Source organism: Moschus berezovskii, chromosome 5, assembly GCF_049115385.1.
Source record: "Moschus berezovskii isolate FMDL1 chromosome 5, NW_MosBer_1.0, whole genome shotgun sequence".
NCBI classification, from domain to species: Eukaryota; Metazoa; Chordata; class Mammalia; order Artiodactyla; family Moschidae; genus Moschus; species Moschus berezovskii.
Genome location: NC_142464.1, coordinates 101,148,954 through 101,437,311, shown reverse-complemented (window position 1 = coordinate 101,437,311; position 288,358 = coordinate 101,148,954). Strand labels below are relative to the sequence as shown.

The 288,358-nt window shown below is 42.1% G+C and overlaps 3 protein-coding genes and 1 pseudogene across 10 annotated transcripts; 2 read left to right on the top strand and 2 right to left on the bottom strand.

The window, feature by feature from the left end:
• Positions 1–25,065: 25,065 nt before the first annotated feature.
• CCNG2 (cyclin G2) lies at positions 25,066–34,943 on the bottom strand. Of its 2 annotated transcripts, none has more exons than XM_055435184.2 (8): positions 34,638–34,943; positions 33,512–33,649; positions 32,610–32,747; positions 30,921–31,171; positions 30,709–30,787; positions 30,524–30,622; positions 27,599–27,804; positions 25,066–26,261 (listed from the first exon to the last, which is right to left on the bottom strand). In XM_055435184.2, the coding sequence occupies exons 2-8, from the start codon at positions 33,647–33,649 to the stop codon at positions 26,138–26,140; spliced, it is 1,035 nt and encodes a 344-aa protein (XP_055291159.2). In that variant the 5' UTR covers positions 34,638–34,943; the 3' UTR covers positions 25,066–26,137. The 2 variants fall into 2 exon arrangements, with proteins under 2 accessions (XP_055291159.2, XP_055291160.2); XM_055435185.2 differs by lacking the exon at positions 34,638–34,943 and adding an exon at positions 33,737–34,260.
• Positions 34,944–111,701: 76,758 nt separating this feature from the next.
• Positions 111,702–155,437, top strand: CCNI (cyclin I). Its single transcript, XM_055433981.2, has 7 exons — positions 111,702–112,213; positions 124,101–124,256; positions 142,532–142,660; positions 145,468–145,542; positions 145,693–145,833; positions 146,387–146,617; positions 153,891–155,437. The coding sequence occupies exons 2-7, from the start codon at positions 124,143–124,145 to the stop codon at positions 154,332–154,334; spliced, it is 1,134 nt and encodes a 377-aa protein (XP_055289956.1). The 5' UTR covers positions 111,702–112,213; positions 124,101–124,142; the 3' UTR covers positions 154,335–155,437.
• On the bottom strand, positions 155,261–287,817 carry SEPTIN11 (septin 11). Of its 7 annotated transcripts, none has more exons than XM_088836404.1 (10): positions 258,498–258,665; positions 210,108–210,222; positions 199,383–199,578; positions 189,464–189,650; positions 185,402–185,563; positions 182,839–182,935; positions 181,335–181,503; positions 172,690–172,822; positions 170,808–170,995; positions 155,261–161,623 (listed from the first exon to the last, which is right to left on the bottom strand). In XM_088836404.1, the coding sequence occupies exons 1-10, from the start codon at positions 258,522–258,524 to the stop codon at positions 161,620–161,622; spliced, it is 1,278 nt and encodes a 425-aa protein (XP_088692530.1). In that variant the 5' UTR covers positions 258,525–258,665; the 3' UTR covers positions 155,261–161,619. The 7 variants fall into 7 exon arrangements, with proteins under 7 accessions (XP_088692530.1, XP_088692529.1, XP_055289955.1 ...); XM_088836403.1 differs by lacking the exon at positions 155,261–161,623 and adding an exon at positions 161,640–162,276; XM_055433980.2 differs by lacking the exons at positions 155,261–161,623; positions 258,498–258,665 and adding exons at positions 162,901–167,271; positions 287,798–287,817.
• On the top strand, positions 186,417–188,577 carry LOC148777887 (small ribosomal subunit protein eS24 pseudogene; annotated as a pseudogene).
• Positions 287,818–288,358: the final 541 nt, after the last annotated feature.

The window sequence follows — 288,358 nt, the reverse complement described above, 5'->3', positions numbered from 1 at the left end:
CTTGGACTGCAAGGAGATTGAACCAGTCAATCCTAAAGGAAATCAGTCCTGACTATTCATTGGAAGGAATGATGCTAAAGCTAAAGCTCCAGTACTTTGGCCACCTTACACAAAGAGCTGACTCATTAGAAAAGACCCTGATGATGGGAAAGATTGACAGCAGGAGGAGAAAGAGATGACAGAGGACAAGATGGTTGGATGGCATCACTGACTCAATGGACATGAGTTTGAGCAAGCTCTGGGAGTTGACAAAGGACAGGGAAGCCTGGCATGCTGCAGTCTGTGGGATCACAAACAGTCAGACACAACTGATCAATTGAACAATAAAGTTTAACAGTCAGGCAGAAGGGCCAGATTCTCTGAGGCAGGTCATTATGTATGATTATAATAAGAAAAGCAACAAAAAGCAAGTCAAAGAAACAGTTCCAACAGGGAGTCAGAATTGACTTTTCCCTGCTTCAAAGGGACTGTTTGTAAAGGTGTAGACAAGGTACAGGAAACCCATTAAAAAACAAAAAAAAAGCATCTCTATGGTAGGCACTAGGACCAGCTCTAGGCCAGAAGGTAAAAGGATAAAGAAAGTAGTTCCCAGAACCCAGAGTCCCTGAAGGGGAGGACCAGCTGAAGGGAGATGTGGATACATCCAATACATAGTGACCTGGCATGATGGAAGCTGAGGGACTAAATACCTAAACTCACTTATCTCCCATCCTCCACTCACCCGCTGCTTCCTCTCACTAGCCAAACCAACCAGAAGCCAGACGGCAAGAGATCCAATGGTATAATAAGCACGGTCAGCCTCTCAGGGAACAGAGCAGGGGATGAGGGTGGGGAAACATCTTCTCTCATCTTCTCTTCAACGAAAGAGCCTTTGGCTGATCAGAGAAAAATATATCTTCTTTAAGCTGATAAGAGAATCGACTCTAAGGAGAAATACTTTGATAAGCCAGTTGTGATAAATACATCAAAAGACTGACACCCAGGTTTCCTGCAGAAGTTACACCTATCTCTGGAGAATGAGGAAAAGGGAAAGATAGTGGGATTGAATGCATTTGGGAGCAAGTTTAAGAAGAGAGGGGATTTCCCTGGTGGTCCAGTGGTCAGGAACCTGCTTGTCAATGCAGGGGACACTGGTTCGATCCCTAGTCCAGGAAGGTTCCATGTGCCATGGGGCAAACATGACACAACTAAGCCCGTATGACACAACTACTGAGCCCTCGCTCTAGAGCCCATAAGCCACAACTAGAGAGTAGCCCCCCCCCCCCATTCACAGCTAGAGAAAGCCTACATGTATCAACAGAGACCCAGGACACACAAAAATAAATAAATAAATAATTTCTTTTAAAAAAGCACACACCTAAAAAAAAAAAAGAAGGAAAAAGAGAAAGATGGTGGCTGAGGACAAGGAAGAAAGAAAGAATTGGGAGAAGAGAGAAATCTAATGGAGTTTTCCAAGGGAAATGGTGGACACTCCGTGTGATCTCTTCCTATGACCATTATGACCCATAGTAAGAATTAAAAACATGACGATGACCTCAGTGTGAATGGAGTTCTTGTGAAAGTTAATGAATGGATTGAATGTATCTCCATCAAGACTTGTATTGGGCTGCCACAGACAAGGGTCCAAGAAGACACTTTTCTTAGTCAAACAGAGAAGGAACTGGGGTTCAGAGAAGTAAAGTGGCTGGATGAAGGGCACAGTGTTAGAGGAGACAGCAGGACTCGCCACCTGATCTGTCTCCAACTTCTAGGTGTCTCCCTCTACCAACCCACTTCCTTGCATTATGTCTCTGTCATGGACAGGCAGAGGTGGGCACTGGAGAAGACTTAGGCTTCCCTGAATACAGAAACTGTGGCTACATAACTCTTATAGTTTACAGACACATACTAATCTAAGGGTTAGAATTTATGGAGTACGTACTCTGTGCCAAGGATTAACTCGTCCAATCAAAGTAGCCAAAGAAAATTTCTGTTACTATTCCACTTCACAGAGGAGGAACTAGACCAGAAAGATGAAGTGCAGAGTTCGAATTCCAAATTCAGACTCAGGCAATCTGTATTTCTAGATCCTCTCAACAGCAACCCTGAGTACATGTTTAAGCACTTGAAAAGCATTTATACCTTTTGATATGACAACCTGCACATCGAGGTAGTTTTTGAAGCTGAGTTGCTACCAGTTCCGAAATCCTATGGATCTGTTACCACAAGTCTCCCTTGATTTTTAGCCCAATTCCTCGTGTCTTGCAAACCACAGTAGCAGTTGCCTTTTTCACATTTTCTCTCTGAAATGAGACTAAGAGAAGCAGTTTTGGAATCCCACAGAGCTTCCTCAGGATCCATATGTTAGAAAAGCTCTCCTGCAAGGATTTCAGTGACAGCCTATCTCAGCTTGATCCTCTTTGCAGGTGCCCCTCATGTCCAGGAGTCAAAGACAGACAGGTTCTTTGAGAAACAGAAAAGAGGAACCCTTATTATTCTCTATGATTCATGTTCTTAACAGTCATTTCTCTGGAGATCAATCCTGGGTGTTCATTGGAAGGACTGATGCTAAAACTGAAACTGCAATACTTTGGCCACCTCATGCGACGAGTTGACTCACTGGAAAAGACTCTGATGCTGGGAAAGGTTGGGGGCGGGAGGAGAAGGGGACAACAGAGAATGAGATGGCTGGATGGCATCACCAACTCTGTGAACATGAGTTTGAGTGAACTCCGGGAGTTGGTGATGGACAGGGAGGCCTGGCGTGCTGTGATTCATGGGGTCGAGGAGAGTCGGACACTACTGAGTGACTGAACTGAACTGAACTGAACTGAATCCCACTCTTACTTCCTCCAGTAGAAGTGATGTTCTGCCTTTATCTGGAATGTTCTTGATGGGTACCAAGGTCAAAAACGCTGGTTTAATATGTCTTAAGCTTTTCCTTGCAACACCTTATTCACGGATATTAAAGCATTTGTTAACACTGTCCTTACATTTTACATCATCTGTGTTCTGATTATGTGGATTATTTCCACTGTATAGATAATTTAAAAAATCATACTAAAGAGTGAGAAAGTTCAAGTCACTGGCAAAACTAGAACCAATATCCAGTGTTTCTGACTCTAGATGAGATTAATTCCTTCCCTAAAAATACCCTATTTTTTCTTCTCCATTTGCCCAAAGCCATCATTACCTACAGAATAAATGTCAGTCCTTTATCAAGTACCAGTATCCACTAAGTATCAAATAAACCAGTATTTCATCACTACATGTTAAGGCAAGAGGACTTCCCTGATGGCTTAGTGGTAAAGACTCAACCTGCAGGGCAGGAGATGCAGGAGACATGGTTTCAATTCCTGCATCAGGAAGATTCCCGTGGAGGATGGCATGGCAACCCATTCCAGTATTCTTGCCTGGAAAATCCCATGGACAGAGGAGCCTGGCAGGCTATGGTTCATGGGGTTGCAAAGAGTCAGACACAACTGAGTGGCTGAGCACACATGTGCTAAGCTAAGAGGCCAGCACCAAGCTACCATTACTACTCAATATAGTACTGCGGGGAAAATGCATTTGCTTTGAAGTCAAAAAGTGCAAAATCCGAATTCCAGCTCCATCATTTATTAGCTTTGAATTTGGGGGTAAACTCCTTCACATCTATGAATGTTCATTTTCTGTCACATAACAGACATTACTAGTTGCCTGTCCAATAGCCACTCCCCTGTCTTCTACCAAAAGCCTGCCTTGGAGCAGAGCCTCCATGTGCTTAGGTAGAAACACTTGTTTTCCCAGACTCCCTCCGAGCCAGAGGTGCCCACCCCCATATGACAAAGATTGATTGGAGCAGTGAGTCATCAGCTGAGGGTTGGGAAGGCTTCACTTCTCCCAGTCAGTGCTCATCCCTACAGCCTCTCCCTACTCGTTCCCATTTTCCTTTTATTCAACACTAATTCATTTCCATTTATTTTTGCATTACATTCTTTCTTGGCTGCAATAACAAGTTAACTAGTTGAACGGAGAGTTCTTCCTTTCATATCAGCCAAAAGTACATTTCCAGAAACCACCTCAGTGCCTCCCCACCAAGCCTGCTGAATCTAAACCTAATGCGAAAGACTGAAGTTTCTACTGATGCAGTTTCAGAATCTCTCAATTATGGAGGAACAAGTTATACCATCTTCAGATGATCCAGGTGCGGTTTATCTTTCTCTTCCCCGACTTGGTCCTAGAGATGTTCAGTGCCATCTCTGCAAGGAAATAAAGGGAAGGACAGGCGATCTTCTCTTTGTCCTTCAGACCCACTCTCAGCTCTTTGCCACTGTGCTTTCTACCCAGGAAATGGAATTGACAGACTGTATCAGTGAGGCTCTCCTCCATCTTCTCCAGCTTCTGGTCGGAGCAGTGAGAACCCTCACAGAAATTAGAGGGAGGGCAGAGTTTGAGGTCAGAATATTTTAGTGCCCGGGCTCCTACAGCAAACAAAGGCACAGAGTCTCTCTCAAATTATCTTTTTCAACACAACTCTCTCCTTTAGTTTCTAGAAGCCGTATCCTCCTTCATCTCTTTGGACTAATTTAGTTACAGCTTTGCTATTTCTGGCTCTGGCTCATTGCACTGTCCCTTGTGCTTTCTCCACATCCTACCTTTACCTTTGAAATAATCCTTTTATTAAACCCTCTTTGAATTATTCTAATTAGAATGTGTCATCTGTTTCCCTGAGAACACTGACTTGTACAGATGAGAACATCAAAACAGTCTCTTTTTGCTCCTAAATAGCACCCTCAGATGTCTCAGGCATCCAAGGTCCTCATGCTAAGGCACTGATATCCAGAACACCTCCTGCCACAGCCCAGCAACATGGTAGTTGGTCTCCAAACCCTATTCCCGCCCCATGCTTTCTTCAACCATGGTGAAAACTTAACTATTCTGTATCCTTTTCCCAAGACCCTGTCTTCCAATGTGACAATTAATGAATTTGCTCATAGGTGCTGATACACTGATAAAAGAAGGCTAACACAATGTTTGTCTTACACACACACACACACACACAAATTACATTCACTATTCATCTTCCTAGACAGTGCCCATCAACCTTCATAGTGTGCATTCCATAGCATTCTATTATTGTCCCACATACTATAATTAACCAAACCTAAAGATGTACCTTAAAAGTATAGGCTCTGCTTCATGTCTTCACTGCAGAAAAGCCTCAGTTCAGTTGAGTTCAGTTCAGTTGCTCAGTCGTGTCCAACTCTTTGCAACCCCATGGACTGCAACACGCCAGGCCTCCCTGTCCATCACCAACTCCCAGAGTTTACTCAAACTCATGTGCACTGAGTCAGTGATGCCATCCAACCATCTCATCCCCTGTCATCCCCTTCTCCTCTCACCTTCAATCTCTCCCAGCATCAGGGTCTTTTCAACTGAGTCAGCTCTTCCCATCAGGTGGCCAAAGTATTGGAGTTTCAGCTTTAGCATCAGTCCTTCCAATGAACATTCAGGACTGATTTCCTTTCGGATTGACTGGTTGGATCTCCTTCCTGTCCAAGGGACTCTCAAGAGTCTTTTCCAACACCACAGTTCAAAAGCATCAATTCTTCGGTGCTCTGCTTTCTTTATAGTCCAACTCTCACATCCATACATGACCATGGGAAAAACCATAGCCTTGACTAGATGGACCTTTGTTGGCAAAGTAATATCTCTGCTTTTTAATATGCTGTCTATGTTTGTCATAACTTTTCTTCCAAGGAGTAAGCATCTCTTTATTTCATGGCTGCAGTCACCATCTCCAGTGATTTTGGAGCCCCCAAAAATAAAGTCTGACACTGTTTCCCCACCTATTTGTCATGAAATGATGGGACCAGATGCCATGATCTTTGTTTTCTGAATGTTGAGCTTTACGCCAAACTTTTCACTCTCCTCTCTCACTTTCATCAAGAGGCTCTTTAGTTCTTCTCCACTTTCTGCCATAAGGATGGTATCATCTGCATATCTGAGGTTATTGATATTTCTCCTGGCAATCTTGATTCCAGCTTGTGCTTCTTCCAGCCCAGCGTTTCTCATGATGTACCCTGCATATAAGTTAAATAAGCAGGGTGACAATATACAGCCTTGACATACTCCTTTTCCTTTGGAAAAGGAACCAGTCTGTTGTTCCATGTCCAGTTCTAACTGTTACTTCCTGACCTGCATACATGTTTCTCAGTAGGCAGATCAGGTGGTCTGGTATTCCCATCTCTTTCAGAATTGTCCACAGTTTATTGTGATCCACACAGTCAAAGGCTTTGGCATAGTCAATAAAACAGAAGCAGATGTTTTTCTGGAACTCTCTTGTTTCTTCGATGATCCAGCGGATATTGGCAATTTGATCTCTGGTTCCTCTGCCTTTTCTAAAACCAGCTTGAACCTCTGGAAGTTCACGGTTCACGTATTGCTGAAGCTTGGCTGGGAGAATTTTGAGCATTACTTTACTAGCGTGTGAGATGAGTGCAGAAAAGCCTAGTTGATCGCAAATAGGTTATAGGTTTCAGGCTTTTAATGTTTTTCAAATTATAGCTGGCTGGGACACAGAGCATTAGTTTACCCTGGGGCTTGAATAAATACATTTGCTAAGATTGGAAAGCACAGCTCAGGAGAGACACTGAGTGAATGCAGATTGTCACCCTTTCCCGGTGCAGTCTTCAGCTTCTCAGGCCTCAAAGCCATTTTCTCAGTGCACTCAGTGGATATTATTTCATAAAGACCGGCTCACTCTACGCAAGAGAATAAAAATGGATATGTAAAGCAGAATGCCAACTTACTAATTAAATGGGAACATATACACGCATGCTGTAAGTTACAGGAACCAGTCAACAAGTGTATCAATCAGCTGCAAGTAACAGGAAAAAAAATGGATTAAACCATAAGTACATTATTGTTTACTCAACAAGAAGAGAGACTAGTCTCATCAATGTCATTGAAGAGCTATACCCTTTAGCATGTTTATTTATGGCCTCATGGTTGTAAGATTGCTGCTACCCCAGATATCAATACTGCATGTAAAATCAGAAAACAAACAGCTGGTTGGGGGAGAAGGGGAAATGTTTTCTTTTCATAAAGCTTTACCTTTTTGCCCAGTTAACTTCCCTGAAGCCCCATTGGCCAGAATAGGGTTGCATGGTCACACCAGTTGCCAAGGAGGCTGGGAAAGCAAGCATATGATGCTCTAGCCACTGTTCTTTATATATATATATAAAATATTATTTATTTATGTTTGGCTGTGTTAGGTCTTCATTTGCTTTGCGTGGGCTTTTTCTAGTTGTGGCGATAGGGGACTACTCTTGGTTGCCTTGAGTAGACTTATCATTGCGGAGGCTTTTCTTGTGCAGAGCACAAACTCTAGATACGAGGGCTTCAGCAGTTGCAACACAGGGGCTCATTAGTTGGAGTTCACAAACTTAGTTGCTCTACAGCTTGTGAAATCTTCCTGGACCAGGGATCGAACCTCATATCCCCTGCGTTGGCAGGTGGATTCTTGTTCACTGCACCACCAGGGAAGTCCCTTTTTTCTTTTTTTAATTTTTATTTTGTATTGGAATATAGTTGATTGACAATGCTATGTCAGTTTCAGGTGTACAGCAAAGTGACTCAGTTATGCATATACATACACATGTATCTCAAATTCTTTTCCCATTTCGGTTATTAGAGTATTGAGCAGAGTTCCCTGTGCTATGTAGTAGTGACTTGTTATCTATTTTAAATACAGTACTGTGTACGTGTCAATTCCAAACTCCCAACTTATTTGTCCACCCCATCCTTCCCCCCTGGTAACCACAAATTCTTTCTCTAGGCCTGTGAGTCTATTTCTGTTTTGTAAATAAGTTCATTAGTATCTTTTTTTTTTTTTAGATTCTGTGTATAAGCAACATAATATGATATTTGTCTTTCTCTCTGTGACTTCTGAGCTTCCCAGGAGGTACCAGTAGTAAAGAACCCGCCTGCCAATGCAGGAGATGTAAGAGACACTGGTTTGATCCCTGGGTTGGGAAGATCCCCTGGAGAAGGACATAGCAACCCATTCCAGTATTCTTGCCTGGAGAATCCCATGCTGGTGGGCTACAGTCCATAGGGTCACAAAGAGTCGGACATGACTGAAGCAACTTAGTTTAGCACCCACTCCAGCTTACTTCACTTAGTATTACAATCTCCAGGTCCATCCACATTCTAGCAACTGTTCTGGAATGAGAGTTGGCATGAAGTAAGAGATTTGGACATGGCTTTGGAGAGTGTGGCAGCCATGATGGTGTGCCACACCCATCTCCCTTCAAGGAAGTTTGCTATCCAGCTTCAAGGCAGTCAGTTGACTGGCAGCATCGAGCTGCAGTGCCTTCTGAGTCTGTCACACATTTGAGCCGAGGCCAGGTTCTCTCCAGGTAGCCCCCAGCCAATACTGTACAAGCTGGGATTACCAGGGTCCAGCCAGGTCTGCCCAACACAGGACTCCTCTGATCTCTGTTCCAGAGCTGCCTGTTGAGTTGGTAGAGACTTGTTCAGACGTTCATCACAGTCTGAAGCTCTTCCTGCCCAATCCTGCTTCCCCCACACTCCGCCCTACCTTTCATGGCCATTACCGCCCAATCCACCTCTTATACCGCTAATTCCATCTCAGGAGCTGAACTGCCTAGAGGAGCTGAGCTGACAGCAAAGGGCCATGTCAGCATTTTTGTTCCCTGTAAGGAAATCTCCATGGAAATCAAACAGTATTTGTGCTAAGAGAATACAGGATCAGAACAAGGCTACTCTGACTAATCCATTTTCACTGTGAAGACATTCCTAATGGGAGTGCTCTTTCTTTTCTCAGAAAGGATATCCACGCCCCCAGCCTCTCCTGGTGAACACTGGCAACAGCTGGTCTCTGATTCTCAGACTCCCGCCTTCGGTTTCCACTCAAATCACTCCTGTTCTGTTGGCTCATGCTTCCTTAGCCATGTTGATTCCAACACAGAAGGCTCAAGCCCTGTTTTCTCCACCTTGGCACCCAGAAGACCTTGTTTTCTTTGTTAATCATTTGTTAGCTTACTTTGTTCTGCTTTCAGGAGAATTCTCCCCTCCCAGTGTCAGCTGTCTTCCATTATGTGTGGATTGCACAGTTTCAATTTTCAGAGTTCTGAAGGTACATCACTGCCACTCCCTTTTGCTTCATATGTAGTCCTGCTGTAGACCTTTAAAATAGCATCGGTTATAGAGTGTGATTTCCTCTGAGAACCCTTTGAGTAGCTTCATCTGTTGATTTGTTCATTTGACTTTCATTTCTTAAGCAGCTACTATGTGACAAGCACTCTAGTAGGTGCTGGCTATATAACAATGCAGAAGACACAGGCACTCTCCCAAGAAGCTTCTGGAAACTGTTTCTAAGTTAAGCCAAGCTAGGGAAAACTATCAGAAAATATGAGGTTTAAGCCAAGGGAAGAGTGAATCGCTCATCAGAGCTTTGCTACAACATAAATATTTTAAGCTTTCCAGGCTCCACGAGACATAACATCAGACATTTTTCAGACCAGCCTAGCCTCTCCACACACGATGGATATTAAATATGGATGTGTCTTATTTTCTGCTGATCTATGCTGCTCACCATCCCCTCTGCTCAGAGCTACCTGCCTGAGATGGCCTTTCTCTCACCAGGGCTTGAAAAATAATGCAGCCGCGCAGATGGTGCCTACTTCTACACCAGGCCCACCTGCAGCACAGCCCCAAGGACATCTGTGTTAAGTCTTTATCAGGGTCTTGGTTTCAGATGGTATCTGTCCTGAATGGTTTCACCCCATTTATGAATGCTTATCGTTCCATTTCCCACCAGAGATGTTTATGCAATCATGTATCATTTCTGTCTTTCTAAGTGAAAGTTAACAGAGATCAAGATAAACTGCACTGGGTGTGATCCAGAGCTTAAAACAGACTCAACTGCATCACAGACCGGAGGTGGCCTTTCAAAAAGATGACAACCAGAAGTAATAATAATCCTCCAGCCTAGGATTTAAGAAACTCTTTCCCAAATGATGAAAGTCTTGAGTTTCTCTAGCATTTTTTTCTTGACTTTAGAATGAGGATGACAAAGCTCCACTGGACCTCAGAAAGTTACAGAGCCCCATCCCCTCATTTTATAAGCAGCAAAGTCAACTCCAGAGCAACAGAGTAAATAGGTTAGGTCAAACAGCTGTCAACAATCTGGGGCTAAAACCCAAGATTCCTTATTCCCATTCCAGGTTCTTTCCAACAGCTGGTCCCCGCTGAACCTGCCTGATCTTGCTGGCTCTCACAGCAAATTCCTCTCCTTCCATATTTTAATCCTCTTTCTTTCATCTTTTTTAAAAGCCTTTGTTGAATTTGTTATAAAATTTCTTCTGTTTTATGTTTTGGTTTTTTGGCTGGAGTATGTGAGGTCTTAACTCTCTGACCAAGGACTGAGCCCATGCCCCCAGCACTGGAAGGCAAAATCTTAACCAGTGGGCTTCCAGGGAGGTCCCTCTTGTCCTTTGTCATCTGCAGCTTCCCTCTTCTTTCTCTCCCCACAAGAATTGTTACATTCATTTTAGTCCTGTGTTTTTCCCTCTTCCTAAATTCTTTGTTTTTTCTGCCTTTGCTATCAGTAAAATAAGAAAGCCAATATGCATGTCTATGTTTGTGCCTTCCACATTTAGCACTAAAAAAAAAGAAAGCTGGGTGTATATGAAAATTCTGAACTATCTTTCAAATTACAATTCTATGAGTGTACTATAAAGTCAACTGAAAAAACAATACCACAAAATTCCCGAGACTTAGTACTAAAGCACTTCTGAGTGGCAGTATAGGTTTTGAAATAATTGCATACGGGTCCTCAAGACTTCAAGAAAAGATACAAAGTCTCTATAGGGGAATTACAGTCTTCTGTAATATAGTCAGATCAAAATGTAATGGATAATATTAATATTTCTATAGTAGCAATAGAAATCAATGACTAAAGGGAATAAGTAGAAACAAAACTACAACAAAAACAACTAAGTCCCATCGGGTTACCTGGAGAGGGCTGCTTAGGGACAGGCTGATGGACCATATTTCATCAGCCCTGGATGAGACTGATCCTCAGAACCTCCCCAGGGTTTGTTCTAAAATCATGCTCTCTAAGCATGGACTTTCTGATTACAATCAGTTTCCTATGTATCTTGCTAGCGGGAAGGTCATGCTTTGGATGGCAAGCATTAGCATCCTAGATCCAACGGAAATCATCTAAGACAAATTAATTAGTTGGTACCCGCACTTCCTTTCACTAAAGGCTGTCCTACTTCATGTTTTAGACTCTAGCTCTGGGCCTGCAGAGCTGAGGTACTGACCTTGAACTCTGGTAACCCCATGAAAGTGTTGTCACCGTGAGCTCTGCTATGAAGTCCAACCAGCTCCCCTCTTTAGCATTTGGGGCCCTGTCTAACTTCTACAGCTGATAAAATAACAGATAACATAATTGCGTGGGTTTGACTATGGTTGGCTAGTTGCCCTCCAAGAGTGGGCAATCTTGTTGATTTGAAGAAACCAGGATTTAAGGGTACTAATGATCTGAAGAAACAGATAATTAGTGCCACCTTCCCTTTATGCCACCTTCTTCTAATAGCATCAAGAAAGGGAAAGAAAGTAGTCCTAAAAACTTGCTGAGGCCAGCCCGGGGGTAAGCAAACACATAGTCAGTTCTCTCTGCTCCCAGACAAAGGAGAAGTGCTTTTCATTGGATCCTTTCACTTCTTGCTTGAGTGACCCTGACTGTTCCTGGATCTCAAGAGTCCTGGAAACTGCATTAACGAACTATGTCAGGACTTTCCTGGTGGTATAGTGAATAAGAATCCACTTGCCAATGCAGAGGACTTGGGTTCGATCCCTGGTCTGGAAAGATTCCACATGCCATGGAGCAACAAAGCCCGCATGATACAACTACTGAAGTCCATGCACCCAGAGCCTGTGCTCCACAGCAAAAGAAGCCACTGGAATAAGAAGTCCACACATTGAAACTAGAGCATAGCCCCCACTCGCTGCAACTAGAGAAAGCCCACGCAGCAACGAAAATCCAGTGCAACCAAAAATTAAATGAATAAGTGAAATACTTTTAAAAAATACTATAGCTCTGCAGTAAAACTTAATAACTGACATGGGAAATCTCCACCCTATTCTTTAAAAGAAAAAAAGAACTACATCATGGAGTCTCAAACAGGGCTCCTGCCCTAAGTCCAGTTGACAGCTGTTAGGCAGCTGCACTATTGTGTTCTAAAGCTGCTTGATGTAAGATGCAAAGGGAAAAGGGGCTAGCTCTCTGATGCTATGTGGACAATACAAACCCCTGTGACAATAGTTGGCAGGTAACATATATCATGAAGACATCTGTGGCATGAGAAAGGACTCATAATGGGTAAACTTTAGAGTTGTGAGTTGTTTTTTTTTTCTCCCATAAAAGTTATGCATTCATTCACTCAGTTGTGTCTAGCTATTTGGGACCCCATGGACTGTAGACCACCAGGCTCCTCTGTCCATGGGATTCTCCAGGCAAGGATACTGGAGTGGGTAGCCATTCCCTTCTCTAGGGGATCTTCCCAACCCAGAAGTCAAACCCAGGTCTCTTGCATTGCGAGCAGATTCTTTACCATCTGAACCACCAAGAAAGCCCAATATGTGCTCCTCCTTTGCCTGGCAAAGAAATGAAGCCATTCTTTCCTTCTCTACCATTAAAAAACAAAGAAGGGGAAACAGAAAAAAAGGAAAGGGAAGAACCCTGGTAACTTGTACAACAGAGGCCTCGAGCCAGGTAAAATGGGACTGCCTGTTATCCCTCACCTCCTTCCCTGCCCAGTTTTCCACCCCAAAGTAAAAAGCATGAACATCTTCCCCAGAGCAACCAAGATAAATGTCTGATGCTGGAGCCAGGCTCCAAGTTCAGGCACAGCACCCCTTCTGAGACTTGGCAGCATGTCTAGCCTTTGATCGCCTTTCCTTTGTGGGACACGTCAACCTTGCTCCTCTTTAATGTACAAGATGGGATGAGAGCTCAGGCCAGGCGAGAGTAGCTGCAGGCAGGGCTTTCTCCAGCACTGCACAGGGAGGTTTTTGCCTGCCCAGGCTCAGGGGGAGCAGCTGCAGCTGCTTGCCTGCCACGTGCTATGGGAAGACCTTCAGTGTTCGGGTGGCTTAGCAAGCGTGATGCCTAATGGAGGGCAAGCTGGGACCTGGGACCCAATGGAAGGCAGGCAGCGGGCTTCTTTCTGCGCCCAGATTTTGGAGTCTCTGCCCCTGCTATTCATTTTAGTGACACCTTTCTCTGGGTTCTCTAGGGATCTAATGATCCCATTCACTTTTTCTAAGTCAATCCTACCCCCACCCTCATCAAAATCCTCCAGAACGAAAGTAAAGAAACTGTCACTTGTGAGCATTATGAGTGGAAGTGGAAACCCATATAACTTTTCAGGAGAACAGGTCAACAATTTATAAATTTTAAAAATGTATTCCTTTGGAATAGACCCAGAAATTTCACTTCTAGAAAGGTATCCCAAAGAAATGACTAGATGGGTAAGCAGAAACATATGTTCAAGAAAGTTTATTGCTGTTTTAATTAAAAATAATAAACATGGGATTTTCCTGGTGGTCCAGTGGCTAAGACTCCATGCTCCCAACGCAGGGGGCCCTGGTTTGATCCCTAGTCAGTGAACTAGCTCCCACAAACCCCAGCTAAGAGTTTGCATACCAAAATGGAAAATCCTACATGCCACAAGTAAAACTAGGTGCAGCCAAACAAATATTTTTTAAAACCACTGAAAACTTGAAAACAATGTAATTATTCACTAGAAGAGGACTTGAAGCAAATTACCACAGGAGCATAAAATGAAACACTCCATAGTCATTAAAAATAAGTAGATCCTTATTAATTGATACTGGTATATGCCTCAATATATTAAGTGAGTAAAGTGCATTGTAGAAAATTATATAGAGTAGGAGGTCACCTATGAAAAAAAAAAGTTATGTATTTACCCTTGCAACAGTTAGAACTGGACATGGAACAACAGACTGGTTCCAAATAGGAAAAGGAGTACGTCAAGGCTGTATATTGTCACCCTGTTTATTTAACTTATATTCAGAGTACATCATGAGGAACACTGGGCTGGAAGAAGCACAAACTGGAATCAAGATTGCCGGGAGAAATATCAATAACCTCATATATGCAGATGACACCACCCTTATGGCAGAAAATGAAGACGAACTGAAGAGCCTCTTGATGAAAGTGAAAGAGGGGAGTGAAAAAGTTGGCTTAAAACTCAACATTCAGAAAACTAAGATCACAGCATCTGGTCCCATCACTTCATGGGAAATAGATGGGGAAACAGTGGAAACAGTGTCAGACTTTATTTTTTTGGGCTCCAAAATCACTGTGGATGCTAACTGCAGCCATGAAATTAAAAGACGCTTACTCCTTGGAAGGAAAGTTATGACCAACCTGCTGCTGCTGCTGCTGCTGCTAAGTCACTTCAGTCGTGTCCAACTCTGAGCTACCCCATAGATGGCAACCCACCAGGCTCCCCCGTCCCTGGGATTCTCCAGGCAAGAACACTGGAGTGGGTTGCCATTGCCTTCTCCAAAGCATGAAAGTGAAAGTGAAGTCGCTCAGTTGTGTCCGACTCTTAGCGACCCCATGGACTGCAGCAATGGCAACCCACTCCAGTACTCTTGCTTAGAAAATCCCAGGGATGGAAGAGCCTGGTAGACTGCAGTCCATGACCAACCTAGACAGCATATTAAAAAGCAGAGACATTACTTTGCCAACAAAGGTCTGTCTAGTCAAGGCTATGGTTTTTCCAGTGGTCATGTATGGATGTGAGAGTTGGACTGTGAAGAAAGCTGATCACGGAAGAATTGATGCTTTTGAACCATGGTGTTGGAGAAGACTCTTGAGAGTCCCTTGGACTGCAAGGAGATCCAACCAGTCCATTCTAAAGGAGATCAGTCCTGGGTGTTCATTGGAAGGACTGATGCTAAAGTTGAAACTCCAATACTTTGGCCACCTCATGCGATGAGTTGACTCACTGGAAAAGATTCTGATGCTGGGAGGGATCGGGGGCGGGAGGAGAAGGGGACGACAGAGAATGAGATGGCTGGATGGCATCACCGACTCAATGGACATGAGTTTGAGTGAACTCCGGGAGTTGGTGATGGACAGGGAGGTCTAGTGTGCTGTGATTCATGGGGTCGCAAAGAGTCAGACATGACTGAGAGACTGAACTGAACTAAAAAAGAATGAAATTATAAATGCCATTCTGTTGACAGCAGTATCTCTGAGGTGTAGCGTTGTGGCATTATCCACTTTCTCTATATTGTTTACATCTACATGTGGTTTACATTTTTAGGGAGGAGATATACAAACAGAAAAAATATTTTGATGTATTTCTCAAAACCTCTCAGGAAAATACATTCAAACTGGCAACTTGCACTTGTAAAGAGTTTCGCAGTTTGCAAATGCTTTTTTTTCCTCCGTTAACTTCTTCAGTTCTCACAGCCCTGGGAGGTAGGAAAGTCAAGTCTTAGTATTGTCAATGATAAACAAAGCTGGACATAAGTGAAAGTGGTGAAAACGGACCCTGGAAGGAGAAAGAGCTGGGTGCCATCCACTTGGGCCAGAGGCAATGGGAGGTTTTAAAGGGAGAGAGAAGATGAAGGGAGGGGAAGTGAGTAGAGGCTCAATGAGAAAATTCAAAGCATTGGTGAGTGTGGATTTGGGCAATGTGTCTATCTGGCCACTATGGAAGTTAGGATTCTACCCCCCACCCCAACAGAGATTGGGAGACAGAGGCCCAGTCCTTCTTGATGGCTATGCATCAGTGTAACGGCTTTCGGATCCTTTAGAAAGACCCTCTGAGCTGTGGGAGGTACACGTCTCAAACTGACAGAAATAGGATTCATAATTCTAAACCGTTTTAATAAAAAGAAGGAAAGGGAGGTCAGGCGTCAGCTAGAACAAACAGAAGAAAGCAGCCCTGAGCTTGCTTTCCAGCATGCAAGAGTGCTACATCGCTTCAGTCGTGTGCAACTCTTTGCGACCCTATGGAGTTGTAGCCTGCCAGGCTCCTCGTCCATGGGATTCTCCAGGCAAGAATGCTGGAGAGGGTTGCCATTTCCTTCTCCAGGGGATCTTCCCCAGAGGAACTCAAAAGGCAGCAGGGTTGTCCCAGGAATGTGGCCTCCGGCTGCGAGAAGCCAGCTAAATTTTGGCCAAGTCTCTTAGTGTGGGATTTGAACAGAGTGTTCTTGCCAAGAGTTCTTGCAGTTCTGAGTGTCTCTTCTTTGCAGATTAAAAAACTAGTTCTCAGAGAAGTTATGTAGTGAGGGCCTTGAAGATGCAGACCCCACAGATTTTCCTTCTAGAAAGAACCACACTTTCCATAGTAAGGACAGCCTCCAACTGCAGCCTTTTCAGGAAGCCCCTCAACATTCAAGCTGAAGCCACACTCTTCTTGAATAATCTTGTCAGTGACTGAGCACTGAGGGTGCTAGACCTGGCCGTTCCCACCCAACATGGCGCTCTTCTAATGGGCAACCTGTGTTCCCAAGGCCCAGGTTGGCTAAGTCTTGTCAGATTTGCCAGTTCCAGGCTCTCCCTGCCCAACGCTTCTTCCGCCCCATTTCTCATTCACATCCCCCAACATATTTGTTGCACTTTTTTTTTCTTTTTACTTTTTATTGAAGGATAATTGCTTTACAGAATTTTGTTGTTTTCTGTCAAACCTCAACATGAATCAGCCATAGGTATATATATGTCCCCTCCCTTTTGAACCTCCCTTGCACCTCCCTCCGCATCCGACCCCTCTAGGTTGATACAGAGCCCCTGTTTGAGTTTCCTGAGCCATACAGCAAATTCCCGTTGGCTGTCTATTTACATAAGGTAATGTAAATTTCCATGTTACACTTTCCATACATCTCGCCCTCTCCTGCCCTCTCCCCACGTCCATAAGTCTATTCTCAATGTCTGTTTCTCCATTGCTGCCCTGAAAATAAGTTCTTCTGTACCATTCTTCTAGATTCCGTATATATGTGTTAGAATACGATATTTATCTTTCTCTTCCTGACTCACTTCAATCTGTATAATAGGTTCTAGGTTCATCCACCTCCTTAGAAGTGATTCAACTGCGTTTCTTTTAATGGCTGAGTAATATTCCATTGTGTATATGTACCACAACTTCTTTATCCATTCATCTGTTGATGGACATCTAGGTTGCTTCCATGTTCTAGATATCGCAAACAGTGCTGCAATGAGCAATGGGATACAGGTGTCTTTTTCAATTTTGGTTTCCTCAGGGTGTATGCCTAGAAGTGGGATTGCTGGGTCATGTGGTGGTTTTATTCCTAGTTTTTTAAGGAATCTTCATACCGTCTTCCATAGTGGCTGTATCAATTTACATTCCCACCAATAGTGCAAGAGCATTCCCTTTCTTCCACACCCTCTCCAGCATTTATTATTTGTAGGCTTTTTGATGATGGCCATTCTGACCCATGTGAGGTGATATCTCATTGTAGTTTTGATTTGCATTTGTCTAATAATGAGCGATATTGAGCACCTTTTCATGTGTTTGTTAGCCATCTGAATGTCTTCTTTGGAGAAATGTCTGTTTAGGTCTTTTCCCCTGCACTTCTGACTTCATCTCAGTATCTACTTCCTGGGGTCCCAAAATAATCACGCATGGCTTGTCCAAAACTATGCTCACAGTAAATAGTTGCTCAAATCCTGACTCACACCATAGTTTCTGAATCCCATTAAGGCAAAAACCCTGTTGGAGATACTTGCATTTTAACCACTCAAAATCTTTAGCTAAAGGAAAGACTTTCTAAAGGTAGAAATGACAGAATGAGCTAGAACAAAACAGGGATGTGAGGGGCACTGAAAGGAGGATGGATTATCAGGGCCTCCCTGGAGTGACTGAAATCAAATGATCTTTTACTTCCAACCAGAAGACTAGAGGAGCCGTGCAGAGATGACGCCAGGATACTAACCCCATGCCTTGTACATATTTCAATGATTGTGTTTCTCACATTGCCTGGTAACTGAGGTCTGCTTCTCCCTTTAGAGGCTGAGCTTCTCGATGGTACAGACTGTGGTTTGATTCTCTTTTGCATCCTCAGTACTTAGAGCAAAACTTAGCACATCATAGTAGCTCAATAATTGTTGGATAAACAACTGAGTCTTATCTCAGCAGGGAAATAAGAGGATAGGGACAGTAGTGGGGTGATCATTTTTATAACCAGTGCTTACATAGGTACGTATCAGGCACTGTTCCAAATTTTCTAACATGTATCATCATGTCATTCAACCCACACAGGAACCCCACAAGGCAATATTGTAGGCAGTGATGTCTGGGAAGCAGACTCTGAGAGAAAGTTTAGGGTGCAGGATATTCATTAAGAAACAGCGCTGTGATCAGCAGCTACGGCAGAGAAGGGAAGGAAGAAGCAAGCCTGGGTGAAAGCAATTGAGCTGCAACACAGTGGCTCAAACAGTAGAGAGTCTGCCTGCAGTGCCAGGGACCCAGGTTCAATCCCTGAGTTGGGAAAATCCCCCAGCAGAGGGCATGACATCCCACTCCAGTATTCTTGCCTGAAGAATCCCATGGACAGAGGAGCCTGGTGGGCTACAGTCCATACGGTTGCAAAGAGCTGGACACAACTGAAGAGACTTAGCACCAGCACCAAACCAGCTGCCAATAGCAGCCTCAGCTACCCCATGTGCAGCTCTGGGGCCAGAATGATCCAGCTGAGTTGTCCTGTGTTGAACCAAGGTGACCAAATCTTTATATTGGATTAGCCAAAAAGTTCATTTGGATTTTGCTGTAACAGTAGACGGAAAAACCCAAACGAACTTTTTGGCCAACTCAATAGGTCCTCCCACCTCGATCAGTCACCAGATGCAGGTCCTCCTGGGAGGGTATGACTTTGGGTAAGTTTTCCCTCTGGGTCAGTAGTCTCAAAGGGGCCGTCAGTTGAAGGCTGTGTGCCAAAAGCCCTCGCTGCAGCTAGGGAATCAAGGCAGCACAATTTTGTGTCTGTCTGTCCATCATCAACCCCTTTATCCAGCTGAAAAAACAGGCATAAACACTTTAATAGGGGCTTCCCTGGTGACTCAGATAGTAAACAAACTGCCTGCAATGTAGGAGATCCAGTACATTTCTGTGTCTGTCCATCCATCATCAACCCGTTTACCCAGATGGAGAAACTGAGGGGCAAACAATTTAGCTAACACTCAGTCAGCTAAGACAGTGAGTGGTCAAACAAGGATCAAACCCTGATAGTCCACTGGGAGCCCGTGTTCCTGTTCAGTACTGCTTACTCTTGACTGAGGCATACTTAATGATAGCAGGGCAAGTAGCCCACCACATGCCCTAAAAATGATGTGAAATCCTAACCTGGGAGAGAATGTGACTTCAATCTTGCCTGCATGGAGGTTCACCTTTGTCAACTATGAATCGCTGTGATCAGAAATGGAAAAGACACTGTCAGGTGTGGTACATGTAGAAAAACATTGGTACACGCTCTTACCCAGCATTATGCTAGACACCTTGAAGGATATAAAGGTTTATAAGAAGCTTAGGATTTAGGCAAAAGGATAAACCAGACACATGAAGTAATTATTGGGAAAAAAATCCTAGAACAGTAGAAAGTAAGTAGCAGGTGATTGCTATCTTGGATAATGGTAAAACAGGCAAAGGGCAAGCAAACCTTTAACAAGACAGTCCTCTATTGTTACAAAGTCCCACCCCCCTTAACACTGAATGACTATGGGCCCTGGAATGCAAGATCATGATAAAGTATAACCTAAGTGTAAGAGGAATGGCAAGCCACTCCAGTACTCTTGCCTAGAAAATCCCGTGGACAGAGGAGCCTGGTGGGCTGCAGTCCGTGGGGTCGCTATGAGTCAGACATGACTGAGCGACTTCACTTTCACACATTGGAGAAGGACATGGCAACCCACTCCAGTGTTCTTGCCTGGAGAATCCCAGGGATGGGGGAGCCTGGTGGGCTGCCGTCTATGGGGTCGCACAGAGTCGGACACGACTGAAGTGACTTAGCAGTAGCAGCAAGTGTAAGAGGAACTTGATGTACAAGGATTGGGAAGGGCCCACAAACCTGAGTTCAAAGAAGTTTCCAGATTTTGACGAGACTTCCTTTTTTCTGCCACTATACAGCCTTGAACTTTACATTACCCTGTATGATTAAAGACATTTTAACTCCAGGGTGATTAAAGACATTTTAATTCTAAGTTTTTAGCCACTTTTCCTTCATATGGTTGAGAGCACTTAAAAACTGAACAACAGGAGAATACTGTGGTTTACTTTACTGGTATTATGAGAAGGATTTCCTTTATAGGAACTTTTATTTTTTATTATTTCTTTCATTCCAGAACTGTTTAATGAGTACCATCAACACTGAGGTAGTAGTTTAGCACACGGTTTGGCAGACAGATGTGGTTTGAATTACAGCCCTGCTACTCACCAGATCTGTGTCAAAGTACTTCTTTAATTGTTAGTTTCTTCACATGAAAAAGTGGGACTAAAACAGTACTTGTCTATTAGCATTGTGGGAAGGACTAAATAATTCACATAAGGTGCCTAGAACATATTAACTGAACAGTGAAATTATTTTTGACCAGTAACAGCAACAGTAGGAGGAGTTTGGCCCAAATACTATACTGGGTGCTGGAGCTTCAACAATGACAAGAAAGACAAACATTCCCTGCTTTCCCAGGTCAGACAGGTAAGATAAGCAGACAAACAAGGTATTAACCACTAGGATAAGGGAAATAGAGTTTTATGGAAATATGTGGCACTGGCAAGGAGAGGGAAGTAAGTTCCGGAAAGATTTCTTGGAAGAAAACACATCATCAGATCCTTCAAAAATATTATTTGCTGTATATTCTTTGGTTCTGGGCTGTAAGTTACATGAGGGTGGGGACTTAGCACGTTGTGTTTGATTTTGTAATATCAAGCCCTTAATGTGGTGCCTGACACATAAGAGGCATTCATATAGCTGGTGGCGAATAAGAGACCAAAGCAACTCCTAAGGTGGTAAGTAGGAGTTTTCCAGATAAGGAAGACAGGAAAGGGATTCCAGACAGGTGAAGGGATGTACAATGAGTCACAAGAAGGAGTGAAAGCATGGTGAATGGGAGGAACCGAAACGCAACCAGGCTGAAAAGTGCGTGGATTGGATGCCATAGGAGATGAGGCTGAGAAGAGACCAAGTCAAGTAGGGTCTTAGAAGCTGTGCTAAGGAATCTGCACTTGATGCTCAAGAGCAACGGGAAACCAACAAGGATTTTAATCAAAGAAAGAGTATAAGCAGTGTGTGTTTCTTAGAGTTCATTGTTTATTCTGACAATACACTAATGATTCAAATTTGAAGGAAAAAAATAGACACCACACATAAGCATCAGTTCAGTTCAGTTGCTCAGTCGTGTCTGACTCTTTACAACCCCATATACTGCAGCACACTAGGCTTCCCTGTCCATCACCAACTCCCAGAGCTTGCTTAATCAAACTCATGTTCATTGAGTCAGTGATGCCATCCAGCCATTTCATCCATTGTCATCCCTTTCTCTTCCTGCCTTCAATCTTTCCCAGCATCAGGGTCTTTTCAAATGAGTCAGTTCTTCATATCAGGTGGCCAAAGTATTGGAGTTTCAGCTTCAGCATCAGTCCTTCCAATCAATATTCAGGACTGATTTCCTTTAGGATTGGCTGGTTTGATCTCCTTACAGTCCAAGGGACTCTCAAGAGTCTTCTCCAACATCATAATTCAAAAGCATCAGTTCTTCAGCACTCACTTTTCTTCATGGTCTAACTTTCACATCCATACATGACTACACATAAGCATAAGTAGAGTGGAAAAAAAAAAGTCATCTGTGATCTTACCACTCAGAGATAACCACAGTTTGTCTCTAAATAACAAGCAACCTGTCGCGGTTATCTACTGCTGTGTAAGAAACCACCACAAAACCTAGTGGCCTAAAATAATGAGTCTGTGGGTTAACTGGGATCAGCTGGGTGGTTCCTCCACTTCCTGTGACTTAGCTGAAGATGCTCACACAAGCTGCTGAGCTGAAACATTCCAAGATGGCTTCTCATTGCCAAGAGCCTCTCTCTGCATGAGCTCTGACATTCAGTAACCCAACCTACTTCTTTGCAGCTCGGTGGCTGGCTTCCAAGAGAGATAAAAGGGAAGCTCTTGAAGCCTAGGCTTGTACATGTATTGAACTTCTTCTACTGCACATTAGTAGAGGCAAAGCCAGGCACAAGGTTGGCTGAAGTTCAGGAGGAACGGCCTCCAGCATTGATGTAAAGAGAACCATGTCTGCACAGGGATGAGAGGACCCATTGGCTATTGGGAAGCTATCTACCCTACATCCGATTTGCTAATCACAAAGTCAGTAAATCTGTGGATCGCTTCTGGTACAAATAATTAGAAAAACTCAATTCAAAAGGGACAAATGCAAAACACATGGTTTGGCCATATAAGAATCTGATAAGTGGGTTGCTTAAGTAAACTGACACTTGGCACGCATACAAGGGGAAGTGGGAGCCAGGGGAGAACATCATATTATTTAGAATCCAGTGTGCATGTACATGGTCAGTCGAGTCCGTCGTGTCCAACTCTTTGCAACCCTATGAACTATAGCCCGCCAAGCTCCTCTGTCCATCGGATTCTCCAAGCAAGAATATTACAGTGGGTTGCCATGCCCTCCTCCAGGGGATCTTACCGACCCAAGGGTTGAACCTGGGTCTCTTGCATTGCAGGCAGATTCTTTACTGGGGAAGCCCAGTGAAAGAAATTGAAGGAAAATGGCAGATCCTAGACCAAGAAAATGATTAAAATTGTTGTGAGAAGTATTCTGGAACCAATGCCTCTGTACTTAACCTGAATATTAACTCTTGAGTTTAAGAGGTGAATGAAACATGTTATTTGTCCAATCTCACTTCTCAATGGTCAGATGGGTCGTGGCCACAGGATAAGGGAGAGCCACAGTTCACTGACGGAAGCAGTGAAGTATGCGTACCACATCCTGGGAAATAATAGACTCGAAACCTGAAAGGCTACATCTCTCGCCAAATCAAGGGGCAAGGATGAGACGGAAACAGCAGCCTTTGCCTCACCTCTGCTGTGAATGGGTCAGGAGACTTGATTTTCAATTTTATTCCTATTATGGGAAGTTACCTTGTTGAATGGCCCAAGAAGGGCTTAATCACACTCTTGAGCTTGTCTGTGAGTATACTTGATAATGCCTACAAAGGACAGTGCCTCTCAAGTCCCACCTCAATTCTTCAGCCCCACATCACCTTCATCACTTCTTGGATTTCTGCAGGGCTCCTGAGTGGTCTCTTCCTGCTCCATTCTATCTCCCATACAGCTGCCAGTTACTTTTTTTTAATACATATTTTGTAGTTCTAGGAAATGGCAAGGTTAAAAAAAAAAAAAGACCAGAGAGAGATGCGATGTTCTGATTAGGAAGAGACTTGTACGTCATAACATGGACTTTACCCTAATTGAGAGGTAGCTTTTTTCAGGACAAATTTGCATAAGATTTGCATATTTTAAAAGGATATCTAGGCAGCAAGGGCGGAGAAGCAATGGCAAGCCACTCCAGTACTATTGCCTAGAAAATCCCATGGATGGAGGAAACTGGTAGGCTGCAGTCCATGGGGTCGCTAAGGGTCGAACACGACTGAGCGACTTCTTTCACTTTTCACTTTCACACATTGGAGAAGGAAATGGCAACCCACTCCAGTGTTCTTGCCTGGAGAATCCCAGGGACGGGGGAGCCTGGTGGGCTTCCGTCTATGGGGTCACACAGAGTCGGACACAACTGAAGTGACTTAGCAGCAGCAGCAGGCAGCAAGGGAATCAGAAGCAAGCTTTGAGTCTGAGAGAACAATAAGATATGGTAGTATTCCTGCTGATAAGAGTACAGGTCTGAACCAAGCTAGAGAAGAAAAGTGGAAACAGAGTAGATACACAGTATAAATGGTAAATGGTGGCCTCCATGTAGGAGGCAGGAGGCAAGAGGAAACAAGGGGTCAAAAAAGCAAAACATTTTCCAGAAGCAGCAGTGTAACTCAATAAAGACTTCAAAAAAATCTTAAAGTAGAATACATTGTCTACTTCTTGCCAAAATTACATAGTAAGAGGTTGAGGGTTACAGAGATTCTCCACAGGGAGGGTAGGAAACAATTACCCTGTCTCCAGGGGAGAAGAGGTATTACAAGACAACCATATTTAGTATATCTCATTTTCTAACTAACTAAAGAAAACGAAAGTCTACAAATACCAAACTAGCTGGGGACCCCATGCAAAAAAACAAAAACAAAACCTACTACTTGCTTATCAAGCCTAAAGCTTGGAAAAAGAGATCAGAAGAGCCAGAAGCTGCCTAGGTCCAGGGTTGACACCCTTAGTGTGCAGAAGGTCACACCAAGTGACCTTCTGAAGACAATCTGGCTTGTCTGCAGAAAGACTATACTAACCTGCCAACCTGAGCATTCTGGTCTACTGATATCTGTTGGTTTTCACTATAAACTAACAGGCATTCAGGCTACTATGTCACTCTTTCATTTAATATGAGTTCACCCCAGAGAGGTCAACTCTCCAATGAGATTCACTTTCAGTATCTCCAAGGCTCAGGGCCAAACTGCAGTGAGGAAACACTGCCTTAGGGACTTCTAGTAACCAAGGGAAAGGGCTCTTCCTGTAGGCACTCCAGGCTTACCTCAAGCTTCCTCACTGAAATATAGCAAGCACTTTTTCACCAGAGTTAAAAATTAAAATGTGACTGCAAACAAGGAGTAGCATTTGTTAATATTTTTATTTTGAGTTGTAATCTATTACTTCAAAAAGATTCACTTCAAAAGACATCCAATGGATGCTGACTTACCAGTAAAAAAGCAAGTCATCACTATATGAGTTATAATACAGGATACACAATAAATTATATTTACATGCAATGACTAGACTATCACATACACGGTAAAAAAATACAGTATTTTATGTACATTTTTAAAGATTTACACTTTCATATACAGTTTATAAAGTTTAAAAAAGTTCTCTGTACAAAATCTCATGTGTACAGAGTTTATAAATCCCTTTTCTTATGGCTGTACCACCACACAAATATGCTCAAAACTATAATACTACACTTAGGTTTCTTTTTTACAGTTCATATTCTTGGCACCCATATACAATACCATTATTTTTGAAATGTGAATTACAAAGGAAATAAAACATAATCATGCAGACTTCTCTAATAGAAGAAAATGAGATAAAATGTGCTACCAGATCAACATTTATCCATTCCATATTTACCTAGTTCTGTTCAACCTGCTGCACTGCTTTCATACAAGTACATGCAAAACTAGCAGATTATGGAGTGCTTTAAAAACATTAAAATAATACTATAGTCTGACAATACTTAAGCATTAGGAATGCAACTATCCAACTACTCTAGTCTGCTGCTTATTTCTGCTTTGGCAGAAACCTCAAAGAAATGAAGATACTACACACTAAAATCACAGAAATGTCAATATTCTAACTCCTACTAAATTTCTAAAGTCTGCATCAGAGAGTACACTGATCATTTAAAAGACAAAAACAATCGAAAAGGTGTTTGACATTTAAGAGTATATTCTCTGCTCTGAGAATGGGGGGGAGGGAGAGACCTAAGATAAACCATTAAAGGATCAGCTGTCGTACCTGCTAAGGCAGCACTTTCACACCCCAATCTGTTTCCATAAAGACACCTGAAAGCTTTATAAAAAGTGGACAATATACTACTCATCTTTTAAAAATCATCTTGAAAAGTAGTAAATTGAAGGTATCAGCACCTTCCCTCCTCCCCCAAGTAGCTAAAGATCAATGAGAAAAATAAAGTGCCAATGTCTAAAGTATTGTTAAGAGGCACTAACCCATTTGATGGCTTAGGATTAAATATGAAAATAGGCCAGATCTGATCTGAATAATAAACAGAAGGTAGGTATTCCAGAGTCGATGCAATTCCTGCCTGGATGGGGGTGGACCAGGAAGCTAGCTACTCCATTTATTGCTTTGAAACCTGTACACACACTTAAAACTCGGGCCCAGGACAATGAAATTTCTAAGACAGAAAGCACAGTGTCTGTGCCACTTTGAATCTGAAGAAGAACGTGCACTCTTGATCCCTGTGAGGGGAGCTGCTGAGGCTCTCTTCTCCACAACTCATGTCTTCACAAGAGTCCTCACTGAAAGGAAAAACAGAGAAAAGGATCCCGTTATTTAAAACACACTCAAATGTCGCACAGGCAAAATTAAACTGCTGAACAAGTAGTTCTAGTCTCAGGATTTTTACATTCAAAATTTAAGCTCTACAGAGACAAAATTTAACTTAGAAGGCCTTCCTAAAGGGAAGTCTATTGTAAGCTCCTTAGAAAACACAGATTCACTTCAGGGGTTTAAACTAATTACCTCTTCTCAAACTAATATTCTTGTACCAAGTAATACTAACTAGAATTCTAAAGTATTTTAAGTATTTTAAATCCAATGAAAAGTGAAACAAAAGTATTAAGTTGCTCAGTTGTGCCTGACTCTTTGCGACCCCATGGATTGTAGCCTGCCAGGCTCCTCTGTCCACGGAATTCTCCAGGAAAGAATACTGGAGTGGTTAGCCATTCCCTTCTTCAGGGGATCTTCCCAACCCAGGGATCAAACCCAGGTCTCATTTACTGCAGGCAGATTCTCTACCATCTGAGCCACCAGGAAAGCCATTAAATCCAATAAACACAGACTAATGACAAAGTCCTATCACATGTCTTTCTCGCATCAATAATCACATCACTGGTCTTCTCAAATATCAAACCAAGAGACCAACAAGCTATTAACATGGTACTTCTGGTCTTTTCTCCCTACAGCATAAAACAGTCAGATTTAATAAAATTAAGTTCACTTTACTAACAAAAATAAATTCTGAATAAGACAAAGGCATTTGACAAAACTAAAAATATCCTCAGAACTCAGCTGCATCAGTGATGGCAGTTCTCTTTAGTTTCCAGTCACTTAACCCACAGCCTCTTCCCACAGTACCATTTTAGGAATCCATACTAATGTTAAAAAGCCCAGAATGCTATTTGCTTGTTTTCTAACTAAACTCAATTTCAAAGAGCAAGGGAGATGTGAAACAACCAGTTTTTAATAAGGGAGGAATGAAATAAGTCAGAGAACAACAAATACAGCATGATGTCGCCTATATGCAGAATCTAAAAACAAAAAACAGAACTCACAGATGCAGAGAACAGATGGGTGGCTGCCAGGGGTGAGGGGAGAGGGAGGTAGGTGACGATGGCCAAAAGGTGCATGCTTTCAGTTACAAGCCCTGGGGAAGTAATGATGTATAGGATGCTGGTTTCTGTTGTTTTTTAATAAAGTTGGGGGGTGGGGGGTGTACACTTCCCACCTATTTCCTATTTTAGTAAAACCACTTCTGGTTAATTTTCTAACCCAAAGAAACGATGCCATTAGAGGGGTGGGCTTTGATATACAAAAATCAGTCTTAGCCTGGGGAAGTCTCAAGGAACCTGCTTACCTTTCACTTTCATCAAAACATCCCCCCTCCGGTATTGTTGGCAGCTCAGGAACACTGTAATAGCTGTTGTGGAGGTTCTGGGCTGTGCGTCTTGAAACGATCCAAACCAGCTTCTTAAGATCTGGTTTGCAACATTCAGGAGAAGAATATTCGGCTAGGCATTTAGAAACTAACTCCCTCCAGTAAACAAACTCGGAGTCATTCACCTGAAAAAAAAAAAAATTTAAGTGAAGAGGTTATGACAGTGGTTCCCAAACCTTGCTATACCTTGGACTTATTCCGTGATTCTTAAAAAATACTGTGCCTGGCTCCCACCCCCTGATACTTTTACTTAATTGGTATGGGGGGGGGGTCATCCAAGATTTTTTTAAAGCTCCCCAGATGATTCTTATATGCAGTCAAAATTTGGTAACCACTGCTTCAGGCGAGGAGCACCACGTGTATAAAATATTCCCAGAGGATTCTGCCTATTTTAAGAAAACACACTGCCTATAAACAACAGGTCTGTTAATACACCAATTATCAAGTATATTCTTTGATAGTCACAATGCAAAGGAATTTAACAGAATTTAGGTTTCTGTGAAAGAGGAGAGTGAAAAGTTTGGCTTGAAGCTCAACATTCAAAAAACGAAGATCACGGCATCTGGTCCCATCACTTCATGGGAAATAGATGCGGAAACAGTGGAAACAGTGTCAGACTTTATTTTTTTGGGCTCCAAAATCACTGTGGATGCAGACTGCAGCCAGGAAATTAAAAGACGCTCACTCCTTGGAAGGAAAGTTATGACCATCCTAGATAGCATATTAAAAAACAGAGACATTACTTTGCCAACAAAGGTCCGTCTAGTCAAGGCTATGGTTTTTCCAGTGGTCATGTATGGATGTGAGAGTTGGACTGTGAAGAAAGCTGATCGCCGAAGAATTGATGCTTTTGAACTGTGGTGCTGGAGAAGACTCTTGAGAGTCCCTTGGACTGCAAGGAGATCCAACCAGTCCATTCTAAAGGAGATCAATCCTGGGTGTTCATTGGCAGGAATAATGCTAAAGCTGAAACTCCAATACTTTGGCCACCTCGTGCGACAAGTTGACTCACTGGAAGAGTCTGATGCTGGGAAGGATTGGGGGTGGGAGGAGACGGGGACGACAGAGAATGAGATGGCTGGATGGCATCACCGACTCTATGGACATGAGTCTGAGTGAACTCCAGGAGTTGGTGATGGACAGGGAGGCCTGGCGTGCTGTGATTGATGGGGTCGCAAAGAGTCGGACACGAATGAGCGACTGAACTGAACTAAACTGAACTAGGTTTCTGTAACATAGCTTTGATTGGACTGCTAAAATATGCATTTATATTAAAGCACCAGATATATGTGAAAGGAGAAGTTGGAAATACAAGAGAAGAGGAATTTCCCCAGATGGGGACAGTTCCTCCGCCACTGGGGAGTGCCCCAATTTATTTCAAGGAATCAATTTTCACTGAAAATTCTTTCCAAATAACAATACTATAAAAGGTTTAGATCCAAATTAATATATTTGTCACTAAAACAAAAGCTGGTAGTCAGCTGTTAAAATGCTTCACGCTGCATGTACCTGACCACAAACGGATGAGGACTGTGTGTCATCTTGGCTTCCATTTCCACCGAATCCAGCCACATCTTAATCCCCTTGCAACTTGGCTTCTACCTCTCATTCTCCCGACATCACCTCCTACATGCCAACTAAGCTCCTTCAATTCTCATTACACTGGGCCTCTCACCAAAATTCAATACTCTTGACCACTTCCTTCTTGAAAACCTCGTTCCCACCTGAATGCTTGTACTTGTATACTTCACATTCCTTCACTTGGATCCTAACAGAGAAACTGCCAACACTGAAACCCAGAGTTTTAACTGATCCCTAAGCAAGGGACTCTTAGGTTTCAACTAATATTCCTCATGAGAAATTCCTAATCTCAATCTCCAACTATAATTAAGACTGGCAAGAATCTGCTAGACACCTACCTATCGGGCAGGTATACAAGTACCTAAAATCATACTTCTTTGACATTAACTTCTTGGAAATTTCCCTCAATGGTACCAATATTCTGTCCACCATTAGGCCCACATTTTGGTCATCCATGACTCTTTGCCTTATTTCCATGCTTGGCCTCTAAAAACTAAAGTTAGATGCCTTTATTCCTGCTTGTGACTAGCACCTAGACATTCTATCTACAAACCTACCCTGAACTGATTCCCAAACTCTTCCAGTCCACCAACCTCCTGGTCACACACCTTGGTTGCCCAAACTTTCAGTGTCTAAGATTCTTTTTGGTACAGCCAGGCTCCCAGTCATCATGCCTCTCATGGTCTAGCCTACTTCTCTAACCAAACTTTCAAGCACATCCTCTGTTTAGAGACACAGACCCTGCCTTGTGTTCAGTTCCATAGTTCTCCAACCAGGCTACCAGTTTAAGAAAAAGGACTGTGAATGTATGGTTTACACCTCTAATCAGGCTGGCCTGACGAAGGAGTTCAAAAGCAAAAACACAGTTGATGTTATTTTGGTAATGCTACTATGGGACAAGCTCAGTCCCATAGATGTACTGGGATGCTGCTGGTGTATTTACTGAGTTGACTTCTTAGTATGCATTTTAGAACAGTGTGTGCAGGGCAATACAGACCACTGTACTACCAATTGGCAAGAAGACTAGGGAATGGATTTCTGAATACAGAAAGAGGCCAGGCTAAGTGATCAGATTCAGCTCCAGCTTAATACCGTTCGAGCTGAAGCTGCATTTGGAGAAGAACATCAACACTTAAGATACAAGGAAAAAAATGAATAAAAGTTAAGAGCCCCATAAAGTGTTAATAATGATTAAGTCACCACAGAAAAAATAAAACACCAGGAAGAAATCTGCTATAAACAAGAAGTTCTGAAGATATTTACCTTGGAATGTTTTTTAACGAGCAGAAGAATTTCCAACAATTCAATGGATTTCAAAGTTTCTACTTCCAAATTGAGAAGGCACAAAGCTAGTATGGATGGCTACAGGAAAAAAAGTAAGAAAAATAAATATTTTCTTAATTCAAAATAGAAACTGATATATATACATATGTAAGAAATTGACTTACTTTTGCTTTTGAAAAGGTAAGTCGGCAGCAGCAGGCTTTCAGCTGAGCTTCTAATTTATCCAGGCTCAGTATTTCTTTCCTATACAATGAAAAAGAAAAAATAAAATGTTTATTAAACTGGAAGGTATAAAAATATTCACTGGCATTCTATTTCTTTACTGTTACTTACAGCAAAGCTAAAGTACAAAATTTTCATTTTTAATCCCACTGACCTTTCTGAAGTATGACAAAGTACGATAGTATGGTATAAGTGCAAAAAGTTTAAGGCAGTAGTAGCTTCGAATTCATAGTGCAATTTTTCTGAAATTATTTTTTCCATCCGCTTTATGTCAGAAGCAGTACATTTACACTGGCTAATCCGGATCATGTCATGAGTAGATGGAATATTGCATTCTTCTTCAACTATTCTAGCAGCCAGCAAAAAACAACAGACTCCAATGCAAGACAAATGCTTAGGTTTCACCTGAAAAACAAGGAACAAAAGGTTTCTTCCAACAATTGTCACTTTAACTTCGCAAAGCAGAAACTTAAAAAATACTGTAATGAGCCCCTACTCTTAAGATAGAACACGATCAAACTGCTTCCTTGTATTTACCCTTACATACAATTATACTTAACTGTTTTTACATTTTAAGCTGTCTTAACCTCCCTTTAAAAAACAGAAAAAACATTTTGAGCATTTAATTTAAACGCAGCTAAAAAATATTAATGCAAATTCAAAAGCTAGGCTTCTAAATACACTGTATTTCTAACTTACAAAACTCATAATAGTACAATCTCCCCCAAAATAAATTAAGCCTAATACCAAGAAAATATATTTCTCTGAATATAAAAGTAACATATTCATCTTTTTATCTTCTTATCTATTTAAAAATCATCCTATGCCTCAATGCAGATTTGCCCCAAGAGAGCTACTGCATCAGATGTGCAGAGTGGAGCAGATGTAAAAAGCTGCCATGGACAGATGGCTGCCCTTTTCTTTTCAGTGCCCTGAAAACTGACCCAGCAGCTGACAAGAATCCTACTGGCAGAAGAATAACATTTTTCTAAGTTACTGATCAATGTTTTTTTAAATTTATTTTTAACTGAAGTATAGTTGAATTACAATGTTATATATATTACTGCTATTCAGCAAAGTAACTCCACCAATATACACACATATACATGAATATACATTCTTTTTCATATTATTTTCCATTTTGGTTTATCACAGGATATAGAGTATAGTTCCCTGTGGGACATAGTATGGCCTTGTTATTTATCCGTTTTATATATACCAGTTTGCATCTGCTAATTCCAAACTCCCAATCCAACCTTCTTCCACCCCTCTGGCAACCTCCAGTCTATTCTCTTTGTCCTTAATTCTTTTTCTGTTTCATAGACAGGTTCACTTGTGTCTTATTTTAGACTCCACAAATAAGTGAAATTATGAGTCGCTGGTAACTGTAAATAAGACTGTGGTTCCCTGCTTTAAAAGGTTTCTCATAGGGAAGGCACTAGGTCACCTTTAACATACTGCTATACTGCTATTTGGCACATCTCAGGTGTTTAAAAATACCTAGGTTTAACAGAAACATACTGGGAAATGAAAATATGAAAACCTTATTTTGAGAGCTGTGTATATAGAGAACACCCAAAAAAAAGTAGTTTTCACTGTGTCACGTCTTCAAAGAGAAGGTATGTAGGAGATACAGCAAAACCTAACTTAAGATACAACAATACACTGACTTTCCTAGTCTCTTAATCTGAACTAAAGATCACAACTCTGATTATTAAAAATGCTTATGTATAATAACAAATACATTCATTTACCAAACAGTTACTGAATCCTTTATGCTAGGTATTGTGCAGGGCACCAGGTATTAAAAAATGAAGTTGTGTTTACAAAAATGATTAAATACCTTCATAAGAGCCAAGAATCTGTCCAAAATATTGACAGCCAAGACAAAAGTTTCAGTGCAAGATCCAAAAAAGTTGGTTAAACTCCTCAAATCTTCGACTTTGGCATTTCTCAATCTTGGACACAAAGTGTTATCTGTCTGCAATAAAAACCAAGAGCCAAAGTTTATGCCTGTCTTAGAACTAGAATGGGTAATACAGATTCAAAGAAGGTAACTGTTTCACTTAATCTTCAAGAATATGGGGGGCAGAGTGCTATCACTGAACCAAAGTGCTGCAGTTTTTCAAATAGAAAATGTGTTTACATCACCAATAAAAATATACATAATTGGGCAAATCACACAAAAAACATATATACATCATCAGAGACATTCAGCAACTCAATATAAAGCAAACTGCTGCCACACTTCCAGAGGGTTACAGCAAATATAATCCAATTCCCTTGTAATGGACACATATAAGGTTCCTTGTTTCCTTTTATTAAAAAAAGAAAAACCACTTAGGAGCCTACAATACAGAAGTATTGCATAGGCAGAGGGTATTTCCACAAATGACCTACTCAATTTCCAGGGACTCTCCCACTCAGAAGCTGCCGACTGGGGGTGTCACTTCTGAAGCCACACTTCCCTAGAGTTAGTATCGCTCTCGTTCTTGCGAAGAAACAAAACCAATGACCCGGTATTATCTTAATAATCTAGAAAGATCAATTTTGGTCTTAAGAAACTTTGCAGCCTTTAATCCAGACTCAACTAAAATAAAAAGATAAATATGTGTCTGTGTGTGTGTGTATGTGTGTATATATATATATACATGTATATATATATACACACACACATGTATTTTTAAAGTCACCTCCCCAAGCCCCGTCAGCGGCTGCCCCAAGTTATCTTTCCTGGGAACTTACCTCCGGGGTAGCCTCGATCAAGCTCAGCCCTTTTTCTCGAGGTTGGAATCTCTGTTCCTGCTCTAGGTAGACGTTCAACAATCCGAAGAGCTGGACACCTTCGCGGCCGGCCAAGTACTCTGCCCCCAAATCCTTCATCTGCAGCAAAGACACCACACACAGATCAGTGTATTCTGGGGGTGGCAGGGGTGAGCAAGGGAGAGCACAAAAGAGCAGGGGTAATACCTCCAGCGAGGGGCGCCCCAGCACGCCCCGGAGAGAAGCGGGTGAGGGCACCAGTCACGTCCAGCCGAACCCGGCGGAATCCTCCCCCGCGGCCAGGGAGGTGTGCAAGGGGGGAGGCGCCGTGGGCACGTCCGCCGGCCAGCGCTGGGTCAGGCCGGCCAGCCCCGGCCTCCCGGCCGTTTCACAAAACAGGAAACTGTACCCGGGGGCTGCGGTGGCCGAACGGCCCGCCCCACCTGAAGTCGTGGAGCCAGGGGCTTCTGCCCAGTGGCACGCACCCGGGGCTCCGGGAGCAGCGGATCCCGGGGGTAGGGGCTTTGCACAATGCGGGGGGATGGGGAAAGAAAGTCTCGCGACTGAACAAAGAACCGGAGGGAGGAGACTCCCGAGCCCCGCCCCTCCCGCGGAGCCCGGCTCCAGAAGCCCCTCTCGCAGGAGTCCAGCCCCCAAGCCTTCCCCATCCGCAGCGACTGCGCCGCCTCGGAACAAAACCGGAGTGCCGGAGACCTCGGTTCCAGAAAGCGCTGGGGGTGGCGCAGCTCAGCCGATCGGGGGCAGGGGGCGGGGTGGGGGGCAGAAAATCCAGCCCGTTCCGTGCCCAGACAACACCTGTCCATGCCCGATTCCGCAGCTGTGCGGAGACGAGGAGCTGGCAATCCAAATCCACCCCAACGAGCCCCCCTGACAAAATGGGGAAGGGGAGCGCACCAAAGAACGGCCTGCAGCTTCCTTGACACTGCACGCACCCTATCAGCATCTCTCCGCCCGCGGGTGCCCACTGCCCCAGGGCTGAGGGCAGGACCGGAACCGCTCCCCAGGCTGAGGGGTGGCCACCAACCGCAGTCCCCGCAGCCCCGACCAAGAACAAAGAAACTCTGCAGTCCCGGCTGGGCCCACTCACCGTGCTGGAGCCGCGCCTCCACCGGCCCGCGGCGTCACGGTCGGGGGGCACTGGGCGCGGCGGGGGCGTCCGGACCAGTCTCCGAGGTCAGAGACCTGCCGCCTCACCGGTGCCCCCGGACCCGCATCCGACCCTTCCCACCCCCTGCCACCGGCGCTTTGGCCTCACAGTCCCGGCTTCATCCCGCTGCCCGCGCGCCCACCCTCCAGCTGGGGCGCTGCGCCGGCCCCTCTAGCCCAGGCCGACTGCGGGCTCCGCCGCCGCCGCGGATGCCGAAGCAAACCCCTTGTTTTTGTTTTGAGTTTCCGACGCCCCCAAGGGGGCGGGGCACGTGACTCCCCGCGGAGGGATCCGCCGCTGCAGCAGCAGACTTGGAAAAAGAGTCCCTCCCCTAAGCGTCTGTCTCCAGTCAGCTTTGTGGCTTCCTCGACTCGCTATGGCTCTACCGAACCAATCCTCCCTCTCGGTTCCAGGGCGCAAGATGGAGTCTGGGCACCGACTTTATTCGTCGATTGATCCCAAGGAGGAAAGAGAGGGAGTGTTAAGAGCGAGGGGCGGAAGGAGATAGGTTCTGGCCTCATCGCACCTTTTAAAGGTCCCCGATTTGTTTTGTTTTCGCTGTTTTGAAAAGTCCGCCCAAAGTAGCCAGTTTCCTGATTGGATACTGGTGGGGTGAGCAGACTGCTGAAGCTCCGATTCAATCTCGAGTCCCGATTGGCTAACTGATTAGCCCTTGGGTCCTCTGATTGGTTGTTACCGTATCTTGCGCCTCTCTCTGCCTTGGGGCCCTTAGCAACTCTGCGGTCTGGATTGCGCATGCCTGAGTGGACCACTTCGGAGGAATTTCTGACCTACCCTCGAGTCTGCGCATTCTTTCCAGCATTTCCCTCAAGCCCCTCGCCTGGATCGGTCTCCGGAGAATCTCACGTTGAGCTCTCACCTCCCCATAGAGCTGAAACAACTACCTTTGTGACAACCTCTTCCACCACGGGAGGATTTTTCTCCGTTCCTTTTTTGTTTTGTCCTTCAGGTCCATTTTGCATCAGTCAAATTATTGTAAAATTTTTCAATATTTACTAGTAAAATTTTACTAGTAAAATGCTATCATCTTTGATTTAGTTTTCCTACCAAAAGAAAAAAAAAATGAAAAAGATGTGTAAAACAGGATTGGCAAAAAGAGTTGTTGAACCTGGGGGATGGATACAAGAGGGTTTGTTATACTAGTCTTTCTACTTGTGTGTACCTTGAAATTTTCCTGTAATAAAAATATTCAGTAAAGGACTTAAAAAGTTACCTGTACACATTGATGGTGGCAGGCAATTATCTAATAATAGCACACCTCCTGAGGTTGTACTGTTGTTTTAATGAAGACTCGGAGAGGCTTCTTGGTCCTTGGTCACCTGTAAATTATCATTTATTGTCCATTATAATTAGACTTGTTATTAAGAGGAGACACTTCTCTTAAGGCGGGGCAAAAAGCAAAGCAAAGAATGCCTTAGGCCAGAGAAACTTTCACACGGAGTATCTCTGAGAGATGTTAAGAGGCTTCCCTCCAACATTTATAGTTAGTTTCTTTACCTTCTCTTGCTTCCTCCCTGGCCATCTGCTCAACAGGCAAATCAGTAAATAGCACATTCTCTTGTTCTACGCTAAATAATAATCAGTTAGCCCCTAGGAAGTGATTTTTCTGCCCTTCTGTATGTTTTCTGTGAATTGTTTGGTTACTTGTAAAATATGGGAAGGCATGTAACATAGATTTCACAACAGCTTGCTCTTTTTTTCCAGAGCAGCTAAGGAATTTTAGAAATAGATCACTTTGCATATAAACCAGAACTAGACATACATGTCTGCAGCACAGAGCAGCTGCGGGGAGGCTAGCTCCAAGAACTAATCCTGCTTTTTCAGAGTTGTGACTTTGTTCACGGTTTTGGAAAATTAATACAATTACATTAAGAGACTGCTTGTGATTAGCAGTTTCCATAATTTTATTCAGTGTGTGTTTGACCTATGAGACGTGAAAACTACTGCTTTTGTCTGATATAAACTTGCTGGAAAATCTATGCTGAAAACAGAGAGCATGTAACTAACATGGAAAATAGAAATAAGATTAGAATTACATATATATACATGATAGCTTGTTTTACAGTGTACAAAGAGACTCAGCGAACAGAGTTCAGAGAGAGACAGAAAAGAACTGGATGGAAAACATGCACCGTGAAAAAGGAGAGTATGATCTCCTTGAACATGATGGAGATTGGGGACTTTTCTTCAAGTAGAAGGGCAAAGGTAGAAGAGGAACATAAAATACAGAATAAGTGATATGAAGCAGGAAATATAAATCTTCTATGCGGTAGAAGATTTTTTTAAATAATAGAGAAGATATAAGACAAAAAGGAAGAGATGGAGATATTGACCTTTGCCTACATCACTGTTACAAAGGTCTACAAAATGATACTATTTATAATTGTGGTTTTATGTGTCTTCTAACAGGCAGCTTCTTGAATGATAAGCAGTTCTCTCCAGAAAGCTTTGTAAATGGTGTTGAATTTCCTGCTCTTTAGAGGCCGTGTTCAGTATAGAAAAGACTGATCCATTTGTCCGATATGGAGCCTCTTGTCCATTTTAGTCCACTTATCCTTTTAAGATAAAGGAAAGCAATCATTAAAAAATAATTGGTCCAGTATTAAATCTTCCTTTAAAAAAAGACCTTTTTTAAAAAATTTATTTTTAATTGAAGGATAATTGTTTTATAATATTTTGTTGGTTTCTGCCATACATCAATATGAATCAGTCATAGGTATACATATGCCCCCCTCTTTCTTGAACCTCCCTCCCACCTCCCACCCCATCCCACCCCTCTAGGTTGTCACAGAGGGCCAGTTTGTGTTCCCTGAGTCATACAGCAAATTCCCACTGGCTATCTATTTTACATATCATAGTGTTTATCCACAAGTCTGATCTCTATGTCTGCTTCTCCATTGCTGCCCTGCAAATGGGTTCACCAGGACCGTCTTTCTAGATTCCATGTGTATGTGTTAATATACAATATTTGGGGGGAAAAAAACAGACCTCCTTTTAACAATGATTGTCTTCTGGAATAGAAAATGATGCAAGTCTTCTCTTTTGACTCTGCTGATTTTTTTTAGATGTTTGTCCATTTTTTAAAATTTTCTTAATGACAGCCTTCCTCCAGGCTCTATTTGTCCTTACCACATTGACTCACTTTACTGCAGCTTTAGGTTAAGTAGCTCGCTCAGTCGTGTCTGACTCTTTGCGACCCCATGAACTATAGCCCACCAGGCTCCTCCTTCGTTCCATGGGATTCTCCAGGCAAGAATAACTGGAGTGGGTTGTCGTTTCCTTCTCCAGGGAATCTTCCCGACCCAGGTATTGAACCCAGGTCTCCCGCATTGCAGGCAGACACTTTAACCTCTGAGCCACCAGGGAAGCCCTCCAGCTGTAGATCTTAGGTATTAAAGACATTCTCCCCTAGGCTAATCAGCCTTTATCTATCAGCTGCCTTTCAGTCTTTCCTAAGCTTTCTTGAGGGCAACTTTTCTACATTGTGTGTGAATGCAAAATAGGAAATCAGAAATCCAGCAGTCCTCAAGAAGGGTATTGAGGGCATGTGTCTCATTATAGGATATGTGGTCTAGAGCATAGTGATAGGGGTGCAATTGGGTTGGGTGATACTCTACTCCCCATGAAGGCCTGACAGGGAATCAGCCGTCCTCGGTGACATCTGAAACTGTAAAAAGAGAAGATGGGCACAGAGCAGGAAGTAAACAGCAGCAACGCCCACGTAGAAACAATGCCTCCCTTCAGCAAATCCTTGACTCGTGAGGAGTGCCCTTCAAACCTACCCACATTTAAGCTTCCACCTTGAAAAGAAAATAGAACATTCCCAAGCAGCTGCTGCCCTGGCTTCCCCAAATGCCTTAAACTCGACTTCCCTGAGCTTTGTAAGACATCAAAATTCCCACAGAACTACCTAGATAGCATCTTTCTTCTCAGAAATGAGAAGTTTTAGATAATACATCCTACTTTTATAACAGATGTTGAATGACTACACACTAGATGCCAGACATGTTACTAGGGAGAGATACAAAAACAGATAGATAAAACACAGTCCCAGAATATGCCCTGGTGTATCTAAGGTGTAGGGCAGATGCTCTAGCAAGTGATTGGAATGCCTGATTTGAGACCCAACGTTCCTATTCACTAAAAATAATACCTCGAACGCTTTGAATAATTTGATTTGTCCAGAGTATCAAAAGGGGGACTACCATCATACGTGGGACTTTCCCAGTGCTGTGACTTCAGGAAGAAAGTGGAGTGATCATCCCTAACCTCATCAAAGGAATCAGGTAGAAAGCAGCCCTACGAGGGAAAGAAACTCAGGATCAGGATGGGAATGCTGACAAAAGACCCCATTTCCTCTTCCCTCCACTCCCTCTGTCTAACTCCCGGCCTAGGCTGTTTTCTGTCCTTGAGGGTGGTTTGCAGTTCCAAATTTCCAATGCTTAGATCAACCTTGCTAGCAGAACCTGTAAAGGAAACAGGAATGCTTGTCAGAGACAGAGGCATTGGAAAAGCCTAACCTAACTAGGGGTGCCATCTTGAAGGAATTTAGATCTTTTAACCAAGACTTCATTTTTGAATCTGAATTGGAAAGAATGAGACAATGTATAGGCAGATAGTTGTTTTTTTTTTTTTTTCAAGTAATCAGAGACTAAGTCAGTGAAGGGCTCATATATTCTGCTTTCTGACTTTCTCATGGACAAGACTTCTTGTCCAAATCTGAAATTAGCAAATCCCACATTCTATTTATCCCATAGTGTTTTGTTGCAGTTGTGTTTTAAAAATAGAAGCATGTTGCATCTTTCTGACGGGGGTGTCTGCTTATCTATGTAAGGGTTAGGGATATTTATTCACACATGTTGATGTGCTTGACCTTCCCAGGTGGCACTGGTGGTAAAAAACCTGCCTGCCAATGCAGGAGACATAAGAGACGTGGGTTCAATCCCTGGGTCATGAAGAGCTCCTGAAGGAAGGCATGGCAACCCACTCAATTATTCTTGCCTGAAGAATACCGTCGACAGAGGAGCCTGGCGGGCCACAGTCCATAGGGTCGCAAAGAGTCAGACATGACTGAAGCAACTTAGCACACACTCACGTTGATGTGCTCAGCTTTGGAACTGGGGGATTTATCAACACTGTAGGGGCTTCTCCAGTGTCTCTGTTGGTAAAGAATCTTCCTGAAATGCAGGAGACCCTGGTTTGATCCCTGGGTCGGGAAGATCCCCTAGAGAAGGAAATGGCAAAGCACTCCAGTATTCTTGCTTGGAAAATTCCATGAACAGAGGAGCCTGGCGCGCTACCTTCAATGGGATCACAAGAGTTGGACACAACTTAGCAACTAAATCACTAAACCACCACCACCATCAACACTGTAGAAACCCTCTGAATGACAAGGCTTTTTCCAGCCAACCATGTTAGCCCCTGCCAGCCCTGCTAGCTTGCAAGTGAGTGGCGAGAACTCTGTCTGAAACCAGAGAACTCAAAGTTCACTTGCCTGTGTGGCTGACTCTTGTCTTTAGTATCCAGAGTACCTTCTGTTATGTTGAAAGTCAACTGGGTTAAATGGGCTATCCCTGACAAGTTGTGGAAAGACTAGCTAAGAGCAGGTGCAACTGAGAACACAGCAATTCCTGAAATCAGGGCTGATTATCTCAAAATGGTGGGTCTGTCCCAAAGCAAATATATTTGAAGTAGCCCAGGCTGCACTCTGGGACATTGTACATTATTATTTACATAACACATTCCTCTTTTATGATTTTTCCCAAGAACTATAACCTAAATCAGATACTTCCTGTCTTTTCTTGACATCACAGAGCTATGGAAAGTTGACACAACAAAGAATCATTTCAGAGACATCTGTTGAAAATATCATCTTATTTCTAAAGGAAATCTTTATTTTCTGTGAAAGTAATTATCCCTTATGTTGATCCCAAATGAAGAAGCAGTTGACATTTAAAGTGATATGTACAAGTAACATAAGCTTAAATTTTGCTTTTGTTAACATTTTTAAATTGTCTTCAAAATGAAGGTTTTTATTCAACTTCTAAAAAGAAAGATTGCTTTATTTCAAGAGTCTCAGGTCTGTTTAATTGCATGTATTATTATGTTTTTTCAACAGAATTCTAAACAAGAAATTATGGCTGCATGCAGGAATGTAACTAGATTATTATTATTATTATTATTTTGGTGATGATGGGGGAGAAGGATTGAAGCTTTACAATGTAGAGGAGGTCTCTGTAGGAAAAAGAGAAGAATTTAAAAACGCAAATTAGATATGACAGTGATAATTTACTTTAAATGAGACAAATCCAGGAAAACTACACTTTCAAAATCTGACATAGACTCATGTTCCAGTTATCTGCTGTTGTGTGATGAATCACTCAACACTTAATGGCTTAACCAGCAACAATAGATGTACTCTCACCTGTCATAGTTCTGGGGTTGGCTGAGCTCAGCTCGCAGTCCTTGTTCAGGGTCTTTCATGAGGTTATATTCAGATGGTGGCTGGGGCTACAGTCTCCTTGTGGCTCACTACTTATGTGTCCCCAGTTGATACTGACTGTGGGCTGACCACAGCTAAGGCTGGTGGCTAAATCTCCTACTTATATGGCTTCTCCACATAGCCTTTCTACTTCCTCATACCATGGAAACAAAGCTCAGAGAAAACCAGGTGAACACTGTAGCTCCTTTCATGAACCAGACCTGGCAGTCACATAGTTCCTACACTAGTTTCATATTGCTACTGTGACGTAGCAGCTTAAGACAACATCTTTACTATTTTATAGCTCCAGAGCTCAGAAGTCTGAAACCGGCTTCACTGAGCTAAATTCAAGGTGTGGACAGGGCTGTTTTCCTGTTAGAGGCTCCATGGAAAATATATTTCCCTGCCTTTTCCAGCTTCTAGAGACCACTGCATTCCTTGGCTTATGGCCCCATCCTTCATCTTCAAAGCCCACATCATAGTCTCTTCAGATCTTTCTCAATTCTGACTTTCCTGCCTTCCTTTTACACTTATAAAGATCTTTTAATTACATTGGGCTTACCTGGATAAACTGGATAAACTCGGATACTCTCTCCATCTCAAAGTCAGCTGATTGGCAACCTTAATTCCATCTGCAATTCCATCTTGGGCTTCCCTGCTGGCTCAGATGGTGAAGAATCTGCCTATAATGCAGGAGACCTGGGTTCAGTCCCTGGGTCAGAAAGATCCCCTGGAGAAGGGAATGGCAACCCACTCCAGTATTCTTGCCTGGAGAATTCCATGGACAGAGGAGCCTGGAGGGCCACAGTCTATGGGGTTGCAAAGAGTCAGACATGACTGAGCAATTAACACATACACACCAAATTCCATCTTAATTCCACCCCCCTCCCACATTGCCATGTAACATGACAGGTTCACAAGTTCTGGGAAAGAGGAAATGGACATCTTGGGCAGGGGGCGTTATTTTGCCTTAATCAGCATTCCTTCAGCCACACCCACAAATCTGTTCATGTTCAAGTTTCAGGGGGAAAGAACATAAACTCCACATCTTAATGAGAGGCATGTTGATCACATGGTGATAAGAGCTTCTGAGACAGGAGATACTGTGGAGATAGTCAATGAAAAGTAAAATCTTCCACACTCACAAACATCAAAGATTGAGGAAATTCCATGATAATTTGTATTAATAAATTGCCTAACCTATGGCTATAAAACTTTTGGTCAATATTTTTGGCTCCAAATTCTCTGATCACATCTTCATAAGAATATTGTAATATACTTTTCTATGGAGAAAACACATTTTAGTCTTTTCCCTAGCATGATGGATCCATTTTCAATCATTGATATATTAACATATTTCTTTCAGATTTACAGCTCATTATTGATATCATCTTTCAGCGTCATATCTTTTTGCCTTTTCATACTGATATGACACTGAAAGATGATATCAATACTTTGGCCACCTGATGCGAAGAACTGACTCATTGGAAAAGACTCTGATGCTGGGAAAGATTGAAGGCAGGAGGAGCAGGGGACAACAGAGGATGTGATGATTGGGTGACATCACTGACTTGATGGACATGAGTTTGAGCAAGCTCCAGGAGTTTGTGATGGACAGGGAAGCCTGGCATGCTGCAGAACATGGGGTTGCAAAGAATCAAACACAACTCAGCCACTGAACTGAACTGAATTGCTATCATATGATATTTTAGAATTGATATCTGATTTGAGAAAAATTTTATCAAAAATTTTTCATGTTTAAGCTGTAAAAGTTCAGGTCATCAGTGAAGGCTAGCCACACTCATGATTAGCTTATCTGTTTCCTTATTGCAGAAGCATATTTTGAGTTTTATGTTATCTTTGTCAACATAAGTATATCAAACAAGAAGAGATTTCAGTATTTTTCAAAATATTATGATTCCTTCCCCTTCATTAATGAGACTATCAACCAATCCAACAGACCATCTATTACTTTTATTAGAAAGTCCTCTTCTTTTTATGGAAGGACCATCTTTAGAATGATCTGGAAAAAAAAATCTGTTCAAATTAGTGTCTTGATGTGCAAGCACATTCCGTTGTTTTATCATGCATTTGTCACTTTTATTTCATACCCCATTAATTTTTTAATCAGAATTTTATCTTAGATCTTAAATAAAAATACAGATGTCAAAAGAAGGCATCTTTCTTTTACATCCAAATTAGAGGTTTGTAATTTCTCAGTTGTTTTATTGGAATGTTCCAAAATGTGTTTCTAAATTTCAATTAAAGTGGTATGTCCCAAACTCAACTTCCCCTTATCCAGATCCCCATAATACTGGTGGACCCCAAGCACTTCCAAACACAAGGGAAAATGGTACAGGGAAATTTGACATTGAGAGAAGCATCAGTCTTGACTGCAGTTAAAATGTCATACTTTTGGAAAACTCAAAAAAAATGCATATGTGAACACTCTGCTAGGGTCCCTCCTGAGATCTCAGAAAGAGTATGGGCAAGTGAGGAGCCCAAAGCTACATGTTACTAGCTTCACAATAAATCTACACTTGGTAATCAATAATTAGCTGTCTAGCACTGTACTGAGTGAATTACACAAAATGACGTAATTGTAATGCCCACAACACAGAGATGCAGACATAGAAATCCAAAGAGTTTAAGTAGCTCATCCCCACAGTCAGACAGCAGTGGAGTCAATAGTCAATAGCAGACAGTCTGACTCTAGGACCCACATTCTTAACCACTACTTTACATAGTGATTCTGGTATGCAGGAAGAAGGAGAATAAAACTGCAAATTGGACATAAGCTTGATCCATTTGCCTACACTTTCTATTAAATTCACACAGAATGGTTGTGTTAGTAGTCTACATTAACCTAAACCAAGGCAACTTGAATTTGGATTTTTTATTTATTTTGATTGTCGTGTGCACAGGCTTTCTCTAGTTGTGGTGAGTGGGGTTACTCTCTAGTTGTGGTGCATGGGTTCTCTTGTTATGGAACACGGACTCTAGGGTGCATGGGCTTCAGTAGTTGGCAGTGCCTGGACTCAGAAGTTGCCTCACTGGCTCCAGAGCACAGGTTTAGTAGTTGTGGCACATGGGTTTTGTTGCTCCTGGCAGGTAAGATCTTCCCAAACCAGGCATCAAACCAGTGTCCCCTGCATTGCAAGGCAGATTCTTAATCCTTGACCACCAGGGTAGCCCTGGATTTTGATGTTTTATTAGGATATTTAATCAATGAACTATACACCTGCATGCTTGTGTGTGTGTTTTTACTTGTTTTTTCTTTTATAGCAAGTGAATATATTTTTGAGAAATTTGATTTCTCTCTACCAAGCAAATCTACCTATCCAGATAGAGACCAGGCTTACCAGGATTAACTGCCCTTGCCCTGGAGTTTTGAATTAACATATTCCTAACAAAGCAGGCTAAGTTTCAGCATGGTTTTACCACTCAAATCCCAAGAAAGCTAGTAGGAGAAGACTAAAAAGAAGTTTTCTTTTCTGCTTTCCTTTAGATATTGCAGGAAGATGTCTAAAGACTTTTGAACGTCACATGAGTATATCATACGAGTAGTTTGCAAATGTCTAGGCACCAGAGGGAAATTGCTGTTGTGTTCCTATGGGTCCTGCTATAGGGGCTATTTTGCAGTTGTTTGAGCTGTTTTCCATCTTATGACATGGAAGCATTTTTTTTTGTCTTTTTATAACTGAAGATTATAACCAGCAAATATTTTGCCCTATCACGGCTGGTTCTTCTTTTATGTTCTCACCTGAAAACCATCCTTCCAGATGGAAGTCAAGCCCCTGTGATCACTCCCTGCTAAAAATAGCAGGCTTGAGCTTTACAGCCTGTGATGGACAGGAGGGTGGAGATGGGGAGGGGTGGAACAAACACAATACCCAGAAGTTACCAATTTACTTCTGTTTATAGTGTTGTGCAAAGTTTGTAGGTTTTTATGATGGACATAATAATATTATCTCTAGAACTTCTATTTAAACATTTTAGAAATGTGTTGACTCTTTCTGTACAAAGATTAGCCTCCTATATATTTGGATTTCCATAGCCATGTGTTTTATAAAGGCAGACCCTGCTGCTTTTCAAAAGTTTTGTTGCTTCTTTTGTTTATTTTCATAAACATTATCTAGGCACCTACTCTGTTGAGGCACAGTGGTGGAAATTAGAGATGCAAAGTGACTATGGCTGGAAGCTGCCCACAAGGGCACTCAGAGCCCTAGGCAGAGACAACCCAATTGGCAAATAACATTACAGTGTGATCTGTGCAACCATATAAGTGTGCAGAAAGCATAGCAGCAAGATAGGGAGAGAATAGTTATCTCAGTTGGGGGAGGGAGATTAGATAAGTCTGTTCAGAGGAGATTCTTGGCTGCTTCTAGAAAAATTGTTTCTACTGTGTGACTGTGTCTTCTCCCTTCAACTCAGAATGTTATAGTCATTTTTTAAAAGGAATTCTGCTCTGAGAACAGATTAGCAGCATCTGAGCCACTCAAGACTACATGCTGCTAGAACTTGCATCTTCAGAGTGTACTTTTAACACGGGCATTTCTCAGATATTTGTGAAATTCATTATCCTAACTAAAAGCACTTCATGTTATATATTGTGACTTATTTTGGCTAAGTTGGAATATTGCTGTTTCCCTGTAAGTGGATTATTTAATATATTTTATTAGATTTAATATATTTAAATTATGAAGTAATTAAAACATATTACAGAAAATGTGGAAAAGGGAAACAATTACATATAACCAAACAGTTTAATACAACTAACATTATTATGGTGATGTAATATCTTCTGGTCTCTTTTCTGATATTTTAATTATATCGTGAAATATACAAGAGAGTGTATATGTATAGTGTGTGCTTACTTTAAAGGCCATTGATGAAACAAGGGATTGTGTATCCACCATCCAAGCTAATTAATAGAATAAAATCTGTACCTTGAAACCTCTGGATGCCTTGCTCAGACCCCATCCCCACTCTCTCTCCCTAAAAGTAGCCCTAGGAACATTTCCAGTTAATCATTCCCTTACTTTTAAAAATAGATTACTGGGACATCCCTGGTGGTCCACAAGTTAAAACTTCCTCTTCCAATGCAGAGGTTGCAGGTTTGACCTCTGGTCATCGAACTGATCCCACAAGCTTCAGGGTGCAGCTAAAAACTAAAAAATAAATAAATAAAAATAGATTACTTTTACATGGATCCTCCAATAATATATTGTTTAGTGTTTGAACTTTATATAAGTGGAATCACATGGAATATATTTTTCTGTGACTCTTTTTCCCCCTTAACACTAAGGTTTTTAATGTTGTTTGTTAGCTTGGGAGAGGACCTGAGTGGGAACCTGCCTGAGAATAACGGGTGCTGCGAGCTTTTGCCACCCTCTCCCACTCCACGTTATGTTTTTGACCTTCATGTTTGCCTATAGCCATAGAAGTTGTTCTTGCTATAAAATATTCCATCCTTTTATACCACACTCTATTTATCTGTTCCTACTGTGAATGGACTTTAGAAATCTTTCCAGTATATCATTTTTATAAAAATTGCTGCAATTCATGTTTCCCTTCCATCTCCTTATGCACACATCTAAGAGTTTGTCCATAAAAGACAGCTAGAGATGAAAGTTCTGGGTCCCAAGATATGTGTATCTTCAACTGGACTGAGCTGAGTAGCATCAGTTTCCAGCTGTTCTTTGTGAGTTTCTGCTGTAACACAGTTTCACCAACATGTGTTAATCATTTTCATAAAACTTAAAAACAAGGGTCAGAGTGACTTATACCTTTGTATCCTCCTCTTTACATAAAGACAAGTACAAAAAAGATGCTCAGTGAAAGTTCTCTGGTTTCTTGATTCTGGAGAATACATTTTATCAAGTTAAAGACAACTATACTTAAACATACAATTGCTATTTTCATGTATAGGAGAAAACTTTGCTTTTATTTTTAGATTAATATATACATATGTAAGGAGTAGGAATAACAGACTGGTTCCAAATAGAAAAAGGAGTACGTCAAGGTTGTATATTGTCACCCTGCTTATTTAACTTATATTCAGAGTACATCATGAGGAACGCTGGGCTGGAAGAAGCACAAGCTGGAGTCAAGATTGCTGGGAGAAATATCAATAACCTCAGATATGCAGATGACACCACCCTTATGGCAGAAAATGAAGAGGAACTAAAAAGCCTCTTGATGAAAGTGAAAGAGGAGAGTGAAAAGGTTGGCTTGAAGCTCAACATTCAGAAAACAAAGATCATGGCATCTGGTCCCATCACTTTATGGGAAATAGATGGAAAAACAGTGGAGACATTGTCAGACTTTATTTTTTTGGGCTCCAAAATCACTGCAGATGCTGCTTGCAGCCAGGAAATTAAAAGACGCTTACTCCTTGGAAGGAAAGTTATGACCAACATAGATAGCATATTAAAAAGCAGAGACATTACTTTGCCAACCAAGGTCTGTCTAGTCAAGGCTATGGTTTTTCCCATGGTCATGTATGGATGTGAGAGTTGGACTGTGAAGAAAGCTGATCGCCAAAGAATTGATGCTTTTGAACTGTGGTGCTGGAGAAGACTCTTGGGAGTCCCTTGGACTGCAAGGAGATCCAACCAGTCCATTCTAAAGGAGATCAATCCTGGGTGTTCATTGGAAGGACTGATGCTAAAGCTGAGGCTCCAAAACTTTGGACACCTCATGCGACAAGTTGACTCACTGGAAAAGACTCTGATGCTGGGAGGGATTGGGGGCAGGAGGAGAAGGGGACGACAGAGAATGAGATGGCTGGATGGCATCACCGACTCGATGGACATGAGTCTGAGTGAACTCTGGGAGTTGGTGATGGACAGGGAAGCCTGGCGTGCTGCGATTCACGGGGTCGCAAAGAGTCAGACACGACTGAGCGACTGAACTGAACTGAACTGAAGGAGTAGGAAATGACAACCCACTCCAGTATTCTTGCTTGGAAAAATTCCATGGACAAAGGAGCCTGGCGGGCTACAGTCCATGGAATTGCAAAGAGTCAGACACAAGTGAACATTTGTCAGCAGCAGTAGCATACATATATAAACATATATTCAGACATATGCACACAGAGAAACACAAAAATACATAAATGCTTGTTTATTAACACAAAACATAGGAGCAAGGAAATAGTATCTCTTCTAAAAAGAAAGAATTCAGAAATTTTGCTACCTTGCACACACACACTTATGCAACTGTGTTTAGGCGTGTGTTGGTGCCTGTGTCTATGAGTGTGTGTACCACCTTTGATATTTGCATCTGTGAATAAAATGGGTTTTAAAACACTGTCATTTGAACACAATAATCCATTTCAGAAGCTTATCATTTGGAACCACTGATTAGAGGTTCTTAACTGTCAATTTGTGTAGAAAACCAATTAAAAACACATACTTTAAAGTGAGCTTAAATATACACCTATCCAACAGAAATAAGGATTTGGTGAGTTACTTTAAACTCTAAATTTACTTCTTCCCTATCTATAACAGATTTTCATCCTCTACCATCCCCAGAATTTTTTTTTTTTCAAAATGTTGAACTTTTAAACCAGTTTTGTTTAGCTTTGGCCATGCCATGCAGCTTGCAGGAACTTAGCTCCCCAACCAGGGATTGAACCTTGGCCATGGCAGTGGAAGCACAGAGTCCTACCACAGAACCACCAGGGAAATCTCAAACCAGTTTTGCTTTTATATATATGTATATATATATACACACACACACACATATATACTTTTATTCATTTGTCAAGGCAATCAATTTCAAGATAAACTGAGGTTTTAAAGGTAAAAATTATGTACTAGTATAATTTCAACATATTTCAAAATCAAAATATAAAAATTTAAATCATAGTTCTAGAAAAAGAATGAAATAAGATCTTTACCTTTTTTTTGGCTCTACCAAGAGGCATGTGGGATCTTATTTCCCCAAGGAGAAATTAAACCTGGAAGTGTGGAGTTTTAACCACTGGACCACCAGGGAAGTCCCAAGAAGTCATTTCTCACAGTTCAAGTACATAATTTTTATCTAAAGTATAAACAGTTGCTACATGATAATACATTAAAAAGGGTAAGACAAACATTTATTATGTAATAATATTAAGAATTATTAGAAAAACAATTCTTTTCAGATAACTCAATTGCATAGAAGTTGCATTCCATCAGTTAGGACACGTAATAAAATAAGCAGTAGAGAATATAAGCTTTCTAGTTTCACACCTAAGGTATTCTATTGGATCAAATGTTTATAGTATTATATATGTTTATTTTCATAGGTAACACTTCATGTTTTTAATCTCATTAAGCAAAAATGAAGTGTCTGGACCCTATAGCACCTGAATAATCTGGATAATTATAAAATCCACACTGCATTTTGTACTGTACAGACTTTAACTTCACTATAAATATACATATGCCTGACCTCAGCTGTCCAAGAGTGGAAAGATCCTGCAATCTGAAATCAGCAGACTCAGCTCTGAATAGTGATCCTGATACATACTCACTGAGTGACTTCTCAAAGTCTCCACTCCCACATTTGTAAAATAGGATAATAACACTTAACTATCTCACGGAACTAAAATAGTGAATGTTGTTGTTGTTGTTGTTTAGTCGCTAAGTCGTGTCTGACTCTGAGCCAGGCTACTCTGTCCATGGTATTTCCCAGGCAAGGTACTGGAGTGGGTTGCCATTTCCTACTCCAGGGGATCTATCCAACCCAGGGATCGAACTTGCACTTCCTGCATTGTTGTTGTTCAGTGGCTCAGTCCAACTCTTTGTGACCGCATGGACTGCAGCATGCCAGGCCTCCCTTTGGCAGGCAGATTCTTTACCACTGAGCCACCTGGGAAGCCCATAAATTGCCTTTCATCATCATCATTCAGTCACTCAATCATGTCTGACTCTTTGCAACCCCATGGACTGCAGCATACCAGGATTCCCCATCCTTCATCCCAGAGTTGCTCAAATTCATGCCCATTGAGTTGGTGATGCCAGCCAACCATCTCATCCTCTGCCATCCCCTTCTCATCCTGCCTTCAGTCTTTCCCAGCATCAGGGTCTTTTCCAATAAGTCGACTGTTCGCATGAGGTGGTCAAAATATTGGCAGCTTCAGCATCAGTCCTTTCAATGAATATTCAGGGTTGATTTCCTTTAGCATTGACTGGTTTGATTTCCTTGCTGTATAAGGGCCTCTCAAGAGTCTTCTCCAGGACCATAGTTCAAAAGCATCAATTCTATGATGCTCAGCTTTTTTTATTGTCCAGCTCTCACATCCATACATGACTACTGGAAAAACCATAGCTTTGACTATGAGGACCTTTGTAGGCAAAGTAATGTCTCTGCTTTTTAAAATGCTGTCTAGGTTTGTCATTACTTTTCTCCCAAGGAGCAAGTGTCTTAATTTCATGGCTGCAGTCACCATCCACAGTGATTATGGAGCCCAAGAAAATTAGTCTGTTACTGTTTCCATTCTTTCCCCATACATTTGCCATGAAGTGATAGGGCCAGATGCCATGATCTTTGTTTTTTGAACGTTGAGTTTTAAGCCACCTTTTCACTTTCCTCTTTCACCTTCATCAAGAGGCTCTTTAGTTCCTCTTCACTTTCTGCCATAAGGGTGGTGTCATCTTCATATCTGAGGTTATTGATATTTTTCCTGGCAATCTTGATTCCAGCTTGTGCATCATCCAGCCCGGCATGTTTCATGATGTACTCTGCATAAAAGTTAAATAAGCACAGTGACAATATGCAGCCTTGACGTACTCCTTTCCCAATTTGGAACCAGTCCATGTTCCATGTCCTGTTCTAACTGTTGCTTCTTGACCTGCATATAGATTTCTCAAGAGGCAGGTAAGGTGGTCTGGTGTTCCCATCTCTTTAAGAATTTTCCAGTTTGTTGTGATCTACACAGTCAAAAGCTTTAGTGTAGTCAAGGAGACAGAAGTTGATTTTCTTCTGGAATTCTCTTGGTTTTTCTATGATCCAGTGGATGTTGGTGATTTAATCTCTCGTTCCTCTGCCTTTTATAAATCCAGCTTATACATCTGGAAGCTCTTGGTTCACATACTATTGAAGCCTACATTGAAGGACTTTGAGCATTACTTTGCTAGCATGTGAAATGAGTGCAATTGTGTGGTAGTTTGAACATTCTTTGGCATTAGAATGAAAACTGACCTCTTCCAGTCCTGTGGCCACTGTTGAGTTTTCCAAATTTGCTGGCACATTGAGTACAGCACTTTAAAAGCATCATCTTTCAGGATTTGAAATAGCTCAGCTGGAATTTCATCACCTCCACTCGCCATTAGTAAACCATAAAATGGACAGAGGATGAGACAGTTGGATGGCATCACCGACTCGATGGACATGAATTTGAGCAAACTCCAGGAGATAGTGAAGAACAGGAAAGCCTGGCATGCTGCAGTCCATGGGGTTGCAAAGAGTCAGACACAGCTGAACAACAGCAATGAACCATGAAATGCTAAACAAATATAAATTATGATTTTTGTGGAGGGGTTCAAATTCCAGCTTTATTGTTTAATATTTGAATGACTTATATGGCAAGCTACTTAACTTTTTAAAGCCTGTTTCCTCACCTGAAAATGGCAGTTTGGTGAGAATTAAGTGAGACAATAGTTTAAGCACAGTGTATGTGGTAAAGGGCTCAGTAAGGCTAACTATTATTTCTTATTGTTACTTATTTTGTTACCCATTTCACGAGAAAAATTGCTTTGAGTTGTTCTCCCAATAATTATAACTACCCATAAGATCAAAGACCTATGCTTGGGAGTGACCTGAATTTTTTTTTTTTAAAGAGACCTGAATTTGATAGCTCACAAGCTACTGTAGAGAAAGAGATCATTTCTCTCTATAGAGCTAACTGGCCAATCTGAAAACTAACCTTTGTCTTTATTAGGCAGCTGGGTGAACCAACCTGGACACGAACTGTGTAAACAAATTTCACATGCCAAGAATATTGTCGCAAAGCCCAAGAATCAGCATCAGTATAATGTGACAAATATTACATTCATAAAATGTTTGGATAAGAATTAATATTGCTTGTTTATTTCATAAAAGGATATTTCAACTACGACCTATTTCTTTCTCTTTCCTTTTGTTTTCATGTCTCCTGTCCTTGCAAATCTGTACGCCATCTTTCCTTATCACTCATTTCTACAACCAAATGGCTTTGACTGCCTCCACCCTTTGTGCCTTTTCTGCCATGTTTTTCTGAACAAAGATGAGCAAAGTGGGTCACCATGGAAAAGAGCCATGTGCTGCTTCTCACAGGCTTAATTCACCTTACTGCCCTAGAGGTCAGACATTTCCAAGATATTTATTTATGACCCCAACACAGAGGAGCAACATGCCAGGGAAACCAGACAGCTGTATGGGACAATTCAGGCTCCAATGATGCTAGCCCTTTATGTGGTTCCATTAAACACAACAAAACAAAAACCTAAAGGGACACACAACTGAAAAGTATACAATTTTTGGTGTGCTGTAGCATGTGACACATAGAACAAGAGAAATGTAAACCAAGTAGTTATCATGTTCTTCCTCCCCGGGTATACAGTAGCACTGTGCGTTCCCACAAGCCACTGAATCGTGGTGACTTCTGATCTTATCCCAACCACTTGCGCAAGTACTAGGAATCAAACACCTGTTTATTTGTTAATGCGACCGAGGGAACTCGAAACTAAACACACGCATTGTATTTCAGACCAAACGTATTTCCTTTCATTCGTGGGTTCTTGGTGATCATTTCTTACTTGAAAAAAATCAGTCAGATTCATATGCTACTGATAATTGCTTTTTCGTTATTGTTTTCAGGAAGCAATATAAATTCTGTACAAATGCTATCAGCCAATTTGTAAGTTTTAGGAATTGTATGTGGTTTCAATAAATGACTTAGCATTCCTTAGGGGTGCAAGATGATCAGATAAATGCGTTTACATTACACCATATCCTAATAGAGGAAATACAATATTAGCATGCACATTATGGGCTTCCCAGGTGGCTCAGTGGTAAACAGTCCTCCTGCCAATGCAGGAGACTCCGGAGACAAGGGCTCAAGCTCAGGGTTTGGAAGATCCCCAGGAGTAGGAAATAGCAACCCTCTCCAGTATTCTTGCCTGGAGAAGTCCATGGACAGAGGAGCTTAGCAGGCTACAGACCGTGGGGTGGCAAAGAGTAAGACATGACTAAGTGACTGAGCATGCATGATGCACACTATAAATTAATTATAAATTCTGATCTGTCCAATTTTGAGGGGAAAGAAGGTTTTCCCTCCTGCTCACAGGGAGCTTTTTTGGGATGTGCTAGGCATCCCATGGACGGAGGAGCCTGGTGGGCTGCCATCTATGGGGTCGCACAGAGTCGGACACGACTGACGCAACTTAGCAGCAGCAGCAGCAGGCATCCCATGGACGGAGGAGCCTGGTAGGCTGCAGTCCGTGGAGTCGCAAAGAGTCGGACACGACTGAGCGACTTCACTTTCCCTTTTCACTTTCATGCATTGGAGAAGGAAATGGCAACCCACTCCGGTGTTGTTGCCTGGAGAATCCCAGGGACAGGGGAGCCTGGTGGGCTGCCATCTCTGGGGTCACACAGAGTCGGACATGACTAAAGCGACTTAGCAGCAGCAGCAGCAGCGGGCATGGGGCCAGTATCGAAAATATAGGGGCTGCTCTCTGAGTTAGATGTCAGCTCTCACCAGGCCTGATAGCTTAAAAAAAAAAAAAGAAAAGCACAAAAATATTGATAAGGAGAAAACCATTCACTTTGGCCCAATAAACACTTGATGAACAACTACTGTGTGCCAACCACAATGAACAACAAAGAAAAGAAAAAAAGACACAGACCTTTACAGTTTGGTCAAAAGGCAAGTACATAAACAGGTCACTCAAATGAAACATAGTAAATGCTGTGACAGAGGTGAGCACAGGGCCATAGGGGTTCAGAGGAGGGACTAGATCTTCTCTGCTGAATTTCAGACTCACTAATTCAACAGTCTACTGCATGTCATTATCTTCTCAACACATTCAAAGCAGAACTCAGAAACTTCCATGCAAGTACCTTTGTTGCAACCCTGCTATATATAAAATAGATAACCAACAAGGACTTAGTGTATAACACACGGAACTATACTTGATATTTTGTAATAACCTATAAGGGAAAAAATCTGAAAAAGAATATATATGTGTATGTGTATATATTTATGTATTGTCTTACATATATATATAACTAAATCACTTTGCTATACACCTGAAACAAACACATTATAACTCAACTAAAATTTTTAGAAAGTAAATCAATTAAATAATTTAAAACAAAAAAAATAACTTTGTAGCATACACTGAAGGTGCCCTGTTCATTTTCTCTGGCCTGCAAAGTCAACTCTGCCTCTATGTGAGAACAGCCTTCAACCAATGACTGAGTGGGTAGATACATAACCCAGCTCTTTCCTAACTCACGTGAAATAACTCTGCTATATACTCTACAGTAGTCTCACTGAATCTCTGCCCATTGAGGACTGTCACAGTAAAAATAGGTCAAGTGAAAAGTGTTAGTTGCTGAGTCTGACTCTACAGCCCCATGGACTGTATAGTCCGCCTGGTTCGTCTGCCCATGGGACTCTCCAATCAAGAATCCTGGAGTAGGTTGCCATGCCCTTCTCCAGGGGATCATCCCAACCCAGGAAACAAACAAACCTAGGCCTCCTGCATTGTAGGCGGATTATTTACTGTCTAAGCCACCAGGGAAGACTAGGTCAAGTGAAAGGCCCTGGAAATTCCTGTCTTTACCAGGATTGTAAACCAAGCAATGCCTCATATCTGATGGGACCTCAGAGCTGAGCACTACTGGCAATGATTTAGCAAAAAACAGTGGTGTGAACCAGAGAGTAGATAAAACCTCGGGAAAATTCAGGGACCTATGTGAGATTCCTATGAGTCAAATGGTATGTTGTGACCGTATGAATTGTAGCATGCCAGGCTTCCCCGTCCATTTCCCAGAGTTTGCTTAAACTCACATCCACTGAGTCGGTGATGTCATCCAACCATCTTATCCTCTGTCATTCCCTTTTCCTCCGGCTTTCAATCTTTCTCAGCATCAGGGTCTTTACTAATGGGTTAGCTCTTTGCATCAGGTGGCCAAAGTATTGGAGCTTCAGCTTCAGCATCAGTCCTTCCAATGAATGTTCACGATCGATTTCCTTTAGGATTGACTGATTTAATCTCCTTGCAGTTCAAGGGACTCTGAAGAGCCTTCTCCAACACCACAGTTCAAAAGCATAAATTCTTTGGGACTTAGCTTTCTTTATGGTCCATCTCTCACATCCATACATGACTACTGGAAAAACCATAGCTTTGACTATACGACCTTTGTCAGCAATCTAATGTTTATGCTTTTCAATATGCTATCTAGGTTTGTCATAGCTTTTCTCCCAAGGAGCAAGTGTCTTTTAATTTCATGGCTGCAGTCACTGTTCACAGTGATTCTGGAACCCAAAGTCTGTCACTGTTTCTACTGTTTTCCCATCTATTTAACATGAAGTAGTGGGACCAGATGCCATGATCTTCATTTTTTGAATGTTGAGTTTTTAGCCAGCTTTTTCACTCTCCTCTTTCACCTTCATCAAGAAGCTCTTTAATTCCTCTTTGCTTTCTGCCATTAAAGGGTGTCTTTGCATATCTGAGGTTATTGATATTTCTCCTGGCAATCTTGATCCCAGCTTGTGCTTCATCCAGCCCGGCATGTCCCATGATGCACTCTGCATTTAAGTTAAATAAGCAGGGTGACAATATACAGCCTTGATGTACTCCTTTCCCAATTTGGAACCAGACCATTGTTCCATGTCCAGTTCTAACTGTTGCTTTTTAACCTGCAAACAGATTTCTCAAGAGGCAGGTAAGGTGGTCTGGTGTTCCCATCTCTTTAAGAATTTTCCACAGTTTGTTGTGATCCACACAGTCAAAGGCTTTTGTGTAGTCAATGAAGCAGAAGTAGATTTTTTTTTTTTTTCTGGAATTCTCTAGCTCTTTCTATGCTCCAGCAGATGTTGGCAATTTGATCTCTGGTTCCTCTGCCTTTTCTAAATCCAGTTTGTACATCTGGAAGTTCTTGGTCCACATACTGTTAAAGCCTACCTTGAAGGATTTTGAGCATTACCTTGTTAGCATATGAAATAACTGCAATTGTGTGGTAGTTTGAACACTCTTTGGCATTGCCTTTTTTGAGATTGGAATGAAAACTGATCTTTTCCAGTCCTGTGGTCATTGCTGAGTTTTCCAAATTTGCTGGCATATGGAGTGCAGCACTTTAACAGCATCATCTTTTAGGATTTGTAATGCTCAAATGGTATAGAACATTATAATAGCCAGGACATGGAAGCAACCTTGATGGTCTTTGACAGATGAATGGATAAAAATGTTGTGGTACATATACACAATGGAATATTATTCAGCCATAAAAAGGAATGAAATTGGATTAATTGTAATGAGGTAGATGAACTGAGAGTCTATCATACAGAATTAAGTAAGTCAGAAGGAGAAATACAAATATTACATATTAACACATATGTAATCTACAAAAATGGTACTGATGAACCTATTTGCAGGGCAGGAAAAGAATGAACTTGTGGACACAGAGGGAAAAGAAAAGGGTGGTAAGAACTGAGACAGTAGCATCAACATATATATACTACCGTGTGTAAGATAGCTAATGGGAAGCTGCTGTATAGTACAGGAAGCTCAGCTTGGTGCTCTGTGATGACTTAGAGGGGTAGGATGGGAGGATGAGAGGGAGACTCGAGAGGGAGGGAATATATGTATACATATAGCTGATTCATACTGTTGTAAAGCAGAAACTAACACTATATTGTAAAGCAATTATGTTGTCACTGTTCAGTCGCTCAGTCGTGTCTGACTCTTTGCGACCCCATGGACTGTAGCCCACCAGGCTCCTCTGCCCATGGGATTTCCCAGGCTAGAATACTGGAGTGGGTTTCCATGCCCTCCTCCAGGGGATCTTCCTAATCTAGGGATCAAACCTGTGTCTCCTGCATTGCAGTCAGATTCTTTACCCACTGAGCTTTTGGGGAAGGCCTAAGACCAACCCTGAGTCCTCATCCAGGGGATGAGTCAGCTATCACACAGCATCACTCTGATCAAAGTACTCATTTCACAGGCAAAGAGGTGCAGCAGGCAATTCACCACTCATCATACAGGCCATCACCCAGAAGCAGTCAGCTGATTAGAAGAGTAGAGTAGCCTCCTGGACTCAAAATGCCAGCTGAGGGATGGGGTTCTAGCTTACAAGATGAAAATGCTCTTTCAATCCACAACCAGGTGCTATCCCCTTCTTCCATAACCGAAATAATGGCTTCAGGACTCAAGGAGGAAAAGTAAATGGATCCCCTCAGTATTACACTTAATGACCACTTACAGAGTGGTTTTTGTCTCCGTTCTTGCAATTTTCAGTTCTGTTGATGTGGAGGTTTTGGTGCCAAAGGGCAGAATATTTTTTCCAGGACTTACAACACTGGCTCCATTGAGTTAGAAGCTGAAAACATCTGACCCTTTGGGGCTCTTTGTACTACTGGCTGTGCAATTTATACTACTGAAATGACTGAGCCAGGTTACCGAGGAAAAATTGAGTTGCTGCCATACACTTGGGGCTGGGAGGATTACCTGTTGAACCCAAGGGGGTTCTCTGAGGAGCCTCTTAATGCTTCCATGTACAATAATGAAATACAATGGAAAACTACAGCTGTAAAATAAAGTCAGGACCGCTGAACAGTCAGATGCTTCAGTATTAAAAGTTTAGATTACACTCCCAAGCAAAGAACCCTTATCAGCTGAGGACCCACCTGAGAACAAGTGAAAACTAGGAAGGAAGAGAGAAATAATAAATATCAATTATGGCCTTATGACCAGTTATAGAAACAAAGACTGTGGCAGCTTTGTAGATTCTCTTCCTTGCTTATTGTGAATTGTGTTTGTATACAATTAAAGACAGGTGATTTTATTCTCTCTCCTTCTCCCCCTTATTATTTTATACAAGTTTTGCTGGAGGTTAGCTTTACAATTCTGGAGAAGGCAATGGCAAGCCATTCCAGTATTATTGCCTAGAAAATCCCATGGTCAGAGGAGCCTGGTAGGCTGCAGTCCATGGGGTCGCTACGAGTCAGACATGACTGAGCGACTTCACTTTCACTTTTCACTTTCACACATTGGAGAAGGAAATGGCAACCCACTCCAGTGTTCTTGCCTGGAGAATCCCAGGGACGGGTTAGCCTGGTGGGCTGCCATCTATGGGGTCACACAGAGTCGGACACGACTGAAGTGACTTAGCAGCAGCAGCTTTACAATTTAGTAGAAGAATATTCACACTTCCCTGGTAACTCAGTGGTAAAGAATCTGCCTGCCAATGCAAGAGACATGGGTTCAATCCCTGGGTTGGGAAGATCCCCTGGAGAAGGAAATGACAACCCACTTCAGTACTCTTGCCTGGGAAGTCCCATGAACAGAGGAGCCTGGGGGGCTACAGTCCATGGGGTAGCAAAAGAATCAGACATGACCTAGCAAGACTAAACCACAACAAAAGACTATTCAGGCAAGGCAATGGTTGAATTTGACATGGTGCCGAGGTGGGTGGTATGATTGACTCCAAGAAGTTGTTTCAATGATTATGAGCGAGAAGGAAAACATGTCTTCATTTATATAAAGGAACTGAATTTTGTTGGGTGGAAATATAGAAGATGCATATGTGTAGTTGGGCCATTATGGATGCCGACCGGCCAGGAAGCACAGTTACTAAGCCATTATACCGTAGCTGCAAGTGCACGCTTCTCTACTCTGCTTAATGATGCTGGAACAGGAACTCCCCAAATTACATTTGTGCTTTGCAGCTGGCTTCCTGTTAGGCACCACTCTTCAGGTGCTCTAGCAGGACCCTGCAAGGCTGGAGGATAATGAACTGCCTTGCTGCATGTGTTTTCTGTCTGCTTTCTGTGCCTGTGAACTGTGCTCTAGCATCATTTCTTTACCCTAGGAGCATAATTCTTTTTCCTCCATAGCAGCATCTTAACTCAGCTGCCTGTTTTTCCTGTACTGGTAAAACCATCCTCAGGTTGTTCCACTTTAGAGACAATGGCACTAGTCAGCAGGTACCTCCTTCCCCAGAGATCTGGCTCCCAGCCTAAAGGGCTCCTGTTCCAAAGTCAGAGACACTGGCACCAACTGAGCAGGCCCCAAGCTCTGAATATCTCAATTTCAGCTTCATGGGCCCCCCACCCAATTTTCTAAGTTTTGATAATTCCAACCCCTTCTCTTTATTTTACCAACCTGGTAGCTGTCTCCCACAGTTGTGCTTCCCTAACAATTTAGCAATTTCCTTTTGCCTTTTCTGTTACCTAGCTAGCAACTTTGTACCTGGTTAACAATTCCTTGTGTTAAATGTTGGTGCAATTTCTATCTCCTGACAGGATGTTGACTGATACAGACACCTTCCCAGGATTCCTTCACTTGCTCCCATCCTCTACTGCAGGTTGGAAATTTTTCTCCTGTTTTACTGTTATTAACAACAAATCATCACAGAATTTTGTGATTGATTTCTAATATCCCAGCTAAATGGAGAACTTGCTACTCATCTTGACCTCTCTCTTTCCCAACATATTGTCTAGGAAAAAGAGACAGTCTGTGATTATTTACTGAACGAGAGAAAGAATAATTCAAGAAGATTCCCATGGAAACATGACAGAGGAGAAAGAGAGAGGTAGCCACTAGACGGGTGGCTCGCCCATTTTTTGATCTCAGTAGTTCTTTACTGGTAAATGTTTAATAAATATTTTTTAATCTCTATGTATTTGCTGATTTCTGTTTATTAATGCGTTCCCTGTGTCCAATTTTAAGTCCTCTATATGATGCTATTGAACACAGAGTTGAAAAGAGATGCTCACCTTGGCTGCTGGGAGCCAATGCCAGCCAGCCTGCACACCACTGCTTCACAATCAAACCTCTCTGAGGACCTTGAAGAACTTTAGTTTATGAGGATTATATCGATAAATACAGCATTAGAAATTAGAACTCAAATATTCTTTAAACTTTCACTTGTAAATTCTATCAAAAATAACAATAACAATCCTACTAATTAGCCTAAATGTCATTTTTAGAAAGCATTTTTACAAAACAAAAAACAATTAGTGCAAAAAAGGAGGTATTGTTTTACATTTTGGCAGTTTTCTTAATGTCTGGGTTCCTCGAAGACTTTTCATATCTCCTCAAATATTCATTCCATTATCGTATGTTATTTTAAGTATATGAAGAAAATCTGGCCCAACACAGATATGTTATTAGAAAAGAGAAGAATACACACATTTTAATAAACCTTTTAGATAGTTGTCAATATTTTTCATTGATGCTACACTAAAACTCAATGAGTGGCCATTTCCTAAAGGTTAGTTATAATGTGGAATCTGAAACCACAAAATTAGCTTTTAAACTCAATCATGATAAAATCCACTGGTCTAGCTTGCATTTTGAGTGGATCTTTTATTGAGCATGAAACATTGGTCATTTGGAAAGGATTGCTTCACTGAGTTAGGCAGATCTTCAAAATGTTAACATAGTTCATTATATAAAAACAAAAATTCTATTCACTAATATCACCACCAATCTCACTAGTAAAGTCCTCAGGGGTTGGAAAACTATCAGGCTGTAAGTTCCTCAAATTCTAATTTTCACTCCCATTTTTCTCATTGGCAATAAACACTGTAAGTTGTTTGACATGAAGTGACAGGTTCATTTCATGCATTTGTAATGAAATATCTGGCAAGTGCCTGACTGTGAATAACCATAGTTTTTCTATCATTTTTTTCCAGCTAGTTCAGCTTCAGTCTCAAACAACCACACAAGTGCTTTTACTCAAGACAACTACTCAACTCTTCTGTGTGCAACAGAAATGCTTCATGCCTCCTTCCCATTTTTTAAACATAGAATAAATGTATAACCAAGTGTCAAGATTTAATAACATACATTATTTTATTGCTCCATAAAGGACATTCTTAAAGGAAACTGGCTTTGTGTGGGGGTGGGATGGCAGGGAGGGGCTTTGGTTTTCACTGCGTGTGCATGACAATAAGAAAACAATGACTTCTAATACAATTCGTGACCACTGCCTTGAGTCACCGGAGAAGGCAATGGCAAGCCACTCCAGTACTATTGCCTAGAAAATCCCATGGATGGAGGAGCCTGGTAGGCTGCAGCCTGTGGGGTCGCTAAGGGTCGGACACGACTGAGCGACTTCACTTTCACTTTTCACTTTCACACATTGGAGAAGGAAATGGCAACCCACTCCTGTGTTCTTGCCTGGAGAATCCCAGGGATGGGGGAGCCTGGTGGGCTTCCATCTATGGGGTCACACAGAGTCGGACACGACTGAAGTGATTTAGCAGCAGCAGCAGCAGTCTTGAGTCACACTGAGATGCCAGCAATTTTAACCACCATTGCTTTCCACTACTGGTGCAAATGTCAACCATAAGACTATAAGATTGTACCATCTTAGCGCTATAACAAAAGTAATTTTGACCCCACAAACTCCAGAGAAGATCTGGAGATCTCCCTATAGTCCACTGACCACACTTCAAGAAGTGTTGCACAAAACAGTGAAAAAAACCACAAGTCATCTTGCATATATATAAGACCCCATACCAATATGAAAGATAGAACATTTCTAGAAAAGGTATCTCCCCAGGTCACTATGCTGGAAAGAAAAGGAAAGAAAGAAAAGGCTTATTGAGAGCTGTATTAATCAAGTGAATTCTGTCCACGGTCTCTCCTGAGGAGGCAGCTGTGGGCCACCATGACCTACCATGAACCCTTGTGGCTCTTCCGTTAAGACCGGTCATCCCTATTACCATCCAGCTTGGACTTCGGACTGAGGACACCGAACATAGAGACTCATAAAAACCAAGGTGCTGCTGCTGCTGCTAAGTCACTTCAGTCGTGTCCGACTCTCTGCGACCCCAGAGACGGCAGCCCACCAAGCTCCCCTATCCCTGGGATTCTCCAGCCAAGAACACTGGAGTGGGTTGCCATTTCCTTCTCCAATGCATGAAAGTGAAAAAAACCAAGGTGCTATGAGGACAGTAATATAAGAGCTCCTCTGAAACCAAGATTAACTAGCTAAATCAGATTCCTTTCCACAATGTAGAAGGGAAAAAAGATCAGCCAGGTGTAGGTGGAGGGAAAAAAACCACCCAGATAAGAAATGATTCAGTTCAGTTCAGTGGCTCACTCGTGTCCAACTCTTTGCAACCCCATGAATCACAGCACGCCAGGCCTCCCTGTCCATCGCCAACTCCCAGAGTTCACTCAAACTCATGTCCATAGAGTCGGTGATGCCATCCAGCCATCTCATTCTCTGTCGCCCCCGTCTCCTCCCACCTTCAATCTTTCCCATCATCAGGGTCTTTTCAAATGAGTCAGTTCTTCACATCAGATGGCCAAGGTATTGGAGTTTCAGCTTCAGCATCAGCCCTTCCAATAAATCGTAGTCAGGGCTATAAAAGGGCGGTCCACCTGTGGTTATGACGCCTGGCTTCCACTGCAGGGGGCACAGGGTTCAATTCCTGGTGAGGCAAGTAAGATCCTCGGAGGTGCACGATGCAGCCGGAAAAAAAAAAAAATGCAAAACCAAAAAGGAAAAATAAGCAAAAATCTGAAATTCAGGTCAAGCTGGAAAGACAAATAAAATTACCACTAAATTAAAAAAAAAAAAAAACAGGTCACAGACATTCAAAAATTATAAGCTGAAGCTACAAGAAAGGAGAGAAAATGAGTGAAGAGAAACAACGAAGGAGGGAGAAGAGGCTGAGTAGACCATGACCAAGTGGGTCAGCAAAAGCAGTAAATACAAAGAGGAACCAAGTCACTAATACTGCAAGGTTAACAAATTTCTGCTGCTGAGTGGCTAACAAGAAAATCCAGTTCTTAGAGTTGCCAAGCCAGGCTTCAGCTCTTAGCTGAGATTCCTTCTGTCTATTAATATCCTTCCAAAACCCCACTGTTTAAAATAATAATAACTTGACTCTGTTCCTTGTATCCAGTGGAACCTAATTACCGCCTAACTACTGGGAAGACATCATTCTAGATGCTTTCACATCATTATCTCAGTTTTAAACCATATTTCTTGACTTAAGCATAAGTACCAACAACACTCCCACACATCAGGTGAGTTGGGAATTAGCAAAGTGGATGTGATTTTCATGTTCCATCAGCCATAAAATACAGAGGCCACAAGCCAGAAGAATTTGTTGCTTTTTCCTCCTGATTCAAAATGAGAAAACAAACTACAGAGCATTAAGATGATAAGAGAAAAGGGTGTATCTAGTTGAGATTCCTTTAATTATATATTTTAAAAATCCAGGTGAATTAAATTAAGCAAACAAGGAGACTATATTATAACACTGCAGAGTGGAGTCAGAAACATAATGGGATGCTCAGTCTCAGAAAAGCTACGCCTGGATTTCCTGTGGCTCTCTGTGTAACCGTCGCATTGTTCTGTTCCTGCACCCTGGCTTTCTTTGTTGCCTAGTCTGTCTGGCAGGAAGTCTATCCACAGCTCCTGAATTTGCAGGTCACCACTCTACCTCACAGGGAAACTGAATCAATCTTCTCCTCCCTCTTTTTTCTTCCCTTTACTCCTCATTCACCTCAATTCCATATTCGTAGGGAAAGTGCTCTGATTGTTCCAGATTGGGTCAAATAATCCTCATTGGTACAGTGAACTGCAGCTGAGAGGCAGGGTGAGGGAAGCACCATATATGTAATGAAAATGATGGTAGAGGTGCAAGGGGGTTGAGGGTGCTTGGTCTGGTCTTAACACTGTGGATTATCAGAATGGGGCAGTTGGGTGGAGGGTGGGTGCTTATTGTTAGTTGACTGATTCCAAAGAATGATTCCAAATGGATATGGCTGCATCTCATGATGTCCTTGGAAAAGGACATCTGAGATCCACTACCATCAAAAAAAAAAAAAAGGCTGCTGATCTCCAGCAAAGTCAAAATGTGTTTTGAGAAATCTCTCCCTTTGAAGATTTCCTCCTACCATGTGCCTTATAATTTCAGTCGCTTCATCACTCAACATGGGTAGATCGTCCCTTACACAATACCCTACATCCCAGACATGTTCTTTATTTTTTCCTTTCACTCAAGCAAAATCTATCTGTTCTATATTATAATCTTTTGCTCCATTAGAGTAGCTGCAAAAGTTACCTGTGTTAGAGCTTTAATGGTCTAATACTGTTAACCATCCCAAATAAAAGAAATGTAATAAACACACAGATATAGATGTAAGAAACATAATTGCTTACTTTAGAGGGGTGGTTCTGATGGTAGCAATGACCTTGGACTAATTTGAGAAAAAAGATATATTAATAAAGAAGGTCCATCACTGGCCGTATTACTTACAATACAACCCATTTTTCCTAAACTGTGGGGCTTGATATTGCCTTCTGTTTCCTTTCTAAACTGGTAATCTTGTTTTCCAGACCTCCTTTGTAACTGCTGTCTCTGCTTTCAGATTATAGCCATAATACTGTGCTTTTTGTATAATAAATGACATTGTAAACCAGAGGCACTAAACACAAAATCCTAATAAGGCTGCATTTGTGCAACATCCTTTAATGCCCTAAAGAATGAAAAAAAAAAAATCAGTTTTTAATGAGCCCTTAAGAGAGTTTTCAAAGATGAGCGGTTTCTAAAATTTGCAGTTCCTGTCCTCTTAAAATGCAAATATTCAAATGTCCAGTAAGAGCTGTTTTTTTAAAGGAAACATTAGTGTTCATCTGCATTTTAATAAGTATTACCCTACTGTTAAAATATTTTCAATTAAAAATTAAGTACTACCCACCACTTTCAGCTCTCTTCATTTAAGGGGCTGCAGATCATCTTAGAAATTGACCTACTTAATCTAAAATTTTGCCTGTAATGATGGTACAGTAACCAGCAAGATGAGATTATAAATTATTCTACCAGACCTTCCAGCTCACTCTGTCAGCTGTAAAACCTATCTCCAGATCTTACACTTTAATTCTTCTATCACATACAAAAAGGCAGTGGGTCTCAATGGTTAGACAATTGACTCAGTAACCAGACTTCCTACTTTTAAATCCTTCAGCCAATAGTTGGGAGATTTGAGCAAATTTGCTTGAGTTCTCTGAGTCTGTTTCCTTACCTGTAAAATGAAGGTAATAATAATTTCTATGCAATGGCAAGCCACTCCAGTACTCTTGCCTAGAAAATCCCATGGATGGAGGAGCCTGGTAGGCTGCAGTCCGTGGGGTCGCTAAAGGTCGGACACGACTGAGCGACTTCACTTTCACACGTTGGAGAAGGAAATGGCAACCCACTCCAGTGTTCTTGCCTGGAGAATCCCAGGGACGGGGGAGCCTGGTGGGCTTCCGTCTATGGGGTCACACAGAGTCGGACACGACTGAAGTGACTTAGCAGCAGCAGCAGCAGCATGGATATATTATTGTGACAATTCAGGCCAGGCCTGGGGCTTTCCACTCTATCCTTATAATAGGCCATCTGAGCAAGAATCCTGCTGAATCAGTTTAGTGAAAATTCCCCTCCCTTCAAATTTTATCACTCTGTCCTGCCTTTAGCAAGAATTCTGTCAACTCTTCTCACATGATTCTACTTAACTCCGATGATTTCTCCTAGTAATTTTCCATCCACTAACCCCCATCCTCCTGCTTGGCTATAAATCCCTGCTTGTCCTTATTGGAGTGGGAGTTGGGTCAGAACCTCACTGAGTTAGCCTCCCTGGAATGAAATCTGCCTGCCTGTTATGAATATTTTTTTCTTTAACACTGCCCTTTGTTTTTAAATAAGCAACCATCTCTTGGGCAGACTGGGAGGCGAGGCACGTTTTGGAGATGGCTCCAATATTTTAATCTTGTCTCTAATAACCTAACCTCATTTATTAATATTTAAGGTGTTGGTGGCAGAACATTCATGCCTTAGCTACACAGGAAACTGGAAAAGGAGAAAGTGGTTGTTTAGAGAAACCAATCTGTGAGGAGGCTTAGGAGAATGGACAGCAGGAGCTACCCTCACCATAAAAGCTAGTATTATAAGAAAAGTATGTTTAATTTTAATAAGGGTGGCATTGATGTTGTTCCTTATCACGTCATCACAGTTCATTTGTTGAAATGCATGGATAAGGAATGCAATGACTGAATCTCCTACCAAACGTCTGATTGGAGGTTTGCTCAGGATGATTGCCTCAATAGTAAGATCAACAGTTTTCCCCTTGAGAGTTTTTATTCCACTCTTCTATTCTATAATGAGCAAGGGAAACTTTTTTTTTTTTTTACAGAAATGGCTTTTAATGATGCCACAATTGTGCTGAAAATGCTAAAACACATAGCATTCATGTAGCTACATACATATTTATGTTCTATTCTGTCAGTCCATTCCCCATAGAATATCTCTTAACTGCCAAAAAATAGTCACTGAAAGTTCACGTTGAAAAATCAGATTGTTCAGTCTTTAGAAGAAAATTGGAGAGATGGTGGGGTAGCATACTCAATGTCTTATAGATAGTAGAAAATGCTGGGGTCTCTTGAGTTTGTACAAACCTATCCAGGTTGTGCTGTGCACTGTCATGTCCGACTTTTTGCAACCCTGTGGACTGTGGCCCACCAGACTCCCCTGTCCATGGAATTTTCCAGGCAAGAATACTGGAGTGAGTTGCCATTTCCTCCTCCGGAGGATCTTCCTAACCCAGAGATCAAACCAGCATCCCTTACGACTCCTGCATTGGCAGGATTCTTTACCACTGCACCGGATTCTTTACCATTGAGCCACCGCAGACCTACATAACATTACTAATCCTATGCTAGACAGTGCATCTAGGAGGTTACTCTGTAACCTAAAGAAACACCCATGTTTAAGATTGGGTTTTATAGATGAAGAGCCTGAGAAAGGGGTTCTAGTGCATGTACTTTATTGAGAGAATATGTTCTCTAGAAAAAGCTGGAGGGGGCAAGAAGCAGTATGGGAAAGAGCTGAGTGAGGATATCTTCCTAGGTCGAGTCTGGGAAGGAAGATGAAAGAGAGGAAGTGAGTCAGTCCTGGTTATTCTTGGACTGGGACACTCCAGTGAAGTGTCTCCACTTGGCCAAGTTCAAGACTCTGGAGAAAGTCACAGGGATGAGCCCGCGAATCTGTGAAGGGTGTCCAGGCTGGGCTGCAATGCATACCACATGGCTGTTCATTATTCTGTGATGATTTTTAACACATGATGATAGGAACTTCATTTTGTGCATTCTTTGTATCCCTGGCACTTATCAGTGCCTAGCATATGGTAGGTTTTTAATAAGCTGTTTCCTTCGCTTAAATTACATGGAGAGCCTCCTATTGAATTTACATAGTGACTTCTCAAAAGAGCCATCTAAATTCAGATTTGCTTTTGTACTACTGCAAAGTACACTGTGTTTTCCTTCATGCCCTTGTCACCACCCTGGCTGCTTACATCGGCCAGTCTCCTCTGCAGATCAATGGGAGCGGAAGGAAGTGTGGTCTTGTGGTCGAAAGAGTAGCTTAAGAACCCAGAGATCTAGCCTCACCTCTTATTGGGTGCTTTAAAGAAGTCACTGAACCTCTCGAAGCTTCCCACTGGGGAAAGGAGACTTACACGGTCTGTCTGTCTTCCATTTAGCTACTTCTGTCTGTTTTACTTCTCTGTTTAGGTTAAAACCTTTAATGTTACACACTGTGAATGAGAAATCTCTAAAGCACCTTCCTGCTGGAGAGAGAAATCTGAAGTTGTAATGTTTAGGGAACAGATTCCTGGAGTCTTAGAATCCTGAGATGCTGGGCTTGCATGCTCTGCTGTGGGAAGAAAAGAGCTAAGATTCCCTGGTGGTTCGGTGGTAGAGAATCTGCCTGCCAATGCAGGAGATGTGGATTCGATCTCTGGGTCAGGAAGATCCCCTGGAGAAGGAAATAGCAATCCACTCTAGTATCTTTGCCTGGGAAATGCCATGGGTGGGAAGAGCCTGGCAGGCTACAGTCCATGGGGTCTCAAAAGATTCAGACATGACTTAGCGACTAAACAACTAGCTTGTCTTGGCTCATTCACCTTAATACACATGTGCTAAAGGACTTCATTTGGTAGCTACAGATGTATGAAAGTCATTCAGTTGTGTCCGATTCTTTGCAACCCCCATGGACTATAGCCCATCAGGCTCTTCTGTCCATGGAATTTTCCAGGCAAGAATACTGGAGTGGGTTGCCATTTCCTCCTCCAGGGGATCTTCCTGACCCAGGTATTGAACCCATGTCTCCTGCATTGCAGGCGGATTCTTTACCGCTGAGCCACCTAGGAAGCCCAGATGTATAGAAGTGGGCAAAGAGGGACCTGAGGAGTGGTATCTGATGAGGTTACTACCAAAGGGACATCACTCCCTTAATAGAGAGGCTGTTGCACCTCTTCAAATTCCTCTTTATCTCTCCTTTAGATTTCAACCAACATTCTCGTAGATGTGGAGAAATTATCTGGTAACTATTTTCTCCCTGTCTGCAGTCATCTAACAATGCACACCCACTGAGTAGGGATCCGGCTCATGGTCAAGAAAGTCCAAACTTTTCAAAGGAATGGAAATAGGTTGCCAAAAATTATGGTATTGAAACTGTAACTGAGGGTATTAAATCATTGAAAACTAGGGAATAAGGACCAATGAGGAAAGACAAAAATCTTATTGCGGAGGATATATAAATCCAAACACTCTAATGGAATTAATAGCCTAATTAAATAGTTTGCTCACAGATGACATCTAGATTAAATTATGAATTAATGAAGGCTTTTATAACCACAAATTATACCTGTCATTTACCTCATGGATAACCATCTGGCTCAACCAGAGCTGAGGAAAGTTGGACTTGGGGGGAAAAAAAGAGGAATTTTGGAAACTTTTTTGGGGAGAGGATTTCTGAAGCTGACCCTGAGTGTGTGTGTGTGCGTGTGTGTGTTCACTGTGAACACAGCTAACTGTGTGAAGCAGAAGGGGAAGCTGGGGTGGGGAGGCAGAATAAAGAACCATAGGATACTTTAGACATAAATAAACAGAAAGTTCATAGACCTCTACAGATAAATCTTCAGTATTTCAAAAATGCTCCTACATTATTATCTATTCTCTTCTCAAGGGCTAAGTGGAAATCAGATACTTCTCTCTAGAAATTGATGCTTACAGGAGGGAACTGCACAACCCCCTTATTATACAGTGGGAGAATCAGATGGAGAACTCTATTAACCTGTCGACCATACCATGGTAGGGCTGGATGGTAAATGGGTTTGGGAAGAGGAAAGTTAATTTCTGTTGGCTAGTCCCTTCTCAAGGATGGGGATCTTACCACTCAAGAGATTTCATTCCTTCCTTATATCACATTCACTATCCAAATCTTCTCCTTTCTTAGCCTCTAATTTGCCTCAGAGAGCTTACTGCTCAGGAATGGGTATAGAGATATCAACAAACAAGTAGGACATTTGAGATCATCATGGCTTAGTGTCAGGGCTCTAGGTCTGAAGAAACATCAAGGAGAGAGGGAATATGTAGAAATCTAGCAGTGGCATCATAGTTATTTTTCCTCTCGTTCCTGGGCACACAGGAAAACTTCCTAGCCTCCCTCAAAGTTCATTTGTGGCCATGCACAGGGTCTGGCCAACGTTCAGGAAAAGAAGTGATGTGTGTCATTTCCAACTTGCAACACTTGAGAGCATGTGTGAATTCACTCATCCCCTGCTTTAGGGTCTGAAAGTCTTGTGTTCCAGGTGGAGTAGCTGCAAGGTGAAAGCCCCCTGGATTTGCAAGTCATCACTTGGAAGGAAGCTGCCCGAAAAAGCTGCTGAGCCTGCAGTAGATTCAGCACATGTGAGCTGGGTGAGGTTTGAGGGGCTGTTTATTTCTGCGACAGAACATAGCTTCTCCTGACTAATACAGGTAAGGATGCAGAAAGAGGGGTGAGGAAGGGCTCAGAGCCGACCCTGCTCTCCTCACCACTTCCCAGAGTCATAAAGAAAGGGCCTCTCTTCTGGAAATGGAGGCATTAAAAAATATCCACAGAAGGTGAACTTGAATATACTTCTGTATTGTCTTTTTTAAAATATTTATTTATTTGGCTGCACTAGGTCTTAACTGTGGCATGTGGGATTCAATTCCCTGACCAGGGATCAAACCCAGGCCCCCTGCACTGGGAGCACCAGGGAAGTCCCTCTAGATTGTCTTTTACAATAAGAATATACTTCTCGTGTCATTAAAAAAAAAAAAAAAAACTAGGAAAAAAAAGGTTTGGGGTAGCTTTGAGAAGAAAGCTTTGTGGCGAGGAATTTGGAAGACCGCCAACATCCCTCAAAAATGTCTCTTGCATTTATAGAAAGATTTATTTGGGTTACCAAGTACCCGTTTAAAATATGACTCAGTGAGGCAGCGTAAACAGTGAATTCCTGCAGTGGTATGATTTAAATCACAAATGCTGGTGGTTGCCAACTGAAGACACTCAGCCTGGGTCAGCTCCACTGGGCAGATTGACGGCATAGAACACCAACTCATGGGTGGAAAAACCTGACTTTTGTTCCCTCACAATGATAAGCAACAAGACCCAAACCTCTTTCAGCAAAATGGGATGGTTTTTGTTATGAAGTGTGTTTCTTGCAAGTAGCCTGAAGTGCTTTATAGAAAGAGAATGTAAAATAAGATAGTACCTATTAACTAAGTGCTGCTGACATAAAAAATGTGGGATGACCACTCTTCTGAATAAATCATAAGAAATCAGAAAAGCTGGTTTGCATGCATCCATTGAAATATCAGTTCCCTATTCTCTAGGAAAATGAACTTCTTTATTCATGCTGTCAGTGACACCAGGAACTGAATAAGACAATAATGAAATCAGTTTCATAAATTCTGCTTCATTACCTTGGTAGCACCATGGGGCTTAGACACTCGCATCAAGTCTGCCACATTAAAATACCTTCACAGTTGAAACATATACACTACCACGTGTAAAATAGATAACTAGTGGGAAGTTGCTGTATAACACAGGGACCTCACCCTGTGCTCTATGATGACCTAGTGGAGGGATATGTAAGGGAGGTTCAGGAAGGAGGATATATGTATGTGTGTATAGATATAGATGTAGGTATAGATATAGCTTTCCTGGTGGCTCAGATGGTAAAGAATCTGCCTGCAGTGCAGGAGACCCAGGTTCAATCCCTAGGTCGGGAAGATCCCCCAGAGAAGGGAATGGCAACCCACTTCAGTTTTCTTGCCTGGAGAAATCCATGGATAGAAGAGCCTGGCTGGCTACAGTCCATAGAGTTGCAAACAGTCAGCCATGACTGAGCATCTTTCCACTTCATAGCTGATTCATGTTGTTGTCCAGCAGAAACCAACACAACATTGTAAAGCCATTATCCTCCAATTAAAAATAAATTTTAAAAAATCACCATACAAAAGTACCTTCACAGAAACTTTTATTTGTCACCAAATACTGAAGAGAAAGAGGCCCAGATAGAAAAGAGAATCTTGAGTTCTCTGCTCACCCCACTCCTTGACTTCCTCTGCCACCTACACTTTCCTAAACCAGGAAAACCTCTGTTATCAGTCACGATTCTCCTCAGTGAGCAACTGTTCACACATGGGTAGGAACACAGTGAATTTTCCCTCTCAGCCTTTTATCTCTGTGTGGGGCCATGGGCGTTTGACCCTTTGAGGGGATTTCACACATCAATACTCAGAAAGAATGTTTGGGGGATTAAAGGCCTATGAAATAGCATGAGGATTATTAGCAGGTTGGTCTAGAAATGGAAACTAATCAAGATCATTTCATGCTGTTGGGGTGGGGTAAAACAATCACAGCTCTGCCAGTTTCTCTTCTTCAAGTCATCTCCCTCTCCTAAATGGAGAGGGAGGCCTGTTTTCATGAGACACACTTTTTCCCTTCCCTGGACTATGCCTTGCCCTTCATAGATTTCTCTAGAACACCCCTTCTTCTAACACCAGGCCCTCCTGTTTCTTAGCCTCTTGAGCAGGAGTTAGGACTCCCTTTCCTACTTCCAAATTTTAACATTTCCCCTTCCTATGCTTTTGGTTCAGACGGTAAAGAATCTTCCTGCAATGCAGGAGACCCAGGTTCAATCCCTAGGTTGGGAATATACCCTAGAGAAAGGAATGGCCACCCTCTCCAGTATTCTTGCCATGGGGTCACAGAGTCGGACATGACTTAAGCGACTAACACACACCTTACTTCCAAATTTTAACATTTCCCCTTCCTAAGCTTTTAAAACAGAGTTGGGAACTTCACTTTTCTAAGAAACTTGATTTTATTTTCATTATAGAAATATATTTTCATCCCACCTCTTTTCTGAAATTTTGTAAGGCTCTGATTTTGTAAGGAAATGCCCTAGGTCACTCAGTATAAGAACTTGAGTTTGTTATTATTTTATAAAGCCTCATTTTAGGATTCACTCATTTTTAAAGGGCCTCAGAGTTCCCAAACTCCCCAATCAAATGTGTACACACATCATCACACTCTTTTCGCGTATTGTGAGGACACTTTCATTAAGCCTGAGTAATTATACTGGAGTTAAATTGGTCTGAAAGAACAGAAACTGTGACTCACTCAGTACTTAGACCCAATTCTGAGTTCTTTGATAAAACAGGTATTTGTTTTTGATTCCCCATATGTTTCTGTGTTACATCTAATTGTTTCCAAAAATGATCTGAAATTTTTAGAAAATTCTTCCTAAGATTTCCATTGAGGAAAATTGATTCATTGCCTATATTGTAAATTTTTAACTAATGAGAGTAACAAATAGCAATTCTTTTAAGTTTTGTAAGTTTTTATTTCTGGAACTAAAATTCCTAAAATTAGATGGACTGCTGCTGCTGCTAAGTTGCTTCAGTCGTGTCTGATTCTTTGCAACCCCATAGACAGCAGCCCACCAGGTTCCTCTGTCCCTGGGATTCTCCAGGCAAGAAACCCAAGGAGTGGGTTGCCATTTCCTTCTCCATTAGATGGACTAATGGGTGGCTTTTTTAATTTAAATATCTTAATAATTTTTAGTGTAAAATATCTTATAATGATATAACTATTGAATATAACCATATTGATGGTTTCTCTGTTGCAATTTTAAGTTGTTGATGCTATTTGAGTCTTGGGCAATGTACAGTGTATTATAGGTTGAACACTGATGTATGTAATATCATTTATAACCAATAAAACAAAGAGGCTGTATTATCAAAATATTTAGGGTCATACAGAATAATACATAGAGTTATGCAAAAACTGAACTTAGCCTAAAGTTTCCTCCCCTATTATCACACTAATAAAGTGGGATGTTAACTAGGAGGTACAGCAGAAGAACTGGGGTTTTATTGCCTCTATGTTCCTCTCCTGTGAGTGTTGAAAAACCATGAAATGGTCAAAAAGGAGACAGCAAGGACTTCCCTGGTGGTCCAGTAGTTAAGAATCTGCATTTCCAATGCAGAGGATATAGGTCCAATCCCCAGTGAGGGAACTAAGATATCATATGCCATGTTGCAAGGCCAAAATAAAAAAGAATAAAGAGAAATTACATATTTTAAAAAGGGAGATGGCAAGAGAGGTTAGAAAAAACAGAAGTTGCAAGAAATACAAATTGAATAGCCTATCCCTTAATTAACCAAATAAGTGAATGCAGTGGAAAGTGAAAGTGGCTCAGACGTGTAGACTCTTCATAACCCCATGGGCTATACAGTCCATGGAATTCTCAGGCAAGAATACTAGAGTGGGGAGCCATTCCCTTCTCCAAGGGATCGTCTCCACCCAGGGATTGAACCCAGCTCTCCCGCATTGCAGTTGGATTCTTTACCAGCTGAGCCATCAGGGAAGCCCAAGAATACTGGAGTGGGTAACCTATCCCTTCTCAAGCAGATCTTCCCAACCTGGGAATCAAACCGGGGTCTCCTGCATTGCAGATGGATTCTTTACCAGCTGAGCTACTAGGGAAGCCCAAATGCAGTGGGGGTTTCCTTTATTAATTTGCTTTGGCTGTCATACAGAGTACCTCAGATTGGGTGGCCTAATCAACAGAAAATTATTTTCTCGCAGTTTTGGAGGCTAGAAGTCCAGGATCCAAGTGTTGGCAGCGTTGGTTTCCCTTGCGGTCTCTCTCCTTGGCTTGTAGTCTGCCTTCTCTCTCTGTCTTCATATCATTTTGCCTCTGCACTTGTCTGTGTCCTAATTTCCTCTTCTTAAAAGAACACAAGTCATATTTGATTAGAGCCCACTCTAACATCCTCATTTTAACTTGATCATCTATCTTTATATAGGTGACTTTAAATCTTGTCTTTGAATATGGTCACACATGAAGTACTGGAGGATAGGACTTCAAATACATTTTAGGAGGTACCAAAGTTCAACCCATGACAGAGTCCTGTCCAAGCCATCTGTTGAAAACCACCAAAAATTCCATTTATCCTATGCAAATCATCTTTTTAAATGCATCAAAGAACTGAGAGGTTAAAAAATTATACATATACACACAGGCCAAAACCCATGAAATGAGAAACTAAGTAAATAAAGCAGTGAAACTGGTTTCACTTTGAGGGCACTTGTCAAAGCCTGGTGACTTTAAGCACCTTAAGTTTTTATTTTTCTGTAATTTTCAGGGAGCAAAGAAGAGGAGAATAAAACCCACCCAAAGTGAGGAGTCTAATTAAAGCGCCCCTAAACCGAAGGGATAAACACCCAACGTAAAGTGAACTAGAAATAAGCCTTGCCTACTCATGCCACCAAATCATGGGATCACAAGGGGAACTGTCACACTTAAACTATGGCATTGAGTAGAGGGAAAATTATTCCTTCTAATCATACACGTTACAAACCAGCCTCAAGTAGGTCTCTAGCCTGTATTTATACTTCTTCTGTTGCCCTTAAACCCATAAACCCTAGAATTTAAACTAGTCTGAGCTTGGTCTCACCCCAAGGTGTCTGGCAGAAGTGTTCTGTTATTGACTGCTGGATAAAATCCATGTTCCTCCCAACTTGGTATCATACACCAGCAGGATTATTGTACTCACAGAGTCTCCAGGTTAAGAATTTGGAAAAAGCACAACAGGGACAATTTACTTCTGCCCGCAATGTATCTGGTGGCTATCAGAGAAGACTTGAAGACCAGGAGGTGACTCCAAGGCTAGAACTGTAATTACCTGTAAGTTAGTTTATCTGCAGTTCTGGTAGTTGATACAAGTTGTTGGCTAGGACTTCAGCTGAGAATTCTCTTGGTGAAAATACCTAGATATGATCTTTCCATTGGCTACATGGACTTTCTCACAGCACAGTGGCTGCTTCAGAATGCAACACGTCTATAGACAAGTAGGGTTAAATTGTTCTACCTTTTATCTCCCAGCCTTGGAAATCACATGGAATCACTTCCATGGACATTACAGATCTTCCCAGGTTCAAGGAGAAAGAACAATGACTTCGTTTCTCCATGGGAGGAATGTCAAAATCACATTGTAAGAAAAGCATGTGGAATGGAGATATTGTGACTGCTCTCTTTGGAACCTAAAATTCACCATCCAAAAGGATATGAACCAATAAAAAAGATACCAGCTGATGGTTTTAGAATTATCCATGAATCCCAAGCCGGGATATATCAGAGGAAATCCAGGCCTAGATATATCATAGTGTGGCAATCCAGAAACAAAGAAAATATTTAAAAGTATATCCTTCCAAGGAGTAACAATTACACTAACATCACACTTCTCAGCAATATATGAAAGTCCTAAGGCAGTAAAATAATGTCTTCAAAGATGTCATCCTAAAATTATAAACCTGGCAAAAATATAATTCAATAATGATGATGAAACAAAGACATTTGCAAAAACAAGAATATGCAGGAAGAGTTTATCACCAATAAATCTCAACAGAGGATGCTCCAAAAGATTGAAGGAAGAAAAGTGAGTTGAAATGGAAAGACTAAAATGCAAAGATGAATGGTGAGCAAATAAAGTAGATAACTCTAGATAAATATTGACTATATATTATAAACATATATTCATATCACATATAAATATATTTACATATAAAATAAAAATACCCAACATAAATCAGGAGGGGGTAATCGAGCAAAACATTTCAAAGATCCTCCTCTTGTTTAGTAGGGAGTTAAAGATACTATTGTTGTTGTTGTTTAGCTGCTAAGTCATGTCCAACTCTTTGTAATCCCATGGACTGTAGCCCTCCCAGCTCCTCTGTTCACGGGATTTCCTACCACTGAGCCACCAGGGAAGCAAGATGTTATTGGGTTGGCCAAAAAGTTCATTTGGGTTTTTATGTAATATCTTATGGGACAAGCCTGAACAAACTTTTTGTCTAATTAAAATACATGATAGCTTTCTAAAGTCACCACTAAATAATAGAAAGAATAAGATGAGAAAAATCACTCAAGTATTCAAAAAATAGTCAAGATAGGAGGAAAAAAAACATAAATAGTGGGAGATATTATCTAAAATAACATGTTAGAACTAAATCACCCTGGTAATCTCAACAAATGTAAGTAAATGCTAAATGCTCCATTTAAAAGAAAAAAACCACAACCCAGCAGACTACATAACAGCCACAAAATCCAGCTATGAGCTGCTTACATGTTTGCGGGCTCTTCTCAGCTCTGCTCTGGCTGGCTCTGGGCTCAGCTCTATGTTCTGCATCCCTGGAAATCTTTAGCCATCTAACTTCTGGTTGGGTTTGGCCAGCCGCAGATAGTGGTAATAGATCACAGGTCAGGAGCAGAAAGAAGTAGGGTATCAGTGTCCCTAGTTTCCCTCCCTGCCAGGCCAGTGTTTTTCGATGGTTGTGTTATCTCTACTGAAGGCCGCTGCTCCTGCAGGTGCCCCCTCTCCTAGTAACAGTTTATCTTGGGTTCCACTACTACTGTTCCCTGTCTTTGACCTTTTCGTGCTTAGGGTATAAATGCTTTTCCCTGTTTCTAGTGCCTGGGTATTTCACCGTCTTTTATTGGTCCTCTTAATGCTGTCCACACCTCTGTAAAGAATTTCTTCATTAAATTGTCTTCAATTAGCGTTTTGAGTCCACTGCCTATTTCCTGCCAGCATCCTGACTCACAGCAGGAGACACACCTAAAACATCAGGATTCTAAAAGATTGACAATAAGATGTTGAAAATGTTACAGCATGCAAATACCAACCCCCAAACATTAGACTTTAAGATGAAAAAACAATACGAGATAAGAGAGACATGATGAAAAATTCAGTTAGTCAGTAATAGAGCATTACCATCATAGCGTCAAATGATATGAAGTGGAAAAAATTGAGAGGAGAATTAGATAAATCTTTCAAACCTAGAGTAAAAAAGATAAAAATGATCTGGAAATAACAATTTGTTTTTTAAAAGTACACTATACATGGAGACTTCCCTGGAGGGTCCAGTGGTTAAGACTCCATGCTTCCACTGCAGGAGACATGGGTTCAATCCCTGATCAGGGAACTAAGATCCCCTATGCCATCCAAAAGAAAAAGAAAAAAAGTACACCATACATTTGAATAACTTTATAACAGGCATTTATTTTTCTAATTTTATGTTTTTTAGAGTAATATAATCCTTGGTTTGTATTTACCTGAGCAGAAATTGGTTGGCAGCAGAGATAGGAAAGTAAAACTGTGGTGGTGGTCAGAGGAAACCAGTTATACCAGAACACAAATGGACAAGAAAATGGTAATTTAAGATAGAAAAGCTAAAAATGACTAAATAAACAAATGGAAAAATGTTCAGCCTCATTAGCAAAGAAACAGAAAATAAAACCATACATTATTTTCACCGATAAAGTTAACAAAAACTTCTTTTAAAATTAGGTGTAATACCCGAAGCTATCTAGGATAAAATAGACACTGCCATGTACTGCTGGCAGGAGTAAAACTTGAGACAAGTTATTTAGCTTATGACAGTTGACCCAATGATTCCATTTCTTGGAATCTAGAAAATAGTTTGAGTTAATGATAAGAACTCATGTGCAAAAAGGGGATGCTGTTGATAATATACATATTTGTAAAAATAGGAATGCTCTTCTCTTTCTCTTCCCCTTCCCATATCTTTCTCCCTCCCATTCCATTGTTTACTTCTTGAGCAATTCAACCACAAACCCATTAGATTGAGGCTATACAAGGTAGGTGTCCCTGCGGGTGAGCGGGGGAAAAGCCATGGTAGCCCGTGTGGAATGGCAGACAACCACTGGAAAAAAGGGTCTCTGTGGGGCACTGATGCAGCTCAGAATGCAAGAGTCCCAGCAGGGAGAGGAGAGCCTCTGTGGGGGGGAGAGAGATAGCCAGCAGCAGGATGTCATAGCCCAATCAAGGTGAGGAGGGCATTTACATGCATGAGAGCGTGGTGGCTATTAAGGAAAACAGTTGCATATAGGGGATTGATCAAATAAGGAAATATACTCAGGATAAGGAAGCCAGGTTTCTCATTTCTAGAGAATCAAGTTACAATTATTACAATATATACAGGGAGAACATAAGAATGAGATATTGGCTTAGAATTGGGGATACTGGTGTTAACTCCTGGCTCTCATATAAAAATAGGTACAAAACATAAAAATAAACACAGATATAAACACATGTATGTATACGTACATATGTCTGTTATGAGGGTCTAGGAACAGTGTCACCCTTATAGCAAGGAGCCCACTAATGCCTAGATGTTGGTTTCTAAATATTCTTTTCCAGTAAAAGGAACTCTTGAGAGAAATAGATGAGTCCAGTGCTGGGGCAGGGAATGTACAATTAGACTGGAGTATCTCTGCCATAAAAAGTAAGGGCAGGTTCAGAGAGTAATGGGAACATTTCTAAAGAACACATATATCATTGACGAAGCTACGAGTCCATACTTATTCAAGTGATATAAACAATTGGATGAATTGACTCTTTGAAAAGGAATGACTCTTTAAATATTCTCTAAGTATCTCTGTACAAAATATTTATCATTTATAAGGGGGAAGAAAAGTACCTGTGCACTGCAAAAGCCTGGCAGACATCACCTTCATAAAGTTATCAAAGTTAATATCACCAGTGATGGGGCAAATTGAAATCATGTATCTGATAGGGTGCAATGAGAAGAATACAGCATTGCTTCTGAAAAACACCTACCAAAGACGCATGATTGAATCCAATTGTCAGGAAAGATCTAACATACTCACATGGAGGGGCATTTTATAAAATAACTAACTTGTAATCTTCAAAAGGATCAAGGAAATGAAAATCAAGGGAAAGGTGAGGAACTGTCCTGGATTGAAGGAAACTAAAGAGACCTAACAACTAAGCATAAGGATTTATTCTGAACTAAATTTTTTACTATAAAAAAATTATTGGAAGAGCTAGTGAAACACAAATAAGGTCTGAGGATTAGATGGTAGTACTGGATCAACATTACTTTCTTAATTTTGGTGGTTGTATTAAGGAAAATGTCCTTGTTTGTGGATATTATACATACTAAGGCATTTAGGGAGACAAGATGATTAAGCATCATGTTGGCAACTTATTCTCAAATGATTCGGGGGGGAAAAGTTATTTGTTCTTTTCTTTCAACTTTTCTCTAAACTTGAGATTGTTTCCAAACAGTTTTTAAATGAAGAAACAATCGAAGTATCAAATAGGCCAGTTCCATAATCTGGGTCCAACTTCTCTAACTTCCATCTGTCATCAATCCACCAGGCACCCATCCCAACACTCAACCACCCAATCGATGTTCTCACATACTACACGTGTAGTTCAATTTGGCTTGACCATATTTTGTCTCTTTACACAGATGAATAGGCTTTATTTCCTTCAAAGTCTGACCCAAAAGACTTCCGCTAGAATATGGTTTTCTCTTCCCAGGGTGATCAGTTGTCCCTTCAGCTCTCACAGCATCCGGGGCTTCTCTTGATCTTACCGGGTGCACTTCTCACTTCTTATCATCAAGAGACCACTCTGTTCTTTTCTTGCCTGAGCTTCTTGAAACAGAGACTATGTCTTTCTTTCTTTTTGGCCACATGCAAACATTCCCTGAACCAAGGATGGAACCTGAGTTCCCTGCAGTCTGAATCACTGGGCCACCAGGGAAGTCCCAGGGACTATGTATTTTTTATCCAACAATCCTCATTGTCTGACATTGAGTTCAGTTCAGTTCAGTTCAGTCGCTCAGTCATGTCCAACCCTCCGCGACCCCATGAATCACAGCACATTGAGTAGGTGCTCATAAAACTTTGTGTAATCAAAGGATAAACAAATAAACTGGTCTTCCTGCAAATACAGTCAGTCCTTCCTTAATAATCCATTCCCAAAGGAATAGCCAGACTGACTCATGCCTCTTTCTCCTGAAATGTCTCTCTAGGGCTCTCTACAAAGCCTAACATTATGCCAGCTGCAAAATGAAACTATTTAAGAGATTCAGATTCATTTTCATTGAGCAGGCTATGAAGGGTGAATTTGGACTAAGAGGCAGTAAATTAATAACATAGAGTATATAGTAATTCTTTTAGGATTTATTAATTAATAGAGTATAAAGTACCAAAGACTCTCTCTAACTTCAGAAATCCCTTAAAGTATGTTGATATTTTATTAATTAGAACCAGATCTATTAGAATCATAGCACATATCTGAGTCACTGTGCTTTTTTAATAGATATTACTTGATGAGCCTATGGATTTGGAAATCTCTGACACACCAGCAAGATCACCATTGCTGAGTGTGGACAAATCGAATACCTTTGACTTGTAGGAAAAAAACTTCCAATTGTATATTTACAGGACTCTCCTGAGGATTAAAATACTTAACCCATGTAAAAAAGAACTCAGGATAGCAGTCAACACAGAGCAAATACTCAGTACATATTAGTTGTTGATTTTGTAGTTATTATTGATTGGAGCCACATTCTAGTTCAGTTCAGTTCAGTTGCTCAGTTGTGTCCAACTCTTTGCTGCTGCTGCTGCTAAGTCACTTCAGTTGTGTCCGACTCTGTGTGACCCCATTGATGGAAGCCCACCAGGCTCCCCCGTCCCTGGGATTCTCCAGGCAAGAACACTGGAGTGGGTTGCCATTTCCTTCTCCAATGTGTGAAAGTGAAAAGTGAAAGTGAAGTCGCTCAGTCGTGTCCAACTCTTTGCGACCCCATGAATCACAGCACTCCAGGCCTCCCTGTCCATCACCAACTCCCGCAGTTCACTCAAACTCATGTCCATAGAGTCGGTGATGCCATCCAGCCATCTCGTTCTCTGTCGTCCCCTTCTCCTCCTGCCCCCAATCCCTCCCAGCATCAGAGTCTTTTCCTGTGAGTCAACTCTTCGCATGAGGTAGCCAAAGTATTGGAGTTTCAGCTTTAGCATCAGTCCTTCCAGTGAATATCCAGGACTGATCTCCTTTAGAATGGACTGGTTGGATCTCCTTGCAGTCCAAGGGACTCTCAAGAGTCTTCTCCAACACCACAGTTCAAAAGCATCAATTCTTCAGCGATCAACTTTCTTCACAGTCCAACTCTCATATCCATACATGACTACTGGAAAAACCATAGCCTTGATTAGACGGACCTTGGTTGGCAAAGTAATGTCTCTGCTTTTCAGTACGCTATCTAGGTTGTTCATAACTTTCCTTCCAAGGAGTAAGCGTCTTTTAATTTCATGGCTGCAGTCAGCTTCTGCAGTGATTTTGGAGCCCAAAAAATAAGTCTGACATTGTTTCCACTGTTTCCCCTTCTATTTCCCATGAAGTGATGGGACTAGATGCCATGATCTTTTCTGAATGTTGAGCTTTAAGCTAACTTTTTCACTCTCCTCTTTCACTTTCATCAAGAGGCTTTTGAGTTCCTCTTCACTTTCTGCCATAAGGGTGGTGTCATCTGCATATCTGAGGTTATTGATATTTCACCCGGCAATCTTGATTCCAGCTTGTGCTTCTTCCAGCCCAGCGTTCCTCATGATGTACTCTGCATAGAAGTTAAATAAGCAGGGTGACAATATACAGCCTCGACGTAGTCCTTTTCCTATTTGCAACCAGTCTGTTGTTCCATGTCCAGTTCTAACTGTTGCTTCCTGACCTGCATACAGGTTTCTCAAGAGGCAGGTCAGGTGGTCTGGTATTCCCATCTCTTTCAGAATGTTCCACAGTTTATTGTGATCCACACAGTCAAAGGCTTTGGCATAGTCAATGAAGCAGAAATAGATGTTTTTCTGGAACTCTCTTGCTTTTTCCATGATCCAGCGGATGTTGGCAATTTGATCTCTGGTGCCTCTGCCTTTTCTAAAACCAGCTGGAACATCTGGAAGTTCATGGTTCATGTATTGCTGAAGCCTGGCTCGGAGAGTTTTGAGCATGACTTTACTACATTCTAAGCCACATTCTAAATATTTATTTATTTGGCTGTGCCAGGTCTTAGTTGTGGCATGCAGGACATTTAGTTGCAGCATGTGGGGTCTAGTTCCTTGGCCAGAGATTGAACCTGGGCCTCCTGCATTAGGGGCATGGAGTCTTAGTCATTGGACCACGAGGAATTCCCAGAGTCACATTTTAGAACCACATGATGTTAGCAATATTCTAGAAATCTTAATCCCTCCATAGAAATGGGGGAACCTGGAATTTGAAGACAAGTTAGGTGACTGTTGAAATAATCTTGGAGAAGGCAATGGCAAGCCACTGCAGTACTCTTGCCTAGAAAATCCCATGGACAGAGGAGCCTGGTGGGCTACAGTCCATGGGGTCACTACTAGTCAGACAAGACTGAGAGACTTCACTTTCACTTTCACACATTGGAGAAGGAAATGGCAACCCACTCCAGTGTTCTTGCCTGGAGAATCCCAGGGACGGGGGAGCCTGGTGGGCTGCCGTTTATGGGGTCGCACAGAGTTAGACATGACTGAAGCGACTTAACAGCAGCAGCAGCATAGTTAAATTGGGGGAAGGAGTACAATGAGAATGGAAAGAAAGAACTCTGAGAAGTGAATTTAAGAAAAAATAATTGAATTCAGAAAGTAATTGCCATTGAGGGGTCTAGAAAATGGAGGCATTAAAAAATAACTTCAATGATTTAAACTCTTGAGATCAAGAACTATAGATTCCATTGGAAAAAATACTGACAAATGGAAGAAAAATCTACTTGAGGAGAATGAAATCATATTGGATTTGAGGAAGAGGAGATCACTGGAAATCCAAGTAAAATATTTAGTCTGATTGGAGAGATAAAGGACTGAACTTTAGTTAAATGAATAGGACAGCAAGTATATAAAAATTATCTGAATATAAGTAATAAACAAGTTAGTAACAATTGATATGCTCTCTGCTTTAAAAAAAATTGTTATGGGAAAAACCAAGGTTTGACACATCAGGAACATCCAGAGTTAAATTGTGGGAGAAGGGAGAAGAACCAATAAAGGAAAAATGTTCTCAGAAGCAAGAGGAAGACAGGGTAGAGCCCTGCTATGAGCAAGATACACTATGTACTCTGAGAGGCAAGATCAGACATGAGAGCAGGCCATTGTATAGACTACTTTTAGTAACCTGATGATACATGGCCATCTGAGGAATGCAAAGAAAGCTGATATAAGACCTTCTCAGTAAAAAAGAAAGAAAAGAATGAGGCAAGGTCATTTGCTGAGAGCAATAGAAGAGGATGTGATTGAGTGCTTAGTTGTGACCTTGGAAAAAAAGATATGGAAGTTTTGAGGAGAGTTAGTGGCTCAGCTGGTGAAGAATCCGCCTGCAATGTGGCAGACCTGAGTTTGATCCCTGGGTTGGGAAGATCCCCTGGAGAAGGGAATGGCTACCCACTCCAGTATTCTGGCCTGGAGAATTCCATGTACTCCATTGTCCATGGGGTTACAAAGAGTAGGACATGACTGAGTGACTTTCACTTTCTTTCTATAGAGTTGTGAGCAAGGATAATGAAAAACAAAGGATGGTACATTCCCCCAGGACTAGTGGGCGGGAGAACTATTACCTTTCCCAGGCTTGGAGAAGAGGGAGGAGAGAGCACTTACCCGGAGAAAGCTGTTGGGAGAGGACCCCCTGCAGGAGCTGTGGGCCTTTAGGTAAAGGGACATAGCCAACCCGCAGGACTGGTCAGGAGGCAGGTGGGGGTATAAATGATCTGACCTCATTTTCTCTTGCCCTGTAGATTTCAAGTAAAGTTTGAAACCTAACTGGTAACTAGAGGACCAGGGAGCCAGAATGTTGCAATCTCATGGGACAGCTTCTTATGGCACATGTGTGCGTACATGCTAAGTCGCTTCGGTCATGTCTGACTCTTTGCGATCCTATGGACTGTAGCCTTACAGGCTCCTCTGTCCATGGGATTCTCCAGGCAAGAGTACTGGAGTGGGTTGCCATGCCCTCCTCCAGGGGATCTTCCCAACCCAGGGATCGAACCCAAGTCTCTCACGTCTCCTGCATTGGCAAAGGGGTTCTTTACCACTAGCGCCACCTGGGAAGCCCTTCCTATGGCACAGAGGAGGGTAAAGATGGTGGGAAATGGATCCAGTGAGACTTTAAAAAGAGTGGAAAAGGTCTGGCAATGCCACTGTTAGAACGGAGTCGCAAAGAGTCAGACGCAACTGAGCGATGAACACACACACATACACAACAACACTGTCAGAAAAGAGATGGGGAGCCAAGAGATGAAAAAAACTGCCAAGCTTCTCCAGAAGATCAGATTGATGCTAGTCAATACTTTAAAATAACAGTACTTATAGCAGAAATCAACACAACCTTGTAAATCAAACATACTTCAATAAAATAATTTTTTAATTTAAAAATAAAATGAAATAAAGGTAGTTATTTTTATCTTATTACAAGGATCACATGTAGTCATTGTAGAAAATTTCAGAAATATTAAAATCAAAAAAGAAAATGAAAATTACCCCAAATCCCACTCTCCAATGGTCAGTTCAGTTCAGTTCAGTTCAGTCGCTCAGTCGTGTCCGACTCTCCACGACCCCATGAATCACAGCACGCCAGGCCTCCCTGTCCATCACCAACTCCCAGAGTTCACCCAAACTCATGTCCATAGAGTCGGTGATGCCATCCAGCCATCTCATTCTCCGTCGTCCCCTTCTCCTCCCGCCCCCAACCTTTCCCAGCATCAGAGTCTTTTCCAGTGAGTCAACTCGTCACATGAGGTGGCCAAAGTATTGGAGCTTCAGCTTTAGCATCAGTCCCTCCAATGAACACCCAGGATTGATCTCATCTAGAATGGACTGGTTGGATCTCCTTGCAGTACAAGGTACTCTCAAGAGTCTTCTCCAACACCACAGTTCAAAAGCATCAATTCTTCCGCAATCAGCCTTCTTCACAGTCCAACTCTCACATCCATACATGACCACGGGAAAAACCATAGCCTTGACTAGACGGACCTTGGTTGGCAAAGTAATGTCTCTGCTTTTTAATATGCTATCTAGGTTGGCCATAACTTTCCTTCCAAGGAGCAAGCGTCTTTTAATTTCATGGCTGCAATCAAAAAATAAAGTCTGACAGACACTGTCTCCACTGTTTTTCCATCTATTTGCCATGAAGTGATGGGACTAGATGCCATGATCTTAGTTTTCTGAATGTTGAGCTTCAAGCCAACCTTTTCACTCTCCTCTTTCACTTTCATCAAGAGGCTTTTGAGTTCCTCTTCACTTTCTGCCATAAGGGTTGTGTCATCTGCATATCCGAGATTATTGATATTTCTCCCGGCAATCTTGATTCCAGCTTGTGCTTCTTCCAGCCCAGCGTTCCTCATGATGTACTCTGCATAGAAGTTAAATAAGCAGGGTGACAATATACAGCCCTGACGTACTCCTTTTCCTATTTGGAACCAGTCTGTTGTTCCATGTACAGTTCTGACTGTTGCTTCCTGACCTGCATACAGGTTTCTCAAGAGGCAGGTCAGGTGGTCTGGTATTCCCATCTCTTTCAGAATGTTCCACAGTTTATTGTGATCCACACAGTCAAAGGCTTTGGCATAGTCAATGAAGCAGAAATAGATGGTTTTCTGGAACTCTCTCGCTTTCTCCATAATCCAGTGGATGTTGGCAATTTGATCTCTGGTGCCTCTGCCTTTTCCAAAACCTGCTTGAACATCTGGGAGTTCACGGTTCACATATTGCTGAAGCCTGGCTTGGAGAATTTTGAGCATGACTTTACTAGTGTGTGAGATGAGTGCAATTGTGCAGTAGTTTGAGCATTCTTTAGCATTCCCTTTCTTTGGGATTGGAATGAAGACTGATCTTTTCCAGTCCTGTGGCCACGTCTGAGTTTTCCAAATTTGCTGGCATATTGAGTGCAGCACTTTCACAGCATCAATTTTCAAGATTTGAAGTAGCTCAACTGGAATTCCATCACCTCCACTAGCTTTGTTCATAGTGATGCTTTCTAAGGCCCACTTGACTTCACATTCCAAGATGTCTGGCTCTAGGTCAGTGATCACATTATCATGACTATCTTGGTCGTGAAGATCTTTTTGTACAGTTCTTCTGTGTGTTCTTGCCACCTCTTCTTAATATCTTCTGCTTCCTTTAGGTCCATACCATTTCTGTCCTTTATCGAGCCCATCTTTGCATGAAATGTTCCCTTGGAATCTCCAATGGTAATCACTTCTAAAATTTTTGAACATCCATTTTTTTTATATGCACAAAAATTTATTTTAAACAAAATCAGATTACATTGTACTCTAAAATAATCTAAAGTTCTTTGGAAATAATAATAAACAGAAACCAAATTAGATCAACTTAAGTATTAATTAAATGTTTATTGACTGCCTACAATGTATAGAGGTTCATAGCACTTAAAAAGATAGATTATTTGTGATCTCGTAGAATTTACATTCTAGTGGAGAGAGACAGTAAACAAATAAATCATACATAATATTTTCAGTTTAGTTCAGTTCAGTCGTTCAGTCGTGTCCGACTCTTTGCAACCCCATGAATCACAGCACACCAGGCCTCCCTGTCGTATGCAGGTCAGGAAGCAATAGTCAGAACTGTACATGGAACAACAGACTGGTTCCAAATAGGAAAAGGAGTACGTCAGGGTTGTATATTGTCACCCTGCTTATTTAACTTATATGCAGAGTACATCATGAGGAACACTGGGCTGGAAGAAGCACAAGCTGGAATCAAAATTGCTGGGAGAAATATCAATAACCTCAGATATGCAGATGACACCACCCTTATGGCAGAAAGTGAAGAGGAACTCAAAAGCCTCTAGAAGAAAGTGAAAGAGGAAAGTGAAAAGGTTGGCTTGAAGCTCAATATTCAGAAAACAAACATCATGGCATCTGGTCCCATCACTTCATAGGAAATAGATGGGAAAACAGTGGAAACAGTGTCAGACTTTATATTTTTGGGGCTCCAAAATCACTGCGGATACTGATTGCAGCCATGAAATTAAAAGACACTTACTCCTTGGAAGGAAAGTTATGGCCAACCTAGATAGTATAATAAAAAGCAGAGACATTACTTTGCCAACATAATATTTTAGGGTGTCATAAATGCTGTAAAAGAACAAAGCTGGGACTGGGATTTTTCTGGTGGTCCAGAGGCTAAGATTTCGCCTTCCAATGCAGAGGGTGTGGGTTCAATCCCTGGTCAGGGAGTTAAAATCCCATATGAATTGTGGCCAAAAAAATAAAACATAAAACTGTGAGCGATACTGTAATGAATTCAATAAAGTCTTTAAAAGAAAAATGGTCTGAATAAAAAAAAATCTTTGAAAAGTAAGTAAATAAAAAAATAATGTTGGGGAAATGGATAGAAGCTAATTCAGTTGTCCAGGTAAGAAACAGTGGCTTGGATCAGGAGGGAATAAGGGAGGAAGAGCGTGACAGCTGGATTCTGGATGTATTTCCAGCAGAGCAGACAGACTGACTGATGAGGGCACACAGGGAGTGTGGCTGTCCCTTCAGATCCACCTGCTCCTCCCTCCTGGGCACTGGTGATCTGACCTCCGTGGACCACACCCTTTGATTCTCCTATCCTCCTTTGGTTGAGTTCAGACAATGAAGTGAACTGGAGAGCATGAGAACAAGACAGAAATGTTTATTGGCCTGACACCTGCCCTGCCAGCTACAGCGTGGCAACACTGCCCTTCTCTGCTGTCAGGCAGCTGTCTATGACACCACAGCTCCTGCTGGTTCCGGTAAACCCTGCTCACCCCTGCTTTGTTCCAGCTTCGGGTAACAGTGGCTTCCTATGGTGGTCCCCTTTTGGGCGCTTCATCATTCCTTATTACTTTCCCTGACCCTGAGGACTTCCCAGGTGGCTTATTTGTAAAGAATCCACCTGCAGTGCTGGAGACGCAGGAGACATGGGTTTGATTCCTGGGTCAGGAAGATCCCCTGGAGGAGGAAATAGCAACCCGCTCTGGTATTCTTGCCTGGAGAATCCCACGGACAGAGGAGCCTGGCAGTCTACTAGTCCATGAGGTCACAAAGAGTTGGATGTGACTGAGCAACCGAACAACACCTTTTAATGTGTTAATTGTATTCTGCCAGGATTCTGAGTGACACAGGATGAGAGAAAAAAAGAATCAGAGATGACACCCAAGTTACTGGTCTGAGCAGCTGGAAGAAAGGGTTGTTATTTGCTGAACTGAAGGAAAAATTGATAGTGTATAATGAATTCATGGGAAAGATAGGGAGTAGCTCACAGAATAGAATCAAAGGCGGAAATACAAAGGAGTGGGTTGAAGCCCCTGGCCTGCTGAGAGCTCAGGATGGAAGCTGGCGATGATTGGTCAGAGCTTCTAAAGGGAAAAGAAGTTCAAAGCCTTTCATTGAAGGGAAGAGGCCAGATGTAGGCTCTAACTGCTTGAAGGTGGGAACAAAACTATTGTTGACTGCTTGCCTGGTCTGTGGCATTTAGCATGCTTGAGGCCTCAGGGAAACTGCTGCTGCTGCTAAGTCACTTCAGTCGTGTCCGACTCTGTGTGACCCCATAGACGGAAGCCCACCAGGCTCCCCCATTCCTGGGATTCTCCAGGCAAGAACACTGGAGTGGGTTGCCATTTCCTTCTCCAATGTGTGAAAGTGAAAAGTGAAAGAGAAGTCTCTCAGTCGTGTCCGACCCCTAGCGACCCCACGGACTGCAGCCTACCAGGCTCCTGCATCCATGGGATTTTCTAGGGAAGAGTACTGGAGTGGCTTGCCACTGCCTTACTGCTAAACTTCCTTCAGTCATGAGACAACTCTTTCACAAAGAATTACTCAGTCTATAGGTTATTACAGTCATGAAAAAGCTATATGCATATGTATAATTGAATCACTTTGCTATACACCTGAAACTAACATGATATTGTAAATCAATTATACTACAATATAAAATAAAAATTAAAAAAGAAAGAAAAGTGCAAAAATCAAAATAGATGACAATGAAAAATAGGAATTACCTGGCAGGTCAGTAGTTAAGACTCTGCACTTTCACTGCTGAGGGCACAGGTTCAATCGCTGGTCAGGCCAAAAAATAAATAAATAAAAAGAATTAGCCCAAAACATCCATAGGGTTCAGGCTGAGAAACCCTTCTCTGTATGGAGGTTGCCAAGGACTGTTTCAGTTCCTTTTTTTTTGGCCGTGAGGCATGTCTTAGTTCCTCGACTGGGTATGGAACCCGTGCCCCCTGCAGTGGAAGCAGAGTCCTAACCACTGGACTGTCAGGAAAGCCCCTGTTCTTCAGTTTCTAGGTCTTAGAAGACAGGTCAGATTATTCTAGATACAGAGCCTCAAACTTTATTGGAAACCGATTTTTAAAGTGACTGTGGCAAATATATGGGAACTGTCTGAACAGGCTCAGTAAACAGTTGGAAATTTTTCAGAGCCTGGAGCTGAACTTGACAACACTATGGCAAAATGTAAGTGTGCAAACAGACACAAACCTCCTCAGGGTAGTGCAGGTTTATTCATCGCTTAAACAGAGCATTCTGGATGTGCTCAGTTTGCAACTGAAATTAATAAGGCTGTAAATCACATTACAGCTTTCAAACTCATGCAGGAATCTTTTCAGGGAGTGGAGAGCTATGGCATTGTCTAATGACAGGTTCTAAGGCAGGCCTGCAACAGGGCTGCATTCATGGGGCACAATATGCTTTCTGTGTCCCAAGGATTCTCCTGGGACAGCCTGACTTACCTGGAGGAGGTAGACAGGCTCACTGGAGAAGGCAGGCTCCGCTCCAGACACGCCTTTGTTCTTAGCACAATGGTAGGTCTGGGAACCTGGGCCTGGACCAGGGCCAGGGAGGCTCTGAGAGCAGATTAAGAAGGTGCACTCTGCCAACGAGCCTCAGGGCTTAGATGGCTCAGTGGTTTCCTAAAATTCTGGCAGAGAGAAATATTTTTTAAAGTAAGATTTTTTTTTCTTTTTTGCCATTTGTAGCTAGAAAGTTTTCTGTCAAAAATAAACATGATTCATGTCCCAAGAAAGCTCCGTTCTAGAGAATGCTGCAAACTTCCTTGACTGACGTATCTCCCCGAACACTTGGAATCTGATTTCTGATTCCCAACTCCGAGGTGATGGTTCTTCCCTTTATTGTCCTGGTACAGGAAGACCTGAATCCTCAGGAGGAACCAGTCTTCAGGTAGAGAATATGCAGCTATGTCCCAAGAATTTGAATTCCAATTATTAGAAAAGTGTGATAATATGATGGTTTCCCCCATCTCATTTTTGCTACCTCTGAAAGTCCCTTAAATTTACTCAAAAGTATTTCCCTGAAGCTATAAAGTCAGGCTTTTTTCCCCCCCTTAACGTAGGAATGTTTTAATTGTAAATATGAATTCTACAGAGACTGTGCTTGAGTACTATAGTTTATGCTGTCAAATTAGTTCTGTAATTCAGTAAACTCCATTAACTGATATTTTTCTATCACAAATAAATAGGTAGGTGATTTCTTCAGAAAAGTATGTTTTCAACTTTATGCATATTAGCAATCAGTTAATGTGATAAGACCATTAATTCACTCACAAAATTGTTCTTAACTCATAAGACTAAGCAAAGTTTATTTGTAGTATTATTAAATTGCTGTGGGTGTGCATGTATTATACATATACATAAAAATTTGTGAAATACACGCGATGAAGTACAATCATCACAGTATTGGAGTTTTTTAACTTAGTCTCACTTTTAAAAAGTTACATTTAGTATTCATATGTTGACTCTTATTTTATGATATGGAAAAATGACATCCTTGGGGCATATTCTCCTTCAAATAATGCAAATATCCTGTGAAATATTATGATATTCATTTTTATCTTTGTCAGTTCCTGGTTTTCCTTCTTTACATTGGTTTATTCTTTCTGGTTACAAAACAGCTAAATTAAAATATAAGTTTATGACAAATTTCTGTTAAACCTTGTATACAAAATTTGTAGTATTTCTTTCATACAGTAAGAATAACTGAAATTCCTAGTTAACGCACACACAAAAATATAATCATTCAGTTCAGTTCAGTTCAGTCGCTCAGTCGTGTCCGACTCTCCGCGACCCCATGAATCACAGCACGCCAGGCCTCCCTGTCCATCACCAAATCCCAGAGTTCACTCAAACTCATGTCCACAGAGTCGGTGATGCCATCCAGCCATCTCACTCTTGGTCGTCCCCTTCTCCTCCCGCCCCCAACCTTTCCCAGCATCAGAGTCTTTTCCAGTGAGTCAACTCGTCGCATGAGGGGGCCAAAGTATTGCAGCTTTAGCATCAGTCCTTCCAATGAACACCCAGGACTGATCTCCCTTAGAATGGACTGGTTGGATCTCCTGGCGGTACAAGGGACTCTCAAGAGTCTTCTCCAACACCACAGTTCAAAAGCATCAATTCTTCAGCGATCAGCTTTCTTCACAGTCCAACTCTCACATCCATACATGACCACAGGAAAAACCATAGCCTTGACTAGACGGACCTTTGTTGGCAAAGTAATGTCTCTGCTTTTCAATATATTATCAAGGTTGGTCATAACTTTCCTTCCAAGGAGTAAGCGGTTAAAATCTTATTAATTCACTACAATAGTTACTTTGTTCATTTCAAAATGTGGCCTTCAGACTACCAGAGGATGCAGGTGCTAACATGTAGATTTAGAAACTTACACCAGAAATTCTGATTTAGTTGATCAGGAGTGGACCCAGGAATTTGTTTTCTTTTTTTTCTCTCAGTGTGGTAAGTAGCACTCTTACATCTTTTTTATGTGTGTGGGGTTTTTTCTAACTTAATTGAGGTATGATTGACAAATAAAATTGCAATATATTAAAAGTGCATAATGTGATTTGATTTCACTTTAATTGTGAAAAGATTCCTACACTCAATTAACACATCTGTTACCTCACAGGGGCTTCCCAGGTGGCGCTAGTGCTAAAGAACCCACCTGCCAATGCTAGAGATACAGGTTTGATCCCTGGGTTGGGAAGATCCCCTGGAGGAGGAAATGGCAACCCACTCCAATATTCTTGCCTGGGAAATTCCATGGACAGAGGAGCCTGGCAGGCCATAGTCCATGGGGTCGCAGAGAGTTGGATATGACTGAGCACACACACACACATGGCTTATATCACTTAGCATAATTCCCTTCAGGTTCATTCACGCTGTCACAAAAGGAAGGAGTTCCTTCTTTTTTAAAAAGGCTGAATAGTATTCCTACCTCTCTGTGTGTGTATGTGTGAGTATCACATTTTCTTTATCCATTATCTGTTGTTTAGACTCTTAGGTTGTTTCCATACCTGGATATTGTGGACATTGTTGCAATGAACATTGCTCTGGCTAGGACTTCCAGTACCATGTTGAATGAAAGTAGTGAGAGTGGACATCCTTGTCTAGAAACCTGTATTTTAAGAAAATGACTGCATTGTATGCCCAGTGAAACTTAAGTACCATTTATTTAAAAGATTTCTGTTGTGTTCCTTTGGTCATTTGAAATAGAGAATTAATTTCATACCTCATTTTGATAACTTAATACCTTTATATTCTTATTTTTCTTCAAAAGAGTTTCTAAAACTGTATAGATTTCAAGCCCACAGAAACCTCAATCCACTCCTGCTGTTGGTAAATTTGTAATACATACTTTTGTGTTTCTAAATGATATCCATGGGTAATTTAAGAGAACGTGATAGAAAACATGAGAGATTTCAAAAGGAGATATGAAAAAGCAGTGTCCAAAATAAGAAACAAGCCAGGGTTTAAATGTACCACGTGTCCAGAAGCTGATACCAATTTACAAGCATCTACAGCTGCCAATTCTTGAACATGAATGCATGAAAGCAATAGGCAGCAATTATCTGGTCAGAGGAGCAGCTGACCTAATTCCTTTGAGGGATTATCCCCTGGTACCAATTATGGTAGTCGGTCAGATGATATTCTGTGACAGTTGTTTAACTCTCATCATCCCAGGACTAACTCTGTCCAGCCCAAATTTGGACTTGAGTTAAAAACATAAAAAAAGATGATGTCTTTTCTAGATCTATTGGTCACCTTTCCACTCACAATCCATTCTAAGAGACTGCCTTCTAGGCTTTGGTCATGATTATTTCAGGTGAATCTACTCTCCTGGTTACAACTGCTTGAACCAGGTAAATAATAGGATTCAGACTGAGCTGACTGGATATTCTCAGATCAGAAGCTGGATCAAAATATAGAGATTGAGGCTGTTCATATTGTGCAAAGGCGCTCTCAGCTGTGGGAACATTGGTCCAAACATGATGCTGTGGCAAATCGAAACTTCGTGTGAGAACTGGTGAGGGGGAGTGAACCTCAAAAAGCCTTAGAAAAATAAAAAATGCCTGGAGTAGAGGAGAAAGAACAAATGGATACACCCAGAGAAGCAGAGATGAGAGACCATCTGATCCCAGAAGCTACTGGATGACTTTCTCATTCCTGTGAAGCAGGACTCTGTATTCTTCAAAGTATAGATATCCTTCAATAAATACCCTTTCCACCTCTACTTAAAATGCTGAGTTGAGGGAATTTCTGTTCCCATCAGCAGAGATTCCTCCTGGAGACAATGGTGTACTTATCAGCCTCCGTTTTCAGAGTAGTTAAGGAAGGAAGCACACATCCTGTGGAATGTGCTAACGTCTGCAGGCTTCCTGTGCAATGCAAGCAGAGTGCTGAAGCTCAGCCTGATGAGCATCAAAGAAGCAGGAGGTTGAGGGTCAATAGGACATGAAGCTAGAATAATGAGGACCCCGAACAGGAACGCTCCCTACCTACAAAAAGTAAAGTAAAAAGACATTCAAAAGTATGGAGATTTTAGTTACATTAGCAAAGGGACACATTCAGCTTCAGAGTCTTACTTGTATTGGTTATATCTTTAATATGTTATAGTGTTAATGTACATTCAAGGTATAGTGGCTAGAGTCATAATCTGGCTCTTCGTGACAGTACAGAGGTTACACTTTTTTTCAGGGAAGTCAGCATGGTTAAAACTCAGTATTAAAAAAACTAAGATCATGTCATCTGGTCCCATCATTTCATGGCAAATAGAAGGGGAAAAGGGGGAAGCAGTGACAGATTTCCTTTTCTTGGGCCCTATAATCACTTCAGATGGTGACTGTAGCCATGACATTTGAAGATGATTGCTTCTTGGTAGGAAAGCTATGACAAACCTGGACAGTATGTTAAAAAGGTCCATATAGTTAAGGCTATGGTCTTTCCAGTAGTCATGTATGGATGTGAGAACTGGACCATGAAGAAGGCAGAGTGTCAAAGAATTAATGCTTTCGAATTCTGGTGCTAGACAAGACTCTTGAGAGTACCTTGGACTGCATGGAGATCAAACCAGTTAATCTTAAAGGAAATCAACCCTGAATACTCTGGGAGGACTGATGCTGAAGTTGAAGTTCCAATACTTTGGTCATCTGATACAAACAGCTGACTCAATGGAAAAGACCCTGATGCTGGGAAAGATGGAAGGCAGAAGGAGAAGAGAGCAACAGAGGATGAGACAGTTGGATGGCATCATCGATTCAATGGACAGGAACTTGGGCAAACTCTGGGAAATGGAGAGGGACAAGGAAGCCTGGCTTGCTGCAGTCCACAGGGTTGAAAGAGTCAGACACGGCTTGGCAACTGAACAACAGCAGCATAGTTATGACTACTGCACCTTGGACTGAGATCAGATCAAAAAGGTTTGCTTTTCTTTTTTCTTCCTACCTGCACCCCCACCCCTCTCCAAATACTAGTAAGAATATCAGGGGAACTAGGATGGACATTATGCATCCGCCAAAATGCCAACTGCTAGCTCTTTTTTTTTGTTTGTTTGTTTGCTTATATATTAAATTGTCTTTTGGGCTGTGCTGGGTCTTTGTTGCTGCCCTCAGGCTTTCTCTTGTTGTGGTGAGCAGGGGCTACTCTCTAGCTTTGGTGTGTGGGCTTCTCATTGTGGTGGCTTCTCTTGTTGCAGCTCTTGGGCTCTAGAGTGCAGGCTTAGTTGTAGCAATGAATGGGGACAGCTGCTCCGAGGTATGTGGGATCTTCTTGGACCAGGGGTCATACGCGTGTCCCCTGCATTGGTAGGTGGATTCTTAACCACTGGAACACCAGGGAAATCCAGCTGTCGTTTTTTAAAGACAATTTTTTAATAGATCTAGATCATATTAGTGCAGGGCAGAGTTTGCTAATCATCTTCTCAATATCCTTTATCTCCCATACAACTCATAACAGTTTAAGCTGGATGCAAACATACCTAAAGACTGCGTAGGGAACAGAATGTAAGCAGAAGTGATGTATGCAACTTCTGGGCTGGATGCTTCTTCACTCTTTCCCCTCCAAATGGGATGCCTTCAGTATGTGATTGTGAGCTAGCTAATTCTCACGCACAAAAATGAAGCTAACTCCCAAATGACGGGAAAGCAACAAGATGGACAAGGCTCTATATGATAGGGCCTCTGGTGTTTGTATTTTTGAGTATGTTGTTTCCACAGCCTAGTTCAGTTCAGTTCAGTTCAGTTGCTCAGTCGTGTCTGACTCTTTGCGACCCCATGAATCACAGCACACCAGGCCTCCCTGTCCATCACCAACTCCTGGAGTTCACTCAAACTCATGTCCATCGAGTCGGTGATGCCATCCAGCCATCTCATTCTCTGTCATCCCCGTCTCCTCCCGCCCCCAATCCCTCCCAGCATCAGAGTCTTTTCCAGTGAGTCAACTCATCGCATGAGGTGGCCAAAGTATTGGAGTTTCAGCTTTAGCATCAGTCCTTCCAATGAACACCCAGGACTGATCTCCTCTAGAATGGACTGGTTGGATCTCCTTGCAGTCCAAGGGACTCTCAAGAGTCTTCTCCAGCACCACAGTTCCAAAGCATCAATTCTTCGGCGATCAGCTTTCTTCACAGCCTAACCAGTGTCCTAAACAAGGCCATTACTATGCAGGCCTCCAGATGACTCTCTCCATATATATTGGCACCTGACATAAATCTAGGAGACAAGCACAGAATATTTCTAGAGAGATGATTGACATCCCACTCGACAGTGAAACTACATCAAGGGCAGTAGACAGAGGTCTGGGAGGTGAGACAGACACACTAAGCATTCCATAGGATCTTAGAATAAAAGAGTATTTAAGAGTCCTTGGGAAAGTGGGAGCTCTAAGTATGTCCTAAGGATATTTCTGGAAGTGTGATAAGAGGTACAATTTTAAATAAGTTTAATATACTAAATAAGGCACTTCCCTGGTGGTCCAGTGTTTAAGACTGGATTCCCATTGCAGAAGGCAGTTCAACCCAATTCAATCCCTGGTTGGGGAACTAAGATCCCACATGGAAAAATAAAACAAGAAGGGTAAATAAGGAGAATAAGAAAATAAGGAGAATAAAAGCACAAAATAGTTGACAAGTTACATAGTTTCCTGATGATGATAATTTCTTTTTATGATAATGTTTTGATTTTTCCCTCGGGGAAGAAATAATTTGGGATCTCCAAAAATGTATAACCTAGTAAAGACTAGAGGCCAAGGTCCTATTAGAAAAGCAACAGGAAGCTTTTGCTTTACTTAGACAAATTTCACACCAGGCCACTGGAAAATGGTAGACTTGCATATGAGTTTGGGGCCATTTGCTTCGTTTCCATCTTGTCTACCTCCAATTCTAAAGAACAGTAAGTACAACAAGCCCAGTCCAACCCTGGGCCAGATAAAAAATGCCTTCTGAATCAAGAGCTCTATGACTTCCTGGATAATTTCACTCCAGAGGTATGGAATGAAAGGTATTTCATGAGAGGTATTTCTAGTTTTGTTGCACAAAATATTTGTATAGTTGTTCCCAACTTTCCCTCAAAGTCATGATCACTGCATATTTCCCCAAAGGCATATACTTGTTTTTGTAACATTATCTCCTGGCTTTATGGTCAGCTTGATATGTAGTCCAAGGCCTTGTAGAAGGGCTTCCCTGATGGCTCAACGATAAAGAATTTGCCTGCAATGCAGGAGATGTGGTTTTGATCCCTGGGTCAGGAAGATCCCCTGGAGAATGAAATGGAAACACTCTCCAGTATTCTTGCCTGGGAAATCCCATGGACAGAGGAGCCTGGTGGAACACAGTCCACGGGGTCACAAAGAATCACTGACATAACTTAGCCCCTGAACAACAACAAGGCCTTGTAGACAGCTGATGCTCAGTAAATATTCAGCTATTTGTTTATTGAGTCAGAGTTTCACATAACTCCAGCTTTTATTAGTAAATGTGGCTGGCAAAATCAGTTGAAACCAGCAACAGTCTATACCATACCAAGTTGTGTCTCAGTTGTGCCTTTGAGAAATGATTGCGTGCTGAGTCTCAAAGAATTTGAAAGGTACTTAAAATTCACTTTTTAAAATGCCTAGTCTCAGAAGAAGAAACAGAGATTCTACTGAAATGACATCATTTCATTGACTTACCAGCAAATACAGCATGGAGTGGTGTTGCTCTGGCCAGGATACTTCATCCGAGGAAATAATTCTTCCCAGGAGCTTCTCTGAGGGTCTAATTTAGAAAAGAGACTTGACAAAAAAGCTACTTTGTTGCCGTTGTTGTTTTTGTTCAGTGGCTCGGTCATGTCCCACTCACCCCATGGACTGCTGCACACCAGGCTTCCTTGTCCTTCACTGTCTCCCAGAGCTTGTTCAAACTCATGTCCATTGAGTCAATGATGCCATCCAACCATCTCATCCTCTGTCGTCCCCTTCTCCTCCTGCCCTCAATCTTTTCCAGCATCAAGGTCTTTTCCAATGAGCCAGCTCTTTGCATCAGGTGGCTAAAGTATTGAAAGGACTATAACACACCAGCCAAGAGAGGGCCCCTTCTTCACTTCACACCGCCTTTACCGAGACCAACGTAGACGTTGACCACAAGGGACCTGATCCAACATCAGTCAGCCACTGAGAAGGGACGATTGTAAGTCCAAATTCTGAGACAGTGACCCCCAAGTGTTGTGCCAAGGTCAGTACACATCTGAAGAGAGCCTGCAGGGCAGCTGAGCCAAAGGAACCAAGCAGATAACAAAGAGATGGGATTCTTTTAAAGATTGTCAAGGATATCAAGTGAACTCCTCTAGGACCTGCCAAGAGAAAAGAAGAATTTGGAGTTCTGGAGGAATTGGGGTGCCTGCAATTATATAGGGGGAGCTCAAAGCCAGAAATTCCTGTTGTCATTATATTTACCCCCCAAACTGCTGTGGAAGATAAGGATACACACTAACTGCAGTGTACTTTACTGAATTTGTTTGTTTTTAATGAATTTTTAAATGTAAAAAAAAAAAGACTTTTACATGTTTATAAGAAATGTATACATTTACTCAATACAAAAAATAGAGTATTGAGTAGACACTCTACCCAGAAAAGTCTTTTGAGAACCTTTCCTATTGTTGGTTTTTATACTAATTTAAGCCTTTGCCGGAGGCTCAGTGGTAAAGAATCCAGCAGCAAAGCAGGAGACGCAAGGAGGATTCCATCCCTGAGCAGGGAAGATCCCCTGAAGGAGGGCATGGTAACCCATTCCAGTATTCTTGCCTGGAGAATCCCATTGACAGAAAAGCCTGGTGGACTACAGTCCATGGGATCACAAAGAGTCAGACATGACTGAAGCAAATGAGCATGTGTGCACTTTAACTCTTAATGTTAGGCATAATTTTAGTATTCTGATAAAGGATCCTGGCATTGTTAGCATGGGAAATTACATTTTTGTCTCACTTCCTCTGTTTAATGTATACCTAAACATTGGCTCTGTCTGCAACGGGGGAGACCTTGGTTTGATCCTGGGTTGGGAAGATCCCCTCGAGAAGGGAAAGGCTACCCATTCCAGTATTCTGGCCTTGAGAATTCTGTGGACTCTATAGTCCATGGGATCACAAAGAGTCAGACAAGACTGAGCAACTTTAACTTTCAACTTTCCTTTCAATTTATAAAAATCAATATATACTCCATAACATCATTTTATAAATTCAGTTTTAATTGGTGATTAATGAGAACTTGGTGAATAATCCCTTGGCTTTTGAACAGTTTTAAAACAAAAGTAGTAACATATTTTAAAGTCAGGCAACAAGATACTGATACATACAAGATGTATAAATGTAAAAACAATGTTATTAGTAACATGGGCTTGTTTTTTTCATTTGGACAAGATTCCATTTCTATGACCTTAGCTGTAACTTTCTACAGTTGAGAATATAGTGCATATATTATAACGCATGTGGGAGTAGCTGTCAAAAGAAGCCTGTTCCATATTCAACAATTCTCTGAGTGGAAAAAAAAAAACTGACTTGGCATTCAAATCAATCTTTTATTATTCATTACCGATTTGTATGTACACTGTAAATTCCTGATAGTGGTCAGGAGGCCAAGTTACAATGGATTTATAAAAATTGATCAGTGGGCCTCTCTGAAAGTCTTGATGAAAGACTTCTGATATTGTGGGAGGAAGGGAAAGTCCATAGAAAACTTCAGTTTCTTTAGCATAAAACTTGATTTCTCTCATAATATTTCTCTAGCATTATTTTTTCTCCTTACCCAACACTATTCTTAAACATTCAGAAGACATTTTGGATTCAGGAATGGAAATTATCTTATAGAGGAGTGAATTTTGGGTATGTAATTTTTAAATCTAAAATGCAGGTGGTTGTAAGTATATGATTTATGTCAAAATAAGCTGATCATTTTCTAAGATTTAAGTCAAAATTAGCTGGGTTGATGCAAAGAGCACCTTGTATGGTTAGATCTTTGGGAGACCTGGGTTCGATCCCCGGGTTAGGAAGATCCCCTAGAGAAGGAAATGGCAATGCACTCCATTATCTTTCCTGGAGAACCCCATGGACAGAGGAGCCTAGCAGGCTACAGTCCATAGGGTCCCAAGAGCCGAACACAACTGAGTAACTAATGCTTTCGCTTTCACTTTGGATCTTAGTTTCCATCATCATGGCTCAAATGAGCAATACATTAAAAATAACTTTCTGAAATATGCCAAGGAACATAACTAAAAGGGGATCATTCCTTTGGAATGGAGTACTTAGAGAATTTATAAATATTCCTCCACTGGCAATCTTTCAAGGCAAAGTAAGAAAACTATCAATATTTTTCCAAGACGGTTTAAGTATAACTTTATTAAAAATAGAACGATTACATAAACTATCAAAATCTCCTATCATTGACATATTTGTGCTGATATAAAAGAAAATAAAAGAAACTGATTTTGGTAAAACCTTTATTTGGTCTTTCATGCTATTAATGAAGCCCTTCTCTGAAGACGGAATTCACACTTGACTGAGTTTGTAGGAGGATCAGTATAGCAACAGGAGAGAGAGAGAGAAGCACTGATGCACTGAATTTTCCTTTTTTAGGAAACTAGCTTCTCTGAATGGTGTTGATGTCTTCTTCCCTCACACAAAATCTGCTCATCAGCTAGAACTCACCAAACCACCGAGTGGTGTTATCCACCCCCTGGGTGTTTTGAAGCTCACAAATTATATCCTGCTGTTTTTAAGAAGGAAAGCTGGAAATGGGCTATTATCTAGAACCTGAACTTTAGCTCCCAAACTCTCTTACCTTGCTTTATGTTTTACCAGCAGGTCTCAGTTCCTATATATTCTGCAAATCTGGTTCTGCCTTCCTTGCCAACTTGTTGAACCCTTTGCTCTACGGGTGTTCTAGATTTTGCTCTTTGCCAGGTGCCGCTAGTGGTAAAGAACCTGCCTGCTAATGCAGGTGACGCTAGAGATGTGGGTTTGATCCCTGGGTCAGGAAGATCCCCTGGAGGAGGGCATGGCTACCCACTCCAGTGTTCTTGCCTGGGGAATCCCATGGACAGAGCAGCCTGTCAGGCTATAGTCCATAGGGTTGCACAGAGTCAGATACGACTGAAGCGAAGCATTCTTCTTCTCTCCTGGTAGGCTGAATCCATAGATTTACATTCCATATCACCTTCAGATGGCTTCATAACACTCCCCAGCCCACTCCTCATCTGTGTCATGTCCTCAGTGGGGACTCAGACTGGAGTAGGTCAAAAGAAAAAGTTGGGACCATTACACTTTTAAATTCTGAGGCTCCACAAAAAAGTTTCCTGCTCTGTGTTAGTTACAAGGAGAAATATCTCCAGCAGCAAGATTGAAACAGTTTTTCTTATGCATCATCAGCAAAGAAATGACACTTGAACAATATTTATACCTTTGGAATCACCAAGTCCAGCTGGTCTACAAACTGGTTTCTCACCCTCATTTTTGTCTTCTTTCCTGATGCCACATTTCACTCTGGTAGGAGGTATGACTAAAAGGAAACCTTGATGGCGTCCCTTGTGGCTCGGTTGTGGGGAATCTGCCCACCTACGCCGGAGACGTGGGTTTGATCCCTGGTCCAGGAGGATTCCACATGCTGAGGAGCAGCTGAGTCCACGTGCCACAACTGTTGAGCATGCACTCTAGAGCCTGTGAACCACACTACTGGGTTCATGCTCCACAACTACTGAAGCCCATACACCCTAGAGCCCACGCTGAACAACAAGAGAAGCCACCACAATAAGAAGCCCGTGCACCGCAACTAGAGCATGGCCCCTGCTTGCTGCACCTAGAGAAAAGGCTGTGCAGCAACAAAGACATATCACAGCTAAAAATGAATAAATAAATAAAATTTTAAAAAGGAAACCTTGAAATAAGGCATCAAAGGGAAGAAAAGAGAGAAAGGTCCAAACGGGAGAAAAATACTTCTCAAATGAAAGTCATTTCTAAATATGTGAAAGGCAGATTGAGGGCAGGAGAAGAAGGGGATGACAGAGGATGAGATGGTTGGATAGTATCACTGACTCAGTGGACCTGAGTTTGACAGACTCCGGGAGTTGGTGATGGACAGGGAAGCCTGGCATGCGGCAGTCCACGGGTCACAAAGAGTCAGACACAACTGAGCAACTGAACTCAACTGAACTGAATTACTGAAAACACATGGGCCAAAAAAGGAAAACACTGAAAGGAAAAAATATAATGTTAATAACAACCATATTTGTCATTTGTCAAAACACGATTGAAGATCAAGCATAGACAAATATTCCCACATATATTTCCTAAATGAATTACAGTATTTCACGGGAACACCCCATCCAGTATCACATGTTCAAGGTTACATTGCTCACAGAGAGCTATCGGTTTATCTTCTTAACTTTTTAATTTTCTTTTTTACCTTTTTATTTTATATAGACGTAAAGCCAATTAACAATGTTGTGATAGTTTCAGGTGGACAGCAAAGGGACTCAGCCATACATATACATGTATCCATTCTCCCCCAAACTCCCCTCCCATCCAGGATGCCACATAACATTGAGCCCAGTTCCCTGTGCTGTACAGTAGGACCTTGTTGGTTATCCTTTTTAAATACATCAGTGTGTACACATCGATCCTAAACTCCCTAACTACTCCTTCCTCCATCCTTTGACCCTGGCAACCATAAATTCTTTTCTGTCTGTTTCTGTTTTGTAAATAAACTCATTTGTATTATTTCTTTTTAGATTCCAAATATAAGGGATGTCAAACAGTATTTCTCCTTCTCTGACTTACTTCACTAGAGTATGACAGTCTCTGCTGCTGCTGCTAAGTTGCTTCAGTCATGTCCGACTCTGTTCTAGACCTATCCATATTGCGACAAATGGCATTATTTCATTGTTTTTAATGGCCGAGTGATATTCCATTGTATATATGTACCACATCATCTTTATCCATTCCTCTGTCAACAGACATGTAGGTTTGGTTAATTTTCCTAAATCCAACAAACTGCTTAGTATGACATTCAGGGCCATTTGTGATCTGGACCCCAAGTTGTCATCTTTGTAGAAGGTAGTATAATTTCATGTGTCATCTTGGGTCAGCCATGGCACCCAGATACTTGGTCAACAATTATTTTGGAAGTTTCTATGAAGATTTTGTTTGTTTTGGGATGAGATTTAACAACTAAGTGGGTGGACTTTGGATAAAGCAGATTACCCTCCATAATGTGGGCAGGCCTTATCCAACCAGTTGAATGTCTCAATATAACAAAGGCTGAGCAAGAAGGAATTCAGCCAGCAGACTACATTTGGACTTGAGCTGCAGTATTCCTCTGCAAATTTTGTACTTACCAAGCCTCTATAGTCATGAGCCAATTTCTTAAAATAAATCTCTCTCTCAAAATCCCTCTATATATATAGAAAAAGAGACACAGATGCAGCCTCTTGGTTCTGTATCTCTGAAGAACCCTGCCCAATACAGGTAGTGATAAGACTGTAGGCTCTATAATCGGAATTTTATGGATTTAAGATCTGGCTCTGCCATTTACTAACTGCGGAATATAAACTGGGAAAGTTACTTTACCTCTCTAAGCCCATTTTCTTTTTATAAAATCAGGAATAAAAACAGCCCCGTCAATTCTTTAGCCATGGCCAGATTACATGTCATGAAACTTAGATCTCTCTACTGCTTTGTTTCTGCTGCTCACTGGCCTTTATAAATGTGTTTCTGTGCAGGGAGCAAAATGGTTACTTTTCCTTCCATACCTGCAGTGGTTTTAAAACTATGTTCACAGATTCTCTGATACTCTTCCCTTCAAGTTTAACTCCTCTCCTCTTTACTACAGGCTGGATTTATTGAGTTGTTGCTGCTTCTTTTTTTTCTTTTTAGTATTTATTTATTTAGTTGTCTGTGTTGGGTCTTAGTTGCATGTTGCATCATGTGAGATCTTTCCTTGTGGCACATGGATTCTGCAGCTGTGGCACAAAGGTTTGGTAGCTGTGGTGCAAGGGCTTAGTTACTCCTGAGCATGTGGGAGTTTAGTTCTCCGGCCCTGGATCAAACCCACGTCTCCTGCATTGCAAGCAGATTCCTAACCACTGGACCATCGGGGAAGTCCCTATTGATTTGCTTCTAGTAAACAGAATATGGCAGAAGTGACAGTAGAACATGTCCCAGATTAAGTTATAAAATGACTGCAGTTTCCATCTGGGTCTCACTCCCCGTCTTTCTCTCACCACCTGTGAGGGTGCAGTCACGGTGACTGTGGTCACTTGGGCAGCCCTATGGAAAGGCCCGGTGGCAATGCCTGAAGCCTCCTGCCCACAGCCAACACTGAACTTGAAAGTAGATTATCCAGTCCCATGATGACTTCAGCTCCTGTCAACAACTTCACTGCAGCCTTATGAGAGATCCTAAATCATAACCACCCAGCTAAGGAACTCACAGTTCTTGAGCCTCAGAAATGGTGTGAGATACTACATACTTGTTGTACACAGCTAAGTTTCAAGGTAATTTGATCAACAGCAAGTAATTAACGCCACATTCAAGTCTATAAAAGCCTTTCTTGACCAATATAAAGAATTTCTCCTCTCTGTTTCTTCCCTTGTACAAGGCAGGGAGCTCACGGAGGGTAAGCTGTTTTTAACTCTATTAAGCGGGAAAAAATAACCAAATTCAATCCTGGCACATGAAGGGTTAGAAAAGTTAAGCTAACAATTAGTGTTTTCTATGTGTCCTATGCTGGTCTAAGTGAAGTCACTTAGTCGTGTCTGACTCTTTGCAACCCCATGGGCTGTAGCCTACCAGGCTCCTTGGTCCATGGGATTTTCCAGGCAAGAATACTGGAGTGAGTTGCCATTTCCTTCTCCAGGGGATCTTTCCAACTCAGGGATCGAACCTGGGTCTACCGCTTTGTAGGCAGACGCTTTACCATCTGAGCTACCAGGAAAGACTGCTGGTCTAAGCCTATTGTAAACATTATCCTATTTGGTCCTCATAAAAACCTAGGAGATATATTATTATCATTCCATTTTACAGTTGATGAAACTGAGGTGAAGTTATAGAGAAGCTGGTTAACTTGCTCATGATCACACAGCTAATAAATATTGAATTAAGAAATGAATGAATATAAGTTTCTTACAAACAGGACCACATATGCCTCTTTGAATCTCATACAGTTTCTAGCCCAATATTCAACTGGGTGCTAATAAAAGAAGCTGATATATGTGAGAAAGAAGTCTTGGAAACCCTGCTTGTGGACAATTTAAATTGATTTCCCAAATATAATTCTTTTCCTTCAGTGAGAAGAAATAAAGATTACAGTAAATGCATGCTGTCATGAAACTAAAAATACACTTTGGAAGATGTTTACCTGTCTCTCCACACCTCCCACATAAATGTTTCACAAGAAATAACCTGTATTGGTAGTTTGATTATGTAAGATACACAAAAATAATTTTTGGTGGTTCAGGATTCAAAACAGTTTGTGAGAGTAAAACAGTGTTATTTTAATGGTGTATTTTCTTCCCAAGAACAACAAGGAAAGAATGTTTCTACTGAAGTCTTTTTGATTTACAAATTTCAAATAGCAGCTTCTGGGGCTCCTTTTAGGAAAGCATGCAACCAATGGTCCCTCCTGGTGAAGTCTTTCTCAATAATCACCTGCATACCAAGAAACCTAAAGCAAGTTTTTATTCAGAGTTGGTCAAACTCTGGAAAGCAGCTGTGGCTTCCTATTTTAAAACTTTTGACTTGTTTTCTCTGAGCACTTTCTCTCCAGTTAACTGTAAGTAGGAGGTATAAACGAACAACAAGGACCTACTTACAGCACAGAGACCTATATTCAATATCATGTAATAACCTATAATGGAAGAGAATTTGGAAAAGAATATATATATATATAGTGTGTTAGTCGCTCAGTCGTGCCTGACTCTTTGCAACCCCATGGACTGCAGCCCACCAGGCTCCTCTGTCCATGAGATTTTCCAGGCAAGGATACTGGAGTGGGTTGCCATTTCCTTCTCCAGGGGATCTTCCTAACCCAGGGATTAAACCCAGGTCTCCTGTACTGCAGGCAGATTCTATACTGACTGAGCTACAAGGGAAGCCCATATATATATAAAACCAAATCACTTTGCTGTGTACCTGAAACTAACACAACATTGTAAATTAACTACAATTAAATAATGAGAGTTGGTGATGGACAGGGAGGCCTGGCGTGTTGTGATTCATGGGGTCACAAAGAGTCGGACACGAGTGAGCGACTGAACTGAACTGAAATAATAGTGAGCAGGTGGTCTTTTACATTATTTGTAATAATGTCTATTTGACAGGTTTACTCCTCTTACATTTTCTCTGTAGAGATTAAAGAAAACAAGTAATTTGGAGGCTGTAAAAAGGATCTTCGGAGAAGGCAATGGCAAGCCACTCCAGTACTATTGCCTAGAAAATCCCATGGATGGAGGAGCCTGGTAGGCTGCAGTCTGTGGGGTCGCTAAGGGTCGGACACGACTGAGCGACTTCACTTTGACTTTTCACTTTCACACATTGGAGAAGGAAATGGCAACCCACTCCAGTGTTCTTGCCTGGAGAATCCCAGGGACGGGGGAGCCTGGTGGGCTTCCGTCTATGGGGTCACACACAGTCGGACACGACTGAAGTGACTTAGCAGCAGCAGCAGCAAAAAGGATCTTGACGCTAAACACTAAAGATAAGTGATTATAAGAACAATAAATCACTTCTTTTGTTCTTTTGGTGTTTCTCTTATAGGATAGTACCTTCATAAATTGTCTGCTGAAAACATTACCCTAAAATTTCATTTAAGACAAAGGAGACTAGAAATTTCTCTCTTTAAAGTTTAAACAAAGCCTTATCTTCTATATTCACAAAAAGGTAAGCAGCCTGTTTCTAATTATTTTTCTTGAAAGATTAAGATAGCAAACGACTTTGCTCGTCACTTGATTCCCCTCAAGTTGCCCTAGATTTCTGGAGGGGGTCTCACTTCACACTATACTGCACTTCAGAACAGAGCTTTTATTTAGAGAGCACTCTGCTTCTCAGCTTCCTCCTTACTCTGTCACTCTGCATTGGAAGCAAGACACGTTTCTATTTCAAGCTCCCATATTTTAGTCATGAAATAAAACAAATGTAAGAAAATGTTAATAACCTGTTTTCAAGCAGAACTCAACTCACTCAAAACACAAATATGAACTACTCACTAAAAACTTTTGTTTGAATATTTGTTCTAAGATTACAGGCAAGGCAACAATAACCAGAGAGTATTTTTGTTCAGACTTCCACACAAGCCAGAAATACCTGTAGGGGAGGCAGTAAAGAGTGGTAACTAAAAACACTTCAGACTCAGGAGTAAGACAAGCTGGAATCCTGGCTGTGCCTCTCCAAGCTGTGTGACCCATCTTGAGGACTTACTTTACCTCTTATTTTATTATTGCTGTTGTTTTTCACTTTTTACTTTACTTCTTTATCTTCTGAAAAATAGGGATGACAAAAATACCGATAGTAGAATAAACACAAGAGAATGCAATAAAAGTGCTCAGTGCAATGCCTGGTACATAATGAGTAGTCAATATATTTATTAGTACTTAACATGCAGGAGCTTCCCAGGTGGCTCAGTGGTAAAGAATCTGCCTGCTAATGCAGAAGACTTGAGTTTGATCCTGGGTGGGGAAGATCCCCTAGAGAAGGAAATGGAACCCACTCCAGTATTCTTGCCTGGGATATCTCATGGACAGAGGAGCCTAGTGGGCTACAGTCCATGGGGTTGCAAAGAGTCGGATGTGACTGAGCACACACACACACCATGTGCAGAAAGGTAGTTTATTAGGACAAAATATTCCTAAAATTTTTTAAATAAAAAAATATGAATTCCCTATCAATACAGTAGTATTAAAATTTTCTTTATATGCCTTATTTTCTCACAGAATTTCAAAGAATTTTCATTTGTTATAACTGCAATTCATTTTTTAAAATGATATTAGTTATTAATAAAAAAAGTGATAGTGATTAAATGTAAATTCTTGTGAATGCATAATGAAGAAAAAGAATGTCCATATTTTTTGTTAGGACAACTGGAACAAGTTCCTTACTTACCAATTAATTATTTATAACTATATTTATAGTATTCTAGATTAAATTGTCACTGGCAATCTCACAGACAGTAAGACAGTTGTATTAAAACTAAGCTTCACAAAGGCTAAGTATGTAATGAAGTGAGAGCTCTTAAATACTCTGGGTTACATTTTAATTGAGTCAACTCTTCTGCCAAGCACTTTGGCAAATTGGTATTCATCAAAAGCCATAAAAATGCAAATAACCCAGAAAAAGGTTACACTTGAAGATGTTAATTGTTCTTTTTGTTTTTTCCCTTCGTTTTTTTTGGTAACAGCTTTATTGATATATAATTCACATCTCAGATAATTCACCCATTTAATGTGTACCATTCAATAGCTTTTAGTAACTTAGAGTTTGCAACCATCACCCCAATCAACTGTAAAATATTTTCATCAAAAAGAAACCCCAAAACTTGTACTCATCATTTCCCATTCACATCTCCATTCTTAACAATAAACAATCACTAATCTACTTTCTGAGGCTTCCCACGTGGCACTAGTAGCAAAGAATCCGCCTGCCAATGCAGGAGAGGTAAGAGACAAGACTTTGATCCCTGGGTCAGGAAGATACCCTGGAGGAAGACATGGCAGCCCGCTCCAGTATTTGTGCCTGGAGAATCCCATGGAAAGAGGATCCTGGTGAGCCATGGTCCAAAGGGTCACAATGAGTTGGACATGACTGAAGCCACTTAGCACCTGCACAATCTATCTTGTCTATAGATTTGCCTATTCTGAACATTTCATATAAATAGAATCATCACGCTAAGTAAAAGAAGCCAGCCACAAAAGACTGCAGATTGTTTACAACAGTCATCCATGTTACACCATATATCAGTACCCCCTTACGGCCAAATATCATTTCATTGTATAGACATTTGACCACTCATTCAGCAGTTGTGTGTGTTGTCTGTGTTGTCTCCCTTTTCGGTCATTATGAATAATGCCCTTATGAACGTTTACATACAAATTTCTGCGTGGACATGTTTACATTTCCTTTGACTACATACCTGGGAATGGAATTGGTATTATTCTTACAGTACTGAAAATTGTAAGCAATTTCACTGTCCAACAAAGAATGGTATTATGCAAAGTAAATGCTGCCTATGTAGAAAGAAGACCATGCAGCCATACAGAACATGCAAGAAAAATGATGCATGTGTGCTAAGCCGCTTCAGTTGTGTCAGACTCCGTGCGATGCTATGGACTATTGCCAGCCAAGCTCCTCTGTCCATGGGGATTCTCCAGGCAAGAATATTGGAGTGGGTTGCCATGTCCTCCTCCAGGGGATCTTCCCAATCCAGGGATTGAACCCATCTCTTATGTCTCCTGCATTGGCAGGGGGGTTCTTTACAGCTAGCGCCACCTGGGAAGTCCGGGGTTAAAAAAAAAGCAAAGTACGACCCTCTTAAAATCCTTTCTGGGTTTCCCTTCCCTGTTCTGTCACAGGGACCTGCCCTCTGCCTCTGACCTCAGAGCTCTCCCCCTCAATTCTCTGAAGACCAGCCACACTGCTTTTAGAGATTTTTTAAATCTCTAAGATCCAGAGTCTGCATTTGTTTCCTCTGCTTGTATCACACTTTCCCCACTTTGATAACCAGTGGTTTCAAGTATCATCTTAAATGTCTCTTCCTCAGACACCTTCTCTGATATCCCTAACTAGTCTAGGATTAGGTGTTTCCATAGCAGCCTGCAATTTTCCATCTTAATACTGCTAATTGTTTATTCAGTCGGTAATCAAGTATTGAGAGCCTTTTACATGCAGGAATACAGGGTAAAATAAAACATGCAAGACCCCAGCCATCCTAGACCTTATATTCTACAGAGGGAATGCAACATACAGGTAAACAAATCACCCTACTGGGCGATTTTAGTTAATGATAATTAGCTCCACGATTTTCCTCTGTGTTTGGATAGTAAACTCCACGAAGGTAGAAGCTATTTGTCTTAGTTACTTCCAGTTTGCTAGAGCTAATTAGCACCTAACTGGCTGAATAAGTTCGAAACAAATTTAAGTGACTGTTAAAAACAGGCATATAAAAAACAGAAATGGAAAACACAAATATGTCTACTTCTGTAAACAGTTCAGTTTGAGGGATTTTTTCCTCTTTCAAAACTTTCTGTAATTCTACTATTCTTTTTATAACTACAACAATTTAAAAAGATAAGCATAAAATTACCAAAGTCCGTAAAGAAACCCCAAATTAAACACATTTATATGTTATCACACACTCATTAACAGACGTGGCAGTAAACCTACTCTGAAATATTCAGATGCGTTGGTTAAGATTATAGACTTTCTTGGCGCCTTACCACGTAGGTTCCCGGCTGCCAGCAATGTAATTTACTGTTTTAAAAGAAAAGGTGCATAAGAATATGCCCCCCGCAATTTCCCCGATCTCTAATACACTTTAGAATCTCCCTCCACCCACGACGTGGCAGCAAAAAAAAAAAACAAAACACTGCAATTCTATTTTTATGTCAACGATGAGAAGAGAACACAGAACGTTTTGCGAGGCCAACAAAGAATGCAAGGCTTTTACACAACAGATCGCCGGCTTTTTCCCAAAAGATCCTTTTACAAGCCCCAGAGACAAAGATGGACTGGATAAAACCAGGTAACCCTAGGTTTCGCCAGGAGAGCATCTAGATAAAACCCCACCCCCTAGCAGAGCGCTCAGCCTTGTCTTTCTTTCCCCCGGGCGCATGCGCAGCGCACTCTCCTGCCTCCGCACGCCTTTTCCAGCGAGTCGAGGAGGCGCTTACGTCACCGTGCAATCGAAGAGAAAACCCTTCCGCTGCTCCACGGAAAACGAGTCCACGCACCTTTAACTTTCCTTACCCCTCCTCCTACCCCAATGCCAAAGACTTTCCCGGCCCGTTGCCAACAGCCCAGCTTTTTGCCGAACTTCTGAGTACGCTCGTTGGACGGAAAAGGCGGCGGAGAGGAAAAAGTGGGAGGATGAGAGACCAAACCAGGGTTGTTTACGGGGAGTGAGCGGGTCTGGGAATCGGTCCGCGAGGGCGGAGCCGAGGAAGCCGGCACTTCTTTCTCTCCTCCCCTCCCTCCCCAGCCTTCCCCGCGAGCGGACGCGGCATCGCCTCTGTCTCGCTTTTTTCTTATTTTTCTCCCCCCTTTCCCCTTCCTTTTTTTTTTTTTTTTCATTTTTCCCCCTTCCCCCTCTTTCACCATTTCCCCTCGGAGGCGCTTCCCCTGGGCAGGGGCAGAGCCGGTCTCACCCCCCGCCTCTCCCCGGCCCCCGCCGCCCTATGGCGAGAGGGAACCCCCTCCCCACCCGGGCACAAGCGGCGGCGGTTGGAGGAGCGGGACCGGCGGCGGCGGCGGCCTCAGGTCCGGGGGCGTCATGGAACTAGTTCGCTGACCAACCCACCGGCTGCAGCCGTGCGTCCCGCTCGAGCGCCCGCGCCCGCGCCCTCCGGCCCGCTTCCCCCTCTTCTCCCTCCTCAGCCGGCCCGGTCCTGGCCCCGCGCGTCTCGTCGCCGCGCGCAGAGGAAAATGAGGTGGTAACGGGCCCCCGGATGACCCCTCGGCACCACTTTGAGGTCTACAGTTCTGCCGGGGAGGAGGAGGAGGAGGAGGAAGAGGAGGAGAAGGTAAGGGGCGGGGGCGACCCGCGCGCGACCCTCTCCAGCGCCGCGCGCTCCGTCGGGGAAACCTGCCGGACACCCCCCCAGCCCACCCCCGCACCAACAACTCGGCACCTGCCCAGTTTGGAAACAGCTCCGCTGGGTTCCCTTTCGGGCCAGTTTTTTCCGTCAGCGCGTAACTTTTTTTGTAGCTGCAGCAAATCGCCTCCTAGTGAGCGTTCTAGGCTCCGCGAGCCCGGGGGACACACAAAGAAGGGAACACCCCCCCCCCCCCCGCCCAATCCTAGACCTCAGCGCCTCCAAGGGACCCGGGGGAAGATCGTTCACTTTGCAAAGTGGGCGGTGCTGGGGACAGGGTCGGGGCACATGATGGGGAGAACCTGCGGGAAGGCGGGGGAGAGGAACGTTACCCGGGGTTTTGGGTGGGTGGGGAGATCTGCCGAAGGAGCTGAGCTTAGAGTTTGCACCCTAAGGGCAGATAAGAAGACCGAAAATTTGAAGTGGGCAGAAGGCCCTCTGCCGAGCTAGTGATTCCACTGCAGGTCGTTTGGGTAGGAGTTGCGAATTAGATAGCAAAGTAGTGAAGGGTATCTTTCGGAGGTAGGCTGGCATCAGACTGGAGATCTTTGAATGTCAAAGTTTTCAGCTTTTATTCTGTCGGTGGGAGCCACTCAGCGTTTGAACAACAACAGTGCGACATTATGATGTTAATAGTAACACTTGTTGAGGCTTATTAGTGGACAGGCATGGTTCTAAGTGGTTTGCAACTTACTGAATCTTCACAGGGGTAGGTGGTTCAGAAACATTTTACAGATGAGGTAAACTGAGGCTCCATAAAACTCATTTTTCCTACTAGATGACAGGACGCGGTGGCCAGAATTCCAACCCAGGCAGTCTGACTGTGCTATACAGTCTGTATCTCGGAAGAAATTAAAGTAGTCTTATCTGCTTCTAGCTTTTCCAGGTTATTTGTGGCAGACAAAGTAGAAGGGAACAGACAAATAAGGAAGAATGGACAGGATTCAGATTTGCTAGTCAGGGACCAGACACATCAGAAGTTCCGAGCTTCTGAACTAGAAGTTTCTGAATACTGATGAAGAGCAGACTAGTAGAATCAGTGTGTTTTGGGAAGGTGCACTTGGATGGTTTGCAGTTAAACTGAGTTAAGTGAGTTTTCATGGCAGTGTGACAGACTAGTTTAGAATGGAACTCTCAAATATTTCTTGATTAAGATTGGAAGCTTAACCTGTGTACATGTTTTATTACGATTGTATGCTACAATCAAAGGTGAAAAGTATTCACCTTTTTGTGCATATTTCTAAGTCTTTAAAAGAGGCGTAATAAAAATACAAACTTCATAATGTGCTTCCCTGGTAGCTCAGTCCATAAAGGATCTGTCTGCACTGCAGGAGACCTGGGTTTGATCCCTGGGTCTGGAACATCCCCTGGAGAAGGAAATGGCAAGCCTCTCCGGTATTCCTGCCCGGAAAATCCTATGGACAGAGGAGCTGGCCAGGCTACAGCCCATGGGGTTGCGAAAGATGGACACGACTTGGAGACTAAACCCCCACCACCAAACTTAATACTGTTCTTTGAGTTTGAGGAATTAAAATGGCAGTATTTTGAACAATACCTGGCCAAGTAATAAGCACTTACTGTTTTTTAGCTAAGCACTTAACAAGTGTAGGCTATTATTATTACTTATCTAGCACAGTGCTGAACTCTGGAGAGTTTGCCATCGAGGTTAATAGAGACCATTCTACAGATAATCCCTGGTGGCTCAGAGGTTAAAGCGTCTGCCTCCAATGTGGGAGACCCAGGTTCGATCCCTGGGTCGGGAAGATCCCCTGGAGAAGGAAATGGTAACCCACTCCAGTATTCTTGCCTGGAGAATCCCATGGACGGAGAAGCCTGGTAGGCTACAGTCCACGGGGTCGCAAAGAGTCAGACACGACTGAGCGACTGAACGGAACGGATCCTACAGATCCGTTTACCACAGTAAAGTTATCCACTTTAGTAAACTTTTTACTTTTGTCATATCTGTCGGAATTCTCATTATGTCAGTTGACCCAAAAGTGACCCTCTCTCTGCAGGATCCAGATATTGAGTGTATATCTGATCTGCGATAGCCAGATCAGATACTGCAGTTTCACTTTTCTGTAGCTTGGAAAATGTGAAACATCCCCACAGATGTCCTCCATTCTTGTATTATTTATATCCCATTTTTTTGAAGTTTAAGGAAATATGAAATTTTTGTTATGTTTCCCTATTGTGTTTTGTTTGTTTGTTCTTTCTGTTGATATGGTGTAGGGCTTCCCTTGTGGCTCAACTGGTAAAGAATCTGCCTGCAATGCAAGAGACTTGGGTTCAATCCCTGGGTTGGGAAGATCCCCTGGAGAAGGGAAAGGCTGCCCACTCTAGTGGCAGAATTCCATGGACTATATAGTCCATGGGGTTGCAAAGAGTCGGACATGACTGAGTGACTTTCACTTTACTTCGTGGCATGTTACATTGATTTCTGAATGTTAAACCAACTTTGCATTCCTGGGCTAAATCCCACTTGGTTATGGTGTATAATCCCCTTTTTATGTTTTCAGATACGGATTGCTAGTATTTCGTTGACGAATTCTGCCTCTGTATTTAAAAGAGATATATATTGGTCTACAGTTTTCCTACTGTAGTCTTTGATTTTGGTAGCAGGATCATAACTGGCCTCATAAAATGAGTTGAGAAGGACTCCTGCTCTTTATTTTTTGGAGGAGTTTATGAAGAATTTGTCTTAATGTTTCTGTAAATGTTTGGTAGAATTCACCAGTGAAGCCATTTGGGCATGGGGTTTTCTTTAAGTTTGTCTTACTAATTTTAGAAGGCTGGCAGATCCTGTGAGCCACCCTGGTGAGAGTAGCTAAAGGAATGAAATAAGTTTTACAAGAGTTCATCAATTACTGATTAAAATTAAGTTTAGAAGAAGTCTTAGAACCTAAGCAGTTCAGTCTGCATCCAGTATAGATATTTCTTCTAAATACCTCTAGACAGGTGATTATCTAGTTTACACTCTTGTTTCTGAGGTTGATATTTATGTTTACTTTAAATTAAATTATAGTGAGTCTGTTTATCTCAGATTGTGGAGAATTTGAGAAAAGTACCAAGGCAACAAAATTGGAATCTCAGAACATCTCAGCAGAATATAACAGTAAGTGGAATTTAACGAGATGAGTTTGTTTAAAGAAAGAATGCATTTCAGGTCCTGAAGAAAAATGTAACATCCTCCCCCACCCCCAAAAAAGGCACCAAAAGCCCACGACAATGAGGCGGGGAGGCAGAGAAGTTTGCCTAAGAGTGTACCTTAGAAAGTCTTATAGAGTTTTAGCTGAGCATAAATTTTGTCTCGGTAACTGAATAGCCTCTTTAAAAAAAAAGTAATGATCTTAGAGGGCATTAATAATTGGTGCTAATTTTGAAGAGCAAAAATCATGTCACATGAGGAACTCTTGAATAGTTTTTCAATTCTGCAGAGGATGAACTGATGAGCATGATAACAGCCTTCAAACATTTGAAGGCTCGATCTTTGAAATAGATCAGACTTGGGTTTGTTTTGGTTATATTTTTTTGGTTTTGGCCCCAAGGGTTGAAATGAGCCTTTGATTCTATCTCTGTTTCATCAAGACACTGCTGTGGGCCCTGGGTTACAAAAACATGATAGATATGAATGCAAAGGAATTTATAGGGAAGATAGGTATTTCTTCTAAATACCTCTAGACAGGTGATTATCTAGTTTACACTCTTGTTTCTGAGGTTGATATTTATGTTTACTTTAAATGAAATTATAGTGAGTCTATTTATCTCAGATTGTGGAGAATTTGAGAAAAGTACCCAGGCAACAAATTGGAATCTCAGAACATCTCATCTTGGAAGAAATTACCTTTTAGGTAGACCTTTCAGGATAGTTTCTTATTTTCCACTCTCTAAATTATTTAACTTATTTCTTAATGTAAAAAGCACTTCACGCCTGATATAGAAAATTTGCAAAAAACCAGAAGTTTAAAGAAGCAAAAAGAAAAAAATCACTGTCCTGTTAACCAGAGGTAGTTTGCAGTAGGTTAAGCAGTAAGTTAGTGAAATATGTGGGATGATGCATAGGGAAGGGGATATTAGCTAGAGTTGGGGCAGCGGGAACACAGAAATTGAAGATTAGGCCTGTATATTTTGTTTTTCAAATTTTAATTTTTATAAAAAATTAGGGACTTTTCGTGTCTTAAAACTGGACATTAAAACATTTTTTAAAAAGAATCCCTGGAATCTGAATCAGATAGGTAATACAGGTACATAGCTGATAAAATGGAATAGTTATTCGAGGTCTTCAGTGAAAAACAGCATTCCCTGGCTGCTTGACTTCCCCCCTCTCTTCTCATTCCCTAGAGGTTTTCTCATTCCCTAGAGGTTAACCACTCTTAGCTTTTAGCTTTTTCTCTTGTTATTTAAAAATCATACTTTCAAATAACTACTGCTGTTTTTTGATGTTTGAGTTTTAGATATTATTTATGTTTTCTTCTGAAATATAAAGATGAGGCTCTCATTCTGCTTTCTAACTCCCCTCATCCTACCAGTGAAGTTTTATCACAGTGTTTGTGTTGAAATCTCTATTCAGTATTTTCATTATTATTGCTTTGTAAATATTGTGGTATATTATTAATGTTTCAGTTCAGTTGATCAGTCGTGTCCGACTTTACGACCTCATGTACTGTAGGCTTTCCTGTCAATCACCAATTTCTGGAGCTTGCTCAAACTCATGTCCATTGACTCATTGATGCCATCCAACCATCTCATCCTCTTTTGTCCTCTTCTGCTCCTGCCGTTAATCTTTCCCAGCATCAGGATCTTTTCTTTTTTTTTTTTTTTTAATTTTATTTATTTATTTATTTTTTTGCATTACAATAGTTTAATATGAACAATCAGAACTAATTAACAGTATAACAATATTTTACAACTGAAATAATTAAAATAAACTATAAAATTACTACATAAAACAGGTCTGATCTAGCTTATTTACTTTCTATAATCTCTTCAGTGCTGCAAAACCATTTATTTCTTTTTTTTTTTCATGTCTTAATAAACACTTCGTCTTTTTGTATTGCTTTTTTTTTTCATCACAATAATAGAAATATAACATGTATCACTGTAAAACACATTTCCACATAAATGCTGATAAGCACAAAATATTTTTCATCATTTACATTTTAACTGTAATAATATATGGCAGAATTAAAGCTGCATCCATCATGTGTCTAACTCACCTTGCTGTAATGAATTTTTAAATGTAATGGTTTCTGTCGCAAAGTAAAATCGTACATAATGTCTAGTGACAAAGTACGCTGGTGGATGGGTGGATTTGGAAAATGGAAATGCAACTTCATTTTTAATTAGATTTATAAACTTCACCACCTCCACCTCCAGCCAGCTTCCCAACCCTCCCTCCCACCACCATTATTTATTTATTTATTTAAAATGAGGCTTTTAATTAATGTTTGACAGAGCTGATTCAGGTTGAATAGACTAAATTTCTTTAAACAAACTTACTTATACTCCAGAGTCCTTTAAAAACTTAATAGCATTTATACATTGAAGGTATTTGATTTTCTTGTAACTAGCACTTCAAATGCAACAAGCATTTGAAGCAACAAGCATTTGCCCCAACAAGTAAAACTTTCTACAGTTCATAACTTTTATAAATAAATGTACAGTGAATAAGTTCTCTGAAATATTTCAATATTTCTGCATGTTTAGTAACATCGTAAAATACATTTCAACTAAAATTCACAAATCTAAAAACCTGTTAGGCATTTTTAGGCGTTTTAAGTTGGAAATGAAGACCAATGTTACATCGTAATATGCCAATTACAAATAGTACTTTAAATAGCAAATACTACAGTTTGTCCCAAACTTTAAAAACTATTCATGAACTCAACACTGAACTATTGATGGCTATGAGAATTGTTTCCTAGCCTTTTTGAAAATTTCAACCCATTTACGTTTAAGGTAATTATTGATAAGTATGATCCCGTAGCCATTTTCTTTATTACTTTGGGTTCAAGTTTATACACTCTTTCTGTGTTTCCTGTCTAGAGAAGATCCTTTAGCATTTGTTGGAGAGCTGGTTTGGTGATGCTGAATTCCCTCAGCTTTTGCTTGTCTGTAAAGCTTTTGATTTCTCCTTCATATTTGAATGAGATCCTTGCTGGGTATAATAATCTGGGCTGTAGGGTATTTTCTTTCATCACTTTAAGTATGTCTTGCCACTCCCTTCTGGCCTGAAGAGTTTCTGTTGAAAGATCAGCTGTTATCCTTATGGGAATCCCCTTATGTGTTATTTGCTGCTTTTCCCCTGCTGCTTTTAATATTTGTTCTTTGTGTTTGATCTTTGTTAATTTGATTAATATGTGTCTTGGAGTATTTCGCCTTGGGTTTATCCTGTTGGGGACTCTCTGGGTTTCTTGGACTTGGGTGATTATTTCTTTCCCTATTTTAGGGAAGTTTTCAACTATTATCTCCTCAAGTATTCTCTCATGGTCTTTCTTTTTGTCTTCTTCTTCTGGGACTCCTATGATTCGAATGTTGGAGCGTTTAACATTGTCCCAGAGGTCTCTAATATTGTCCTCATTTCTTTTAATTCGTTTTTCTTTTTTCCTCTCTGTTTCATTTATTTCTACAATTTTATCTTCTAGTTCGCTAATCCTGTCTTCTGCCTCTGTTATTCTATTGTTTGTTCCCTCCAGAGTGTTTCTGATCTCATCTATTGCATTATTCATTGTATATTGACTCTTTTTTATTTCTTCTAAGTCCTTATTAAATCTTTCTTCCATCTTCTCAATCCTTTTCTCCAGGTTATTTATCTGTAACTCCATTTTGCTTTCAAGATTTTGAATCATTTTCACCATCAAAATTTGAAATTCTTTATCAGGTAGATTCCCTATATCTTCTTCTTTTGTTTGTGTTGGTGGGCAATTATCTTGTTCCTTTACTTGCTGGGTATTTCTCTGCCTCTTCATCTTGCTTATATTGCTTTGCTTGGGGTGGCCTTTCCCTCTTCTTGCAGTTTGTGGAGTTCTCTTTATTATGTAGTTTCTTCGCTGTGTGTGGGGTTGGACGGGTGACTTGTCCGGGTTCCCTGGTTAGGGAGGCATGTGTCAGTGTTTTGGTGGGTGGAGCTTGATTTCTTCTCTTTCCTTTAGAAGACAATGGCTGCTTTTCTGGGAGCCTGATGTCCTCTGCCAGTATTCAGATGTTGTTTTGTGGACTTTACTCCGCATTCAAATGTTCTTTTGATGAATTTGTGGGGAAGAAAGTGGTCTCGCCGTCTTATCCCTCCGCCATCTTGTTCCTTCCTCCCCAGAACACTGGATTCTTATATTCCACTTGATCGTGGAGTACCTCTTCCCAGCTGCTCCAGCAAGGCGCAGCCGCTGTACCTTACCTTGGACGAGGGGTATCTCCTAAAGGCCGCCCCTCCTGCTTTGAATGTGGATCAGCTCCTCTCGGCCCTCCGGTGCCCAAGCAGCCACCGCCTCCTGGACGTGGCACAGCTCCTCTCGGCCACCGCCCTAACCCTGGGTGCAGGGCAGCTCCTCTCAGCCACGATTCTGCACGTGGTCGGTTGCGCCGGGAGCCGGGCATCTCTCGCGTCTGCGCCGCCGGGAGCCGGGCGTCTCTCGCGTCTGCGCCGCCGGGAGCTGGGCGTCTCTCCAGGATCTTTTCTAATGAGTCAACTCTTCACATCAGGTGGCCAAAGTATTGGAGCTTCAGCTTCAACATAGTCCTTCCAGTGAATATTCAGAACTGATTTCTTTTAGGATTGACTGGTTTGATCTCCTTGCAGTCCATGGGACTCTCAAGAGTCTTCTCCAACGCCACAGTTCAAAAGCATCAATTCTTCGACTTTCAGCTTTCTTTATGGTCTATCTCTCACATCCATATATAACTACTGGAAAAACCATAGCTTTGACTATACGAACCTTTGTTGGCAAAGTAACCTCTCTGCTTTTTAATATGCTGTCCAAGTTTTCGTAGCTTTTCTTATTACATTTTCTTATATTTACTTTCTTGCATAATCTCTTTTTCTGAATTTAATAACCTTTTTAGTTGATAGTTGTTGTTGTTCAGTCACTAAGCTGTGTCCGACTTTTTGCAGCCCCATGGACTGCAGCATGCCAGTCTTCCCAGTCCTTCACTATTTGCTGGAGTTTGCTCAAAAAATCTATCTGCTGATGCAGGAGACTCCAGAGATACAGGTCTATCCCTGGGTCAGAAAGATGCCTTGGAATAGGAAATGGCAACCCACTCCAGAATTCTTGCCTAGAGAATCCCATGGTCAGAGGAACCTGACTGGCTACAGTCCATAGGGTTGCAGAATCTGAGCATGCATTCACATACATGTCCATTGAGCTGGTGATGCCATCCAACCATTTCATCCTTTGTTGGCCCCGCCCCCTTCTCCTCCTGGCCTCAGTCTTTCCCAGCATCAGGGTCTCTTTCAGTGAGTCAGCTCTTCACATCAGGTGGCCAAAGTATTGGAGCTTTAGTATCAGTCCTTCCAATGAATGTTCAGGGTTGATTTTCTTTAGGATCGACTGGTTTGATCTCTGCTGTCCAGGGGACTCTCAAGAGTCTTCTCTAGCACCACAATTCCAAAGCATCAATTCTTTGGCACTTTCATCAAATCTAATTACGTTTTTTTTCCACATCCTTCCACAGTGTCTCCAGTTTTCTACTTAACAGTTAAATCTCTGTGGTTTCCTTTTTTTTTTTTTAACTTTAATGTAGCAACATCTCTCAGATGCTTTGCACTGATCTAGACTTTGCTTTTTAGACTTGCTCATTTTAGAGTGCCAGTTACCTTGCATGTTAAGTCACTTCAGCTGTGACTGACTCTTTGCAACCCTGTGGACTGGGGCCTGCCAGGCCCCTCTGTCCATGGGATTTTCCAGGCAAGAATACTGGAGTGGGTTACCATTTCCTCCTCCAGCAGTCTTCCCAACCCACAGATCAAACCCACATCTCTGTGTCTCCTGCATGGGCAAGTGGATTCTTTACCACTAGTGCCAGTTAGTTACCTTACTGTTGAGCTTTCTAGATCAGCATTGTCAAGTAGAAGTTACTGCCCTGATAGAAATGTTCCTTTTCCGTACTGTCCAGTGCAATATTCACTAGCCACATGTAGCAGTTTATTACTTGAAATATGGCTAGTGTGACTGAGGAATTTTAACTTTATTCAGTTCTGATTTTAATAGCTATTTGTGTAGCTAGTAGGGAAAACCACTAGACCATTCAGATATGACCTCAATCAAATCCCTTATGGATTATACAGTGGAAGTGAGAAATAGATTTAAGGGACTAGATCTGATTGATAGAGTGCCTGATGAACTCTGGACGGAGGTTCGTGACATTGTACAGGAGACAGGGACCAAGACCATCCCCATGGAAAAGAAATGCAAAAGAGCGAAATGGCTGTCTGAGGAGGCCTTACAAATAGCTGGGAAAAGAAGAGAGGCGAAAAGCAAAGGAGAAAAGGAAAGATGTAAGCATCTGAATGCAGAGTTCCAAAGAATAGCAAGGAGAGATAAGAAAGACTTCCTCAGTGATCAATGCAAAGAAATAGAGGAAAACAACAGAATAGGAAAAACAAGAGACCTCTTCAAGAAAATTAGAGATTCCAAGGGAACATTTCATGCGAAGATGGGCTCGATAAAGGACAGAAATGGTATGGACCTAACAGAAGCAGAAGATATTAAGAAGAGGTGGCAGGAATAAACAGAAGAACTGTACAAAAAAGATCTTCACGACCAAGATAGTCACGATAACGTGATCACTGACCTAGAGCCAGACATCTTGGAATGTGAAGTCAAGTGGGCCTTAGAAAGCATCACTACGAACAAAGCTAGTGGAGGTGATGGAATTCCAGTTGAGCTATTTCAAGTCTTGAAAGATGATGCTGTGAAAGTGCTGCACTCAATATGCCAGCAGATTTGGAAAACTCAGCAGTGGCCACAGGACTGGAAGAGGTCAGTCTTCATTCCAATCCCAAAGAAAGGCAATGCCAAAGAATGCTCAAACTACCGCACAATTGCACTCATCTCACACGCTAGTAAAGTCATGCTCAAAATTCTCCAAGCCAGACTTCAGCAGTATGTAAACCGTGAACTCCCAGATGTTCAAGCAGGTTTTAGAAAAGGCAGAGGCACCAGAGATCAGATTGCCAACATCCGCTGGATCATGGAGAAAGCAAGAGAGTTTCAGAAAAACATCTATTTCTGCTTCATTGACTATGCCAAAGCCTTTGACTGTGTGGATCACAATAAACTGTGGAACATTCTGAAAGAGATGGGAATCCCAGAGCACCTGACCTGCCTCTTGAGAAACCTGTATGCAGGTCAGGAAGCAACAGTTAGAACTGGACATGGAACAACAGACTGGTTCCAAATAGGAAAAGGTGTACGTCAAGGTTGTATATTGTCACCTTGCTTATTTAACTTATATGCAGAGTACATCATGAGGAACGCTGGGCTGGAAGAAGCACAAGCTGGAATCAAGATTGCCGGGAGAAATATCAATAACCTCAGATATGCAGATGACACTACCCTTATGGCAGAAAGTGAAGAGGAACTCAAAAGCCTCTTGATGAACGTGAAAGAGGAGAGTGAAAAGGTTGGCTTGAGGCTCAACATTCAGAAAACAAAGATCATGGCATCTGGTCCCATCACTTCATGGACAATAGATGGAAAAACAGTGGAAACAGTGTCAGACTTTATTTTTTTGGGCTCCAAAATCACTGCAGATGCTGATTGCAGCCATGAAATTAAAAGACGCTTGCTCCTTGGAAGGAAAGTTATGACCAACCTTGATAGTATATTAAAAAGCAGAGACATTACTTTGCCGACCAAGGTCCGTCTAGTCAAGGCAATGGTTTTTCCCGTGGTCATGTATGGATGTGAGAGTTGGACTGTGAAGAAAGCTGATTGCCGAAGAATCGATGCCTTTGAACTGTGGTGCTGGAGAAGACTCTTGAGAGTCCCTTATACTGCAAGGAGATCCAACCAGTCCATTCTAAAGGAGATCAATCCTGGATGTTCATTGGAGGGACTGATGCTAAAGCTGAAACTGCAATACTTTGGCCACCTCATGCGACGAGTTGACTCACTGGAAAAGACTCTGATGCTGGGAAAGGTTGGGGGCGGGAGGAGAAGGGGACGACAGAGAATGAGATGGCTGGATGGCATCACCGACTCTGTGGACATGAGTTTGAGTGTACTCCGGGAGTTGGTGATGGACAGGGAGGCCTGACGTGCTGTGATTCATGGGGTTGCGGAGAGTCGGACACAACTGAGCGACTGAAGTGAACTGAACTGAACTGTGTAGCTAGTGGATACCGTATTGGGAAGCACAGTTCAGGATGGTTTCATACTTAAGGGGATAGTTTCATACTAAGTGGAAATTTTTATTTTTATTTTTTTTAATGAAGAGACTGCTTAGCCCTTCTCTGATTAGATTTTAAACAGGAATATTTGGGACAACTACTTCTAAAAATTTCTAGTTTAAAAAGCCTATGGCTTAGTTTTGACATATTGATGTTTTGATCAAAGTCCAAAGATTCTGTCAATTATATGGTCATGTTTTTATCTCTTTATAACTGAATTTCAGATTTAAAGGGAGAACGTTTTAGATAACTGATGATTATTGTAAACATTTTAATATATGGTATTTTAAAGAGTTGTAAAATTCTATATTGCCTCATAACATTTTTATTTTATGAATTGCTTAATAAGTACCAACGTATTTATACAATGCTACACTCACTATGTGTAATTAAATATAGAACATTGTTTTATATTTGCTTTTATAGGTAGCTACATCAAGCTGGGTGCAGGCAGATCCATAGGATATCATGAAGTTTCCAGGGCCTTTGGAAAACCAGAGATTGTCTTTCCTGTTGGAAAAGGCAATCTCTAGGGAAGCCCAGATGTGGAAAGTGAATGTGCCGAAAATACCTACAAATCAGGTAAAGATGTCTCTTTTCACTCTAGATAGGTGGCTTTTATTACCACTGTCATATGTTAACAGTATCTTGACACTGCATTGGAGAAATATGTACCATTAAAGATATTCGTTATATGAGAAAAAATGAACTGTTTGCTTTTTTGTTTTATCTGGGTACACCTTTAGGAAAATAAGTATGACCCTTCCCTTTCCTTGTAGCACAATACTTAGAGTAGGAGGCCTTCTTTATTTCTAGATACATAGCTCACCTTAGAGGCTGAACATAATCACATCCTTATCTTTAGTGACCAAAAACTTGTTCTTTCATAAATATTAGTAGAGAATTACATAACCTACTAAAGTCGTGTCAATGTCGAAAACTTCTAGGGAGATAATCAGCAGCTTACCTCTTAATTACTGTCGGCTATATGCCTTTTCTCTTAGAAATTTCATATAATTAGAGTTTTTATTTTTTTTAACAAATAGCTGTGAATATGTCTACTCCCCAAGATTTACTGGTATAACATGTCTTTACACATCTTTTATCCCTAGTACCTAGCTCTGTGCTTGGGATAAAGAATAATGGCCAATAAATTTTCAGTGTGTGTAAGCAAATGACAATATCTAAGCTTCCTTGGTAGCTTAACAGTGAAGAATCCCCCCTGCAATGCAGGAGACTTGGGTTTGATCCCTGGGTTGGGAAGATCCCCTGGAATAGGAAATGGCAACCCACTCTAGTATTCTTGCCTAGAGAATTCCATGGACAGAGCAGCCTAGTGAGCTGCAGTCCATGAGGTCATAAGAGTCAGACATGACTTAGCGCTAAACCACCACACCATAGGTTATTGATGTCTATGTGCTTTTTCTAATTCCAGCCTACTTTTATCTTCTTTCCCACAAGCTGAAGAAATGCATGTTTTGCTTTTAGTGTTACTTAGTTGTCATTTAGGGAATTGGAAAATTATTTAATCTGAATGAAAGCCTTTTATACTAGGAGCATTTGCATGTGCTATCAAATACATTTAATATCTCACTTGATCCTTTGAGGGCTTCCCTTATATAGTCCATAAGATCGCACACACTTGATCCTTTGAAAAAGGCAATAGTCCCAAATTGCTCAGGATTTCAACGAGTAAGTAGTAGAGTTATAATTTTGAACCTGAGGCAGTTTTCTTCCCATTATACTTTTTATTTTTGTATGCTTGTGTGATTCAGTCATTCGGTAAATGTTTGTTAAGTGTGATATTCTGAGCACTACTCTAGCATTGGGGATACAACTGTGAGAAAAACAGAAATTTCTGCTCTTATGTTCTGACATTCTAATAAGCCTCAAAGCTTTATTACATCTGCTTTTAGAACCATTTTTTGCTATTATCTCAAGTCAGCATGCAACCAACATGCATGATAAACTTTTATAACTTGGTCTTAGAAGGTGATTTCTATCAAGATTATAGTATATTGCTATATTATCACTTAATCTGACCTATTTTTATAGATATTTTAACAGATATTAGTAAGGCATAATACCCGAGAACAGAACAGTATCAGAACTTGTAAGATGGATCTGTTTGAGGTTTTGTCTTTGATAATGCCAAATAGAAACCCTGCTTAGTCACTCAGTCGTGTCTGACTCTTTGTGACTCCATAGACTGTAGCCCACCAGGCCCCTCAATCCACAGAATTCTCTAGGCAAGAATACCGGAGTGGGTTGCCATTCCCTTCTCCAGGGGATCTTCCCAATCCAGAAATTGAACCTGGGTCTCCAGCCTTGCAGGCGGATTCTTCACCATCTGAGCTACCAGGGAATCCTAGAAGTCCTACTTAGTTCTTATAAAATGTATGTGGGTTTGGTCTGATTCTGCTAGGAAATAAGAGAGAGATAGAAGTGAAGAGCTATAGGGGCTTGAGTTGCTTGACAGAAGAACCTCAAGATCACTTATCTGTTCTAATTCTTTTATTTTCTTCTCCAGCTCTCAGGGACCGGTTTTTCTACTTCCCTTTTCACAATTTTTTCTAACTGATTTCCCTCATTTTTCACTCTTTGCATAAGAGAAATAGTCTTATCTCTAAACCAACTTTTTCTTTGGGGGGAGGCTTCTTTTTTTGGTTCTGGTTAAAGCAGAAAAAGAAAATATTTTTAAGCTTTTTCTCTAGTTTTCTTCTCCTCACCTCTACTTTCACCTAAACACTACTACAAGGTCATTTTCTTAAAATTTTCATCTGCTGTCTTGCAGTTTAGGACGGAGTGATCATGCAAGAATATTATACATCTATCACTTCCCTTCAGTTTGCTTCTACAGCACTCTGTTCTTCACGTATGATAGCACACAATATTATAATTTCCTGATGATTTGACTTTAGTTTACTGGCATATAATTGGCTCACAGTAAATGTTTGTTAAATGAATGTTTATTATCTTTTTTTTTATAATTCATTCAGACTAGAGAAGTTCTTTTATATATTAATAGTTCTTTCAAGTACACAACAATTTTGTTACAAATTCAGGAGAAAAAAATTGAAGACTGGTTAAAGTGACATGTACTTTCATATACACTTTTTTTTAATATATACAAAGATAAATCTGCCTCAAGCTGTTTATATAAAGATGATTTTCATTAGAATTTTGAAAATCTAAGGATCCTTAAACTTAAATTCCATCTAATTTTGTGTTTCCAAATGTAGGATCTTGAACCACTGGGCTGCTAGGTGTATGTGAATCACCAGGAGGTGTCCTGCAGATTCCTCTCCCAGACCTAGTGGGCTTGTGGTGGCAACTATGGAAATTTGTATTGTAAAAAAAATCATAATTTTGGAATAGCTCAGTTGGTAAAGAATCCGCCTGCAATGCAGGAGATCCCAGTTCGATTTCTGGATAGGGAAGATCCTCTGGAGAAGGGATAGCCTACCCACTCCAGTATTTTTGGGCTTGTGGCTCAGCTGGTAAAGAATCTGCCTGCAGTGTGGGAGAGCTGGGTTCAATCCCTATGCTGGGACGATCACCTGGAGAAGGGAAAGGCTGCCCAAACCAGTATTCTGGCCTGGAGAATTCCATGCACTGTATAGTCCGTGGGGTTGCAAAGAGTTGGACATGACTGAGCAACTTTAACTTCACTTTGTTAATATGTGTTCAGTTCAGTCTCAGTCGTGTCCGACTCTTTGCGACCCCATGAATCACAGCACGCCAGGCCTCCCTGTCCATCACCTGCTCCCGGAGTTCACTCAGATTCACGTCCATCGAGTCAGTGATGCCATTCAGCCATCTCATTCTCTGTCGTCCCCTTCTCCTCCTGCCCCCAATCCCTCCCAGCATCAGTCTTTTCTAGTCAGTCAACTCTTCACATGAGGTGGCCAAAGTTTTGGAGCCTCAGCTTTAGCATCAGTCCTTCCAATGAACACCCAGGACTGATCTCCTTTAGAATGGACTGGTTGGATCTCCTTGCAGTCCAAGGGACTCTCAAGAGTCTTCTCCAACACCACAGTTCAAAAGCATCAATTCTTCAGTGATCAGCTTTCTTCACAGTCCAACTCTCACATCCAGACATGACCACTGGGCAAACCATAGCCTTGACTAGATGGACCTTGGTTGGCAAAGTAATGTCTCTGCTTTTTAATATACTATCTAGGTTGGTCATAACTTTCCTTCCAAGGAGTAAGCGTCTTTTAATTTCATGGCTGCAGTCAGCATCTGCAGTGATTTTGGAGCCCCAAAAAATAAAGTCTGACACTGTCTCCACTGTTTCCCCATCTATTTCCCATGAAGTGATGGGACCAGATGCCATGGTCTTTGTTTTCTGAATGTTGAGCTTCAAGCCAACTTTTTCACACTCCTCTTTCACTTTCATCAAGAGGCTTTTGAGTTCCTCTTCACTTTCTGCCATAAGGGTGGTGTCATCTGCATATCTGAGGTTATTGATATTTCTCCCAGCAATCTTGATTCCAGCCTGTGCTTCTTCCAGCCCAGCGTTCCTCATGATGTACTCTGCATATAAGTTAAATAAGCAAGGTGACAATAAACAGCCTTGCCATACTCCTTTTCCTATTTGGAACCAGTCTGTTGTTCCATGTCCAGTTCTAACTTGCTTCCTGACCTGCATACAGGTTTGTCAAGAGGCAGGTCAGGTGGTCTGGTATTCCCATCTCTTTCAGAATATTCCACAGTTTGTTGTGATCCACATAGTCAGGTCTGGGAAATACTGATTTGGTCTAATCACACAATAAAAAAAAGTTTTGACATCTCTGATGAGTGATCCTCTACTTTGTCCATTCCACCGTAGAAAAGCTCTACCAGTTATTGGAGATTTTTTCCTGAATTGAACCTGAAAACTGCTTCTTTCTATTGGCTACCTGTTGGTTCTAATTTGGTACACTGAAGCAGTACAGAATAAATTTGTTCTGTATTGTCTACTTATAATCCTGTTAAGCTCGAAAAGTCCTCTCTTTCAATTATATATCCTTTGTTCTTGAACCATTTTTCACTTGGCAAGGTTTCCCTTTTTACCATCTACTTTTTTTCCTCTGCATACACTGTCTTTACCATGTTTCTTAAATCATGACATATGAGTTGTGCTCATTAATGAGCAGTAGAGTGAGACTATTACCTCACTTTATTTTGGCTTGATCGTTTCATTACTATAGCCCTAAATTTTAAAAAAAAATTTGTTTTGGCAGCAATGTCTTGTTGTTGGCTTATTATACTGAACTTGTTTTTAAAACCTTTCTGTTTTATTTCTCTGCTTTTAAGGAGAATTTCCCTTATCGTAAATGTACTTTTTAAGTTTTTGACTTAGGTGCACTGTTTCATATTTATTCTTAACTAAATTTTAAATTGTTGATGTTTATCTGTTGATAAATTGATGCTGGCCCATTTTTCTAGCTTTAAAATTATTACCTAATATATTGGAGCTTCTCTGATGGCTCAGCAGTAAAGACTTCACCTGCAGTGCAGGAGATGCACGTTGGATCCCTGGAGCAGGAAATGGCAACACACTCCAATATTCTTGCCTGGGAAATCTCATGGACAGAGGAGCCTGGCGGGCTACAGTCCTTGGGGTCACAAAGAGTCAGACACGACTTGGTGACTAAACATCATCATCATCTAATATATTCAGTTCAGTTCAATCGCTGAGTCGTGTCCGACTCTTTGCAACCCCATGAACTGCAGTACGCCAGGCCTCCCTGTCCATCACCAGCTCCTGGAGTTTACTCAAACTCATGTCCATTGAGTCGGTGATACCATCCAACCATCTCATCCTCTGTCATCCCCTCCTCCTGCCTTCAATCTTTCCAAGCATCAGGGTCTTTTCAAATGAGTCAGCTCTTCACATCAGGTGGCCAAAGTATTTGAGTTTCAGCTTCAAAATCAGTCCGTCCAATGAACATTCCAGACTGATTTCCTTTAGGATAGACTGGTTGGATCTCCTTGCAGTCCAAGGGACTCTCAAGAGCCTTCTCCAGCACCACAGTTCAAAAGCATCAATTCTTCGGTGCTCAGCTTTCTTTATAGTCCCAACTCTCACATCCATACATGACTACTAGAAAAACCATAGCTTTGACTAGATGGACTTTGTTGGCAAAGGAATGTCTCTGCTTTTCAATATACTATCTAGGTTGGTCATATTTTTCCAAGGAGTAAGCATCTTGTAATTTCATGGCTGCAGTCACCATCTGCAGTGATTTTACAGCCCAGGAAAATAAAGTCTGCCACTATTTCCACTGTTTCTCCATCTATTTGCCATGAAGTGATGGGACCAGATGCCATGATCTTTGTTTTCTGAATGTTAAGCTTTAAGCCAACTTTTTCACTCTCCTCTAATCAAGAGGCTTTTTAGTACTTCTTCATTTTCTGCCATAGGGTGGTGTTATCTGCATATCTGAGGTTATTGATATTTCTCCCAGCAATCTTGATTCCAGCTTGTGCTTCCTCCAGCCCAGCGTGTCTCTTGATATACTCTGCATGTAAGTTAAATAAGCAAGGTGACAATAAACAGCCTTGACATACTCCTTTTCCTATTTGAAACCAGTCTGTTGTTCCATGTCCAGTTCTAACTGTTGCTTCCTGACCTGCATACAGATTTCTCAAGAGGCAGGTCAGGTGGTCTGGTATTCCCATCTCTTTCAGAATTTTCCATAGTTTATTGTGATCCAGAATAACAGTCAAAGGCTTTGGCATAGTCAATAAAGCAGAAATAGATGTTTTTCTGGAACTCTTGCTTTTTCGATGATTCAGCAGATGTTGGCAATTTGATCTCTGGTTCCTCTGCCTTTTCTAAAACCAGCTTGAATATCTGGAAGTTCACAGTTCACGTATTGTTGTGTCCTGGCTTGGAGAATTTTGAGCATTACTTTGCTAGTGTGTGAGATGAGTGCAATTGTGCGGTAGTTTGAGCATTCTTTAGCATTGTCTTTCAACTGAGGGATTGGAATGAAGACTGACCTTTTCCAGTCCTGTGGCCACTGCTGAGTTTTCCAAATTTGCTGGCATATTGAGTGCAGCACTTTCACAGCATCATCTTTTAGGATTCGAAATAGCTCAACTGGAATTCCGTCACCTCCACTAGCTTTGTTCTTAGTGATGCTTCCTAAGGCCCACTTGACTTCACATTCCAGAATGTCTGGCTCTAATATATTAACTTTGTCATTTTTGTACCATCTGTAGATTTGGTAAATAAATACATCTGTTTTGCCCCTAGGTTGGTTTTTTCTTTTCCGTAAGTAAACAGTTTCTTAAAGGATATATAGATCATAGACTGTGCAACTCATATTTTCACAAAATGACACTAACCACATTACCAGCACCTTCAGAAGCTCTTCTTGTGTCTTATATTTACCATCATCTATATTTTCCCTACAAAGAAACATTATCCTATTATCAGAGATCAATTTTTCTTTGTTTTGAATTACATTTATATATGGAATAATGAAATATGTCCTGGGCTTCTTTGCTCAGCATTATTATTTTATTTTTTTTGGTATAAGATCCCATCGTAGGGATTCATTTATCCATTTTGCTATTGATGGTCATTAGAGTCGTTTTTGTGTATGTCTTGTACATTGCTGTTGAGTGTATTCTTAGAGGTGGAATTGCTAGAACCTAGAATGTGTGTATTCTCAGGTTTAGCAGATACCACCAATTGTATTACTTACCCGAGTTGTTATACCACTTTTACACCCCATTTTTTTTTCTTTTTACCCTTACAGCAGAGTATGAAAGTCCCAGGTTGCTCTGCATCCTTGTGAACCTTGATATTGTCTATCTTTTTCATTTTAGTTATTCTGGTGAGTGTGTTATAGTATCACATTGGGTTTTAATTTGCATTTCCTGGGTAGCTAATGAAATTCAGCTTTTCATGTGCTAATTGGCCATTGACTGTTTTTTGGTGAAATGTGTGTTCATGTCTTTCACCTGGATTCTGTTGACTTCCTTTATAAATTGTTAGAAGTTTTTTGTTTTGCAGGCTCTGTGTATTACACGTATCTTCAGCTCTGTATATGTTGACTTTTGATAAATAGAAGATCTTAATTTTTAGTGGTCAAATATCAGAAATTTTTTCCTTTTTGCTTAGTCCTTTTAAAGAAATGTTTGCCTCACCCGGAGTAATAAAAAATTTTTTTCCCTTTGTGATATGATGTGAAGTAGGAATCAAGAATACTTTTTCTCCATTTAGAAAGCCAGTACTATTGATTTGAAATACAGCAGCAGCCACTGCCCCATAATGTATTTTTGTTATTAATGACGTGACTGCTGTGTATGAGTAAATACGTTTGTGGGTTAGTTTCTTGCCTCTCTTCATTGATCTGTTCACTTCTCTTAAATACCACACTGCCTCAGTTACTGTAGCATAATAATGTCATTGGTAGCATATACTTTGTTCTTTTTTTTTTCTTAACAGTTGTCTTGGCTATTTTAAGCCCTTTGCTCTTCTGTATATATCAATACTTTTAATACTCTTTTCAGTTTTGAAAAAAAAAATTGTGGGGTTTTGGTTTTACTGAATCTGTAGATTGATTTGGGGAAGAATAAACATGTTTATAATTAGTCTTCTAATCCATGAACATAGAGTATTTCTCCATTTTTCTTTAAAGATGGTCTTCAGTTTCTTTTAATAATGTTTGATAATTTAGGTTTATTCCTGGGTATTTGAGACTTGTTGAGGCTATTACAAATGGTATCATTTAAATTTTGTATGTCCTTGCTTCTGTATGCTGGTAGATTTTTATATAGACCATACTAAATTAACTTACTTAGTAGTTTGCAGAGTCTTTATGATTTTCTGTGTATTATACTCTCTCATGTCAAATGTGAATAATCATGGTTTTATTTTGTTCTTTCCAGTCCTCACAACTTTCTTTTCTTCCTGTTTTTCAGAATTAGCTAGGGTTTCCAGAATAGTGCTGAAGTCTCCATTTGAGGAGAAAGCTTTCAATATTTTACCATTAACACTGATAGTTGCTATATATTTTTTAATCTTTATCAGATTAAGAAATTCCTTTCTCTGCCTTAGTTTGCTTGGAGTTTTTTCTCATGAATAAGTGTTGAATTTTTACACATAATTGGATTTTATTAACATTTGTGCTAGGAGTCTTGCATATAAGGTCATGGGTAAGATTGGTTTTTAATGCCTTTGTTAGATTTTCATGATAAAGTTATGCTGGTTTTGTAAAATGAGTTGGGAATTATTCCTGCTTTTTTTCCCCCAGTCCTCTCCATTTGTTTAAATTGATACTATTTCTTTCTTAAATGTTGGATGGTTTCGCTTCCAAGCCCCTGGGGCCTAGAGATTTATTCGTGGGTAAATTATTTACTAATTAATATCCTTGGTAAGTATGAGGCTAATCAGGTCTTCATTTAAATGTTTTCTCAGTTTTGGTGAATTGTGTTTTTTAAGGAATTCATTTCATCTAAAGTTTCAAATTATTTGTTTAAAGTTACTCAAAGTATTCTCTTTAACATTCCCTTTTTTATTTCTTAGTTGGCATGTAGTTTTTCTTGATCACTCTTTCTAGAGGTCTGTCAGTCTTTCAGTTCTGTTGATTTTTCCCTATTGTACATTTTTTTTTCAAGTTTTGCTCTTTTTCCATGATTTCTACTCTTTGTATAATTTTCTGTTCTTTATCTTGAGAGATAAATGGTTTATCTCAAGAGAAATGTTTTCTTCTTTTTTAATACATTTAGCACTATAAAGCCAGAGAAGGCAATGGCAAGCCACTGCAGTACTCTTGCCTAGAAAATCCCCTGGATGGAGGAGCCTGGTAGGCTGTAGTCCATGGGGTCGCAAGGGTCAGACACGACTGAGCGACTTCACTTTCACTTTTCACTTTCACACACTGGAGAAGGAAATGGCAACCCACTCCAGTGTTCCTGCCTGGAGAATCCCAGGGATGGGGGAGCCTGGTGGGCTTCCGTCTATGGGGTCACACAGTGTCGGACACGACTGAAGTGACTTAGCAGCAGCAGCACTATAAAGCATCGCTGTCTACTCTTGCTAAGTTTGTTGTTAGATTTCATATTAGGTTCTTAATTTGAGTTGTGACATGTCTCAGTTCTAAAATTTCCCTTTTGGATTTTTTATAGATTTCATTTCTTTAGTGAACATTTTCATCTTCTCATCTGTCTTCCTTCCTCTCTGTTTGTGTATCAAGTCCTTTTGTGATGATGCAAAGACCAAAATCTTTTTGTTGTCCCCCTTTGTTTCCTCCCTTGTTTTTGATTACTTGGTTCTTTGTCTTGTCATGCCTGGTTATTTTTGATTGGTTGCTGAATATCATGAGAAATTGTAGAGGCTCTAGATGTTATTATTCTGCAGGAGGGGTCAGTCTTCCCAGTGGTGGGCAAACTGAAGAAGAAGCTTGAATCCATTGATGGACTGTGCTGATGGGAGGCTGGGTTGCTGTTGAGTATGACTTCATCTGTTTCTGGTTGTCCCCAACTTCTAGAGAGTAGCCAGGGATTCCAGCTGAGAGCTTGGAGTGTTTACTAGTGCCCTTATTCCTGAAGGGTGCTACACTCTTCCCTGAGCTCATACTTACTTTTCAGAGACTTTCTGCCTAGCCACTTAGATCCTTGTCCTTCCCAACTTCAGGATTTCATTCAGAAAATTAATTAAGAGGAAAATCAGCTGAGTGTCACGTTCAGATCTCTGACCCTCCCTCTTCCCGCTAGGTTCTTGGCTCTTCAAGTCACCAAATTTTGACTCCCAAAAACTCTGTTGGTTTCTTTGCTCATACTTTACACCTCTTGCCATACTCACAAGATGGGCAGATGCCTGAAAGGGGAAGCTATGCAGAGTGTTGACTCTTCTCTAATTGTTACCTCCTCTCTGGAATCTCGGCTCCACAAGGCCTGGCTGTCCCAGCAGTTCTGATGCCTTTCTGTCATTGTTAGTGGCTTTTCTAGCTGTTCTCACTGAAGTGTAGGTTTGCTGCTCCCTACTCAGTCATTGCCAAAAGCAGCAAGGTAATTTTTTAAAAGGGTATTGATCAGTTGTGACAGGAGATGGTGTGGGAGCACAGGAAAAGTACTTAGCCTGATTTGAGTTATCAGGAAAAGTGGTAGGGAGTGATGGTTGAAAAAGCTCTTAAAGGATAAATTAAAAAGCAAGTAAAAGAGCGAGAAGTGTGTTTCAACCAGAGGGAGCAGTGATATAAAATCGCATTACAGGAGCAAGGAAGAAACCATAGATAGAAGTATTGCTCTTATGCATTGAAAGGCAGAAAGGGATGGAAGGTGAGTGAGGCTGGAGAGGTAGGTCAGAGAGGGATTTGTGTGCCCTGCCTGGGGGATTATACTTCATCTTTTAGGTAATGGTGAACCTTTTAGAGTTTAATGCTAGACAGAATTTGTGTTTTAATAATCAGAATAGCACAAAGCTCTGTGTTTTACCATGTTGAATCAAACCATTATAAATTCTCTTTGGGATTAGTTGTTCAACCACTATACTGAATTCTCTTAACCCTATTTGAGCAATCCATATAAGAGAAAATAGATCTCTTGATCGGGAAATACGAGTAAGTCTTTGCAAACTTATCTTCTGTGGGGGTTTTTTGGTTTCTGTTAGTTTTGGCTAGTAATGATAATACTAGCCTTCCAAGAATGCTTTCTTGGCTCCATTCTCAGATTTTTTAATACAAAGCATGTTAAAGTCCAAAGAGTGCCATGTTTTCTTTCATAATTATTTGCATTATAATTGGTTTGAAAGAACTATTTATAATGTTTTGTAAATTTGTTTCTTCTGGCATCACAAAGCACTAGGTATTTTTAGAGGAAGGAAAGGACAAAACTAACATTTAACTGCCATTTGCATTCTGTGTGTTTCACACAAGTTAAATCACTTAGCTGTAATATGTAAATTTCTGTTTAGCTGTGTTCCCGTGTGTTCTACCTCTCCTTACGGCACATTATGTCCGTCTTCTGTGAGACTTCTTACAGTTATATGTTTGTGTTAGTTGTTTAATGTCAAACACAGATAGTCACATTATGTAATGTAATCTGTTATTTAGGGATTTTCCCCCCTATATCTCTGACCTGAAGGTATTGAATTAATGCTGTTTTTGCTCCTTATTGCTTCTCTAGATCATTGTTCTTTCACGTCCCTAAAAGCCTACCCACTTTCATCAGATTGTATCACCATCTGCCTCTCCTTGTATTAATTTATTTCATTGTCATTGAATTGTTCGGATGGCTTAATTAACATTGCCATTTGTTTGTTGTTGCATTTTTAGATAAAAGCTCCCCTTTGTAGAAATTTAATTTCTCTTGAATGTTTAATTATCTCCATCTAAAAGTTTTGTGGCTGCTTCAGTTGGTTCCCAGGGACCTTTAGGGGCTCCTGGTCCAGCTCTTAAAAGTAACACCTCACGGCTCTGTAGAAAATGGAATATTTTAAAACTAGTACCCAGGGACTAGCTGTAGGGCTGTGTCTACTTCCTCCTACCTCTAGAGAAGCCATAGATCCGGATAGTATTTTGCTGACTTTTTCAGACTCCTGTGAGAGTGAGGATCCAACTGCTGGCTTTAATATCCTGGCTTTAATAACCTAACTTCAGGTTCCTCTGTCAAGTTGGAAAGTAGTCTCTTTAGGACGTTGTTTTCCTGTTACCCGTATACCCCAAGCATTTCAAGCCCACAACTTCAGTCCTGTGAGCAGCCTTACGTTTCTTTTCGATTCACTGAACTGTGTCCCTGGTTGTGGGAGTGCCTGTCCTAGCGTCTTCTCCCTCCACCTGGATCTCTATTTGCAGGTCTGAGGAGCTTAGTGCTAGGTGACTGTGTTGACATCGGTCGCCTCCAGGTGGCCGTCAGTCCTATCCTTCAGAGTGAAGTCCACAGGTTTAAAATGCTTAGTTCTTTTCCTTGCCTTGCGAGTGATCACCCCCTGCCCTCACCCTTAAGATACAAGGTAGTTGCTGTCTTCTCCCAGAGCCTTTTGTCCTACTCCCACACGGCCAGGCGCCCTTCCAGTGTTCTCCCCTCATCCTGTGCATACCTCTGCTCTGATGTTACCGTATTTTATTAATGATTTCTGATTGTTTGCCTCATCATGAGGCTTTGCTTTAAAGTTTAAACAGGGAGATTTTCATTCTTGTGTTCCCATGGCCTGTCGTATGTATGATCCACACTTAATGTTCATTAATATGAACTCAGTTAAATGTCTTTGGTATCAGATGTTTTCAAATTATTGTTCATAGTCTGAACACCAGTTTGGTGGTGAGATATTAATATAAAAGGTTGTAAACCATCTTTGTCTCATTTTCTTGTCAGTGTTTCTTGTGTAGTATTCTAGAATCAGTTTTTATATAACAGAAGGAATTGACCAGGAGGCAAATATATATGGCATTAACCATCATAAATACCAGTGATAACTGAGTTGAGCTAAATATAAAAATTATTTATGTGTGATTAGTTGGTTTGGCCACAAAGAAATACTTTCCTTTTTGGGCCAAAGCTGAAAATTGACAGAAAGAGGAGTTGGAATAAAGGAAACTGGCCAGTGCAGTATCAGGTTACACAGAGCACCTGGCACTGCTCCTTGCAATGCTGAAGAAAACCAGGAGGAAGGGGAGAAGAAATTCTAGCTGAAATACCTATTTGAGGAGATCCATTGTCAAGATGTACAGCCTTTCATCCTTTAATAACTCTTAATACATCTCTCTGTGATAGAGGAATTAATTTAATAAAGTTGACTCTGAGTGATCAGGAAAAAGGTTTAAGCTGTGGTCTCTATACTTTCTGAGGAATGAGATAAATAATATATTTTTAAAGAGATTTCCATCCACAATGCTTATGATGGTAAATCCTGAAGTGCTCAGGTTAAACCTTTACTTGTCTGGAACCCTCACTTACTGAAAATGGCCTTTTCCACTAATCATGGAGGCATTTCTGTACTTTTTTGTGTTTACTTGACAGTAGTACTTACATATATCTGTTCTATTTATTAGTAGTAAATTATGTAAAATTACTAGGTTTTTTTTTGTTTTTTATGGTTCCTACAAAACTGAAGAGTAAATAAATATTGCTTTAAAGTATGTACCTTTTAAAAATTAAGTCTAATACCCAAAACTTTAATATGTAGGAAGATTAAAACGCTAATAATCAGTTTGTTTAGTAATCTCTAATGATAAATTCAAATTAATTTCCCCTTCAGTATCCTTTCATCATCTTTAAATGTATATTCATCTTTTGTCCCTGGTATCTTTCATTTATTCCTGTTCAGTTTAGTTTTCTTTTTAATGGACTGTCAGTCTGTTATCATGGCCCATTTAAGATAGTTAACGTCTGTTTGCTGCCTTAGAAAGAAATTCTCTTATTCTTACTAAATTTTCTTATTCTCAGGAATTGAGAAAACTTAATTCCAAAATTACTATTAGTTTGTAACAGTGTTACCTAAACTTTAAAACCTTAATTTGATTATATAGATTTGTGGTGTGATGACATTGTAAAAATTTTATTTAATAAATAAGAGAATATTGGATATTGATATTAAATGCTGTAACTAATATACTGCAGTTCAAAAGAATCAATTCTTAGGTGCTCAGCCTTCTTAATGGTCCTACTCTTACATCCATATATGACCATTGGAAAAACCTTAGCTTTGACTATATGGACCTTTGTTGGCAAAGTAATGTTTCTGCTTTTTAATATGCTGTCTTGGTTTCTCATAGCTTTTCTTCCAAGGAGCAAACGTCTTAATTTCATGGGTGCAGTCACCATCTGCAGTGATTTTGCAGCCCAAGAAAATAAAGTCTGTCACTATTTTCATTGTTTCCCCATCTATTTGCCGTGAAGTGATGAATCCGGATACCGTAATCTTAGTTTGTTAAATGTTGAGTTTTAAGCCAGCTTATTCACATCAAGAGGCTCTTCACTTCCTCTTTGCTTTCTGCCATAAGGGTGGTGTCATCTGCATATCTGAGGTTATTGATATTTCTCCCAGCAATTTTGATTCCAGCTTTTGTGCTTTATCTAACCTGGGATTTCGCATTATGTACTCTGCATATAAGTTAAAGGGTGACAGTAGCCTTGATGTTCTCCTTTCCCAATTTGGAACCGTTGTTCCATGTGTGGTTCTAACTGTTGCTTCTTGACCTGCATACAGGTTTCCCAGGAGGCGTATAAGGTGGTCTGGTAGGTATTCCCATCTCTTTAAGAATTTTCCGCAATTTGTTGTGATCCACACAGTCAAAGACTTTGGCATATTCAATGAAACAGAAGTTAGGTGTTCTGGAATTCTCTCGCTTTTTCTGTGATCCAGTGGATGTTGGCAATTTGATCTCTGGTTCCTCTGCCTTTTCTAAATCCAGCTTGAACATCTGGAACTTCTCAGTTCACATACTGTTGAAGCCTAGCTTGGAGAATTTTGAGCATTACTTTGATAGCATGTGAAATGAGTGCAATTGTGCAGTAGTTTGAACATTCTTTGGCATTGCCTTTGGGATTGGAGTGAATACTGACCTTTTCCAGTCCTGTGGCACTGCTGAGTTTTCCAAATTTGCTGGCATATTGAGTGCAGCACTTTCACAGCATCATCTTTTAGGATTTGAAATGGCTCAGCTGGAATTCCATCACCTCCACTAGCTTTGTTCATAGTGATGCTTCCTAAGGCCCACTTGACTTCACATTCCAAGATGTCTCACTCTAGGTGAGTGATCACGCCTTCGTGATTATCTTGGTTGTGATCTTTTTTGTATAGTTCTTCTGTGTATTCTTGCCACCTCTTCTTAGTATCTTCTGCTTCTGTTGCTGCTGCTGCTAAGTCACTTCAGTCGTGTCCGACTCTGTGTGACCCCATAGATGGAAGCCCACCAGGCTCCCCCGTCCCTGGGATTCTCCAGGTAAGAACACTCGAGTGGGTTGCCATTCCCTTCTCCAGTGTGTGAAAGTGAAAAGTGAAAGTGAAGTCGCTCAGTCATGTCCGACCCCTAGCGACCCCATGGACTGCAGCCTACCAGGCTCCTCCATCCATGGGATTTTCCAGGCAAGAGTACTGGAGTGGCTTCTGCTTCTGTTAGGTCCGTACTATTTCTGTCCTTTATTTTGCTCATCTCTCTAGACTTGTGTACTCTGGACATTACATATAAACATGATCATATAATACATGGTCTGTTGTGGCTGTCTTCTTTCAGTTAACATATTGTTTTCAAGGGTCTTCCATGTTTTGGCATGTCTGTACTTCATTCGGTTTTTTTAAAAAGTATTTATTTATTTAATTTGACTGCTCCAGGTCTTAGTTGTAGCGTGTGGGATCTAGTTCCCTGACCAGGAATTGAACTTGGGCTCTTGCATTGGGAGTTCAACATCTTAGCCACTGGCTGCTAAGTCACTTCAGTCGTGTCTGACTCTGTGCGACCCCAAAGACGGCAGCCCACTAGGCTCCTCTGTCCCTGGGATTCTCCAGGCAAGAACAGTGGAGTGGGTTGCCATTTCCTTCTCCAGTGCGTGAAAGTGAAGTCGCTCAGTCGTGCCCGACTCTTAGCGACCCCATGGACTGCAGCCTACCAGGCTCCTCCGTCCATGGGGTTTTCCAGGCAAGAGTACTGGAGTGGGTTGCCATTGCCTTCTCCGCTTAGCCACTGGACTACCAGGAAAATCCCAGCACTTCATTCTTTTTTGTTGATGAATAACGTTTCATTGTATGGATATATCACACTTTATTTATATCCATTCATCAATTGATGGGCATTTAGGTTGTTTCTGCTTCTTAACTATTATGAATAGTTACTGCTATAAACGTTAGTGTGCAAATACTTGTGAACATTAGTGTACAAATACTTGTTTGAATACTTGTTTTAAATTCTTTTTGGTATATACCTAGGAGTGGAATTGCTGGGCCATGTGATAATTCTGTGTTTAAACTTCTGAGGAGCTGCTAGATTGTTTTTTGAAGTAACTGTACCATCTTTCATTCCTACCAGGTGAATGAATGAGGGTTCTAATTCCTCCATATCCTTGCCAGAATTTGTTATTAATTTTTTTTATTGTAGTCATTTTTGTGGGTGAGAGGAGATACTGTCTTTTGATTTTGATTTGTGTTTTCCTGATACGTAATCGTGTTGAGCATCTTTTCAAGTGCTCATTGGCGAATTGGGTATTTTCTTTGGAGAAATATCTATTTAAGACCCTTTGCTCATTTTAAAATTTGGTTTCTGTCTCTATTAAACGGTAAGGAGTCTTTGCATATTCTAGATATAAGTACCTAATTAGATATATGATTTGCAAACATTTTCTTCGTTTTGTGAGGAACCATTTCACTCTTCCCATCCTTTACATATTGTTTGCTTTTGAAAAGCTGAAGATCAATAAAGATGTTTGCTTAGTTATGACTGACAGTAACTAAGTCAACTTTGTACTCCATAGCCAGGTTATACGAGTTTTATATTTTCTATAGTTATACTGGAATGACTCAAATGATAGATTGAGAAAAGAAGTACTTGGGACATTTTTAATTCTCTGATTTCATATTAAAAAGAACAATGCTTCACTTACTTTAAAAACTGTGTGAATGACTCAGTTATTTATTTACCAAAGTAGCAGAAGGGTATATCTGTAAAGTAATTTGAAGTGAGCTGTCTCGGGTATCAACTTTTGGGTGATATCCTTTTTTTTTTCTGGTTGAGATATTTATTACTGTGTTACATCAGCATGGGGTTCTTAACTGGGGCCAGTTTTGCTCACAAGGAGACATTTGGAAATGTCTGGAGAGATCCAGCAATTGCACTCCTGGGTGTACACACCGAGGAAACCAGAATTGAAAGAGACACATGTACTCCAGTGTTCACTGCAGCACTATTTATAATAGCCAGGACATGGAAGCAACCTAGATGTCCATCTGCAGACGAATGGATAAGAAAGCTGTGGTACATATACACAATGGAGTATTACTCGACCATTAAAAAGAATGCATTTGAATCAGTTCTAATGAGGTGGATGAAACTGGAGCCTATTGTACAGAGTGAAGTAAGCCAGAAAGAAAAACACCAATACAGTATACTAACGCATATATATGGAATTTAGAAAGATGCAAATGATAACCCTGTATACGAGACAGCAAGAGAGACACAGATGTATAGAACAGTCTTTGGGACTCTGTGGGAGAGGGTGAGGGTGGGATGATTTGGGAGAATGGCATTGAAACATGTATGTTGTCATATGTGAAATGAATCACCAGTCCAGGGTTGATGCATATTACAGGATGCTCAGGGCTGGTGTGCGGGGATGACCCAGAGGGAGGATAAGGGGAGGTGGGAGGCGGGTTCAGGAGGGAGAACTCATGTACACCCGGGGCGGATTCATGTCAATGTATGGCAAAACCAACCAATATAATATTGTAAAATAATTAGCCTCCAATAATAAATAAATAAAAAAGGAAATGTCTGGAGATATTTAGGTTGTTCTACTGGAAAAGTATCTAGCATCTACCTAGCTTCGCTGGTGGCTCAGACGGTAAAGAATCCGCCTGCAGCTGGATTGGAAAGATCCCCTGGAGGAGGGCATGGCAACCCACTCCAGTATTCTTGCCTGGATAATCCCGTGGACAGAGGAGCCTGGTTGGCTACAGTCCACAGGGTTGCCAAGAGTCAAACACGATTGAGCAACTAGGCACAGCACGGCAACTAATACATAAGGTTTTATCTTCCTTTATCTCAAGTTTGTTAGATTTTGAATAAACTTAAAAACATTTTCTAACATGTAAACACATATTCCATAGCATTTGCTAAATAACCTTTTATAAGTGAGAATTGCAAATATATCTTGATGATAACTTGAAACTTGTTCTCTTTTATTTTTTAATTGTTCCCTTATAGAATGTTTCTCCATCCCAGAGAGATGAAGTGATTCAGTGGCTGGCCAAACTCAAGTACCAATTCAACCTTTACCCAGAAACATTTGCTTTGGCTAGCAGTCTTTTGGATAGGTTCTTAGCTACTGTAAAGGTAAATATTCTAGAATATACTTACATACAACTTCTGTTTTAATGGTTTATATGCTGCACCAGGGGCAATTAGTAGAATATTCTACAAGGTGGAAAGGAGTGGAAAACCTTCTTAAAGATATATATATCTGTAAGAAGACATGATGTCTTCTGTTATTGCTTTAAGTCTTCAGAAATGTTTCTGATTATATTCTGTAATTTTCTTTTGGCTGTAAGTATTCATAGCTTATACTTAACCAATGAAATTTTTTATCTCTTAGTGCAAACCATATAGCATTGGTAGAAAGTTTAGTCATCTTTTTAACACACTGAATGCTAGTTGTGAATAGTGAATCAAACTAAAAAAGTATAATAAGCCTATTGCATATTTTTCTGTCACTACTTATTTATTGACTTTTTTGTAGTTTTCTGAATAGCATATAAGTACTTTCTAGCAGCATACATTTGGAGTATAACAAGATGAAAACTGAACTGTTATACATAACTTTGGTGTATTTTTGTTCAATGGCAGCATTACAGATAAGTTTTATGTTATCCCTATTGGTATAATATATCATTGGTTATATGATGTGAAATCGGTCATGGTAGGCCCTTAGCAGATTTAAAGCAGAAAGTCAGCATTTATTCAATAGCAAGACATGAAACAGAAAAGCAATTCAGTTATCATTTGTATCCCTAGGAATATATATGTTGCAGGAACTGTGAGTTCAGTGCTGAGGGTACTGTATTTTTTGTTGTTTGGGATAACAAACAGAAGCCAAAGAATTTCGGAGTGGAAGAATTTGGGTGGCCACTCAGTTACTTTTTTATGTTTCAGACTTCTACTTTTGAGACACTTAAATTATGATGTTCCTAATTGCCTGAAGCCTGGGTTAACTGAGATGCCAACAGTTATTTCAGCATCAAGTCCTCCTCCCCTCTCCCTGTTCCCCTACTCTAGCTAAGCTCCCTTTCACAGAGAAGGAGACCATGTGTCCTGATGTTACTAGCATCAGATGCTTACTTAGAGATGGCTAATCTATATTGAAACAATTCATCTAAAATGTATTCATAGTTTAAAGGTGCTTAAAGCAGACCATAAAAGGATTGCAATAACAATGGAGCCTCAGGTCCAGGTGTGCAGAAAGAGGTGCTATGAACTTTAAAAGTACAGACCTTGAGCCCTATCCCAGACCTACTAAATCTGAATCTCTAGTAGGTGAAATCTGGACATTTTTATTTAAATAAAGAAACTACATAGATGATTCTGATGTACATCCAGGATTGAAAATTACTGTTCAACCAAAAAAAAAAAAAAAGCCACATATTTGCTGTTGGGGTTCTTTATAGTACTGTTTATTATTGGTGCCCTTGATTTGGGGGTTTCATTGCCTACCCAAAGTTGCCAACTGTTGGACTGTCTGTAATGAACTCTGATTTCCTCAAGGATATGGGGTTGATATGTTGTTACACATGGAGAAATAAGAGAACCTGAAAAACTGTCAGAGCCACAGATCTGACTTCACTTTCTGGATTACTTGTGGTATCTCTGTTAACCTCTGAGACTGTTTTCTCATCTGTAAAGCAAGATGTAACATTTATGGCAATGCTTTCTAAGCCATAATATTCTGATTAAGATTAATGATTACTTTAAAATATTGATAGAATTGAACTGGGTTTTATTTCTCATATGGGCTTCCTTGGTGGTTCAAACGGTGAAGAATCTGCCTGCAATGCAGGAGACCTGGGTTCGATCCCAGGTCTGGAAGATGCCATAGAGAATGGAATGGCAACCCACTCCAGTATTCTTCCCTGGAGAACTCCATGGACAGAGGATCCTGGTGGACTACAGTCCATGGGGTGCAAAGAGTTGAACATGACTGAGCAACTAACACTTTATTTCTTATACAGGAAGAAGGATGGAAGATTCCTAGTCTGTATGCCACTTATATGAGGCATTGGTTGTTGGCTGGCCTATTTATTAAATACTTAATCAAGGCTAAACTATCGTGATTATTCATTTGGCCACACCACATAGTTGTGGGATCTTAGTACCCCAACCAGGGATTAAACCCCGGACACGGCAGTGAAGGCGCCAAATCCTAATCACCGGACCTCCAGGGAAATCCCTGTCCTGATTATTTAAAACTGGATTGGCAAACTCTTACTCTGCCAGTAGGGTAGAAAGTTATTATAGATAAGGAAAACAGGCAAACTCGAGCCCTCTTAAAGGTGTCAAATCCAAGAAAGATTTTTCCCCACCTTGATTGATTCTGTATATATTTAGGAGCCTTTCATTCTTATCATGGAATTTGAATATATAATTTTTGGGGTGAACATTTAATTAGAAAATTTGCTAGCATGTTGTCACTTTGTAAAGTATGTAAAATATATTAATAGCCTTCATTTTATATTCCTTTCTTAATTCACCTAACACCTCCTATGTTAATCTTAACTGATATGACAGATAAAGAGAATAAAACCAGCTTTAAAAATACACAAATAATATTTTTAACTGGGGGAGTTTTATAAGTAAAAAAATGTCTTCTAAAATGAAGCTCACCTCTGATGGATAGAAATTAGCTTTGGCTAACCAGCATTGGTTGAACTTGCAAGGGACTGATCTTACTATTTCCGTAGCGTGTGTAATATGGCTGGGGTTATAAGTTATCTCTGATCCTAGAAAGCGGTGAATGAGACCCAGATTAATTTGAATTCCGCAGAGTTGTGTGCATTCTTGCCTAGTCTGCATATCTAGTTTCAAAAAATAAACTCTCTTAACTTTTTGACAAGTCACTGAAGTTGCTTTTTCTCTCTTCCCTGTTTTAGGCCCACCCAAAATACCTGAGTTGTATTGCAATCAGCTGTTTTTTCCTGGCTGCCAAGACTGTTGAGGAAGACGAGGTAATTATTTTCAAGATTAGTCATGCCTCTTTGTTGAAAGTTTTATCCATTTATTAGCTTGTTTTCTGTTTACCAAAATAAAAACTGAAAAAATGAGTTTATTTTTTTCTGTCCTGCCCTCCCTGCCTCCTCCCCTTTTGCTTTATATAGAGAATCCCAGTACTGAAGGTGTTGGCAAGAGACAGTTTCTGTGGCTGTTCTTCATCTGAAATTCTGCGGATGGAGAGAATTATTCTGGATAAGTTGAATTGGGATCTTCACACAGCCACACCATTGGATTTTCTTCACATTGTAAATTCACATGAAGTCTTTCAGTTTCCTACTTGAGTATATAGTCCTATTTTAGTAACTTGAAAAGTAGATTGCCCACTCTTTTGGCGGGGGTGGGGAGCTGCACTGAGTCTTTGTTGCTGTTCCAGCTTTTCTCTAGTTTTGGGGAGCAGGGGCTATGGAGCGGGTGGGCTCAGTAGTTGCAGCTCCTGGGCTGAGCACAGGCTCAATAGTTCTGCTGCACAGGCTTAATTGCTTTACAGCATGTGGGATTTTCCCAGATCAGAGATCAAACCCATGTCTCCTGCATTGGCAGGCAGATTCTTTACCCCTGAGCCACCAAGGAAGTCTTTTTTGTTGTTCTGATTTTTAGGAAAAGGAAAATTACTGCAATTAGCGAAGGAAAAATTAGAAATTAAGATATATGTCAAATCACTGAATTTAAAAATGCAAAATTAGAAATTGAGTAATACCTGAGGAGGTTACATCAACTTCTGTACATAGCTTATCTAGACATTTAAGTAACTAGAATGATGTTCTTGTGATTTTAATTTTAATTTTTAATTTTTTTTAGTTCCATGCCATTACAGTATCAACTAGGCCTCAGTTACTCTTCAGTTTGCCCAGTCTGAGCCCATCTCAACATTTGGCATTCCTTACCAAACAATTACTTCACTGTATGGCCTGCAGCCAGCTTCTGCAATTCAAAGGATCCATGCTTGCCCTGGCGATGGTTAGTCTGGAAATGGAGAAACTCATTCCTGATTGGCTTCCTCTTACAATTGAACTGCTTCAGAAAGCACAGGTAGGTGTCAGTCTAATTAAATGGCATTCATTTTTCTCTTACTGGGAAAATAGGATTAGCAGATAGTTACAAAACTAAGAGATATTTTAATCTTGTAACAGCAGCTCATTTTTAAGGGCAGACGAAGCATTACTTCACACTTTAGAAGTATAGGGTAGATGTCTTTTTTCCTCTCTTAAAGCCCAGACAGCATTTTCCCGATTCTTTTCATCCCTCCCTCTCGGTTGTTGTTTAGTCACTAAGTCGTGTCCACCTTCTTTGCCACCCCATGGATTTCAGCACCAGGCTTTCCTGTCCTTCACTCCCTCCTGGAGTTTGCTTAGAATTCATGTCCACTGAGTCGGTGATGCTGTCTAACCATCTAACCTTCTGGGTTGCTGAAAATCTTAATCTTAAAAGGTTACTAAGATTCTTGCTAATATATTCTCCATTGGTTTTGTATGAAGAACCTTCCTACATATTAGGTTTCATTACAGTACTTCTGTAGTTTACTCATTTTTTTAAAAAGATAAGGCAAAAACAAATTGCAAGAAGTTGCTTTTTAGACAAGCAGATAATTTATTGTTGGCTAGAGAACGAATTGTTTGGCAAACAGAAAGTATATTCCTGAAGTTCCAGGACTTTTCTGAAGTAGTTGCCTAAGTTTGGTGAGTAGCTTTATCTGCAAATTGATATAAAATGTTTGAGGTTGGTTAAATTTTTATCAACTATCTTATATAAAAACTAAAAATTTAGTGGAGAAAATTCTCATTCAAATGAAAATTTGAAATTTAAATGAAAAGTTAGTAATAGTTACTCTGTTAGCAACTACTTGGAGAGGATCCTTACTGGTTCTGTTCATGTCACTAAATGGAACCTACGAGTTTAGATCTGCTGCAGACCATACCCCTTAGCCAAATGAGTCCATAATAACACTTATGAGCCTACTTCCACTTTTATACGTCCCTGTTTTTTCTCATTTGGCAATAGTTATTGTGACTTATTTTATTAAATTTTATTTAGAGAAGAGACTGCTAAATTCTGAGCTTAAAAAACATTATGTAATATATAAACCAACTTCAACAAACAGCTTCAATCTTTGAGCTGATAAAACTTACTAAAGAATTCTAGTTTCTAGAATTAATACTAAAAGAAAAATGAGAATAATACTTGAATTTGGTATTTTGTAAGACAGTTACAGTTGATAGAAGCCGTAAAAGCTAACAGATCAAGAAAAAAGTTAGCAGACATATAAAATATATTTCAGGGCAGCCTCTCAGCTCTGAGAATTTCATGCTTTAGTTTGTGAGCAGAGAAGGGCTGTCTTTTCATAACAGAACGATGATGATGGTCAGAGCAATGTATCAACTAGAGCTCTATTCCTCTTAGATGTGTTTTATTCTGGTTTAGCATAGCTCAGCTTGTTCTCCTTCCCTGGGACACATGATGTTAGTGTAATATAGGCTATTTCTCCATACAAGGAGATACCTTCTTCTACTTGCATATGTTAGATTGAAATAATTGAGAAATGTTTTTTTTTTTTTCATTGAAATGATGCTATAATGAAAATAAACCCTGGGAGTTAGTTGCTATTTAGTGAGAATTTTTAGAAACTAACATCAAAAACTACCACTTAAGGGAACAGTGTGACACAGAGCATTTACTTTGCCTACCTTGAGTGTTAGAAAAGGAAGTTGAATGAATCATTTACATGAGACTGCAGAAATGGGGGAAGGGACATTAAGAGAATCTCCTGCATTTTTCTTCTTTATTGGAATGAAGGCCATATCTCTAAATGCCTCCGTGACTTTGTCTTTGTGCCTTTTTCCAAGTTAGTGCAGAGAAAATTTGCTGTATGAAGAGTTACTAGCACTGAGAAAGGACAAGCTTTGAACCGTAAATAAGAATATTGTAAATAGCACGTATATTCTGTAGCTTTGATGGCTTGTTCTTTATTGAAGAACACTAGAGAATCTGCTTATTCTCTATTAAGTCTTCTGGTGCTAAAAGAAAGTGTTCACCAAAACTGTTCTCCCCAGGTATTATTATAAGCTTGGAATTTGAAGGAACCTTCTTAAAAATCAGATCATTCAACTCCTTTATTTTATAGCTGCAGCCCAGAGAACTTGGGACTTTCTCAGAGACACACAAAACTTAGTATAAAGAAAACTGGAAAAACTCCAGTGCTTTATCCATACCATAAAAATCTTGAAGATTGTACTCCAGTGGTTTTCAGAGTTTTCTTTAGAAATAGAACTCACCCCCCCTCCCCCCAAATCTTGTACACACACAATCCTCAAATCCTAAGTAGTAAAGTATTTCTTTGTAATAGTGTTTGGGGCAGAAGCCCATCAGATGCAGTCCTATTCAACAAGGCCTCTTCCCTTTCATAAGCTGTTTGGACATAGTTTGAAAACCACTGTTCATTCTCTTATATATGTATATAGTTATGTTACATTTATTGAGAAATCTATGATCAAGGCATTGGGGATACAGTGCTTCCAGAAAAAGTCTCTGTTCCATGTAGTAGTAAAGTTATAATGAGGAAGACAGTTAAAAACACATGTAAGATCACAAAACTTCAGAGAGTTTGAGACTTGGTCTTAGCAATTCTCTGAAATCCTAGTGGCCCAAATCTGTGCTTAGTTGCTCAGTTGTCTCCAACTCTTTGCAACCCCGTGGACTGTAGCCTGCCAGGCTCCTCTGTCCATGGGATTCTCCAGGCAAGACTACTGGAGTGGGTAGCCATTGCCTTCTCCAGGCCCAAATAGGAGTGGCTCCTCATTCTTTAAGACTCAGTTATCTTTGCTAAGTTCACCTCTGTTCACATAGGAACACCAAGTCTAGTATTCGACCTGTGACAAAGCCATAGTAATATCAGATACTTCTGGATTTCTGGTTGTTGTATAGGAAGTTCTCGCATCAGATTGGTAAGATAGTGCCGGAATTACTTCTGATGTGTTTCCCAGTGTCGTGGTTTGAGAGGACTACTGTTGGTCCATCACAGGCATCCATGCTGTGAGGGGCCCCATCATCACCAGCTCTGCCTGTGTTCCCTCTGGACTTCAAAGTACAGGGAGTGTTTCCTGGTTTGAAAGGCAAGCTTTCTCTTGTCTCTTCTAGTCCCCTCACTCCCACTCTACTGCCACCATCACCACCCCTCTTATCTCTTATTCTGAGCTGGCTGACCCTCTTTCTTCTTACTCCTCTCATTGCTCTGTTTCTGTGGCTGTACTCAATGTTCTCCTCTTTCTGATTGATGCAGTCTGCCTTGATTATCTCAGGATGTTAAATCTGAATCAGTTACATCATGCCATTCTGATCCCCCTTTTCCTATCAGTAACCTGTTCAGATGTCCGCTCTATAAACGTTCAAGGCTATTTGCCTTACCTCCTTGGTAAGCTGAATTACAGTTCTGTTTGTTTTCTAGCAAGGGATACTTTAAAATAGTTATCATATTTGAATTGAGGGAGATGGTCATCTTGAAAAATAACAATAAATGTTCTCTTGACACTGCAACTAGAACATGTTCATTTTAAATCATTCTATGACAGTTTCATTAGAGAACTTGTCTGGTGTCTAAAGTTGCAGTGATTCCAGTATGCTTGTTTCCTCCATTGTATCTCAGCAAGGGCCATATTATTTTATTTTCTTAGAACAAACTCAGGTTGCAATAGAAGTAATTTATGTTGATGAATTACTTTGGACAGAGGACTTAACTTGGGTAGACCATAGACCATCATTAGATGGTCTGTGTGCTTGCATGCTCAGTCGTGTCCAACGCTTTCTGACCCCATGGATATAGCCTGCCAGGCTCCTGTGTCCATGGATCTTTCGAGGTAGTACTGAAGTCGTTTGCCATTTCCTACTCCAAGGGATCTTCCCGACCCAGGGATCAAACCTGCCTCTTGCATCTCCTGCATTGGCAGGCAGATTCTTTACCACTGCATCACCTTGCAAAGCTTGATTAGGTGGTATTAGTTTGCAAAACCTTCAGTGTCTTTCTAGCCCCATTTTCTTCCAGTCCTCACTAAATATAACTCCCTATTTACTTACTACTTCCACAGAGAAAATTTTTAGTGACAGTCTTTTTTACTTGAAAAACGTGTTTTTTTTCAGGCTTCTTCTGTGGTACTATGCCCGGTGACTAAGGCATTAGAATATTTGTGATATTTTTACTTTTCTAGGCCATTAAGTGTCATTCATTTGTTGAAGAACAACATAATAAACCAGGTACTTACTTTTTAGAAATAATTTTTTTTTTTACACTGTAGTCTTCTTTCCATGTCCCAATTCCTTTTTCTCTGTTACCTCTCTTTTGTAGGCTATTTGAAGAAGTGGGGTCCTGGCCCAGAGTACCAGGTGCCTTAAAGAACTTTGAAACCCCATCCCTCTCCTGTGTGCTTTGTTCCACTTTTTGTTTTTCAATTTGGCTGCACTAGGTCTTATTTGCAGCCTGTGGAATCTTAATTCCTTCACCAGGGGTCGAACCCAGGCCTCCTGCATTGTGAGCTCAGTCTTTTTACCCACTGGACCACCAGGGAAGTCCCATTCCACTGTTTTTAGCATGGCTTAGCTTGTTTCACATCCCTGGTACATGAGCCTTAGTTTACAGTTATAATCTTGAAAGTTATTATTCTATAATTTTAAGAGCAGAAAAGAAATTCTAATATTAGTTAATAATATCTTGCCTGTTAGGGTGTCAGCTAGAGCCTTTCAAACTAGGGGAAAAAATTGGTGCACAAAATAGATATGAAAAATGGTCATTTTCATATATGGTTTCTGATAATTTCAGACACTGTTACATTTGCACATGATGACTAACACTAGCCTTTCATCTTTGGATACTTTGCTGGGTAACAAGTAATGAGTTTATGTTAATGCATTTTAAGATTATTTTAATAATTTTTGGCCACACCACCCTGTGGCATGTGGGACCTTAGTTCCCCAACCAGGGACTGAACTGTCACCCCTTGGATTGGAAGGTGGAGCTTTAACACTAGACTGCAGGGGAAGTTTCAGCAAGGAGTATATTTAGAGATTAAAAATAGTTTTGTTACCATATATGTTCTTGCAGAGCATGTTATTTTCCATTATTTTCTCTGTGGTGTTGCAAAGTCATACTGTGTGCTACAGGGTTTTTTATGTATGAATAAGAATTGGTTGAGAAATATCCAAAGATACCTATAGAATACATAAGCCTGGAAAGTGATCGCTGGTAGTTAGTCAAGATAGACTTCCTGGAGGTGGTGGCAGTTAGCCAGACCTGGAAGGAATACATAATATAGTTTCAATATGAGGATGAGCAAGGGTAAAGTAAGAAAGGGCAAGATTTGTGCAGAGTAGAGAGCATGTTGTTGGCAGGAATACAGAGCACAAATTGGGATATGTTAGGAGGAAATAAGACTGGAAAGGCTTCTCACGTGGCGCAGTGGTAAAGAATATGCCTGCCAATGCAGGAGACTCAGGTTCGATGCCTGAGTCAGGAAGATACCCTGGAAAAGAAAATGGCAACCCACTCCAGTATTCTTGCCTGAAAAGTTCCGTGGACAGAGGCCTGGGGGCTACAGCCCATGGAGTTGCAAAGAGTCGGACATGACTGAGCATACAGCTCCCACAAGACAGGAAAAGAAGGTTGGGTCAGATTGTGGAGAGCCTTCTTAATACCAAACTAAAGAAGTTAGATTATTTCTGGTAGGCATTGGGGTGCTAAAGAATCAATTTAAATAGAGGAATTAATTTAAATTTATGTTGTATAGGAATTTTGACTAAAGCTATAATTGTAGGGAAAGTAAGGCAGAAAGAGACTACTTATAATTAGACTCTTTATCACAAGATTTTGAAGGCCTTCCATGTAGTCATTGGTGCTAGAAACTTAAATAAAAATGAATATGATACAGTGGCTACCTCTTGGGATCTTAATAGTCTATAGTTCCATCCCGTTCCGTTCAGTCGTGTCCGACTCTTTGCAACCCCGTGGACTGTAGCCTACCAGGCTTCTCTGTCCATGGGATTCTCCAGGCAAGAATACTGGAGTGGGTTACCATTTCCTTCTCCAGGGGATCTTCCCGACCCAGGGATTGAACCTGGGTCTCCCGCATTGGAGGCAGACGCTTTAACCTCTGAGCCACCAGGGAAGCCCATAGTCTATAGTAGAAAAGCATAAATGGTTAAATAGATTATTCTAATACAGTATGGGAAGTATGATAACAGGTTGATACAAAAACATGATCCTGGGATTTGGGGTTTGGGAGGGAAGGGAAGTCAAGGGTGGCTTCAAAAAGGACTGATACCTGAATTATCCTGAAGGGATAAGGAGGAGTTAGTGAAACTTCCTAATTAAACAAAAATCTTAGCAAAAATGTTTTTTGCTCGTGCTGTCAAGCCTGCTATTTGCTACAGAAATACAACTTGTCAAAGGTTCTCATTTACTCTGTTTAAAAAAAAAAAAAACCAAGTTGTTCAAAATTCTTAGCCAGACAGCCTTCCCCGTCCCTTATTTAAATTTTTTCTTGCCTCTGGCTGCTGCTTAAATTCTTAATGGATTTTGTTTATCTATACATTGAAGGTGTTTGTCACTTAACTGTGACTGACTCTTTGCGACCCCATGAACTGTAGCCTACCAGGCTCCTCTGTCCATGAAATTCTCCAGGCAAGAATACTGGAGTGGGTTGCCATTTCCTTCTCCAGGGGATCTTCTTGACCCAGAGATTGAACCTGGGTCTTCTGCATTGCAGGCAGATTGTTTACTGTTAGAGCCAAAAGCGAGTGTATGTATATGTGTATGTGTCTGTGTATTTAGACACACGTATATAATATGTATCTTTATAATATATATAAAAGGGAGTATATATATTACTATATAATTATCTGTATGTTGGTCTTCACTAAAGAGGTTGGAGGAGGCAAAGAGGGTGAGGTGAAAGGCCTTCTGGACAGGGGAGATAGCCTGAACAAAAAGCAGATGTTGGATATATATCAGTGAAAAAAAGGATAATTTCTACAAAAAGCAGATGTTGGATATATATCAGTGAAAAAAAGGATAATTTCTACTTTCACAAAGATGTCCAGCATATAATTGCAAATACAGGATTCAAGTTCCAAAGTGGTTTATTTTATAAATACAGATCTGGACACACATTCTAAAAATGATGGGTTAGGCTGGAAGAATTAGATGAGGAGGTAAAAGATGTGAGGTGAGAACCTTGGGGGCCAGGGGGCACGAGGAGAAAAAGTGGCTAGCGGAAATGACAGAGCCACCTCCGCTGATTTTTTTCTCTCTCTCTCTCCTCAGATGGATAGCTCCCAGCTGATCCACTGTCGGGAGCTTGTGGCACATCACCTTTCTACTCTGCAGTCTTCCCTGCCTCTGAATTCCGTTTATGTCTACCGTCCCCTCAAGCACACCCTGGTGACCTGTGACAGAGGAGTGTTCAGATTACACCCCTCCTCTGTCCCAGGCCCAGACTTCTCCAAGGACAACAGCAAACCAGAAGTGCCAGTCAGAGGTCCAGCAGCCTTCTGTCACCATCTCCCAGCTGCCAACGGGTGCAAGTATGCGTCTGCTAAACGCAAAGTGGAGGAAATGGAAGTGGACGACTTCTACGATGGGATCAAACGGCTCTATAACGAAGACAGTGCTTCAGAAAGTGTGGGTTCTGTGTGTGGCACTGATTTATCACGGCAAGAGGGACAGGCTTCTCCTTGTCCACCTCTGCAGCCTGTTTCTGTCATGTAGCTGCAAGAGTTACCTTCAAGGCAAGCTAAGGTAGACGACTCGGGATGGGAGCATGGAAAACCAGGACAGGCTATGTAAGGTATATATCTTTTCAGCCTGATTTGAAACGAGCCAGAGGAAAAAACCCAGTTGATTTGTATGACTAATTATAATTCAACAATATTTAAGCACTTAAAGACCAAAAAAAAGTCTAAAATTAAGATCAAAAAAACTTTAGTAAAAACTTCCTTTGTAGTATTTGTCAGTTCTACCCTTTTCTCTACTAAAATGTAATGTGTAGATTGCCTTGTGTCAGAAACTCAGTGTTTTTTTTTTAATTCCAAAATTCCTAGCTAGCAAACCTTGTCCCAGAATCCTGATTTAATTTTCCTCTTGCTTTTGCTTGCTTCTTTGAATACTAAATTAATTTTATGCATGTTGATCTATAGCCTGACTTCCACTGATGAGGAAACCCTGAAAATTTATTTTTAGTAATTCAGTGAACGAATTATTTCAGTGTGACAGCCATGTTTAATCCATGATTCAAATTCAAATTAATCTGGAAAAGGTACTTCAAAATTGCCCCATATGAATCAGGTAGTGAAAAGGACTCCTGTTACCATTGTTGATTTTTGTCTCCTTTCAATTTCTAGAGTTTGGAAATAAAATTATTTTCAGTTTTTGTTTATCTTAAATTGAAGTTTAAAAGTGGCATGTGATTAAGACACTCTTCAGTTTGAAAGGATTTTTGACATTTGTATAAAAATTTGTGATAAAGACTATATCCAGGTGCTCACTAAAGAAATATGTAACAACTAAAGTAGGGTTTTTTAAAGTGCTCAGTTCACTCATTTATAATCAGCAGGAGAGACTCTCTAAATGTTGGGGCAGCTCTGTGATTGGGATCTGTAACATGTATTAACTTAATTCAGTACCCTAGTTTTATGTTAAGCCATTAGAATTTTTCTTGATCACTTAACCCTCTGCCTCCCCAGCCTACCTGTATTTCTCTTAATGACTTCTGGATTCTGAGCTCCCTGTGCAGTCTGAAGAAGGTATTGCAGTCAGAACCATGTACTGATGATAAAAGCCACTGGTAGCAATAAACGTTGTCCTTAACCATTTTACCTTTTTTTTTGCTTGTGAAGAGGTACAAATTCTTGACTGGTTAAGCACTGCTATTTCAACTATAGAAGATGATAAAAATACTAACATGCTTGCAGAAAATAAAACATAAAGGGGGGGATTTAAATGTGACTGAGTTTAGGGTTTGACATAATTTTTCCTTTCTAATATTTTCTAACTGGTGGACTGTGACCTCCAAATTCTTAGCTTAAGGAACTGTGAGGGCAGGCATTTCCCATGTCTAGATAACCTGTCATTTTTAACCCACTGATTTTGCTCTGGTTTAGCAGAGTACAAGTATTCTCCAGTCTGCATTTGACTTTTAAATTCTTGTGGTAGGGTTGGCTACCTGCTACAGTCCAATCAAGGAGGAAATGTCTCCTGACATCGAAATACAGGGAGTGAAGATAGCATGAGGCTGACTTTGCAAATACACACACACCAAAAAAATCCCACTTATCCTAGTACTCATCTGGTTCTGTTCCTTAATTCACCTCAGTTGTGGGAGCTTCAAGAAGTCTACAGCTGCACATGTTCATCATTAAAATAAATGGCATTTAATCCCTCCATCCCCTCCTCCACAAATGAATATTTTCGTTACATAGAAATTATGGATAATATTGCGTCTAGAATCAGAATATTTCCTTTGTGGTCCAGTTGCTACAGATTGTACAGAAGTTAGAAACATTTTAATTTTTTGCTCCAGGCTTTCTAATCAAAAATTGATGGTAAGTCAGTTTGGAAAAAGGTATTGTTTTCATGGGAAACTGAATTGCAATGGTTGGGCTGCCAGGTCTCGTGCCTCAAAGCTTATTTAACCCATATATCAATTAAATGATAGTACTGGGGGAGACCAGACCCTCCTGAGCACGCACCCTTTCAGTTTTATGTCCCTGCCACCATCCCGGAGACCTGAGCTACCACGAGCTCTTGCAGAACTTTGGTTCTCTGGGACCTGAACTTGTGGATCAAGGCAGAAAAAAGCAAAAAACATGCTTTAACAGTGAGGAACTTCTCATTAAGGATGATCCTACTGTTAAATTAGATCCTGTTTTACTGGAAACTATTCTCATTAGCCTATCCACAGTACTTAAATTTTGGCATCACAGAATCCTCTTCCAATATTTGGAAACGAGCTTTAGGGATCACAATTGCCTGGTGCCTCTTGGCGCTTAGAAAACTTGTTATTCCATGAAGGATCTGCAAAAACTGGAATAAATGTGATGGGATAAATTAGTTTAATAAGTTACTCTCTAATCCTCCAACAGAAATGAACATGCATGCTCTAGCTCTTGAAGCTCATACTGGGAGAAGCCATGTCTTCATTCTCTTTTGCAGGATTGGTGTTAAGTTGGTTATCCGAAGAACTGAAAATTTTTTTTCTTTCCTACAGATGATGTCTTAGTGTGGAGGGGAGGGCTGGGAAAGGAGAGTACTCGCAAATGCCAGTTAAAAAGACTAATTCTAATTCTGATTTGTCAGAAATGTCCCTGACCCTTTACCTTTGGCTCTGAAAGCAGCTGTAATGTAGCTCCTTGCTTGGCCAAACTGATGAGAATCTGAGCCTATATTTCTAGTGTCGAGAGAACTAAGACAATCAGTGTCTGCCCCCAAAGTATTCTTTCTTTTCTCCTATGTTGTTATATATATATATATCACTCCCTATTCTCTATCTACCTGGGTTTTACTCATTTGGAATTCTTGAAACAAGAAAGTAAGTTGTCCTTGAGCATTACTGCCCAGAACAGCACAATGTGATTAAAGCCACTGATGCTTGGCCATCATCATGGGGAACCTTAAGATAGGTTGTATGTTTTCAACTGGAAAGGGAGATAACTGGCCAGTGCCTTCATAACCATCCTGGGACACAGCAGGTTGAGGATTAGAGAACTGTTCAAGGCCACATTGCCAAGAATTTTTAACATATCAAATATAAAGCTTTGCAATATCATGAAGTTTTGTCTAACATGAAACTTCTAAAGACTCAAATTATTGAAATTAGTCTATAAACTCTTAACAGAAGAATGTCTCCTAAGCCTATTAGTATTTTGAGCTTTGGCCACTAGATGGTGCTTTTAGAAAAATGACATCTTTTTAAGTTTCAGGAGAAACCGGGCTTACTGTGAGGGAATGAGCAGTTTAAGCCCTCACCTCTTGTTGCTAAACATCATGTACTGTTGTAAGTTCACATCACTTAAGCCATGGGAGGCGTGTGCATGTGGGACTGATGGGAAATTACCAAGATCTGCTATGTTGGGACTTAGATGTGGCTAAGTATGTCTCAACAATAACAAAAACATTCTAAAAATTAAAGATCCTAATATTCGGTTAAGTTTGGTCCTGCAACCTAGAAATACGATTGGGAATACTTGAAAATAGCCAAGTCCCAAAAGCTTGCTGCTTTCATTTTCAGTTGGATTTGACTGATCATAGGACAGAAGATGGAAGCATAGGCTTTTGTGGTAAAGCTAGGAACAAGGAGTTAAAATGAGAGCTTCCCCTCACCGTATTAATAAGTACAGACCTTCCTCTATTTACAACAGTTACATCCTGATAAACTCATAAGTTGAAAATATCCTTAAATCAAAAATGCATTTAGTGCACCTAATCTACATAGTTCATGAACCTAGTCCACGTCAAGTGCTCAATACACTTAACCTCCAGTTGGGCTGAATCCATTTAACACAAAGCCTGTTCTGTACCACAAGAATCAGATATCCTATGAAATTTGTTGAATCCTGTGCTTAAGTGAAAAACAACGGTTAAGTCTATCAGTTGTTTCCTTTCACGTGCATGGCTGACTAGGAGCTGCAGATTGCTGCTACTGCTCAGCAAAATGAATAGCCGTACTGCATATGGCTAGCCCAAGACAAGATCCAAATCCAGAACTACAGTTTGTTCTTAATGTGTATCACTCACACCATCACGAAGTCAAACCATATTAAGTCAGGGACCTTCTGCAGTGGTTTGCGGGATGTAAGACCCACGTGTAGTACAGAGACATACCTCTCGCTGTGCCACCTCTGGATCATTGAAAAGCTGTTGTAAGTAACCAAGAACATCTTACCAGATAGAGAAGTTTAAAAGACAGCACACAACTCTGGGTTTTTCGGTTTCCACTGAACTTCTCCATCTCTCTCAACTCAAGTACAAGTTTCATGGCAGATCAAATGTCAAAACTTTCGACCTTATTATGTTACACAACAGTAGGCCAGTGAACTTAAAACTACTGAAAAGCAATCAGGAGTGCGTTTTGCATTTCAGAATACTATCGCTTGCAGTTTAGCCCAGAAAGGGCTTATCTCTTACTCCCAACGTTTGCTGTATGAGGTATACAGAGACATGCAATTCATAGCGTGTGGCTACATCCCCAGTGCCTAATGTTGGCCTAGTGTAGTGTAAAAGTATTTGGGGAGAGGAAAGAGTGGGGAAGACGGATGGATATAAAGAAAGGGCAAGGAGAGTTAGAGCTGCACCTCTCCAGTGTTCTGAAAGCCCTGTGCAGGGCATGGTTAAGCAGTTTGTAGAATTTTTTTTGGACAGGAACCAACCTTAAAGTAATAGCTTCATGCCTCTTGGTGCCATAATTTGCCAAGAAAAAAGCTTTTCTTTGGTGCCAAGAAAGTTTCTGTAGTGGACTGATAGGCCGTTTCAGCTCACAGCACTGCAAATAACTGATTTGAGGAAGACATGAAATCTTCATCTGTACCTCCCACGATGTTCCACTAATAACCAAAAGATCTCATTTATTTACAGCTACCTGTCAGAATAGGAAGGTTGGAAAAGGAGGTGAGCAGACACCCAGTCTTTGCACATTAACACATTCGGCCCTGAGGGTGCCACTTGTTGGCTAGAGACTGATCTGAAAGCTACATGGTATCAGTCACGAGGACTGAAGGATTCAGGTACAGGGATCTTCAAAGTGAGCCATACTGCCAACACTGTCTTCAAGGTGGAAAGATGGCAGTCCATCTGCAAAGCAAAATGTTTTGCATAGAACTGTCATTTAGGTACAGTGACAATTATAGTTTTTCAGATGTCCAGAACTGTTTACCCATACGGGACAATGATAAGCAAAAAAGTCAAAATAACTAAGAAGGAAGTTTAGGTACAGTTGATTGGAAAAAGTACAGTCGAGCTTACTGGTATGATGACCTAATTTTATCTGACTCAGTTCAGTGCATACTAATTCAGAAGATCAGGTTTCTCCTTTATACATGTGCTGTGCCAGTCTCCAAGAGATCATCTAGGATACACTTTCAGCAATAAGGCAGAGTCTGTATCTGAAGCAAGTTGTTTTTTTCTTTTTTTAAAGACTGAAAAATAAAAAGCCTGTTATCAATCAAAATAGGTTCAGCTGGTTCAGTTCTCCCTGCTTTTCAACAATCTAGCTTGGGACAAGCGAGTAATGTTTATTTTTCATCTCTCTTAGTTGGTCAGCCAAGAGCACTTGAGAACCTGCCAGTTTTATCAACATTTGAGAAAAAGAACCACCTGAAGTAAAATGGAGGTTAGCTGTGTGCTTAACCTGTGCTGTCCATTACCCACTCTCCCTAGATAACTGAACAGAAACCAACCTGGATGAAACAGCCAGTTCCCTCACCCCTGCCACTAAGATGTCACCATTACACTTTCTAGCCTGAGGCCTAAAAAGGGAACAGCATTAATAGATTACATATTTCTCTACTTAAGGACAAAAATATTGCCTAATTTGAGTTTTAAATATTGCTCAAAAAATGTCTTTACAATCTGACACAAAATTTGTTTTCAAAATGAGTGACAGGGTAAAGTTGATATTAAAATATTAAAAGGAGCTTAAAAATAAATCCAATTATTGTGCTTAGTAACCACAGTGGTTTCACACAATAGGATGTCTGTGTTCAACTTACAAGACTGATAGTACGTCATGCTGTAGCATCAGTTAAGGAATGCATACCCACCCATCCATCCGTCAAACCACTGATCACATCTTAGCAGATTTCTATCCTTGCAGATTATAGTGTAATATGGAGGGGATGGCTCTCGACTCATATTTCAACTATGTAATGGCTCAGATGAACTTGATTTTACTGCATTTAATAACAGTGTCTAAGTAAAGGAAGCCTCTTGCCAGTATGCTTATCCAATTGGACTAAATAACCTCTTTCCAAGAATCACATGATTCAAGAGGCAGGCACTATTGCTTCATCATTTCACCTTTCAACCAAAGCATATGTTTACCATTCTTAAATAAAGGAGGCAGCTCTCTTAAGGATCTTTACCAAATGCAACTCATGCCACCAATATCCATCTGCTATGGGGCTAAAAAATGATGGAAATAAGCAAAAACTATTGACAAGAAATGAAAAGGTAGCAAACTGCATGTTCATGCTTAAAATAGAAATGAATTTGGAAATTGCACCTTGACTACAAAAATTGGCCCTAAGAGGTGACTGCTAACAAAATAGCCTACCCCTGAATCCAGCCCATCACAAATGAGTCAGCATTAGAAATCACTGACTCAACAGCCAGAAGTGTGTGTTTGCATGCAGGTGTACTTTAAGCAATTTTCAGCATTTTTTTCCCCTCCTTTGGCAAACAGAGTGGAGAAAGCCACCTGGCTGACTGGCAAACATGGATGAGAGAACCATTGTCAACAACGCTCCTGTTGTCTGGGACAGGATATGTACTTGGGGGTTTGTTTCCATGGTCCAGGACACAAAAACTCTGGACATGTGGTAAAGAAGAGCTTCACAATAAATAAAAAGGCAAGGATGGGCCAGAAAGTTATTTTAACATACCTTTAAATATAAATTGAGTCCCAGAGGCAGAAAAATCACCTACCCAACACTGGCACATTTTAAACATGATTAAGACTTGCAGGTCAAAATCCCAGTACAGCACCGGGATTTGTTGCTGTATTTGAGATGAGGAGAGCATCTTAAACACAATTCTGTGGCTTAAATGTCCCAACTTTCCTCTTGAGCTTAAAATTGGCATAATTTTGATACCAAAACTAAGTCTGAATAACCAATACATAAACTGGCTAAGTAGAAAAAAAAATTTTTTTTTTCCAAAACAGAATCCAAAACCCCAAAAACTTATATATAGAATGCAGGTAACAGAAAGAGTCAAATAAAGCAACAATGGTTCCTGACTTTAAAGGAAGGATGCCCACTTCTCTCTCTCAAGAGGCAGACGGTCAGCTGAAAAATAAAAATATCGTATCAATAGAACACTCCAAATTTAAAACTTGCAGCCATCTTTGTTCATGCAATATCAAATGTTTAGAAAAATACCCCAAACTTTAAAACAACCCATCAAGCTACCAAGAGGAAGGAAAATTGTTGCCCCAATCTTATGACCTGATGGATGGTTGAGGGTCCTGATGGGGCTGTTCAGAAGGTCGCTCATGGGACAGAGGTCTGGAGTTTACATGAGATCAAGTTTGTGGACCCTCAGACTAGGGTCCATGCTGTCTTCAGTCCATGAGTTCTTGGGTCAGCAGCTTTAAGAACATGACAGCTAAGCAAGATCCCAATACATGGCTACTTTGGGTTTTGGCCCGAGTTCTCTGTTTCACTCAATTTCCTTTTATGGAGTATTATTAAGTATTACTGTTTTTGGTGACGATAAGTCATTTTGGTAACCACTAAGGGCAGTGGTTTGTAAACAGACATTGACAAATACAAACAGCAGTGCAATATTTGACCCAGACTTTAAAAGAACGGAAGGCGATGGTGGAAATGAGGTAACTCTTCCCCAACACGTGTGAACAGACAGCTCCTGCTCTTCTAATGCTCTATGTCCATTAGGAGAGAGTAGGGCTTGTCAACAGGATGGTTACATAAAGAAGAAGCTACAGAAGAGAAAAAAGAAAGGTTCAGATTCAAAGTTGATTCTTAAAAGGCTTTTTTTTAAAAAAAAAAAAAGAGCTTCTCTACAACAAACTGATAGAACAGTGGTTTGTCAGTAAAGGGATGATCAGTTGAGGTGGAAAGCAACAGCAGTAGAGCTGGCACCAGAGGCCGAGGAAGAAGAGGGCTACCTCGGCGGGGGCAGTGGGGTGCTAATCAGGATAGAAGGGATGGGAATGGGGGACAAAGGGTGGCAGAGACGGTGTATGAAGTACAGAACACCACGTGGCAAGCGTCTTGGAGGAGCTGGTGCTGCCCAGATGGTAGCATTTGAAGTCCAGACAAAGCAGGAAAGCAGGAGACTCTTTCATCCCTATTTCTTTTATCCAGTATTATAAACACGTGTACATTTGTGTATCAAACAGTGACTAAAAAGAACTCACAAAAGGGCACACAATGTTTGGGTAAAAATATATTTTCCCCCACTTTATGTTGTTGGCACTAGTGATATATGCATAGATGCCTGTCCACCACGCTCCTACCTCCACAGACACCAAAAAACCGAGCAAGTTTGCTACGGGATTACTTTCATACTTGAAAAAAATGATATGCTTCACACCAATACAATTGTTTTAGTTTTTTAAAAAAGACAAGTGTCTAACATGCAGTTTACATATGACAATTCTGCATTAACACTGAAAGGAGATTACACAACAGTTTTAAAAACACATTGGTTATTTTCCAACAGCAAAATGACAATGATCTACAACTACAGTTTAAGGCATATCAGCATATTTTAAAATTAAGGAATAGACAAAGTTCTAATGCTGTTCACAGCTTTAATCTTCCATTTATTTTAAAAATTCCCTTCATTCCTACATACAGTCTAGACTTTGTACGTCATCAGTTCCCCCTAAAGAGTCATCATATATGTATCCTGTCAATGGAACCAAGACTTCTGGAAGTTGAGACTTGACAACTTCAGACACTTGTGAATGGCAAAGCAAAGGGATCTCAACGCACAGTTTTGGTGGGACCACACAGAGACAATATGACATGAGTCAGTAACAGCTGAAAACCTAATTCAACAGTCTGTGTTATGAAACACTGATGGATATGTCAAGAAAGTGAGGAAACCAAGTCTATTTGTTTGAGGTGCACAAGATATGAGGTGTTCTTGCTGGTGAGATCACAAAGCCAGAAGGAAGATGAGTAACCTGTGCTCAGCATTATGTTAAATGTTCCCCTGGTTGAGGTGTCCTTTCTGGACAAAACCTTCACCAATTAATAAAGAGCTTAAGCTGGGAAAAGGTAGTCTCTCAACTGCCCATAAATTCTCATAAGTGCTTTTCCATCACATCCTTCTTAAAACTGTTATAGGTATCTAAAGTCCAGAACAAGCAAAAGCATGGTCATAATAGTTGAACAAAAGAGCTGGGAAAGGGCCAGCAAGAGCTGTCTTAGCAAAACAAAAAAAAGAGGCGATCCCTGGTAGTAGTTAGCACAAGGGAAAGACCATTAAGCCAGGATCACCAAAAAACTAAGCAGTCATAAAGGCAGTGTAACATGAAAAAAACGTTTTTCTCTAGTAGAAGGTAGCAGTTTCTCATTCTAGCTTTACTTACACAGTCAGAACCAAGGACCCTGTGGGGACTTCCCTGGGGGTCCAGTGGTTAAGACTTCATGCTCTCATTGCTGAGGACTCAGGTTCAATCCCTGGTCAGGGAACTGAAGTCCTGCAGATCACATGGCACAACCAAAAACCTTCTATCATATCCAATGAACCCACAATGCTATGCAGAACACAGACTGGGGTTAATAATTTCTGACTTCCACACTGACACAAAGAAAAAGTCATATCTCTGTGTTTGTTTCTTGTGAAAAAGAGATAAATGTGAGCCATTTAAAATATAGTTTTCTTTCTTTAAAAAAAGGAGAACAAAGGCTACTCAAACCAATACCTCCCTACCCCCATCCAGGAAAAAAAAAAAGGAATTCCACCTATCCCATTTGTTTCTCTAAAAAGCCAAAAAGATCTCAAAGGTTTCTTACTACTGTACTTACATGCAAAGGCGAAAGCACATCCAATTAGATTTGAGGGTATCATTTACTCCGTGCAGAGCCAAGGACTACTGTGAAAAAAGGCACAGATAACAGAAAGAAGAGAGGGCAGCAATAACAAAGCAAACAGGGCCGGGGAGCGGGGGCAGAGAACAGTTCAGAGGCAACGTGGTTTTTTTAAAAAAAAAGCTTTTATATGTTTCTTTTGACTTTTTATTCCCTGACTCGCCATGATTTGTTTTTCTGTGAAAAATTCAATGGGGGAAAAAAAATCAATCAACAATCTTGGAATCAAAAAGTCAGCTGGATGCCTTCCGTGGTTGGGCTCACTTTAAAAAGGCTTTAGCGATGCATGTAAAATGGTCATTTTCAAAGGACGCATTCTTAGGATCTAGAAGTGTATGTCCTGTTTCAAGGCACAAAAATGCGCACACAAGCAATGGCTGGAACGAGCACACAGCACTAGCATTCAGGCTTCTGTCTGGTGCACAGCGTCTGAGCAAATTCAGCCCATGGTTAGAAGCAGCATGCCACCTAATGTTTGGCTGCTGCACAGCTAGCTTCAGACTAGAATCATTCAAAAACAAAAGCGAAACCACTGATCCAGGAGCTTCTAAAGCATGTCTTTATACCTCTATTGCTACTTCTGGTTTGCAGTTTCTATCCCAGCTTAGTTTGAGCTTCCATGAAAACTGATCCCTTGCTTTGCCTGCTGCTGCTGCTGCTAAGTCACTTCAGTCGTGTCCGACTCTGTGTGACCCCATAGACGGAAGCCCATCAGGCTCCCCTGTCCCTGGGATTCTCCAGGCAAGAACACTGGAGTGGGTTGCCATTTCCTTCTCCTTGCTTTGCCTAATTAAGCCTAAATCAGTTCATGGAAGCCCATTCCTTCTTTCCCATAAGAGTGTCGTTGAGGATAAAGAGAAGGTTGAAAAATTTACTGAAATCAACTAGAGACTTACTATTTAAATTAAAAAAAGTGTGTATGTGTGTTCTATTTACTTGATGTCTGACTTAACGAAGACCCTTCTCCAGGGGATCTTCCTGACCCAGGGACTGAACCTGGGTCTCCTGCATTACAGGTGGATCCTTTACCATCTGAACCACTAAGGAAGCCCATCAAATGGATGACTGCTGTTACTGCTGCTGCTGCTAAGTCGCTTCAGTCGTGTCCAACTCTGTGTGACCCCATAGATGGAAGCCCACCAGGCTCCCCCATCCCTGGGATTCTCCAGGCAAGAACACTGGAGTGGGTGGCCATTTCCTTCTCCAATGCATGAAAGTGAAAAGTGAAAGTGAAGGCGCTCAGTCGTGTCCAACTCTTCGCGACCCCATGGACTGCAGCCTACAAGGCTCCTCCGTCCATGGGATTTTCCAGGCAAGAGTACTGGAGTGGCTTGCCATTGCCTTCTCCGAAATGGATGACTAGGGAGGGCCAAAAGGAAAACGCAGGGGTGAAGGGTCAGATTCATAAGAAATGTTATTCTTTCAAGTAAAAAGGTGGAGACTATGGAATCAGAGAGAAGCTGAGAGTGTTTTGTTTTTATAGGGGGAGGGGAGATAATTAAGAAACTGAAAGGATAAGCCTCAAGAAAGGAAAGTACAGAAAAGAAATTAGGTATGTTCCTTTCCATACAAATCTGACATATGTAGTCTATGTCCTAAAATGTGACTAATTCCTAATTCTTGTTGATGGGGCGATGGAACATAGAGGGCAAGTTGAGCAAGTCTTGGTGAGGCCATTCCTTCCAGACAAATGGATTTGAAAGACCAGATGTTCTATTCCTTCATCCCTCTTTTGGCCAAATATCAAAATATGCAAGGAAACTGGGATGTGAAGTTGGATTTCTGCTTTCTTAACTCATGGGTTTGCGTTATGTCCCTTCCCATTTCTATCTTAAAATGACAAAGTCTCCTCAAACTTGTGCTGCAAGATGATACAGTCTATAACAAATTTTCTATTTTAAATATTTCTGGAAAATTTCTCCTCAGAATTATTGAAAAATGTTACTCGAAGCACTAATATCCTGGAGTCAGTCATTAGGCCCTCGCCCTCAGCCTACTGAGAGCAGATTTAGGTGTGTTTGTGAAAAGATGGGGTATTGTTAGTAGCAAACAGGTTGCAGAAAGTCCACTAATCTTAGTAGAAGATTCTTCTACTAAGAATGTTGTATGACCAGCCTTGGAGAGGGCTATCTGTGAGAGGGTCAAGGCTGCCCTGACACAAGTAAATATAATCACTGTTTTCTTATTACAGCCCAACTTGGCTAGGACTTAAGATAGGGGTTCAGACATGCTTTTAAAGCCATAAGAGGAGAAAAACCAGTCTGAACAGATCCACAATCCAGGCCAAATAATGTAACTATAGTAATAATAATAAAAAAAATCCATGCAAGGGTAAAAGTCAGGTAAAGCTTACCCACCATTCTGCCTACGTACAAAGCTACCTTGGTTTGGGGCAGGTGAGGAGAAGAATCAGAAGGCATTCAGAGCCTTTCCATCATGGAGATGAGTAATCAAGAAAAGCAAGTTGTCAGGGCTATTCAGGTTTACAGTTCAGCTGCTGAGGTGGTGAGAAGTTTTCCTGTCAGACGTACATGGAGGAATTTAGCCTCCTTCCCTTGGTCCCAAGCAACACACGAGTCACAGGACAGGCATGCTTGCTGCCGCCACTCTGAACAGACATACACGGCAAGTCATTTGTGTTTCCAGAAACAAAGTCCCACTGCACATAGCTTTTGCTGTGACTCCCTTGTTCGATCATTTTCCACCACCCAACAACATTCAGCAAAATGAGTTAATAGTTATATGGTGTCTGGGGAAGGGGGAAAAATAAAACAAAATAAAAGGACACAGATGGCAGAGATACAATATTACTGCAAAAGCAGGTGAATGCGGACCATCCTTGGCTTGCCAGGCTTTATGTGAAGCTTGCACTGCAAGTTAAAAAACAAAACAAAAAAGTTAGAAATAATAATAAATTAAAAGAAGGAAAATTAGGAGCGCCAGCACCAGCATTCGGCAATGGTGAATGCTCATGCGATGATTATGGAATCGACAGAAATTAAAACCAAAAATTCGAGTAAGCTATATACTACATGACAAGCAAAAGCAAAATTTTAATATTGAATTAAAGAACACATGGTTAGTTTCCATTTGCAGGTCATTCGGAATTCACGAGTGACTTCTTGAAACCATTACATGTTCTACTGGAAAGATTTGTGGTTTTTCATTTTCTTAAATAACACAAAACCATGATCTATTAGATTTGGGCATCACAGCAGTACTGAACAGGAGCTGAAAATTCCATTTCTGAGCTGCTGGAGTCAGAGAATAAATAAATATACAATAAATGTCTTTGAACAAAGAATTTGGTGGTTGGAATATAGTGGATGGAGAACATGCTATTGATCTACTTGGGAGGGGAAAAAAAAAAGGACAATCATTATATGGTTACAGCTATAGCAATGCCAGAAGCCGTCCCCCTCTGAGGTATAAAGCAACACCAAGTTCAAGATCCACACGTCTAATTTTAGGCAAATCCAAAACATGCAACTTCATTCCTTAGCAAGAATCAAAATATGTTTTAAAAAAGAAAAAAAATGAGTGGATGATTGTGTAAACCGTCATTATCAGATGCCAGGTATAGTTTTAAAATGAGATTTTAAAACTTTCTTTTTGGAATGGATGTGTCTTTAAACCCCCAAACTGCCGGCTGACAGAGTTTTCAGGAAAGATGAACACTGTCTACTGAACAACTTACCCTCGGGCACTCCCACCACTGAGGTGTAGCCGCAAGCAAGGAAAGTGACTTGGTGGCCAGAGATGGCAGGAGGTGGGGTCCAGTTAAAGGCAGTACCAGGGTTAGTTCTACCTTGTCTGTAACCTTAGGATATGTTATATGCTCTCATGCCACTACAGGTCAAGGAGGAAGTACAAAGCCTTACCTACGTTAAAGAGGGAGCGTGTCATTAGAATAGAAAAAAACAAAGAATTTCAAACTATTAGAAAAACTTAGTTAAGCTCTGAGGTGGAAGCATAGCAGGTGAATAAACACGCATCTCTTTTTAAATTTTCTCCCTCGATCAGCTCCCATGCGGCATGTATGGCGTCTCCAGCATCTCCTCCAGCTACACAAGGAGGAAAGAGCCTCCTATGTATTTTCAAAGGACTGTTCTCGTCACCCTGGTCACTGTCTGTCTGTGGTCCTCTCTAACCGAAACTCTCCACTGGCAGTAAGAGAAGTGATTTTTTTTCCCCCCACTTTTACACTTCTGGCCTCCAACTGGCAATTGCTTTCACTGTTCAAATGGAAAAGTGGGAAAAACTTAAGTCCCTAGAAGAAGTTAACAAAAAGTTCGTGCTGTTGTCAGGCACAAAATCTTGTGACTCTTGCGCACCAAATTAAGTCTAACTCCATTAATAATAACTGAGAATGTATAAATAAGACTAAAATAGAACTCACACACACTTCACGTAAACTTGAAAAGCATTATACATTGCTAAGGCCCAAGGCTGGGAAGAAAATAACCTAAAACGTTCTAAAGGATAAGAAAAACCTCCTTACACGGAGAAGACTCTTATTAGAGAGACTGTTGAAAATGGAGGCACGATGCTGATCAGCTCTTGGAATATTTATTGCTTAAAGGCACATCCAGTATAAATGAGATATCCTTGGAACGTTGCTGGTCTTTTATAAACATTTTTAGTCCTAAAACGTGTACCTTTATGCACTCTGTGCTTCGGGGTAAGAAAACTTGACTTTGGGTTTCCTAAACCATGAGTCAGCAGCTTTTTTCTATTTCATTCATGCCTATAGATGTGTACACACACACATGCACGCACACACACACACACAACCTATTTTTATCCTGGGTTGATTTGGATCAACAAGGGTATGATGCCAAATGGCTTGCACTGTGTCTTCCCTAAAGGAGTCACTGATCTCTGACTCCGCATGGGGATCATCAGTCACCATTAGTGACCGACACTGCCCCCAACATGTAGAGCTACTACAAAGCGCATTCTTCAACTGGAGTATAATCTAGGCAGCTGTCACTCAGAATTCATCCAGCATGACTCAATTTTCAGCCCCTAGAGTCCTTCGATCGCTTGGGTCTGTACCAACCCCATTCAACACCACAGCTCACCTACCCTGACTTCTATTGTTTAGAAAATCTGCTTGCTCCCCTGCTCCCTTCACATATTGCTTGCTGGCTCAGAGCTTGGAAAGTCAAGGTCTGCAGAGAAGAACTGAAAATTCTCTCTGCACGTCACTGGAGCAGTGCATGTTGGTTTCTACCACAGACAACATAACAAAATTTCTTGCGGGGGGAGGTCTGCACATTGACCGAGATGAAGTGAACACCTCACAACCGTGCTCACTGTCCACTGATCAGACCTGACGACCACACAAGCTCCAGCCTGTCTCCCATATTACATCTAAGAACGTAATTTTCTGCCTGCTCCAGTACCAACATTTTTAGTGTTTACTTAGTTGTCAGCCTCTCCCCTGGCACCTTAGCATCTGAGGGTGGAGAGCAGGAATCCTGAAACACGCTCTGAGTTGTCTCCTCACTGCCCTCAGAGGGTCACGTATTAAACAAAGAGGGTGGCGCCCATGGGCTCACCACCCGGCCACCACTAAGGTTTTCTTCTAAGGTAACTTACTGACCACTGTGCTTACTGTCAGATCAACAGTAATTGTCCTAAAATGGCACCCTCGAGTCTTTCAGGTGATTTGCCATAAAGCTTCAAATTACAGGAGAATTTCAAGGCAGACCCAAATCTCCCACTGGCTTCAGGCCACTGCTGTTGGAGTATCATAGGCAGTGACAACTCAGGAGCAGAGTCTGACCCCTTGGCACATTAAATCAGGTCTATTAAAAAAAAAATTTTCTTTGTGTGTGTGGATACAGGTATGTCTTGAGAGCTGGTGGAAGTGTCTTAATAGGATGGGCATTTTGATTTCATTTTCACAATAAAACAATTCATCATCTTGTTCAGAGGAAAACTAGTGGCCACTGGCAATTCTTCTGAATCTTTCATTTTGGGAACAAGACGGTCAATGACTGCTTCTCAAGCCTTACAAGAGAGAATAGAAAAATAATTCTAACCATCGTAATTTTAGGATGCTCTTTCATCAAGAGCCAGGAGGATTGTCTCCAGAGAGTAGTGAAGAGAAATACACTGTCTTCTCGAGAGTCCTAGTGTTGGTGCAGAAGATGCTACTGGAGACGACAGGTGACTCCAGTCCTGATTGCTTGATCGTGGTCAAGTTTTAGACATGAGTGTTTGTGTACCCTTTAGAAATACTTTAAAAACCTTTATCGTCTCCCCTGCACTGTAGAGAAAATACTCGCTTCTATCTTTCTGGTAACAGACCAGTTTCCATCTGCAAATGGGGAAAGCAGCGGCATGCAAGGGAACAAAGTGTTAGAGAGCCCCGCTGCGTGGGGCGACACCCGCTTACTTTTTCTTCTCCTTGTCTTTCTTGCTTTGCTGGGCCCCAGACTGCTGGGCCTGGGACTGGAGCAACTGGGCAGCTGCCTTCTTCTTCTGGAAGTTGCTCACCTCCTCCTCCAGCTCCTTCTTCTTGTCTTCCACTTTCTTCTTCTCTTCTTGGTGCGTCCGCTTGAGGAGGTCGAATTTCTCATGGAGCTGAAAAGGAGAGGAGGAGAACACGCTTGAGGGAGGGGCTGGGCTGCCTGCTGGTCTAAGGCTGCTTGCATCTGTTCAGAAACACACAGGGTGCTGCCTGTGGTCCAGTTCCCAGAGGGGATCTGGATCTAGGGCTGAGCCAGGCAGCGGTCTGAAGAGCATCCTGTGGAGCCCTGTGCTCTTTTGAGACTTGGATCTCTTAGGACTAAGGGGAATCTCTGTGCAGTTTTTCAGATAATAGAATACATATTCATTGTAAAAAGCATAAAGAAGAAAATTAAAATCATCCATGCTCCTAGTAAGAAACTCACCTAATGGGAAGAGTAGTTCTTTTCAAAATAGATAATACATATTTATTGGAGACTTATATAATGACTACAGATAGATGTATACATACTATTCAAATAAGGAGAGCATGAAGAGAAATTTTGAACCTTGACAAACTAAATTTAGAAAAATATCACAATGCAGAAATAAAAACAGGGGGAGAGGGAAGAAGGGCAGGTGGGGAGGCAGGGAGAGAAACGGAAGGAGGGATGGAGGGGACCGTCCTCACTGAATGAGTCTAGATTGCTTACCCAGCATTCACCTGACACTTAAAGCCAACAGCAAATAAGGCCCAACTTTCCTTTCTCTGCAGCAAAACTATGTTGAGTACTTAGCTATTTAAATAAACTCTAGGTTTTTCATTATCTACCATCAAGGCAAACCTATGCCTTTCTCTCAGTGGGATAAGTGTTACTCAGAAATCCATGGGGCCCGATTCCAACTGATGTCCATGCAAACAGACTCTTATAAATTTTAATGTACCTCAGTTTATCTTTTAACAGGAGAAAATGAGTAATATTCATTAAGCTCTATCAGCTAAAGAATTGGGTCATTTTAAAATCTGAAGAGAATTGATTCCTTTATTCTGAACTCTGTGAAAACTCTTACTATGATGAAAATATTACTTAAGATGAAAACAAATTACTACTCATCACCATGTGAAATAATTCGTATGTCTGAAAATATTCACTGTTATTTAATTTACAATATACTATGCACACATTTAGCACTATATTTAGGGTATTATGTATAAGAAACAAATGCAAATAAAAAGGATTTACATTGAATTAAGTGATCTTAAAAGCCTCCACACTACATTAATCTAATGGCAACTAAATTAAGTTCTTGGTTTAATTTAAATAATAGGGGCATATATGTTTATATAATCAAATATATGTTCATCTGTGCAGTTTTAGGCAGATTTTGTGTGCCTGAACTATTTTAAAGTGGTAACGGTTTAGTGTATGTGCTTAATTATTAGAAAGAACTTCCATATCAAAAGTGATAGACCAAAAGCTCTAATTTGTGTTTTAAGAAACTTCTCAAAATAAAACTAATATAATCAATATAAATAAACTGCTTAAAAAAATTGTTTTAAAGAAATAAAAAAGAAATCTAGGAAGCAGTCACCCTGGCCTGGGTGGAGCTACAAGGACTTTGGGATCAGGCCTAGAGATCTAAGATCTAGCTTTAGTCTTGGCTTTGCTACTAAGTTGGTATGTGACTGCATAAACCCCTTAATCTTCAGGACACTCGGCGTTACCATCTGTGAAATAGGAATAAGACTGGCTGTCCTACTCTTCATACCAGGTTGGTAGGCCATTCCTCATCTCTGTGTCTCCCCGGATGCAGGACAGATGGCTCACCTCTTTCTCCGCCTCTTTAAGTTCAGCTTCTTTCTCCTTCACTCTCATGACAAACATCTGTCTCATCTCTTCTTCTTTCTTCTGAAGTTCTCCCAGAAATTCATTCCTTTTTGCTTCGTATGTCTCCTGAAGACTATGCAAAAGCCACAAACCAAGGACAGCGTGGTGAAGTTGCACGATAAGAAATTTCAGTTCAGACAATTTCTCCCCAACTGCTTCCTCAAAATGGATAAGGCTGCCACTTACCAGGTTCAGGGACACATAAAATGGCACCATCGTTTTTTTTTAATTATGTGAGGATCAGAAAGACAAGCATATAGGGACCAGAGATGTGGCAGTAAGCACAGTATATAGCACTAACGTTGATGCTGTTGTTTAGTCGCTCCTCTTTCGTGACCTCATGGACTGTAGCCCGCCAGGCTCCTCTCTCCATGGGATTTCCCAGGTAAGAATACTGGAGCGGGTTGCCATCCCCTTCTCCAGGGGATCTTCCCCACTCAGGAATCAAACCCGACCTCTTACACTGGAAGGTGGATTCTTTACCACTGAGCCACCAGGGAAGCCCCTAGCACTAATGGGATGTCTCTTACTGCCCAAGCTGTCTGCTGTGTATATTAACACAGGGTCAGCCTGGGCGGGCCATTGTCGCCCAGATCAGTACCAGGTGGACACTGAAGACATGATTAGAATTTTAGAAGGTAGAGGGGGTGTGGGGAGAGACATGCGTGGGCACTGGAGACAGACAGAGCCATCAGGGCTGGTGTGGGGTTCACAGCAGTTTACTGACTGATCTGGGGAAGGGCACAGCCTCTCAGCTCAATGTTCTCTATACAAATGTGGATACAATGCCTTCCAGGGATATGATTATGGGAGGTGAATGTGGGCAGACCGAGGAAAGCATCTGAAATAACATTAGTGCTGGATAAATGTCATCTTCCCCACTCAGCTCCCTCCAACCCCCAGTTTAAAAAACAGACTCAGTGAACCATTTAAAGAGATAATAGTATATCTAAAGATATTATAGAAAATTACTACTCTTCAAGTGATATTATGAATTGTAAATAGAGCAGGGAGGAGTTTTATTTTATTTTAAACCTCATCCACCTCCTGACTGTCTACAGAACTTAGGGCCCAATATTTTAAAGCAAATGCCATGGACTCAGTTTCACCTCCAAATCAGAACAAATATATTTATAGAAAAGGCACTGCTGGTGACACAACTTAGAAAAACAGACACCCACACCCACTCACAACTTAGAAAAACAGACACCCACACCCACTCACACAGAGAAACATTTGTGGGTAAATTATTATTTCTAGCTCTCCCTTGAACTATCCCTAGAACAAGAGTTGTTACAGTAACACAAGTCTGCAGAACTGTCCACCTTTACCCAGGGACCAATTTCATCCATAGAGCTGGTTCCAAAATGAAAAGCACCTGTGGATGACCCCAGGCTCCATGCAGAGCCACTCTAGCGTTCACACTTGTCCATGCAGAAGAAGGAAAAGGACATGCAGGTGGGGAGGTGGGAGGGGAAAAACAGCAACGTACTCACAAATGTCTTAATTAGGATTGTTTCTATTTCTATAACCTGTGTTCTTACTGGCTGCTGAAAAATAAGTTCTCCTGCCCTCAAGTGTATCAACACTACCTACCCAGTAATGGACAATTAGGAGTCTCAAGTTTCTGGAGGTATGTTTGGCTTTCACATTATCTTAGAACACAAAATCAAGTATAGCCAATATTAGTGCTGGCTAACAATAGCAATATTTGGACTTGACATTTAAACTATACAGCCACAGATACAGAGAAATGCACGGGATAATAAAGGTACGAAATAATTTACAAATTTGATTTTGTTTGCTAGCTTCCAATAAACTCTTCAACACCATTACTTGGGTCAGAATTGCCAAAGGCAGAGGACGACTTGTCCCTGCTATTAAATTCTGGGAGGGAACCCAGTTTTTGTTGATTTTAAGACAATGAATATGTCTCCCTTTCCTAAGAAGCAGTGGAACACCCATTGGGTTTGCCAGAAAGTTTCATTTGGGTTTTTCCGTTAAGATGTTAGGAAAAAATCCAAATGAACTTGTTGGCCAAGCCAGTATTATAGAAACACTTCCAAGAAACATGACCCAAAATGTGTTCCAAAGACCACTAATTTCAAGGAATCTTCAAAAGAAGGGATCCCAGGTTGAAAGAACAAAAGGAAGGTGCAACGTGTGACCTTGACCTCTCTTTAGGAGAGCCCCAGAGTGCAGGGGCTCCCAAGACCTGCAGCACATCAGCATTGCCTGGGCAGGTTTTATTGGACTTTTCTAAACTCCACTCCTGGAGATGCTGGCTCAGGATAGCCGATAAAGGCAAAGCAATCTCTGTACTTCTTAAATGCTTCCAGGTGACTGGACAGTAACTAGTCTGCCAACCAAGGCGTGTTGTGAAAAGGCCTTCAGTTTAAAAACAAAACAAAAACCTGTTTAAACTGATTAACTTAGAGCTCCCCACATCTGTTTAATCATGGAAAGTTTTGTTAAGCGACCCACAGAGAGCATGTCCTTTGGGTAACACTACTTGGAATTCCGAGAACTCTCAGAATGACTCTGCCTTCGCCAGTCCCAGACACAGCCTAGCCTAGGCTCCCGTTTTGGGAAATCCATTTTCAAACTGAGTCATGACCCAGTTGAGGGTCTTAACCCATCTGTTAAAAATTAAAAGTTTAGCGACTAGGACAGAAAAAAAAACAGAATCAGTGCAAACACGAACAGCAGATACTGTTTCATGCAATGTATAATATACTGGACCATGATGTAGAACATATTTCATAGTGAAGTTTGCAGCCCCAAGTTGGAAAACGCGTATCCCAGAGAAAAGATAGAGTGATACTGCTGCAGCCAGATGATCTGAACACCGGCTGCTTATGAAATGGCTGCATCCGGGGACAGGAAGTGGCTCTGGAGCTGACACTGGAGATGACAAGCAACACAGTGGAAACAAACCCCACTCCAAGGAGTCCAGTGCAGTAAGTTTCTTAGATAGGCATTCACAGATGACACTCCCCAGGCACCTGCGGAAATCCACGTGTGAACGAGAGACACTGGACACCCTTCCCAATGCCTCCAGCCAGTGAAGCCCAGTCTAGAAGGAACTGGCCCTATAGCATCCACTCAGACACCTAAGGGGATGACACCGTTTGCAATTTTTAGCTCTTCCAACTTCATTTGTAATTGTACTTACTAATACCCTTTTCCAAGGGAGAATGAACAATATTTTCATGAGGCTTTAAGCCAGTTTGAAACATAGGCTCTTCTCATTTTCTCTCAACAGTTCTGGGTAGAAGATGACTCTGCCCACGGAGGTCAAGGCAAAGGAGAACCAGCGCTGACAATCCAGCCTATCCTCCACTCAGGTAAGTCACGCAGCACGGCTCTGTCCCTGTCACATCTCGTGGACCAGCAGGGGAGGGCAGGCTGGAGTCCCACACGTCACCGAGATTAGTGGAGGAACTGACACACGAAAATGCGTCATCCTTACAACCACACAGTGAAGTGGGCATTATTATCACCACACATTTCATAGACATAGAAACTCAGACACAGAGGAGCTCAGTAATCTCTGCAGGTCACACAATGAAGAAATGACAGAGCTGGGGTGTGCACCTCGGCCCCCGAGCTCAGGTGGGAGCTCACCTCCCATGGCCGGAGAAGCAAGGCTTTGGTGCTCCTAAAAACAAGTAAGTCTCAGGGGGCTGAAAACTGTGTGACCGCGAGAGAAGGGCAGTAAAGGAGCACTACGTGTGACCTGACAGGCAGAGTGAAGGAGAAGCTGGTGTCTGGAGGTCTGCAGGGAGTGCTGGGGAAAGGCCAGCGGCATCCCAGGAGACAAGCGGCAGAGACAAGACCCATGCCCTCTTCTGTACAACATCCCGCCCCCACTCCTTCCCCAAATGCCAGCCAGAAAGGGGCCCAGGCATGGGGGACCTGAGTCCTGGGAAGGCACGGGTGCTCTGGCTGGAGTGAAGCATGAGCTCCAAGGCTGCAGGTGGAAAAGATGCCCATCAGAACAAGCAGGAAGGGCCTTTCCGGGTGGTCTCCAAGCTCCCAATGCAGGGGGCTTGGGTTCGATCCCTGATCAGGGGACTAGATCCCACAAGCTGACAACTGAGACCTGGTGCAGCCAAAATAAACATTAAAAAAAAAAAAAGAAAAAGCAGGTTGACACCTGAAGATGTGTATGCACAGTGACAGAGAGAAAGAGTCTGCCACAAGACAAAAGAGACAATACTCTGAATGCGGGCAGGTTGAAGGTCAGTAACGGGCACAGACTCGGCTTCTGTGCCTGGGACTCACTTCCAAGGCTCAAATGTGGCCTGTCCCTATGCTCACCTGGCTCCTGGTTTGGTGTAATACTCAGGGGAGCCGCCACTCATGAGCCTCAGCTTTACACACCTCTATTTTATGAACACGTAGTATAAACACAAATGGTGCCCAGAGGGGAGGATGGCCTTCACTGTATACTTGAGAAGGAATCCTCTACTTTGAGAACATAAAAGCCTAGAGTCCTTCACTGATACTCCTCCAATCTCACCCTAAATGCACAGGGAAAAAATGTCTTCTATGAGCATCCAGGCGTGATGACTTCGATGCTGAAATTCCAGGAAATCCCTCAAATTAACTGTGGCTTTTGCTTGTCCTTTTCACGCAGTGAACCTTCAGGATCAGGCCCATAGGAAGTGCCCAGGAGGCTGGAAACTCCTCCAGGAGAGAGGCTGGGCTCTTTGTAAAGTGGTGGTTTCCAAGGAGAGGAAAACCAAGTTCATTTCACCTTACAACCTGTCAAGACTTGTGATTCAGAATTGACTTTCACATTCCAAGGATCTTGCCTGCACCAAGAGGGCCACCTGAGGTTGAGTGAGTGGGTCTCTAAGAGGAGAAACTGCTTCCAGGATTCCCAGGAACTGAGGTGGTAGGAGATGTTTATTTTCAGAAAGTCTACTTCTATTTCTTATTTTCTTATACAGGGAAAAGAGTAAAGGCTTTGGTGATACAGACATATTGGGTTGGCCAAAAAGTTCATTGGGGTTTCCATACCATCTTACATAAAAACCCAAATGTTTTGGCCAACCCAATGTTATATATTTCCTGCTTTTTTGTCCTCAAAAAGGAACCCTCAGGTCAGTAGAAATGGAACCAAATGGGGAAGGGGAGATGTGTGAATAAAGCACGTTCTCCCCAAGTCTCAAGGACCTCCACTGCCGGACTGGGAGGCCGGAGCAGTGGGCTGGACCCCGCTCTGCTAGGAACAGCCTGCTGGACCCACCCAGCAACGCTCCTCACGGTGGGCACTACCCTGGCCTTGCAGGAGAAACTGTCGTTCAAATGCAGAGATAGGGGCAGCAGCAGGAAACCCTCACCATCCAGGGGCCTGCATTCAGGTCAGTTCAGTTCAGTCACTCAGTCGTGTCCGACTCTCCGCGACCCCATGAATCACAGCACGCCAGGCCTCCCTGTCCATCACCAACTCCCGGAGTTCACTCAAACTCATGTCCACAGAGTCGGTGATGCCATCCAGCCATCTCATTCTCTGTCGTCCCCTTCTCCTCCCGCCCCCAACCTTAACCAGCATTCCGTTCCGTCACTCAGTCATGTCCGACTCTTTGCGACCCCGTGGACTGTAGCCTACCAGGCTTCTCCGTCCATGGGATTCTCCAGGCAAGAATACCGGAGTGGGTTACCGTTTCCTTCTCCAGGGGATCTTCCCAACCCAGGGATCGAACCCGGGTCTCCCGGATTGGAGGCAGATGCTTTAACCTCTGAGCCACCAGGGAAGCCCAAATTCCAGAGTTGAAAAGAACAGAGCTGTGCTGAACACTTAACATCTGGGTATGTAACCTACCTCTAACAGACGTAAGAAATAGTCATATGCAGTCTGACTTCTGCAGGCAGCTCACTGGCTCCAAGTGACGATCTAGTAGTCTAGGGGCTGCCAAATTAAGAGCCTGAAGGGGAAATCTGGCCCCTCCTGTTTTTCCAACTACAGTTTTATTGGAACACAGCTGAGAAATGGAATATTTCCTACCATCTCAGAAAACACAGATGTCACAGTCATCAGTGATTACAGTCCTTCAAGGTGAGCTGGTGAGCCCTAAGGAACTCAGGAAGGAGAATACCTGCAATCTAGCAGCCATCAGACTGCAGCCACTCCCCGCTGTGAGGCCCAAGGGAGCTCCAGATGTGAAAAACACAGGATACTGGCCTGAGACAGCCAAAATGCAAATGAGAGGGACAACTTCAGTGAGTCCAGACTCTTGCATCTTCCCATACACAGAGCAGCACTAAATTCCTTCACTTGGGTTATGTGGTTTGCTTTAATTAACAATGATCAGTTCAGACTACCTGCCCTTTGTGGCAAAACTTCTATATAACCTGGTGGATCCTCCCCTGGTCTCCTCAGAGCAGTTCTCTCGGGGTTACTTGAGATGCTGTCTCCTGGGCTGGAAGTCTTTCCCACCAAATATTAAAACATAACTCTCAACTTTTAGGTTGTGAATTTTTTTTTTTTACAGCCACGCAGCCACACCTGTTCTTTCAGTTAGGGTTTCTGGCTGCTTTCATCCTGTAAGGATGGAACTGAATGACCGGGACAGAGACGGTTCATAGAACCTACTGCATTTATTCCCTCGGTGGCACATTCTGGAAAAAGTACTCCTACTAGTACTTTCCCCGGATCCAGCCCAGTTCTTCATTTTACAGATAAAGAACCTGAGGCCCAGACAAGTTAAGAAGTCCGGTGGTAACAGGACCAAGACTTGAACCCAGACTGATGCCCCCTCACCCTTCGACACTGCCCAGGTTTGAATGAGGGTGGAGGCACATGGGGCCCACTGTTCTGCGGTTCCTTCTGTTCCATGTCTATACGGGGCAGGTGGGGAGAGAAAACCTCTATGAAAAAATAAAGATGGCCTCTGCCACTATCAACTACCATTTTCCTCCAGCTTCATAAGCACAGAGTAGGCTTGACTGTGTTGAGGCTATTCTTTGGTCAAGTTTCTATCAGCTGAACCTGTATACACAAAAAGGGATCCTCTACACTGCCTCAGAAAGCATACTCCCGTGGTTGAAGAAGGTCAGTTTCACAAGCCCCCAGGGCAGGACTAAATGGTGCAAACCTGGCTGAAAGTGAACATCTCGGTTAGAAGTCCTTTGTCTGGGGTTTCCATTCATTCTTGCAGAATACACAGGAGCACTGTACCAGGAAACCAGCCCAGATCTCACAAAACTATCTCTAAAGCGATCCCAAGAAAACAACCTCCTACCATCCTAAAGCCAGCTCAGATTCCCAGGACAGAGTCTGCCCACACTGCACGCAGGCTGCCTCGGGCACATTTTGGGAGGTAAATGTGTGGCCAGCTGGCTCCTAGGCATCCAAGTGTGAGTTACAGGTCAGCCACAAAAGCAAAGGAAAACAGTCTTTTCCAAGGAACTGTGGCCCCTGATTGGTACAGCCACAGAGCAGACACCTTGCATCACCTCAACTGTCCACCTGCCAGTGCAGGGGACACAGGTTCAACCCCTGGTCTGGGACGATTCCACATGTCTCAGGCCAACAGGTCCTGAACCTGTTCAGGCAACTACTGAACCAGAGTGCCCCAACTGCTGAAGCCTGTGAGCCTAGAGCCCGTGCTCCAAAACCAGAGAAGCCACCGAAATGAGAAGCCCATGACCTGCAACTCAAGAGCAGACCTTGCTCAATGCAACTCGAGAAAGCAGGTGTGCAGGGACAAAAACCCGGCACAGCCATAAGTAAGTAAGTAAATAAACACATATTTAAAAAGAAACGAAACTGTATGAGTTTAGTACAGAAAAGTGCTTCTCTCCCGTACCAGGAGGTGGCAAATCGAGCCTAGCAGCCCCACCTTCCTCTGCAAGGCTGACCTTTCCCCACCACTGGGTTCTGACCGGGCCTGGCCTTTGCTGGGCCACTAACTCTCTAGCGCACCAAGCCTGGGATGCAGAAGTCCATGGGGTTGCAAAGAGGCAGACACGACTTAGCGACTGAACAACAACGAAACCCTCCATTCATCTCCACACTCTCCCCTTCACATTTGCCTCTTCATCTCCATCCATCAACGGCGTGGGGAAATACATAACATCCTGTACGTTATTCCCTTTCCTACTCACTTATGCTCTTAGAGCTGTATGGAGTCACTGAAGTCTAGTAAGAGCGCTTCCAAAATAGGACTGCTGGCAAGGTTCACCCTTAAATCTGTCTGGCAAAAATGAACAAGGCCAACTGTAATGAGCAGCAACACCTTTATAGATGCCTGAACCAGGTTCTATGCTTCTGTGAGTATAACAAGGTTCAAAACTCACGCCCATCACTTCCAACTTGGGCAGGCTGTGGACACTCTGAGTGCCTTCGCTTCCTCGACTGTAAGATGAGGATGCAGTGATGACATCAGGTACATCAGTTACTTGAGGTGATGCAAACAAAGTAGTTATTGCAATGCCTGGCAATACATGCTATTAATCTGCCCTCGCCTGACCCCCTCCCACTTGGATATCTCAATCCAGTGAGTGTTTCTGTGATGTACCAGCACATCCTGGGACTGCTGCCTGGGGCAGCTGATTGCCAGGTGCCCACATACCTGAAGGGCTTGCTGTCAGGGTCGGTGTCCTTGAAGCCCATCTCCTCAAGCTTACAGCGCCGATACAGTTCATAATGGCGGGTGTGAGTCTGTTCTCGTAAATCTTCCATGTTCACACGGATCAGCATCTCTCGGAGCTTCACAAAGTCACAGTGGTTTTCATTCTCCACTGTGAGAGATGGGGAAGAAGGCAGGGAGGGTTCTCAGCAGCCGTGTCATTAAGATGTGAAGTGATGCTTCTAAGATGTTGTTACCATGGCTACTGAAACTGAGGTCGCAGGGTCACCCGAGGATCCTCTACTGGATCCTCCTTCCATCCCTAACATAGACAGGATTTCTGACATCGGTGATGACGCATAGCGACTGCCGAGTGCAAGGCACCCTGGGAGGAGCTCTGCAAATACTGTCTCGACTCTGTAACAATTCTGCCAAGCAGGCTATGTGACTCCTGCCCCCCAGATGAAGAGCATGGTTCTGATGAGCAGGCTGACCTCCCAGACAGATGGAGCAGAGTCTACATCCAGACCTTGTCATATCTGGCGATTTCTACCCCTCCATGCTGTCGGGACCTGTACAAGGCAGCTTTATGTACCACCTCTTTTAATTTTACCGAAAACTTGTTGCTGTTGTTCAGTCACCAAGTCGTGTCCGACTCTTTGCAACCCCATGGACTCCTGTCCTTCACCATCTCCTGGATTTTGCTCAGATTCATGTCAGTTGAATCAGTGATGCCATCTAACCATCTCATCCTCTGCCACCCCCTTCTCCTTTCGCATCAACAATATGAAGACTGTCTTCTTATTGCAGAGAATTTAGAAAGATTCATAAACACTAGAATTTTCCTATACATCTCAAAGGTACTGTGCTTTCTCAGTTCTCACAAATTCGCTGCCTTTATTCAGAACAAGAGGACTGATATATCTGAAACTGATGAAGGAACTTTCTTTCTGCAGCCACCCTACTTAATCCATAGCATTGGATAACCTCCTTCACAACACACAAGGGCAGGCAACAGAATCAGAGACCTTGCCCAACAAAGTGACACTGGAAAAAACGTCTTCAGGTTAGAGACTGTGGTCACGTCCCCAAGTGCCAATTACAGGTCAGTTATTCTCATAATTCTCAGATACTTACTGAGAAAACATTTCATTAGAAGACAATTTTTTCAGGAGATAATGGAGAATCAAGTATCCTCTTGTTTGCAAGAAACTTTTTGCAGCTTTCTGATACTTGGCTGATGAAACTGGTTCAAACTCCCAGGGAAGAACTCTCTTTGCTCAGGAATTATAGTAAATTCCCCACACCACCCAGCATTCCTGACGGGCTGCCTCATGGGCACAAAGGCTCTGCAGACACTTCTCTCTGCTGTGTACCGGCCTCCCCATTTCTTTCCTTCCTCCACGACTGCCAGCGGCCCCTTGCATCCGCCCATGTCGAGTTCCCATGTGGTCACTCTGGGGGTGACAGCTGAGTAGTGCCCTCCCTGTGATGCCCACGTACATACCCTGCACCACACCCCAGGGGTACTGCCTGGCCTTTGCCATCTTGTTGCCGATCTTCACCTCTTCGGTGCTGCCGACCACTGCAAAAGGGAGGTGGACCTGCCAGCAACAGAGAACACAGACTAGTTAACCTCCCCAAGCGGCACAGATGGGCCCTGCTGCCTCCACACGCCCCCTCCTCCTGCAGGCATCTCCCTGGGGCGAGAGAAAAGGCAGACGAGCAAGGGGGCTAGACAACCCAGTGGGGGTAGATGTCATGGATCCAATCCCCCTGCAACTAGCTACCAAGGCTCTGACGTGGGCTAGACTCCAGGGGAGACTGGAGTCTTTGCAATTATATATATGGTAAGTGAGGGACCTCCAGTGTCTGACAGTAGCCACTGATCTATGCTAATCTATGTGATTAAGAGCACTTGATGTGAGGCTGGTTAAGAAGAAATTTTTAATCTTATTTACTTTTAATTCAATTACACTTAAAAGGAAGCAGTGTGGAACAGTTTTCCCTTAATTACAACTTTATGGTTTTCATAGGACTGCACTTCACTTGGCATCAAATTCAAATCTTCTAAAAAAAAAAAGAAGAGGAAGAAGCAGTTATGTCAATGTGGATGTAAATATGAAGGAAAATTATCTTTCTGGTACTTATTTTATACTGAAAAACTTATGAGAGTATGAGAGGAGTAAGTTAGGTAGGTGTCCAAGTTGGGATGTATGTAACTGTAAAATGTACATTGGGAATTCCCTGGTGGTCCAGTGGTTAGGACTCTGAACTTTCATTGCCATGGCCTGGGTTCAATCCCTGGTCAGGAAACTAAGATCCTGCAGTGCAGGCAAAAAAAAGACCAAAAAAAAAAGAAAAATATATACACACACAGAAATGATATTTTTGACATATTAGGTTAAATAAGTTCTTAAATTTATCTTTTTACTTTTTAAAAATGTGGCTACTGGAAAATTTTAAATTCCTTATGTGGCTCATATTTTATTTCTATTGAACAGCATTGCTTTTGACAGTTGATCACTGCACAAAATTCAACTGAGAAAATTACTGGCTCAGGCCTTGCACCCAGACTTACCTTGAGCAGAGATGCTATATAAGATACCTGGTTGTGCCATGCTCTGTGCCACCTTGTTTTATTTGGTAACTATGGCTACATTCTGGGGAGAAAACAGTGATTCTATATTTTTCCTATTGGCAGGTAAGAATAACATTTGAAATGGTTGCTCTGGGATTTATTGCTGATAAATAATAAATCAGTAATTATTTACTGATTTACTGCTCCCTGATGCAGGGTCCTTCTGCTACAGATAAACTGAGAAAGATGATGCTTTTAAAGCCCCCTCCCACAGAGAGCTAAGCAGAACCCTTAGCCAAGGCTGCCCAAGTGCTACTCTGTCTGCTGCTCATGGTACTTATATTTTCTAGTTGATTTCTCACTGTGGACGAAGGGAAGAAAGCACACCCTCCCCAGCATCTGGAACTGCAGAGTGTTCCCTAGAGTTGAGGGCAGCAGGACCCTTGCAGCCCACACTATGATGTCATGACCTAGGAAACCACCTGCTCCATCGGCGCTGACCGGCAGAAGCCGCCACTGTCCCCTAGGATAACCTTTCTTTCACACGCTCTCATGGCCGTTTCCCAGGAAGCATCTCTCTTGGATTTCTTCCAAGGATTCCAGACCCTTTACTATCTTGGCCACAGCAGCACGACAGCCAGAGGGGCTCACACAACTCAGGGTGACCAGACCTGGGTGGAGCAGAGCTGGACTACCTCTGCAGGAATGAGATCCTTCAGTGTTAAAGTCAATGATTTCCCAGAGAAGGAAAACATTCTATTCCCTTCCAAAGTCCTGGTCATGGTGGGGATGACTAGAGGAAAACATTCCTCCCTAAATAATAACAGCCCTATCTAGAGAAGGCCATATGCTGAACAGGAGGAGGAAGAAGCAGTTCTGAGGAATTATTCTCATCTCCTAATTATGACGGCAAACAGCACAAATCTGGTTGAAATTTCGATTAGGTTGAAATCTCAGTGTTACTATTCACTAGATGGCTTTCACCAAATCATTTAATTCTCTAGCTAAGCGTCAGTATGACTTTCTTTATATAAAATGTCCACAATAGGCAAATCTACAGAGACAGGAAGGGACAGACTGGTAGTTGTCAATGTCTGTATATACGTGTGTGCTAAGTCACTTCAGTCTTGTCCAACTCTTTGCAACACCATGGCCTGTAGCCCACCAGGCTCCTCCGTCCATGGGATTCTCCAGGCAAGAATACTGGAGTGGGTTGCCATGCCCTCCTCGAGGGAATCTTCCCAACCCAGGGATCGAACCCAAGTCTCTTATGTCTCCTGAACTGGAGACAGGTTCTTTACCATAGTGCCACCTGAGAAGCCCCTACCAAAGCCTGGATGGTTAGAAGGCTGACATCTAAAAGGTACACGGTTTCTTTCTGGGGTGATGGAAATGTTCTAAAATTGACTGTGGCAATGGTCACACAATTCTGTGAATTCTAAAAACCACTGCACCATCATCACTGGATGGTCCTTACACGAGGACTTACACTCATGGTTGCGTTAATCTCGGCCACCGTTTCTTCATCTGTAGGGAACTGATAGATCTGGACTCCATTGCTGACTAGTTCACTCATGATCTTACTCTTGAATTTGTGCAATTCGTTCTTGGCAATGGTGTCAGCTTTTGCAATTATTGGAATGATGTTCACCTGTAAACCAAACACAGCCATTTTTATTTAATTCCAACAGAAGAAAAACAGACAAATGAATAAAATACAGAAAACACAGAAATGGAAATTGTACAACTTCACTTAGAAAATAGAGATGATATTGAAAATTGCACTTTCTACCTAGATGCAAAATTCAGAGGATATGCGATAATCTTTTAATTCCATCTCTGAACACTTTACTGCCTCCCATCTGGCACTGAAAGAAAGCATCCTTGTAATTTCCTCCTCTGTGCCACCTCATTCTTCCTTACGGCGTGAAAGGAAGTGTTACTCTAAGACAGAGAACGATAACAAAGAAGCCTATTCTTTGAGTAACCAGCCACTCCTCTGTGACTCCTCCCTGCTACTTTAGGAGCTTGATATTTGCATGTTTCTAACAGTCTAAGACCAAGGTTTTCGGTAATAAGAATGTGGAACATTCAGCTCTACGAGGATAGCATCCTTTCTTTCTTCTGATGACCTGAAAACTGCTAGGAGCAGGGAACCTAAGTATTAACCAAAACAAAAATGGTTTCACCTACTTCTAAATTTTTCAAAATCACATCAACTAATTCTCTTGATAACCAGCTTCTATCAGATTACTTTGTGCCAGAATGAGACCTAGGGCCAAAGACGAAACTCACTTTCAGAGCATCGGATACAGAGAACTCAGGATTTGACAACAATAGCAGAAAGCCCAGGACAAGGACTGAGGACCCTCCAGTTCAAGCCCCAAAGCGGGTCACTCTTCTCCCAACTTGCCCTAGCACTGTCCATAAGGCACATTTTTTGAAATTCACTTTTAAAGAATAACTTCCTTCCACTCCCTGCTTGGTACCAAGGTTTCACTAAGATGCTATTGACATCTGATACCGAAGACCATGTGTTTCATTCACCCAGGTCAGTTGAAAAGAGAACAGAAAGTGGTCCTAGCCAGAGAAAAGAGAGACTTCTGGAAGGTTTTCCGGGTCATGTCCACATTCCTTTGCTTCTCCTTTTATCCCAAGAGCCAAATCAAAAATCCCTGATAAACCAGAATGAGATGATCCACTGATGGAAAAAACCTATTCTTCCCTATTCCTTTACCCACTCCTAACCTTATCACATGTGGGCTTCCTCCAGCAAGTTGCAGGCTGAGGCAGACATCACTGAGGGTTGGTGAATGTCTGAATCAGGACCTGGGCAACAAACTCCTGTTTTTCATATTGGCTAACTTTTGTGCACATTTGGTATTCGGTTAACGTCAATATGCACAAAATGGCAGAGGTTCTTACTTTCCTGGCCAATTTGATGAGAGTAGACAGAAGAACCAAGCAAATTTAGATTTAAAATCTCTTCTTCAGAGGCAGGTGCTTGGAAATCTTTTCTGAAATTATCATATGCTTGCCTTAATTCTTCACTTGTACCAACAAACCTTTGACAAAACCATTTTCAAATTCTCTCCAGCATTCCATCTCTACAATAATATTAGTTCTTTGAAAGCAGTTTAATCTGCTTTATAGTGATTGTTTTGTTTTTATTAGCTGCATTTGCCTTTTCTTTCCCCTTTGAAATCAACTCTACGAAGCACAGTCCTATTGTTGGATATCACCCTGACATGGTCTACAAGCTCTGCCTCAGTGAGGAAGCCACCTCCCTCTGCCTGCTCCCAGCCCTGCTTTCAGCGACCTGACACAGCAGGGAGCAGGATCCCCCTGCCCAGGATTCCTCACCTTCAATGGCTCACTGCAGCTGAACCAAATGAGATGAGGGAAGGTTTCTATTTATTCTCCCAAGAATACTCTAGCTGCAGGAGTCCTTTCTGGCTGGTAGAATATGTTTGTGTAAAGCAGTTTGCCTGTGCAGATTGGGGCCTGGAGAGCCTGGCTTGGTATCAGCATGCGGGCCTCCTGTGGACCGGTTCAGGCAGAGGCCTTGGGGACAGGCGGATCTTCTCAGTGGTCTCTATTATGTCCCTCCAGGGAGAAAGCATCCTTTAAACAGAGTTGTTGGGACAGAAAATAACACCCAACAAAGCCCCGTAAACATACTAAGACTTATTACTGATCTCAAAAGCAGGTTAGAATCTAAGAGGAAACACTAGAGCGGAATTCTGTGGTTGTTTTTGTTGCCGTTTGCTGCTTCTTTATTTCACAATGTATTGTCTTCCTACTTATTTCAAAATGGAAAATCAAATTAGTCGTCAAGTATGTCATCAAACACGGTCAAACTTAGCAGCCCCTTCTCTCAAATGTTGTGAAGGAGAGAGATTATACATGTGCAAAGATCAGGGGTCAAAGGCAATCTGAGACGCTAATTCTTTTGAACACATGGTACAGATCTGTTTTAAAATCTAAGAAGTTAGACCAACCTTATCACATAGATAAAAAATTAACACTTTTTAAAAAAATTTCAAACTTTAAGTTAAAACCAAACCTATACAAACCCTTCAAAGAGAGGTTTAAAGCAAGTTTCTTTAAAAAAATTAATCATGAATTATTGTTCAATCTCCCTAAATTTAACCCTTCCTACTACCCTTTAGGGGTTTCCACTATCCGATTCCCCAACCCTCAACAGAGCACACATTAGTGCTAATTTAAGAACTGAAGAGCTCTTTTCCTCCCTGGCTGCTTGAAGATCAGCCGTCATCACGAACGACACAGCAGCTATCCGGACCAGTAAGTTCATGACCAACCAATTACTTCAGCGGAAACGATGTCCTTCACCCTTGAAAGGCAACAGTCCCTAAGACAGAAATTGGGGAAAAACTGGCCAAAATGTCCAAGACCAAATGTCATCTCTGTATTTGGATTCAGAACCCATTTTGGTGGTGGTAAGACAACTGGCTTTGGCATGATTTACCATTCCTTGGATTATGTGAAGAAGAATGAGCCCAAACACAGGCTTGCAAGACATGGCCTGTATGAGAAGAACAAGACCTCAAGAAAACAGTGCAAGGAACGTAAGGATGGAGTGCAGAAAGTCAGGGGGACTGCAAAGGCCAGTGTTGGTGCTGGCAAAAAGTGAGCTGGAGCTTGGACGACAGAGGAGTAAAGATTCTGCAACGACTCCATCTGTGGTGATTGTACAGATTTTTCATGAAAGAGAAAATAAATGAAGACCTCTTACATGAAAAAAAAAAAGAACTAAAGATACTTTGTAATAAGCTACATCATTTTGCTTTGTCCTAATATCCAGAGGTTTTGAAACATTTTTTTTCATATTGTTAAGCCTTATGGTTCTGTAAGCCAGTGAAAATAAATACAGGGTTAGGAAGCAGAGGTGGGGATGAACAGGTGGAAACTTCTAGGGTAGTGAAACTACTCTATTTGATACTCTAGTGATAATTACATGTCATGATAAATGTGTCCAAGCCAACAGAATGTACAATATCAAGAGTGAACCCTCGTGTAAACTATCGACTTGGGGTGACAGGGATGTGTCAATGTAGGTTTTTGATTATATTAATAAAAAATGCACCATTATGGGGGGGGATATTGGTAATGGGGGGCTATGCATGTGGAGAGCAGGGAATCTATTGAAAATATCTGTACCTTGCTCTTAATTTTTCTGTAAACCTAAAACGGCTTCCCTGATTGCTCAGATGGTAAAGAATCTGCCTGCAATGCGGGAGGCCTGGTTTGATCCTTGGGTTGGAAAGATCCCCTGGAAGAGGGCATGGCAACCCACTCCAGTACTCCCGCCTGGAGAGCCCACATGGACAGAGAAGCCTGGTGGGCCACAGTCCATGGGGTCGCAAAGAGTTGGACATGACTGAACGACTAAGCAGGTACAAAACTATTGTAAAAAATAATCTTTAAAATAAAACACCAAATTACACCGCAAGCAGAGGTCCCTGGGGCCTCTGGACAAAGGTGATCTTAGGGGAGAGTGGACGGCACCCAGAGCAGCAATGAGTACCTTACTGTCCAGCTTCTTCATGGTGACCAGGTCCAGGGACTTGAGCGAATGGCCAGTGGGGGCGATGAAGTAGAGGCATGCGTGGATCCTGGTGTCATGGTAGTTGAAGAGAGAACGTTTGATCTTCAGTTCCTCTTGCAAGTAGGCCTCAAACTGGGCATCGATATATTCCACGATCGGCTTATAGCTAGAATGCAGAAGATGGTTATTAAAGCACATTTTTAAATCAGCATGTCACTAGTCTCAAACCTCTTTGTACAATCCTCCAGGAAAGCCCTTAGTGGTTCCCTGTTCTCTAAGAGCTAAAGCCCAAGCTCCTTACCTTGGCAGCCCAGGCCTTTGGCCATATGGCCCCTAAACATCACCCCAGGCTCCCCTATCCTTCTCCTTCCTAGTTCATGCTTTCTGCCCTGCATGGCAAGCTCCCGCCTGCCTCTAGGCCTTTACTCATGCTAGATCCCAACCTGGAATGGTCTTCTTCCTGTTAATCTCCTGGCTAACACTCATCCTTTAAAACAGCGATTAGAAATATGAAGGAGACACTGTCACTGCCCCCATAGCACCCATGAAGGTATTTCTAAGAGACTGTGGTATTCTTCCCTGCTGGGCCAAAACTGAGCTTCAAAATCTGTCCCAATAAAGTGACTTTGACAGACTCTCCCAGCTGACTGGCATTGGTGCCCAGAGTGAAACTCCTCTGTGGTTTTAGGATGTGCCATCATCTCCGGCTGGCAGCCTCTCCTCGTTCCTCTGCCCAGTCCTTCAGGGATGAGGGCTAGCTGCTCTGTGCTCTCAAAAAGCCCTGTGCTTGCCATGACCTCATCTATAAACGGAAGTGCCGGGTCTATTAGGATCAAGATTCTTTCCAACTCTCAATTTTATGATTTGAAGGTAAACTCTCTTCTCACCAAATCATAATTCAAATCTGTTTTGAATAATTACACATGACTCTGTGAACTGACCACAAACACTATCATTAATAGCATATGCGGGATATATATTCAATAAACCACATATTCTCCAGGGATGAAGTAGTTCGTTAGGTCACTATGGAAAAGCCACAAATTATTCCAGGTCTCCCACAGGGACTGCTCAGAAGCTAGTGTCAGCAGCAATGAGACGGGTGAATTAGGAATAAAATGGGTTAATCCTTCCCCAGACTTACTACCTTGCTGAGGAATGATTTAAGCTTTAGGAAAAATAAAAACCTCTCAACACTCAACTCGCAAACCCATAAATTAAACTGAAATCCCTGAAAGGGAACTATAAATCTTTTATAATGAGGATGACAGCAGATGTCCTAAAAGAAAAAACAAAACAAAACAAAAATTTATGACCAACACAGAAAACAGAAAAAAGTTTTCTTCTATTTTCCTTTGGTGATTTACTACAATCTATTGATTCAATTTGAGCAAAGCCTCTAGAGGTTTAAAGAAAAAGTAGACTGCCTAAATAAAATCCTTAACATAATAGAAATCCCAATGAATTCCAATAGAAAGGATGAACAAGTAATAAGATTCTTCTACATGTTCCAATTTTTAAATATAGGCAGGTAGGGTTTCTCTGGTGGTTCAGTGGTTAGGAACCAGTACAACGCAAGGGACACTGGTTCGATCTCAGGTCCAGGAAGATCCCACATGCCATGGACCAATTAAGCCCATGCCATAACTATTGAAACCCGCATGCCCTAGAGCCCGTGCTCTGCAACAAGAGAAGCCACTGCCTGAGAAGCCCATATATCACAACTAGAGGAGTCCCCACTTGCGGCAACCAGAGAAAACTCTCATACAGCAACAAAGACCCATTGCAGCCAAAAAAATAAACAAATACATAAATAAAAAAAGTTTTTAAATATAAGCGGTATTGTATAACAATATTAGCAATCATTACTATGAAAGGATAGTTATGTAAAACGGTGGTTAGAAGCATGGACTCAAGTCAGACCAACTAAGATCAAACTCCAAATCCACAACTTTCTAACTTGCTTTGGACAAGTTACTAAACCTCTCTGTGTTTCAATTTCCTCACAGGTAACATCAAGGACAAAAATATCACCTGTATCAGAGCTAATGTGACAAATAAGTGAGCTAGTATATGCAAAAAAACTAGCACATAAAAGTATGAGATATAACTATTTCCCAGCAAATTAATAAACCACAAATAAGAGAAAAGCAAGCCTCCGTTTTCAAAAAAGACAGGAAAAAAAAGAAAAAGGAACTTTGTACTGACCTAGATCCATAGTCGGAGAAGGCAATGGCAAGCCACTCCAGTACTCTTGCCTAGAAAATCCCATGGATGGAGGAGCCTGGTGAGCTGCAGTCTGTGGGGTCGCTAAGGGTCGGGCACGACTGAGCGACTTCACTTTCACTTTTTACTTTCACACATTGGAGAAGGAAATGGCAACCCACTCCAGTGTTCTTGCCTGGAGAATCCCAGGGACGGGGGAGCCTGGTGGGCTTCCGTCTATGGGGTCGCACAGAGTCGGACACGACTGACGTGACTTAGCAGCAGCAGTAGCAGCAGATCCATAGTAACTCTTCTGCCACTGACTCATGCCCTGTAGGGCAGTGGCCCAGGGCACTTCAACGAGGCCCACTCATGCCCTGTGAGCCCAAGGCCAGACCTTCGGGTCGCCTGACACTGAAGCAAGTGCTTGGGGAATCAGGGACCTCCCCAGCACCCTCTGAGACCGGAAGGGAGGAAAGCAACTCATGGTAGTTGCTCCTTCCTATTCCCCCAGTTCCTGATTTGCAGCTTCCTAGCACCTTCCCCAACAGTGGTCCAAGAATGTTTCTTCCCTCTAGTAATTTCCTTTTTGCCTTTGGTTTTGATTCTGTTCCTCCAAGATTCTGAGAGGCATAGCACCTCTCCTTTTCCAGTGAGGAACACTTTCTGTCCTGGATTCAGCATCTCCAAAGCCATCTCTTGTTCTCCTCTTACATTTCAGGCTTCCTGCCGCCTTCTCCTGTTTAGGAGTTTGGGCCAATCTTTTCAATCTCCTTCTAATCTCTGTACGTGGTTTCCTTGGAAAATCACATTTCCTCTTGTGTTTCACTTAACCAGATCTCTTACCTAAGTTTCAGACCACTCCATCCAACTGCTTACCAGATATTTCCACTTGCTCTTCTAAGTTCAGTTCAGTGCAGTCGCTCAGTCGTGTCTGACTATTTGTGACCCCATGAATCACAGCACGCCAGGCCTCCCTGTCCATCACCAACTCCCGGAGTTCACTCAAACTCATGTCCATCGAGTCGGTGATGCCATCCAGCCATCTCATTCTCTGTTGTCCCCTTCTCATCCCGCCCCCAACCTTTCCCAGCATCAGAGTCCTTTCCAGTGAGTCAACTCGTTGCATGAGGTGGCCAAAGTATTGGAGTTTCAGCTTTAGAATCAGTCCTTCCAATGAACACCCAGGATTGATCGATCTCCTTTAGAATGGACTGGTTGGATCTCCTTGCAGTCCAAGGGACTCTCAAGAGTCTTATGCAGCACCACAGTTCAAAAGCATCAATTCTTCGGCGATCAGCTTTCTTCAGTCCAACTCTCACATCCATACATGACCACTGGAAAAACCATAGCCTTGACTAGACGGACCTTTCTTAGCAAAGTAATGTCTCTGCTTTCTAATATACTATCTAGGTTGGTCATAACTTTCCTTCCAAGGAGTAAGCGTCTTTTAATCTCATGGCTGCAATCAGCATCTGCAGTGATTTTGGAGCCCAAAAAAATAAAGTCTGACACTGTTTCCACTGTTTCCCCATCTATTTCCCATGAAGTGATGGGACCAGATGCCATGATCTTTGTTTTCTGAATGTTGAGCTTCAAGCCAACCTTTTCACTCTCCTCTTTCACTTTCATCAAGAGGCTTTTTAGTTTCTCTTCACTTTCTGCCATTCTTCACATTTCTGCTCCTCTAAGTAATGTGCCCAAAATCACACTTCGTCTTGTCCCCAAACCCTACTAGCCCATATTCCTTAGCTCAGCATATGGCACTTCCATCCACACCACTGGCCAAATCAGAATCCTAGGTTCAACCCAAAGACTGATCACACAGAGCCTACCTCCCACACAGAGTCAAGCACAAGATCCCATCTGTTCTAGCCTCTATTGCATTATAAACAAATAAATGTATTTCAGGAAAACTATTGACCAAAATCACTATTCCCTGTGTTCCAGATTTCATTGTGTTGATGAAACAGCCTCTCTTGATGCATATAGTAAGTCAGCCTAGTGGCTTTGTTCTCCCTTCATATCCTTCAAATAAACTCTGCCCTCTCTCCGTCTCCTGTCCATGTGTTACACTAAAAGTCATAAAAATAAGGAAATTTCATCCTTATTTTTGCCTTTTGCTAGTTTCCATTCTTATAGCAAGGATACCTATTTATATTCTGGTTTTGCCAATTCAAACTTCTTTGGATTATAGCCATATCAAGCAGAGGAAAGGGGGCAGATAAACCAAATCAAGTTGTACATTTTCACGTAATTTCCTTTTAAGTCATGGGGATATCCCTTTTTATCCTCACTCTTTTTTCCCCCCCGTAAATATCCAGCCATTAAAAAAAAAACACACACACACACACAAAATTGACAGTGGTTGACCCTAAAAATGATGGGAAAAAATATTTTATACAAAGTTTTCTAGCCACCCAAGGTACCCATTGGTCATGCTTGCAAAATAACCCATGCCACTGTTCAGGGACTGGCTCTCCATTTTGTATGTGAACAAATAAACAGATACCTACCATATATTTTTTCTCTCTCTTGCTATCTATTAGCCAAAGCTAATTTTCTTTATCCTTCAACTATCTCTACCAGAAAGTGTGACTAAGACAGAATTTAAAGATCAAACAGACCACTCCATTACCACTTTACGACTCTGATAAGATTTGGTGAGTCTGAGGAATCTCTCAGTGGACTTCAATTAGCCATGCTTTTTGTGCTATCATCATTATAGCGTGTAATACGCTACTAACATTCTATCTCCATCTCCTAAATATGCAGCAAACAAACTCTTCTATTTCCAGCACTGTTGCATATTGTGTTTTCCCTTCTCCTCTAGACCTCTTTCCTTCTTCACTGAATAGTAGAGACAGCAGAACAAGAATGTCCTTAGACCACGAAGAGTTAATCATGCTATTAAACAAAACAGGAAACCTTACCAGACCTCTCTTCCTGCCTCCTTCTAGCTAGCCTGGTCCAAGGCAGATAGTGATGCAGGAATGCTGACATGTCCAAAGCCTACATAAACAAACTGGGACATTCTTGAAGTCTTGCATCGATGGCAGAAAAGCTTGCCTAATCCTCAAAGTAGTAAAAATAATCATGGGTTTGGAGAAACAACACATCCCTTCGCATATGTTTACATACTGATACAAAAATGCATACCCCACTTCCAATTTTTTGATGGAAGCAGACCCTATCTGAATAAGTTTTTTTTTTTTAACAACAGGCATTTGGGTTTATAGTCAACAGTGTCAATAATCCTTCTGGCGCACAGAGTTCTAAATGCCACTCAAAGAGGTTATGCAATGCTGTCAAGAAATTTCAGAAGAAAAAAAATATATATTTGGTATCTAGGTTAGGTTAATATCACACTTCCTCTCTTCTAAGTCTCCTTGGAAACTATTATTTGACCCAAATGAGTCAGAAATTTTCTTAAAGAGGCCTCCAGCTGCAAATGTGTGGATCAGCCTTGTACTGGCCACCCGCTGTTCAGGGCTGGCGAGTGAAAACCCACCAGAAGGGTAGGAAGTCACCATTTAAAGGAGAAGTAAAAAATGTAGAGGCAGTGCTGGGGCGGTGACGGAGCAGGAATAGCTCAAGGAATCTTAGCAGCAAAATGCGGAGGGATGGTTCTCATTTCCGCCAGAAGGCATCCTGAAAAAGTCCAGCTGCTGCCTGCCCATCAGGCAGTGCACACGCCTGGCATTCCACAACCCCCGGGAGAAACCTGCACAGGTCAGAGACGGAGACCCGCCTTGTTTTGATGGGTCCTCCTGACCACACGAGGACCAGGAGCCCTCTGGCTTGCTTCCCAGCTCCCACAGTGCACTTGTGCTCTTCTGCTTGTCATCAGGGTTTTCTCTTCATCTGTTTCACTGAGCATCACACACAGCATTCAGACAAGAACGTCTCCATCATTCCTTGGAATAGAAGTCATAAATCAAGAGCAACTGCTCAGCTGCAGGAGCTGTGCTTAGCTGTTCCCCACTCAACACAATGTACAGATAGTCCATTTTGACAGATGCAAAATAAAATCTTTCTTACTGTGTCTAACAATTGCTCCTGTTATTCCAGGCCAGTGTTTACTGAAGAGCATATAAACAGCTCTATAGATAAACTACAGCTCAGTGCTCAGCTAGAGCATGCGTTAAATATTTCTCTGTCATTACTATGGGTACATCTTTATATCAGAGACAGTTAAAATGTATTTAGACAATACACAGCTCTAGATTTTTTAAAAATGGTTAAAATTCCTCTTTAGAAAACACACACATATACCATACACAGTTCAGAGGAAAATGAAGCAAACAAATAAACAAAACCTGGTATGATAAAAATGAAGTGTCTGAGCCCTAAGCATACAGACTGTAACTTAAGGTTCTGGTTGTGTTATTCCCATTAAGTTCTCACTGCACAAAAATGTCTCTGGAAGCCTCCTTCTAGAATTATCTTTGGGCCTGGGACAGTTTAACTTTCTCAAACTTTTTTTGGAGAATGAACATAAATATTTAAAAAAATCATAAGGGATTCAAAGATTAGTGAAGAAGATGAGTGATCCTGAGATGAATGCATGGATGCACACCAGGAAAGTTTAAAAAGTTAAACACTTCCCTCAAATAAGGACTACAGAAACTCAAAGAGTCAAACTTGCTTGGCTTTATCAATTGAGTAGGTTTGTTTTATAAAAATAAAACTTCACAGTATTACTTCATAATTAGGTGAAGTTTACAACCAATTTTAGTGAATACATAAGATGGACTTATGGGCTTCCCTGGTGGCTCAGCTGGTAAAGAATCTGCCTGCAATTCAGGAGACCCCAGCTTGCTTCCTGAGTTTGGAAGATCCCATGGAGAAGCAATAGGCTACCCACTCCAGTATTCTTGGGCTTTCCTGGTGGCTCAGATGATAAAGAATCCGCCTGCAATGCAGGAGACCTGGGTTCAATCCCTGGGTTCGGAAGATCCCCTGGAGGAGGGCATGGCAACCCACTCCAGTATTCTTGCCTGGAGAATCCCTATGGACAGAGGAGCCTGGTGGGCTGCATGCAGCCCATGGGGTCACAAAGAGTTGGACACGATTGAGTGACTGAGCCCAGCAAGACTGACTTATAGCTAATAGCTTCTGTCTACGTATAAACTATAGGATCAAAATTTTGAAGAAAAAAAAAAAAAGACATTTTATTTCTTAAGCGGGTTAAACATGTTTGTTTTCTATACTGACAAAGAAGTTTGTTATATATAAATTATCTGGTTAGATTAACAAACCCTTGCTGGACAGAGAAAGATCTGAATTCCTCACTAGGCTCCACTGAAACCACACTCATTATTCAGACTCAATGTGTCCATTCTGCACCCAGCAGGCCACCCAACTGTGAGCAGCCTACAGGAAGACCTGAACAATGCACAAAGGAGCCACAGTGCTCACACCACAGCTCTAGCATCAATATTAAGATCCTGCGCCGGCTGGAAATCAACTACGATATTTCCCATTGAGCTTTCACAAACATGCTTTCTTCACTTTGGGTTTTAGGAGCAGACACCCCTGGTTGCCAAAGCCATCAAAATACAGGATTACCCCCTATGACTACCACACCCCTCCTCCAGGCTCAGCCACTCACAGCGCCCTTCCTTAGACCCCACCTGAAAAGAGACTGTATGCAGATCCCACTGGAAGAGACCTGAGAGTATCTGGTATCATTCTCTTCAGTTCAGTCGCTCAATCATGTCTGAATCTTTGCGACCCCATGAATCACAGCACGCCAGGCCTCCCTGTTCATCACCAACTCCCGGAGTTCACTCAAACTCATGTCCATAGAATCGGTGATGCCATCCAGCCATCTCATTCTCTGTCGTCCCCTTCTCCTCCTGCCCCCAATCCTTCCCAGCCTCAGAGTCTTTTCCAATGAGTCAACTCGTCGCATGAGGTGGCCAAAGTATTGCAGTTTCAGCTTTAGCATCAGTCCTTCCAATGAACACCCAGGACTGATCTCCTTTAGAATGGACTGGTTGGATCTCCTTGCAGTCCAAGGGACTCTCGAGAGTCTTCTCCAACACCACAGTTCAAAAGCATCAATTCTTCGGCGATCAGCTTTCTTGACAGTCCAACTCTCACATCCATACATGACCACTGGAAAAACCATAGCCTTGACTAGACGGACCTTGGTTGGCAAAGTAATGTCTCTGCTATCTAATATGCTATCTAGGTTGGTCATAACTTTTCTTCCAAGGAGTAAGCGTCTTTTAATTTCATGGCTGCAATCAGCATCTTAGAGTGAGATAAACTGCCAAGGATCCATAGCTGGTTATTGGCAGAATTCAGACCACAATCCAGGTCTACTAAATCCTGGGCTCTAGTTTCTTGGGCAAAATCATTATTGACTCCAAGTTTTCACTCAGATCTGTAGGAATTTGGGGATTAAGTCAAATATCCCAATCTGTCTCAGTGACTAGGAGAGCATGTGTGCATGCATGCATGCTAAATCATTTTAGTTGTGTCCGACTCTTTGCGGCCCTATGGATTATAGCCCACCAGGCTCCTCTGTCCCTGGGATTCTCCAGGCAAGGATACTGGAGTGGGTTGCCATTTCCGCCCCTCTAGGGGATCTTCCCAACGCAGGGACCGAAACTGTGTCTCTTATACCTCCTGCATTGGCAGGTGGGGTCTTTACCACTAGTGCCACCTGGGAAGCCCTAGTAGAGCAAGGCAGATGTTCATTCGAAACTCCTCTTACTTTTTAATATCTGGTTTTTGTTTTGTTTTCTTGGCAGAGTTAAAGCGACAACATCAACAACAAAAAACAAACCAGAAACCACATTCCCCAGACCCTCTTGCAGCCAGTGTTCAGATGTGGCCTACTTTCTGCCAAGCAGCAGCAGTCATACAAGATCGGGAGGCAGGGGGCATGTCACCCAAGGCAGAGGCCACACACAGGGAAAGGGGTTCTTCTTGCAAGTGGTGATGAAGGCATTCAGTTAATAGAGACAGATTCGGTGGAGGTTTTAGAGACCTGTCCCCAGTAACACAGGTACCAAATATATATGGGAATTTGTGGCAGGAGTTCCATTAACCCTAGACTTCTTTTCTTGATCTTTAATTTCTAGACTTCTTTTCTTGATGGGAAATCCCCCAAACCTGGTTCTATGACTTTTCCGGGAAAATATCATAAGCTAGCTTATTCCTTCTAACAAATCCCTTTTCTGCTCACACTGCTGCTGCTGCTGCTGCGTCACTTCAGTAATGTCCAACTCTGTGTGACCCCATAGACGGAAGCCCACCAGGCCCCCCTGTCCCTGGGATTCTCCAGGCAAGAACACTGGAGTGGGTTGCCATTTCCTTCTCCAATGTGTGAAAGTGGAAAGTGAAAAGTGAAAGTGAAGTCGCTCAGTCGTGTCCGACCCTTAGCGACCCCACGGACTGCAGCCTACCAGGCTCCTCCATCCATGGGATTTTCTAGGCAAGAGTACTGGAGTGGCTTGCCATTGCCTTCTCCGTCTGCTCACACTAGCTGGAATCAATTGAGCTGATTCTGACCTCAAGAACATTCTAAGAAAATTTCTCAGAGGACAAGAATGTCTTATCTTTTAGGTGACAGGAGACCAAGCCCTATGACGAGCGAACATTTTGTCTCTGCATTTACCCAGGATGAGTCTTGTTACCTCCTCATTCACTTACATCCCCACAAAATCCCAAGATGTACCTGTCATCTTTATTGATCTGATCTCCAAATCCCACAGTGTCAACGATGGTTAACTTCAGCCGCACATTGCTTTCCTGAAGCTCATAACTTCTGGCTTTTAACCGGACACCTGGTTCATTGTGAGTCGCTGGGTCACTTTCAAATTTGGTGTTGAATAACGTGTCCATTAACGTGGATTTGCCAATGCCCGTCTCGCCTGCATGACCACAAGAGAGAAATCAAAGAAGGTGTCAATGCCTCTGAGACATCAGTTCACATCATCAGGAGTGGTTTTTTTTCTTTTTTTTAAATCATCATGTTACTAAAATTTTTTGAAAAGTCAGTCTCACCAGATATCCCACCACAAAAAAAAAAATTGCTCTTTCCATGTGTGATCTATGGACTGCCTCCCTAGAAATGCCTTAATGGATTCCAAAAACCATTCGGCAGAGAAGATCTTGAACTTATAGATCAAGATGCTCTTTTTTACCTCTGAATAGAGAAACAGAACTTAAAAGCTTGCCTGTGGTCAGTTTGTGGTCATTTCAAAGACATAAACTGTAGCTCTTCCTTGCCTAAATGTTGGCATGTAAAACTATCAATATAGTACTTTAAAAAAAGATCTATATTGCTGAGTTTCTGTTACTAGGAAAATGTAAGAGGCTGATTGCATTTATATTGAATTATCTGATATCATCTAATGTTGTGGGAAAGAATTACATTTTTTCAAAACAACACTCTTAACAAATAACAACAAAAATAACAAACCCAGCTACAATTACTGAGCACTTACTTTGTACCAGGTCCTGTGACAAGAGCCTCCAATGTACCATCTCATTAAATCCTAGTACTAATTTCTGTGGAATAAGTGCTACTGTTTCCTCCCTTTTACAGATGAGGCATTAAAGCTTAGATAAGGTTTAAGTAACCTGTCTAAAGTCATATTGTTAAATGGCAAAGCCAGGTTTCTAACTCGGGTTTCTGTGGTTCTAACACCTACATTCAACCAATTCTGACATTGTTACAGAGAAAACTGACTGACTAATATTTTCAGGTATGGTTATGAATCTGTGAGAATCCTTTATATTATTTCCATTTGCATTTCCCTATTCAGTAGACGGCAAGCATTTGATAGATGTCCTGGTATTCAGCCCGATGTTTGTGACAATGAAATTGAATGATGTTAAATGACCTGCAATGATGGCCTTACTGCTTCACATTATAGTTCAAGTCATCAGGTTTCACGGAGCCTCTAATATATGCAAATCAGAGTCGCAGGTATTATACTAAACCAATCAAATGGTAAGACCCAAATGTGGAGCCTAGGAGAACTTTAACCTCATCTTTAAAATAAAACCAAGAAAAACTTTCTCTATTATACTAATTCTTGAGTCAAAAATAGTTGGCAATGAGAAAGAACCCACCCACTTCTGTAGCCGTGGTTGAGTGTGTTGGGGTAGAAATCAAGAAACATCATCTACAGGGATGCATTTTTTAAAACAAAATTTGGAAAATTTCCCCAATTAGATTTTCAGCTCAATTTAAACATACCAGTGTACTGTAGCCCTTTCAACAAATCTCAATCCCATGATGTTCCTAGGGACAATCTCTCTTCTGAAGGATTACTGTAATGCCTTTTAGGATGGTCACAATTTCATTGGAGAAAAAAAGAGCCCTGGGATTGGCAGCCTTAGAGCAACTTTCCCATTGAAAAGACAAAATCCACTTACTAATTAGAAGTTCTGTATTACTCATTGCTTTCCAACATAGTACAAAAATGAAGTAGAATGGAATCTCTCTGTAACTGAGCTTTCTCTAATTAGAAGCCTTCTGTGGTTTGCCACTGACTACCATGATTCATTTGTAGGATAAAAGTTGGTCAAGAACATTCGCCCAACTCTTCAGCTTTACCCATTGGACCTGATACACCTAAGATCAAAGAACTTCCTCCTTCATCAGCCTTCATTCAGCCAGTATCTCTTCCAGCTTTGTGCCAAATGCTGGGAATATAACAGTGAACTGTCTGGATATGGTACGCTCCCATAGCTCAGAATCTGGTCTGGAACATGACTGAATACCAACCAGGCTCTGATTTACTATTACAGGAATGGTATTTACATGTCTGCCGTAACCACCTTCCTCTCACAAGCAAGACCGTAGTTTATTCCTTGGATCTTGCTAATGACCACAGGTAACTGGACCAGTGCTAGCTCCCTGTGCCCCCTGGGGCATCCCCAAGGCCGCACCCAAGGAATTGCAATTATTATTCTGTGAGAATGCTCCATATTGAACAGTGATCTGTGTATCTAATCACACTTCTCTCTTTGGGACTTTGAATCTGCACACAGCATGATGGCACGAGAAAGAAAAGATACACTGAGAGAAGTGAATAAGCAGATGCCATGAGGCTATAAATAAACAGAAGACATGTTGTTGACAGACCATTAGCCAGGCATATAGGAGAATAAGAGCAGACGGATACAGCAGACATTAGTATCTGAAATTCATTCATTTATAATACTTCAGTATTTACTATGTAACAAGCATAGGTGCTGGGGATAAAATGGTAAATAACAATAGCAACTGAAACTTGAGTATCTGTAATATCCTGAATGTTGTTCAGAATCTCCATGAAGTCTGGCTGTATAGCAGCTGAGACTGTCTCCTGTCGCCCTTAACCAAAAAGATCCATCAATAAAAAAATCAAAAGTAGGCTCTGTTTTCTAATGCTCAAGTTCACACCCATGATTGGTAACTTAATAACTCTTGAGCAAAATAAAGTTACTAAGTAATGGACACAGAAACAAAACAGGGTTTTCACTCATAAGATACAGAGAATCTGGACAGCAATTCAGTATTGAAGGTACTCCAGTCATTTTAAATTAAGTACATGAGTATCTTTGTCGATACAGCGAACTTCTTTTCAGGATTTACTGGAGTGGGAAGCCTTTCCCTTCTCTAGGGGATCTTCCCCACCCAGGGATGGAATCCAGGTCTCCCGCATTGCAGGTTGATTCTTAACCAGCTGAGCCACAAGGGAAGCCCAGTGTAAAGACAAAGGAAGAACAGCAGAGCTACCTTATAAAATTTCCTCTATAAGATCAAAGATCTGACAGTGGAAAAGTGACCCATCTTACTTCCATCTCTTTCCCTCAGAACAGCAATAAAGACTACAATTTACAAGACAAGAATTCTAGGTTACCTGGACAGCACTGAAATTACCATTTACTAAGTTGGGAATTAGTTACGCATATGTGAATCAAGAATATGATGCTTTTTTTTCAAGGCAACATAATTTTAATTATTATTTGCATTAAGGTGGACATTATGAACAATTAGCATTCCAGGCCCTACTTATAGCACAGGGTTAATCAGCGGGTTGGAAAAACCACTGTTCCTCTAAATTTCAGAGTGCTTAGCTTTCCATTTCTATGCTCTGTGCTTTCAAGAGCCCTAATTAGACACCGCTACCCTAGCAGCAGTGCAATTCACCAAAAGTATTTCACCAAGAAATGACAGTTTGGGGAATAAAAGGAATTCTAGAGAACTAGGAGAGCTTTTCAATGCATTTGTTGTTGAGGTCAATCTCTAGCCTTAGAAAAGAAGGCATTTTCTATACTTTTGAGGACACGCAAGAGCAAAAAGGCTTCTTTTGAATTAACTGAAAGCCTACCTGGCGCAGGTTCCAACTCAAACCCAACAACCGCAACAATATTTCAAGACAATTAATGACTAACAGCAACTCTGAAACATCTAAGAACCCCTGGCTCTGAGGAAGCCTTCCATAAAAAGTAACTGAAAAGTGGTCATAGTGATCGTCTATACTGAGATTTGCCACTTCGGTAGGTTTTTCTGAGTCTGTTGTTTATTCTATGATAAATTCATCTGCCTAAACAGTTGTTAATTAGAGAGATTTACTCTTGAAGTGCTATCTGGGGCTTCTGCTTCTCCTGCCCCTGCCAATGCTGGTAAGTGGGACACCCACAGCACAGTGGAAAGCAGGTCTGCCTCTTCCATTCTGTTCTCAGGCTTACATAAATCTCGAGCTCTAAGCTGGACATTGTTTAAAAAGAAAAAGAAGGAAAACAAAAAGAGCACAGAGGAATGTATTATTAATTAGAAGGTAATTAATTGTAAACTGAGCAAATAGTTGATCAGTGATTCAGCATTTTTACTCTGATTGCCAAAACTGGCTACTTGGATAATTATTATACCTACTCAAATAGCTGTGAATGAAGGTCTGTCTGTCTCCTCTAAACAGTCGAGGTTTTATTCTTGGATGGAGCCAGATAATCAGAAAGTTATGGCTGTGTTATTTTACCTCCTCATAGAATCCCGTTTGATGAAGCATGCTTTGGCTAATACCACCAGGGACTTGGAAGACCTGCATGTGACCCTCGGCATCACACGGCTCAATGACCCCCGAAGCTCTGGAACCCAGGTTTAAATGGAGGGACAGCCACAAATGTCTTTTCTGAAGATTTACAAGAGATATTTTTCCAGGTAAACTGTGTTTCATCTGGAGCAACCCTTTGGTTTTTACTTTATAATTCCTATAAGTCTGTCCTCATTAAACGTTTAACTTGTGTTTGGCACATATGTATTTAACAAATATCCATAGACTGATTGGGACCCCCATGCTCTGACCACACTGGCTAAGAGATAAAGGTGTTCCTGAGAGAATCAACTGCTATAGGCAGATCTGACGGCTTTGAGCTCTGACTCCAACCTTCACTTTGTTTTCTGGGGTTAATTTTATCTTTATTCATTTATTTATTCATTCCACCCTTAAACCACTTACAGCCTTTCCTGGAAAAGCAAGCTGGGATAAAAATGTTTAAGATCTGATTGCAAAATTCCACAGCTAATGATGACACTATTGCCTTAGCTAAAATGATCTTAAACTCGTCTGCTTTCTATTTCCCTTCTGCCATTCTCTCAAAACAATCGGTGAAATTATTTTTTAAAATTCTGCTCTTAAAATGTGTTATTAATTTACTTTGACCCCACTATTGAACTGGTTGCTCTTCAAAAGCCGGGATGTCGCAGTATTTTATCCCTCTGTGTAGGCGCACAAAGAACCACATAGAGCAGGATCAATGGTGTAGTTTCTCACAGGGCTGGTGTCGTTTTGGAAAGAGAATGACGACGATCAATAAATTTTGAATTGTGAAAAAAGGCTGGGTACTAATTTACAAATACAGTGTGGATAAGAAAGAAAAGTTTATTAAAAAGAATGAAACAACGCCATTTGCAGCAACATCGATGGACATAGAAAGTGTCATACTGAGGGAAGCCAGTCAGAGGAGGAGAAATATTGTGTGACATCCCTTATATGTGGACTCCAAAAAGAAATGATACACATGAACTTACTTACAAATCAGAAAGAGACTCACAGTCTTAGAGAACCAACTTACGGTTGCCGGAGGGCGGGGCGAAGGGATAGTTAGGGAGTTTGGGAAGGTCATGTACATACTGCTATATTCAAAGTAGATAACCAGCAAGGTTGTATCCATTGTACAGCACACGGAGCTCTACTCAACGTTACCTGCCAGCCTAGATGGGAGGGGTGTTGGAGGAGAATGGATACAAGTATATGTACTGCTGAGTCCCTTTGCTGTTCACCTACCACAACTATAATGACACTGTTAACTGGCTATACCCCAATACAAAATAAGAAGTTTAAAATTTAAGAAACGCTTTATTTAAACTGAAGTACAGTTCTGGGGATGAACTGGTGTGTTACAGGCAAGATGGAGGGTAAGAGAACTATGAACCCTTGGCTGTCTGATACCCGATTTAGCATCAAGAATTCTCTTCCAGACGTCAGTGGTTGAGAATCTGCCTGCCAATGCAGGGGACATGGGTTTGATCCTTGGTCAGGAAGATTCCACATGCTGCAGAGCAACTAAGTGCATTCCCAGCAACTACTGAGCCCGCACACCCTGGAGGCCATGCTCCACAGCTAAAGAAGCGACCGCAATGAGAAGCACCCCCACCACAACTGGAGAGCAGCCCCCACTCGCCGCAACTAGAGAAAGTCACGAAGAGCCAGTGCAGCTAAAAAAAAAAAGAATTCTCTTCCCAGATAAGTGAACACTACTCTCCTGCCCTCTATTACATTTCTCTCCAGGACTGAGAGAGATAGGCTCTTCAGTTCAGTTCAGTCGCTCAGTCATGACCGACTCTTTACGACCCCATGAATCACAGCACACCAGGCCTCCCTGTCCAACTCCCAGAGTTCACTCAAACTCATGTCCATCGAGTCAGTGATGCCATCCACCCATCTCATTCTCTGTCATCCCCGTCTCCTCCTGCCCCCAATCCCTCCCAGCATCAGAGTCTTTTCCAGTGAGTCAACAGTATTTAATTCAGTGCCTGTAAAACTAAACTAAGTGCACAGCAGGATTAGTTTCTGCCCTGGTTTGTTTCCTCTCTTTGCAACCGCTTTGCCACAAAACAAACTTACGATTCTAAGACCTTTTAGAAAAACAACAGCTTCCTTACTAGGATCATAACTTTTTTTTCAGTCTTTAATTTCCTTTCACATCTTTCACACAAAATAATGATGCTATAAATGCCATGGGTGCGCATACCGTGTAAAACACGCAAATGCACAGTAGGATGACAAGGAGGAGAGAAAGCAGCATGGATACTCAAGTTAAATACGACACCCATCTCTCTAAGTGGCTGTCAAAACATTTGGATCAACTAGACTGCTTTTTGTAGACTCTTTACCTTTAAAAATAGAGCATTAATTGACACTGAGAACTGTTTTCTTCTACAGATATTTTGCTGTAAAGTATTTGTGAAGGGATTTGATGTGTCTTATCCTCTGAGGATAAGTACATTTAACTTAATATTGACACCCCCTGTTTCTGAAAGAACTAAAGCTCGTTCCAACCAAAGGGCTCCAAGGTGCTGTGCAAAAGAACCTGGATTGCTAGATACACGGGCAGCGAAGGAGGGGAAGGACTTACTATGAAGTAAAAAATGGAAAATGCAAAAAACAGAACAGCATGATCTCATTTGTATAAAACCAAAACAAAACAGCACTTATACAACCATGAGAGACCTGTTTATATCTGCCCAGTGTGTATCTCTCCCATGCTCAGCCTCCCTTCTGCCCACGTCTCCACTCCTCGAGGACCCTCGTGTGTTTCAGAGTAGATAAACCCTATCTCCCACCCTGGGTGGGTGGATGACTCAGGCCTCGTGGGTCAGACAATTCCGTGACTATTGAAGAAGCCGTGTCAGGAATGGCTTCTTCTTCCCCCTGGGGTGGCTGAGCTGGTAACACGGCCAGCGGCCATACCACCTCAGTGAAGAAAAAGCCCAAACACAGTAAAAGCCATGCAGAAGCGAGCAGGATCGGAAACTGGAGACAGAGCCCTGGAAATGCTCTTTGAATTCCTAGACCAGGCTGTTCTTAATTACACAACTAGGTATAGGACCTTTGCAGTGTGTTTTGGGGTTGAGGAAGAGCCCTAACTCAGTTTAAACTTGATTTCTGCAATTCTTTGTGGAAAATTTCCTAATCCAAGACCAGTCAGAAAGAGGTGTAACACTGCTGGCTTTGAGGATGGAGGAAGGGTCCAAGCATCAAGGAATGTGGGCAGCCTCCAGCAGAGGGGAAAAAAGGAAGTGTCTTCTCCCCTTGAATTCCAGAAAGGAGCACACAGCCTTGGAGAGGCCTTGATTTTAGCCCTGCGAGACACATGTTGGACTTCAACAAAACTGACATGCTCAACGCTCTGTGGTGACCTAAATGGGAAGGAACTCCAAGAAAAAGTGGATACATGTATACCTGTGACTGATTCACTTTGGGGTACAGGAGAAACTAATAACATTGTAAAGTAACTATAGTCCAATAAAAATTAATTTTTAAAAATAAATGAATGAAAAAGCTCTAAAATAATAACTGGTGTTGTTTTCAGCCTCTGAAAATAACTTCCAAGTATAGGAAGCTTCTAGAAGGATTCCACAGTTTTCTCTCTGTGGAATGAAAATGAGGGTGGGAGGGGAAAAGTAGGGATACTTTATAATTTTTTAACTAGAAATATGCATTATATTAGGGCATCCTTTGTGGCTCAGATGGTAAAGAGTCCACCTGCAATGCAGGAGACCCGGGTTCAATCCCTGGTGGGGAAGAGCCACTGGAGGAAGGCATGGCAATCCAATCCAGTATTCTTGCCTGGAGAATCCTATGGACAGAGCAGGCTGGTGAGCTACAGTCCACGGAGTCACATAGAGTTGGACACAACTGAATGACTAACATACACACATGCATTATAATGGACTTCCAAGATGGCACTAGTGGTAAAGAACCTGCCTGCCAATGCAGAAGACATAAAAGCTGTGGGTTCAATTTCTGGGTTGGGAAGATCCCCTGGAGGAGGACATGGGAACCCACTTCAGTATTCTTGCCTGGAGAATTCCATTGACAGAGGAGCCTGGAGGGCTACAGTCTATAGGGTCTCAATGAGTCAGACATGACTGAAGGAACTTAGCACTCAAAATATTAAGTAAATGAAAACTAATTTTAAACGTGGTTAAGAATGGAGTCCAAGGGGTCTCAAAAAGAGTCTGGCACAACTTAGTGACTAAACAACAACCAAGAATAGAACCAGAGTAAAATTAACCTAAGAATCTCAGGAATCATCACCCACCCAGGAGAATCGGAATACCAGCTGCTTTCCAAATACAACAGCACAGCATGGCTGTGTCTTGTGAGGAATTCCAACTAGTATCATCAATTGCACTAGGAACACAACGGTCAGCCAACGCACCAATACTTGCACACCACACATCTAGTCAAACCAGATCCTTCCAGTCTGGTTCCACTGGACCAGACAGCAGGGGCTGGACCGTAACTCTCAAATGCATTCTAGAAGCTGATTTTGAAGGCAGGGCTGGGAGAGACAGACAAGAGAAGCCAGAATAGTAATTGGCCTACAATTTAGCATACTTCAATAGAAAAATCAACAAATTGCCAACAAATCACTATGTTAATGAAGAATCGCTCTGCTCTGCAATGAGCATTTAGCAGAAAAGACAACTCATTTATGCCACTCTGTAGAGCAAGCTGCCATTCCAGGGGGTCCCCTGCTGAATTTTAATGTGGGGAAAACAGAAAAAAGGAGAGCTGGCGGCTCTGCTCATGTTCCTCTCTGGTGCTTGAGACTACAGAACGCCAAACAGTGAGCTGGCTGGTGGGCAGGTTGGCGGTGGCTTTCAATGCCCGTGCAGATGCCACATTCAACATGCTCCTCTCGAAGATTTTCAGAAGGGAAGATATCTACCCCTCCCTCTCAACAACTGAGTTCCACTGAACACACACCTTTCTCTGCTAAACTCACTTCATTTTACTTAGACAAGAGAAGTAAGTCAGGTACATTCTGCTAAGTTTGTAGGGAGGAGACATAGAGAATACATATTGGCTACGGGCAGAATTCCTTTTAGTTTGTCTTGAAGTCTATGCCCAGAAGACAATGGCCATGAAACAGTGTAGCCCGAGCCACTTCACTGCTGGGCAGCCTGGTCCTCCATCAAGAGTGACAGGGAAGCTGAAGGATATGCCATGATCTATTTCAAGGACACGTCTGCCTCCAATCAACAGGAGAGTCCTGTTTCTACTTTCCTCTTTTTCTCCACCTTCTTTCCTACCTTCCTCCTCTTGATTTAAAAGATATGGCTAAAGAAGAAAAATACCGAGACCAGAAGTACAGGCCAATACATCACATTTAAAGGCTATGAATAAAACATACTGGAGATGCAAACACATAAGTTAGATCTCTTTGGCCTTTTCCCGTTTATCTACCAGGAATAAATGGAGATCAATTTCAGATTAGAATGGAAAGATTAAAGGTTAATTCAATAATTCATGTGGAAAATTTATTTCAAGTATAAAATAGGATTTAAGATTGTCTTTTACTTTAAAAGCAAAATTTTCAAGTATCCTCAGTTTATCAAAGTGGTTAAAGTAATTGCAGATTTTACTTGCAGTAGGTAGAAGCATAACTTTAAAAAGATTTCAATGGAGATTACTACTGCACCATATTCAGAAACCCTGGAAACAAATTTTTAAAATGCTTTTGAATGATCTTCCTGTGTGTGTATCTCAGTTCCTTCTTTGAACTTCCTACAGTCTAGTTACGGGCTTCCCAGGAGGCTCAGTGGTAAAGAATCTGCCTGCCAATGCAGGAGACACAAGAGATGTGAGTTCAGTCCCTGGGTTGGAAAGATCCCCTGGATAAAGAAATGACAACCCACTCCAGTATTCTTGCCTGGAAAATTCCATGGACAGAGGAGCCAAGTGGGTTACAGTCCATGGGGGTGTAAAAAGTTGGACATGACTGAGTACTCATAGTCTAGTTAGGGTCTAAGTCCCTCCCCTACAAAAAATTAAAATAAGTGATTCAATAGCAATATTAAATTGATCATTGCTTGACTATGTGACATAGATAAAAATAACAATGTGAGTAACACCACGAAACTTACAAAGCATTTTATCTAAATATGTTTTTATCTTTGAGTTGGCCAAAAAGTTTGTTCAGGATGAACTTCTTGGCCAACCTAAGAACTGTGTGACATATGTGGAGTGGAGATATTATTGTCTTGCCTTACAGATACTAAAGGAGTGAAAATATCATTCCCGTTATTTCCCGAAACATGCCCCTCTGACAATCACCTGCCGACACCTAAGAGTCAGACTCAATGTTCAGCAGCAAGCGATGAGTCACTTACCAACACACAGGATGTTGAAACAGAATCCTTGAGAAGTCGACTTGTTGACCAGCTGATCGGGGAGACTGTCAAATCCAACATGGCCAGAAAGGGATAAGTTTCGAAGCTCTTCATTCTGGAATGTCAGAGGGGAAGCGTTTGAGAGCCCATGACGACACCACCTGGGTACCCCTCCCTTCTCCCGTTCTCTCTTCTTGGCACACGGGGAAAACGGTGACCCCTCTGTGCCCACCCCCTCCCTGACTTCTACACAACTGAAGCTACCAACTCTAGAGCCATACTCTTTCCATAAAATCACACCGACTCCCAAAGTACACCATCTCCCTCCCAGGAAGCTCAGGCATGGTTACAGGTGCACCGGTTCAGGGGAAATAGGCTTTCCAGAGGTGGCTGGTACCGACATGCTCTAAGTGACACTAAAACTCCAACCCTTTTGACAGCCTCAGCGCTCAAGAAAACTTTTCAACCCAGAGGGAAAAAATAAAGGACTCTCTTCCAGACACAGGAAGGAGCTTTCAAAAGCTCATAGTGGAGGAGGCATTCCTGTTACTATGCAGAAATTCTGTAACCACCATATTGAACATATTGAAAACGGCACAACACAGGGCTTGGTTCCCTCTCTAGCATGAACTGGACAGGCTTTGTGGGGCCTCCTGGCTCTCCCCCACAGGCTCTGCACTCCCCACGCCTCCTCAAGAGTCTACTGAAGGAGAATGGGGCTAAGGTAGTTATCATACTTTAAAAGCTGGATGACTTAGGCTGTATTATTATATGGTGCTAACTTCCTCCACAATGCTGAGTGCATTCTGTGGGTATTGGAGATCATCCGTAAAACCCTTCCTTCCCAGGGAAACAGAGGCTACCTATGGTCCTTCAATTAAGAACCACAGTTATGGTATGGGATTCCAGAAACTAGTTACTGAAAGTCTTCCTAGTGTCTGGCTACGTTGCCAATGAGTTTTATACTCAAGACACTGAATTTGGGGTAAGAAAATGAGCCTCAGAGTTCAATTTTTTAAATAAAGAAGCAAAAGCCTTGCACAGAATCAATTGGTCCATAGTTTTTAAAAGACGGGTCTTCGTTATCCTCCTCTGTGTTACACAATAATGAGAGTGACGTCTTTGAATAGTCAAAGGCTGAAACTCCATTTCCAAATCACTTCAATCACTGAAGAGAAGGAGAAACGTGACTCCCTAAATGTTGGGATTTTAGTGCAATGTTTTATGGACAAAATGACGTCTAAGGGCCTTGCTAGAGCTAAAATTCTGATTCTGTGAAGTAAGGTTGGAAACCAACACCGCTCCCCCTGAATACCATGGTGGCAGCTGCAGGTTTGAGGTCACTGGTACAGAGAACAGATGCCGAGGCTATGAATAGCCTCCTTGAAACCTGCCAGCAGTGAATATGAGACTCAAGAGTGGGCTCTTATCCTTGAGCAGGATGGTCTGGCCGACAGCGCACCCAACAGCTTGGGGAGTGGCCCCCGGGGGCAGCAGCTCTGGTAGCTGGCCAGGCCTCCCAGCACCAGCACGAGGCCCCAGGGCTACCACCTGCTCTTTCCCCTTCAGATACCTCAAAGGCTCAGGCAGCAGGTATTTTTAGGGTGTTTACCACATCCGCCAAGACTGAAGGAGAAGATCTGAAACGAGTCTGGGTTATATATAGAACTCTTTCCATCACAGCTGTGCAGTGGCTGCTGTGTAGCCAGCGAGGAGACACCATCACACCAGCCTCTTTCCTGACGTCCCACGGCCTTGAGCAGTCAACGTGCAGCAGGAAGGGAGACCAGGCAAGGAAGAACTATTGCCCTACACCCCCCTCTCCTTTTTTGCCATCATAATTCTTTTAATTTCTGGGGTGGGGGAGGAAAGAGTGGTTTATTGCTCTGGATTCTGGATGGTTGTTGGGTTTTTAGATTCAGATATTCACCCAGGAGCCAATCCGGGGAAAGAATCAGAGTTAGTAATTATAGCTCTCATCCCAGAACCCAATGCTCAGCATCTCATATTCTCACCATTTCCAAAACACGAGAAACCACCCACACACCCACTGAGTATTTTTATACCCACAGAAAACCACATACAAAATGAAAGGTTATAAAACAGTTTGGTCTTAAAATTTTTTTTTTTACTTTGAATTTGTCTTCAACGTCTCTGTCTTGTCATATAAAATATGTAAATTTTATAATGCCACTTCAAAAGGCCATTAAAGGACTGCCCAGCATTAAAGGAATCCTGAGGGCTGTTGCCCAGCAGTGGGTGATGGGACAGTGGGAAATGGGATGCTCCTCCTTTGGTTCACGAACAGGCTTACACATTAAAATCACTGCAAGATATGTGAGGGGAGTCTATTTAACTCACACAGAGCAGCTGAAACAAATTCCTGCGCTCTGCATCTCATAGTACCACGCCTGTAGCTTTATGCCTTAGCTGTCTCGACCCAAAGAATGTGTGTGGGGCTCGAGTCTAGATATGATCGCAGGGAATCTCAGATATTCTCATGTCTCTACTGCTATCATATATTAGCAACGACTCTCAGAATTTTCTGTCTAGTACTGAGCTCTGTCTGCATTCCAGTTCTGAATTTCTACCCCAGAGGCAGTTCTCCCAGGTTGTCCTACTTGTACCTTAAATCGTTGTTCACCAAACTTGACATCATCTTCCTTGATTGAAAACCCACCCCTACTCCAGGGTTTCCAACTTCTCTTAATGGCACTAGTCTGTGCCTGAGACCCACCCATCTCATTCAAAGTGTTATTAATGCTGTGCCCTCCTCCTCTTTATTCTCACTAATTCAACGGCCTTCCAACCGGTCTCCTTACTTGGATCCCACTCCCTCTAATCCTCCCTCACTCTACTTGGCTGCCAAAGGGATCTTGGTACTCAAAGGCCCTCAATCCAAACTTCTTACTCTGCCTTCTCAGGAGCTTCTGTGGGATGATATCAAATCTCTATTCCTATCGAATCTCCCATTCCTCCCAGAGGAGGACCTTCCACTGCAGTTAAATGGAATTACTTACTGTTCCTGGGAAAGCCCCTGGTTTCTCTTCATCAGACTTTATTCATATTATGATATTTCCTCTATCTGGGAGGATCTTATAGCCTCCAACACATCCAAACCTTCCAGATCCCATAGAAATATTATCTCCAATCTTGTCTTTACTGGGCTTCCCTGGTGGCTCAATCAGTAAAGAATCTGCCTGCAATGCAGGAGTCCTGGGTTCAATCCCTGGGTCAGGAAGATCCCTTGGGGAAGGGAATGGCTACCCACACCAGTAGACTTGTCTGGAGAATTCCATGGATACAGGAGCCTGGTGGGCTACAGTCCATGGGATTGAAAAGAGTCAGACATGACTGAGCGACTAACACACACCCTTGTCTTTTTTTTTTTTGCATTGCTTTCAGTTTCTATCTTTTATTATAATGATGCTATAAACATTCCAGGACAATAAACATATGCATTTCTGTTCAACTTATACCTAGGAGTGGAATTGCTGGGTGACAGGGTAAGCTTGCATTCAGAATACTCAGAATTGGTGGTAGGAATTTAAGCTTGTCTTGACTATGAAATCTCAGGGTGAATTTCAGTAAACATTCCCTTTACCAATGAAAGGAAAAATGATGATTGGATAAAGGTGGCTCGAGCTATCTGGCATTCCACTACCATATGACAGCTAACATTTATTGATCAAGGTTCTAGGAAAGCCCTAAACATGAATGAACTGGAGAATTTAACAGTTCTATGAGGTAGTTAACTACTGTTACCCACTCTCAACTGCCAGATGAGAAAACAGAGGCCCACAAAGTGTAGTAACTTTCCCAAGGTCATACAGCCAATAAGGTGAGAAGCTGAAATGTGGACCCAGGAGATCAGATTCCAGAGTCACTGTTAACCACATGATGATCTAGGTTCCTAGGTAGTTCCTAGGTAAACAATACAATGACTTTAGCCACTATTGAAAGCCAATATATCAAACTAGAAAGAAAAAAAAATGTTCTCTAAAATAATTCTCTGGCAACCATAAGAGGTGGAAGTTGAAAATCAGAATTGGCAAAGTAGCTCTTAAGTATATTTTCATGGGTCCTGGCAATGCTGAGACTTGGAAGTTTTTCATCTACGGCACATGAAGCCAATAATAAAAGACTTAGTTTGGACCATTTTTGAGATGCAAGTGCCAACTTGGAGCCACCAAGGAAGTAACTATAAGACCTTAATTGATTCAGTCCTCCATTTGCTAATCTACCCAGAGAGGGGCTGTACTTGGATGATTTCTAGGCCCAATCCATCCTGAAATGAGTTATGACTAAATTCTATAGTATAAAATAACCAGTCTTTAACATGACAACCTCATTTTTCTCTTCCCAGATCATCGTGACATGAACACCATTATTTATTTATTCATTCAAAAAAACACTGCTCAAAACACTAAGGGGACAAAAATACATTACTTTTGTTATTCACTGATAAATGCTCTTCCTGCCCTTCAGAGGCTTACCGTGTAGTAGTAGAGATAGAATACAAGTAGTGTTAAGGATAAGAGCGATAAATACTATGGGATGACAAAGGGGAAATGGGAGCTTCTGGCTAGGGAAATTCAGGGGACATCTTTCAAAAAGGCTGGAGTTCTCCAAACCTACCAGGAAAATAAAAGTCCAGCTTGCAGAAGCCTGCCAGATAAACACTATCTTCTGCCCAAAGGGTTACTTTATTAGGAATGTGGGTACTCTGAAGACTGTATACAATCAACAAGTTTTGCAGAAGATGTCTAGCTGACTTCATCATGGAAATAATTATAAAACAAATTACATAAGAATGTGCGCCAACACCTACATTCTGAATGCCGCTTTAAAATATGTTCCACATTTCCAAATCTTGCTTAGCCAAAAGCAGGATGGCACAAAGCTTGGAGTCAGATAGCCATGGGTTTGAATCCCTACCTGTTTTAGTCCCTGTTCCTCCATCAGTAAAAATGGTCCACTTGGCAAGGTGGCTGGGAGGAACTAAGGAAATGGTACATATGAGAGGGCCAGCATTTAATAGGTCTTCAGGAGTGTTTCCTTTCCCTGAATTAGGTGGGAGGAAGAGAGGAGCTCTCCTATTGCTGCTGGGCCCGCAAAGAGTCAGAGACAACAGAGCGACTTTCACTTCACACTTCATGTTGGAAGACTGCGGATGGGCAAAGCCCTCGGACTACCCAAGGAGGAAGAATTACTAAGGATGAACAAAGAAGGGGGAAAAAAAGAACACAGAAGAAAGAATGGAACTCTAGCATGAAGAAAACCCACCCTAAATAGGATGCTCATTTACAAAGCTGCAGGAAAAGCCACAGAATTCCATTCCTGTTTGCAGGCATCAACATCCTCCAGGGCTGGAAACCATTAAGGATTCCTCAGCTTCACTCTTCTATTCTAGCCCAGCCCACAGCCTCTTGAAATTAACAAACTGGCTATGCCCAGATGGATTCTATTCACCATATTCAAACTGAAGGGGTAACCCAAAGTTACTGGGTTCCTTTTAAAACCAAAGCCTTCAGTAGATGTGGTTAGTAGGTAGTCCACATCTGCTTATCTTAACCAGCCAGTGGGAGTGGGGGAGCATGTTACCAAGGTGATATGTTTTGTCTGTTTTCATGTGTATTGAAAACAATTAGACTTCATTTTCTGGGTGGTGGTGTTTTTTTTTTTTTTGCCTTTAAAGACAGATACTACAATTGAAGTTTAGAAAGATTCTGCCTCTATTTTTTTTTAAGAGATAAAATTTTATTATGTATTAGCTAGAAATTACATTCTTCTCAAAGACCTCATTTTATGGAGATTGAATTATATTGATCCAAGTCAATCTCCAGGTTTATGTTTCCTCATCTGTAAAATGAGATTTAATCAAATGACCTCTAAACAATGTCTTTGGTTTGCTAATTCTAAGATTTCTTGAGTTTGGAAATCAGAGATGCATAAATCTGTCATTTTGCTTGAGGAAAGGCCAACACAGGGCAAAAACTTCTTGGTAGTATATCTTCCCTTGTCAGATCTAAGATGCCTCAAGTTTTACATGACCCTTAAAAGGGAGTTTCTATCAGTTACCCTGGTTAACTCCAAACATAACAGAAATCTGTGTGTATCCCCATTTTTCCACATATATTTTTCATTTTCATTTGCTTAACTATGGACCCACTCCCTATAACTGTCCTGCTTAAAAACTTTTTCTTCAGCTGTATCTGCAGTCTCCCAGAAACTTTTTGAAAAGTAGATTTATAGCCTCAAGACAAAACACAGAAAATTCTATGTAAATTAAATCATCTGTCTTCATGAAAAGAAGAAGATCTTTTTTTCATGCTTTCATTCATTCAACAAATATTTATTGAATACCAGCACATGCTAGATATTGCAGTAAATGCTAAGGTGATGATGGTGAGAAAACAAAGCATTGGTAACTCATGGAACACATGGGACAGACAGCAATGTTAATCAAATAGTCACTGGGACTTCCCTGGTGGTCCAGTGATTAAGACTGTGCACTTCCAATGCTGGGGGCACAGGTTCAACCCCTGGTCGGGGAAATAAGATCCCGAGCTTTGCAGCTTGGCTGTTAAAAATCAAAAACAGTCACAAATGTAAGCTATTGAAACTACAGGATGCAATGCAACCTTCCAACTCATGTGATTAACTAGTTATCCATCCAGTGAATCCACCAGCTTCTAGAATATAAAAACATGTATTTAGTCTGCAGTACTTTTCAATATTAATTTAGTAGACAACTCCTAAGTAGAGTTGACTTGCAAGTCTTATGTATTCAGATGAATACAAAGAGTCATTTTGCCCAGCATTGCCTGATGGGAGGAGGTAGAAACAATGAAGACTCGAGTCTTAATAAAATCAATGTCCAGTTTTAAATAGAGCTGAGATGAAACCATGGGGCATACTCCCTTTACTCTGTCTTTTCCCATAAAGAAGATGCTCACTCAGAGGAGAGGTACATATCCCTTCATCATATTCCGTTCCGTTCGTTCCATCGCTCATTCGTGTCCGACTCTTTGCGACCCCGTGGACTGTAGCCTACCAGGCTTCTCCGTCCATGGGATTCTCCAGGCAAGAATACTGGAGTGGGTTACCGTTTCCTTCTCCAGAGGATCTTCCCGACCCAGGGATCAAACCCGGGTCTCCCGCATTGGAGGCAGACGCTTTAACCTCTGAGTATTAGAGTCTTTTTTTATCAGGCTCTGTTTTAGTACAGATGCCACCCAGCTGGAGACAGTCAAAGAGAAGAACCTGTTTTTCCTCACACAAAACCCTTGACTGAGCACCAGCCACTTCCCAGTATTTGGAGAAATCCTGACCTCACAAACTGCCCAAGAAGAAGGTTCTACCCAAGTACCTGACTGTTTATTTTTGTAACTACATCATTTATCTAAATATGTTCTAGAGAGCATTCAACTGGTTTCATATTCTCTTGTAAAGACAGGAAAGTTAGTGGGAAGATGGGAAACGCCCTTAGTTCTCATGCAAAAAAGGAAAACACTGGAATGCAAAGTATCAACCCAAACCACAACTATGAAGCCTGTGTTGGGCTGTTTTGAGGGCTAGGCATGGCTAGGGTCACTTCCATAATATGAAATAATATAAAACATCTGAAGCATCTCATTACCAATGGGGATCACGTTCTTTAAGGATGACTTGGACAGTATTTGCTCCTCTGCTTGTCATCTATACTATAAAATCCCAAAATCAGAGCCAAGAAAGCCCCCAAGGAAATTGTCTCACACTAGCAGCAGAAGAGACAGCCAGGAAGAAGAGAGGACTGCCCAGAGGAAAACCATATGAGGAAAGAACTTGAGTGCATTCAGCAAGAAGTAGGGACTGAGAAAAAAGGCATCCAGGGGCCAGTCCCCAAGTCAGAGCCAGGCACGTCAGCTCCGACTACCAACCCAGGAGCCACCCTTGAAACAACACCAAATAACCAGAAAAGATCTTGATTAATATTGAATAACTGCCCCAATATCAAGTCTCTAAGCAACTGTCTCCAAAAGACTCCTAGCAGAAGGACAAATTTTGCTTTTCCAAATCCTAACAAATCTAATACAGTGGAAGGGTTTTCTTTGGGGATTGCAGGATTAAGGGGAAATTTTACTGCTATGTTTCTGTAATATTAGAATTATTATTTAAAAAAATGCTCACATTTTTATAGCAGAAAATAAATATTAATAAGATTTTTAAAATCAGGAAATATGAGTAACAATAATAAAAATCTTTTCAAAGGGGCTAAGGCTACAATTTTATTGCAGCTAATAGGTAAGATAAAATATGAGTATTTACTTTTTCTAATAACAGAACCAAGTCACATAGAAAGCAACGAAGAGTAAGCAAACAAATCAGAATAAGACAGCAGAAGGTACTTGACACATGAAGTCAGGAGACTTGGGGCAACTCTGCCATTGTTTATCTGGGTGACCTGGGGTAAGTCATTTAACTTCTCAGCTTCAGTTTTGCCAACTTTTAAAAAAACTGAAATATAGCTAACTCACAATGTTGTGTTAGTTAAAGGTATACAGCACAGTTGTTCCAATTATACACACACACACAGAGACATATTCTTTCTCGGATTCTTTTCCATGATAGATTACTAAAAGATATTGAGTATAATGAAGGAAATGGCTTCAACTCTCTCCAGTATTTCTTGCCAGGGAACTCCCATGGACAGAGAAGCCTGGCGGGCTACAGTCCATGGAAGCACAAAAGAGTTGGACACAGCTTAGAGACTAAACCACCACCCTGTGCTGTACAATAGGTCCTTGTTGTCTGTCTGTTTTATATGCAGTAGTGTGTATCTATTAATCCCAACTTCTAATTTATCCCTCCTGCCCCTTTGGTAACCATAAGTTTGTTTTCTATGTCCTGAGTCCATTTCTGTTTTGTAAACAAGCTCCTTTGATTCACTTTTTTAGATTCCACACACGTGATATTATGTCTTTCTCTGTCATATATCTTCACTTGCTTCACTCAGCGTGACACTCACTAGGTCCACCCATGCTGTTGCAAATGGCGTTATTTCCTTCCTTTTTATGACTGAATAATATTCTATTGCAATATATGCCACATCCTCTTTATCCATTCCTCTGTTGATGGACACTTAGGTTGCTTCCGTGTCCTGGCTATTGTAAATAGTGCTGCCAGGAACACTGTGGAGCATGTATCTTTTTGAACTATATGATTTTATCCAGATATATGCCCAGGAGTGGGATTGCAGGATCATATGGTATGTCTATTTTTAGCTTCTTAAGGAACCTCCACACTGTTCTCCATAGTGGCTACACCAATTTTGTCAAGTCGAAAATAAACTAGCTCACCAAGCTGTTGCAAGAATTAATTAACATAATTCTCTATCCTCAGCTCTTTTGACACACTTTTCTTGGATGACCTCATCCCTGCCCACAATGTTAGTGGCCAATCACAGGCTAATAACTCCCTAGTCACAACCTGCAGCCCTGCCTCCTTCCTGGGCATCCACAGTCCAGGAACCTCAAAGCCAACATCAAAAGTGGAATGCACCCTACCCCGGATTCTCAATTCACATCTGTCCTTCCTCTTATTTTCTTGGCAACCTCATCTACTCCAAAGTAATTAGAGGCCTCTAGAATAACATCAATTAGTGTGCATACTGTTAAAAACCTACATAAATGTATAGGCCTCCACCCCCTTGCAGAAGAAAAAAGTCTACTTTTAATCATCTTAAACTCTCCACTGTCCTTCAAATTAGGCAGTGAAGGCCAGGAAGCTGTCAGTCTCAAGTTAGATTTTCTCCTTTGCGCCTAGATGTAACAACCACCTATGGCCCTTTTTTGGCTGAACCTTGCCCACCCAGCACTCTTCACTGACAAGGGTACATCCATTCTCAGCTGATTTCTATTTCTGAGCCTGGAAATCCATGACTCGGATAGCCCTTTTTTCCTAACATCACCCCCGTTAGACCTCACGCAGATGTGCATCCAGTGTGATGTCTTGCAGAAATGGTATTTTCCAACCTCCTGTTTCTTAGATAAGGAGGCAGGTCCGGCACAATGCACAGGGCCAGCTGGGGGGGCAGAGGGGTACGGTGCCCACCGCTCTGGAGCCTAGCCCACCCCACCACCCTTCCTGAGGGTTAGAATGCACACTGCTGCTGAGTAAAACCTGACAGCACAGGCCTGAGGGCACACAGCCCTTGTCTTCCTCCACCCAGGCCTCCTGTTCCTCTCTGTCTTTTCTACATCCTCCTCTCGAAGAAAAACAGTCCCTGCCCACACTTCCTCCAACATCTTGCTGCTTTCTCTGTGATGAACCGTCTCACTTTTGTCCCATTAGATACCAGATCTCTCACCTTAACAACTGGGAAATACACTGTTTGAAAGCAGAGCCCAGAAATGGGTATCTGAAATCAACAAAACCCCCAGCCGCTGGGGTCCTGGGGAGGTGGGGGGTACGGCAGCGGGAGGGGGGTGGGGTTCTGGCTTATTAGTAAAACAGCCTTGCAGCCAGGAACTACCAAGTGTGACGATCCCCAAATTGTAAAAAGGGGCAGTACTTTTTCTTACAATGTTTCTTTTCTAGAAGTCCGTGTAAATTCTGAAAGGCTAAACCTAACTGGACGCCAAGAATTAATGACAACAGCAAAAGAGGTTTTCTGAAATTTCCAAAGACCGATCTTTCTATTTGAGTCAAAGTGACTAATGCCTGTAAGAGCCTAATGTTACAAAGTGCTGATCAGCATAAAGTCTCCTGTTTGGGAATGAAGGGGCCCACATGTGCATTCCAGGGACTCTCACAAATTCAGCAGTGCTGCGGAGGGGAGGGGGGGAGAGCAATGTGACAAGAAGGCCAGAATACTCAGAAAGGCACGATCTGATTAGAAACACATGCAGCTGCTCCCTCACACCACTCTGTCTCCACTTTCACCCCAAGATAAAGAGAAGTTGTTCGCTCAGCCAACACCAAGGAAAGCTAAAGCTTCTCCCTGAAGGAGAGTCACTAACCATCTTCAAACCCTTATCTTTCCAGTGGGATCCCAAAGAGTCCACCACCCTCTCCCAACACGTCACCTACCTTGCAGGGGAGAAAACCATGCAAATTTACACAGCTGTGTGGTACTTTTTTGGGCCTTCTGCCCTGCCTTTTTTTGCTTCCCAGGTGGTGCTAGGGCTAAAGAACCCACCTCCCAATGCAGGAGATGTAAGAGACAGGGGTTCAATCGTAAGAGACAGGGGTTCAATCCCTGGATCAGGAAGATCCCCTGGAGGAGGGCACAGCAACCCACTTCAGTATTCTTGCCTGGAGAATCCCATGGGCAGAGGAACCCAGCGGGCTGCAGTCTATAGGCTTGCAAAGAGTCAGACACAACAGAAGCGCCCTGCCTTTACAATATGCTCGATCTTCCAGACAAGCTTTCTCAAAACAGTGATGCACGGGAGGTCTAAGATAATCAAGGGCCCAGATCACTTGGAGGTTTCGTTCTCAACTCCGTATTCATACATCAATTCCTCTGTTCTTCCTGTCTGAGAAATAGTGTGGCATGGTTCACATACTTCTATTCACCGAACATATTCATCAGCAAAAAATGAAACATGGATGGGACACTTCCTTCCCTTTGCAACCATTTCTATCACCGGATATAAATTAGCCACTTCCTTTTTGAAAGACATCATTTATTTCTGTCCCTTTCTGATAAATCGAAGGGGCTTTCAGTGACTGTAAGGACCACGTAATGGCAGTCTCCAAGAAAGAAGAAACTGCCACCCAAGTCAGTTCTACGGCAGTCATAAAAGTACCAAGGATCTCCTTCCAAAGCATCTTCAGTCTCTTTGCATGCCTGCTAAGTCACCAGTTGTGTCCGACTCTTTGCAACCCTATGGACCCTGTAGCCTACCAGGCTCTTCTGTCCATGGGATTCTCCAGGGAAGAACACTGGAGTGGGTTGCCATGCCCTCCTCCAGGGGATCTTCCTGACCCAGGGATCAAACCTGCATCTCCTGCACTGCATGCAGACTCTTTACCGTTGAGCCACTGGGGAAATCTGGAATGTTCTTGAGGGAAAGGATTCATTTCTAGGCCCTGAAAATTGAGACACTGTACCAAAAATGACCCAAGAGCCAGTAAAGATGTTCTTAGGAAATAAACATACAAATTAACATCTGATAGCACTCTGCAAATATTACTAAAAAATCCTGGCCGAAAGCCTCAAGCCTTCCTAAGATAAATGTAGCATCTTAATCTCAGCGCTGGCTGAAATGCGATCAGGATGCAAGAGAGGTTGTCTGCATACACCTGGGGTATATCTTAGCTTCTTATGGCCATGCAACAAATGACCACAAACCTGGTAGCTGGAAACAACACCTATTCATCAGCTCTTAGAAGTCTGGGTATCGCATGGCTGGATTCCCTGCCGGGGGTATCACTGAAATCAATGTACTGGCCAGGCTGAGAAGCTTGGCGGGGGGCAGGGCTGGGGGGTATAGAATTTCATTTCCAGTCTCATTCAGGTTGGCAGAAATCAATTCCTTGCAGCTGTAGGAGTGACGGCTGCCTCTCCTTGCTGAATGTCAGCTGGGGTTGTGCTCAGCTCTAAAACGTCACCCACAGTCACTAGCCATATGGCCACCTATCTTCCAAGGCAGCAACAGAAAAGCCCTCATGTCCCTCTCATATTTCAAATCTCCTTTTTCAGAAAGAGTCCAGTCCCTTTTAAGGGACTGATTGAGTCAGATCCCCCCAGGAAAACCGTATCTTAGAGTCAACTGTGCCATAACATAAGTTCATCAAAGGACTGACTACCCCCTCATATCCCCAGAACTTGGGGGTATACAGGGCATGGAAACCTAGAGCTTGGATCATGGGGCCACCTTAAGATTCTGCCAACCCTCTGGGCACTAAAATGTTCCTATGTTCTCCTGTGTCATTTTAAGATAGAATAAAATAATGAATATTAGCACTTCCCTAACTCAAAACACAACTAAATCTCCAGGGAGGAAAAACACAGAAATTAGTAAATTTTTTTTAAAAAAAGTCATAGTAAACTAGATCTCTATCAGGTTACCAAGGCATTTCCACCCTCTTTTACAGCAAAAGTGATAAGGCAGCTAACAACGAACTAGCTGTAGAGTCACTTTGCCTTTGGAGGAAGTCCTCCCCAACAACAAAAGCAAACTCTGCAAACATTTAGGGGGGCTGCAACATCACAAGAATTCTAGGAAATGCAAAAGTTTTTTAAGGAACTTAAGCATTATTAGGGAGAAAAGTCGTTTAGACAAAACAGAAGATGACTGTGACCTGTCTGATGATGAAATACAGTACAAAGGTTATCAGGGTGAGACAATGGAGAGCAACATGGACCACAGCAAGAAAGTAAGGCTTATCTTAGAGCGGTCAGACCTCATCTAGCTCATGATAAGGTGAAATAGATTTGGTGAGTTGCAGAGACAGTCAAAGCTATGGTTTTTCCAGTAGTCATGTATGGATTTGAGAGATGGACTATAAAGAAAGCTGAGTGCTGAAGAATTGATGCTTTTGAACTGTGGCGTTGGAGAAGACTCTTGAGAGTCCCCTGGACTGCAAGGAGATCCAACCAGTCCATCCTAAAAGACATCAGTCCTGAATATTCATTGGAAGGACTGATGCTGAAGCTCCAATACTCTGGTCACCTGATGCAAAGAACTGACTCATTGGAAAAGACCCTGATGCTGGGAGTTTGAGCAAGCTCTGGGAGTTGGTGATGGACAGGGAAGCCTGGAGTGGTGCAGTCTATGGGGTCACAAAGAGTTGGACATGTTTGAGCGACTGAACTGAACTGAGCTGCAGAGAAGGAATGGAGATGGGAGGAGAGAAAGAATTGGAGTCTGTCAGGGGAGGCAGCAGGAAAAGAAAGAGGTCCCATGGGCATGGAAGTCAATAAATTGGAAAAAGCAAAGAATAATTTAGTGTAGAGGATATAAGACTTAAAATAAATCTGGCTCACATTTTAGTCTATTGGAAATAACCCTTAAAGTGAAGCATTACAAACACACATCTAAGCAACACATAACTAAACACATGTCCAGGATCTGTCACTGGGTGTCCCAGGGCTTAGGGAGGAGGAACAAACACTACACGATCACATCATGAGAGCAAGAAAGATTTTTCTGTCTCCTACCACCCAGTGCACTTTGAATAGATCTGCCCACCAGAGCAGCGGCCCAAGGGATCTTGGATACAGTACTGCCTGCTAGCCAAGGTTTTAACCCAGATTACCAGCCTGGGCAATCATCCAGTGGTAAGCTATTTGATGCAAACGTCCTTCAGAACATAAAAAAAAAAAAAAAAAAAGGTGTATCTTGCAGAAAACCTTTAACTATGGCCTTTAACATAGTTCCTTTAACTATGGCCATAATTTCTACCATCCTAATCAAACTAAAGCTTTCTTATTTCTTCCTACCCTGTTCTCTTTCTCAAAAAATAGAACCAATTAATCTCTAAAATAAATAAATACTCCCACCAGCAGAACAGACAATTTTGTGCCTTCAAGAAGACATACATCATAGGATAGTCTGCTGAGCTCTAAGAGAAAGTTGGTGCAGGGTTCCCCCCCCACACACACCTACTGCTGTGCTTAGGAAAGCAGACCCAAGAGGCTATATTACAATTATCCTCTACTCTCAAAAGTTTTCTCTTGTTGGATGGCTTTAGAGGCTGGCTTTCTTGTCTTGATCAGCTAATGCAAAACAAACCTTCTTTTCACAGGCTGTCACAGAAGAATGTTCCCACAGTCCCTTCCACCCCTCCACTGCCTCTTAAAGAGCCATTTTGATTATCATCATCATCATCATGTTATTTCTGAAGAATCAACAAGAACCCAAGTCAGATACTGGGAAACCTCTGCTACATCCAAAAATCTGTTACAAAATCCCATCAGCTTTCAAAACTAAATGATAAAATATATGCAACAGCGAAGGTTACGTTTTCTCGATGTTGTTCCCACAAAGCCCAAAGGGGTTGGGTCGGCAGCCCAGATTCATCACTGAGATGGGGTCCAGTGCCAGCTCAACAGTCCTGGTTTAACAGATGAAGAGTCGTGGGATCTGTGAATGGGAACATGTTTCTGACAGTCTTTGATAGCATGATTACAAGGAAGCATTAAGCTGAAATCGAAACTTGAAAGACTGTAGCTTGGCAAGAGATCCTTGCTGTAATTCACATGTTCTGTAGGAAGAAAGAAACTGAAAAAGTTCAATGAGACCCAAGGTGAAAGAACAGAATTAGCAAAAGTCTTTGGCACTGATCCAAGTCGCTGCCATTCACCTCTTCCAGAGCCTTAGTGGTTCATTAGAATAATTATTATTCACATAGTGAAAATGAAAGGCAGGCAGGGAAAATAAGTGATAATTACACTGGCAGAAACAAGAAGAGCAACTTTGGCCCTTTGGAATTGAGAAAGATCCAAGCCTCAAATCCCTCCCACATAGAGAGGGTCAAACCATATATCTTACTGTAATCATGGCTACACAGAGTTAAACCCCTTTGGCCACAATTGCACCAACTGTACATACTTAGGTTGGTTATTACCAGGAGTGGGTTTTGTGCAGTGTGGCAGCTACAACCACGAATGTAAGGAAATAAGGCCTGAGAGCTCTACCCCAGGATTCCTTCTCAGTCCAACTTCCTACCTTCTCTTTAGCCCAGATATTAATAATTCAGAAGGCAGTGTGACAGCCCCAAGTCATCTGGCTGCTAGGATGCCCAAATACTCAAGGAATAAACACTGTAAAACCAGCTCTATCTGGACAGTGGCATGAACAAAGGTTTAATCCTCAAAAAGACTAGAGTACTAATAAATGCACCTCCTCTTTCATCTACTATTCTGGGATCAACATGGAGAAGTCAATTGATATCTTTTAAAAGTATGAATTCAAAGCTGCCTGGAATACCTGAATCATTGTTGTTTAGTTGCCAAGTTGTGTCTGACTCTTTTGCGGCCCCATGGACTGTAGCCCACCAGGCTCCTCTGTCCATGGAATTCTCCAGGCAAGAATACTGGAGTGGGTTGATTCCCTTCTCCAGGGGATCTTCCCGACCCAGGGTTTGGACCTGGATCTCCTGCATTGGCAGAAAGATTCTTTACCACTGAGCCACCAGGGAAGCCCAGAATACCTGAATGCTGCTGCGGCTAAGTCACTTCAGTGGTGTCCGACTCTGTGTGACCCCATAGACAGAAGCCCACCAGGCTCCCCCGTCCCTGGGATTCTCCAGGCAAGAACACTGGAGTGGGTTGCCATTTCCTTCTCCAATGTGTGAAAAGTGAAAGTGAAGTCGCTCAGTCGTGTCCGACCCTTAGCGACCCCACGGACTGCAGCCTACCAGGCTCCTCCATCCATGGGATTTTCTAGGCAAGAGTACTGGAGTGGCTTGCCATTGCCTTCTCCGGAATACCTGAATAGTGATGGTTAAAAATTGAGAGTAGGAAAGGGAGAAACAGGCTCTACCACTCTTTTAGCCAGAGAACTACAAGAAAGTTCTAACATTTCCTTTGATCAATCAAGCAAAAATCAATCACGAAACACGCACACAAAGACCTCAATGCTAAGTATAGTTTAGCAGAAATGAATGAGATACACCAAGGCTGCCACACTTGGACTGCCCTTCAAGTTTTTCAGTACCATCCTCCTTCCACTACAGCCTGGTGGTTTGAACACCAAAGAATCTGCTTGCAATTCAGGAGACCCAGGTTCAATCCCTGGGTCGGGAAGACAGCCTAGAGAAGGAACTGGCAACCCACTCTAGTACTCTTGCCTGGAGAATTCCATGGACAGAGGAGCCTGTCCTCTAACTAACTTTTCACTTCTCTTTTCCACTGCAACCGTCACTTAAGTAATAATTTCCTGAGCAGTTTCTGTGCCACACACCATACCTGGACCTTTAAAACATCTTCCCATTTATTTAATCCTCATAACTCTGTGAAGTAGATAGTTTTGGCTCCGTTTATAGACGAGGAAACCACAGCTCAGCTGAAATACAGAGGCAGCATTCAGACCAGTTTTTCCAGATTCCAAGTCCACCACCACCTACCTAGATTTTAAACTGGACAGCTGACTCTTTTCAAAGTACACCCAACTCTGCACAGAGAATGTCTTATCCTCAGTTCCACCGTCAAATCCTACTCATCCTTAAAGCCCCAGGCAAAATGCCACCTACTTCATTAAGCCTTCCCTGTTCCTTCAATTAGACACCATTGCTCTCTATTCTACAAGCAGTCACTGTATCTGGGTCATCCTGTACCTAGCATGATACTTAGTTTTCCACTGGTCCAGGCCCCTGGAAGAATGCAAATTTCCTAAGGACAGGACCCCATGTTATGTGTCTTACATTGACCTTCACTTACCATAATGTCACCCTTAGCCTGGTCTGTGTTTTAGGATGAACAGATGCAGAGAATCAGATCTCACAGAGTTAACAGTCTTCCCCAGTCTTTCCCAACCAAAACAACTGCCATGCAAGAAGGAGCATCATTTCAAGATGGGAGATGTGTGATGGAAGGAGTGAGGTTGAAGACGGCCCTTGGGAATTAGAAAAGATAGACATTAACACTCTGGCCACATGTGTCAGTTTGATCCCTTCCCAGCACTTTGAAGGATTCCCTGATAACTCAGTTGGTAAAGAATCTGCCTGCAATGCAGAAGACTCCGGTTCAATTCCTGGGTCAAGAAGATTCCACTGGAGAAGGAAAAGGCTACCCACTCCAGTATTTCCTTGTGGCTCAGCTGGTAAAGAATCCGCCTGTAATGAGGAAGACATGGGTTTGATCCCTGGGTTGGGAAGATGCCCTGGAGAAAGGAAAGGCTATCCACACCAGTATTATGGCCTGGAGAATTCTGTGGACTGTATAGTCCATGGGTCGCAACAAGTCGGACATGACTGAGTGACTTTCACTTTCAGCACTAGGAAGCAACTCATTGTGCATGAAGCTAAAGAGTATAGGGCACTTGGTCTCGGGAAATATATATATTTATTTACATAAATATATATGGGCTTCCCTGGCAGCTCAGCAGTAAAGAACCATCCTGCCAATGCAGGAGATGTGGGTTTGATCCCTAGGTCGGGAAGATCCCCTGGAGGAGGAAATGGCTACCCACTCCAGCATTCTTGTCTGGAGAATCCCATGGACGGAGGAGCCTGGCGGGCTACAGTCCATGGGGCCGCAAAAGAGTCAGACACAACTGAGTGACTAAACAGCAACAACATATAAACACATACACACACAGATAAATATATATGTGTGTGCCAGCACCATCCTGGGCCCTTTACACTGATCTCACTTATCTCTCATCATTGCTTCTGATATTATTCCCATGTTATAGTTGAGGCAACTGATGCTCAGAGATGTAGCTGCTCAGGGACACACAGCAAGTCAGTGATGGTTTAAAGTCAGGCAGGCTGCTTCCAAAACCCTCACCACTGCATTAGCAAGGCCTGAGAGCCGAGAAAAGCGACTTCTGGTCAACCTTTTATAAACCACAGAATGGTACGTGTGTGGTGGCCACTGGGGGACAGCCACAGCCTCACATGAGCACATTGTACTACCATCTCCTGAGATCAGTAAGAGCCAGGGAGGCAGGCCTACCACAACACCAGTGCCTGAACCCACCTGGTGGAGCAGAGAGAGAAAGTGATGGGGATACTGGGGGGTGGGGGTGGGGTGTGTGTGTGGAAAAGCAGGCAGCAAAGGGAGAAAGGATCTGAAAAGAAGTGCCTTTCCATCCCCGGCTGTTGAGCACGTTCCTGTATTTCTCACATGGAAGGAACATATCCAATGGGAAGATTATAGATTAAAGTTAAGCAGCCTACAGCCATCACTCTCTTGCTCCCCTGAAAAGCAGCAAAGATTATCCAGCCTCCCTTCTTTGTTTTCTCTGGGGATGGTACAAAAACCAGCTGCAGAGAAAAAGCAACCGAAGCTTACACAGAAGATGCAAAGAAGATGCATCGGAGGCAGAGAAGAAAGACAGGATGCAGTCAGCAGTCCTGACGGATTAAAACCACATGGCTCACATGTCGGATAAACTCCCATCACTTCCTTCTGAGCTTCTCAGAGAGCACTGAGGAGCACACGCACGTATGGCTGGACTGCCACAAAGCTTTCAGGAACAGGGCATGGAGAGTATTTTCTGGACCCCACTACCATGTGCAAGGAACTGGCAAGACATCAACCTCATATCCTAAAAAGAGATGCCCCTTTGGGGATGAGAGAACATTTCCAGATTCTTTCCCTCATCCTGTCTAGAGGGGAAGGCTCATCGCCCAGGGATTTCAGATTAGACAAGACAGAAAATGATTACCTCCTGATTTATCGATGGAATGCCATTATCCACTTCGTCTGAGCTTATGTTAAAAAATAAAACTTTTAAAAGTAGTGATAATTTTACCCTCAGGGAAACTAACACGATTCTAAGCCTACCCTGAGCTAGGCATTCGTTGGCAACTCCACTCAATATTTACCTCGACTCCCCATTCTGAAGACACTTTAATTGCACCCACATTCCTTTACACCCACTTGGCTGCAGCTCACAATTTGAAACACATGTTCAAACCACCAGCCATGGTGGTATCAACACGAGACACACGCTTTTTGATTTCCTAACAATCCATGAGGTTATTACTAATATGGCATTAGTTAACACTAATAACAGACCCAAGGAAACCACACTCAGATGTCATATATTTCGACAATAATACTTCTGCAAGTGCAACAAATGGCAAAGCATTCTAAAATCAAACGTTAATAAATTCAAAGGCACATATTATTTAATACCATTTTCTCCCCCTCCAATAAAAGTTGTTGGTTGCTTCCTCTTAAGCTTTTTCTTAGGGTCTAAATTTCTGTCCCACCAAATATGCTTTCTTTACTTACAATACTATACTCTTCTTTCCATCTCATCCCACATTATATCATGAAGCTGGACTTAACCAACCTTCAAACAAGCAAGCACCCACACATAAAAAGCTACTTTAGCCATTATACCAAAAATCCTCCAGGGCTTGCGACCATACGTGCACTAGGAGCCACTTTAAATGACAGCAAGTACCATTTCTCTCTGCTTTGGTTTCATCTTCTGTAATAACTGTGAAGAAAGCTGATCGCCGAAGAGTCGATGCTTTTGAACTGTGGTGTTGGAGAAGACTCTTGAGAGTCCCTTATACTGCAAGGAGATCCAACGAGTCCATTCTAAAGGAGATCAATCCTGGATGTTCATTGGAGGGACTGATGCTAAAGCTGAAACTGCAATACTTTGGCCACCTCATGCGACGAGTTGACTCACTGGAAAAGACTCTGATGCTAGGAAAGGTTGGGGGTGGGAGGAGAAGGGGACGACGGAGAATGAGATGGCTGGATGGCATCACCGACTCTGTGGACATGAGTTTGAGTGTACTCCGGGAGTTGGTGATGGACAGGGAGGCCTGGTGTGCTGTGATTCATGGGGTCGCGGAGAGTCGGACACGACTGAGCGACTGAACTGAACTGAACTGAATACAGATGAGGGGACAGGGGCTGCTGGGGAAGGGTGCATGAACACTCTCTAGTTCTTGAATCATGGGCTTGTATCACTCACAATGGGGAAAGAGAAGAAAAGGATGCCAGCACCCACAGAGAGTAGGTATCAGGCTCCAAAATAAAACCCAACTAGAAGCAATCAGTCATCAAAACTGATGTAAATAATATGAAGTAAACAATATGAAGCCAAAGGAGAAGACACAACAGACAGAGAAATGGATCCAAGTCCAAATCAAACAGAGTGTTACCCCGTCCAAGAAGCATGACTTTAGTTTTTGAGACCACAAAACCAGTCTATTATCTAGCAGAAAGCAAAACAACCATCCAGCCCTTGTGGGCCAAGATCAACATGACACAGAAAGCCGTGGGGGCCACTGCCACCAGACCATTCCCACACCAAGAGCTCGCACAACTCTGGCCCCACATTTGAGCTTCAGAGTTTCGGATTTTCCAGATTCTTACAACAGTGAGGGAATCATAAGCCTTAGACCTTAAGTGAAACCAAGCATAGGAAGTGAAAAGTAACTGATGGATAGTGTTACAACTCATGTATCCAAACAGGTGTTTTTTTAGACTGGAAGGATTCAAGTGCTAGAAGCCAAAAAAGCAGAAGAGACTGAATTAGGGAAAAAACAGTTTAATTGTTTCCCCAACTGCTAGAAACTAGAGCTCTCTTTAAATTGTGTCTATAAAATATCCTTATAATGTAAAGATAATATAACACATACCAACATATCTAACACCCAGCCCAAGAGACAGAACACTATGGAAAGCTTTGAAGCCCCAGAGTCCCCCACATGGAATAGTATTCCTCTCCCTAATGCCCACCACTACAGGCAAACACTTATCTTGAATTGGCATTAAATAATTTTCTTCTAGTTGCTGTTGTTTTAACAGTGTTACTTTATACACCACTATCAGCACACAGGAAGAGTCCTAACTTTACTGTAAGAGAAGTGCCCACTTTCTTCTCCAAACCATCTATCAGGAAATTCAACACTCCTCCCTAGAGGGAAATGAATGAGGATACAGAGCAGGGAGAGTTACTTTAAAGTAGGGTGGCAGGAATTGGGAGGTTGAGATTGACCCACATACCCTTACTGATACTATGTATAAAATAGATACCTAAAGAGAACATACCGTATAGCACACGGAACTTTATCTAATGCTCTGGGGTGACCTGAAAATGAAGAAAGTCTAAAAGGAAGCGGATGTAAGATTCACTTTCCGTACAGTGGAAACTAACACAACAGTGTAAAGCTACTATATTCCAATAAAAATTAATTTAGAAAAAAGTTAAGTAGTTCTCCAAGTGTGGTCAGACTTTCTGGCGGCTTTCCAGGAAACTTTTAAGGGTATACAAGTTCCTTCTTTTCAACCACGTATCTATGAAGCTGGAACTTCTTCACGTACTTCAACCAAAACAATATACTGCATCAGAGTAAATGAAAAGCAGACCTGAAGACCCAGCTGTCTTCTATTAAGTCAACATTAAAAAGAATTACACAAGTGTAAAACAATGCATCTCATCTCACTGACTGGCTTGAAAAATTTACGTTTCATAAAACCATTATTTATGTCAACAGGCAATACAATTATTGGCACATAAAATGAATTAATAAGTAATTTTTTAATATGTAAAAAATTAAGTCTATAAGTGGACTGAAGTTGCAACAAAGCCCCATGGTAATGGCTACGGGAAGCACTTTGTTTTGACATAAAGTATGCAACTAATAAAAAAAAGAGGTCCCAAACTGCCAGTGTCACAGCACGCACTTGGGATGGCAGAGAGCTTGCAGAGGGTGTCCGGTGTCGTCTGTAAGGCGTTAGCTATTCTCCAGTCCACAGGCTGGAGGTGTGCGCGTGTGCAGCACCAACAGTAACTCGAGCTGTGTTATGGAGCTGTATTATGTAAGTCTTTCACAAGGACTTTTTTTTTTTTTTTACAAAGCGTGACTCACCCTAAATATTCAACTGCATTGAAGACCCAAGTTAAACTGGATTCATTGCATCTGTAGCTCAAAAACTGTTAAGGTTTTTTCCACCATAGTCAGTGACCAGGGTCCCAAACATGAGATCAGCAATTGGAAAGGGATTTGGGCTTTCCTCTGCTGGGTCATGGGAAACCACCAAAGAATTTGCCTACAAACTACCTATCTAGAACACCTCTGTTCTGCTGTCCTTGGGTTTGTAGTATGAACAGAAATCAGAGGATTTGGCTCCTGTTCTGAGTCTCTGGGCCGTAAGCAGGTCACTGACTCTCCTGGGTCTTGGCTCCCTTCTCTGTACACTGAAAGAGCTGGATGAGATGATTTCTTTCAAAGTCATTCCTGCTTGAACGCTCTCTGAAAACCCAAGCCACAAAAACCTGCAGTGGTGTTCAGTTTGCCCTCCACAGCATCTAGTACAGGGCTTGGCGGAGAGTCAGTGCTCAATATGGGTTCAATATGGGTCACTGAACTGTCAACAGTCTGTAACTACCACAGCTAAAGGGGCAAGTTCAACAAGGAAGAGGAGGGAGGCGAGTCCACAGGGACAGCCAGGAGGTTTTGATCCTGAGTTCAGCTGCTAGGGTAAAAACTCATGGACACACTGCCAGTTCTAGATGGAGGGAGAGCCTATTCTTGAGGCTTAAATGGGGGACTACATCTGGGTGATTAAAGGGACATGGCCACGGTGAGAAAATATGACCGAAAGCCAGGAGCAGTCTTCCTGGGGCTCAAATAAACTTTTCTATTTTTCTAGAAACCGCAGAGATGTCTTCATCTACAAAGGGAGGTACAAGTGGTATCAATTCACCAAAACTCTCAGAGATAAGAATGTAAGATTTCCCTGAGGCACAATGAAATAGTAGCAGGACCACCGCCCTGGAAATAGTGACTTATTGCTTTAAATCTATAAAATAGCAAACATTCATAAGGTACCATCTATCCACCAGGCACTATTCTCAATGCTTTCCACGCATTAAAGTTTACATCCTCAGAACCCTGTAAGTTAGATGATATTATCCTCATTTTACAGAGGTGGACATTAAGTCACAAGGATACAAAGAAACCTGGCCAAGGTCTCATAGGAAATTAAGCAACAAAACCTGGATTTTTAACCTGCTTTAACCATAGGGAATTATATCAGTGAGTCACCTCAGCACTAGTTCCATATAAACATATTGCAGTTTCCTGTTTGCTTGCTATGTGTCACGTTTTCACTAAAGTAGAAGGTTATGGGACTCCCCTGGTGGTCCGATGATTAAGACTCCATGCTTCCACTGCAGGGGGCCCGGGTTCAACCCTTGGTCCGGGAACTAGGACCCGCATGCTGTGTGGTGTGGGCAGAAAAAAATTGTTTTTAATTAAAATATAAACAAAGTAAAACAGTATGTTTGGGTCAGCCTGATGAAATACGTGCTGAGGTGGAGAGTGGACTGCTGAGGAGTCCTGGGGAGATGGCCATGCTCTGAGCGTCCCCTCACGTGTGTGTGGGTCATGTATTAACACGCACGCAGGGCTTCCCTGGTGGTCCAGTGGTTAAGAATCCTCCTGCCAGGGCAGGGGACCCGGGTTCGATCCCTGGCCAGGGAAGATCCCACAGGCTGTGGAGCAACTGCGCCCATGAACCACAACTACCAAGCCCTCGCTCTAGAAGCCAGGCACCTAGAGCCCGTGCTCCACAACAAGAGACGGCACCATGATGAAAAGCCCATGCACCAAACCAGAAGAAGCCCACACGCAGCAATGAAGACCCAGCACAGCCAAAAAATAACACATAAATCTTTAAAAAAAAAAAAAATAGACGAGGTTCATCCAGTCCCGTTGCACCACAGCAGCATGTAGTTTACCTGTGGCCTGAGTAAAGGGCTGCTGGAGAGCCAAGCCAGGGCTTGGAAGGAGAGAATAACCCATTCATCACCTTGCACACCCTTCACTGATGTCAGCGGCACTAGAGGTACAAACCTGCCTGCCTATACAGGGAGACCTAAGAGAAGTGGGTTCGATCCATGAGTCAGGAAAGAACCCTGGAAAAGGAAATGGCAACCCACCCCTTGAGTTTCTTGTCTGAAGAATCCCATGGACAGAGGAGCCTGGTGGGCTACAGTCCATGAGGTTGCAAAGAGACCCAACTGAAGTGCCTTAGCACACAGACACACACACACACACCCTTTGCAGAAGGTACCAAAGCCTGCATAGAAAAGCAGGGCCCCCAGAAGGGAAGTGGCTTCTGTTTTTAAGGGTTTCCAGTGAAAAAGCCCTTCAGAAACTTCTCATTCCCACTGAGAGCAACAAACTCCAGCCCTGCCAGCAGATACTTGATAGAGCCCAATTTCACAGCAGAACAGCCACGGTCATCAACGTCGAGGACTCATCATGCACCATCTTCACAAGTATTTTATTATTAAAAATGTGTAACAATCACATCTAATTGGTCCTGAGTTCAGAAAACACTGAATTCAAATCCTGGTCGCATTTACTTACTTACTTTGGGCAGGTTATTTATCCTTCTTCAGACTGTTTCCTCATTCGGAAAATAATACACCACCTGCTCAGAAGTTTATCGATGGGATGAGATAATGCGTATAAAGTGCTTAGACAGAGTGCCTGCTGCACAGTGAGTGTTCAACATTATTACTCATTATTTTCAATAAAATACTTAGATCGATAAAGCTGGAAATAAACCAAGTGAAATGCACGTTAAAATGGGATCTCTTCTCCCTCAAACAACACGTTTCTAACTCAGAGACCCCATCACTATCTCAAGGCCTCCCTTGCTTGTCCTCCATCTAGTCCAGCGTGTATTGAACTGCTAATGACAAGTTAGGTGTTAATTGTCTCATAAAAGTTTCTTCAAATCACAGAGCACTAAATGCCTGTACCCCTCTACAAGGCCTGGACCTTGAGTTCCTTGACACATCTTAGGCTCCAAGCTCTTCCCTTTCTGTCTCCTCTTTGAGTTGTTTCTAATTTATTAGTTCAGGACATCTCCCCCTGGATGAATGGACTCTGTTTCTCAACAGTTGCTACATTCTTGTCCCCTTTAAATTACTGAACAAAAGACAAAACCGTTGTTAAACATAATTAAATGAACTTCAGTGAAAAGGGAGCTCAAGAGTTCCCAAACAAGACACTCAAATACAAACCAAGAAGAAGATGGTGCAATTGAAGCTTCTATATAACAAGACACCAGAAAGAAAAGTAAAGATACAAGGCAGACTGAGGGAAGATTATTTCCACATATAAAAAGGATGCATGTCAACAGGACAGAGAGAAACAGCCCAAGTTGGGGGCAGAGGAGAGGAAGGCAAGGAGGTGAAGAGATCATTCACAGAGAAATGAAAACAAATGCCCAATGGCCACACGAAAAGAGGTCCAACCTCACTACAACCGTGGTAGTTAAATATTACAACCATCAAGCGGTTGCTGTTGTATCTTGTGGAGCCATTGGCCATCTTTACTAAGAATTACTTTAGAAAATAATTATGTCCCCATATTTTAAAAGGCCCATTTTTTGCAGGGCTGCATGAAGCTGGACAGAAAAAGGACACTGTGACAACCACTTGGCATTTCACACGCGGACCCTCACTGGGTCACTCATTTTTTTTTTAAGATTTCTTTTTTTTTTTTTAATGTGGACCATTTTTAAAGTCTTTATTGACTTTGTTACAATTTTGCTTCTGTTTTTCATGTTTTGTTTTGTTTTTTTCGGCCACAAGGCATGTGGGATTTTAGCTCCCTGACCAGGGATCAAACCTGCATCCTGTGCATTGGAAGAAGTCTTAATCACTGGACTATCAGGGAAGTCCCCCAATCTTCCTTTAAGATAAACAGTATACCACTGAACAGCCCTGAAGTTGTCCATTTTCAGATGTTTTTCTTTTTCCCAAGAGACTACTACCCCTCTAAAAATCTCATAAAATCTTAGCATATTCCTATGTGTTGCACTGCACCCAGCCAACATTTAAAAATCATAACTAAACAGTATTTAGGGGAAACAAATGCTTCAATATTTTGTTCCAGAACAATGCATAAAGCAATTTAAATTTTGAAAGTAATTAGTGTTACCTTTTACCCACATATATCTTGGGCAGGTCTACATGAAGTTGGTGGTGCCATTTTTAATGGGCTTCCCCGGTGATGCAAGTGGTCAAGAACCCACCAGCCAATGCAGGAAATGTAAGAGATGTGGGTTTGATCCCTGGGTTGGAAAGATCCCCTGGAGGAGGGCACGGCAACCCACTCCAGTATCCTTACTTGGAGAATCCCATAGACTGAGGAGCCTGGTGGGTTACAGTCCATGGGGTCACACAGAGTAGGGCACGACAGAAACAACTTAGCGAGCAGGCACACACTCATCTTAAATGTGTCAACCACAAACTGGCACTTGCCAAGAGCATTTGCCAGCCATTGAACAAGAAGGGCATTTGCCATCTGCCTCTGCAGGGACTGAACCCTGTGCTGCTGCAGATGTCGACCCATCAACACCCCCCGAGGGGAACTCAGGATGGAGAGTGAGACACTCTGTGCTCCAGGGAAACTGGTGGAACAGGTATTTAGATAGATATTTTCATGATCCAAATCCTTGCATCTCTTCCAAATCTAGAAAAGCACTAAATCCCTTCATGGTGACATCAGCTCCTTGTGATCAGGAGGAAACCTTTTGTAAAGTAAGTGCTTGATTACATTGAACTCCCCCGTCACCAAAATCTTATATATTGACCTTTCCCCACTACTTCTCTGGGACTTCTCTGGTGGTTCAGTGGTAAAAAAATCCACCTGCCGGTGCAGGAGATATGAGTTCGAGCCCTGGGTCAGGAAGATTTCCTGGAGAAGGAAATGGCAACCCACTCCAGTATTCCTGCTATGATAGTCCCATGGAAAGAGGAGCCTGGCCTACAGTCTATGGGGTTGCAGAGTCGGACACGACTTGGCAACTGAACAACAACGCTACCTCTTTGGAGCAGTCTCTCAGAGCTATCTGAGGTGCTGTCTCCCAGGCTACAGCCCTCATTTTCCCACAAATAAAACTTAACTTGCAACTCTCACACTGTGCATCTTTTTAGTCGACAAATAATAGACTTGGGAAAAAACTCTCTGCAATTGATACAAAAAGTAAAACAGCATGGAAGAGTATCATAAGCACTGGCTGCAAGTCAGTCGGGAATAAAAATTCCAGCTCTGCCACTTCTGAGCTGAATGACTTTGGGGCAGATGACTTCTAAGTCTCTTTGCCTTTCATTGAAAAGTGTGGAGTGTGTACATTATAGGCTTGTGTGGAGAAGGCAATGGCAACCCACTCCAGTACTCTTGCCTGGAAAATCCCATGGACGGAGGAGCCTGGCAGGCTGTAGTCCATGGGGTCACTAGGAGTTGGACACAACTGAGCAACTTTACTTTCACTTTTCACTTTCATGCAATGGAGAAAAAAGTGGCAACCCATTCCAGTGTTCTTGCCTGGAGAATCCCAGGGACAGGGGAGCCTGGTGGGCTGCCGTCTATAGGGTCGCACAGAGTCAGACATGACTGAAGCAACTAAGCAGCAGCAGCAGCAGCATAAGCTTGTGATGTAGGAGCATGGCTCCTACAGTGAACCACCAGAGAAGCCCCAAAGAAGTTAGTAGGGAAAGGTCAATATATAAGATTTTGGTGAGGGGGGAGTTCAATGCAATCAATAGGAAGTGTCTGGTACAGTCTTGCCCACTGTAAGCAATTCCATTGTAAACAATATTTAAAATGTTTTTCCCTATCAATTCAAAGTCAACTCCACTAGACATTTAAGGATGTCTATATAAGAAACACATATAGATTTCACACACAAACTTTAAAAATGTAGGTATTTATTGTCCCAATGAATCCTGTAGTCCCATTTCCACAGGATAAAGACAACCGTGAATAACTACTTCACGCTATTATTGCTAGAACTTTCACCAACCACACTGGCAGCTCTCTGGAAGGTAATAAGTAATGAACATGAAAAGACTGAAAGCAGCCCACCAATTTCCATACAGAAGCGCTTCAGGGATCACTGTATACATATAATTTCAATAATTAGGAAAAACACGCCCAGAGGAAGGCCCTGAACGCAATACCGAAGAGAACCAGCTGTACCATTTACGGAGGCCGCCTCACCCAGTCACTCTGCGGTATTTTCTGATGGGCAGGAATAAATTATATTACGCTCTGTCAATCCTAACTGGTATGGCCTGAGCAACCCAGGGCTGTGAAAAACTGAGTGGAGACAAGAAACAGGTGAAGTGAAAATTAAAATCTTCAGCCCACTGCATCTGTGTTCACTTCCCAGCCCTCTACAGCTCCCTACTGTCAGGAGTTCAATCGTTAAATGATGACTGAGAATTCCTGAGAAAACTTGAGTGGATCGTTAAATTCTTTGTTCCGTCACCTCCTTCTAGGATGTTCTGCCACAGTAATTTTTACTGATTAAGTCCTTCTACGTTAGGCAGAAACCTAGGCCTGTTATGACTGAATTTATTATAGGCCTGTTATGGCAGAATTATTTTGAAATGTTTACTGAGGATCTCTTTTGTGCCAGGTACTATTCTCTACTGTATTTAAGATACAAAAATGAAAAGGACATGAAAATTGTCATGGTACAACAAAGTATCTGCTTATTATGGGACCCAAAGATAAATGAGAAATGAGTCCTCCCAACTGTGCCTGGACAAGGGGAAAATTAAGAGGCCTGGAGAGTCTTGCAGGATGAGAAGGTGTAGAGGGTGGAAGAGCCAGGGAAAGGCATTTCCGTGATGTGCAAAGACAAAGTTGGCATGGAGATGCAGCTTCATAGGGATTTGAGGAAAGCCTGCGCCCCAAAAAGAATAGAGTGGCAAAGGGCAGTTATGCAGAGATAAAGTAAGAGATTCAGCCTCTCTCATACCTTTATCCTTTGGAAAACCGTTTATACCAATAAAAGAAAGAAAAAAAAGAAGAGTTAGTCGCTCAGTTTTGTCTGACTCTTTGCAACCCCATGGACTGTATCCCACCAAGCTCCTCTGTTCATAGAATTCTTGGGGGGTGGGGAGGTGGGGAGCCATTCTCTTCTCCAGGGAATCTTCCAGACCCAGGGATCGAACCCGGGCCTTCTGCATTGTGGACAGATTCCTCCATCTGAGCACCAGGGAAGCCCTATACCAGTAAAAGGACTCCTTAGTTCTACAGCTCATAACAAGTACTATGAAATGAGTTAAGAACTTAGTAAAAGCGTGGACTGGAAGAGTCAAAACGAGCTGAGATGTCAGAAGTGAATTTCTAACTAACCCTCGGATTCAGAGGAGTACAGAAAAATCCCATTTCCAAGTTGTTCTTTGTGGTGGCTCTCTCATATTTGTGCAGCTGCAGTGCACGCTGACCTTTATGAGCCATGAAGTTGGTAGAGTCTGGCTTTCCCCTATTGCCTGGATCTGGGGTGGATTTCTTTTTTAAGATTTCTTAAGAAAAATGAGTATACATTTTTAATTCCCTTGATGCCTGAAATCAAAAGATTTACTCTCTTTTCTCAGAGGTCTGAAATATTATTGAGATCACAACATCTCTCAAGTAAAAATTTCAGAGTTAAGCTTAAATGTCTCATACTTATTTTCAGAATCTGAAAAATGCCAAGATGCCACTTTTTTTTTTTTTTTTTTTACAGAAGTTGGTTTGACAAAGGCAATACTCAGTGGATTCGATTTAGAAAACTAGCAGAAGAAAAAGTCTAAAGTTTAGAACACTGCTTTCTGTGGGCCCACTCACCACCCCCCATCACCACTAGCATGGCCAAATCCAGTTAGGATTAAATTACAATAACAGGGCAATGTTTGCAAAAGTTTCGAATCCTCAATACAAGTTGTAACATTACTATGTTGCTGCTAAGTCACTTCAGTCGTGTCTGACTCTGTACGATCCCACAGATGGCCGCCCACCAGGCTCTCCCATCCCTGGGATTCTCCAGGCAAGAACACTGGAGTGGGTTGCCATTTCCTTCTCCAAGTTACTATGACTGCCTATCAAACCTGCTGTGAACCAAGACTTCCATTCCAACTGGCTTCTGTTGGCCTGAAAACTTAGACTAATCTAGCATCTGACTTCAGCTGGACAGTCTTTTCTTCAAGGCAAGGGAGGCTTCTCAAGCCAAATATAACACATGGAAGGAAGACTATTCCACGTGTGCACAGGGAGCTTTCAACCCACATCTCTCAGTAAAAGTGTCCCAGCAGAACAGTGCTTGAGCCGGATAAACCGAGAAGGGCTGAATGGTCAGTGACCATGGAAAATGCCAAGGATGGTTTTAGAAGACTGGGAAGATAGCCCAGTATAAGCTGGCCCTTGAATAACCCAGAGGTTAATCCTCATATAATTTACAGCCAGCCCTCCATACCAGTGGTTTCTCTGCATCCTTGGATTCAACCAACTACAGATGTATAGTGCTGCAGTACTTACTATTGAAAAATATCCACTTCTGCATGGACCTGTGCAGTCCAAACCCGTGTTGCTCAAGGGTCAACTGTACTTAATTACCCTTCTGTCAAGTTACTATCCTGACTCACAGGAAACTAGCATTTTCGTAGTTTAGAAACAGCTGAAATCAACTAGTTCATGTGGTTGAGCCCACCAGCAGGAAATAGGACACTAATTGCCACATTTTTCTTTTATTTTTGGCTGCACTGGATCTTTGTTGCTTTGTGTGGGCTTTCTCTAGTTGCAGCAAAGGGTGGCTTCTCTTGTTGCGGGGCATGGTCTCTAGGGCACACAGGATTCATTTGTCGTGTCACACAGGCTTGAGAGCACAGGCTCAGGCTTTCATCGCTTCTCGGCATGTGGGATCTTTCCAGACCAGGGATGGAACCCGTCTGTCCCCTGCACTGGCAGGCAGATTCTTAGCCACTGCGCCACCAGGGAAGTCCTGCCACATTTTTCTGTTGATGATCTAACTAGATTTTTGCTTCTTATAACCACTGGGCTTCCCACGAGGTGCAGTGGGAAAGAATCAGCCTGTCAATGCAGAAGACGCAAGAGACTCAGCTTCAATCCCTGGATCAGGAAGATCCCCTGGAGCAGGAAATGGCAACCCATGCCAGTATTCTTGCCTGGAAAATTCCATGGACAGAGAAGCCTGGTGGGCTGCAGTCCATGAGGTCGAAAAGAGTCAGACACGGCTGAGCAACTCAATTCACACAACCATTAGAGAAAAGAAGGCAATGGCAGGCCACTCCAGTACTCTTGCCTAGAAAATCCCATGGATGGAGGAGCCTGGTAGGCTGCAGTCCGTGGGGTCGCTACGAGTCAGACATGACCGAGTGACTTCACTTTCACTTTTCACTTTCACACATTGGAGAAGGAAATGGCAACCCACTCCAGTGTTCTTGCCTGGAGAATCCCAGGGACGGGGGAGCCTGGTGGGCTTCCGTCTATGGGGTCACACAGAGTCGGACACGACTGAAGTGACTTAGCAGCAGCAGCAGCAGCAGTCTTTTGGAAAGAAGGGAATCAAGACTCAAAAACACCATCACAGAGATTTTTATCATAAAAATCTGATGATCAGATGCCTCAGAAGTTGTTTTCTAAGTATTCTGTTTACCAAACATCTGCTTTTGTTTGTTTGCTTGTTTTCCAAAACTCTGATCTCACAAATAAGTCCTAGAAGATACATTTTCCTCCAGGCAGGAAGAAGAGAGGAGAAGCGGGAGTGCTGGCTTCCTGCTGGGTGGGGAAGGGTAAATGAGAAACTTCAGTCTCAGCTGAACTCCCCAGAACTCGACTTCCCATCTCAAAGGCAGGCTCTGATGAGGTGACCTCTAAAGTCCCTCCTGGCTCCAGCACTAACAATTCCTTGGAATCTGGTAACAGACCTTATTCTACCTATATCCACTTGCGTTTTACATCATCCTACTGCCAAGCTCATAAATTATTTCACAGCCTGTGAGGAACAGCCATTAACTGTCACTGGACCTCAACCAAAATGAAAAAAAGAAAAAAATCCAACCCCATTCACTATGTATAGCAAGTATTTTCGCAGAGTATTTGCATTGGACACCACACTCTCAAGAAGGCCTCCCACTTCTTCCGCCGTGGATCCTGGTCACACCACACAACTCTGGTTCTATTTCTCCCAAATGGATCAAACCTGTCTGGAGAGATCCTGTGAAGGAAACAATCTACAAGTTTTGCTGCTGCCTTCAAACTATGCAGACATTTTCATATTAGAATTCAAGGAATTGCTTGTTTTAAAAACCAGCATATTTCCCACACAAAGTGCTTTAATTGCTCAAATGTTAAAGCATTCTAAAAGACATACCAAAACAAAATTTAAAAACTTGAATGATTTCTTTATTCAAATACAAGAAAAATAAGTGAATTATTTCCAATGGAAATCAGGCTGCAAACTGGCAGGCATAACCCATGAACATGTGTATGCGGCCCACACAGTATTTTAAAATATTTGATTTAGTTGCCAGCATTTTCAGATTGGAAGATTTCACCTCAAATTCTTAAATGTCCATCTTCTCTTGAAAAACTGAAAACTATGACACCTCTAACACCCTCATTTCAACAGCTAAAATCAAGAGGTGGCACATGCTTGGGCATTTACAGTAATTTAATCGAAGAATCGGAGCGTTGTCCCTTTCAGTACATTTTTTCTCTCAAATGAACCAAACAATGAAGCTCACTATGGTCCAAGATGGTTTGATGCATCAGTATCTCTTCCCTTACTATCTCCGTTCCGTTCCATCACTCAGTCGTGTCCGACTCTATGCGACCCCGTGGACTGTAGCCTACCAGGCTTCTCCGTCCATGGGATTCTCCAGGCAAGAATACTGGAGTGGGTTACCGTTTCCTTCTCCAGGGGATCTTCCCGACCCAGGGATCGAACCCGGGTCTCCCGCATTGGGGGCAGACGCTTTAACCTCTGAGCCACCAGGGAAGCCCTTACTATCTCACCATACCATAAATAATTCACTCCAGAACAAAACAGGCCCGGTGGCTCGGATGGCAAAGAATCTGCCCTCAATATGGGAGACTCGGGTTCAAACTCTGGGTCAGGAAGATCCCCTGGAGAAGGGAATGGCTACCCACTCCAATATTCTTGCCTGGGAAATCCCATGGACAGAGGAGCCTAGCGGGCTACACTCTATGGGGTCGCAAACAGCCAGACACAACTGAGTGACTAACACTTTAAAGACTGCTAGACTGCTAATAAACCACAGTAAACCATGGCTCATAACTATTTTAAAGAGAACATGTAAGGTAAACTTCTATTTCTTATTAGTGTTATGGTTACGTTAAATTTGACATTTTTCTAACGGTAATTAAGTATAAGAATGCTTGAGATCTAGATAATATGAATTTATTTTCTTTTTCAAGGCATGTTATTGCTAGATACATTTATATATTATATATATATATAATATAATATGAAAAAAAATAAAAGAACCTGCTACTCTTGCTAATCTTATGTCCTCTTTATTGAAAATAGTTGCTATATTCTCCTAATCAGGTCACAGTCATTTTAAAAGCCTTAATAGTTTGTCTTTATCCTGCAGGAAAGAGACAGAGCAACTGATTTGACAAATCATTTCGCTAAATCCTGCCCTACCCTGGATTCAAATATCTCTTGTCAAGTGGAGATAAGGAGGCTCATTTCATGGGAGTATTATGTGCAAAATGGCATAAATCTTGACTCCTGGCAACATTTATATGTAGGGTATTAACCAGCTATTCACTGTCTCCACAAACCAAGAGATAAAAACTGGACTAAGCCAAGATGTAGATGATGAGATCAGACAAAGCTCTTCCCTCCCTCCCAGGAATGTGGTTAACAAAAGACCAAGGGAACACAAAGGGCAGACTCAGAGACACGGAAAAGGAACAGCATCCTGTTGCAACTCCAGGCTTGCAGTTGTTCAGAATGTTGCTAACATCTTTAATAGATCTTCTTCTAAAGCATATTATCTTTCTCCATCAAAGGACAGCTGAGTCAAGGCCTGGGAGCATTTCTGATGATACGAGATCCTTTTACCATCACAAATTCACTCCCCTTGAATCCTGAGATCATAAGTATAGGGTTCCAAATTTAGAATATACATATGCTGCACTCTATCCTAAGGAAGAAAATCATTATTAGCCCCTAAATTGAACTACAAAAGCACAGCAACAATTCTTGCTTTATGTTGTGAAGGAAAAATGCACTTTTAAGTATCATTGATGCCAGCACTATTTCCTTCAGTGTGTCCATATGACCAAAATGTGCTTGCTACAAGGGTTTCTTTTATAAACAGAAATATAAAAAACAAACAGGCATTTCCTACAATAATCTCCATCAGTAACAGGCATCAATGTTCAGTCCCAAAGATAAAATTTTCATAAATGGCTTCTTCATACTCTTATAGAAACATTTCCCTCCAACAAGAATATCTGCAAAACTGCAAGCAGACTTAGAAATAATGTATCTGCTCTAACAGAGATCATAAGAATCTGCCATTTTGAAAAGTAGGTAAGCATGACAGAGGTCTGTTTAGTCAAAGCTATAGTTTTTCCAGTAGCCATCTAAGGATGTGAGAGTTGGACCATAAAGAAGGCTAAGGGCCAAAGGATTGATGCTTTTGAACTGTGGAGCGGAAGAAGACGCTTGAGAGCCCCTTGGACAAGGAGATCAAACCAGTCAATCCTAAAGGAAATCAACCCTGAATGTTCATTGGAAGGACTGCTGCTGAAGCTCCAATACTTTGGCCACCTGAGGCAGAGAGCTGACTCATTGGAAAAGACCCTGATGCTGGGAAAGATTGAAGGCAAAAGGAGAAGAGGGCAGCAGAGGATGAGATGGTTAGACAGCATCACTGACTCAACAGACATGAATCTGAACAAACTCCAGAAGATAGTTAGTGAAGGACAGAGAAGCCCCGTGTGCTGCAGCCCATGAAGTCAAGAAGAATCTGACATGGCTTAGCAACTGAACAACGACAACACAAGGAGTGACTTCGGGCTGCAAGCTTTAACTTATCAAATCAGTCCATCTGGCAAGTGTGACAGAGAGCTCTGGACTCAATGTGAGCTCCTATCAAGCTACCACTCTCTGGAACCAAGTGATGGGAGGAGACTGAGCTAAAGAAAAAGATCCTCACCTTCCTTTCCACCTTTTTACATATCCTATGACTCTACAGCACTATTGGCATTAAATTAAGCTCAATGGTAAATACCGTATGTGAATAAAGTTTGAATGGTTAAAGTGAAGTCGCTCAGTCGTGTCCAACTCTTTGCAACCCCATGGAGAGTAGCTTACCAGGCTCCTCCATCCGTGGGATTCTCCAGGCAGGAGTACTGGAGTAGGTTGCCGTTTACCTTCTCCAGGAGATCTTCCCAACCCAGGGATCGAACCCAGGTTTCCCGCATTGCGGGCAGACGCTTTACCATCTGAGCCACCAGGGAAGCTCAGTTTGAATGGTTAAATTACCCATGAACTCAAAGTTCACAGTAAGCACAGGTAAACAAGGCCTGGTACAGTGACTGTTCAATCTCTGGGCTCAAGCTTGGCTTTTTCTGATTATGATAGTGATGAAATGTTCCAAGCATACAAAACATAATACATCTGTATACTCATTACCTAGCTTCATCAAACCATAGCTTTTCCCATCCATATACTTCAAGTCTTTTTATTATTATTTTTTTAAATCATAGATACATTTGTGAAGTACCTCTCTGATACCATTCCCCTACTTCTCCAGACCACCTTCTTAGTTTTTAAAACAAAATGAGATTGGACTGTGCCTGGGATTTACTTCAAAATAGTTTGGGGGATTGATGGTCGGGAAGAGAACAGAAAAGGGGAACTAGATGAACTAAGGGTGGTCTGAGTGATGAAAGAACATTACAATGAACACTTCCATCCCTACTCTATGTATGATATTTTCCTCAACAAAAAAAGTTTTCTAAAAGTTGAGACAGACATCAGGTTGTAAGTATCTCTAGACTATACTCCTAAAGATTCACTATTCAGTGCAATAGCCACTAGACACACGTAGCTATTTAAAGCAAATGAATTAAACCAGACAAAAAATTTAATTCTGTAGTTACACCAGCTATATTTCAAATGTTAAACAGCAATCTGTAGCTAGCAGCTACCATACTGATCAATGCAGTAGGAGAACGTTTTCATTGTCAGAGAAAGTTCTACCTGACTGCACTGGTCTGTGGCCTAGGGTGGTATCTGGAATCTCTATTTGCTAAGAAGAGGTATAACCAATAGTCAGAAGACTTGGCCTTAAGATCAAGTCTGAGTCCTGATCCATCAAAATAGGGGCTGATGGGCTTGGATCAAGAATAATATCTAATCAAACTACCTCACAATGTTATTCGAAAATCAACTTTTACCCACTGAAATCTTATCACAGGAAAAATGTATGCAATTGCAGAACTTCAACTAGGACATCACTGCTGTCTGTGCAGCTGAGTTTAATGGCAAAGCCAACGTGCAAATTAGCAACGTTTCAAATGTATATTTTGAAATATACATATATTTTGAAAAGACCAAAAAAACCAACGAAACTGAAAAACAATTCCAGTTTTAGTTTGAGAAAAGGAGAAATCACATATTTCAGCTTCCAATTTATTAAAGTTTCTCCTCCCACTACCTTTATTTTAGAATAGAAAAACAACTTTTTACTTTTTTATAAAAACACTTAATTTTCTCATGGTTGGGATTAAAAATTAAATCAAATTGCTGATGGAAGATTACCTAAAGTCGGTGGGAAGAATGAACACAAAAATCCAGCCTGAGGACTGACTATGGGCCAATGTTTCATCTGTAGCTAATGAGGTAATTTCTTCTTCCCAGACAGACTGAGTACATCTTTATTTTTATTTATTTACTTTTTAATTTTGGACTATGCCATGTGGCAGGTGGCATCTTAGTTCCCCAACCAGGGATTGAACCCAGAGCCATGGCATTGAGATCACCCAAGTCCTAACCACTGAGCCACCAGGGAATTCCTTTCAAGATTTTGAATTTCAGTGACAGGGAGCTCCATTTGCCAAGAAAGAATTTTGGTTCTGGCTTGGTTTAGTGGGAGAATGGGAAGGAATAAGGTTTTGACATCTTCACTTTTGCATGGTGCTGGCCCAGGCTCAGTGTCTGTTGACTTATGAACAGGGAAACAGGAAAGACCCTTGAGGAATAAGAAAACAAAATCTTTAAGAAAGAAGTAACATTTAGCAGTATCCCTAACTCCGCAATATGCCTACATAAATGTCTGTTATAGAAAGTCCCTGAGAATTCTCATCTCTCTCGGCTCTGACTGGGTGATAAAATCCAATTTAGACTAAGGTCTCTGCAGCTTTAAAAGCCAGCTTTGGAACGGCAGCTAGTGACAACAAATTAATTATCAGTCATTTCAATGGCTGATCTTAATTTCATATTCTGCCTTAAATTCATAAAATACCTTAGCATTCTGTTTTCTGAATCAGGAAAATTTGATTACCAGCAACTAAAAGACTTCTTCAGCAGGCCAAGAGATAAAACTGTGCTTCAGGACCAACCAATATCCCCCAGGGGAGAAGTGATTCAAAGGTTGACTAAGGATTGGAAGAGTCTTAGAAAACAAAGAAGTACCTAATAGGTAGGTAAACCAACCATTCCAGCAGTGGTGGCATTGTCTCTGATTCCCCACCCACACAGAAAGTCAAACCAACTCTCAGGATAGGAGCAAAGGTGACAATTTGGTGAGATTTAGAGAATGTATCTGGAGAAGGAACTGGCAACCCACTCCAGTGTTCTAGCCTGGAGAATCCCAGGGACGGCGGAGCCTGGTGGCTGCCGTCTATGGGGTCCCACAGAGTCAGACATGACTGAAGCGACTTAGCAGCAGCAGAGACTGTATCAGTTTGGCTTCTATGTTTCCAAATATCTCTTCAACATCAGAAACCACCTCTGAGAAAGCTTCTACAAAGAGCCAGGATGATTTGAACAATTATCCTAAGAACTCTCGGGTAGATCTGGGCCCTTAAAATCCCCCAACATTAGTTAACATAGGGAAGGGACAGAATCACAAGGGAGGGGAAATATTAGGTATACCTGTGGCTGATTCATGTTGATGGATGGCAGAAATCAACACAATATTTACAGCAGTTATCCTCCAGTTAAAAAAAAAATTTTTTTAACTTTCTAAACGTTATTTAAATAAAAAGGGACATCACAAGGAAAAATAACACACACACATCTTCCCTCGTACATTCTGTATCTAGTTTCTAGGTAACAAAATATATGTCACTGACTTGAAATCAGTATGATAAACAAGTTACAGCACAAACTGGGCTCCATACACTCAGAAAAAGCACCTGCAAACTGGGGAGTGTGAGAATTCCATTCCAAGGATCTAGGGAAGAAAATCATAGAAAAGTTTAGGTGAGAGAGAGGCCTTTTTCCTAAGACCAGTTTTTACAGAAATCTGAAGTCTGACTGCTAGTAAATAGTAAAAATCTGATAAAAGATCAGTTTGTTGTCAACCTGTATTTTTTTTATGTCCAGAGTGTTTTGTTTCGTTACAAAAGTAACATGCAAGCTCCCTCATCTGCATAAGGCAAAAAAAGGGACCCAAACCAGGAAACAAGGTGTTTTCACCCAGTTTTCCCCAAAAATGCAGAAAACTGAGACAAGAGTGTGTGTGCACATAGCTATTTTGAACAGTGATCCCAAGGAACAGGAGTGGGGACCTGGAATAGTTTAACAGGGAAAGAGCAACACCATCTTAAAGGATGGAGCCAGTCATTCCTATGGGCTGGGGCCCACGTGGACCCTTTGAGGAGCCCTATCTACTGTGTTTCAGAATTGTCCAACTTAGTAACAAAAGAGAGAAGTATTTCTCTACCAGCTTGCATCCCCAGCAGTCAAAGGTGGGCCCACGGAATAGTAACAACCTTGGATATCCAGATTTGTACATAGGTCAGAATAGCTAAGCAGAACCCAAGTGGCTACAGCAGAAAAGCTTAGGGAAGAAAGCTGTAGAGATGAGGCCTATGCCTGCCAGAGGTCAGCAGGGCACAGCTGGAATTAAAATGCACTGCATCACTGAAAGCACCTGGTGTACTAACTCATTTAAGCCTGTAAACCTCTGAGCAAGGTACTGTAATTATTTGGGGCTTCCCAGGCAGCTCAGTGGTAAAGAATCTGCCTGCCAATGCAGGAGATGCAGGAAACACTGGTTTGATCCCTGGGTCGGGAAGATCCCCTGGAGGAGGAAATGGCAGTAATCTTGCCTGGAGAATCCCATGAACAGAGGAGCCTGGTGGACTACATCCATGGGGTCATAAAGAGTGAGACACGACTGAGCACGCACTGTAATCAGATGAGGACTGAGAGGTAACCTGTCTAAGGTCATATAGGAGGTCAAATGGCAGAGCTGATACCCAAGGACTCCTCCAGCAGTTAACCGCATTCTTAACCGAAATGCTGCATACATACAGTCCTCCATCCAAGTGGTCTGCAGGGACCACATCAGCGGCTGGGTGAGTCTAGATACGTAGCGCAGACTACACTGCTGCTAAGTCGCTTCAGTCGTGTCCGACTCTGTGCGACCCCATAGACGGCAGCCCACCAGGCTCCGCCATCCCTGGGATTCTCCAGGAAAGAACACTGGAGTGGGTCGCCATTTCCTTCTCCAATGTGTGAAAGTGAAAAGTGAAGTCACTCAGTTGTGTCCGACTAGTAGCGACCCCATGGACTGTAGCCCACCAGGCTCCTCTGTCCATGGGATTTTCCAGGCAAGAGTCCTGGAGTGGCTTGCCATTGCCTTCTCCGGCAGACTACACTAGGCCATTCTATATAAGAGGCTTGAACATCCGCATATTTGGGGGTCCAAGGGGATCCTGGAACCAGTTCCCACGGACACCGAGGGACAACTGTGCTAGTATCTCTCAGTAGAGAGAAAACAACACAAAAAGGAAGGGGGTCATAGATGTATCTGCATTTAGGAACAGACAAGCCTGGGGAAAAAAAGAATTATTTGGAAGCATCCTAAGGGAAATCAGCCTATCAAGCAGCTGGAAGTCCTAATGGCCTCAAAACCAGTTCCCAGAGAGCACAGTCCCAGAGCTGGGGCCACCAGAGAGCAGCACAGAAGGTCTTTGAGAAGGTCACCGCCCATCCCTTATCTGGTGATGATGCTACTTGGAAGTTCACTGTGAAAGAACAGGAACAGTCACACTGTCAGCCTTCAGTTCATCCTGGCTGAACACTTTCTCCCTCTCTCTTCAGTTTACAAAATCCAGCAGGAAATCACAGAAATCAAACAGACCGAGAGACGATTATACAAAATAAGGACACTTGGCTCTCCAGAAGACGCCCTGACTAGGAAGGGGAACGTGTTAGTCACCCAGTCGTGTCCAACTCTTTGTGACCCCATGGACTGTAGCCCACCAGGCTCCTCCATCCATGGAATTCTCCAGGCAAGAATACTGGAGTGGGTTGCCATTCCTTCTCCAGGGGATCTTCCCGACCCAGGGATCAAACCCAGTTTCCTACACTGTAGGTAGATTTTTTACTGTCTGAGCCACCAGGTATGGTGAAATCTCGCTATTAAACACCACCACTGGCCCTCCCTAGGAGAGGGTTGACTTCCCCCATCCCATCCAGCTTGGCCATGTGACCAGCAGAGCCCCTCTCTGTGGAAGACTATCCACCTCCATCCTGCTGAATTTAGAAATGACCATTTATTTTGGCCAGTGAGGTTCACACTGGAAGTGACTCATCCAAGAGCCTGGAAAGTCAGTTCAGGGTTCAGCCTGCCTCTTTCTCTTCTGCTACCAGACTGGCAACGTCCAGAGAAGAGGACAGGACACTCCCTCAGCTGGGCCCAAGGGTCAGTTCAGCATGGAGAGGATCTCAGAGGAAGGAACAGACAGGGACTCTGCGTGAGAAACAAACCTCTGCTGAGTAAGTCACCAGATCTTGGGAGCAGTTTGTTACCTCAACAGAACTGAGTCTCCCTGACCAACACAAACAGTAGGTCTGTATGCACGCTGGTTAACAGCCATGGGTTCCAAAGCCCATTTCTCCCACTAACTGGTTGTACCAGATCAGGTGAGCGATGACTTCTTTGTACCTCAGTTTCCTTGCCTACATTACTTCTTAGGAATTGTGAGGATTAAGAGAGAACTGTCTTGACAGTAATTTAAACAGAAAACACTTAAAAAGTCAAGATGCTGCACGGGTTTCCTGTACAGAGAAGTTGCGAGTCAAGCCTTTTCCTTGCAACAGCAGGTCTGAGTAAATTTAATGGGCACCCTTAATGAGATTCATGGAGTTTATACTGGCATGAAAATGGGAGATGAATGAAAAAGGATTAAGTCTTAGGAGGACCCTGGCTTTTAAGACGTTCCTCCTGTCTTCATAGGATCCAATGGGTTTTTAGTTTTCTTTATGGACAACACACGATCTGAGGTGGGAGGAGTCCTAGCATTCTCCCCACCCTACCCTTTAGGACTCAGGTGCTTCAGTGTCTAAGACTTTAGTTCTACCTTTTGAGGAAGAGCTCAATACAGATAACAAGGCAATGGCAAGCCACTCCAGTACTCTTGTCTAGAAAATCCCATGGATGGAGGAGCCTGGTAGGCTGCAGTCCGTGGGGTCGCTAGGGGTCGGACACGAATGAGTGACTTTACTTTCACTTTTCACTGTCACACATTGGAGAAGGAAATGGCAACCCACTCCAGTGTTCTTGCCTGGAGAATCCCAGGGACGGGGGAGCCTGGTGGGCTGCCGTCTGTGGGGTCGCACAGAGTCGGACACGACTGAAGTGACTTAGCAGCAGCAGCAGCAGACAGAGGAAGACCTGGTGATATTGTGACTGGATCCCTCCTCCTTTCCTTGCCCTTCCTCAGTCTTCCTCTGTTCTTTAAGGGCTAGATTTGGCCATGAAAGGAATCTATTCCCCTGAACCTTCCCTGAAACCTGAAGAATTAGTGCTCTGAAGATTTTCAGTGTCTTCTATCAACCAAGTGCAAGAATCTGGGCTATTGTAAGTTGTGGGGTGGCTGGACAGCATCGAAAATACTGAAAATGCTGTGCAGTCAATACCCATGTCCCGAAGAATGTACTACAAAAGTAATGTGATCTCTTTCCATCACCTCCCCAGCCTCCTATCTGTCTACCAATCCCCCATCTTGAATGCTGATGTCCCTGCTACACTGGATTTCCTTAAGAGGCTCTGCCTCACCTCTGAGCTTTGCACACGCTGTTCCCTTGGCTTGGAACACTTTTCCCCACCTCGCTTTCCTTGCTAAATCCGATCGCTTACTCATCCTTTAGAGAAATTTGATGAGAGCAGCAGGAACAGCATCTCAAGTACTCACATCATAACCTCAGCACCTGCACAAAGAAAGTGCACATGAGGTATCTGATAAAGCAGATGGATTAGCCAAGATGAAGCCAGACAAAGCCAAGAATGACTACTGATGCATTAGGGTGTTGAGAGTGGTCTTGTTTGGCCACTTTTAACCTATCCGTATTATAGTGATTCTACTTCTACGAGGAAAAAAAAAACTAGGAAGTAAAAAAATGTGTAAGTTCTTTCCAAAGGAATGTTAGTCATTAGTCATCAAAAATAGACACATTTTATGTCTATTTTCACAACAATTTTAACATCATAATTTTTTTAAAAAAGGCAGGAACGAAGCTGTCCCTTGTCAGACACCAAAGATGCCCTTTTGGAGCATGAAGTCATTCCTGCTTCTCCAGCGCAGCCTGGCCCCTCCATCAATACATAGCACTCTGTCCTGTGCCATCCTAGCCCAGCAGATAGACAAAGTACATCCACACAACTCAACTTCCTGCATCCTTTGACCTGAGTGACATGCTCACTCTCATGGATCTGGAAGAGGTGGCTCTGATGTCTGATCATATCAGGCAACAGACCTGATTTCTACCTCAGGCCTGAGATAACACAAATTTGCTTCTTAGAGCACTAGGATTCTTCTTAGAAACCTGTCCATTCCACCTTAGCATCAGTTCTGTTTCTCTGTTCAACAGCAGCTGCCCTGATGGGCTGCCAACAGGCCTGAGTGGGTAGAAGAGGTATTATTTAGTTGGAAGGGAGTTTTCTGTCAATCTGGATTAAAACAGACTAATACACACAAAACAGGGGGGGGTATCAATTATATTGCAAAGTAGTTCTCCTTGGGAAAAAGGATAGAAGCTTTAGATCTACTGGGTCTTTGTTTCAATAATGGTTCATTCAGCTTGGCTGACCCCGGGTGAGCCAGTCTAACTAAGGCTATGAAAGACTGTTCCCCCAAAATGATAAAATCCAAGAGCGGTCCCTACCCTGCTCCTCCCCCAACCAAGTGGAGGCCCCGCAAAGAGAAAAACAGGCACAGAAAACTCTGTAGCTGGCTCCACAGGGAGTCAAAACCCGAGCATCATTATCAGTTGTGGCCATCATCAGTGGGTAACAGACACTGAGTCTTCTGGTAATTAATCAGAGCAGGCCATCCAAATCATTCGTTCTTTTGTCTGGACACAGACATACGGTGGCCCCTGTGAAAGCACGAAGCATCTGTTCCCTTCACTATACGAATGTCCAATTAGTCACACAGGGTCTTCCCAGGCAGATAGTTTGGTTTATTTATTTTTTACATATATCCCCTCTTTTTTGAATTTCCTTTCCATTTATGTCACCACAGAGCACTGAATAGAATGCTATACAGTAGGTTCACATTAGTTATCTATTTTATTGTTGGTATGGTTTAGTTGCTCAGTCACGTCTGACTCTTTTGTGACCCCAAGGACTGTAGCCTGCCAGGCTCCCCTGTCCATGGGATTTCCCAGGCAAGAATACTGGAGTGGGTTGCCATTCCTTTCTCCAAGGGATCTTCCCAACCCAGCGATCGAAAACACGTCTCCTACACTGCAGGTAGATTCTTTATTACAGTGTATATATGTCAATCCCAATCTCCCAATTCAACAGTTTGATTTCTTGGTAACAGTTTATATGGTACGGGTTATGCTTGCTGGTATAAACCTCAAAAAATGGATGAAAATAACACTCTAAGTATTGTTATATCAGGACAATGGGATTATGAGTAGCTTTTAATCAATTACTTGGGTCGATTTTTCATTGTGATGTAGAGACATCATTCCTAAAGATATTTTAAAAGAAAAATAATCCACAGCTTTCAAAAGATTTACTCTTTCTGCAACAACCAGAGACCTCCATGCAGGGGCTACATCCTCAAGTCATAAAAATGGCAATTTCACAACAAGGGAAAATAGCTTTTCACTGCCAGTCCTCACCCTCCGGCTGAAGACAGACCATATCTTAGGAACTGCCTATAATAACCCTCAAACAGATAATAACCCTCAAACAGATAAGATCCATCACCTGCATCATAGCTATTCATTCAGCAATAGGCACGTAATTTCCTTTCTCCCTAAATGGCTTACATACTCTGTTGAAGTTTGTTTCTGTAATACACATGGACACTAAGTATTTCAGAAAATAAATCTCCAGGTAAAAAGGAATTTCTCAATTGTCCACTACTGTATCCCGAGCACCTAGAAAAGTACTGGCACAGAGGAGGTGTTCAATATAGTGTTAAATGAGCTAATGAACAAACATGATTTTCTATTCCTTTGGGAACAGTGAATAAAACAACAATTAAACTTGGTTCTTGAAAACGTTTCTTGATATCATAGAGGACTCTCCACCACTGGAAAAGTTTAAACACTTCTATTAGGGATAACAGCCTCCAAAACCCCTCTAAACCCTCAGACCCTATAACCTGATGAATACTACTCCGTAAGAGAGAGGATCAGCTACTTAAAGCCTCTTCCCAAGTAGCGTGAATTACCATGCTCTGATTAAAATAAAGATAATAGCTGCCCTGGGACTTGGATGCCAAAATACTAACTCATCCAAAATGTGGACACATCCCTAGGGAAGAAATGCTCTTGCTAATCACCAGTCACACTCTGGAAACAGCAGATGTGCCTCAAGGGCCTCTGAGAGCCAAATAAAAAAAACATGCTTGGAAAAATGGCAAAGCTAGGGGTCGAGATCAAAATGGAAATAAACAGAATCGCACCAGACTGAAGCTCCTGTTGCCCAGCCAACAACAAATCCACTTGAGACGTCTTAATTTAGCCTTGAAATTAAAATGGTTATAACTGAATATAACCACTTCAGAAGACAGAAAATACTACCTCTGACACATAAAGATTTTTGCTCAGTAAAATGTCCTATTTACGTGGGATATCAGATTAAGATATTCAAGTCCAAGAACGTAGGTCTCAAGTTGAGGGCAACTTATTTTGACTGAACTTTTCTTCAATCTGAACGAGAGAGGCAGTTTGTAGGGAAAGGAGATTTGTTCATGGTTTCCTAAACAACTTAAAAAAAAAAAACAACTAATTCTAAAGGTGTAACGGGAGACATTTCATTCACAATCAACTTTGGAGTAATTCTTTTCTCTCAACACACCCTTCCCTTCTTTTGTTCAAATCATAGACTGGATAAGTGAAAAGGAGGTGGCAGCAAATTCTACCATCAAGGACTCTATGCAGAGATCTTGGGGCTGGGTTTGGAGAATCTTTTGCGTTCACTGGGGTTGTTTTGAAGACCTAAGTGCAAATACTACACTGAGCAGTACCTGAATGAACAAACTGAAACCGTTCAACAATTCCTTGCAAGCTCCATGAACAGATTTCGTAACTTTGTAGTCAACTCCTGACACCCCAACCACAACTTGATCCAAAAAAAGTCTTCTGTTTTCAAACTGTAAGCAATTTAATCTTAATTCTAATGACAACAGGGAATGTGCAGTGAAAGCAGGCATCTCCTCTGTGCACATATACTTTGCAAAGTCGCCTCTGTTTTTGAATGAGCAAGGTCTTACACAAGAATTCTGAGGGATTAAGTTCACATCTGGTTGGCAGACCTGGTGTTGGATATGATTACGGCCACACAACCGAGTCTTAAATCCACATACTGTTCCTATTTAGCTGACATATATGAACTAACTAATTTATAGAAAATGTGCAGCAAATTATTTCTTCCACCTCCCCCTTGCCCCAAGAATGCACCAGCAATAGGTGTCACTGAAAGACATCCTCCCCCTACACACACAGAATATTTGCATTCCTAGCCACTGTCCAATTAACTTGTTATTTTAGTTATCTGAATCACTGCTCTGGAAATGAGAGAGAGAGAGAGAGAGTGTGTGTGTGTGTGTGTGTGTGTGTGTGTGTGTGTGTGTTGGGGAAGGGGGTGGGGTGGGGGAGGGGGGTGGTAATTTAACCAGATGAACTTGACCTCTCTGGACCTCAATTTTCTCACCAGAAAAATAAAGGCATCAGCCCAGAGACTCTGCAAATTCCCTCAGCAACAACAATCTATGACCACTAATTATCAAGAGGAGACCTGAATTCTTAAGAGTATGTCATTAAATATTAGAGTTTAAAATGCCTACAAGACCCACAGTTAGGCTTCAAGATGACCACTGCACATGTTCCGACGGTGGAGAATGCCTTTGAAAAGAAAACATCTCTGGCAGCTGAACCACCAAACCGGGTTAGAACCCGGAGCGGGACTCCGCTAAATGATGAGCAGGGGTGCAAAAAGAGAGGGTATCTGGGGGAGGAGTTGCAAGAAGAGCCGGGGGGTGGTCTGAGAGCACAGTCTTGCATTTTGCACTTCTGGGCTTTCAGAGCTTCCAGGATCTCCCGGAGACTTGGGTCTATACCTACAAACCCTCTGCAGCCACCACCTGCAGCTACACAGCGGTGACCAGGCGAAGCAGAGGAAAGGAACCGGCGGTGACAGAGCGGGAAGAGCCTCTCTCAGAGAGCCCACAAAGCCCGTGGGGCGAAAATGGACTTTGAACAGCGACAAAGAAAGGGGGAAAGAGAAAGAAAAAGGACTCTGCCTTCCCCACCCGGCTCTGCCCCTTTCAGTTAAAAAAAAGGAAAAGGCCGCCGCCGCCCCTTCCCTTCGCCCTTCACCCGGGATGAGGAGCCCGGCTGCAGCCGCGCCCTCGAAGTCGCGCTGCCGCCCAGGCCGGGTCCGGAGTCGCCCACTGAGCCCTGCACCCCCCGCCCCACCCGCAAGCTCGCGGCCTGGGCATCCCCCTCCCTCCCTCCCCGGCTCCCTCGCCCCAGTCCCAGGGCGCCCGATTCTCCACGCACCCGCCATCCCTTCCTCTTCCCGCGCCCCCGCCTCCGGCCTGCCAACCGCAGAGCGCTTTAAGACTTTCACCCACCCGGACAAGGGGGCCCTTTGAAAACTTTGTATGTGTATCTAGGGCTTTTGTCCACATCCTGGGCAGGGCCCGGTTACCGGCGTGGGTGCCGGAATCTCTCAAGGCACTGGGGAAGCCACCACGGAAATCCCTCTCCTTTATTTTTGAGCCGACTTCTGCCACCCTAAGACACGGCGCTTGGACTAACAATTCCCACGCCCTGGTCGCCCCTCGACGCGGGGGAGCCGGGAGGACAGCCCCGCACCCGGCGCCTTTCTCCACCGCCACGAAAGAAAAGGTGTGCGCGGGGAGAGGGAGGCAGCCGAGAAACATCGTGGCCAAAACGACCCTGTTAAAAGAAAAAAAAAGAAACAGCAAAGGGGTCCTTTTTCTCCCACATCCCCAGAACCGGGGCGATCCACTGTTGCATCACGTAGTAGCCGAGACTCCCGGCTTCTCTCCCTCCCCTTCGCCCCAGACGCGCGCCCAAATGCATGCACACACCCAGAGCCACCGCCGCAGCCGTCCCGCGCCCCCGCCCCGGCCCCCGGGGTCCCCGCCGACACCCTCCCGCCAGTGGGAACCCCCCACCCCCACCAGCGCCGGAGGAGGGGCGGACGAGGCAAGCGAGGCCCCAGCACTCACAGATGGTCTCCCCACGGCCACGGCCATCGCGGCGGCAGCGGCGGCTCTGGCTGCGCCCGGGTACTCTCCGCCAACACAAGCAGCTGCTGCTCGGGCTCCGGCTCCGGCTCACCACCCCCGCGCCTCCCCGGCGGCTGCGCTCTGCTTGCGCCGTGCTCCCGCGCGCCACCAGCAGCATCTACGGCCCCCACACCGCCGCCCCTCCCGCTTTATTAGAGCAACATGGCCACCCGCCTGGAAGGGACCATTTGCTTCCCCAGGAAGGGGTGTGAGCCGGCGCGCCCTGGCTGAGGCGGTGGGAGGGAGGAGGATGGGCGGGTCTCCAGCCCTGGTCAGCCGGCCCCGGCCGCCCGGCTTGCCCTCCCGGAATCGAGGGATCGGCTCCGCAAGGACCCGCTCCCGTGCCACCGGGAGTGCCCCCCCAAGCCTGTGCGCTGGCCGCCACCCCCCGTTCCACCACGTGCTGGAGTCCGAGTAAAAGCCTGGGGGCAGAGGTCCCAGCCCTGGGTCCCGCCACGCGCTTCCCCAAGCTGGTAACTGGAGCGGCTGCGGAGTGGGAGACGGGGTCCTGGGGCGAGACGGGTCCACGCGGACATCATCTCGCCGAGAGTTAGCCCCGGGCAAGCACGCCCCTGCCTCGGAGGAACAGGCTTGAAAGGGGAATGGGTCACTAGGGAGTGCGGCGGGCGACCGAGGTGGGGCTGGGCAGACCCCTGCGAGGGGAGAGTTGCCCCTCCACAATTCCTCTTTCCTAAGGGAGAGACTCAAAGGCAGGCAGCTGGAAGCTGTCACTGTCGCGTGCGGCCGGGTAGGCGACCCCACCGAAGAGGAAGAGGCCGGAGTAGTTGCAGCCGTGCACCGCTAACCACCGCCTGCCAGAGAGGAAGAAAAGGACGTCCCAGCCGGAGAACGAAAGCAGCTGCTGACTGCCCTAGAGCTTGGGGGCCGAGGCCTCCCCCGGGTGTCGCCGGAGAGCTGGGCACGAGTGAGAGCGCGGCCGGCCTTTTTTGATCGCTGGAGACCCGACCCCACGACCCGGAGGCGGGCGCGCGGGGCGGCGGCGGCGCCAGGCGGGTGACCCTGGAGCGGGTGCGACTCCGAGCGCGTGGGACCGGAGACTGCCCTGCGCTGGGGAAGGGTTTTTCCGGGAGGTGTTGGGGCATTGCTGCGTGTCTGTGCTGCGGGAAGAACGGCAGAGTCCCGCTGCACGCGGGGTGGCGCGGCGCCTCGGCCGGGGCTGGGATGGCGAGGTGTGTTTGGAGTGCTGTAGATTACCGCGGCCCCTCGTGGAGTCGCGGTGGCGGGGGGCGGGGGGGGGATGCCCTGACGACACGGTGATGGAGGATAGCGACCGGTCGGGGAGAGGGAAGCCGTTGGATCCCAGCGCAGGGAAAGTGTGGTGAGGCGATAGCTGTCTGTGATCAGCCCACGGGATTGCGCCCTTGGGGAAATCCTGGGCCTATTAGGTGAAAAGACAAACCGCCTCTTCAGACTGGGGCGCCTCAGAGTCTGAGCTGAGACTTAAGCTACCCGGCTTTCTCGGGGCCTTGGGTTTGCCGCTCCAGCTGTCTCTGCCCCCAAGGGTTTGGGATTCAAACTCCCTGCGCCACCTTTGCCTAAGTGTTGAGTGGGCTCCGGGTGCGCGTCCCGCTGCTGCGAGACAGACCCTAGGTTGCCCCGGGAGGGATCGAGGGGCTAGAGGCAACCCAGGCTGAAGTCCATCCGCCGGGAATGAGAATACGATGAAAGAGCTGTCAAAGGGCTTCCCAGGTGGTTCAAGTGATGAAGACCCCGCCTGCCAATTCAGAAGCCACTGTTCCATCCCCGGGTGGAGAAGATCCCCTGGAGGGAGAAATGGCAATCCACTTCAGTGTTCTTGCCGGGAAAATCCCACGGACAGAGAGGCCTGGCGGGCTAGCAAAGGTGGGGTTGCAGAGAGTTGGACACGACTGAACATGCACACACTCGATGAAAGAAAGATGAGCAGCTCCTCAGTCTGTAGCATAGACCCTCAGAGCACTAACCTCTTCAGTTCTGACCAGTGTCTTCCCCTAGGCTTCAGATCTTTGTAAGACAGGACCACCAATTTTTGTCAGGCAGACATGAGGCACCCTGGGTACTGAGTTAGGATTACCAGGTCCTTGGGTACTGTGCAAAGGGACGGGGAAGAAATACTTGATCCGCAGCTCTCTGGTATATGGACATATGGTTCCTTCTCCTGGAGGGAGGATTTAAGAGCAACTGCCCTGGACCAGAGGTCTCAGGTGAACCCAATGAAAAGATGCTCCAACCCCATAAGGGCAGCTGCAAGCCAGCTCTCCATTTTGTGTTATATTGACGAAACCAGACTGCAAGGTTTTATTAATTGTTTTTAATTTTATTGACTTGTTTGCAAATGCTTATATTTAAAGGGGCCAAAGGTAGCTCAGATGGTAAGGGGTCTGCCTACAATGCGGGAGACCCAGGTTCGATCCCTGGGTTGGGAAGATCCCCTGGAGAAGGAAATAGCAACCCACTCTAGTATTCTTGCCTGGAAAATCCCATGGACCTAGGAGCCTCGTAGGCACAGTCCATGGGGTCACAAAGAGTAGGGCACGACTGAGGGACTTCACCTTCTTTCACCTATATTGAAAACAACTGATTATGTGAACTCCCTGCCTTTGTTGGTAGGTTATTTTATGCTCCTCACAAAAGCTCAAAGTCGTTTATTCCAAAGGTTCATCTGTTTGAGGAAACTCTTTCAGGATAAAATCATCAGTTAACCCAGTTTCTGCCTGAATTTTTTCACTGATGAGGGGCAGTGCCTTAAATCCCCCCTACCTTGTTTTTTTGGCAGGTTGGCATAAATATATATAATAAATGTACAGCTTAAGTCCTTTCAACCAAGGAAGGTTGTTTCAGAATTTCAGTTCTTATTATGAAGTTATTTATGTGTTCTACAGTCAGACTGGGCTTCCCTGGTGGCTCAGATGGTAAAGAATCTGCCTGCAGTCAGGAGACCCAGATTTGATCCCTGGGTTGAGAAGATCTCCTGGAGGAGGGAATGGCAACCCACTCCAGTATTCTTGCCTGGAGAATTCCATGGACAGAGGAGCCTGGTGGGCTACAGTCCATGGGGTTGCAAAGAGTCAGACATGACTGGGCAACTAAGCATAACAACAACTACAACCTGACTACCTAGATTCAAAATCCTGGCTTTACTGCTTGACCGCTGTGTGACCATGGGCAAATTACTTAACGTTTCAATGCTTCAACTTTCTCATCTTTAAAACCTGTTTAGTGATCATTCCTCCCTAATAGAGTTGCTAAGGGCTTAGATTACCTTTTTAATTCTGCCCAGCACTGTGCTAGCAACTAAAAAACTACTTTTTAATGAGGATGCCTCTCTGACTCTTAACCAGTACACAGTTTGCTGAGAGACAGATGTTGAAGAACTCTAATAAATAGGCGAAATCCTAGAAAAGATATACAAATTATGGAATTTCAAAGCACAGTAGAAGGAGCCATTCACTCTGCCTGTCAGAACAAGAAAGGCTTCACCAAAGAGGTGGAGGGGAGAGGGCAAGGAAGACATTCCAAACAGGGGATGAGAATGAGCAAAGATTCAGTGGTTTCAGGGATAATGATGCGGTGGTGAGGATAGGTATTTTGGCATTTGTTAATACATAGGAGATGTAGAGGGAGCCTGGTAGAGTGGGGAGCACACAGCACTCCGCATTATCACTTACCGGCTTTGTCACATTGAGCGTGTTAGCCTTTCTTCATCTCATTTTTTTTCCTATTGCAAAATAGGGTAGTAACAGTGAGTCCTGAGGCAGGATATCCATGTTCCTGCCCCCAAGAGAGCCCGAACATAAAGGGCTTTCTTTCTCTTAGGTTCAGTTAGCTGAGTTCGGGCAATGGGGAGCAACAGCAATACAGCAGAGGAGTCTGGTTACTTATTCCCCTAGGCTCCCTTGCTATGGTAGGACTGCAAGCTGGCTAATTTGGAAGCTCACAGTGACTAGGTTTTTCTAGGGTAACCCAGGGTTACCTAGAGGAGGGATGGCAATCCACTCCAGTATTCTTGCTATTGTTCAAACTTTATAGAAACTTTTGAGACTGAAAAACAGCATTGGTACCATTAGTAACTACACTAGGACAGTAGGCAAAAACCAGGACTTACGGTTACCCTAGCTATTATTATAAGATGTTATTAACTGAAAGATGATCTTACTAATACACATCTTTTTCTGGACTCTGAGTGTCTCAAGGTAAGACTGCTTATTTGTGTTACATGAAGTCTGATATATTCAGTAAACATTGAGTTGTATTGGAATAGAGATGAGACTATTCCTTCTCCAGGGGATCTTCCTGACCCAGGGACCAAACCACGCCTCTTATATCTCCTGCATTGGCAGGTGGATTCTTTACCGCTAGCGCCACCTGGGAAGCCCGCACACACACAGTCTGATACATTCAATAAATGTTGAATTGCAGTGGAATAGAGATGAGGCTAGGGGTTACAAAAAACCGTTATTGCCATGCTAAGGATTTAGAAAAGATTTCCTGATGCTGGGAAAGACTGAGGGCAGGAGGAGAAGGGGCGACAGAGGATGAGATGGTTGGATGGCATCATCAACTCAGTGGACATGAGTTTGAGCAAACTCCAGGAGATAGTGAAGGACAGGGAAGCCTGGTGTGCTGCAGTCCGTGGGGTCACAATGAGTCTGACACGACTGAGGGATTGAACAACACAAATACAGACAGAACGTAAATTAACAGTTACTCAGGACTGAAGTGATAAAGAATAGCTAAGTAATAACTAAGGGGTATGGGATTTTTTTTTGAAATGATAAAAATGTTCTAAAATGGGGAGAAGGAAACGGTAACCCACTCCAGTATTCTTGCCTGGAGAATCCCATGGACGGAGAAACCTGGTAGGCTACAGTCTACGGGGTCGCAAAGAGTCGGACACGACTGAACAACGGAACAGAACGGAAAATGTATCATGGTGACAGGTAAGATTCCAGTTCTGTTCTGTATCAGCAGTAAGTATATTCAGTTTTTAAATTTTTAGTCATTCTAGTCATTTTCCAGTCGTACCTCAATGATCTTTTAATTTGCATTTCTCCAGTGACTAATGGTGTTCATAGTCTTTCCATTTGCTTATTTGCCATGCATATACCTTCTTTGGGCTTCCCCGGTGGCTCAGACAGTAAAGAAACTGCTGACAACGCGGACGACTGTGGTTTAATCCCTGAGTTGGGAAGATCCCCTGAAGAAGGGCAGGGCAACCCACTCCAGTATTCTTGCCTGGAGAATTCCATGGACAGAGGAGCCTGGTGGGCTCCAGTTCATGGGGTCACAAAGAGTCAGACAAGGACCGAGTGACTAACACTTTTGCTTTCATACCTTCTTTGCTTATCTGGGGGGTTTTGCTGTTTTTCTTATTAAACTGGGTTATTTTATTATTTATTAAGCTTGATGTATGTTTTACACATATTTCTAAGGATTGTCATTTCATTTTCTTCAGTTCAGTTGCTCAGTCGTGTCCGACTCTTTGCGACCCCATGAATCACAGCACGCCAGGCCTCCCTGTCCATCACCAACTCCTGGAGTTCACTCAAACTCATGTCCATCGAGTCGGTGATGCCATCCAGCCATCTCATTCTCTGTCATCCCCTTCTCCTCCTGCCCCCAATCCCTCCCAGCATCAGAGTCTTTTCCAGTGAGTCAACTCGTCGCATGAGGTGGCCAAAGTATTGCAGTTTCAGCCTCAGCATCAGTCCTTCCAATGAACACCCAGGGCTGGTCTCCTTTAGGGTGGACTGGTTGGATCTCCTTGCAGTCCAAGGGACTCTCAAGAGTCTTCTCCAGCACCACAGTTCAAAAGCATCAATTCTTCGGCGATCAGCTTTCTTCACAGTCCAACTCTCACATCCATACATGACTACAGGAAAAACCATAGCCTTGACTAGACAGACATTTGTTGGCAAATATCTCTGCTTTTTAATATGCTATCTAGGTTGGTCATAACTTTCCTTCCAAGGAGTAAGCATCTTTTAATTTCATGACTGCAATCAGCATCTGCAGTGATTTTGGAGCCCCAAAAAATAAAGTCTGACACTGTTTCCACTGTTTCCCCATCCTTTTCCCATTAAGTGATGGGACCAGATGCCATGATCTTAGTTTTCTGCATGTTGAGCTTTAAGCCAACTTTTTCACTCTCCTCTTTCACTTTCATCAAGAGGCTTTTTAGTTCCTCCTCACTTTGTGCCATAAGGGTGGTGTCATCTGCATATCTGAGGTTATTGATATTTTTCCTGGCAATCTTGATTCCAGCTTGTGCTTCTTCTAGCCCAGCGTTTCTCTTGATGTACTCTGTATATAAGTTAAATAAGCAGGGTGACAATATGCAACCTTGACACACTCCTTTTCCTTTTTGGAACCAGTCTGTTGTTCCATGTCCAGTTCTAACTGTTGCTTCCTGACCTGCATACAGATTTCTCAAGAGGCAGGTCTGGTGGTCTGATATTCCCATCTCTTTCAGAATGTTCCACAGTTTATTGTGATCCACACAGTCAAAGGCTTTGGCATAGTCGATGAAGCAGAAATAGATGTTTTTCTGGAACTCTCTTGCTTTCTCCATGATCCAGCGGATGTTGGCAATTTGATCTCTGGTGCCTCTGCCTTTTCTAAAACCTGCTTGAACATCTGGAAGTTCACGGTTCACATATTGCTGAAGCCTGGCTTGGAGAATTTTGAGCATGACTTTACTAGCGTGTGAGATGAGTGCAATTGTGAGGTAGTTTGAGCATTCTTTGGGATTGGAATGAAGATTGACCTTTTCCAGTCCTGTGGCCACTGCTGAGTTTTCCAAATTTGCTGGCATATTGAGTGCAGCACTTCCACAGCATCATCTTTCAGGATTTGAAATAGCTCAACTGGAATTCCATCACCTCCACTAGCTTTGTTCGTAGTGATGCTTTCTAAGGCCCACTTGATTTCACATTCCAAGATGTCTGGCTCTAGGTGAGTGATCACGCCATCGTGATTATCTTGGTCATTAAGATCTTTTTTGTACAGTTCTTCTGTGTATTCTTGCCACCTCTTCTTAATATCTTCTGCTTCTGTTAGGTCCATACCATTTCTGTCCTTTATCGAGCCCATCTTTGCATGAAATGTTCCCTTGGTATCTGAATTTTCTTGAAGAGCTCTCTAGTCTTTCCCACTCTGTTGTTTCCCCTCTATTTCTTTGCATTGATCACCGAGGAAGGCTTTCTTACTCTCCTTGCTATTCTTTGGAACTCTGCATTCAAATGGGAATACCTTTCCTTTTCTCCTTTGCTTTTCGCTTCTCTTCTTTTCCCAGCTATTTGTAAGGCCTCCTCAGATAGCCATTTTGCTTTTTTGCATTTCTTTTCCACGGAATGGGCTTGATCCCTGTCTCCTGTACAATGTCATGAACCTCTGTCCATTACTCATTTTCTTAATAGAGCAGAAAATTTTATTTGATACAGTATAACTGATTTTTTTTTTTCTTTTACGGATTGAGCTTTTGGTGTCTAAGAAATCTGTCAAATCTTTGTTTTTTTCTAGAAGGCTGTAGTTTTTGTCTTTACATTTAAGTCTGTGTACTGTTTTGAGTTAATTTTCGTATATGGTGTGAGATATCGATGAAAGTTTATTTTCTCACATATGCAATTTTTCCAGCTTCACATATTGGAAAGATTATCCTTTCTCCACTGAATTGCCTTTGTACCTTAGTCAAAAATTGATCAAGCATATATGCTTGTCTAGACTAATTTCTATTCTGTGTATTGGTCAATGTGTCTATCCTTTTGCCAATACCACACTGCCTTGGTTTCTGTAGCTTTCTAATAAGTCTTGAAATGAGGAAATATGAACTCTCCAACTTTATTCTCTTTCAAAACTATTTTGGCTAATCTAAATTGTTTGCCTCTGTATACATTTTATAATAAGCTTATAAAATCATACCAAAAAATCATGATGGGATTTATTTTGGATTGCATTAAATCTATAGAATCACTTGGGAGAATTAACATCTTAACACTATGGAAACTTCCAATCCATGAACATGATATTTATTCCCCCTGCTTGCTTTTTTCAATATTTTAATTTCAAAATACAGATTTTACAGGTATTTTTTTTTTCCCAACAGTTTTATCAAAATACAATTCACATGCCATCTTGTTGTTGTTCAGTTGCTCAGTCACATTTGACTCTTTGTGACCACCTGGATTGCAGGACACCAGGCTCCTCTGTCTTCCACTGTCTCCCAGAGTTTGCTCAAACTCTTGTCCATCGAGTCAGTCATGCCATCCAAGCATCTCACCCTCTGTTGTCCCCTTCTCCTCCTGCCTTCAATCTTTCTCAGCATCAGGGTCTTTTCCAAAGAGTTGGCTTTTCATACCAGGTGGCCAAAGTATTGGAGTTTCAGCTTCAGCATCAGTCCTTCCATTGAATATTCAGGGTTGATTTCCTTTAGGATTGACTGATTTGATCTCCTTGCAGTCCAAGGGACTCTCGTGAGTCTTCTCCAGCACCACAGCGCTCAGGTCTTTTATGGTCCAACACTCACATCCATACATGCACATATCATACAATTTACTCATTTGAAGTATACAATTCACCTTTTTTAATAGATTCACCGCTTCCGGTCACAATTCCTCCCTTCGTTTTCCTTCAGTCCTAAGGATGATAATAATTTCTTAATTTTATTAGTCTGTGTGTGCCTTGCCATCCCTTATTTGTTTGACTTCAGTGCATCTCAAATTTTAGTACATATGAGTCACTTGGAGATCCTGTTAAAATGCAGATTCTAAAATCAGTAGGTCTGGTGTAGGACCTGGTACTCTTTGGTTCCACCAGTCTCCCAGGTGATGCTGATGCTGCTGATTTGGTGATTATACTAGACTAGGAAGTGTTTACAGTTCTACCCTTTATTTAAGAGGTTTTTTGTTTATTAATTTCTTTATTTGAAATATCTGCTGTAATGTTTTGTTTCCCATAGAGACTTTGGTAGATATATAAGGAAACAAGAAAAAAGTTGATATTGTCATTCATAAGCTCGATTTCTTTCCCTGTTGTTGAAACAATTGGTTAAAAATTCATTCTAGGCAATGTTAAATTTACCAGTAACTCAAACTCTGCCCTGTTCCTGTTGCTTTTTTACTATTTGAAAATCAGGACAATATTTGTCCTTCTTCAGTCCTTGGCATTTCTCATTTTTCTCTGGTTTTCCAAAGCTGACTGACACTAAGCTACAATCACTTACGCAAAGTCTTTCATGGATAATTCACTGAAGCCTGGAAAGTTTCACCCACTTACAGAAAGCAATTGGTTGCTCACTTACCACGTTGGATTTCAGTAACCTTTTAGTCATGTTAATACTACATTTCTCATTCAAAGATTATTCTCTTTGAGAGAGGAAACGAAATTAAAGTTGGGTAGCTTTTACTTCGGAGAAGGCAATGGCAAGCCACTCCAGTACTCTTGCCTAGAAAATCCCATGGACAGAGGAGCCTGGTGGGCTGCAGTCCATGGGGTCACTAAGAGTCAGGCACGACTGAGTGACTTCACTTTTCACTTTCACACATTGGAGAAGGAAATGGCAACCCACTCCAGTGTTCTTGCCTGGAGAATCCCAGGGATGGGTGAGCCTAGTGGGCTGCCATCTATGGGGTCGCACAGAGTCAGACATGACTGAAGCGACTTAGCAGCAGCAGCAGCAGCAACAGCAGCTTTTACTTTTCTCTGTCATCTGATAGCATTATGTCATCAGCATCAATAGGTGAATTTATTCTTCCTTTTCATCCTCTTATGACAAGTATTACTTAAGAAACAATTTTTGAAAACTTCTTGACTTTCTTTTTAAAAGCAAAATTAAGTCTGAACATATCAGTTCTTGTAGGCTTGTGCTGCTCCTTAATACATGCTCCTTTTTAAAATCTGATCTTATTAAGGAGCCTCCTGTGCAATGATCTGCCCCCTGGAGCATGATGACGTGGCCTGCTGGTCAATCTCCTCAGCAGCCAGCCTCAGCGCTGGGTCAGTTCCCATAGTCCTGGCATCTCTAATTCTCAGATAATTCCTTTCTCCCTATAGCCATTTATTGTAATATCGGTTATTACTCCTTTTTTGTGAGGCTAAACGTTTACATAGTTGAAGTTCCTTCGACCATTAGATATGGACACTGGATTAGAACAGATTCATACATACATACCTGTACATTCGAGCAGCAATATCACTTCTGCATTTTCACCTTTTGTCTCAATCTGTTTGCTATCATCATTCTACCATCATCAATTTCTACCAGCTGAATAATTCTCTAGCCCATGAGATTCCTCTGCACTGTCATCTCTCTTCTTGTCAACTCCTTCCTTTTGAATGAGGTAAAATTTTCTCTACCTATTTCAATCATTTATCAATATCTTGATTCCTCATCTATCAATATCTATTAGATTGTTTTCATTTCCTTTTGTTAACTTATCTGGCTTGAGGGCATTGCTCAACCAGTCCATCCTAAAGGAGATCAGTCCTGGGTGTTCATTAGAAGGACTGATGTTGAAACTAAATGCCAATACTTTGGCTACCTCATGTGAAGAGCTGACTCATTTGAAAAGACCCTGATGCTGGGAAAGATTGAGGGCAGGAGGAGAAGGGGATGACAGAGGTGAGATGGTTGGATGGCATCACCGACTCAATGGACATGGTTTTGGGTGGACTCCGGGAGTTGGTGATGGACACGGAGGTCTGGTGTGCTGCGGTTCATGGGGTCACAAAGAGTCGGACACGACTGAGCAACTGAACTGAACTGAAAGTTCAGTCATGTGGGAAGGGGAGATGGTAGGACTGTACTCCTAAGAAGCAGTTGACTAGAGTTTACAGAATAGAGTCAGTGTAGTTCAGCCACATGACATCATAAAATATGTTTGGCCAAATGCACATTGAAATGATACTCAACATCACTATTCTTTAGGGAAATTCAAATTAAACCACAATTATTTACCACATCCTAGAATGATGAAAGTTAGAAAAAATTGGCAATACCAATTGTTAGGGAGGATGTGGAGTAACGAACTCTGATGTATTGTTAATGAGAATGTAAAATATACAACTACTTTGGGAAACAACTTGGCAGTTTCTTATAAACATTAAATAATAAGTCATATGATTCAATAATTCCATTCAGAGGTATTTACAAGAGAGACAAGAACTTGTACCCACAAAAGAATATTCATAGCAGCTTTATTCATAGTAGCCCTGAAATGGAAACAATCCAAGAGTCCCTCAACAGTTTAATCGGTAAATAAATTGTGGGCTATCTGTACAATTGGATATTACTCAACAATAAAATAGGGGCTTCTCCTTCGGCTCCGTGGTAAAGAATCCACCTATAATGTGGGAGCCGCAGGAGACATGGGTTCGATCCCTGGGTCAGAAGATCCCCTGGAAGAGGGCATGGCAACTTGCTCCAGTATTTTTGCCTGGAGAATCCCAGGGACAGAGGAGCCTGGCAGGCAACAGTCCATAGGGTCCCAAAGAGTCAGACACGACTGAAGCGACTTAGCACAGTCACAGTAAAATAAAATAATCCACAGATAATGCAAAATGTGGATAGGTCTCGAAAGCATTATGCTGAATGAAACAAGCCAGACACAGAAAAGTGCATACAATATGATTCCATTTATAGAAAATTCTAAAAACTGAAAACGTACTTATAGAAAGCAAAATAGTGGTGGCCTGGGGTCTCAGGTAGGGTGAATTAACTCGAAAGGGCACAAAAGGAATTTTTGAAGTGATAAAATATGTTTTAAATTATTTTCTTAGAGCCAAACTGATGGATCTTTTTTTTAAATTAATTTACTTTTGGCTGCGCTGGGTCTTCATTGCAAGAGTTGTCACTAGAAGGGGCTACTCTTGGCTCAGACTTCTCGTCATGGCTTCTCTTGTTCTAGAGCATGGGCTCAATAGCTGCAGCCCACGGGCTTAGTTGCTCTGTGGCATGTGGGATCTTCCCAAGCCAAGGATCAAACCCATGTCCCCTGTATTGGCAGATGGATTCTTAACCACTAAACCACCAGGGACATCCCCAAAGTGTTCTTTATTATGATTGTGGTGGTGATTACATGAGTGAATTAATTTGTCACAGTTCACTGATCTCTATACTTAAGATGGACATGTATTATTGTCTATCAATTATACATAATAAAATTTATTTTTAAAATTACTGAACCAAGGTAGCTATTGTTATGTCAAAAACTATAAGAGTAGGTCTCTTTTGTCTATTTAGACTTATTGAATATCTACTCTGTTAGACATCAGGCAAGGTATTTTGCATGCATATTTCATTTAGTCGTCACAACGTGTTTACTCATCACCCGGTTGTGTCCCGCTCTTTGTGACACTTTGCCCTGTAGCCTGCCAGGTTTCTCTGTCCATGGAATTTTGCGGGCAAGAACACTTGAGATATTTGCCATTTTCCTTCTCCAGGGGGTCTTCCCGACCCAGGGACTGAACCACTGAACCTGTGCCCCGTGGGTCTCCTGCATTGCAGACACATTCTTTTCCCGCTGAGCCATCGGAGAAGCCCAAGTCATCACAACAGCAAAGTGGATAATTATGATTAAAATCTGACTTACAAAATATTCTTACTATCTGTTAATTAAATGTTTGTCAGTCATGTGTTAAGGGAAGAAGAAATTATTCACTATAAGACATGTGTGTAGTATATCATTTTTGTTAAAAGGAAGATAGAAAAAGAAAGGCTCCTAAAGCAAATGTACATAGAATATCTTCAGAAGGAAGGATGCACAGGAAATTGCTAATAATGTTTGCTTCTGTGAAAGGGCATATGGGGCAGGTGTGGGCCAAGTTAATAAATATTGTGGGTGCCTCAATCATATCCATTTTACCCAAATGCATTTGGAAAACTGACTTTTTCTCCAGGGATGTCTCTGATTGATATAAATATGGTTCCATTTTCTTGACAGTAACCTGTTATATGTGACCCAATTTTGTCTGGTGAAATGAGAGAATACTATTGCTGCCAGCTTCTGGAATTATGCTTTTTCACTCTTAGGACAGAGTAACACGATGCTTGCCTGGTGGTTCAGACAGCAAAGGATCTGCCTGCTAATGCAGGAGACCCAGGTTCGATTCCTGGGTCAGGAAGATCCCCTGGAGAAGGGAATGGCAACCTAATCCAGTATTCTTACCTGGAGAATTCCACAGACAGAGGAGCCTGGCAAGCTACAGTCCATGGGTTGCAAAGAATTGGACATGACTGAGCGACAATCGCTTTCGCTTTTCATCAGCTATTCTCTCTGCCGGACACAAACAAGGGAGAATGAAGCCAACTGTTTTCATTTTACAACTATGCTCAGGCTGAAGCCCATGAACTAGAGAGCAAAGTAGAAAGACAGGAAAAATCTGGTCCTTGATGATACTGTTAAGCTGCTAACTCAACTAACTCTTGAACCCTATCTCGCATTTCTTTGATAAATGAACTAATACATTTCCCTATCATTTAAGCCAGTTTTGGTCAAGTGTCAAGTTTCTGCTACTTGTAGCTAAAAACAATTAATGGAGATGGAGACTGTTTCCCTTCTATATATTTTCAATCTTTTTCTTTTTAAATCATGTGCATGTACATCTATTTTAAAAGATTGTAAGAATTTACTGTGTTCCAGGCATTGAGAAATAGAGTATTCAAGTGCCCTTTAATCTTAAAATCTCTTTAAGAGATTTGCTTCTTTCTCCTCAATGAGGTCAACAGTCCCAACTCCTCTATAAGGAAGATATGGATTTACACTTCACAGAGTTAATACAGGTTGGACTATATGAAACTGACATTTTTGTAGGTCAAGATGGTCAAATATTGGCAATTTTACAGTATAAATCACTAAACACAGTGTTCACGTAGAAGAAATTACACATAAGTTACACACATTACTAGGCTCATCAGACTCCCATGCCAATGCCCTGAATAAGCTTGGCCATTGATCAACTTTCCCTTAGGCTTTCCTCAGTTGCTGGCTATTTTCATCATTTCTACCCCTAGATCACAGAATTGATGGCAAAAGACCAGATCAATGCACATTCATGCTGTCTACTCCTATTTTTTTTTAAATTTTCTAGTGCCTGTCATTCCCTCTATCTGCTATTCCATGCTTTCTGCTGCTGCTGCTAGGTCACTTCAGTCGTGTCCGACTCTGTGTGCCCCATAGACAGCAGCCCACCAGGCTCCCCCGTCCCTGGGATTCTCCAGGCAAGAACACTGGAGTGGGCTACCATTTCCTTCTCCAATGCATGAAAGTGAAAAGGGAAAGTGAAGTCACTCAGTTGTGTCCGACTCTTAGTGACCCCATGGACTGCAGCCTACCAGGATCCTCGGTCCATGGGATTTTCCAGGCAAGAGGACCGGAGTGGGATGCCATTGCTTTCTCCTCCTCCATTGGCTTTTTACTGACAGAGAAAACCAAATCTTCCCAACAGGAGTGCCCTGAAAAAGTGAAAGTGAAAGTCACTCAATTATGTCTGACTCTTAGACCCTATGGACCATACAGTCCATGGAATTCTCCAGGCCAGAATACTGGAGTGGGTAGTGATTCCCTTCTCCAGAGGATCTTCCCAACCAGAACCCAGGTCTCCCACATTGCAGGCAGATTCTTTACCAGCTGAGCTACAAGGGAAGACCAGGAGTGCCCTATCCCCACTAATATACAAATTGGCACATGTATCCATAGCTCACAGCATCCCTTCTCCTTTCCAAAGATGCTGGTCCCCAGACCCTGCCCTGTCAGCTGTCTGATGGTGAAGCAGAAAGTAAAAGAAACAAAAAGACACTAATATATCATGACATAGAGTATTGGTTAGCTATTGCTGCATAAAAAATTACCCAAAATGTAGTGACTTAAAACAACAAACACTGATTATCTCACAGTCTCTGCAGGTCAGGAAGTCAGAAGCAGCATATTTGGGGGGTTCTGCCTCAGGGTCTCTTATGACATTACAGTCATGGTGTTGGTTAGGGCTGCAGTCATCTGAAGCCTTGGCAAGGGCAAAAAGGCTGCTCCCAAGGCGGCTCACTCAGATGCCTGGCAAGCTGGCACTCGTTGTTGGTGAAATGATGCGGTTCTTTCCCATGTAGATGTCACCATAGGGCTGATTGAATATCCTTGTAACATGGTAGCTGACTTTCCCCAAATAAGTAATCCACAACAGAGAAATGAGTCAAGTGGAAGTTATGAGGTAGACAGTTAGGAAAGTCACACACACACTCTGCAACATCCCATTTGTTATCAAGTTATTTCTATTCAATATAGGAGGTAACACAGGGGTTACCAAGAGGCAAGAATTGTAGGGACTATCTTGGTGGCTAATGTAGCTGTAATTGTCTCCATTTCACAGATGAGAAAACTGATGCTTGTAGGGTCTATAGATATGTCAAAGTCACACATTTCATAAGAATTTGGTAGACGCTGATGTGAAGTCAATGCAGCTGACTTTCAAGCCCAAGCACTGGTTTCTATGTCATCCTGCCCCTGACATACTACCCCAGAATGACTTCACATTGCTTTGTCACCATTAAATTAGTGTTTAATTATTTTGTAATTTTTCAGTTTTCTTATAAGGTTATACATATGATAGGCCTTAAGTGAACAGTTACTTACATATACATCCAATAAAGTAACTTTTAAAAGTAAAAGGATTAACACCGTTATTACAAAGTTTTGGCATGGCTATTATGCATGCCCAATTGATATTCTAGTTTCAGTAGCAAATTATATTAATAATTGTTATTATTATTAAGGGAACTGGAAGAGTGATTTGGACATGAATCAGACTGACCCTCATGGAGAGGACTGAGGAGGAAAAAGAAGCCAAGTCCATCAATTCTTTTTAGGGTTAATTCAAAACTGAGTCTGATCACCTCTATCTTTCTCTGATCCTTCTTATCATCAGCCTTCCCTTTCAGATGAAACAGATTAACCAGAATGGGATTGAATTTAAATATGTAATAAATTTTTCTTTGGTCCTATGCAATGACACAGTTTATATTTGTGTTTCAATTGAAAACATTTTTTTTACTTTTAATTTTTGTTTAGATAAATTACATATGTGTGTACATGCAATTTATTGATAAGAATCTTTAATAATTAACGTCTCAGAGAAAAGTACATTAATACGGTGTTATGTTTTCTCCTAAAACAGTGAATTTTTTAAAAATTGAAGTACAGTTGATTTACAATGCTGTGCCAGTCTTTGCTGTACAGCAAAGCGACTCAGTTATACATATATGACATTATTTTTTTGTACTCTTTTCCATTATGGTTTATCACAGGATATGGAATATAGTTCCTTATGCTATACACTAGGACATTGTTGTTTATCCTTCTATATGAAAGAGTTTGTGTCTGTGAACACCAAACTCCCAGTACATCCCAGTCTATTCTCTATGTCTAAGAGTCTGTTTCTGTTTTGCAAATAGGTTCACTTGTGCCATATTTTAGATTCCACGTATAAGTGATATATATTTGTCTTTCTCTTTCTGACTTACTTAGTATGATAATCTCTAGTTGCATTAAAACAGTGAATAACTTTATATAATTAAGGTGATGCTAAAAATAGTACTTTATCCTTTGTTTTCTACTTAATATTTTTATATTGTTGAAGATTCAAGAACATTGATTTCTTAATAGCCCCTTGATTATTTCTGATTATATGTGTACTATGACCTCTGCAAAAAAATTGGAAATTTCTGAAAAATACAAAAACAAGGATCACTCACAATCCTACCATTCAGATAGCCATTGTCAGTATTTCTGTATATTCACTTCTAAATTTTTCTCTACACATATTTACATATATAGATAAACATAATGCTATGCTGTGTCCGACTCTTGCGATCCCATGAACTGTAGCCTGCCAGGCTCCTCTGTCCATGGAATTCTCCAGGCAAGAATACTGGAGTGGGTTGCCATTTTATATAGATAAATATATATTTCTAAAAACGTAAGTGGTGTTTTGTTTTATAGTCACCTTTTCACTTAAAAGTATATCTGAACATCTTTCCATATTAATGCATATAAGCTTTCATTACATTTTTGATGAGCACAACTACCCATTGATATCTAGATTATACCTATATTTCAGGTATAAATAAGCCTGTGGTCAATAATCTAGCACATAGATCTTTCACTACTCATTGAGTTATTTCCTTAGAATATATTGCAAGTAGTGATGTTGATGAATACTGTAGGGACTTGAGGAAACCCCTTATCTTTCGCCACCTCTCTCTAACTTCCTCCAGTGCTTTGTAATAACTCTACATTTCAGGAGTGGTATAGAAATATCCCTGGTGCTTCTGGGCTTTGCAAGTCCCTGTGCTCCAGAGGGAGCCTAGGGGCAGGGAAGGAAATAAAGGCAGGCAGAAGTGGGCAGCTGACTGGGTGTGAGCACTGCCGCTGCAGCTGCACTGGGCTGAGGGGCTCTGGAGCATGGCATCAACAGTGTCTGCTGTAGTATTACTAACCTGGTTTTATGTTATGTTTTTGTTTTTAAGTTTTTGGCTACTTCCCTTGGCATGTGAGACCTTAGTTCCCTGACCAGGGATCGAACTCTTATCCCCCGCATTGAAAGGTGGAGTCTTAACCAGTGAACTGCCAGGGAAGTCTCTAACCTGGTTTTAAAGTTAAATAAATGAATTCAGGAAGATTACCTGCCCAAAGTTACATTGTAAGTGAGCGGCAGAAGTGGGGATCCATTTAGTGTGACTACAATCCCATACTTGTTGCTCTTTCTAAATCACATTAACGTTGTAGGTACACTCTGGAGATTTTGGGGTTAATCCCAGAAATTTGGAGCTAAGAGATACATTAGACATTTTTGAGTCCATTCCTTAGGATGAGAACTCAGGAGTCAGGAAGGCTTGTCAGCCTCTAAGTCTGAGATTGTAGAGCTGAATGGTTTCAGAGTAGGATCAACCCTGCAGACTACACTGCTCCTTCCACAACAATGCACAGCCCTGCTCTGTAAATATATTTAACTCATTGAGAAAATTAAAAGATACATATCTACTTTTATTTCAAATCTAATATACATTTGAAAGTTAAAATTACAGAATGGTCTCATTTCTTCTAAGTAGTATCAAGAGCCCTGTGTCTAATGGAATCTTAAAGATTATCCCACATTTGATTATTCCTCTTCTTGCTGCCTCATACTTTCTCCCAGGAATTCATTTCCCAAGTAAAAGTGTTATAGCTGAAATTAAATTAGCAATTAAAAATGAATGAACTACTTACTATAGTCTCTAGGAACCACTTTGTATGAACTAAAGTGTTATTCATTTAGCAAACTAAAAATCACCTGCATAATTTTATTCACATTCACCATTTCCTCGGGTGCTATGAACAGGGACTTCTGTAGTTTTAAAATATAAGGAAAGTAATCTAAGATGTTTTCTCTAGTGCAAAAGCAATCTGTAAAGACCTATCATAAGACTGTAATGGCAGTCATTTAAAATGGGGGAAAACATGTCATTACACCATTTTTATCATTTGATGAACTAACTAAAAGAAGCACAGTGGGACTTCCCTGGTGGTCCAGTGGTTAAGAATCCATCTGCCAATGCAGGGAGTTCAGTCCCTGGTGTGGGAAGATTCTGCATGCCACAGAGCAACTAAGCCCGTGTGCCACAACTACTGAGCCCGCGTGCCCTAGAGCTGATGCTCCACAACAAAAAAAGCCACCGCAATGAGAAACCTGCGTACTGCAACCAGAGAGTAGCCCCTGCTCACCACAGCTAGAGAAAGCCTGCGGGCAGCACTGAAGACCCGGTGCAGCCAAAAATTAATTATTTTTTAAAAGGAAGCACAGTAATTCTTATTTAAAATTACACTAAAATTAGACTCATTGCTTGTATCTAGGGGAAACAAATCTTTTCTTAAAATTTTAGCTTGAAAATTAATGCCATATGTGGAGATTCTGATTTAACATGAAGTCACACTAACAATACGATTCTGCATAAGGAATCCACACACTGACTAGTTATTTTCTTTATTATTTTTGCAGTTTTTAAAAATCCTCATATTATTTTTATTCATTTAATAAGTATTTAGTATATGCTCTGCAACATGAATTGCTTTGAGGCTTCCTCCTTCTTTTCCCTGACCCAGTGCCACAAAGAGCAGGAAGTAACATCCTTCATTCTTATCTTATTGGAGTGATATAATTTTTTCATAGTGGACTTTTTCCTGTCCCTGTATGCATGGGTGCTCAGTCGCTTCAGTGGTGTCTAAATCTTTGTGAACCTATGGACTGTAGCCCACCAGGCTCTCCTGTCCATGGGATTCTCCAGGCAAGAATACTGGAGTGGGTTGCCATTTCCTCCTCCAGGGGATCTTCCCAACCCAGAAATTGAACCCATATGTCTTATGTCTCCTGCATTGGCAGGTGGATTCTTAACCACTAGGATCATCCGGGATGTCCCTGTATAGTCTTGAGTATTTCTGCCATCTTATATGTGAATTTCCAGGAATGTCCTTCTTCCCATGTAGGAGAAGAGGGAAAAAAAAAAAGAAGACCCAAGAGGAGAGGACGGTGCAGAGCTTTTTCAAAAGAATCAATGTAGTAAAAATATTTAAAGAAATATAATATGTTACATTCATACATATTTGGATAGCAGCAGCTTCTTTGTTTCAAGATCCAGGAAGACTTTTCCCCTGATGGAAATATGTAATACATAATCATATAGCTAAAAGAGAGCCTGTAATTTCATCTTTTCACCTTCAGACAGACCTTTCCCTAAGTCATTTTGGATAGACAGGCTTCATTATCTATGAAAAGGATGAGAAGAGAAAATGTCTTTAGAAAAGTACCCTTAGTAAACATTTGTATTATAAAGTACAATTCAGCTTTAAAAATGTTAACACTTTTATCTCTCACTTTGAGAAGCGCCTCAAAGTAACACAGTTGCTACTTTCTATCTGTAGTCAAGATTCTGTACTAAGTACTGTTCTGAAGTGTTCTCAGACTTCATAGATAATGTCCCATTCAACAAATGCTACCTTCCCCAGAGCTCTCCAGCAAATCTTCAACACCAAATGGGTGTCCAACAATCCCATTCAAATCTGACACTGCTGCTGCTGCTGCTAAGTCACTTCAGTTGTGTCCGACTCTGTGTGACCCCATAGACAGAAGCCCACCAGGCTCCCCCATCCCTGGGATTCTCCAGGCAAGAACACTGGAGTGGGTTGCCATTTCCTTCTCCAATGTGTGAAAGTGAAAAGTGAAAGTGAAGTCGCTCAGTCGTGTCCCACCCTTAGCGACCCCATGGACTGCAGCCTACCAGGCTCCTCCATCCATGGGATTTTCTAGGCAAGAGTACTGGAGTGGCTTGCCATTGCCTTCTCCGAATCTGACACTACACAGACACTAAAGATTAAGGGCTCAGTCCTTAATCAACGATTGCCCCCACTTCAGACTCCAGCTATAAATTCAGGGGGTCATCTGCAATTCTTATGGGCCAGCCTAACTACTAATTTGGGGGCTTCTATGATGGGAGGGATTGGGGGCAGGAGAAGAAGGGGACGACAGAACATGAGATGGCTGGATGGCATCACCGACTTGATGGACATGAGTTTGAGTGAACTCCGGGAGTTGGTGATGGACAGGGAGGCCTGGCGTGCTGCGATTCACGGGGTCGCAAAGAATCAGGCACGACTGAACTGAACTGAACTGATGGATGACCCCTCGGCAAGTTTGACAATTGGATCAAATGACTCATAGCACTTCAGTTCAGTTCAGTTCAGTTCAGTCGCTCAGTCGTGTCCGACTCTCTGCGACCCCATCAATCACAGCCCGCCAGGCCTCCCTGTCCATCACCAACTCCCGGAGTTCACACAAACTCATGTCCACAGAGTCGGTGATGCCATCCAGCCATCTCATTCTGTTGTCCCCTTCTCCCCCTGCCCCCAATCCCTCCCAGCATCAGAGTCTTTTCCAATGAGTCAACTCGTCGCATGAGGTGGCCAAAGTATTGGAGTTTCAGCTTTAGCATCAGTCCTTCCAATGAACTTAGGAAAGCACTATACTTAGAATTATTATTTTATTATATAGGATACAACTCAGAAATAACCAAATCGGAGAGACACATAAGGTAAGGTCTAGAATGAAGGAAGCCTGGGAAGCTTGTGCCAGCCTCCTGGTACATTGATATACTCACCAATCAGGAAACTCTCTGAACCTCCTTAGAGTTTCTATCAAGGTTTTATTACAGAGGCATTATTGATTAAATCATTGGTCATGTGGTTGTTCTCAATCTCCCCATACCATTAGCAGTCACTTCTCATTCTCTGCTCCCCCCAGCCACCAGTAACCAACTTTCTGTCTCTATGGATCTGCCCATACTGCCCATGACATATAAATGGAACCATGCAATTTGTGGCTGTGATTGGCTTCTTTCACCTAGCACAATACTCTCAAGTTTCATCCATGCTGTAGCACATTATCAGTAATCCATTCCTTTTTATTGCTGAATAATATTCCATTGTATAGATATACCACATTTTATTTATCCATCCATCAGTTGATGGACATAGGCTGTTTCTACTTTTTGGCTACTGTGAATATGCTGCTATGAACTTTCACATACAAGCTTTTATGAGAAATGTGTTTTCATTTCTCTCGGATGTATACCCAGGAATAAAGTTGCTGTGTCATATGGTATTTCTATATTTAGTCTTTTGAAGAGTTACAAGATTGTAACAGGAGCACCATTTTACATTCATACACCAATGGTGTATGAAGAACACTAGATCTTGTATCTCCCCCCACCCATGAAGAAATTAAAACTCTTGCTCTAGGTCCAATTTTTTAAAACCTGGGAAGAGATTTTATTTGGCCTGGCCTGGGTCAGATGCTGACCTGTTTTCTCATCTCTGTTGTTAGAAAAGGGTCATGTAAAAACATGGTTATCCAGCTTATGGCCAAGGGAAGGAGTGTTTCCCTGGAAAGGGATATACTGCTATACAGAAGGCCTGCATAGAGACTTCCCTAGTGGTCCGGTGACTAAGACTCTGTGCTCCCAATGCAGGGGACCCACATTCGATCCCTGGTCAGGGAACTAGATCCCACATGCTGCAATTGAGACCCAGCACAGACAAATAAGTAAATACATATATTTTTTTAAAATGCCTGCATAGAAACCTAAGATATAAAAATAGTGCTACCCCCCCCCAAGGGGAACTGTCACTGCGTGGGAGCATTGGGTTGATACAATGACTGGGAGGACACCTCTGAGATTTAGGTGGCATCTGGGGCCTGGAAGCATAAATCCCCTGAAACATACAAAACAGCCTCACTCAATAAAGAGTTGTCTTGCCCAAAGGCCAATAATGTCTCAGTTGATCAACTCAGTTCTGTAACAACAAACTCGTCATTTTCTTAGTTGGGAACATGCCTACTCAGATTTTTATTTGCCAGCCTGCCTTTGTAACTAGATGTGGCCATGTGATCAAGTTCTGGTCAATGACATGGAAATGCAAGTGATGTGTGTGGCAGCCGAGAAGAGTCCTTACAGAAACGTGTGCCCTCTCATTGCCATTCTTCCTTCCTGGAAGCTGGGATGCAGATATGATGGCTGGTACTGGAACAGCCATCAGACTGTGGAATGGAAATCCCATTTTAAGAAATGGTGGAACAAGATGAGAAGAAAAGGATGATCAGAGATTGTCATACACACTCTGGGCTGAGTGTGGTTACGTGGGAAGAAATATACTTCCATCTTAATAAGTCACTGTTTTCTGTCATTCTTAGCTGAACTAAAGCTTATCTAATATAACCGTGTTCTACATGCCAGGCACTTTCTCTGTGTACCAAGTACCATTCTTTGAAAACACTTTACATGCATTAATTCAATGTCTTCTCATGTCAAACCAATGAGATAAGTACTTCAACCTAAAAGCCACATTTTGAGATGGAAAAACTGAGGCTCAGAAAAATTAAAAACTTGCTCAAGTTCATCATAGATTTTACATGCAAGACGCAACCTCCAGAGCACATGTCTGAAACTATCTCTCACTGAGAAACCAACAAATGAACGACTCCCAGAATACACTGATGATGAGAAAATGCAAATAACAACAATATACAATTAATAAGCAGGAGAAACTATAATCAGAACCTCAGCTATCTCAATATAACAGTGACCATGCATGATAAGAAATAAGCCTTTTGAATTTGGGGGGAAATCCAACTATCTGCAAGTGTGCATTTGCCAAGCATTTTTGTGACTGCCAGACTTTTGAGTAGAATGCTAAATTAGAATCTTTAGCACTCTTTCAATATGTGGCAATTGCAGTTTATAAATATCAAATTTTTATAAGTCATTTAGTAGATTACTAAGCAGCCCTCGGTTGTATGCAAAAACAAAAATCTGTGGAATTACACATCCCTCACGTATAATGAATGAAGATTGTGCATTTGTTAAATTTACAGTCTGTCAAGAGGACCTACATACCATACCTTGAGAATCATTCTTATAAAATGCTGTATGCGAAATTAAGCCTCTTGCTTGAAATTTGTAGCCCTCTATTTCTTTATATCTCATAATTGTCTCATCTATTTCTATATCAGATCAGTTTGAAATTTAGGACACGGAATTTTGTGAAAGGATTAAATTCAGTTAACACTTGCAACACCCCCTACTTGCAGCTGTGGGGCACTGGGGATAAAATGATAAGTGGGAATGATCCTTACCTTCTAGAAACTCACAATCCACTAGGGGAGACAATAACAAGACAAGTGGAACCAAGTGAGATGGACCTTGAAGGTATGCTCTAAAAGGAGAGAGGGAAAAGTGATTATTTGTGCCTTTCAATATTGGGGAAGGCTTGAATAATCCTTAGAACTCTGCCAAATGGAGAAGAGAGAAAACACACTGAGAAAAAAAAGTTTAAAAACAAAAAAAGCACAAAGCCGTAGGAAAAATGGAACAGGATTAGGGAGTGACAAGTAACTCAGGGCAATTTATTTATTTATAGTTATATGCATGTATACTACTATATTAATGACACTGTAAAGAAAAGAAAGAAAGTGAAGTCACTCAGTCGTGTACAACTCTTTGAGACCCCATGGACTATAGTCTGCCAGGCTCCTCCATCCATGGGATTTTCCAGGCAAGAGTACTAGAATAGGTTGCCATTTCCTTCTCCAGAGAATCTTCCCACCCAGGGATTGAACCCAAGTCTCCCGCATTGCAGGCAGACTCTTTACCATCTGAGCCAGCAGGGAACATGTGAAAACAAATATAAATAGAGCTTTTAAGGAAAAAATAAGCAATTATAATTGCTAACTGCTAAGTCACTTCAGTCGTGTCCGACTCTGTGTGACCCCATAGACGGAAGCCCACCAGGCTCCCCCATCCCTGGGATTCTCCAGGCAAGAACACTGGAGTGGGTTGCCATTTCCTTCTCCAATAGGTAAAGCCTGGTATACCAGATAAAGCCTGCTAATTATGAATATGGGCTTCTCAGGTGGCTCAGTGGTAAAGAATCTGCCTGCCAATGCAGGAGACGCAAGAGACAAGCATTTGATCCCTGGGTCAGGAAGATCTCCTGGAGTAGGCACTGGCAACTCACTCCATTATTGTTGCCAGGAAAATTCCATGGACAGAGAAGCCTGGCGGGCTGCAGTCCATGGGGTTGCAAACAGTCGGACATGACTGAGCACCCACACAGTCATGAACATGGTAAAACTAAGTAGTTTAAAAAGAGTGAGAACTAAAAGCTCATTAATCTGTTTTTTAACTTTGCAATGTTTAACAATAAGAAACTGAGCAATTTATTTGTACTTGTCTGGGTGCTTTATTTTTTCCAGGAGAGAGATATACTAGGAAAGGTTGTAAGAACTAATAAAAGCATGATACTCTACTTGGGAATTTTTATGAGCCATCCCTTCCATAAACACAAAAATTAGAGTCACATCAGATTCTATTTATACTTTGCACACCCACACACACAAAAAGATATGGCTAATCATATGGTATTATCAACTAAAACTTCAAACCCCAAGATATGCTTAAGCAGGAGCCTGTCATTAAAGATGGAGACTGTAAATCTCTATTGCAAAGGTTCTTTACCATAATTTAAATTTTGAGGGCCAATTTTTGTCATATGTGGTTAGGAGTTTATTGTCTTAAGTCTAACATTGCTGAAGGCTCACATTAGATGTAGCCCCAGTCCCTTGGGCTGACTGTATTATTTTCTTGGCTTAAAGTTTAGTATTGTCTTTAATTCATGGTTTCTTTGTGAGAATTACTATTATTTTTATTTATTTGGCTGCACTGGATCTTAGTTGCAGCTTGCAGGATCTTTAGTTGAGGTAAGCAGGATCTAGTTTCCCAACCAGAGATCATATCCAGGCCCCCTGCATTGGGATTGTTGTGTCTTAGCCACTGGACCACCAGAGAAGGCCCAGTGAGAATTATTTAAAATTATTTTCCTTCTTGGTTAAGATTAATTTGAAACTAGATAAATATCATCTGTAAAGCTACTCTACAGCATGTAAATAGCAATAAAGTGACAATATAACCTGAAAGCAAACAGCAAGGATGCCACTCTAAGCCTCTTCCAGTTGTAGAATATTCCTTAGGGTACTTCCCTTACTGCCCATGACATGAGGTCACCCAAGTGAAAATAGCTGTGTCCATCTGTAGCTTGTGGGGCATCTCCCTCACCAGTACATGAATGCAATGAGCACAGTACCAGAAACACAGGAGACACTGAAAACACATGTGTTGAGTGAAAGCAAAAGGAAAAAAAAGTAGATCTTTGTAGTCAGGTCTCAAAGATCTTGATCTTATAAGCAATTAAGAACCACTGCAGAGTTGTTTTGGAGCTTTGTTTATTTATTGTTTTAGCAAGAAAGTGAATGATCAGATCTGGTTTTTAGGCTTATAAAGTGAGCAGCAGAGTGGAGAATGGGCTGGAGTTGGAGAGGGAAGAGTAGAGGACAGGAGACTGGTAAGGAGGCTAATGCAATGGTCCAGGTGAAAGATACAAGAACCTGAACTATGGGGGAGGCCAAGGGAATGGATATGAGACAAAGTCCAGGAGATGGGGTTGACAGCACTTGATGACTAATTGGAGGGGAGTCAGGGGGTGAGGAAAGTGTTTGGGATTAATTCAAATTGTCTTGTTTGGATGTTTGTGAGCTCAATAACACAGGAGGAGTGAGTTTGGGGGAAGGATGATGAAGGCTGGTCTGGACATGCTGAGTTAGAGCCTGGAGAGACCCAGCAAGAAGCAGGCAGTGTGAGACTAGAGTTCAGGAGGAAAGCCTGGGCGAGTTGGTGATTTGGAGGTGATAATTAAAATAACATTTGATAAGATTTCTCCCAAGAGGAAGATATATTTGAAAGAGGGATCCATTCTATCACTTCTTAGCTTTAAAATTGTTGGCTACCTGTGATCTAAAAGATGAAATCCAAATGTCCTTTTTTTTGACCCTACTGCATGCTTTGTGGGATCTTTAATTGCCTGACCAGGGACTGAACCTAGGCTACAGCAGTGAAAGTGTCGAGTCCTAACCACTGAAGGGCCAGGGAATTTCCCAAATCCAAATGTCTCAGTCTGATAGTCAGAACCCTGCCCAGTCTAGTACCAGCCTATCTCTTGCTCAGTCATTTATTCAACCCACCAGGCTTCATAGAGAGCCTGGATATACCATGGTATATGCTAGGGACAGAGAGATAATAAGTCTTGGTTGGTGCCTTGGCAGGAGGCAGGGGTCTACTGGGGAAGAGAGACACTAAAGCAGACCATTAGGCACTTAGTTGCTCAGCTGTGTCCAACTCTTTATAACCCCATGGACTATAGCCTGCCAGGCTCTGCTGGGCATGTAATTCTCCAGGCAAGAATGGCAACTGGAGAGGATTGCCATTCTCTTCTCCAGGGGATCTTCCCAATCCAGGGACTGAACCCAGGACCCCCACACTGCAGGCAGATTCTTAACCATCTGAGCCAGACCAGGGAAGTCCAAAACAGACCATTAGCTTTCAGTAAAATCAGGATAGGAATAGGGATGATCTCATAGGGTTGTGGCAAGAGTTAAGTGAGTTTATACGCATAAAGCCCTTAAAATGGTGCTGAATATGCAAAACTATTATTATTATAGGAGAGGCATATACTAGGGCTGGTGGTGTGGCCCTCTTGACTGGGCAACCACTGAGCCGAATCTTGAGGGGAATTTAAGCTAGCCAGGATAAGCAAAGACCTTCCTGAACATCCTCCTGTTTCCTTGTATAGTGGGTTGAATAGTGGCTACCCAAAATATATGTCAAGCCTGGTGGGCTGCTGTCTATGGGGTCGCACAGGGTCAGACATGACTGAAGCGACTTAGCAGCAGCAGCAGGAATTTTTTAAACCTCAAAGCAAATTTTCAAAATGTAAACACTTTTCTCTGTACACCAATCCTTGGCCAGCTGTGATCTGGCTCACTGATAGGTTGGCCAGCATATAATTTGGATCATTCTGTCCTGTGTAGATCAAGATGTTTTTATATCATACCTTTATGGACTAGACTTTTGGCTGTTTCCTAAGGAAAAAATGTAAACGAATGGTTATTATTTATAGAGTTTATAACCCTATTGTTAGCACCTTGTATTAATGTCATTCTGCTGAAGATTTTAAGAATTGGCCTGGATCTCTAGAGGACTGGACTGCCTTAGCTTGATCTGCCTCCTAGCTTGCAAAAAGTGACTTATATTCAAAAGAAATTAAAATGTCAAAATCCAAAATATATGTCCAAATCTCTGCAGCCTGTGAATGTCACTTTATTTGTAAAAAGGTAAGGATTTGCAAATATAAGTAAATTCAGGTTCTTATGATCAGATCATCCTGGATTATCTGAGTGGGCCCTGAATCCTAAATCCAAACCTTGTAAGAGATGGAAGAGGAGAGGCACAGAGAAGAAACACCAGGTGAAGATGGAACCAGAGATGGGAGGGAGGTGGCCACAGGCCCAAGGAATGCAGGCAGTTACCAATTGCGGTGCTGGAGAAGACTCTTGAGAGTCCCTTGAACAGCAAGGAGATCAAACCAGTCAATCCTAAAGGAAATCAACCCTGAATATTCATTGGAAGGACTGATGTTGAAGATGAAGCTCCAATACTTTGGCCACCTAATATGAAGAGCTGACTCATTAGAAAAGACCTTGATGCTGGGAAAGATTGAGGGCAGGGGGAGAAAGGAGTGACAGAAGATGAGATGATTGGGTGGCATCATCAATTCAATGGACATGAGTTTGAGCAAACTTTTGGAGATGGTGAAGGACGGGGAAGCCTGGCATGCTGGAGTACATGGGGTCTCAGAGTCTGATACAAATGAGCGATTGAACAGCGACAACAACCAGGAGCTGGAAGCGGGAAAGGAGGATTCTCTCCTAGAGTCTCCAGAGGGAGGGTGGCCCTGCCAACACCTTGATTTCCAATGTCTCAGTCCCTGAGCTGTGACAGAATAAATCTGTTATTTCATGACACCCACACCCCAGTTTGTGACGATGCATTCTAGCAGCCCCAGGAAATGAACAGATCTTGCTATTCTGAGTCCTCTCCACAACTAATTCTTTGTCAGTGGTGAACACAGGCCTAGCTCTCACAGAACCCGTGTTCTTGTTGAGGGGACCACATGAAAATGAACAAATACAGAAGTTATTGTTAATAACAGAGTGTTAGGTGCTGTGCAAGTTAAGTGCCAGAACTGTATATCCAATTGCCCACTTGCCATCTCTACTTAAATGTCTAATGGGCATCTCAAATTTCACTTTCCCCAAACAGAAGTGCCTGGAAGTGGAAGCTGATTTATCCACATGCTCAGAAAAGCCCTCTGGGAGGAGGGGACATCTGTTGGAATGATGAGGGTGAGCTAAGACGGTGACCAAAGGTGAGCGGTTCAGAGCAAGGTGCGCGTGTCTTGTTTTGTTTTAGGAAGGAAAGCAGCCCTTGGGGATGAAGAGAGGAAGAGCATGAAGATACAAGGGAGAGGGCAACAGAAGGAGTAAAGGTCCCGAGGAGGCAGGGGGGTGTGGGGCTAAGGTGAGAGAGCAGATCAGGGATCGGGGTCTTTGAAAGGAAACAGTAAGAAGAGAGCAGGGGCTGAACGATGCTGGCTCTACCCAAACTTTCAGGGTCTGAAGCCTGGCTCTGCCACTTACTGGTGACAAAATAGTAGGAAATTACATTATTTGGATCTTGAAGCCCTCCACTATAAAATAAGGATATTACTAGCTCCTACCTCCTGGAGAAGGAAATGGCAACCCACTCCGGTGTTCTTGCCTGGAGAATCCCAGAGATGGGGGAGCCTGGTGGGCTGCCGTCTAAGGGGTCGCACAGAGTCGGACACGACTGGAGTGACTTAGCAGCAGCAGCAGCAGCTCCTACCTCATAGAAATCTGTTGGGAGAAATAAATATATTCATAGTTGTGAAGTATTTGGCTCCATGACTGGCACAGAGCATGCAATCAATATCATTATTACTACTGAGATCATGAGAAGAAACACCAATTTACAGTCAGAATGTGAGCACTGGAAAGAACTTCAGAATAATCTGTTCTAGATGAGTTTGAGTGAACTCCGGGAGTTGGTGATGGACAGGGAGGCCTGGTGTGCTGTGATTCATGGGGTCGCAAAGAGTCGGACATGACTGAGCGACTAAACTGAACTGAACTGAATTTCCTCATGAAGAAATGGAGGCCCAAAAAGTTTGTACATTGGCCAATATAGAGATAGTTACATAGGACTTCCCTGGTGATCTGGTGGTTAAGACTCTACTTCCAATGTAGAGGCTACGGGTTTG

Excerpts from the sequence above, each read along its gene's own strand:
- SEPTIN11 (XM_088836407.1), bottom strand. The coding sequence starts at position 258,524 with ATGGCCGTGGCCGTGGGGAGACCATCT. Across the intron at positions 210,223-258,497 it reads TGGCCGTGGGGAGACCATCT|AATGAAGAGCTTCGAAACTT; the intron begins GTGAGTGCTGGG and ends CTGACATTCCAG. Across the intron at positions 172,823-181,334 it reads CCTGACAGCAAGCCCTTCAG|TCTTCAGGAGACATACGAAG; the intron begins GTATGTGGGCAC and ends GCTTTTGCATAG.
- CCNG2 (XM_055435184.2), bottom strand. The coding sequence starts at position 33,649 with ATGAAGGATTTGGGGGCAGAGTACTTGGCCGGCCGCGAAGGTGTCCAG. Across the intron at positions 30,623-30,708 it reads TTACCTTTTCAAAAGCAAAA|CCATCCATACTAGCTTTGTG; the intron begins GTAAGTCAATTT and ends TTTTTCCTGTAG. Across the intron at positions 27,805-30,523 it reads TCGTTAAAAAACATTCCAAG|GTGAATGACTCCGAGTTTGT; the intron begins GTAAATATCTTC and ends TTTTTTTTTCAG.
- CCNI (XM_055433981.2), top strand. The coding sequence starts at position 124,143 with ATGAAGTTTCCAGGGCCTTTGGAAAACCAGAGATTGTCTTTCCTGTTG. Across the intron at positions 124,257-142,531 it reads CGAAAATACCTACAAATCAG|AATGTTTCTCCATCCCAGAG; the intron begins GTAAAGATGTCT and ends GTTCCCTTATAG. Across the intron at positions 145,543-145,692 it reads AGACTGTTGAGGAAGACGAG|AGAATCCCAGTACTGAAGGT; the intron begins GTAATTATTTTC and ends TGCTTTATATAG.